This window comes from Erinaceus europaeus, chromosome 2 (genome assembly GCF_950295315.1).
Source record: "Erinaceus europaeus chromosome 2, mEriEur2.1, whole genome shotgun sequence".
Lineage (NCBI taxonomy): Eukaryota > Metazoa > Chordata > Mammalia > Eulipotyphla > Erinaceidae > Erinaceus > Erinaceus europaeus.
The window spans coordinates 153,075,762-153,364,119 of NC_080163.1; the positions used below are offsets into that span (position 1 = coordinate 153,075,762).

At 42.5% G+C, this 288,358-nt stretch overlaps 1 protein-coding gene, 2 long non-coding RNA genes and 1 pseudogene across 4 annotated transcripts; 3 read left to right on the forward strand and 1 right to left on the reverse strand.

Annotated features, from left to right (window-relative positions):
* Positions 1-4,885: 4,885 nt before the first annotated feature.
* Positions 4,886-199,378, reverse strand: GNAO1 (G protein subunit alpha o1). 2 transcript variants are annotated; one of them, XM_007532704.3, is made up of 9 exons: positions 198,345-199,369; positions 198,060-198,102; positions 98,522-98,663; positions 32,179-32,339; positions 27,579-27,707; positions 26,568-26,697; positions 11,020-11,173; positions 7,150-7,365; positions 4,886-6,164 (listed from the first exon to the last, which is right to left on the reverse strand). In XM_007532704.3, exons 1-8 carry the CDS (start codon positions 198,460-198,462, stop codon positions 7,178-7,180), a joined length of 1,065 nt encoding a protein of 354 aa, XP_007532766.1. In that variant the 5' UTR covers positions 198,463-199,369; the 3' UTR covers positions 4,886-6,164; positions 7,150-7,177. The 2 variants fall into 2 exon arrangements, with proteins under 2 accessions (XP_007532766.1, XP_007532765.1); XM_007532703.3 differs by lacking the exons at positions 4,886-6,164; positions 7,150-7,365; positions 11,020-11,173 and adding exons at positions 14,615-18,508; positions 22,801-22,954 and having other exon boundaries at positions 198,345-199,378.
* LOC132536772 (uncharacterized) lies at positions 71,883-83,840 on the forward strand. The gene is made up of 3 exons (XR_009548294.1): positions 71,883-72,017; positions 81,335-81,423; positions 83,738-83,840. It is a non-coding gene; the product is annotated as an uncharacterized LOC132536772 (long non-coding RNA).
* On the forward strand, positions 113,088-143,278 carry LOC132536986 (uncharacterized). The gene is made up of 3 exons (XR_009548501.1): positions 113,088-113,190; positions 113,321-113,436; positions 143,019-143,278. It is a non-coding gene; the product is annotated as an uncharacterized LOC132536986 (long non-coding RNA).
* Positions 199,379-262,421: 63,043 nt separating the features above from the next.
* LOC103122120 (casein kinase II subunit beta-like) lies at positions 262,422-264,094 on the forward strand (annotated as a pseudogene).
* The last annotated feature ends 24,264 nt before the right edge of the window (positions 264,095-288,358 follow it).

The window sequence follows — 288,358 nt, forward strand, 5'->3', positions numbered from 1 at the left end:
CATCTGGGACAGATGGTAAGGTCAATGGCAAGAGGCTAAAGCCGTGTACCATTACACTGGGTGGCAGTCCCATACTGTGACATCTTTTATTGTCCTTGCTCTCTAGGGTCAGGGGAGTGTTCCCGCATGCCCAGTGCTGAGGCCATAGCAGCTGATTAAAGTTTATACAGAGAAAGCACCAAGTATCTTGGTGCTCTGATAAAAGAAATCCTGCTACTCTCCAGTGTCTTATTGGTCCAGTTTTCTTGGCATCTTGGGTCTCTGTTCTTTATTCCTCCGTCAGTTTTAATGCCTTTATGTGCCTGCCAGAAGGATAGGCTCATGTGGATGTTTTACTTATATTGATGTAAATCCTTGGTGTCCACGTGGCTTCTTGGATCTGATTTCCCACCTGAACTGGGTAGATCTTTTTAGCCAACATATGGCTCTCTTGGGGGGGGGCGTTTTTTTTTTCTCCCCACCTTGGAAATAAAAACAGGGCATTATCTTAGACATAGGGCAAACAAGGCTTACATTCTTTTCCTTCAAAAAGAAATATTCGTAGTTGGACGGTGGCGCACCTGGTTGAGAGCACATGTTGTAATGCGCAAGGACCCGGGTTCGAGCCCCCAGCCCCCACCTGCAGGGGGAAAGCTTTGCGAGTAGTGAAGCAAGGCTGTAGGTGTCTGTCTCTCCCTATTACCCCCTTCCCTCTTGATTTCTGGATGTCTCTATCGAATAAATAAAGATTTTTAAAAACTTAAATAAAAAAATATTCATAGCAATGTTGTGATAGTTGTACCCACCACAGTCATTGAAACAATAACTGAATGAGTTCACACCTAATGCTATTTAAATTTTTTTTTTTACCTTCTATATAACATACTCATCTGACCACTTCATGACATGTGCTTTCTAAACCTGACAAAATAAATATAAATAATCTTGTAAAGCCTAAAAAAGAAAGGAAGAAAGAAAACGGCATCGCAGAAGTGAGCATGACATGCAAAAAGAGCTCCAGGGCTCTGTTGCGATGTTTGTTAAGAAAACCCCTGCCTGCCCCATCACCTGGAAGCCTCCATCTTCCACCTAATTGCCCCTGCTTTTTGTTAGAAATGGCTCTAAACAAGACTACATGTCAGTGTCACTGGAGTTCATAGAAACTGAGAGGCAGGGGGTCGGGCGGTGGCGCAGTGGGTTAAGCGCATGTGGCGCAAAGCGCAAGGACCGGCGTAAGGATCCCGGTTCGAGCCCCCAGCTCCCCACCTGCAGGGGAGTCGCTTCACAGGCGGTGAAGCAGGTCTGCAGGTGTCTATCTTTCTCTCCCCCACTCTGTCTTCCCCTCCTCTCTCCATTTCTCTCTGTCCTATCCAACAACGAATAGCATCAACAAGGGCAATAATAATAACCACAACGAGGCTATAACAACAAAGGCAACAAAAGGGGGAAAAATGGCCTCCAGGAGCGGTGTATTCATGGTGCAGGCACCGAGCCCAGCAATAAATAACCCTGGAGGAAAAAAAAAAAAAAGAAACTGAGAGGCATGGACTTTAGTCTCTGTGCTCCATGTACTGTCTGTGGTCTTTGTTTGTTTGTTTTTGCCTCCAATGTTAGCACTGAGGATTGGTGCCAGCACTCTGAATTCACTGCTCCTGAAGGCTATTTTTTTTTCTTAATTTTATTGGATAGGACAGGGAAATGGAGAGAGGAGGGGAAGATAGAGAGGGGGAGAGAAAGATAGACAACTGCAGACCTGCTTCACCGCTTGTGAAGTGTCCCCTCTGCAGGTGGGGAGCCAGGGACTCAAACCCTGAATTTTGCACAGGTCCTTATGTTTATAGTATTATGTATGTTTAACCTGGTGCACCACAACCCCACCTCCAATTGCTTCTTGGTTTCCAATTTAAGAAAAGTAAACTAGGGTAGGGAAGACAGCATAATGGTTATGCAAAAGATTCATTCTTGAGGCTCCGAGGTCCCAGGCTCAGTCCCCAGCACCACCATAAGCCAGAGCTGAGGAGTGCTCTGGTCTTTCTCTCTGTCTCATTAAAATGAAAAAAAAAAAAAAAGATTGGCAAAATTGTATAATTAAGATAAGCAAATCAAAAGCACGTCTGCTTTTATATCCAAAACTAATCTGAAGTTGGGAAGTTTTATAATTTTTTAAAATATTCCCTTTTGGTTGCCCTTGTTTTTATTGTTGTAGTTATTTCTGTTGTTGTTATTGATGTTGTTGGATAGGACAGAGAGAAATGGAGAGAGGAGGGGAAGACAGAGGGGGAGAGAAAGATAGACACCTGCAGACCTGCTTCACCCCGCCTGTGAAGTGACTCCCCTGCAGGTGGGGAGCCTGGGACTCGACCAGGGATCCTGTGCTTTGCGCCATGTGCGCTTAACCCACTGCGCTACCGCCTGACTCGCGGAAGATATATATATATTGCCCCCAGGGTTATTGTCGGGGCTTGGTGCCTGCACCACAAATCCACTGCTTCTGGAGGCTTTTTTTTTTTCTTTTTTGTTGCCCTTGTTGTTTTATCCTTGTTGTGGTCATTATTGTCATTGTTATTGTTGTTGGATAGGACAGAGAGAAACGGAGACAGAAGGGGAGACAAAGAGGGGAAGAGAAAAACAGACACCTGCAGACCTGAACGCCTGTGAAACGACTCCCCTGCAGGTGGGGAGCGGGCTCAAACCGGTATCCTTATGCCGGTCCTTGCTCTGTGCCACGTGCGCTTAACCCGCTGCGCTACCACCCGACCCCCGAAGTTGTATAAGTTAAAAAATTTTTTTAAATTTACATATTAGAGAAACTGAGAAGGGAGATAAAGAGACAGAGAAATACTTAGAGGTGGAGACTGGGGACTTGAACAAAGGTCTTTGCACACTGTAATACGAGCACTTAACCAGGTGCACCACCACCTAGCCCCAGGGAAGTATATGCGGTCTTGCACTCAATTCCTGGCACAGGAAACAAAAAAGCTAAGCAAACATAAGGTTTGTGGAGCCTGTGAAATAGCTCACTTGGATGTTGCACTATTTTGCCACGCGCACCACCTAAGTTCAATCTCGGCCCCACCATATTGAAAGAAGCTTTAGTGCTGTGGTCTCTCTCACTCCCTTTCTCTGCCTCTGTCCCTCTGTCTGTACCTACAAAAGAAAGAAGAAAGAAAGGAGTGTGGTGGGGGTAGACAGCATAATGGTTATGCAAATAGACTCATGCCTGTGGCTCTAAAGTCCCAGGTTCAGTCCCCTGCACCACCACAAACCAGAGCTGAGCAGTACTCTAATCAAACAAACAAAAAAAAGACAAATGGCTCATTTTCTTTTTAGAAATTTAGGAGTGACCTATGCAAATAAAATCATGATGTCTTTCAGTCTTCTGTATCCTAGTCGTTTCCATCAGCAGAGATGGTTATGGGCCTCTCTCTGCAGATATCAAGTTGGGGCAAAGGATGCTGGTGTGAAAGTCCTGGACAAGAGGCATGGCCTGACTAGCAGGTTTATTCTGACTAAGGAGGTCCAATAGGTGACTGGGTTGGTTAGTTCTTCATAACAGGAAGGATGTAGCCTCTTGTTACTTCATGTTCTCTGCAGAACCATCAGCCCCAACCTCCACACCAACTAGATGCAAAAGACCACTGGGATGCCCAAGGAGAGGCCTTCCTGGATTCATCATGCCTCTTTGTTGGGATGTGAATGAGGATTCTAGTGAACTGACTTCTTTAAGACCTTCCCCTCTCACTAGCTGGCAAGATGCAGCACTTGTCTGTTTCACTAAGTAATAGGTAGGTCTGAAGTAAAGATTTTGGTGGGCTGTTCCCTCCAAGTCCCCATATCAATTGAATTGCAATTGTTAGAACAACACTTGGTGGCCTTGGGAACCAAGGCTGAGAAAGTGAACCCTGTAGCCTGGAGAAGGCAATTATGGACTCCAGACGCCAGGCTGTGAGTTCAGTGGCCTCTGTGTGCTTGGCCTGTGGGACTTCCTGCCTGATAATTGTAGTAGGGGAAGATTTTTTAAAACAGGATACCCAAGTTACTCAGCGTCCTTTGGGTGCTGAGAGCCCTTGGCTTCATTTTCAGAAACAACCATTCTCCCACTGTGGTGGAATCTCTGGGCACAGGAGAAACAGGATCTTATATTAGCAGAGGATTAAGGATCGCCTGCTCTCACTACTACCCACCCCCTTTTTTTTCTTGAAATTTTTGTTATCTTTATCTATTGGATAGAGACAGCCAGAAATTGAGAGGGAAGAAGGTGATAGAGAGGGAGACAGGGAGACACCTGCAGCCCTGCTTCACCACTCGCAAAGCTTTTCCCCTGCAGGTGGGGACTGGGAGCTCGAACCCAGGTCCTTGTACATTGTAACGTGCCCTCATCCAGGTGTGCCACTGCCCAGCCCCTGCCCACCCCACTTCTAATTCTTTTTTTTTTTTAAAAGCATTTTATTTATTAATGACAAAGATAGGAGGATAGAAAGAGCCAGACATCACTCTGGTACATGTGCTGCCAGGGACTGAACTCAGGACCTCATGCTCGAGAGGCCAGCACTTTATCCACTGTGCCATCTCCTACACCACTCTAATCCTCATTCCCATTCTACCCTCAAACACAAAACCAATTAGGGAGATCTGGAAGGCAGAGGAAGAGAACACCTGTGGAAAGGAGTGGCCTGATAGTTTCCACCCTTTTTAATCCCAGCCAGCTGTACACAGCTGGCTACCCACAGTGGCAGCATCGAGGGCAGACTCAGAGACATGAGACTTCCTTACTGGTACCTACCAGACACAGCCCTATCCACCAGCCTCCCAGAGCCACCCAGTCAAGCCCCTCCTTCCCTCCCTGTGTAAATGATGCCCACCAAATCTCCAGAGCCTGGAAGGCAGAGGGTGTGAGACTCAAGAATACAGACAAACATTCTCTTTATTGAGCTACACATGAATTTCCATTAGAGAAGTAGACTGGCAGTGTGTAAGAGATCACAGAAACCTCACCGATTGGGAATAGAAAGGCTTAGAAAGAACCGTGGGCTTTTTTTTTTTTTTTCTTTTCTTTTTTTTCAAGATTTTTTTCTGTATTTTTAATTTTTTTAATGTGTGTTTTGTCTTTTTTTTTTTTTTTTTTTTGCCTTCTCTATCTGAAATAGCTGTGACTGGTCTTCTTCAGCAAATAGTAAGTCTTAAAAGGGAAACCATGAGGAGGTTTGGGGGTTTGGAGACTAGTCAAAATAGAAATGACACAGGACTGATCATGAAAATTCCAGCTATTATGGAAACACTACATTCCATCTTTTTTTTTTTTTTTTACATTTTTTGTGATTTTTTTTTCTCATCTTGTATTTAATTTTTTTGTTCTTTTGATCTTCAACACAAACATCCCCACGAGAGAGAGAGAAAGAAACGAGAGAACACACGTCACTAAAACAAAGGAAGAGGTGGCCAGGAGAGCACACACACAGGGCACATCCACCAGAGGCAGAGAAGCAAGAATGTTAAAGGAAAGAAACCACAACCCCACTTCCCAGAGACTAGGAAAGCTGCTCTGGTAGGTCATACATAGTGCTCATCAGGAAAGAAATAAAAATGAAAACAACTTAAAAAAAAAAGCCTAAGGGAATCTGTAGAAAGAGGTGGGACAGTTGTTTTCTATGGGGCTTTATTTATACATGTGATAGTTATTCCTTTTGGCAGCTACTGGCCAGTGAGAGCTGTGCTTTTTCTATACAACCCCGGAGTAAGCATGTGATTGGCATGGCTGGGAGTGGGGAGAGGAGGGACGGGGCAGGGGGTACTGGGTAGGGAGGGAGGGGATACTGACAGGCCCAAGCATACTCCTAGGACCTTTGCACTCAAGATTGGATGGGACAGGTAAGGGTGCAAATATGTATGTTTCTTATTTCAAAGGAAAAAGAAGACGTATAAATTAAATGGTGAGGTTTTTTTCCTCCTCTTTTTTATAAGCTACAAAAGCACATGAGAAATGTTCCTCCCCCCCCTTTCATATTCTAAATGTAAAGACTCAACTAAAACCGGATTCTACAGCATTCTACAGAAATACACAGCCGTCAGTCACTCTGGGGTTGTAGGTTAGACAGGGCTTGATACAGAAAGGCTGTGTCTTACAGAGGCCAAAAGATCATGCTACCAGGAGATCAACGTCAACAGCAAAGAGTCCATGAAGCAGTCTGTAGAGAGAGAGATAAGGGGGCCAGTCTGACCACTTTCTTTGATTCTTGAAAAACCAACCAACCAAAAAAAACCCTAGGGCATTTTTAATAATATTGGGGGCATGGGGAGGGGCAAGATGGGGCAGCACCATAGGAAGGAGCAAGAACCCGAGGCCTGTCCCAAGCCCCCCGCAGGACCCTGCCCTCATCAGCTCTGTCACCTGCCTCCCCATGGCCATTTCTGTCTGCTCCTCCCTTCATGGACCCCCACAGAGGGGGGCTGCCTCTACCCCCTCAAACAGGTGAGTCTGAGCCACAGTTTGCATGCCACCCCCATCACCCCCCTCCTTCATGACTCCCTCCCCCTTTAGGAAAGCAGACAAGGCTCCCTTTTCTCTGACTTTTGCCTCGTTAACATGAAGAAAGAAAACTCAGGAGACAGTGGTTTGGTCGGAGTAATGATTCTTCTAAATTTTCAAGATCCACAACCAACCACCACCCAAAAGAGAAATGTCCTTAATTATCTTATTGTTGTGGTGTTTAGGGTAGGAAGATGTTTAGGGTACGGACTTTTTTTTTTTTTTTCCTTTAAAGGGTTTTTGAAATTTTCACAAGAGCAGGACAGAACCGAGAGCACACAGCCTCCGAGGGCAGCAGCCCAGACTGAGACACTGGCTGGACTCATGTGGGGCCCGTCTTTGCCCTCCCCCTGCTCACAGAAATGGGTCTCTGGGAGTAAAATCACGTGGCTGTTCTTACAATGGATTCCCAGTCAGGGCTCCCATCACAATGGTGTGTGTGTGTGTGTGTGTGTGTGCATGGCAGGAACACCTGGATGATCTATGGGATGGTGGTCAGTTTTGTCCAAAGCTCTTACTAGTACAAACTAAAAAGAAAGTTTAATATATATCTGTATACATAGGTTTTGTTATTAACCAACTTGCATTTGGTTGTGGTGAGTGTGTGTGTGTGCAAGCTTTTCTGTGAGTGCTGGAATCATTACCAAATAGGTTGCTATACAGGACAAGAGGTCAGTACAAGCCGCAGCCCCGGAGGTTGTTGGCAATGATGATGTCAGTGACGGCGTCGAATACCACCTGGATGTTATTCGTGTCTGTGGCACAAGTCATGTGACAATAAATTTCTTTGTTGGGTGAGCGGTTTTTGCTTTCAAATTGTGCTTGGATGTAGGCGGCTGCATCTTCATAGGTATTGGGGCCTGTAAGAAGACATAGAAGAGGGGGGGAGGCCTTGGTGAGAGTGGGGTGTGGTGGGTTGGGAGCACAGAGGGAGAGGAGTAAATTGTGTCATTTACCAGGCATAGGACAGGGATAGGACAGGGAAGGAGGAGGTCCCCCACTCCTCCAAGGTGTGGTCAATTTTGCTATTAAAAACCACACTAACGGGCTGGGGAGATAACAGTGGTTTATGCAACAGATTTGCATGGCTGAGTCTTGGAGAACCCAGACTCAATCTCCAGCTCCATCGTAAGTCAGAGCTGACAAGTACTCTGGTTAAAATAAGTGTCGGGCACCGCTCAGGATGTCCTGAGTTTGCAAGCAAGGGGATCCTAAATTCAGTCCCTGAAAGAGTATGCCAAAAGTGATGCTGTTCTTTCTCATTCTCTTGCAAGTAAACAAATAAATATCTTGGGCTGGGGTGACAACAAAATGTGCCTGAGGCTCTGATGTCCCAGGTTCAATCCCTAGCACCACCATAAGCCAGAGTTGAGCAGTGCTCTGGTAGAAATAAATGAATGAATAAATAAATAAAAGCTTTTTTTAAAAAAAGCATGCAAAGCTACCTAGGAAGACAAGGTCACAGGTTTGTCCCTTTTGTGCCCTAGATAAGCACACTGGGCCCGGCCTGGCCTACTGCTCACCCTGGATCTAGGCAGGTAGGTGGCTTCTGATAAAACAAAGCAAGTAAACCTGATGGCAGCCTCCCTACAGTGTGGTGACCCAGGTCTTGTGCCTAAGCCCTGCACTCTTCTCTGGGCAGGGCTTCTTGGGGGGGCTAGCATCCTCTGGATGGGATCCTTAAGGGGCCAGCAGCATGTGCAGTAACAACTGGAATCCCACTCCCCTTGTGTGTTTCTTGGCTGCAGCCCCTGGTTTGGATGTTTGGATGATACACAGTTAGACTGCTAGCCAGCAGTGACCCAAACACCTGTTGTTCTGCCTGGCCACAGCTTTCAATTCAATAGCAAAGTAGGGGCCAGTGCAGAATGGCCTAGAAGCCCATAGTTCTTTTCCTCAGGGTCACAGACATCTGGCCTGCATGGAAATACAATCTTGCCATGACGGTGTTGGGACATACCTCCCATTCCTCTCCAAACCCCCTCACCCCATAATGCATCCATTCTTTAGGGTACAGGCCTTAGGAGGAGCCTGGGCTTGGCTGATGGAAGGCTTCTGTAGCTAAACAAGCAAATATAAGGGGTCAGAGGCTGAGAGTGGAGACATTTCTGGGGTTGTGGGGGAAGGGTCAGAGCAGAGCCCCGTCAGCCCCACCACTGACTGGGAGCCAAGAGCAGAAAGGCCTGAGAGGGAGGCCGGGCGGTAGTGCAGCGGGTTAAGCGCACGTGGCACAAAGCACAAAGCCTGGTGTAAGGGACCCAGTTTGAGCCACCGGCTCCCCATCTACAGGGGAGTCGCTTCACGAGCGGTGAAACAGGTCTGCAGGTGTCTATCTTTCTCTCCCCCTCTCTGTCTTCACCTCCTCTCTCCATTTCTCTCTGTCCTATCCAACAACAACAAAAATATTAACAAGAACAAGGGCAACAAAAGGGAAAAAATGGCCTCTAGGAGCAGGGGATTCGTAGTACAAGCACCGAGCCCCAGTAATAACCCTGGAGTCAAAAAAGAAAGAAAGAAAGAAAGAAAGAAAGAAAGAAAGAAAGAAAGAAAGAAAGAGAGAAAGAGAGAAAGAAGGAAGGAAGGAAGGAAGGAAGGAAGGAAGGAAGGAAGGAAGGAAGGAAGGTACTGCAGCAAAGCCTGAAGTTAGTAACAGCTGGAAGGTCTAGACACAGTATCAGACTGAAGACCTGGCATAAGGAGCTCAGAAGGTGACTTGGACAGGCATCCACAGGACTGCTCCACCCAGATGGTGGGGGACACCCCGCCTGTAACTTGCCAGGCACAGCCAAGTCTTCCACAGCTTGGACATGCTGCCACCACCCACCCTCCTGTCCCATGGGCCACTGCACCAGCACCCATCTGTCATCCATCCTGATGTTTGAACTCAAAACGAATCCTTTTGGGGGGTCCCAGGGAAGTCAGATGTTTCCCAAATCCAGACTGACTTTTTCTCTGGGCATCCAACATCCTGTCTGCATGGCAGTGACACTTAGCATTCCTTGGACATGTCCCAGACAGGGGCTGGACAAGTGGGTCCTGGACAAGTGGGCCCTGGATATGAGCAAAGCCTTTGGGTCAGGCCTATGGGGGCCTGTGTGCTGTGAGAACTGTCAGCTCACAACTTTTCACAGCTCCGAATCAGTCCTTGATGGCTCTGCTGAGGCTGGGGTCTGTCCGTAGTAGCTTCCGAGGGGAGGCTGTGGCCTGACTCTGTGCCAGCAGTTCTCGACCCTGGGCACCTCTCCCTGGGTCAGTCCATTTTTTATTTATATCCTCAGAATACCAATAGTCACACCCAGTGCCTTTCAGGCCTGGCATGGGGCACTGTGCATTGTCCCCACAGCCACTCTTTGAGGTAGGCATTATTTTTGCCTACTATGGTGCTCAGAGGGAAACTGAGGCACAGGTGACTGAGGAGCTTGTGCAAAGTCACAGGTGGCCTGGCTCCAGAAGCTGTTTTGTTCGACCTGCCTGCCCAGGGGATATGCTCTTCTGTCAGTCCCTACCTCCTACTTGAAAGGTGGGCAGGGGCCTCATGCAGATTCATAAGCAGAAAGGAACATCTAGAAGGAGCCAGAATAAGTTGACAGACCCTTTACACCCAAGAAAGAGGCCAGCTCTTCCTAAAGGTAGAAAGGGTGGAGGGCCCACAGTGGCTGACTGTGCTGGGGGCCCATGGGGTGCCTCGCCTGCTCTCCGGCTGCTAAGAGCTCCCGACTTAGCTCATCTGTGACACATGTTCCTCTGCTGCAAGGTCCTGGGCTTAGCCCTCAGCAGGCAGAGGTGACATCCCCCTTCCCAGACTCCCTAAGAGACAGGTCCTGGCACCCTATCAGCTCTGCATCCATTAGCAGCTGCCTTGTCTCAGCCTGAGTCAACCTGACACCCCAGCCGCCCACTTGGAAAGAGCTGCACACATTTTCCTGGAAGCCAGAGGGAAGAGAAAGCCCCATAGGTGAGGGGGGGGGGGTTGAGGAGGTTGCAGGCAGCTGGCAGAGAGCTGGAGTGGTTTGCTTTGGAGGGAAAAGACCAGGGCTGGCTTGGCACCCACCCAAGGGGTGGGGTGGGGAAGAGAGGGGGCACAGGCCGCTGAGGGTGGAAAGTCGAGGTGGCCGTGGACTGTATTTAGTGCAGGCTGTACTGCAGGCTCAGGCCTCACCAAGGTGCCCACCCTTCTAACTCATGCAGAGGCTACATAAGGTCTGTGCTGGCAAGGTGGAGCAGTGACAGGCTGCTGGGGAGACCAGGCTTGGGGGAGAGTTCCTCTTACAGGGTGACCAGGATGGAAGGGGAAGGGAGGCCTGTGGTCCTGTGCTGCCTCCAAGTCTGGCCATGTCACCGGGAGGCTGCAGTTGCCGCCATCCCCAGGACTGGGTCACAGCCTCGTGCTCCTCTCTGCACCCCTGCCACTCTCACGGCCATGACCCCAGCAAGGCTGCCCTCAGGCTGTGGAGATGGGGTCCTGGCAGGGCTGGGGCCTCCTTCTGTGTAGCCCACCGTCCCCCGACACCCACCTGTGTATTCAGGAAAGCAGATGGTCAAAGGCGACTTCTTGATCTTCTCGCCAAAGAGATCTTTCTTGTTGAGGAAGAGGATGATGGAGGTATCGATGAAGAACTTGTTGTTACAGATGGAGTCGAAGAGCATGAGAGACTCGTGCATGCGGTTCTGCAGGCCCAAGGTGGGAGGGAGGAAGGGAGAGAGAAATAGAGAAAGAGAGAGAGAGAGAGAGGAGGAGGAGGACAGAGAGCAAGAGGGAGAGACACAGAGACAGGGAAAGAGAAGAAGAGAATTAGGTTTGAGAGAAAGGAACAGTGTAATTGAACAGCCCAGGAGTGGCCCCACACCCCCACAGTTCCTTGAAGGCCAACAAGTGGAGGTATGATCTTTAACACAGTACAGCACTTCTCCTTCCAGTGTCTAGAACATTCCATCCATACCCATTGCTTGGGTGGGGGGATAACTAAGCCTAGCTCCCTGGGTGAGGCTCTGCCCACTGCAGTTTCCAGTCATGGATCAGTCTCTTTTGTACGTATGCGTGTGTGTGTGTGTGTGTGTGTGTGTGTGTGTGTGTGTGTGTGCGTGCACGCGTGTGCGTAAGGCCCTGGGCTGTTGCCTCATCTGGGCTTCTGCCCTTCCTAACGGGACTTTTCCTCTTGGGCTCAATCTCTTGGGGTAGAGAGTGAGTGTCCTCTGGAGTGACAAGGGCTACTAGGTACCCACTGCAGTTGAGAGAAAGTCATGCCAGGCTTCTGCTGGCATCCTCTGGGCCCCACTCTTGCCCAGATTGCCTCTAGGAGCTCAGGGGGAACCAGACACCATTCCACCTCCCTTGGGTCAGACCATACCTGGCCCTGCAGGAATTTTAAATAGTGTAGCCAGAGTCTGTTTAGCAAATGAATGAATGTGATGGGCACTCCAAAGAAAACAGAAGTTGACAGGGTGACCATCTTTAGTTCTGAGTGAGGACTGACTTCTACTGTGGGAGCTAAAGCAGGGGAATTTGGGGACTGTCCCCTGAATGTGGTAGGAGTCTGTCCCTCTGTGAGCTGACCTGTTTCTGCCCTGCAGGTGGTTTTTCTATGAAATGTACCTCCTGGGAGAGGAGAGGGAAGGGACAGTTTATTTCCCTCTCAAGAACCCCGTCCCAGCCCTGGGAATCTGTCCATCCCAAGCCCAGCTCCATGGGTTCAAAACTCAAGCCCCAAATAATTCCAGGTTACTATCTACCTTTGAAGAAAGAATCCCAAAATAAGCCAAGAGCAGAGCAGAGGAGGGCCATGGGCTCCCTAGGATAAGCAAGCAGGAGCAGGAACTGAGTGAGGCTGTTCGGCTGCTGTGGTTGTCTTCCTCGGCATGAGCAAGAGGGGGAGGAAGACGAAGTAACCACCAGCAGTCACCCAGTCCCACTCCACCTGCCTTGGGTCACTTAACCTCATTGACTCTTAGGGGACACCAAGCGGGGACAGAGTTCAGACCCTGAATGGCAGAAGATTGTACAAGCTCTGAGCCAGGCCCAGAGCCCACCCATAGCAGTTTGTCCAATCAGTAGGAGCAGTCAGGTCTCTCCTGCTCCACGCGGCCTGCCATCTCTTTTACGACTATATTATCGTGCCTATGCGGCCCCTCCCCCAGACCTTGCTGTTATCTGTTATGCTAGCTGTTGGGGGCAGGTAGTCTGAGCTCTTAGATGTCCTCAGAAAACTGTCCCCACCCCCCACCCCCACCCCCTGCTCCAGGATCTACAATGAAGGGATCACCCTTCTTGCCTCAACTAATACATTTCACACTCAGTAGCCTCCAGAGTCTGTCTGTATTTGCACAATCCCACTCAGGGAGGAGCAAGTTTAATTTGCCTGAAGCCAGTTCTGAAAAGGGGGGAAGTGGAATGGGATATATTGGTCTGGGAGATAATGCAGTGGATAAAAGCACTGGACTCTCAGCATGAGGCCCCGAGTTCAATCCCCGGCAGCACAAGTACCAGAGTGACGCCCCCATCCCTATCTTCTTCATGAATGTATAAATAAAATCTTTAAAAAAAAAAAAAGACTCTCATGTCTGAGATTCCAAGGCCCCAGGTTCAATCCCTAGCACCACTACAAACCAGAGCTGAGCAGTGTTCAGGGGGAAAAGGTAGGTGAAGGTTTCCTTGGAAGCCAGGTATATCTGTGCTCACAGCCAAGAGCATCAAGCTCCAGCTGCCTATGCAGGCACAGCAGAGTTGTTCTGAGACCCAAAGATTTGATGGAAAAGTGGCTACATGAATCACCTTGCCCTACAATTGTGCAGCCAAGAGCTGGAGTCCCACAGGAAGAGATCAACTCCTAACACCACTGCACTGTCTCAAGCCTCCTTCAGTCTATAGACCGGGCATGTGCAGGGGACATTAAGTTGGAACATTTCCAGGACCAGAAGGGGATACTGGGGGGGCCCGAGCTGAGAGTGGGGAAGGAATCAGCTACTGAGCATGTATGTGGCTGGGCTGAAGGTCTCTTCCTCAGGAGGTCAACTGCAAAACAGCTCCCCTGGACAGTGGCCTATTTGGCCATGAATGTGACCTAGGTTTGAGCCTGGTGTCCACTGCATTGGAGGGAACTTTGTTGTTGCGGTGTCCTTCACTCTCTTGCTTTCTGCTTCTCTGTCTTTCTGTCTGAAAAAGTCAGTCCAGAGCAGTAAACCCCCAGAGACAACAAAACAAAATAAAACAAACAAATAGACAAAAAAAAAAAAACAAACAAACTAGAGACTGGGATACTGGGCTCAGGTCTGGAGGTAAGATCTAGGTCAGCTTGTCAGGTCCCATGGCTCCAGTCTGCTAACGCTCAGCCCTCCGAAGCCTCCAGGCCCTGGGCTGCAGGCAACTGGCAGCACCCTCCGGCCTGCACTCAGAGCCCTCTGCCAGGCTGCACCAGGGCTCATTTCCTGCTCATTGAAAGCTCACAATCTATTTGGACACAGATTACAATGTCTGTGGTCTCCCATGGGTGGTGCAGAGCAGGGGGAGGGAGGACAGGGTGCACACCCAGATCTGATTTCTTGGTGGGGAGAAGGACTGAGCCTGCCATGCAGAGGGAGCTGCCGCAGGGAGGGGAGACGCCGGCACTGGGAGCCCCTTCAAGCCAAGAGCCATTGCTCCAACACCAAACACTCACTCAAACCCATCACCTAGGAACAGAGAGCACAGCTTGGCCTTCAAAGTTCCTGAGAGAAAACCAACACCACAGTGTGTTTGAAACAGAGATACCACCATTTGAGGAAACAGAAGACCAGGCCAGGCTAGGGGGTTGCATCCAACCAGCAGTCTTGCCCCCTGCCTTCCATTATCTTCTAGTCCCTCATCCCCTGACCTCTGATTTCAGTGGAGCCCAAAGCAGCTGGAGAGTTCCGTCTGCTTAGTACCCAGGGCTCCTTGGTGTACCTGGCGCCAAGCAAGCTAGTATGGGAGGGTGGGACAGGCAGGACCGGGCCGCCTCAGCGGGGAGGCCCACAGGCCCTGAGCCCAGTCGTGTGGGTGCACCTGGCACCAACACAACGTGCCACACTCACGCTAGGAAGAGCTGGCACTTTTTATTAATGGTAGATGACTAATAAATACATGACGGCAGCCAGTAAATTATTACAATAACTAGAGGTTTATTAAACTAACAAGTCACTCTTCTTACAAAATTACAGTTAATGTGGGGTGGGTGGCAATGGGGTGGGGAGGAGGGACTTCTGCACCTGAAGGAGGTGTGCTAAAGGGGGAGGGGTGCAGACAGGCCTCATCAGAGAGGAGTGGGGGGAGGGAACCAGCAAGGGGAGGAGGTCAAGTGCCTGAGGACCCATGGAGGCAGCGGGAGTCCGGTGCAGGGATCAGGGCAGAGGTGAGGAGAGAAGGGGAGAAATGGTGGCTTCCCACTGCTGGCTTAGTCTAGGGATCACCTCTCTCAACAAGAGGATTCAGGACTTTCTGCTTTTCACCCCCAACCCTCCTCTTGACAAGGGTCTTAGTCTAGTGGGGCTAGGGTTGGCCTGGAGCCCTGGGATTCCCGCACCCCAAGGGTGGGCCCCACTATGCTCTCTGGGCAGGGTGACTCTAGACTGGTCTTACTAAGGGGAGCCCCACGCTAAACCTGGCAGCAGTGCCCACCTGGACCCTGTCCTGGGTCTGGCTGTGTGCTCTGTCCCTGTCCTAGACCTCAGGGCCCCTGCACTTGGCAGGATTTCCAATTCACACGGGGGAACTGCTGGTATGGGCTCACTCTAGCACCCCAGAGAGACTCAGAGTAAAGGCTTTTCAAATGGAGGAGTCTGGTGGGATACTACCTGGTCCTGGGTGAGAGACCCAATGTGGAAAGTTTACTTACCAAAGGGTGAAAGAGGACGGGGGGGGGGGGGGATCTGGGGGAAAGGAAGGGTGCAGGCTGGAGATAAGAAGAATGTGTGGACTCAATTCTGGGGTCTCAACTGAGTGCTGAGGGGAGCAGGTAGGCTCTGACCCCTTGCAGGTTTTGTCCTAGCGGAAGTGGAAGGCTTGGGTGAGATAATGCCTGGATTTTCCCTTGGGGGGGCGGTTACAGGGTTACAGGCTGTCTGGTTATGAGAACTTGGGTGGGGAACTTGCAGTTGCTACCTGGTCCTGGGCAGACTCACAAATGCCCAGGGGAGTTGTGCAAGGCAGGGCCATCTGGGGTATGGAGTTGAACTGGTGTGGGGGGGATGGGAATGTTGGTGGTCCTCTGCTGGGGCTCTGACCATAGCCCCTGGGGAAGCACACAGCCCCAGGGCCTCAGGCTCTGCTGGGGCCAGAAGGACACCAGGCATTGGCTTCTGTGCAAAGTGGCCACGGAACCCAGAAGGTCAAGGCTGTTGGCTCAGGGCCAAGCTGTACTGTCAGAACCCACACCCTCCCCAGAGTCCAGAGGCTCCTCAGAGGTAGCTGCCCCTTGGGCCTGGGGCACTGGCCCTTCTAGTTAGGCTAGGAGCCTCAGGACCCCTCACAGGGCTCCATGGGAAGGTCAGGACTGGCACTGGTGAGGTCAGTCAGCACAGGGCTAGAAATTGCCCACAGGCTTCTACACGCAGGCACAATGCTCACAGGTTTGGCAAAAGAGAAACAGCCCACTTGGAATTCATTTTCCACTTGGTTTCTAAGTCAGAGTCAGGTGGAGAGTTTCAGCATGGCCCCTGTGGGACTCATGTGGGGAGACTCACCCAAATCTAGTCTCTTATAACCTCTTCTCCCACACTCACATCAACGGCGGAGCCAAAACTCATCAGTCACCCTCAGTCCTCCCTCCCCTCAGTGAAGCCACCAGTGACAACATGGATGGATATGCAGTGGGTAAGGAGGGAATGTGCATCCCAAAACCCTCTCCCTGAGGGCTTAACCCTAGACACTCAAGGGCATCCTCGGGTGGCTGGGGTGAAAAGTGAGCTCTTCACAAAACTGGCCACTGTGGTTTGAAGGCACCAGCTGGGCTCAGATGGTCAGTGTCTTCCATGTGCAGGACAGTGGCCATAAATGTAGAACTTATCCAGCCACCCCCTCTCATTAATTGCTTTTGAGCCTGGTGTCACAGCTGGCTACACCCAGGCTGCTGGTACTGGGAAAGAACTTTTATGTCTTCAGCATTGGGAAAAATGGCTGCCCCCTGGCTCCATGGCAGAACTCAGCACCTGCTACTGGGCCAGCACACAAGGCAAAACCCACATGGACTTGGGCCAGTAGAGTGGGATAATCTGTTAACTTCTCACAAGGCAGGGCAAGGGTAAGAAAGCTGCCCAGAAGGGCTCAGCCAAGTGGCACACATGTGGGCATCTGGCACTGGGGTCAGAGAGGGGATGCCCTGGCTCTCCTAGGGGCTGTTCCTGACTCACGGCAATTGGAGCTATACAGAGTCGGTAGGTGAGGGAGGGGGTCCTGTCCAGGTCTGGTACTAAGCAGAGCCCAGAGGTGGGAGCACTGAAAGCTTGAGGTGGGAGCCTGATGCCTCCCAAAGACCGTGCACACTTGGCCCTGAGGCAGTCTGTGGGAGCACACAGGGTCTACCTGGGACCCTGGCTGGAGCCCAGAAGTAAGAATGAGAGAGAGGAGCAGTGACTGAGGCCAGCCAGGGCCTTGGTCACAAGAAGTCTCCCCCATATGCCCATTCTGCTCAGGGATCACTGTAGCAAAGACCTCCCAAGGGCTTCTTGAACTTTCTAGATGAACCGGCCTAGGCTGGGCCTTTCATTGCATGCACTCCAGGCTGGTGGCCCCATCACCTTCCTCTGCTCTTGGGGAGGTGGCAGGACACCAAGGACTATGGATAAACTAATTTCTCCAGGAAGGAAGGGAGATAGGGTGGTGGTAACAGGGGCCACATCCACATCTTCTCTAGGCCTCCCTGACCTCAGAACCTCCAACTCAGTGGGCCCCTGTCCACCTGAGCTGGCTCAAGTCACATTCACTGCCAAGTGGAGAAGGAACAACATAGCCACTCATGCTCTGCAGACTTTGCTCGAGAACTGGGTGAGGGCAGAAAGCAGATGGGTCACCCTGGGGTCTGCAGGGACTTGACTGTGAGGCCCTTGCCACCTGTCACGGTCAACACAAGACTAATTCCCTAGAGCTTCCCCTCTCTACCACCTCCCTCCTCCTCTCCCTCCACCCAGGCGCGGGACTCCACCTCCCACCTTCTACCACATGCTTTTGCAACAACCAGCCTCACTCAGGAGTCCTTCTGGACTTGCGAAGAGCACGGGACTAAAGGCTCCCTGGAAAGGCAAGGGGGACCCTCCAAGGTGGGACCCAGGAGGAGGAAGTAGTAGGAAGGCCCAATCCCTGGGGCCCACACACGGTCTGCCTGGTCCCACCCTGGCTTCTGGTAACGACGGAGCTGTTTTCGAGAAAAGAGACCGCCAAAAAAGCCAAGCAGTGGCTCCCACTTCCCTCCACTGCCCAGCTAGCTCCAGAGGTCACAGGGTCACCCTGACACCTGCACAATCAGATAGCAAGAGGTGGTCCCCAGGCTTTGGGCTACCAGTTGGAAGGCGTGCCCACTCTGGGCCAAATGACGGACTTGATCCTGTCTCCCCGCTCTACTTCCAAGGATAACACCCTCAGAGATGAAGCAGAGATCTGGGAGCAGCAGTGTGTGGTGAGGGCACCCGATGCCCATGATGTCTGGGGATGGGGCTGGTGGATGACACTCCCTGCCCCCCACCCGATGCCAGCCACTGGCGTGTCTTTGCCAAGCACAGAGTGTATTCTGAGAGGTGGTGGGGCTCTGGTTCCAGGGGAGGGGTGGGTCAGCAGGCCTGGCAGGGTGGTGGGAGATGGAGAGGTTGGAGTTCAGTAGAGGCCACAGCCCCGAAGGTTTTTGGCGATGATGACGTCCGTCACGGCGTCAAACACAAACTGGATGTTGTTGGTGTCAGTGGCACAGGTGACATGGGTGTAGATCTCCTTGTGGGCTGACTTGTTCTTGCTCTCATACTGGGCCTGGATATAGGCCACGGCTTCCGTGAAGGCACTGGGGCCTGTGGGAGAGAAGGGACGTCATCTGGTGAGGTGAGACTCCCCAGCAGTGTGACCAGTGCTTTGTGGGCCTCTCAGAGACAACCCCTTTATGTAGTGTGAGAAGTCTGGCAGCCCAGCTAAGCCCAAAATGGGGCATAAAGGTAGGTCAGAGCCTGGCATGTGTGAACCCCTGGTTCAGTCCCTGGCACTGAGTCTGAAGGGGTGGTGCTCTGATAACTCTTTTTGTCAAATGAGAGAGAGAGAGAGAGAGAGAGAGAGAGAGAGAAAGGAAGAAAGGAAAGAAGTGGGGATTGGGTGATAGCGCATCGGGTTAAGCACATGTGGCATGAAGTGCAAAGACTTGCGTGAGAATAACGGTTCGAGCCTCCGGCTCCCCACCTGCAGGGGAGTTACTTAGCAAGTGGTGAAGCAGGTCTGCAGGTGTCTATCTTTCTCTCCTCTTCTCTGTCTTCCCCTCCTCTCTCCATTTCTCTCGGTCCTATCCAACAACAATGACAGCAATAACAACAATGATAATAACCACAACGACAATAAAACAAACAAGGGCAACAAAAGGGGAAAAAATAGTCTCCAGGAGCAGTGGATTCGTGGTGCAGGCACTGAGTCCCAGCAATAACCCTGGAGGCAAAAAAAAAAAAAAAGAAAGAAGCAACCAAGAAACAAATAAAGGGAGGAAAACAGGAAGTGGCCTAGTGGTCTAGTTAGAGCCTTGGGCTTAAAAGCATGAGGTTCTTTCTGAGTTAATCCCTGGCATTGCAGGTATCAGAGTGATACTATGGTTCCCTCATCCTTTCCTCTCTCACTAATAAACCTTTAAAAAAAGAAAAGAGGCCTTGGAGATGGCAAAGTGGATGAAGCAGCAGACCCCTAAGTATGAGGTCCCAAGTCGTATCCCTGGCATCCCATGTGTCAGAGTGATGCACTGGTTCTCTTTCTCTCTCTCCTCTAAATCTTTAAAAAAAAAAATAGGTAAATAAGAAAGGAAAACAAAAAGAACAAAATCCTAAATGTCACCATGCCTTGTCTGTACTAAGAGTGAGCACTAGTGCATCAAATACTATTTTTCCCTGTCTTCTTAAATTCTATTTTATTATTGCTATCTATTCATTTTTTTTTTTTTTTAGTGCTGTGCACATGTCAAAGCTAACTTTTTCACTAATTAAAAAAAAAAAAATCCAGGGCTGGATGGTGGCTTATCCAGTAGCACCATAATTTCCCATGAGTAATGACCTAAGTTCAAGCCCCCTGTCCCCAACTGTGCAGTGGGGGTGGGGGGGCAATTCTTGAGCAGCACAGTGCTGCAGTTGTCTTTTATTTTAATTTTTAAAAAGATTTTATTCATTTATTAATGATAAAAATAGGAGGAGAGAGAGAAAGAACCAGACATCACTCTGGCACATGTGCTGCCAGGGATCGAACTCGGGACCTCCCACTTGAGAGTCCAAAGCTTTATCCACTGCGCCACCTCCTGGACCACTGCAGATATCTTTTTTTTATCTGCTTGTTTTTCTTTCTCTATCTTTCTCTTACTCTCACCCCATATAGAAAGAAAAAGAAAGGAAGGGAGGAAGGAAGGAGGGAAAGAAAAAGGCTACTAGAAATGACGGACTCATGCAGGCACTGAGTCCCAGTGATAACCCTAATGACTAAAGAAAAAAAAATAAAATTTTTTGGTCTCCAGAGTTTTACTGAGGGTTCATGTCATATGATTCTACCACTTCCCGTGGATTTATGTTTTATTCATTTATTTTAGCTATTAGATGAGAGACAAAGAGAAAGGGGGATGGGGAGGAGATGCTGTTTCACTGCATTGTGGTGAGTAGGAACTGGAACACAGGTTCACACATGTAATAAAGTGAGCGCCCTATTGAATGATCTCCTGTTCCCAGACTTATTTTCATTTCCGATAGACGAAGGCAGAGGAATAGAGATAGATAGATAGATAGACAGACAGATAGAGAGAGAGACTACTTAACCGCTTCACCATCTATAGAGATTGCCCTAGGACTTCAAGTATGCTAAGGCAAGTGCTGTACTAGCTGAGCTATGTCCAGGCCCCTTTATTTTATATGTATGAGAGAAAGAAAGAGCACAAAGCACTACTCCACCATTCATGGAATTCCTTTTTCTTTCTTTCTCTCTTCTTCTTCTTCTTTTTTTTTTTTTTTTTTTTTTTTTTTTTTGTCTCCAGGGTTATCTCTGGGGCTCGGTGCTGGCACTAGGAATCCACTGCTCCTGGAGGCCATTTTTTCCATGTTGTTGTCTTTGTTGTTGCCCTTGTTGCCACTGTTATCGTTGTTGAATAGGACAGAGAAAAATTGAGAGAGGAGGGGAAGACAGAGAGAGGGAGAGAATAGACACCTGCAGACCTGCTTCACCGTCTGTGAAGCGACCCCCCTGCAGGTGGGGAGCTGGGGACTCAAACCGGGATCCCTGCACCAGTCCTTGTGCTTTGTGCCATGTGCACTTAACCCGCTGCGCCACTGCCCATCCCCCTCTTTCGTGTTCTTATGTGGTGCCAGGACTAGAACCCCAGGACCTTGACACATGTAGGGTAGGTGCTCTACTGCTGAGGTGCCTCCCCGTCCCATTTTTCCTTTTGAACCTGCCTCCACGAACTCCTGACACAAGTGCCCTTTCTCACTGTGGGTCCCGCTCATGGGAGGCCAGTCATGCCTGAGGTGAGTGGGGCCCTGGCCAGGGTGTGCCAGCAGGTCCTCTCCCTTCTGTGACCTCTCAGGGAAGGCTGTGATGTCGTCCCCTTAGCTACTGCTGAGCAAAGGAGGAGGATTTATAAAATGGCGCCATGAGCACCTTAGCTGCCTTCTTCCTCCTCTCACCCCTCACCTTGCGCATGCTCACTGCTCACTGTCATGATAAGAGGTGTTTGGCTGCTGCCTCCTTGTTTCCCTAAGGTGTTCTCAGGGGAGCCTGGGAAAGGGTTTTCCAGGAGAGTAGCTGCTGCTGGGGAAGAGTAGACAGGGCTTGCTACTGCAGGAAGCCTCAACAGGCTCAGGGCTCAGGTGTAGGCAGTGCTGCTAAAACTGCTGAGGGGCCCCAGTCAGGTGGGCTGTAGGGCATACTGCAGGCCTGACAGGGGCACACCTGGAAGGGGAGGGCTCCTGCACCTCTGGAACAGGGGCACTGACTGCTTGGCCTTAAGGTCTGCCACTCCACAGCTCCTTCCTACATCTGGGGTGGAGGTGAGAGTGTCCCTGGAGCCTACCAATCCTGCAACTCAGGCCCCTTCAGCCTCAAACTAGGCTGGAGACTGATCCTGCACAGCACTGAGGACTACAGACTGGGCCACTGAGGGTAGGATCCCCAGCTTATGGCTAAGAGGAGGCCAAGCCTTGTCTACCCTGTACTACATAGTCCTACAATAGTCAGGAAGGGGTGCAGAGAATGAGCTGTGCTGCTTTCCAGTCCCAAGCAATCACCTGCCACTCTGGGTCACATCCAAGGGGCAATTGCGACCTTATAACTACTGTGCAGGAGCTACTGTGAGTGGTACTTGTTATTACAGTCATAAGTACAATAGCAACAGTAAGCATTTAGCATTTAGTGAGCACATACAATGTACCAGCTACAATGCTCAGCACTCCATGTGTACTGGCTCAGCCTGTGCTCACAGCAAAGTTGGGGATGGAGGCCCAGGCAGGCACAGTGTTTGTCCCTAACTCACAGATGTGGGGACTGAGGCTCCAAGGTTACAGAATCTGAGTGTTAGAGCTGGGAGGGTACCTGGGTCTGTCTGACTCAAGGTCTTAGTCCTTTTTTCAGGTAGAGACAGAGGAGAGAGAGAGAGAGGAGAGGAAGAGAAGAGAAGAGAGAGAGAGAAGAGGAGAGGAGAGAGAAAGGAGAGAGAGAGGAGAGAGAGAAAGAGAGAGAGAAAAGGAGAGGAGAGAGAGAGAGGGAGAGAGAGAGAGAGACAGAGAGACACCATGGTAGTGAAGCTCCTTCTAGTGCTGTGGGGGCCAGGTTCAAACCTGGGATGAGCATATGGCAAAGCACTGTGCTACCCAGCCTGAGGCCCCTGATCTTGGGGTCACCTACTACTGACAATCTCTACTTATAAATAAATAAATAAATAAAAAAGATAAAGTGAGGCCCTGAGAGACTACTGAGTGGTAGAGCCTGGACTCCAACTTGCTTTCCCTCCTGGATTCTCATGGCAGAATCTGGTGCATCCACAGAACACAGGGGGCTGGTCCCTCTGCATTTTGGGGGCCTAGGACCTGGGGGTACAGCCCCTTTTACTAGGGTCCTGAGGAACAGGGAGTCTCTCTACCTGTGTATTCTGGGAAGCAGATGGTTAGCGGGGACTTCTTGATCTTCTCCTCGAATATGTCCTTCTTATTAAGAAACAGGATGATGGACGTGTCTGTGAACCACTTGTTGTTGCAGATGCTGTCGAACAGCTTCAGGGATTCATGCATGCGGTTCTGCAACAGAGTGGAGAGGCGCGTGAGGCGTGGCAGCACCCAGGCCCTGACCCACCTCAGTTGATGTCACAGCAGGACAAGCAAAGGAAAGGGCCAACTGTGTGGCTCAACGCACTCCCACAGGACTGAGCAAGAGGATGACCCAAGAGGACAAGAGGGACGTGGCCCCTGCTTCATTCCACATACGGGCAGGCCGGGGCGGAGCAGGGCGGTCAGGCTGGGGAGTGCTGCTGCCCCCTGCCCAAAGAGGGCTGGCTCTGGATGGGGGCAGCGCTGGCGCTGGAGGGACTCCAGTGTGTGGAGGGGACATGCACCATGCACGCAGGGGCAGGGGCCACGCCACCATCTGACACTTCTACGTGGAACCAAGGGTCATGCAGATTTCTCTCCAGGGGGGTTTCATTCACTTTTCCCAGCGGGGGTGGGAGGGGTGCACGCATTCCATTGGGGAACATTAACCCAGGACTCGAAGGTCCTCGAATTAATCCAGAGTTGGAAGCAGACACCAGGGGGGACAGCGTCTGGGAGGTGATCTTGCTGTGGCCTTGGTGTGGCTGTGTGTGTGAGAGAGAGAGAAAGAGAGAGAGAGAGAGATGGGGTAACTGTCAGGGTCAGGGGTAGTCACAGTTCGGTGTGAGCTACTTGTTGGGGCTGGTTTCTCAGTAAAGGGGCTAGGAGAAGCCCAAAAGGAAACACAGCAAAAACAGATTCAAAGAGAGGAAGATTAAAACTCAGTAAAAAACTTGAGGGAAAGAGAGGGCAAAAAATTCAAAAACAAACCTGAGAAGCCGCTGGCTGATCCCCTCTCAGAGCTGGAAAGGTGAGCCAGAGTATCTTGAGGTGCAGTGCAGGCCCCAGAGGCCATGGCTGCCCTGAGGCTGTGGGTCACATGGCTAGCAGTGTGTGTGGGGTGTTGTGTGTGTGTGTGGAGGGGAGATTGAGAGGGAGAAACAGTACACCTAAGCCGAGGCTGGTTAGGTGTGGAGGTGTGGGGGTGGGAGGGGGAGGGTAGGCATTCACAGCAAAGTCACCCAGCGGTGCCCTGAGAACCTGCTGCTTTCAACTCTTAGCTGGTGATTCCGATCGGAGTGAGTTGCTTCATACCTGCCCGGCCTGGAGTCTCTGTGAGAATCTGCACATGGTTTTGGCCTTGGGTTGGCAAGATTAGGCCCTGCCGAAGGTGGTGACGGTAGTGGCGGTGGTGAAGTTGTGGCAGGTTGAGGCCCTGTGCCGATGGAGCCAGGGGCCTGAGGTACGAGGAGAGGATGAGGCCCTGTGGTGCTGGGTGTGAGGTGGACAGGGTGGATGACGGACTGATGGGCAGCTGGCAGCCCCAGGGCTCCTGATCTAGCTCCAGGAGTGGCCCATAGAAGCCTCTGACTGGGGTGACTCTAAGCCTCGCTCCAGACCTGGGAGGCAAGGATAGGGCTGACCAGACAGGAAGGCTGAAGACCAAGTACAGGTGAGCTGAGCCTTGCACTTGTTTCCAAGGGCAGTGTCTGCACCCCATAACCTCTCCTTCAGCTGTGCCCCGGACAGAAGAACCTGACCACTTCTGCTAACCCAGTACAGAGTCCTGACATCCTCATACTGCCCCAAGACTGGTCTACCCTCACCCCTGATTGAAAGCGCAGGAACCAGAGGCCTGGAGAAGTGGATGGAGTGGTCGTTCTTACACCTACAGCAGCTGCAGAGTCAAAGCCAGAGCTGCTGCAGACCTACAGTGTGCTGTGCTCCACAGCAGCGCTATCTTCCTTTTACCCATGGCAAGAAGCTGCCTTTGTGGGACTACTGTTAGTTGGCGAAGCAGATTCCCATCCCTGGAGGGGTTGCTGCATGCACGTGTCCTCTTGGGAGAGAGGTAAGAGGTAGAGCTCTTGACCCTATGTGCCTCCATCTCTCCTTGTGAAGAAAGGCAGGGCCAGTGGGGGTGAGGTGGGGGGCAAGACACCTCCCAATTCATTAGAAACCCGGAGGCCATGGAGCTGGGTGCCCCGCAGCCTCCAGACCCACCAGGCTTGGGATCCAGAGGTGGCTGAAGGGCCTGAGGCTTGGATTTAAGCCAGAGCCTTTAGCCTCTAGCCCTTCACTTTCTTTGAAATCTGCTATGCTTATTGCATCAGCTTTGCCTCCCGCTCCCAGACATAGTGGGGAGAAAAGATGGGCCAAGTGTAGTGTAGACCACGTGGGTGGCCTAGCAGACTGTGAACAGTGGTTAAAAAAGCAGAGTCAACTAAGAAGTGTTTTCCAAGTACGGACACATTTGTTTGTGGGGGGGAGGGTTAGGGAGGTAGGAGGGGGGAAGGTATCCAGGAGCCCACCTGGGCTGTGGGTGGTTATCGAGGCCGGGTCCACAGAAATGACATCAACACCACAAAGAGCTGCATAGCTGAGGCCATGGGAGTCTCCCCCAGGATAAGGCAGAGCTTGAGAGCTTTGAATCCCAACACAGGAGTGCAGCTGGGCCCAGAAGAGGAAAGCCAAGGGGGTCACCCGCCCCAGGGGCTTCCCTCGACCTGCCAAAAGTGCAGTCACTACACAAGTCTCTCAGGACGGCGGCTCTCCCTCCTCTGAGCATATCACCCCAAACACCCATCACCACCTTCCTCCCGGCAGATTTCCATAGCAGGTCAGGAACGACGAGGAAGCTGAGACCCTGAGAGAACCTAGACAGTTCATGGCCCAGCATGACAAACCCAGCCTCATGCCTCAGTGCTGACTGAGAGGTGCAGACTGCTTGGCTGCAGACAGAATGAGCTGCCGAGGGGTGGCCCCTCAGTCCAGGGACAGCTGTATTGAGATGCTGTGGGCTTATCCCTGGGGATCCTATGGGCTACAGCCTGGACAAAATGGGGATGCTGACGAGAACAGGTGGCCCCATAGGCCAGAACAATCACCAGCGACAATATAACCACCAACTTGACATTACTGTGCCAGAAACAGTTTCCAAACTTCTTGTAATTCTCTCACTCCACTGCCAACAGCCCATGGTGACTTTCTTGGGTGGAGAGGGTGCTGTGCGAATCGGTTAACAAACTGGAACAGCCTGGAGAAAGTAGCACCCTCCTTAGGTGACCACCCCACCTCGGATGCTTTGGACGCCCCAGACATAGTCAGACACAGTCCTCTGAGGCCTCAGACTGAAGAAGGCGGGAATCCAGCTGCTACATCCCGGCATGCTGTTTCCCCACTGCCCTTCCCACCACAGCTCCCTATACCTCTGCTTTGCCCAGGGAGGACTGAGCACTGCTATTTCTGTCTTAAGTACATTCTTGCTTGACTGCATCCTGATTCCTTTTAGAATTGCTTAATTTTGTCCTGGCCTGCCAGCCTCTGTGACTCTGCTGTGTTTATTCGAGAGGCCCTTCCTACAGAGACCTACAGAGCTACAGAGCTGGGATGGCCCATGGCTATCTTTTCTGTACTGGCACCATGAGGAGTTTACCTGGTAGTACAGTCAGAAGAGCAAACACAGCCCATCCAATGATGGAAACCCCCAGCTGTCATCCCCCAAACTGCTAGGGCCACTGAGGCCATGACAGTGCTCTCCCCCTCCCCCACCCCCCCCACCCACCCCCCCCCCCCCCGGCCCAGTAGGCCCAGGCGCACTCACCGTGGTCTCATCTTCATGGAGCACCTGGTCATAGCCGCTGAGCGCGACACAAAAGATGATGGCCGTGACGTCCTCAAAGCAGTGGATCCACTTCTTACGTTCAGATCGTTGGCCTCCAACGTCGAACAGCCTGTGGCGGACATAGGGGTGTTGGGTAAGGTGGGTGATGGGGCCCAGGCAGGTGGTAGGTGCCTGGCCAAAGTGAGGGGCAGGAGAAGGATGTCTGCTCGGGTGTGGACACACTGGGTCACAGAGTCCACCTTCTCAAGCAGGCAGGACCTTTGCTTGTCTGCCTGCAGTCCCTGCCTTCCAGCTGGATCCACTGCCCACATCTGGAAACTACATCTGGAAGGTAGGTAGGGATTGGACAGGGGGTCACAGGCCTCAGTTGCTAGAGGTTACCCCAGAAGGGGCACTGCCCTCCAGCGAGACCAGAGAAGTTCAGCCTCCTGTCTTAGGGGCTCGAAGTCCTTACACTGGAGCTGTGTTCTGTCCTTGGGGACAACCTTGCTTCTTCTAGATCTCAGTTTCTCCATATGCTCCAAAAGAAGCCAAACCAGCAGGTCCCTAAGCCCTTTGCAGTTCTGAGATTCTGTGTGTCCTTGGGGGCTTCACAGATAGATGCTCTGTGCCATCCCTTCCCACAAGGTGGGATTTGAGAAGCCACAAAGGGGATCCCACCCCTCTACTTCCTTTTCAGAATCACGCACGGGATAGCCCCCCACCCCCGACTCTTGTCTGCAAATCCTCCTTTTTCATTCTTCTAGGAAGTCCCCCTACTACCCCCTTCACCCCATCCCTTGAACTCGAGGGAAAGCAGACACACACACACACACACACACACACACACACACACACACACACACTCACTCCTTTCTCATCCCTAACTGCTAGTCCCAAGGTGAATGCTCCCCAAGAGAAGAGGATGTTATCAGGGTGTCAAGAAAAGATCAGGAACATCTCCCATCACTCTTCATCCTTGCCAGGGTGGAGAGCTGTTGTGGGCCTCACCTGAAGTGAAGATTTTTGAACGTGAAGTGGGTTTCTACAATGCCAGTGGTTTTGACCCTGGTTCGGAGGATGTCCTGCTCGGTGGGCTGGTAGTCGGCCGCCCCGATCCGGTCCAGACTGTCCAGGTAACTGGAAATGGCAACATAGGAACCATGAACTAGGCACTGGGCTCTGCTCAGGCCCTGCTGGGTCACTTACTCCAAAGCCCAGTCCCTATCTGCAGCTGTCAAGGGTCCAAATCAGAAATGACATCACTAACCTGTCCAGGACCAGGTGTGGAGTGGTGGGGGTGTGGCTGAAGACAGGGAGCTTACGTGTTGGACCTCCATTCTAAATGAGCTCAATTCAACTCAATTCAGATGGGCGTGGGTTAAGACACACTGTTCCGGGGGTCGGGCAGTGGCACAGTGGGTTAAGCGCATGTGGCGCAAAGCGCAGGGACTGGCGTAAGGATCCCAGTTCGAGCCCCCGGCTCCCCACAGGCGTTGCTTCACAGGCGGTGAAGCAGGTCTGCAGGTGTCTATCTTTCTCTCCCCCTCTGTCTTCCCCTCCTCTCTCCATTTCCCTTTGTCCTATCCAACAACGAACAACATCAACAATGGCAATAATAATAACTACAACAAGGCTACAACAACAAGGGCAACAAAAGGGGGGGAAAATGGCCTCCAGGAGCAGTGAATTCATGGTGCAGGCACCGAGCCCAGCAATAACCCTGGAGGGAAAAAAAAAAAGACACTGTTCCTGGTTTTAAGACCTATATAAGTGTTTTAGTGAGACCAAAACACTTTTATAGAACTGCTTTGTCATTTCTCATCTTAAAATAATAATGGCCAACAAATCCCTTTTTGCATATGCATTATCATGCTTCATCTTTTATTTACTGTTTTTTACTTTTAAAAATTAATTTATTTATTAGACCACTGTTTAGTTCTAGCTGCTGGTGGTGTTAGGGATTGAACCTGAGAGTAAAGTGTATTTTTTTGTAATTTTTTTTTATTGGGGACTAATGATTTATAGTCAACAGTAAACATAGAGTCATTTACTTTGGTGCAATACACTAAACTCAGCCCAAGTTTTGCTTTATGTTTCCCCTTCCTGTTCTTATTTCTCAACTTTTGTCCAAGAGTGAGATCATCCCATACTCATCCTTCTCTTACTGGCTTATCTTACTTAACAAGATTCCTTCAAGTTCCATCCAATATGAAGTGAAGAAGATGAAGTCACCAATTTTCACAGCTAAGTAGTATTCCATTGTGTATATACCATAACTTGCTCAGCCACTCATTTGTTGTTGGACACCTGGGTTGTTTCCAGGTTTTGTTTTTTACAAATTGTTTTGCTATGAACATAGGTATACACAAATCTTTTTGAATGGGTGTGTTTTGTTCCTTAGGCTATATCCCCAGGAGAGGAATTGCAGGGTCATAGGGAAGGTCCACTTCTATTCTTTTGAAAGTTCCCCAGACTGCTCTACACAGGGTTTAGACCAATTTACATTCCCACCAGCAGTGCAGGAGGGTTCTTTTGTTTCCACAACCTCTCCAGCATTTGTTATTGCTATTGTTTCTGATATATGACATTCTCACAGGAGTGAAGTGGTATCTCATTGTCTTTATCTGCACGTCTCTGACAATGACTTGGAGCATTTTTTATATGATGTCAGAGAAGAAATCCAGAACCTTTGTATGTGTATAAGATACCTTCTTTCTTGGACCCCACGTGGATGTATTTAAGGTTTCTGGGGCCTCGGTGGTGTTCAGAAGGGAGGAGGAGGACTATATATGTTCACAGACCTGGGGTGTGATGACGGAGAAAGAAGGCTGGCATAACAGCTCACCTAAATAGTGCACCTGCTTGTCATGCACACAACCCAGGTTTGAGTCTGTCTTCCACCATACTGGGAGAAGCTTCAGTGTTGTGGGATTCTTCCTTTCTCCCTCTATTTGAAAAGGTTGACTCTGAGTGCTGAAGTCCCAGTGATGAAAACTTATTTAAAAGGTAGAGAAGAGCCTGACCAGGAGGCTGACAATTCCAAGTATCTTCCCCCCTCTCCCTCTTGAGGCCTGGTGTCATCACCTGTAAGATGACAGGAACTCTGGGCCAGGTGATGTCACACCTAGTTAAGTGCATGTAGTACTATGCCCAAGGACCTGGGTTCAAGTTTTCTCTCCCCACCTGCAGCAGGGACATTTCACAAATCGTAAAGCAGGTCTGCGGCTGGTTATCTTTCTCTCCTCAATTTCTTTCTGTTCTATCAAAACCAAACAGATAAAAGGCAGCTGAGAGGAGTGGATTAATGGTACAAGCACCAAGCCCCAGAAATAACCCTGGTGGCAATAAAAAGGAAAAGAAGGAAGGAAGGAAGGAAGGAAGGAAGGAAGGAAGGAAGGAGGGAAAAGAAAAGAAAGGTTAGGAAAGGAAAGGGAAGGGAAGGGAAGGGAAGGGAAGGGAAGGGAAGGGAAGGGAAGGGAAGGGAAGGGAAGGGAAGGGAAGGGAAGGAAAGGAAAGGAAAGGAAAGGAAAGGAAAGGAAAGGAAAGGAAAGGAAAGGAAAGGAAAGGAAGGTGAGAACCCAGTACTGGGTGGTGGCATGCCAGGTTACATATGTTATAATGTGCAAGGACCTGGGTTCAAGCCCCCAGTCCTCACCTGCAGGGAGAAAGCTTCCCAAGCAGTGTAATGTGAGCACTTAACCAGGTGCGCCACTGCCTGGCCCCCTATGTGTGTCTCTTTCTCTATCCCTATATTCCTCTCTCAATTTCTCTCTGCCTATGTTCAATAAATCAAAATAAACAAAACAAAGTAAAATAAAGTAGATGAGTAGCCCTGCCCTGGCCTCCTAGCATGTGGGACTCTGAGTCTGGAGAACCTTTCACAGAGAGTGTGGGTAGAAGCCCCATATGCCAGCTCTTTTAGGCCTCTCTCTCCTTTCCACTGCAATGAATCCTCTATTCAGTGTTTGCTAGGTAGGGTCTGAAGTTTTGTCAGAGGTAGAGATTCAGCTGCTAAAATAGGAAAGCTGTCCTGGCCCTGAAAGCTTTACAGCCCTTTTGGACTTGCCTGCCTGGGGATGGGGGTGGGGAGGAGGGGCTCCCTGCTTGCACTGGAACTCTGTCCCAGAGAGAAACACTGAAGTCTAACCATTGGTGACAACCAATATCAATCCTTCAGCCCTGGCAGTGGGAAATTTAGAAGTGGGCAAAGACGAGAGAGCAAGAAGGCAGGCAGCTTACTTGGTAAGGAGTTGGCAAATACTGATTCAAATCTCTTATTTAAAGGTATAAAGGTAATCACTGGAAGAACTAAAAATAATCCTGCAACTAGCAAGAAAGTGGAGGTGGAAGTGGGGAAGAGGTAGACGGAAGGTGAGCTAGATTTCTCACATTTCACAGAGGGAGGCCAAGAGATACTACTGAAAACCGGAAGAACTGGTTTTTCTGGATACTACTGGGGCAAATAAATGGAAATGAGGGAAAATGGGAAGGGGGATTTGCTTGCACCTTTATATTTTTGTACCTTTCTGCACTGTTAACATTTTCTTTTTTTTTTTTTTTTGTCACCAGGGTTATTGCTGGGGCTCAGTGCTGGCATGGCTTCGTGGTCATTTTTCCCCCTCCTTCCCTTCCTCTTTTGATAGTGAGAGACAGAGAGAGATAAAGAGAGAGAGACAGAGAGGAAAGACACCTGCAGTATTCTCCTTTACTTGTGAAGTTTCCCCCTGCAAGTGAGAATCAGGCTTGAACTCAGAGCTTTGAGTATGATAATGAGTGAGCTTTACTGGGTCCCCTACTGTCTCGCTCCCTAAAGTTTTTTTCTTTATCTCACACCCCCTAAAGTTAAGGAGATAGCTCACCGTGTTAAAGCATAGGTTTGCATGCTTGAGGCCCCAGAAATTCCAGGTTCAATCCCTGGCAGCACTATAAGCCAGAGCTGCGTGGTGGTCTGGTGTTTCCCTCTCTTTCTCTGTGTGTCTCCATAAAAATTAATAGACCTTGTAGCTCTTAAGGTGGCTCAGTGGATAAAACTATGGACTAGAAAGCAGGAGGTCCCAAGTTCTATCCCTGGCATTGCCAGAGTGATGCTCTGGTTCTTTCTCTCCCTCTCTCTTGTTGAGAAATAAATGGAAATGCTTTAAAAAAAATAAATTTAAAAAACAATAAAAACAAATCAAAATGGCATCATGGAAGTTATATTCTGCTTATAAGGCTCTTGATCTGTAATTAAGGGATTAGGGCTTCTTTTTTTTTTTCAATAGTACTTTTTATTTTATTTATTTATTTTTCTCTCTTCTTCTACAATTTATTTATTTTATTTATTTTTTAAAAATAATTTATTAGGGCTTCTTTAGGGGTGAAAAAGAACCTATTTCCTGAAAACCTTCCTCTGGGGTGCCTCCTCCACCCCTCCAGCCCCAGCAAGCAGGTCAGGGGAAGTCGGGCTTGCTGGCAAGTCTGTTGGTACCTGTTTCTGGTGTCTTCCACTTCCTGGCATGTCTCCACCAAGGACAGGAAGAACAGTCCCTTCCCATGTCCTCCCTAGCATCTGTGGCTCAGCCAAGATCCCTCCTAGTTTCTCTGTTCCCTCCTGATGCCTAGCACTCACTATTTGGCAGAGTCATTGAGCTGATACTCCCGAGACCGGTTGAAGCATTCCTGAATTCCTGAGTCACCCCAGAGTCGCATCATGGCAGAGAGCAGTTCTGGAGAGAAGGGCTCAGTGTCTTCCATCCGACTCACCACATCACACACCATCTTGGCGTCAGCCTGTGAGGAAGAGAAGCACAGTGGCTTTGAGGCCTCAGTGGGGACAGACAAAAAGGCTGGTAGGGACTGGGCTGAGATGGGCTCATGACAGGACACCTGCCAAGGGCACCAGGATTAGGGCTCAAACTTGAGCCTGGTCAGGAGAAGCAGTCACTGTTTCAGCAACTGCTCCCACCCCCAGCACGCCCACCTTCTGCATCTCATTTGGCTTTCTGGAGCTTCCAACCTTCTAACCAGGGCTCTTCTGTGGGCAAAGCTCTGTTCTCCACCTCCCAACAAGTCTGTTTTCATCTATTCTGACAACTGGAGTTTTACATAGTATCTTGGCAGGAAAAATGAAATCTGTGTTCTTGGCTTGAGTTGTGTATTTCTCACCCAAAGAGGCATAAAGTCCTTGAACTAGGCTAGGTCAGTGAATGGGGCATTTGGTTGAGAAATGGCCAGAGGGGTGCTTCCCCCAGGGGTGGGGGATTGAAGAGATGGCTGTTCTTGTTAGTGCATTTAGAGAAAATGCCTCATGTCAACACTAAATCCCAAGCAGACATAGGCTCTGGGACATTCCAAAATTAAAACTGAATTAAAAAAAAATTAATTACTTCTTTGCTCTTGACTTGAGGCCTGACACTCTTTGGTACAGAGTAGGCCCAGGCTTGGCTAGACAAGAGAAGGACTAAGCTGGTAAATAATGCCCAGGATAGACGGGAAGTGGAGGGCCCTACTGCCCAAAGTTATAGCCTCTATGCTGCACCCTTTATGCCTCTACTGCTTCCTTGCCTTCCTGGTATTACTTCCCATCTACCCCAGAGCTTCTGGAAACCATTTCTCAATTAGACTGACTTCAGGGTGGGCTTTTAGTGAGACAGCAAGGTGCCTATGTGAGCCAGGTTCTAGACAAAGTCTGTGCTGGCAGGAATTTGTTGAGACCAGTTTCTTTTCCCAAAGCAAGGAGACTGCCACCTATTTGACCCCAGTGGACCCAGGAAGAACATCTCTGTCTTGGGGACACTGTCCCTCAAACTCCTCACTCAACATGGAGAAGGAAGTATGGCTGAAAGTGTGGGGTCAGTCAAGGAGTGAGGGTGGGTAGACTGCACCTCACACATTCAGAAGCTCAGAGTCCCACATCATCTCTCAGTCCAGATCAGGGGCCTGGGAAGGCAGGTGGGATACCAAGAAAGGCAAGGAGATGAGCTGGACAGGAAGACAGCTGGTGGAGTGAAAGACTTGCATGCCTGCGTCCCTGACTCCATCCTTCATGCTGCATGTACTGGATCCTTCCTTTCTTCCTTCCTTTCCTCCTTCCTTCCTTCCTCCCTCCCTTCCTTTCCTTTTTTCTCTATATTTCATATAATATATATATAAAAAAAACATACTCCCAGAGGGATAAAGAATAGGGAAGCTATCAGGGGAGGGGATGGGATATGGAGTTCTGGTGGTGGGATTTGTGTGGAGTTGTACCCCTCTTATCCTATGGTTTTGTCAATGTTTCCTTTTTTTTTTTTTTTAAAGAATTTATTTATTTATGAGAAAGATAGGAGGAGAGAAAGAACCAGACATCACTCTGGTACATGTGCTGCTGGGGACTGAACTCAGGACCTCATGGTTGAGAATTCAATGCTTTATCCACTGCACCACCTCTCGGACCACTCCTTTTTATAAATTAAAAAAAAAATAAATGGATCTTTGGGCCAGACAGATATCTCACTGGGTAGGGCATATGCCTTGCTCTGCATGTAATTTGAGCCCTGGTACTACATAGGAGGTACTATGACACTGGAGGAAGCTGAGAATCAGGGGTAGCAGCATGGTTAGTGTCTCTTAGAATGAAGCCATTGGGGGCTGGGTGATGGTTTAGCAGGTTAAATGCACATAGCGCAAAGCACAAGAACTGGCATAAGGATCCCGGTTCGAGCTCCCGGCTCTCCACCTACCGGGGAGTTGCTTCACAAGCTGTGAAGCAAGTCTGCAGATGTCTATCTTTCTCTCCCCCTCCCTGTCTTCCCCTACTCTCTCCATTTCTCTTTGTCCTATCCAACAACAACAACAGCTATGACAACAATAACTAACAACAACAAGCGCAACAACAAGGGCAATAAAATGGGAAATATGGCCTCCAGAAGCAGTGGATTTGTAGTGCTGGCACCGAGCCCCAGTGATAACCCCGGAGGCAAAAATAAATAAATAAATAAATAAATAAAATGAAGCCATTAGAAGGAAGTAGGGAAATATCAAGTTATGCAGGCCCCACACTCTCTCCATGGTCTGGCCTCTGGCATCACTAGGCCCCAGACAAGACATGTAGTAACCAGTGGAGGTAGATATGGGGAGCTGGGGAAGGTTTGCACCCAGAGTCGACTAACAGGTGCTTACAGTACACTGGAACCTCTCCTCCAATTACCTTCTTTTCCCTGGTGAGACTGAGATCCTGGGGGTGGGAGTTTAGAATTAGGGTGTCCCAGGCCCACCAACTCCCTGACCTCCCTGGTCCTCTGGAATCAGGGGACTACTGTTACTAGGTGGTTACTCTACTCTTAAGCCCTTTAAAGCCCCCAGTCCTCCACCTCACTGAGCCTGAGGAGAGACAAAACTCCTCAGCCCAGGAAATGAGAGGGAGGTGTCAGGGAGCTGCAGGTGTCCTTTGGGGGTGGAGAGACACAAAGGGAAAGAAGTCAGCAGCTAGAAGATGGGTGGCTGGCCAAACACCATGGACAAAAAGTATGTGGCACCAAAGACTTGTGTGATTTTCCCAGACTTGAGCTGTCCAGTTAAGTAGCTATTTACATGTCAGAGCCTGTCTACAGCAGAAGGTGGATGGGGAGGTTTAGTAGCTGAGTCTCCTCCTTGTGCCTGCCCTGGGAAGAAGCTAGTGGCAGGCTGGAGACAGCACTGGGGAGACAGCCTTTCATGCCTGAGGTGTTGAAGTCCCAGGTTCAATCCTTGGTACCAGCAGTGCTCTGATAAAAAAAGAACAAAAAGAAAAAGAAAAAGAAAAAGAAAGAACGTAAGAAAGCTAGCTAGCTAGCTACCGGCTTATATCTACCTCTCCTTCCATTTCAGTTTCTCTGTCTCTGTGCAATAAATGAATAAGTAAATAAAACATAACAACAACAACAAAAAGTGCTACTGGCCTAGAGGTCAAGTCCACAGTGACAGCCTAGATCTAGCTTCCTAGGGACAGTGTCCCAAAGCCCCCAGCCCTCAGGTCCCTGAGCCACTCAGCTGACTACCAAGGTGCTGGCCTCCTGATTCTGGACTTTAGATGTCACTTCAGCATCTGAGCCTTCCCTGGGGCCAGTAACCTGGAAAACTGGTCATGGAGGCTGGGCGTTGGGTGCCTTAGGCAGGTAGTGACTCAGGGAGGCAGGGGTGGGTGAGTTAGGGTGACGCCTCCACCTGGGGCTAAAAACAGGTCTGTGAGTCAGGGGCCCACATGCTGAGGTTGCTTTGCATGGGTGGCTGGGTGACCTTAGGAATGTGGAGTCTTCTCTGACTTTCTCAGCTGTGCCACACTGCAGCAGACCCGGCCAGACATTTCCAGACTGCTCCTCTCAGTCCCATCTTCATAGTTTGTCATATCTGTGGGGTGGGGGTGGGGAGACCCAGGGGAGGGTGAGTGGCTGGCCAATGGGTGAGAGGCAGACTTTATTCTTAGCACTAGCTCCATGGGCTACATCAAGGGTGTAACTGAGACACCACAGATCTTCGTGAAGACTCTGCACTCATGTTTACTTACGTCTGTGCATAGGGTTTGGAGTTTTGTGACTCTCACCCAGAGGGAAGTACTGCTCAGCCTGGGGAGGAGGCTGGATGGGTTAACTAGGAATTCTCCAGGGATGGTCCAGGGATCTGGAGCTTTCCTTCATTTCCTCCCACCACTGAAGTAGCCTGTGCTGGCCACCCTGTGCCTGCCCAGCTGTTTCTCTGTCTTTCCCAGCTCAACGCAGGGAGCTCAAACTCAGACTAGGAGTTGCCTTGATTATTGATTGATTGATTGATGTCACCACAAGAACATCATTACTCTGTCAGAGCCAATTTTTTTTTTCATTTAGAGAGAGAGAGGCAGAGGGAGAAAGGGAAATATACCAAAACACCAAAGCTTCCTCCAATACTGTGGGAGCCAGGCTCAAACCTGGTTCAGGTGCATGACAAAGCAGGCATATCCAGGCAAACTATCTTGCCAGCCTGTCTTCAAGTCTATTTTCTCTCACTGTACTTCTTCCCATTTTTCCTTTGCTTATCCATGGGTCCAAGCCACTGTGACCTTTCTCCTAGCTGCCCCTAGGCTCCTTACTTCTCTCCAGTCTGTCCCCCAAGAACCTGGAGTTTTCCCCTAACATCAGTTATCCCTTAGGAAAAAGAATCTGGGGACCAGGTGTTGGAGCAGCTGGTTAAAAACACATGTTACTATGGGCAAGGAGCCAGGTTTGAGCTCCTGTTTCCCACCTGCAGGGGGGCCCTTTATGAGCAGTGAAGCAGGTCTGCAGGTGACTTTCTTTCTTTTTCTTTCTCTATCTCCTCCCCCTCCTCTCAACTTCTCTCTGTTCTATCAAGTTAAACAAAAAAGTAGAAAAGAAAAAAAAAAAGGAAAAACTGGTCATTGGGAGTGGTGGATTCATGTGCTGGCACTGTGCCCCAGTGATGACCCTGGTGGCAATAAAGGAAAGAGAGAGAGAGAGAGAGAGAGAGAGAGAGGGAAAGAGAGAGGGAGAGAGAGAGAACAAAACAAATAAAGGAGAAAAGAAAGGCCCTTTGAATTAATCCTAGGTGGGCACATCCAACTCAAAAGACCTCATTTCTTAACTTTTCATGTGACTAGGTATGACCAGGGGACAGTTCTACCTATGAGAGGAAAGACAGTGAAGTTCTGGTATTTCAAAAGAAAAGATGTAGCCTTTCTCTTCCTAAAGCCTAGAACTTTGTGAACATATCACCTGGATTTGACTTGAATTTTTTTTTTTTTTAATTTTACACTTACAACAAATTTCTATCCATTTTTCTCCCATCCACTGCTAATCCTCCTTGACCCTATAACCCTCATGTTGATCACATGCCATGGCTGCATCACAGTTATGGGACCACGGTGCTGCCTGTGCTTGCTTCTCTGGCCGGGGGTAACTTCCTGCTTTCTCACAGTCCTGCATTCTCCTGGGCCTTGCACACTGCTTTGTACATAGCTGGTGCTCTGACATTTATGAGAGGAACAAATTCTTGGGTTTTTAATACTAGGCATGACCCTGACTCTTCATGTCCCCCTTGCCCCCTGACAATTCCCATGTTACTGTCTTAATATCTGTATCTAATTGGATCACAACAACTCTGTCCAAGAGTCAGACTGCTTAGTAAATGGAGACAGCAAGGCTTAGTAGCAAGAGAACTTGCTCAGCATTATGGAGCAGAGAAAGTACGAGAGCCTAATGCAAAGTCATCCTTCACTACTGTGCTATGGCCCATAGCTCCTTGAAGTTGCATTTCAGGCAAAGCCTGCTCCCTTGAGGTCAGAGTCAAGGAATTTTGGTGCCCAGTCTGTTACACTTCCTGTATCCCAGCAAAGGAGAGGTAGATGGGGAAGAAGAAGCAGGGACACAGGACCTGCAAGACAGCTAGCTCACTTGGATGGATTTTCCCTCTACTTTGCCATGGGCGCCACTCAGGTTTGAGTCTGGCCTCCATCACACTGGGGGAAACATGGGTGCTGTGGTGTCTTTCCTTGTCTCTAGCTGAGAAAGCCAACCCGGAAGAGTGAAGCCTCATTGGCAACAAAATAAGTAAAAAACAAACAAACAAAAAGAAGGAGGGCAGGAAGTCTCAGGCTTGAAGGGGAAGGGGGAGTTTGGATGAGTTGTCCTGTAGGGCTGTGGAGAGTGTCAGAGTAACAAGCCATTAATAAATCCTGAGAAAACTCTGGTCTCTTTGTTTACCCTTATGCTCACACTAAACCTGACCTGGGGGGGGTGCATTTTCTAGCACCTTCTCTCTGCCACAGCCACCACAGTGCTGCCACCTCTTGTTGATCAGGGCATGCCCAGGTGTCTGACAGCCCCCTCACTCTAGGTCTGAAGAGGGGGTGGAGGCAGGGTTGGGCTGACTGCTTAGAAAACACATCTGGTAACCCTATCCCCACCCCCAGCTGAGTTACAGAAGAGGCGTTGTGACCAACTGCCAGGTGGAAGCCAAGGGCTCACCCCCTCTTCGCTGCGCGATTCTTTCATGGGGCATGACTGTCCTCTCTCCACCTATGTGACCTCCACTCTTCAACTCCAAGCACTACTGCCCCAGCAGCTTCCCTGAAGGATGCATTCTTTCCTGATCTGCATGGAGAAGAGTGGACACTGATCTGGGCCTAGCCAAGCCACCACAATGGTCTCAGGGAATAGACAGGGCTGCACAAAGATGCCACATTTGTCAGACTAGACCAACAATCAGCCCCATTGTTCAACAAGCCCCAGGACATTCGCAGAACTCCTAGGCAAGAGAGATTCTCAAAGGGAGGGCCCCATCTGAGTGCAGACTCAACACTGAGGACAACAGAGCTGAGACAGGGAGATACCCTAAGTCACTAGACAAACCAACACCTGGATCCAGCTGTATCTGTAGCTACACATACCTCTGGCTACCTAGTTAGCAAAGTCAATCAATAACCTGACTTTTCCTTAATCCAGCTGAGGACACAACTCCCAAATAGTCCTGACTATTACAACTCTCGCCAGCCAGCATCAGACCCACCTATTCTAGGAAGACCTCTGCCACTACTCCCCCCTCCCTGCTAGCTTTGGGCTCTGACTCCCTGCATTGTGGGGGCTTTCAGAGTAACAATCAATTAATAGAGCCCCAAAAGGCTCTGGTCCCTTTGTCTGCCTTCAGGCTCGGTCTGGACCACGCTCTGTGCACCATCCCCATAGGCTGCACTACTTCCTGTGTGCTGGAATTCTGCAAAGTGTCCTGAGAGGAGCTGAAGTCAGCTATCCCTGCACACACGTGTCCATCAGGATTCCTGCAGCAGAGTCAGGTAGAGAACATGCTGTCACACACATCAATGTGTCTGGCCCCTAGTTCCTACATGCCTTAAGTACCCCAATTACTGCCTTTAACAAAATCAGCTCACTCATGCCTCATAGGCCCCTGGGGTGGCACTACTTTCACAGAGAGTCACAATTAGTGAGCCAATATGCCAGCTCAGGGTCAGGTAAGCAAGCCCCTGCCTGAGCGATGATAGCGCAAGCCCCTCTCTCCACCATTGCTGCTGGGTACTGGCCCACTGCTGGTGGGCACGTGAGAAGCAGCACTGAGCTTCAACTGACAGTGGCACAGTCCAGGGGTGAGGAGCTCTATTTCCAGAAAACTCTTTCTAGGAAGTTAGTATCTAGAATCTAGACTATGAGGAGGGATGAGGTCTTTAATCTGCCTAACTTCTCTTACCCAGGCCCTTCTGCCATGCCTCCCTCCCTCCCTTCTTTCCTTTCTCTTTCCTCTTTTTTTTTTTTTTTCCAGAGCTGAGCTTGGTGATGAGGGAGATTAAACCTGGGACCACATATCTTCAATTATAAGAATCTATTTGCATAACCACTATACTATCTCTCCTGCCCACCATTTATTTATTGATCGATTCCCTTTTGTTCCCCTTGTTGTTTTATTATTGTAGTTATTGTTGCTTTTATTGATGTCATCACTATCGGATAGGACAGAAAGAAATGGAGAGGGGAGGGGAAGACAGAGAGGGGGAGAGAAAGATAGACACCTGCAGACCTGCTTCACTGCTTGTGGAGCGACCCCCCTGAAGGTGGGGAGCCAGGGGCTCAAATTGGGATCCTTAGGCCAGTCCTTGCGCTTTCCACCATGTTGGCTTAACCCGCTGCGCTATCACCTGACTCCCTACCAACTGATCTTTTTTGAACATCTCCCTGTCACCTTCTCAGAGAAGTGGGCAGTCTCTGTCTTGCTGTGCCATGGGGCTTCAGGGGGCTGTGCTATGGGGCTTCAGGCTGATGAATGGTAACCAAGGGAAGTAATGATCATCACATGTTTCCATCCACTAGCAGACACACTGAGGACCTGGCTGAGCCCAGTGTCTTTATCATTGAAAACTGCAATAACTAACTGCACTGTCATCACTTGGGTCTTCAAACTCTCTTTGGGCCAATGTGGATTTAAAATATTTTTAAAAATTATTTATTTTGGATATAGACAGAGAGAAATTAAGAGGGGAGAGATAATGGGGGAGAAAAAGAGAGACATCTACCATATTTGTTTCACCTCTTGTGAAGCTTCCCCTGTAGGTGGGGACTGGGGACTTGAACCAGGGTCCTTGCACACTGTAATCTGTGCGCTTAACCAGGTGCACCAATGCCTGGTTCTTCCAATGTGGACTTTTCAACAAAAGTCAGTGGCAAAGAGGCTTTAAGCTAAAGTTTAATAAAGAGGCCCCTCCCTCATAAGAGATTAGATGTAAAAGGATATGGTAGGGAGGTGGGTAGGAATTTTCAGGCAAGTGGCCCAGGTTCAAATCCTAGCTCTGCAGCTTTCTAGCTGTGTGACCTTGGACAGGCCAATTCACCCTGCTGAGCCTCTGTTCTCTCCTTAGCTCCCACTTTGCTGGGTGGTTTGTGCAGAAGAAGCAGGCTGAGGATGTGATACAGCTCTGCAACATAAAGAGCCCTGCAAATGTTAGTTATTATCAGCAAAGATGAAATCCCTCAGACATAAACAACAAGCTGACATAAAGTAAGCCTGCTTTGTACAAGACTTTTCAGGCAAGCATGATAATCTTGATAACAATAATCATAGTAATTATAATAATAACCCCTTCCATTTGAAGAGCTGCTTTGAATCTTTCAGAGTTTTCCTCCATTTCTAATCTTTTAGGCCAAGTGAAGTGTCAGAGCGTGCATGTACACACACACACACACACACACACACACACACACACACACACACACACCTCCTTAGTTGCAGAAAAGCCTCCTTCTGACCCCACCCTGCCCACTGCAGTTCTCTCTGATCCCAGCAGGGGGCAGGAGTGCATAAGCCAAGGGGAGAGGGAGCTCCAGCTGGACAAGCAGAGACCAAGAGAATAGGAAGGGCAGGATCAGGCTCAGTGGGCATAGTTTCTTTCCTTAGGCTGTCAACCTTGTTCCCTCAGGAAACAGAAGAGAGAGTCCAGTTGCTGAAGGCCCAGCCTGGGCACTGCAATTCCAGCAAGCAGGACATTCTGGTCACTTAGGAACTGCTGCACCCAGCCAGCCAAGGCCTGTCTATCCCTGAAATTGTTGCAATTATGTTTTTACACACAAGGGACAGCTCCACCCTTCTTCTCTACAGCTGGGCCTCAGAATAGTGAGGGGAGAGCAGTGGTGGAAAAAATGGACCTACTTCCTCATCTCTTGGGCAGAGGCCTACTTACTTGACCCTGGACAGGATCTCTGGGGGGAAAGCGGGGGGCTTCATATGTCTTATGAAGGAAACCTACCTGGTCTCTCAGAATAAGGAGAACCTAAAGATTTAGTGCTCTTTTCGATCTCGTCTCAAAAATCTGCCCCATTCTCCACCCATCCACTCATCCATTTACTCCCTATCTCTATACTACCTACCTAAGGGCATCTACCTAATAGTCATGCACCTACCCATGTATCCTCTCATCCACAACAGCACATACTCATAAGCCATCTTGTACACCCGTACACTCACTTCCACATTTACTTACCCACGCCTTTACCTCCCTTCTGTCCTACCACAGCACCTGCCTTTCCCTCGATTATTCATTTGTGTAGCCATCTCGATTCACTGATCCAGCCACCTGCCCACTGATCTTCCCATTCACTCATCTACACACTGTACACACAGTGTTGAGTGGGGTTTTAAGTTTGTCCCAGAGGACAGATTGCCTGGATCCCCCCCAGTCTGCTAGTTTAGTTAGTACTTAAGGAAGGCTCCTGGTAGCTCCAACTGGGTTGAGAAGGTAATCTGAATTTTCTAGACTCTCTAGGGGTCTGTGTTAAGCTCTCTGGGGAACCTCCTCTGTCTTGGGTGCAAGCTACCTCCTGTGGAGGTAGAGAAGACGAGTTTTCTGAATGACTGCATTCTTTTTAGCCTTGAAACCTTTGGGTCTTCCAATTGTTTAGAAGCAGCCCCCCCCCCCCATCTGTGGGCTTACTATGTGTCTTTAAGAGCCAGGGGGTGAAGTGTGACAGTGACCTGAATTCTCTGAGGTCCTGTGAGGAGTTCTAATTCTCTCCCTAGAAAGTTTTTACTTGGACCCCATCTGTTAGCCACCACAACTGGTATGGCGCCTCTCCTCTAGCCTTGGTCTGAATAAAGCAGAAGGAGGCAGTGCAGGACTCAGGGATATAGCTGGCCCTGTGTTTCTCTGTGCTGAGCTCAGGGTTGGGTGCTGGGACAGAACTGCTCACCCAATTCCAGTGTGGGAACCAGACACATCAGTCACACAGGAGTCAGGGAAGTCTCCAAGGAGGCAACATTAAGTGGGATTTAGGCCTCATGCTCATGGAGATATCTGCAGGACTAGAGGTATGAGAAGGCTGTGTGGGGATGTCAGGCCCTTATCAGGAAGCTAGGCTGTCTCCTGTGGGCCTGGTTTCAGTCCCCTGGAACTGCCCCAGTTGGGAAAAGGCAGGACAAAAAGCAGCAGTCAGTCCATTGCTGGGCTGGAGAGGAGACAGAGCCCCAGTCAGGCATGGCTTGTCTGGGTGCAGAGGGTGTCCTCTATGGGATGACTGGTGGTGGTGGTGGTGGTGGTGGTGGGGGGGGGGTTGTATGCACTTGCACTCAGCTCTCATGGGCAGTGGTTTATGTTATCAACCCTTCAGGTTCCCCAAGTCTGGTCTGGGGACATTCTTTACTGGTACCACTTCCTCAAGGCTCAAGGGCTTATTCCATTTGTGGGTCCACACCTGCTAGTCTTTACTTCTTGAGTATTCTCCTTCCCAAACACACCACACACACACACACACACACACACACACACACACACACACACACACGTACATGCACACAGGTGCAGAGGACAGCCGCCCAATCACTCAGAAACTGCTTAGTCAAACATAAATGGTAAGGTGACTGGATGGACAGAAATCTCTAAATCTATAATGCCCTCCTCATCCTCTGCCTCCTATTTTTCCTGAGCTCAGTGTTCTATGATAGAATAAAGGAACTAAAATGGGCTAGGCTACGTTTCTAAGAAATGAATTACCCCCACAGAGCTCAGTCAAAGGGAAAGGAAAGAGATAATGGCCAACCTCATCTCTTCAGAACATAAAGTGACAATGGTGAATGGTTTAATTAGAGCTGCTTCAGCTGGGAGATATTAGCAGCACAATTATAAGAGAAAAATATGGGTACAGGAACACTACACAAGGGGGTGCTGGGAGGATGGGCAAGTCCTGAGGATGATGGTTTCGGTTGCTTGGTGCCACTCCCCACTGACAAAAGTCCCCTTTCCTGTTACCTCTTCTCTTCATTTGACTCATCATTTCCTTCACTATCCACCTATGTGATCAGATACTGTTTTTGTTTAAAAAGAGGATGTCGTTCTGCTGCTGGAATTGCTGGCAGCCTCAGGTGTCAGCACTCAGGTCTCTGTCCATGCCCTGCCACTAAGGCTCTAGGAGTCTTCATGAGCCCCATTTCCTCTCTGAGTCTGAGGGATCCCAGATTCACACAAGGGGTTGTCTAGGTCAAAGGTTCTCAAAGGTTGTCTGCTGACCTTTGGGGATCTCTGAGGTCCTTTTGGAGGTCCCCAAGATCAAAACTGCTTTCATAGCAATATTCAGGTATTACTTGCCTTTTTACAGGGGTTAAAGTCCGCTCTAGTAAAAAGCAAAAGCAAAAGTATTAAGACAGCCAAAAGCACACAGCAAGAGTAGATGAAGTGGTTAGCTCCCTAGCAGGAAGCAGTGGCACTGAATTGTGCTACTGTGTTCTTTGCCACCATATAGTCACTGTAGAACAACAGCCAGTTTCCTATGAATATTCTTGATAAAGATGAGCTGGGGAGGTGGTTCAGTGATAGAACACAGGGCTTGCATGCATGAGGCCCTGAGTTCAATCCCTTGTATGGCATATGACAGAGTGATGCTCTGGTTCTCTCTCAGTAAGTAAATAGAAAAATCCATCTTAAAAAAATTCTTGGGACAGGACGGTGGTGAACCCAGTAGAATGTTCACATTAGGGAGCTGGTGGTAGCGCAGTGGGTTAAGCGCACATGGCACGAAGTGCAAGGACCGGTGTAAGGATCCCGGTTCAAGCCCCCAGCTCCCCACCTGTACGGGAGTCGCTTCACAGGCGGTGAAGCAGGTCTGCAGGTGTCTGTCTTTCTCTCCCCCTCTCTGTCTTCCCCATCTCTCCATTTCTCTTTGTCCTATCCAACAACAAACAATACAGAACAATATAGACAATAAGAACAGCTACAACAATAAAACAGCAAGGGCAACAAAAGGGAATAAGTATAAGTAAATAAATATTAAAAAAAAAAAAGAATGTTCACATTACCATGCTCAAGGACCTGGGTTCAAGTGCCCAGTCCCCCCTGCAGGGTCCTCTGCATGTCTCTTCCTCCTTCTCATTCTCTTTCCCTCTTCCTATTTCTGTCTCTATCATAATTATAATAAACAATAAAAAAGCCCTCATGACCCCAACAGACATTCTGTTTACATAAGTCCTGTCAATTTTACTACTTTAGAAAATAAAAAGCAACCAACCTGCTGTACCATCACATACCAGAGCTGATCAGTACTCTGCTCTCTCTCTCTCAAATAACTCTTTAAAAAAAAAAAAAAAGGACTGCTCTTTTCCTGCACGTTCTTCACCTCGAACTACCCTGCCACTTCTCCTAGGACTTGAACATATGTAGCCAAGTTCTGTCCTAGAACCTCTGGGGCATGGCCCATTTTCCTTCATGCTTCTCTTGATCCATACCATTTGATACTGCATCTGCTGTTCTCAAGCAAATCAATGCAACCAGTACCACCTCGATGTGTTTCACTTTGGACAGTGTCAACCCTCCAGCTCCATTACTCTGGAACAGCATCGTGGACCTGCTTGTGGGCCTCTACAGAACCTTGCCCTCGATGTGGGATAAGAGTGCTCTACTAAGACTTGAGCCTTTGGGCCTCCCATCAACCTAAACCTCAGCTGTCTTACATCCAACAGTTACCCTTCCATGCAAAGGAAAGCCCCAACTTTACCCTCTATCATTATCTTTACAGGAGACATTCAGTTACATTTCAGAAGCCCCAATTAATTCCTAGGAGGGAGAAGCTGGTTATCCAAGTCTGTGTACTGTACTCCTGATCTGGTTGCTTGTGGTCCAAAAGAAAGTCACATGCACACTCAGCAGGAACTGTGGAAACTGACTCTTTGTAGAATATATGGGCAACTCCTCAAAGAAGTAAAGAGAAAGCATCGCTTCCTGCCTGTGGCCCACAGCTCTAGAGAATACATACTTTCCACAGAAAATCAGCAAAAACTAATTTCTAGAATATTTCCAACTAAACCTCTAAACCACAAACCCAGACAAATGAAATTAAATTCTACCTTTGCTGAAGGCGAAGAAATGCACGGGAAAACAAATACTCTAAAATGTTTTATCTCTTATGTAATTTCAAACTTCTCTAAAGATAAGCCTGCAGAACTCAACACATCTGGACTATAAATATGACTGAAGATGATTGCTGGCTAAAGAGGGTCAGTTCTTTGACCTTCACCCTTTATGAAGTAGACTCTGTGTGTCTCTCTTCAAATCTGAGGAGACTCTTGCTCTTCTGAACAGTATAATATGGTACAAGTGACACTGAGCTGCCATAGTCTTTAAGAAGTCATTATGTCTCCACCTGCAGGGGAGTCGCTTCACAGGCGGTGAAGCAGTTCTTCAGGTATCTGTCTTTCTCTCCCCCTCTCTGTCTTCCCCTCTTCTCTCCATTTCTGTCTGTCCTATCCAACAACAATGACATCAATAATGAATACAACAATAAAACAACAAGAGCAACAAGAGGGAATGAATAAATAAATAAGTAAATTACAAAAATAAAAGAAGTCATTATGTGTTGTTACACAACAGTATATTGGGTGGAGGGATGTTTTACTTGTGCAATGTAGTTTGCTTTTAAAGAACTAGTAACTTTAAAAATAAGAATTATTTAACGTGGAAAAAACAGAACCAAGAAAAATTCTAGCTTTATTCATTTTAAAACAATTGTGTTTAATAGCAGGATAGGTGGGCCAGCAGCTAGACTATATTCTTTGCAGACCTGAGGTTCTGGGTTGGAGCCCCATCACCACATATGACCTAGTGATACTTTTGCTTTTTTTCTCTCACATAAAAATGAAGTATGTATTTTAAAACCTAGCTATAATAATCCCATTGCACATTCAAATAAATAACATTTTTTGTGACAAATTACTGTTTTTTTTCTGGAATATTTTAGTAAAAGAGAATGTCATTGTTTTCCATTTTTGCAAACCTCTTTAATGTCTGGTTTAATAGAAAACAGCCCAATTCTCACATGTGCTTCTGCATTCAATCTGTTGTGTTGTTTTGGTTGAATGCTATGAATAAAATTTGACCCCACACAAACACATAGTTGGAAAGGGAAGGAGTATTTTACAAACATTTTCAGATGATGGTTCTTTGAAACTCACCAAAACTGGACAAGTAGTAGTTTCTTAAAGGATAATTGTAATTTAAAGCTTTTATCAATGACCTTTTTCTACTTTATTATATTAAAATCCATCTTCAGTGTCTTAAGTAGATAATGTGTAAATAGATGTACTTCTAGATGCAAATAAAAGAATCTGGACAAAGACTTCATGCTCTGCAATTAACTCAAAAGGGATCACACACCTAAATGTTAAAATCAAAATTATATAATTCCCAGGAGATAATAAACAAAAAAACCTACATGACCTTGGTTATGTGTTTGCCCTTTTAGACCTAATAGCAAAAACATGATCCACAAAAGAAATAATTAAGAAACTCAACTTCATTAAAATTAAAACTTCTGCATGTAAGGAATAGCTCATACAGTAAAGTGTCTGCCTTTTAATTAAATTAAATCGAAACATTTACTATGTAAAAGGCAGTGTGACAAAATGAGAAAATGAGCCACAAACTAGTAGAAGTTACTGGCAAAAGACCTAACTGATAAAGGATTATTATCCAAAATATGCAGAGAATTTTTGAAACTCAACAATACGAAAGACAAACAACCTCAACAAGAACAAAAAAAACCTCAAAAGATACCTCAGCAAAAAAATACACATGGCAAATAGGCATATGAAAAGATACTCTACATCATATGCCACTGGAAAAAGGCAAGTTAAAGCAACAACCAGATACTAACATATACCGATTAGAATGGCCAAAATCTGAAACACTGGCACTAACTGTTGGTGAGAATATGATGCAGTAGCACCTCTCAGAATTGACAATGGGAATGCACAAATGGTACAGTTACTTGGGAAGACAATTTGACAGTTTCCTTCCTTCTTTCTTCCTTCCTTCCTTCCTTCCTTCCTTCCTTCCTTCCTTCCTTCCTTCCTTCCAACCTTTCTCTCTCTCTTTTTCTTCTGCCTCCAAGTTATTGCTGGGGCTTGGGTGCCTGCACTACAAATCCACTGCTCCTGGAGGCTATTTTTCCCATTTTGCTGCCCTTGTTGTTGTGCTTGTTGTACTGTTATTGTTGTCATAGCTGTTGTTGTTTTGTTGATGGATAGGACAGAGAGAAATGGAAGACAGAGAAGAGGAGAGAAAGACAGACACCTGCAGACCTGCTTCACCGCTTTCAAAGCGACCTCCTGTAGGTGGGGAGCCGGGGGCTCGAACCGCGATCCTTACACCAGCCCTTGCGTTTTGCACCACCTGTGCTTAACCCGCTGTGCTACCGCCCGACTCCCCTTTTTTATTTCTTTATTGGGGGGATTAATGGTTTACAGGACAGTTTCTTATATGACTAGACATACTCTTCCCAAGTGACCCAATAATCTTGTTCCTTGGTATTCTCCAAAAAATAAAGAAATTAATATACATTGACACGAAAGACTGTGTTTATAGAAGCTTTGTTCACAAATTACCAAGCAACTAAGATAGCCTTCAAAATGTGACTAGATAGATGAGAGCTGACACATCAGACAGGAACTATTCTTCAGCATCAACATCAAAAAGAAATGAGTGGTCCATGAAAAGACAAGGAGAAACTTGGAATGCATATTGCTACGTGAGAGAAGCCAACAAGAAAAGGTTACCCACTATGACCCCAACTCAATGACATCTGGAAAAGGCAAAATTATGGTTACAGTGAAAGAGATCAGTGGTAGTCAGTGGGTGGGTGGGGAGGAGGAGATAAACAAGCAGACCTCAGAGAATGTGTAGGGCGATGAAAATACTCTGTGCAATACTGTAACAACAGATACACATCATAAACATTTGTCCACACCTATAGAATGCACAGCCTCAAAAAATTTGAATCTTAAAACCAACTATAAACTTTGCCTAATTATGATGGGTCAATGTAGGTTAGTGCTTTGTAAAATAAAAAAATAGCAGTGGCTCACTCAGTTGAGTGAGCACATTACCTTGAGCAAGGACCTGAGTTCAAACCCCTGGTTCCCACCTCCAGGAGTGAAACTTCATAAGTGGTGAAATAGTCTCTCTCTGCCCCTCTCCCCTATCAATTTCTCTCTGTTCTATTAAATAAACGAAAGAAAAAAAATACAGTCTTGGAAACCAATATTACCTCAAAAATTTATTAAAGTAGTAATGAAGATAACAGGAGAAAGACTAAAAAATAAAATGAAAGTTCTTTCTGGTGAATAAGATTGGTAATTGGGAGTCTACATGTGGGGGAAGGGATGTACAGAGGAGTTCTCTATAACCCCCTCTTAATTTTGTTGCAAACTTAAAACTATTCTTTAAAAATATGAAGTCGTTTTTATGCATTGATCTATTTTGTATCTTATTTGTTGCTGTTGTTGTTTTTATTTTTTGCCATGAGGGTTAAATTAAAGCTGTAGCTTGGAGCCTGCTCAACTTCACCAACCCTGGTGTCATTTCCCTCCCTCCCTTCTTTTAATAGAGAGAGGGACAAAGAGAAACAGGGAGACAGACAGAGAGAAGAGACACCTGCAGCACTGCTCCATATGAAGCTTCCTCCATGCAGTGAGATGGGCTTCGCTCATGGGAAAGTATGCACTTTACTGGGTACACCATTGTCTGGACTCTATATTTCACTTCAGTGGACTTCTTCCCATGTGTAATTGCTAACTTTCTGGTTGTTTTGTATAGTACTGCTTTACTGTAGTTATGTAAGTCTTCCAAATGTTGACACATTCTAGCTCACAACATTAAAAATTTGTTAACTTAAGGAAAGATCTTATCAGTAAAGTCTTTAGGTGTTAGGGAGCTGTCAAGCTGATGGTAGTATGTTGTTTTCGCAGGGCTGGATTCATGGGCGGGTAACAGACGACCTGGGACTCATGGCTGGGTTGTACGCAGTATCTCTTTATTCATGCAGGACGCAGCGCAATCTAAGCCGAGCTAAGCTAAACTCAAGTACCCTAAAACTCACAATGCTGTCTTTATATATACTTGCCAAGTAGGGTGGAAACAGGATGTGACATAGAGAGGGTGGAGAGAAAAGTGACTGGTGAAAATCAGGGTATGACAAGGAGAGGATCCGGGTGTGACAAGGAGAGGGGGCGGAGCAGGCAAGAATTCTACCACTAAACCACTAATGCCCTGGAGGGAGTGTGGTGCTTTATGTAAATGTAAAAGTGATTTATGTAAATAGACCGCTTTGAATGGGATCAAACCCAATCCCTATAGAGGCATACCGGTGCTTGGTTAAGCAGAAGCCAGGGGGAGCTGGCATACTACCCAACAGTAGTATATAGAAGTTTTCCAGAATTATGAATTATTTTCCCCATTTTATTTTTTAATAGAGACTGAGAGAAATTGAGAGGGAAGGGGGAGACAGAGAAGGAGAAACATAGATACCTGCAGCACTGCCCTACCACTCATGAAGCTTCTCCCCCTGCATGGGGTGTCCAGGGACTTGAACCTGGATCCTTGCACTTGGAAAATTGGGTGCTTTACCAGTGGTGCCACCACTGGTCTGAGTTTCTTTAATTTTTTTAAGGATTTATTTATTTGGGAGAGGGAGAGGGAGAGGGAGAGAGAAAGGGACAGGGAGAGGGAGAGGGAGAGAGAGAGAGAGAGAGAAGAACCAGAGTATCACCCTGGCACAGGTGATGCTAGAGATGAAATTCAGGATCTGACCACCTCCTGGGCCATAGGGGCTATACACTTTTTAAAAGAGTATTTATTTATTTATTCATTCCCTTTTGTTGCCCTTGTTTTTTTTTTATTGTTGTAGTTATTATTGATGTCGCAGTTGTTGGATAGAACAGAGAGAAATGGAGAGAGGAGAGGAAGACAGAGAGGGGGAGAGAGAGACACCTGCAGACCTGCTTCACTGCCTGTGAAGCGATCCCCCGGCGAGGAGCCGGGGGCTCAAACTGGGATCCTCACGCTGGTCCTTGTGCTTTGCGCCACCTGTGCTTAACCCACTGGGCTACTGCTAACTCCCTCAGGGCTATAAATTTTAAGAGTATAACAGGGTTTTTAATAAAAAAAAAACTTTCAAAACTGCTAAACCAGTTCTTTCTTTGTTTCCTTTTTTATGATTTAATATTCACTTATAAAATTGCAAGGTAATAGGGTTACAACTCCACACCATTTCCACCACCAGCATTCTAGATCCCCAGTCCCTCCACTGTAAGCTATAGCAGTTCCCAAGGTTGCAGATATACGTTAACTATAATTTCTACAACTACAGACCAGCTTTCTTGAGCATAATCCCTAGCACCTTTGTAACCCAAGTTTTGTTTTGTTCCACCTGATGACTATCATTTATTACTTTTCCTTCCATTCTTTTTTTTTTTCTGTCATCACTGGAGTTTCACTGCTCCACAATACTTTTTTCAGGTAGCAGGTAGGACATCAGAGATATATATATAGACAGACAGTAAGACACCACAGCACTGAAACTTTCTTCTGTGTGGTTGGGGCTGGGCTTAAGCCTGGATCATAACCATGATAAAGCGGGTACATTATGCAAATCAGCTATCTTGCCAGACCTACTTTTCCTTTTTTATTTTCTTTCGAGTACTGCTTAGTTATTGCTTATGGTGGTGCTGGGATTTGAACGTAGGATCTCAAGAGTATCAGGCATGAAAGTCATTTGCAAAACCATTATGCTGTCTCCTCAACCCCTTTCTCTCTCTCTCTCTCTCTGCCTCCAGGGTTATCACTGGGGCTCTGTGTAGGCACTATGAATCCACGCTCCTGGTGGCCATTTTCCCCTTTCTTTCTTTCTTTCTTTCTTTCTTTCTTTCTTTCTTTCTTTCTTTCTTTCTTTCTTTCTTTTTAATTAGAAAGGGTAGAAGGAAATTGAGAGGATGGGAAGATATAGAGGGGGGAAGAAAAATAGCCACCTGCAGATCTGCTTCACTGCTAATGAAACATCCCCTTGTAGTGGGGAGCAGGGGCTTAGCCTCAGGTCCTTGCACCACTGCTCCCCCTTTCTGTATTTTATTTATTACAGAAAAGAGCTAAGCCAGAGCACCAGTCTGATACATGTGGCACCAGAGATTGAATCAAGAATTTGAGGTATACAAATCCAGTATTCTAAAAGTCAAATATTTCCCTGGCTGCCTTATTACTTTCTTTTCTTTTTTTTAAATTTCTTTATTGGGGGATTAATGGTTTCCTTATTAATTTTATTAGACACACCATTCTACTTTATAAATTTTACATCCTTGGGAGTTGGGCGGTAGTGCAGTGGGTTAAGTGTAGGTGGTGCAAAGCACAAGGACCAGTGTAAGGATCCGGGTTCGAGCCCCTGGCTCCCTACCTGCATGGTGAAGCAGGTCTACAGGTGTCTTTCTCTCTCCTTCTCTGCCTTCCCCTCCTCTCTCCATTTCTCTTTATCCTATCCAACAATGACAATAATAATAATCACAACAATGATAAAAAAAACAAACAGGGTAACAAAAGGGAATAAATAAATAAATAAGTTTTTTTTTAAAAAAAATTCCATCCTTATGGTAAATGAAAAACTGAGAAAGTTATTTCAGTTGGAAGATGCCTGCCATCTGTCATGGAAGTCGACAGTGACGCTGAATTCTAGAAGGCTCCTTCCTGCTGAAGGCCTTCAGCCTGAGGCCTGCTCCCTGCATTACCACAGGTGACGGATGAGCTAGCACTTCTGGCTTGATGAGCTCACATCAGTAGACATGGTCACCCCTTCACCATCTCCCAAAGCTGGGGACATGCATCCTAGATTGGAGGTAGCCTGGGCAGATGGTCTCTCATGGAAGGGCCAGCTGATAAGGAGTGGCTGATTGACTGTTGACTCAGTCCTGGGTGGAGAGGTGGGGTATTAAGCCAATAGCCAACATCGCTCAGTTAGGAACTCAAGAATCATGAGTTTTAGTTAAAAGGCTAGGTTTAAGAGTCAGGCAGTAGCGCTGCGGGTTAAAGCGCATGTGGTGCGAAGTGCAAGGACCCGGTGTAAGGATCCCGGTTTGAGCCTCTGGCTCCCCACCTGCAGGGGAGTCGCTTCACAGGCAGTGAAGCAGGTCTGCAGGTGTCTATCTTTCTCTCCCCCTCTCTGTCTCCACTCTGTTGATTTCTCTCTGTCCTATCCAATGACAGCAACAACAACAATAATAACCATAACAATGATAAAACAACAAGGGCAACAGAAGGGGGGAAAATGGTACCCAGGAGCAGTAGACTTGTGGCGCAGGCACCAAGCCCCAGCAATAACCCTGGAGGCAAAAAAAAAAAAGGTTGGGAGTTGGGCGCAGCGGGTTAAGTACAAGGACATGCGTAAGGATCTCGGTTCGAGCCCCCGGCTCCCCACCTGCAGGGGAGTTGCTTCACGAGCGGTGAAGCAGGTCTGCAAGTGTTTCTCTCTCTCACCCCCTCTGTCTTCCCCTCCTCTCTCCATTTCTCTCCGTCCTATCCAACAATGACATCAATAACAATTACAACAATAATAACTACAACAACAATAAAAAACAAGGGCAACAAAAGGGAATAAATAAATATTTAAAAATAATAATAATAAAAAAAAAGGCTAGGGCCATATGGTGTAATGGGACCTCTGGGGTCAAGGCAGGTTCAGCTAACCAGCCCAGAGGACCAGAAACTTCTCAGTGCCTTCTGTGAGCCTTGTAGCTAGGAACACACATGGGATATAAAGAGATGCACACACATATGGACGAGGTCACACCTGTCTGTGCCCTGTCCGGGAAAGCTGGCACCTGGTGTGCTTGCTAGCTTGCCACCACCTGCTCTCCTTACCCTGCTGCTAAAGAGACACAGCTCCCGAAGGGCCTGGCTGGTGCCCACCCTGGGGACCAAATGTTAGCGTGTTGATGCTGGCACTGTTTACATGAGACAAGAGGGATGGCGACAGGTGTAAAAAAACAAGGGTGACAAATACTCCTGTCAACCAAAACACGGGTGAGGCAGGCTGGCACCAGCTGGGCCACGCAGGGAGGTCCCTGTGGGCCACCCTGGGCGGGGCCAAAGGTGACAGGCTCAGCAGACCCAGGCTGGAGGCCATTCCCTGTCTCCCTCCCAGGCACCTGGCCAGGAGAGAAGAACAGCTAGGGGGAGGAGCAGGTTAAGCAAAGCCTGATTTTTTTTTTGGGGGGGGGCTTTTCTGTCAACAGGGAGATAGGAGGGGAGCCATACCTGAAAGGTCTGCATCCAGCTCAAGCTGCCTTGAGGCCTAGGTGCCACACTCTCAGCAGCTCCAGGCCTGCACTCGGAGTGCAGGGTCTCTCAGTCCCACTTAGCACCTGACACCCTCATCTCCCCGACCCTGGGTGACACAGGTGTGGGAGTCTAGCTAGAAATTCTGCTGGGCAGCACCTGAGGCCTCTGCCCTGTCCCCCCCTGGGTTCTGGCTCCAAGGCAGTGCTTGCTTTCCTTTGTCTGTTTGGCTGTCTCTTCTTACCCTTTTCACTTGTCCTTTCACCCAGTCCTGGCCTACCTCAGCTACATAACACCTTTGTTGGAGTCAGACAAAAGAATATCTCTCTTTTTTTTGTGCCAGGGATTGGCAAGGGGAAGAGAGTTTGGAATTCAGCCACTTGTGGCTCTTGGTTGGGAACTCTCCTCTCCCATGCCAGCCATGGAACTGACCCAAGGTGTATGGGGTGTGGATATGAAGGGTGTTGCTTCTGGGTCATGGCTCCAAAAAGATAGGCATGTGTCCTCAATGCAGAGAATGACAAAGTCCTAGGTGGGGTGGGGGGTGGAGGAGGGGGGATGATGGTTTGTCACAAGATGGAGCTAGCTTGTCCATGAGTCACTATGTAGAGGAGAGTCACCCACTCCCCTGAGCACCTGCCCAGACCAGGAAAGGAACAAGAAGCTGACTTCTGGTGCATCTGAATCAGGAAGCACTTGGGGGTATATTTGTTATGCCCCTCAGGAAGTGTCCCTCCTCTCCTGGTTTTCACTCCCTATGTGACATCTGGCTGCTCTTTAGCCCTAGATTATGGATTATTTGGGAATGTTCTTGTTCCTTTGTTTCAATAAAGAGTGGGTGGCCCTTGATGAGACTATAGGTGGATGAAGGGCAGAGATATGTTTTCTAGAATAAGAAATAATCTGTACCAGGGTCAAAAGATAGTTTATTGGGTAGGGGACACATCCTACCATATGGGCAGCTTGGGTTCATGTGCTAGTGCCATGGCATCAGGGGAAGCTCTGATATTACGGCCTCTATCTCTTGTTCCATTTGAAATAAAAGAATGAAAAAGTTGGCCTGGGAGTGGTGAAATCACACATGATGTGTGAGGCCCTGGCAACATACACACACACACAAAACATTATATATATATATATGCTTCCCCTTTCCTCTCCCTTCAAGAAGGATAAAGTCCTGCCCTCCCCAGAATAATATTTTTCTAAATCTTGGTCACTCTTGTTCTTCCACTGGCATGACTTTTGTTCACCTACCACTGTATCTGTGAGACTATGACACGTCATAGGCACTAAATTAATGAGAACTTTGCTAAGAGGTTAAGAATGGAGGAGGGTGGTGGGTGGGACAGAGACCCTGGTGGACGGTCAAAAGTGAGGCACATCCAGTGGGAAGGAGTGACATGAGCCCACATGAAATTTGTGGAAAAAGTCAGGATCTGGCTTCTAGAAATATGTGTGCATATGTGTGCACTAGAGTGTGTGTGTGTGTGTGTGTGTGTGTGTGTGTGTGTGAAAGAGAGAGAGAGAGAGAGAGAGAGAGAGATGGGATGGGGTTGGAGAGCATTTCAAATCTTTCAGTGGTTTTCTTAGCTGTAAAGGGTATTCTCTAAGTCATGCTGCTTACTTGGCTTTCTGTGGGAACGCAGGTTAGAGGAGCTGTGTTTTCTGTGAAATGCTTAGATCATGGTGTGTGTGCATGTGTGTGTGTGTGTGTGTGTGTGTGTGTGTGTAGATCAGTGTCAGTAGCACAGGTAACAGTAATACTAACAACAAGTCTGCCTAGCTAAGCACCTGAGGCAGGCTCAGGTGGACAACAGGAGAGACACACAGGGTCCTCTGAGAGCAGCAGCTCCTCTCACAGCAGAGGCTGCCTTTCCTGCTTTGTCTGTAGAATAGGAGAGCAGCAGCCTGGGCCTGGGTCTGGGCCATCATAACCCCACCACCACCACTCAGAGGCCCATACATCCTTCCAGATGGCAGAGATGAGGGGCCGCCTCTCCTAGAGTTGTGGGAGGAAGTAGGCCATCTTTACCTGGTAGCCTGAGGGGTGAGGCAGGAAAGACGTGCCCTGGATTGAGTAATCTCCTCTTAAGAGAATACCAGGTGCCATTACACAAAAAATAGATTATTTCTATAACACCAGGGAGAGACAGGAAAGGGTGGGGGTGCTCAGGGCCAGACTAGCCCAGAACTCTGTCCTGAGCACCTCCAAGGCCTCACCCTCCAAGGACAAGGCCACCACCTCAATTAGTCCTCCCCCCAGGATGGTTCCACTGATCCTCTAAAAGGCCCAGCAGGTGCCCAGGGCCCCCAAGCTGTTGCTCCAGTGCCGGCCACATTGTGCCCAGAGGCCCCGTGCTGCTCTTTTCACTTCCAATGCCTGGCCAGCGGGCAGGCGGTGCCTTTGAAGCCAGGTCTTCTGTTCCAACTGGAAACTTTGCTCAGAACCAAAATTAGAGGCTGCACAATCAGCTTGCAATTTCAAATGCCATCCAGGCCTCCCCCTCCCCCTACTTTTCAAATGTCATCTTAATTAGATGGAGCCTGGCCTCATGTTTTCTGAATTTCAAGGTAATTTCTCTAGGACATTTCCCTCCTTGTAGTTATTTTTATCTTCAGCAGAAGGTAGAGACAGCAACCCAAAGCTAATCTGCAGGTTTGCAGACACCTTAATTCTACAGTAGTTTGGGGCTTATTGCTACTGGAAGCCAGGCATCTTGGGGAGCTCCATGGTTTGTATAGTCTGTTGGGGTTTCTTTCTCTTTTGTTTTCTTTCCTTCCTTCCTTCCTTCCTTCCTTTCTTTTTTTTGTGCTGCCAGGGTAACCCAGCACCTTGTGTATGTTCAATACAACTGAGAGGGCTCCCTGGCCTAGTATTCTTTCTTTCTTTTAGTTTGAGAGAGGAGAAACACCACACCACCACTCCACTATCCAGGGTGCTCCCCTGGTACCATCCACGGTACTCCTATGTGGTGTCAGGGCATGAACTCCAGAGCCTTGTATATAGTAAGGCCTGTACACGCTAAGGGACATACTTCGCCAAGCGAGCTATCTCTTGGCATCTTGTCCCCTTATTTAATTCAGTACAACACTTTTTGGGCCTCTCTCCCAGACAAGAGGTCATGGTAGAGGTTGATGGGAACACCGGAAGAAGCTGAGTGGTCCTGGCCCTCTCCCTGTCCTCTCACCACTCAGCTTGTCTTCCCCTCAGAAGCTGCCAGCTGCTTTGCATGGTAGAAGGACAGTGTCCCAAAGTAAGGGCCATGGGGGACCTAGCAAGAATACTACTGAATTATATGGAAGGTTTCTAATTCTCTTTCAGGGATTCTATCTTAACAGTGGGCAACAAAAATCTCTCTTTGATATCATTATGTATTTGATACCCCTAAATACCTCTTAATTACCACTATTTTTAAAAAGGATTTATTTCCAGGGTGGGATGGTGGCGCACCTGGTTGAGCATACATGTTACAGTGTGCAAGGACTTGGGTTCGAGCCCCTGGTCCCCACCTGCAGAGGGAAAGCCTCACGTGCGCTTAACCTGCTGTGCTGCCTGACTCCTGGCCCTGAGCTTTTTAATGAATTTGCCTGTGTGCAAAACCTAGCAAGAAGTACCTAGCAAGAAGTCAGGGTGGCTCACAGCTAGTAAGTGCGGGCAAAGATGCCTCAATATAACAATGGAGGTGGCAGGGAGGTGGGAGATAAGGTACAGGGGAGACAGGACTCAGACACTGTATGTATGAACAGATGGAGAAAAGACTCAGCCCCAAGGAGAATCCCCTGTGTAAGGGACTCCACTAATCTTCTAGGACCGGCACAACATGCACCACTAACTGGCTGGCTGGTGTAACAAAAGTTTGTTCCTATTCTCAGGGTGGGGAGGCTAGAAGTTCAAGATCAAAGTGTCAACAAAGTTGGATTCTCCTGAGACCTTGGCCTACAGACAGCCATCCTCTCCCTGTGTCTTCATATGGTGTATCTCTCTCTCTCTCTCTCTCTCTCTCTCTCTCCATGTGTGTGTGCGTGTGTTTTCCAGTCTCCTCTTACAAGGACACCTATAGTAATAGATTTGAGCCCTACCCTAATGCTTTTATTTTAACTTAATTGCCTCCTTAAAGGCTGTATCTCCTAATAGAGACACATTCTGAGATACAGATACTGGGGGTAGAACCTCAATGTGTGAATTGTGGGGGTTCGGGGGGGAGGCACAATTCAGCCCCATAAAGGACATACAGCAGCAAGGACAGGGCTGAGGTTTTGCATCAGACTATTCAAAATGCTTTAGGAAACCAGTAATCATGCTCCCTTCTCCCGCTTTATTTAAAGAGTGTAGCTTGGTAGATGGAGCACTGGACTTGCAGGCATGAGGACCCAAGTTCAATCCCTGGTGCCACATGTGCTAGAATGATGTTCTGGTTCTCTCTACTTTTTCTCTATTATTAGTGAATAAATAAATCATTTAAAATTATTATCTATTTATTTTTATTGGATAGAGACAGCTGGAAATTGAGAGGGGACGGGATGATTGAGGGGCAGAGAGATAGAGAGACACCCGCAGCCCTACTTCACCACTTGTGAAGAAGCTCAAGGACCGGAGGAAGGAACCCAGTTTGAGCCCCCGGCTCCCCACCTGCAGGGGAGTCGCTTCATAGGTAGTGGAGCAGGTCTGCATGTGTCTATCTTTCTCTCCCTTTCTCTGTCTTCCCCTCCTCTCTCCATTTCTCTCTGTCCTATCTAACAACAATGACATCAATAATAATAAATACAACAACAACAAAAAAACAACAAGGGCAACAAACAAGGGAAAATAAATTTTAAAAAATATTAAAAAAAAAACTCAGGGCCTTTGCACTAGCTTCTATTGTCACCTCAAGTGCCTGCATTTAGTTCCACTTTATTTTCCCAGTCTGTTTAAATATAACCTCTAAGAGAAAGCTTCCCCTGATGACTCTCTCTCCCCATCGATTGCAGGTATTGCTGACATGCTTTCCTCCTCTTCATGAGTACTGATGACAATGGGTAATTGGAAATTCCTGCTTGTCTGTTTGCTCCATGACTGTCTTTCTTCCTATGGAGACTGTGAGCTCCATCAGGGAAGGGCCTGCAGCTGCTTGGTTGATTTTGGCTCATTTATGTGGTGGTGCTGCTGCTTGTGGAATGAATGAAGTGCTGAAGGAATTCTGGACCATAAGCTGAGATGGGCACCAGGAGACCCTTTTGGGCCTTTGGGAGGTTGGGCAGCACCAGGATGACCCAAAGATGAGGTTAGAGAATAGAGAAGGGACCACCTAGAGCATCTTCTCATCTGAGCAGGAAACATAGGAATCAGGTGCGGGTTGACTCGTCAAGAGAGAAGCTCGGATGGCCTAGGTATGAACAGAACTGCTGAGGTAGGCTGTGGCCTGCCTGTGTCCTCCTTGTGCCCACCTCTGCCGAGTAGCAATATAAGCACACAAGCACGGTACATCCATGCAGGGACCGGCCACTTCCTTATTAGACCAGCCTGAGTTGGGTGGTCAAACTGAGTCAGTACCAGGGCTGCTTGCAGGAGTGAAGGGGTTTATTACTGACATTTTAAAGCTTTTATTATACCTCCCAAGAAGTTGTCTGACTTGGAATTTTGCTAATGAAAACTGAAGAAAGACCATGAACACGAAAAAAAAAAAAAAAAGTGAAGAATGTTTGCCAACATTATGAAGAAAAAAAAAGGCAAACAAAAAACCAAAAATAAAGACAAAAGAGAAGAGGAACTCGTAAGTTGACTTCAGAGCTTGACTCTGTAATTATGTCCACATGGACTCCTCTGCCCTTGGGGAGTGTGAAGAGCTAGTGTTCTCTTGTTCCGCATGACGGACATGAAAACTTGGCTCCCCAAAGTTAAAATGGGATGCTACGGTCAGTGTGCATAATATATCCTGTTCTGAGCAATAAAAGGGACTTTTTATTTTTCATTACTAGAGAATAAGTGCCTCCCTAGACCCAGTGAGTAAAGGTTGGGCAACACCTCTCGTAAACCAGCTGAGAGAGGCATCAGGGAGTCTGTGCCTAGACAGCCTTGAAGATCAGGAGGGAGCTTCGGGCAAGGACTTCACCACAGAGTGGACAGAAACAGGGGCATCCAGCATGGTGGAGACTCCCAGAATCAAGTGAAGCAGAGAGACAGGATCTCTGCTCTCACTGGTCTCTAGTAAGACTGGCACACCAAGTGTGACTCTCACTACCTTCTAGGAGATGCATTTCCTGACTTTTTCCTGGATCCCAAGCTCCTATATTAGGAAGTCTCTTAATTTAATATCTGCCATGGAACTGAATGTACAATAGGTGCTCAGTAAATAGTTGCTACATCACCGAACTTGACAGTGAAAGAGCCAAATAGTATTGCACCCAGGGGTTAGGAGGTAGGGCAGAGATAGGTGTCATCCCCTCTGTGGCTTCCAGGTCACCTTCCCTTGATTGGCTGTGGAAAATGAGGGAGTTGGGCTGGGAAGATCAGAGATGGGAAGCTGGCTTCCTGGGGAGGGTCAGTTCTGACCCACTGCAGTGGATGTTTGGGGCACTGGCTACAAGGACAGAACTGAGGTCAGATTTGGTGCTGTGACTGATGAATAGAGACTGCCAGTGACAAGAGCTGATGGTGCATGGTGGCACAAAGAAACATCTGTGACACTAAACCAGGAATTCAGGTACTTTAAAGCATCTTATGGTCATGAGGGCTCTACTTCCCAGGCGGTAACATTTTTACCATGGCCTTGTTCCCTAAGATACTGACTCAAGCTCTGCCTCCTTTAAAACGGTCTTCTCATCCTTATCCATGTCAGGGTTCTTCCAGGGAACACTGGCCTCTGCAGAACATCTTCAGTACACACATGAGCAGGAGAACCCACTGCATGCACTGGACACACTAGTGAAACTTCAGATCTGGAGAGACTCGGCACTAGCTTGCACACCTACCTCTCCTCTGAGGGCCCAAACCATGCTCTGTGTCATATTGGTTGGCCGCTGAATGGACTTCCAAGGGTCAGTCTTGAAGACTAGCAGTTATGTTTTCAGGGATTGTGGCTTCTCCTGGTGCCCTCCATCCCAGCTCTGGGCTGGGGCACACAGAAGGTGGTGCTGGAACCATATGAAACTATCTGAGGGGGTCGGGTGGTAGCGTAGCAGGTTAAGCGGACATGGCACAAAGCGCAAGGACCAGCGTAAGGGTCCCGGTTCGAGCCCCTGGCTCCCCACCTGCAGGGGAGTCACTTCACAGGTGGTGAAGCAGTTCTGCAGGTGTCTATCTTTCTCTCCCCCTCTCTGTCTTCCCCTCCTCTCTAGATTTCTCTCTATCCTATCCAACAACAAACAACATCAACAGCAACAATAATAACCACAACAAGGGCAACAAAAGGGGGGAAAATGGCCTCTAGAAGCAGTGGATTCATGGTGCAGGCACTGAGCCCCAGCAATAACCCTGGAGGAAAAAAAAGAGAAAAAGAAAAAAGAAACTATCTGAAAGGCACAGAACTGCTCAAGGCTCCAGTGGCTCTTATAAACTGGCCTCACCTTGACTGAACTTGGAGGTTGTTTGCAACCTGGGAGGTAGGGGAGAGTCCCAGAGATGGTGTCTGTCTGGATGTACATGAGCAGAGGTGGGAGGACAAGTCAACATGCCTTGGGCATGTGCTGGGTGCTCATCACAGCATTCTAGCCTTCCAGCAAAATCTGAGGTGAAATTATTTATAGATAGAAAAAGTGTTTTTCCATGATTCATTCAATTAATTATAAAGCAGCTGTTTTTAATAAATTGGGACATGTAAGAAAAGGGAAAAAATGTCAGGGCAAGCCATAAATATACAGCTGAGGACACAGGTTGGGCGGGGAGTAGATGCTCAGTGGGATAGGGAGCAGGGCTTACTATCGATATGAAGGTTGGTGGGGTGACTGTTCTGAGCAGTAGCCAGCATGTGCCCACCTCCACCACCACTCCCACCACCACACAGGGCACTGCTGCCCAAGGAATAGAGTTTGGCTTCTATTCCAAGTGTGCTGGGAAGCTGTGGGAGGGCCTCAAGGAGGGGATGGAATGATATTCCTTTTTTGTCTTTTTATTTATTTATTTATTTATTTTTAATCAGAGCACTGTTCAGCTCTGGCTTATGGTGGTGTGGGGCATTGAACCTGGAACTTTGGAGCCTCAGGCATGAGAGTCTTTTTACATAACCATTATGCTATCTACCCTCTGGTGATATTCTCTTTTTGAAAGCTTGCTCTAAGTACTGTGTGTGGCCAGACTGGGGGGTAGGTGGGGGGATGGAAGACAGGCCCAGAGATAACTGCAGCTCCAGGGGGATCACAGTCTGGATTTCAAGACTGACACATGGAAGACAACTTGGCAACCCACTGGTATGATTGCAGGCCAGATGAGAGATACAGAGGTTTGCAACACTGGAGTTGGAAGGGTCCTTAGAAGTGATGCCAGCTGGGGTCAGGAGCTAGCTCAGTGGGTAGAGTGCATGATCTACCCTGAGTGAGACCTTAGGTTTGATCTTTGGCATCACATGGGTGGTACCAAGAGGGGAGTTTCATGGATATTGGAGCATTGTTTTAGTGTCTCTCCCTCCAAGTGCACAGAATAGAAAAACTGAGGTGTAGAGGTCATTTGGTGGCATTGCACAGGTGGGAGACCCTCCTCAACTTATTTCTCTGAGTCATGGGAAACAAGCCACCCTTTACACTTTATTTTGTATTAAAAACTTTTTATCATCTTTATTTATTTATTGGATAGAGACAGCCAGAAATCGAGAGGGAAGGAAGTTATTGAGAGGGAGAAAGACACTTGCAACACTGGTTCACCACTTACAAAGCTTTCCCCCTGCAGGTAGGGCTGGAGGCTTGAACCCGGGTCCTTGCACATTATAATATATGTGCTCAACCAGGTGTGCCACTGACCAGACATTATGCCTACTCTTCATAACAAGTTGGGAAACTGAGGCCCAGGAAGAAGGTGAGAGCACACTCAGATTGGCTGGGGAGCAGGCCTTAGGGGAAGGGTAGAGCAGGCAGTGCTGTACACAATTCAGGGAGAGAGCATAGTCTATCAACAAGTTGCTGGTGTCCAGGAAATGAATGGGTCTAACTGGGTCAGCACTAGGATGGAAACATCACAGGTGGGAAGAGGATGCTAGTGAAACTAGGGGAGCAGACTGAGCTGTGCATCAGAGAAGACTGTTCACACTGATGTGAGGGTGGGCTCAGGGGCCACAGTTCAGATGACGTAGGCAGGACTGGTAGCAGGGGGGCACACAGGGCCCCAGGACATCCAGCCCACACTCATACTTCCTGGTGGCAGCACTGTAAGCAGTCATTGGACCTTGGAATGATTTAGCTGCATGTATCTCACAGAACACTGTGAATTTTAAGTGAGTGAACACAGATTAGTGTTCAGTGTGACCCACTGTAGACATTCAACATAAAAGCCCCTGTGGTCAGTACTGATCACATATAACTAGAATCGTTGTGACAGAACTCCTCAAACAATGATTTAGCTGCATTTGAGTGAGTAAAACAGATATAAGGGTTGGGCCAGAAATGATTCACCAAGGGGGTCGGGTGATAGTGCAGCGGGTAGAGTGCACGTGACGCAAAGCACAAGGACCGGTGTAAGGACCCCAGTTCAAGCCCCTGGCTCCCCACCTGCAGGAGAGTCGCTTCACAGGTGGTGAAGCAGGTCTGCAGGTATCTGTCTTTCTCTCCCCCTCTCTGTCTTCCCCTCCTCTCTCCATTTCTTTCTGTCCTATCCAACAACGAACCACATCAACAATAACAATAACCACAACAACAAAAGGGGGCAGGGAATGGCCTCCAGGAGCAGTGGGTTCATGGTGTAGGCATTGAGCCCCAGCAATAACCCTGGAGGCAAAAAAAAAAAAAAAAAGAAATGATTCACCAAAACGAAACTCGCAACTAGTGAAAAAGCCCTAATCTTCCCTTCAGGTGTATGTGTGTGCATGTGTGCATGTGTACACACACACACACACACACACACATATACACATACACATACACACACTGATAATAATGATGGAAAAATACCTGCTTTTGTGATGGCTACTTAGAGATCAACATAAAAACAGTTCTGCCTCCTACAACATCCTCCTTCCTCTCAATAAATAGAAGAGAGAAAGACAGAGGGAAATAAAATTATCAGAGGCAAGTGGTCTAAATTTCCAGAGTTGGGAACACAGAATTAGTATGTGTCCAGATCGTTCACACCCTCCAAAGCTGTACTTTTTCGGCTTGGCCACACCCTTTCTCTGTTCCTCAGGAGAATTCCTCCTTATCCCAATATGCTTCATGGAGTGTGCCATTAATATTCTTGGGTAGGGGGTGTTGAAATCAATCCCACTCAATCAGCTGTGTCTAGGGTCTGTTTTCTGATTCACTGTAACTGACACTGCTGACCAGAGTCCATGTATTACTTGTGAACATCAGTTAGCATGTATTTGCTTGCTGGCAGAGACTAATGGTGGTGCCCTTGGGAGTCTGTCTCGTGCTGGCTGAGAGGGAAGAGACTGTGACCACTCGGCAATGAGTAGCTTGATGAGAGCTCCCACCCATGGGGATTAGTGGTGGTCAATGTCACATTTTTGTAACTAAAACTCGTCTGCCAGAATCTTGACATCTTGGTGAGAGACACGTCAAATTCTTTAATTTGTAAAATGAAGTTTAAGTACAATTCTTGACATCAGTGGTTCAACTGGTAGCTCTGAAGGAGTCCAAGGAGAGTTTGAAATTTAGGTGGCACTGCCAAGAATCTGCCATCAGCTCTGTCATGGATTCCTGAGCCAAGTGCAGGGGTGTGATTTTCAGACCTATCTGTATAAAAGTTTTTATTTTAAAAAATAGTCTTGGATGGGGAGATAGCATAGTGGTTATGTAAGAAGAATTTTATGTCCAAGACTCCAAAGTCCCAAGTTCAATCTCCTGTACCACCATAAGCCAGAGCTGAGCTGTGGCTCTGGTGAAGATAAAAGGAAAGAAGAGAAGAGAAGAGAAGAGAAAAGAAAAGAAAAGAAAAGAAAAGAAAAGAAAAGAAAAGAAAAGAAAGTCTTTTGGGAGGTGGTGGGGTCAGATAGATATTGACTGGATAGGGTGTCTGCATTGCAATGGTTCAAGCTTCGACACCATGTGGGAGGTGTTATAGCAATGGAGAAGACTCTGGTTCTGTGGTATCTTTTCCTCTCACACTCTTTGCCTCCCTATCTGAATGAAAAAATGGCCTGGAGCAGGTAAATAGTGTTCCCAGTTCCACATATACAAGACAAATAGCCTTCTAGTTTTGCTGAGATAAACCAAACAGGAAGATGAGAAAAATGGAGTCTAGAAAGGCAAGTTTTTTTTTTTGATATTTATTTATTTATTCCCTTTTGTTACTATTGTTATTTATAGTTGTTGTTGTTATTGCTGTTGTTGGAGAGGACAGAGAGAAATGGAGAGACGAGAAGAAGACAGAGAGGGGGAGAAAAAGGTAGACACCTGCAGACCTGCTTCACTGTCTGTGAATTGAACCTCCTACAGGTGGGGGAGCTGGGGGCTCAAACCGGGATCCTGATGCCAGTCTGTGCACTTTGCGCCATGCGTGATTATCCCGCTGCACTTGGCTCGGCAAGTGTTTTATTCAGGAAGGCATTTGGAAGAAATTTTGGTTCTGGCTCTGCCACTGTCTATATCATCTCCCCATGTCTTAGCATTCTAACTTGCTAAACAGCCCCAACTTCTCAGGGTGACTAATAGCTTGAAAATAAATCTCTGAGGATAGTTCCTAGCACATAGTAAGTAGTTCATACAGCCATGCTTTGCATAACCTTTCAGCCAATAGTGGATTACATGTGCTATGATGGTTCCTAGGTACAGAACAGCTTAGGTATGTGGTGGGCTTCATGAGGTCTAGGTTTTATAGTGATGCAATGATAGGATCTCTCACTGCATTTATGGGAAACAAGGATTGCAAATATCCACTGGTACCGTGTTACCCATTATCCAGGGAATGATGGCAAGAAGGTAGGTGGCTAAAACCTTGACTTCACGTAGTTACCCACCTTTTTGCACCAGTTGATTTAAATTCTGTACTGAATGTCCACTACTCTACTTTTCTTGTTAGTTTCTCTTTTTAAATTACTGTTCTCGGAGGAGGCCTCGGATAGCAACTTACAGGTCTAGGACCCAATAGGTCTTAAGTGCAGCCTTTCTGGGATTACAGGAGGTCCATTTGAGATGTGGTAAGAACAGAAGTCTCTCTCCTTAGAGAATGCACAAAGTAAAACACATGAAACTGCACTCAGTACCTATCAATACCACTCATCCAAATAGCCATGTGTCTGTGTGCACACAAATACAAGAAGAGGTCTTTTAAAAATCTGCCTTGACAGAAGTTGAAAAACAAGATCAGAAGAGAAAACACAAGTAGAACCTGAGCTGGAGTTGGTGTATTCCACCAAAGTAAAAGACTCTGGGGTGGGTAGGGGAGAGTGTACAAAAAAAGATGACAGAGGACCTGGGGGGGGTTGTATTATTATGTAGAAAACTGAGAAATGTTATACATGTACAAACTATTGTATTTCTGTTGAATATAAAACATTAATCCTCCAATAAAGAAATTTTTTTAAAAATCTGCCTTGAACCTGTACTTGAGTTGGTGTATTGCACCAAAGTAAAAGACTCTGGGATAGGTGGGTGGGTGGGTGAAGAGTTCAGGTCCTGGAAAAGGATGACAGAGGACCTAGTGGGGGTTGTATTGTTATGTGGAAAACTAAGAAATGTTACGCAAATACATACAAGTAAATACAAACTATTGTATTTACTGTCAACTGTAAAACATTAATCCCCCAATAAAGAAAGAATAAATAAAATAAAAATTTGTCTTTTATTTCTGGGGCAGTAGACTTAGAATCCTTGGTTAGGAAGCCAGTCAACTATAAAAAACACAGGGAAGAAAATGGTTTCCACAAGGTTTCTTCTGATTGTTGGGGCACTGCTGCTCCCCCTAAGCTGGGATAAACTGGGCTGATTTCTCCCAGAGGAGTGATAACCCTGGCAAAGCTGCTTGTGTGACCATTTCCATCTTGCTAAGAGGCTGCTTCCTTACTGTCTACATTGTATGCAGGAGATTACTCTGCTAGCTCCCCATGCAAATTTAATAATGCCCTAAAATCTTGGTCCCACACAAATATAAATGTGTTTCTAACTCTGAGGCTTCAGTTATCAGGAGGAAGCTTTTGGAAATCATTCAGGGAGTTATTTGATATAACTGAGTGGACAGCTTTCTTGGAAAAAGTGATCCAGAGACAAGAAAAAGACAGAAAACAAGAAAAGTCTGGGAGAGACAAGGAAGAAAGGAAAGGGAGGAGAGAAGGGTACTAGGGGTGGGTGGAGCTGGGGACAGGGGCGGGCTGCACAGCAATCCTTGGCAAGGAGCCTCTCTGCCAGTCACATGCAGCATCACGCCAGGTCCTTTCTGAAAAGGCTTTTATTTGAGAGAAATAGATGCAGTTGATTGGAGGAGGTCAGCCCAGAGGCCTACCTCCCCAGAATGGAATTTGCCTCCATTAACTCTTTAGTGGGGAACCTGAACAGTCTTTTTTCTCAGGTAGACAGTGCCAGCAATGCTGACTGGAAGCCAGCACTGGGGACTGCACCTGGAGAGCAGAGGATGGAATGCTCAGGAGGTTAAATGTAGGTAGACCTGAAGCCCTGCCTCTGGAGTCAGGCAGGCCTAGGTCTTGGCCCTTGTTCTGTCATCTGTCAGCTGTGTGACCACACTACTCAATCTTTCTGAACCTCAGTTTCCTTATTCTGTAACAATCAAATTACTCAGGCAAGCATTCCCAGACATTACTCTTTCCCAGTTTCTTAAATTAGAATTATTTAAGAATTTGTTTCTTGGGGTCAGGTGGTAGAGCATGTGGTAGAATGTACATGTTACCACACATAGGTACCTGGGACAAGGCCCTAGTTTCCAGATGCACAGAGGATGCTTCATGAGTGATGAAGCAGTGCTGCACATCTCTCTCGTTCTCCTTCCCTCTCTCCCCATTTTCTATCAATATGCAAGAAAGGAAGAAAGAAAGAAAGAAAGAAAGGAAGAAAGAAAGAAAGAAAGACAGACAGACAGAAAGGAAGAAAGAGGGCAGCAGAAAGGGAGAAAGGTAGGAAGGAAGGAAGGAAGGAGGGATGGAAGGAAGGAAAGAGGGAAGGAAGGAAGGAAGGGGAAAATAAAAATGGCCACCAGAAGCAGTGGGTTTGTCATGTAGGCACCCAGCCCCAGTGATAAACTTGGTGACAATAAAAAAAAAAGTTCTTTTTTTTTAATGAAACTGTTACCTCTAAATGTTACATCTGAGTGTCATTTAATTGCTGCATAGTAATTCTTTTCATTTAATAAGAATAATTTTAGTCATTATCATTAAAGTGTTTCTAAAGAATAAAGCTCTATACTAATAGGAAAAAAAAAAGAAGAAATTGAAAATAAGAACAGAAGGGGAAACACAAAGCAGAACTTGGACTGGGCTTGATGTATTGCACCAGAATAAAGGACTCTGGGGAAGCACAACAGGGTAGGGACTTTCAGGTCCTGGTGCACAATGGTGGAGGATGACCTAGGTGGGGGGTTAGAGTGTTTTTCAGAAAACTGAGAAATTTTACACATGCACCAACAATTGTATTTACTGTTCACTGTAAATCATTAACCCCCATAGTAAAAATAAAATAAAATAAAATAAAAAGTTCACCTGCTTTCATATTTCTGCTCTGTCTGTCCTGTGCCCCTGCATAAATGTTTCTCTTATTTGGTTCTCTTATTTTTTTTTTCCCTCCAGGGTTATTGCTGGACTCGGTGCCTGCACCATGAATCCACCGCTCCTGGAGGCCATTTTTCCACCTTTTGTTGCCCTTGTTGTTGAAGCCTCGTTGTGGTTATTATTATTGCCATTGTTGACGTCATTCGTTGTTGGATGGGACAAAGAGAAATGGAGAGAGGAGGGGAAGACAGAGAGGGGGAGAGAAAGACAGACACCTGCAGACCTGCTTCACCGCCTGTGAAGCGACTCCCCTGCAGGTGGGGAGCCGGGGCTCGAACCGGGATCCTTACACTGGTCCTTGCACTTTGCACCACATGCACTTAAACCACTGCGCCACCGCCCAACCCCCAGTTCTCTTATTTCTTAAAGTTCAAATTGTGAGCTAGATGAGCTGTTATTTTTTTGATTCCTATCAAAACAAATATATCACTATTAAAATGAAGAACAGTGGGCGTCAGGGTGTAGCGCAGCGGGTTAAGCACACAGGGCGCAAAGCACAAGGACCAGCCTAAAGATCCTTCCCACCTGCGCGGGGGGGGGGGGGGGGGGTCGCTTCACAGGCAATGAAGCAGGTTTGCAGGAGTCTATCTTTCTCTCCCCCTCCTCTCTCCATTTCTCTCTGTCCTATCCAACAACAACATCAATAATAACTGCAACAACAATAAAAAACAAAAAGGGAAAATAAATATTTTTTTAAAAAAATGAAGAACTGTGATTAGGGTAATACTAAAGAGAAGAGTGTCTGGCACAGAACCTGGCCTGTGTAGAGTAGCTATCACTGCTCTGTTGTTATCACTGTCACACAGAAAAGCAAGGGGCTAGGGGTGGGGTGGTGGTGATGGTGGGATCTACCCAGGCTCCTCATTCAAGAACTCTTTCCCCTTCTGAGGACATATACCTCTTTCTGTTAAAGACTAGACTCTACACTGAGTTCCTGCTTTACTTTGTATCTTATCATCTCATGTTTGCGTATAATAAAAAAAAAATCCTACACAAAGAAAACTATTTTTTTAATTGGCTGGCTATACATAAAAAGGGAATTCACCCTCCCTGCTTTAGTCCAGCTGCACAGATTTCCCCAGCTTCACAACTCCCTCCCCCTGAATTTGGCAAAACCTAAATTTCAAAGGAGGGGGAAAAGTACTCCATCCACCACTGCCTGGTTATTTGTCAATTCTGCTGAGCTGACTAAGCCAGGATTTCTTAATTACAATTCCACCAGGAAGCTATAACAGTTTCATTAAAAAAGAAGGTAAAAAAAAGCTCATGTTCAAACCTTACAAAAACATCTCACCTTGTAAATACACACACACACACACACACACACACACACCAATTAGACAAAGTGGGTTCACTGAGCTGGTGGCCCTGGTACAGCTGAGGTATAGAGAGGCAGCAGTCTTGGGTTGGGCTTGGACTTGTGTCTAAGTCACTAAGCTGCACTTGCCAGCAGTGTGATGCTAGACAAGGCACCTGATCTCTCAGAGTCTCACTGCTTCATCTGCAACAAGCAGTCAGGGCAGGTCAGCTTGTGAGGCTGCTGTGTGGACCAAAGGAATGTTGTTCTTCCTTGGAGGTGTAGAGCTCTAAGGAACTATTAGGAGTGCAGATGCTTTTCTGGTGTGAGTGGGCTGGGTAGGTGAAATTTATTTGACCTGACTTTGGGTACAAGGAATCCCATGTCCTGCTCTCAAGGTGCTGCTCACTTACTTCACTAAGGGTTAATCTCCACTGGCAGGTGCATGTTTCTAGGGCGTGTCAGTACTTGAACCAGAATTTCTGAAACCACATAAAACCCAGAGGACTCTATCTCTAATTGGGGATTTTTAGACACTTGAGTCAATCTTGGATAATTAGCCCCTGATAGGAAGAGTCCAGGATTATTGCTTTCAAAGAACTGAGACCCTCTCACTTTATTCCTAGGGAAGGAACATAAGACCCAAAAACTAACCCAGACTCTGATCAGAAGCCCTAGCCAACTCCTATTAAAGCTCTGCTCCATTTCCCAAGGCACTTTGGCTGGAGACGAAGGGTTGCTTTCCAACTCCCACCTGCAGAAGGGCCTTGCTGTCAGGGCCCCAGAGGCTGCCACTGCCAGTCCTTCAGGTTGGTTCTGGAGGAGATGAGCATTTGGGCAGGGACACCTTAGGGACTCCTGTCTCTGACCTGTTGCTCCTTATCTCAGCAGCTGTGCTTTCCCTTGGCCGGAAGCAGTCAAGAGCCCAAACACAAAACTGCAACTACGCCAGTGTGATCCATGAGCCACTTTTGTGTCCCTGTTCATGCAAGCATCCTTGTTGAGGGCCACTCTAGTTGGCCTCTGCATGGGAAGCAAACTGGTCCCTTCAAAGCTGAAGGACTTTATTTAGTTGAGTTCAATTCCAGAGCACATTGCCTTGGCAACGGGTCTTTGGGGGATTCACATCTCATGCATCACAAAAGGGCAATGGCCATTCAGCAAGTGTGTGTGTGTGTGTGTGTGTGTGTGTGTGTGTGTGTGTGTGTGTATGGGGGGGGGAATGCAGTTGAAAAAACAAAGTAAAAAGAACGACAACACAAAACCAGTGAGTGCAGCCACAAAGCAAAAACCTGAAATCAACAAGCAAAATCTCCCACAAGTCTATTTGCCCATGGCTGACAATCAGCCAAGCAGGAATTCAAACTTAATCAAACTTTCATGTCCCCCTTCTAAAGCTCAGGAAATCAGTAATTGGCTTCATAATTGAATTTTCTGATCACATATCAGAGGAATGGGTCCTGCCAAAGGCCAAGGAATGGCCTGTCTCCAGTAAGGACAGCCAACGTCCCTGATGGAAGCTCTGGAAGGTAGGGGAGAGAAGGCGCTGCTGGTGGGCTAAGAATAGAGCCTGTTATTTATAACCACAGAATCAGCTAGTGACATTGGAGCCTTGGCCTGACAAAGTGGTCTCCAAACACCCAACCCAGGAGTTCAGGCCTTCTCGTTCAGAAAGGAAGCCATGGGCAGTGGAAACTGCAGCACCCAGAGTGGGAAATGGGAATGACAGGAGGCAGGAGGCGGTCATCTTGGTAAGGAGCTATTCCCAGAGCACAGGGGAGGCTAACAGAGGCTGGGCAGGGCCTGTGCCCTGGGCAGAGGGAGCCAGGACTTCATTCTGGAGCAGGGAGTGAGATGGAAGGGGAAGGCAGGGCCCAAGGATTTCAGCTTGAGTCACTGGGAGGAAGGTGTTGTTTTCAACAAAAATAAGGAAGGAGATGAGGTCTGTTTTATCTTTTTAAATTGATTAATTAATTTTTAAATTGCTACCAGGGCTATCATTGGGATCTTGGTGCCAGTACTACAAATACACTGTTCCCAGGAGCCATTTTTCCTTTTTTTTTTTTCCTTTCTATATATTTTATTTGAGAGGACAGACAAATTGGTAAGGGAGAGGGAGATAAAAGAGGGGGAAAGAGAGACACCTACAGTTCTGCTTCACAGCTTGTAAGCTTCCCCCATGAAGGTAGGGAGCAGGGTCTTGAGCCTGGGTCCTTATGCATGGTAATGTGTGCACTCAACTGGGTACACCACTGCTTGGTCCTGAAGTCTGTTTTGTGTGGCCTGGTCTTGCATGGGCTGAAGCCTGGATGCTGATGGGCCTTAGCAATGAAATCCTGATGCTGGTCTGTGAGCTTTGCGCTATGTGCACTTAACCTGCTGTGCCACTGCCTGGCTCCCAGCAATGAAATCCTGTCTCAGAGTCCACAGGCAGAGCCACTACACCAGCCCAGCAGTCTTAGTACTGAAATCCTAACAGGGCTCAGCTTTTGTGTGCCATCTTCATGTGCTTTGCAACCATCTCATTTAATCTTCCCAACAGCCCAAAGGAGTTAATCATTCATCACCCTCATTTTGTAAACCTGAAGGGCCAAGCTCAGACAACAGAGGTAAAGGACATACTTACTTGTAAACTATGGAGTTTGGACGCAGGGCAATATGATCATAGGATCCACAAGTTCACCCTGTAATACCATACCACCTCTTTACCTGCTGATAAAAATAGTTCACATGGTGCCAGAAGATAGCTTATTCAATAAGGGCACATGCCTCCTGACACCTCATAGAAGGGCTATAATACTGGGGGAAGCTCTAGTGCTGTGGCATCTCTCCTTCTCTCTGTCCTTATCTGAAATAGTGAAACCCAGGTAAAGATAATTTTTTTTTTTCTTTTCAAGAGCACGTGAAAAGGTGCTAATGGAATACCAGTATGTACAAACTGGAATTTCTAAAAAATGAAAAGGACTGACAAGTCTAAATGCTGATGAACACATAGGACAATAGACACACCTATACTGACATACTGCTGATGGAGTTTTAAATAGAACAGCCACTTTGGAATGTGATTTGGAAGTTTCTTAAAAAGTTAACATGGGAACCGGGCATTAGCGCGGCAGGTTAAGCACACATGGTGAGAAGCGCAATGACCAAACTCAAGGATCCCAGTTCAAGCCCCTGGAGGGGGAGTCACTTCACAGGTGGTGAAGCAGGTCTGCAGGTGTCTATCTTTCTCTCCCCTCTCTGTTTTCCCCTCCTCTCTCCATTTCTCTCTGTCCTATCCAATAATGACAGCAATAACAAAAACAATAATGACAACAAAAGGGGAAAAAATAGCCTCTAGGAGCAGTAGATTCGCAGTGCAGGCATTGAGAGCCCCAGTGATAACCCTGGAGGCAAAAAAAAAAAAAGTTAACATAACCTTATTATATGACCTAGTAATTCCACTCCCAGGCATTTAACAAAAGAAATGAAAGCTTGCTTATTCATGTTCCAGCATCACTAGAACCAGATGTCACTTAGCTCCATAATGGAAATAACTGAAATGCCCATCAACAGATGAATAGATAAACAAATGATGGTCTGCAACTGGGGTCAGTTTAAGAGTGGACACAATACAGCACCCCACTGTTATGGAGAGAAGTGACAGTGAGAATCCAGAGCCAGGCAGAGAATCTGGGAGGGACAAAGTTTGTAAGAATCTAGACTGCATCCAGTCCAACTTTTTGTTTGTTTGCTTTTGAAGGAAGCAACCATCACCAAGCCTTCCCTGAAAGAAGTTCTGAAAGGTCTCCTATAAACAACCAGACCACCACAACTAGGACATATATCAAAACACTCTAAAACTCTACAAGAATGGCGTTAAACTATCTTCAATCTTTGATATCAATAAATGTGAATGGCCTGAATTCACCTATTAAAAGACACAGAGTAGGAAGATGGATCAGAAAACACAACCCAACAATATGTTGTCTATAGGAAACTCACCTAACTCAACAAGACAAACACAGACTTAAAGTGAAAGGATGGAAATCTATCATACAAGCCAATGGCCCACAAAAAAGGGCAGGAACAGCTATTCTCATATCTGACATGATAGACTTTAAAATAGATAAGATTAAAAAAGATAGGAATGGACACTACTTAATGCTCAGAGGATCAGTCAATCAAGAGGACTTAACAATTATTAATATCTATGCACCCAATGAGAAGCCATCTAAATACATCAAACTTCTACTGAAAGAGCTACAGCAATATATTAACAGTAACACAATCATAGTGGGGGACTTTAACACCCCACTATCTCAACTTGACAGATCATCCAGGAAGAAAATCAGTAAAGACATAAGGGAGCTAAATGAAGAGATAATTTTCAAAGTCATTCATCCCAAGAAACTGGAATACACATTTTACTCAAATCCACATGGATCATTCTCAAGGATAGACCATATGTTAGGCCACAAAGACAGCATCAGCCTATTCAAGAGCACTGAAATCATCCCAAGCATCTTCTCAGACCATAGTGGAATTAAACTAACACTTAACAATCAACAAAAGATTAGTAACAGTGCCAAAATGTGGAAGCTCAACAGTACACTTCTTAACAACTTCTGGGTCAAAGAGGAAATCAAGGAAGAAATCAAAATGTTTCGAGAGTTCAATGAAAATGAAGACACAAGCTATCAAAATATTTGGGACACAGCTAAAGCAGTCCTAAGAGGGAAGTTCCTAGTTATACAAGCACACATTAGGAAACAAGAAAAGGCACAAATAAACAGCCTGATTGTACATCTTAAAGACCTAGAAGAAGAACAACAAAGGAATCCTAAAGCAACCAGAAGGACAGAAATCACTAAAGTTAGGGCAGAAATAAATAACATTGAGAATAGGAAAACCATACAAAAGATCAATGAAAGTAAATGTTGGTTCTTCGAAAGAGTAAACAAAATCGACAAACCTTTAGCCAGACTCACATAACAAAAAAGGGAGAAGACCCAAATAAATCGGATAGTAAATGAAAGAGGAGAAATCACAACAGACACTGCAGAAATTCAACATATCATGCGAGGCTTCTATGAACAACTATATGCCACCAAGCTAGAGAACCTGGAAGAAATGAATGATTTCCTAGATACCTACCAACTTCCAAAACTAAGTCAAGAGGAAGTGGATAACATGAACAGGCCCATCACAGCTAATGAAATTGAAACAGTTATCAAAAATCTCCCCAAAAATAAAAGTCCTAGACCAGATGGTTTTACAAATGAATTCTATAAAACTTTCAAAGAAGAACTAATACCTCTACTTTTAAAAGTCTTCCAGAAGATTGAAGACACTGGAATACTCCCTGCCAGCTTCTATGAAGCCAACATCACCCTGATACCAAAAGCAGACAGGGACACAACCAAAAAAGAAAACTACAGACCAATATCTCTGATGAACATAGATGCGAAAATATTGAACAAAATTCTAGCCAACCGGATACAGCAGTATATCAAAAAGATTGTTCATCATGACCAAGTGGGGTTTATCCCAGGTATGCAAGGTTGGTTTAATATACGTAAATCAATCAATGTGATCCACCACATCAACAAAAGCAAGACCAAAAACAACATGGTCATATCAATAGATGCAGAGAAAGCCTTTGACAAAATACAACATCCCTTTATGATCAAAACACTACAAAAAATGGGAATAGATGGAAAATTCCTGAAGATAGTAGAGTCTATATATAGCAAACCTACAGCCAACATCATACTCAATGGTGAAAAACTGGAAGCATTTCCCCTCAGATCAGGTACTAGACAGGGCTGCCCACTATCACCATTACTATTCAACATAGTGTTGGAAGTTCTTGCCATAGCAATCAGGCAGGAGCAAGGAATTAAAGGCATACAGATTGGAAGAGAAGAAGTCAAACTCTCTATTTGCAGATGACATGTTATTATACATGGAAAAACCTAAGGAATCCAGCAAGAAGCTTTTGGAAATCATCAGGCAATACAGTAATGTGTCAGGCTATAAAATTAACATTCAAAAGTCAGTGGCATTCCTCTATGCAAACACTAAGTTAGAAGAAATTGAAGTCCAGAAATCAGTTCCTTTTTCTATAGCAACAAAAACAATAAAATATCTAGGAGTAAACCTAACCAAAGAAGTAAAAGACTTATATACTGAAAATTATGAGTCACTACTCAAAGAAATTAAAAAAGACACAAAGAAGTGGAAAGATATTCCATGTTCATGGGTTGGAAGAATTAACATCATCAAAATGAATATATTACCCAGAGCCATCTACAAATTTAATGCTATCCCCATCAAGATCCCAAGCACATTTTTTAGGAGAATAGAAAAAATGCTACAAATATTTATCTGGAACCAGAAAAGACCTAGAATTGCCAAAACAATCTTGAGAAAAAAGAACAGAACCGGAGGCATCACACTCCCAGATCTCAAACTGTATTATAGGGCCATTGTCATCAAAACTGCTTGGTACTGGAACATGAACAGACACACTGACCAGTGGAATAGAATTGAGAGCCCAGAAATGAGGCCCCACACCTATGGACATCTAATCTTTGACAAAGGGGCCCAGAGTATTACATGGGGAAAGCAGAGTCTCTTCAACAAATGGTGTTGGAAACAATGGGTTGAAACATGCAGAAGAATGAAACTGAATCACTGTATTTCACCAAATACAAAAGTAAATTCCAAGTGGATCAAGGACTTGGATGTTAGACCAGAAACTATCAGATACTTAGAGGAAAATATTGGCAGAACTTTTTTCTGCATAAATTTTAAAGACATTTTCAATGAAACGAATCCAATTACAAGGAAGACTAAGGCAAGTATAAACCTATGGGACTACATCAAATTAAAAAGCTTCACAGCAAAAGAAACCACTACCCAAACCAAGAGACCCCTCACAGAATGGGAGAAGATCTTTACATGCCATACATCAGATAAGAGTTTAATAACCAACATATATAAAGAGCTTGCCAGACTCAACAACAAGACAACAAATAACCCCATCCAAAAATGGGGGGAGGACTTGGACAGAATATTCACCACAGAAGAAATCCAAAAGGCCGAGAAACACATGAAAAAATGCTCCAAGTCTCTGATTGTCAGAGAAATGCAAATCAAGACAACAATGAGATATCACTTCACTCCTGTGATAATGTCATACATCAGAAAAGGGAACAGCAGCAAATGTTGGAGAGGGTGTGGGGTCAAAGGAACCCTCCTGCACTGCTGGTGGGAATGTCAATTGGTCCAACCTCTGTGGAGAACAGTCTGGAGAACTCTCAGAAGGCTAGAAATGGACTTACCCTATGACCCTGCAATTCCCCTCCTGGGGATATATCCTAAGGACCCCAACACATCCATCCAAAAAGATCTGTGTACACATATGTTCTTGGCAGCACAATTTGTAATAGCCAAAACCTGGAAGCAACCCAGGTGTCCAACAACAGATGAGTGGCTGAGCAAGTTGTGGTATATATACACAATGGAATACTACTCAGCTGTAAAAAATGGTGACTTCACCGTTTTCAGCCGATCTTGGATGGACCTTGAAAAAATCATGTTGAGTGAAATAAGTCAGAAACAGAAGGATGTATATGGGATGATCTCACTCTCAGGCCAAAGTTGAAAAACAAGATTAGAAAAGAAAATACAAGTCGAACCTGAAATGGAATTGGAGTATTACACCAAAGTAAAAGACTCTGGGGTGGGTGGGTGGGTGGAGAGAATACAGGTCCATGAACGATGATGAATGACATAGTGGGGGTTGTATTGTTAAATGGGAATCTGGGGAATGTTATGTATGTACAAACTATTGTATTTACTGTTGAATGTAAAATATTAATTCCCCAATTAAAGAAATAAATTATTTAAAAAAAAAAAAGAAAGTCAGACAAAGACTTGCCATATGACCCTGGGTTTTACACTCAAGAGAAATAAAAGTGTGAGTCTTCGTAAGAGAGAGAGGAAGAGAAGAGGCAGTGAGGGAGAGGGAGCCAGAGTATAACTTTGGCATATATGATGCTAAGGATTGAACTCAGGACCTCATGCGCCACCTCCAAGGCCATACTAGGTAAGTTCATCACCAAGAGCCACATCAGGTGGCAGATCATAAAGGCTAGATCTTAGAGTATTATTAATCTCTGTCTACCCAAAATCCACATGCTGAATTCCTAACTGCATCATCTCTCCTTCACTGTGACTGTAGTTGGAGTAAGGAAGTAATTAAGCTTAGATGAACTTTTAAGAGTGAGGCCTTGATCCCACAGGATTAGTGTTCTTAGAAAAAGAGAAGTCAGAGAGTTCATTTGCTCTCTCTTTCTCTCCCTTTCCAGAAATAAGTGCCTAGGAAACTAGAGAGCACACAGTGAAGAGGCGGCCATCTATAAGCCTAGAAGAGAGGTCTCACTAGAAAACAAATGGGCTAGAACCATGATACTGGCTCGCTTGCCTCCAAAACTATGAAATAAAAATTTCTGCCATCTCCCTATTGTGGTTCCTTGGGTCTTGGTTATACAGTCAGTTGGCTAAGAGGGAGTGTGCAAAGGATCACACAACTAGCTATTAACAAAGCTGATCCGAAACTTGGTTCAAACACTATAGACTCTTGTATGGCCAAGGCTTAGGGAAGGAAACAATAGGCCTGGTCTGATGTGTGACCCTGTCTTGGCCAGGGGTGCAGGCCTCACAGTTGGCAGAGAGGCCTGTTTCTGTGAAGGCTGCTTCTAGAGGCGAAAGCCCTGAGAGCACTGGGCAGGTCAGGGCAGAACCCACGGGTGGCTGCTTCCCACATGGAATAGCGACAGCAGTGGAAGTGTCCTTTCAGTTTGGGAAGATGGGGACACCTACCCAATGTGCTCCTAGTTGGGTGTGTGGTCCAGTCAAGGGAATATGTGCAAAATGTTAGTGACAGTAACCGCTGGCTTCCCTGGATTCCCGTCCCCACCCTGAGCCTGCTCCCTAGGTTCTGCCATCTCACTCTCACCAGGCAAACAACACTGAGATCCACTTTCCCTCTTCCCACCAGCCAGGGATCAGACACAAACTGACAGCTCACGTGGCCCTTTGTCTTCCCCTGCAGCCCCACACAACATCATTACCCTTGACACAGATGTAGCCACTGGAATACTTGGCTGTTTTTCTGCCTGATTTGGTGGTTTTATTTCCATGGCTCAGTGGCCTGTGTGTGCCAGCCCACACTGGAGCTTTCTTGGGGCTATACAGGCCCACCCAAGGCCCTAGCCCCAAACTTTGTGGCCTATGGCCTCCTACTACTCCTACCTCTCCCACTAACAGTCTGCTGGCTGTCAACGCCCGTCTTGAGAGATGCCAACCTTCAACTCAAACTGCCAAACTTCAACTCAACTGCCTTTGACACTCTGTAGCTTCTTCTCTTTTGGATACAATGGAAGAACTCTGTGCCTGGCAGTCACCTCGACTTAGCAATTAAGTTCTGCTGGGAGAATTTATAGATCCTGTTAGCATTTATAGAACTGAACTGGGGATGCAGTAGGGTGCTCTTAGAAGCCACCTAGTACCTGAGAAGAGTGAGTGTAACACTGAGATCTTTCCAGGCATGAAGCTAGGGACTTGCCTGAGGTCACATAGGTGGAGGGAACTCAGTTTTTCTGTAAACGTTTGCTGTTCTGTCACAGAGTTGAAGTCTGAAAGATCTATGGTTGAAGATGGCCTCTCCCCTGCCATAAGCTCCAGTCTCTCTCCCTGCTGTGTAGCTTGGGGTGGGGGGTGGGGAGGAGGCTACCTAAGTTCTGCCCCTCCAGTGCCAGAAAGTCAGTGAGAAGAGACTGAACCTTCACTGGCTACTCTCTCCTTGTACTGGAATGACTGGTGAGATGAGGTGAGTGGGTCAGTGTGTCCTCACCTTTACTTCTCCCCTGGAGGAAACAGTCTCTCTGAAGAGATTAGGCCTCCTTCTTTCCCTGTTCAGCTCAGAGACTACAAGGTCCTGGCATGCCCCGGATGACAATACTTTGAGTAGTTATCCACACACAGCAGCTCAACGCTTGGTCCCAGGCTGTGATCCCTGGTTTTTCCTGGTGGGAAAGTTGAGAAGGAGAACAATGACTTGCGTTTTCATCTGACAGGTTAAAAGCACACATGCTGGGATAGACTGCCTGGGTTTGCCACTGGTCCACAGCCATGAGAGCTGAGGTTTCCTCTCTCAACTTCAGCTTTCACATCTGTAGAAAGGACAGGTATATGCCTACCAGTCAGGATCCTATCAAGAAACATGGTGCTCTCAAATGAGCAAGAGGAGGAGGCTCAGCACAGGATGGTGTAGGGCATGGAGCTGGGCACCATCAAGATTGCTTAGAGGTGTCCAGGGCTACCCTTCTCTACACTCTTGGAGGCAAAAAGAGTGAAACTGAGCCCACTCTAACTCCTGAGGAGCAGGAAAGAGACATCTGCCCCCTGAAATCTGCTGCTTCATACCCAGTCACACGCTGAGCTGCCCAGTAGTGGCAGCAACAAAAGCAGAAGACAGTGGCCCTACCCTCTGCCTTCTGCTGTCTGGAGCACCCTGGATTTAGGGAAGCTAGAGTTGGAGTGATTATTGGGAAGTAGGAACATGGCTCTGGTTCTCTGTGGGGACAGGAGAGAGGCTCACAAGTGGAAAAATCCTTGGCCTAGAAAACAAGAACCCTAGAAAACAAGAACCCTAGTTTTCATCCCAGAACCACTGTGACCCAAGGCATGACCCTGTGCAAGTCTCTCCTCACATGGTGCCTCAGTGAGAGAAGCATGGCTGAGAGAAGGGTTATATAACTTAACAGGGTGCTAAAACTTTTCTTTGGTGGCTGGGGAAGATAGCTCGACAGAGCACTGGACTTGCAAGCCTGAGCTTCCTGGCTTGATCCCTGGATTTACATGTACCAGAACGACGGTGTTCTGGCTCCTCCCTCTCTCTCTCCCTTTCTTTTTTTGTCATGTGAAACTTTCTCACAATAATAATAATATATTCATTTTTTAAAAAAGTTTAGGAAACAATGGAAGATACACATACCCATAAATTCCTTTTCTGTAGGGACCCTGATGTTGTAACACTCAGTGTGGTTCTGCAAGGAGAGACTCAAACTTATTTGACAAGAAGAGAGCATTCTGTTCCACCACAAGGTAGGAATGATGTCTGGGGAGTCCTGGCCTAGAAGGAAGTCAGGGATTCTTCCAGCACACAACCGACTGCACAGTAAAACACTCACTGAGGAAGCAAGTGTAAGACTTCTAATCATGCCTCTCACTGCAGAGCAGAACTCTTGGACCTGGTCCCAAAAGGGCAACATCTGGAAACCCAGGTAGTTTACATTTCATAGCACAGCTCAGACCCTGAAAATACTGATGGAGGTTCTAGTCTGGTCCAGGAAAGCTTCCTTCTCCTCCTCAGCCACTTGCCATCAGAGGAACCAGCTGGTCTCGGCACCACACAGGGAAGTGTGGCAGGAAGGAGACAGCATGGAAGACAGAGAGCTGGAAAGAATGGGGGCAGGGGTAGATTTATTTTGGTACTGTGTAATTCAGGACTGTGTCCAGGGACCCAAGGCCAGAGACATTGTAGGAGTAGGGTCTGGTTGTGTGAAGGCTCATGATCCATTTTTCAAGGAGCCATTCACCATTCTCTGGCAGAAGAGAAGCCAGCCTCCTAGCCATTGAGCTACTAGAAAGCAGTAAAGAGAGCATTTCATACCAATTCCCATGAGAGAGCAAAAGTCATACTCAGAGAAAATTCAAAGCCTCTAGATTAAAGGAGAAATGTGGAAAATTAACAAAGTCCATGAAGTCTGATTATCACATGTATAGAACCATCACAATTTTTTTTAAAGATTTTATTTATTTATGAGAAAGACAGGAGGAAAGAGAAAGAACCAGACATCACTCTGGCATGTGCTGCCAGGGATCAAACTCAGGACCTCATGCTTGAGAGTCCAAAGCTTTATCACTGCGCCACCTCCTGGACCACAGAACCATCACAATTTTACCAATGAGGAAACTGAGCCCTATGCTGGGGGAAAGGGAGAGGAGACTCTCTATATGTACTGGAAGAAGGCCCCCCTGAGGAGCCTCAGAGCAGGGATCCAGGGTTGCCATGGTCTTCAGGGTGTGCGGTTCAATCTGCATTGGTTAAGCTGGTAGTAATGGGAAGCCTCCATCTGCCACCTAACCAGGGTTTCTGCAGGGTTTCTGCAGGGTTTCTGCAGGGTTCAGCAAGCTGATCCTAGATAGTGTGCTGGGAGTGTGTGGTCCAGAGAGGCAATGCAGTAGCTGAATGTACAGGGGTTACAGTACAGGTGGACAGGGGCAGGATCAGAACATGTTTTCTGTCCTTAGCCTATACCTCTCTCTTTTAGTCTTTATCTTTAAAGAGATTTATTTTGGGAGTTGGGTGGTAGCACAGTGGGTTAAGCGCAGGTGGCACAAAGCGCAAGGACTGGCTCAGTGATCCAGGTTCGAGCCCCCAGCTCCCCACCTGCAGGGTAGTCACTTCACAGGCGGTGAAGCAGGTCTGCAGCTGTCTATCTTTCTCCCTCTCTGCCTTCCCCTCCTCTCTCCATTTCTCTCTGTCCTATCTAACAATGGCATAAATAACAACAACAATAATAACTACAACAACAATAAAAAAAGAGATTTATTTTTTAAATTTATTTTGGATACATACAAAGAGAAATTGTGATGGAAGGGGATGGATGAGAGGGAGGAAGAGAGGGAGGGAGGAAGAGAGACACCTGAAGCACTACTCTACTGCTTGTGAAGCTTCCCCCCTGTAGGTGGGGACTGGGAGCTTGAACTCGGGTCCTTGAGCAGTGTAATGTGTGTGCTCAAATAGGTGTACCAATACCCACCCTTGACTGCAACTATCTTCGGTTGCTTATGGTAGCCTCTCAGTTTTTTTTTTTAAAGATTTATTTTATTTATACACATGAAAGAGTTTCATATCACACACACACACACACACACACACACACACACACACACACACACGGAGGGAGGGAGAGCGAGAAAGAGAGAGAGAGAGAGAGAAAGAGAGAGAGAGAGAGAGAGAGAAAAACTACTATATGTAGTGCTGGGACACAGTGGTGTTTCCTGGGAATAGAACAGGCAGCCTCAGATATGTAAGTCTAATATTCTACCAGTTGACCCACTTCCCCAACTGCTCTCAGCTTTTCGCTACCTACCTACCTACCTACCTACCTACCTACCTACCTACCTACCTACCTACTTACCTACCTATTTTCTACACAGCACTCATGATGAGCATCTTCAGAGACAAGCCATGTTTGGGCTTTGCTAATTAAAGCCTTCAGTGACTGCCTAGTGGGGCTAGGGACAAAGCCAAAATTTCTGCTATAGCCAGAAGCTCTTCTACCTGGCTGCCCCTGTATGCTTCTTTAGATTATTCTCTTGTAACTCTCCCCCTTTGACTTTTGGGTTCCAGTCATGCTGGTAATTCTTCAGACCTTGCACTTGGCCGGAACAGTCTACCCTCAGGAGTCTCTCCTAAACTGTTCCACCTGCTTGTTGGAGGTCTTTGTTATAGCAGGTAAGCCAGTTTCCTGACTGATACACACTGGTATATGTAGCTGAGGTTCAGGGTAGAAAAGAGTGGAATGTTCTTCTCCTCTCTTGCTCTCTAAATTAGTAATACTAATTTTACTATTTTATTTTGGACTTACTTGATTAGAATTCCCTTTTGTTGCCTTTGTTTACCATTGTTGTTATTATTGTTGTTGTTACTGCTGTCATTGTTGTTAGATAAGACAGAGAGAAATGGAGGAGGGGGAGACAGTGAAGCAACTCCCCTGCAGGTGGAGAGCCAGGGGCTTGAACTGGGATCCTTATTCCAGTCCTTGTGCTTCTCACCATGTACGCTTAACCTACTGCACTACTGCTGGCCCCCACTAATACTAATGTTTGCCTGCTTTTTGTCAGATACCTTGTTGCTGCACAGGTCAGGCCAGGCCTGCAGTCAGGACACTCAGTGGCTAAAGAACACCCATTGTCTGCCAGACTGAGCTCCATGCTGGCAGCACCCCTCTCTGGTTTTCTCAATACATGTAGAAAGCCAAGTGCATGTTTCTCAAATGAATGAGTGAATGAAGAAAAAAAAAAGGGACAAATGTGGGTGCCCAGGAGAAGGGAAAGACACTTTCAAATGTAGGGCCTTGTCATTCAGGATCCTTTGGGCACATGGTCTTCTCCAAGACACCAACTCTGTGTTGCCAGGATTCACTTGTCACTGACTGTTTTCTTGTCTAGTATCCCGAGGCAAGACTCTAGTTCCTGAACCATGTGGATGCTAGAGACTGAATGTTTGTGATCCTCTCTAACACCCATATGTTAAAATTTATGAGGAAGCAGAGCCTCAGCAGATACTTCCTTGACCTTGGATCTCCAGCCTCTAGAACTAAAGCAAAACTGAAGGAATCATGACCCACCCCTGATGCAACTTGGCCTGACAGTTCCCAAGGAGAACTTATGCACCCAGACTTTGCATGGGGCTCTGTGTAGACTCACCTCACCCACATTCCTGTATTTATCTAGCTGTCAAGATGGTCTGCAGTGAGGGGGCAGGTGTCATCTCCCAGCTCTTTTCTCTTCTCTTTGTGTCCTGTGAGTACTGTCAAAAAGGCCAGTTTTGCTTTTACTTAAGCTCCCTTGCTGCTTGATCATGGTGAAGTGAGAAGTCAGGTTGTTCTGCTTCTTCCTTTTGACCCTAGACTCCTTGTGAGTGTTTGTTACCTGCATCTTGGAACCAGGAACACCCTAAATACCCAAGGGGCTAGTCTAGAACATGGTGTCACACAGCTGGAGAGGAAGCCCTGAATCTTCTGAGCCAGGAAGAAATGGCTAGGTCTACTATTATCACTTAGTCCCAATTTAGAAAGTAAAATATGTAGGAGCTATGTGGTCAGCTCAAGGGAAATCACTTAACAGTTACAGTTAGGGCTTTGAATACCCAGCATCCAGGATTAATTACAGTCTGCTTTCCCACCCCCCAATCACTTCCTTCTCTCTCCTTCTCACCTTCCTTTTCCTGTCCTTCCTCTTTCAGGAATGGAGCTCACATTTACAAAATTTCATTGCTCCTGACTAACTTTTCAATCATCTAGAGATGGGGTGGGGACAGAAAGCACAGCATTGGAATTCCCCTCTTTCTCCCATTATGCTAATTCCATGTGGTGCCAGGGTTCAAACCTGGCAAGGCGGGCATCCTACCCAGTAAACTAGCTCCCCTGCTCCTGCCCCGCTTCCTGAAAATAAGGTCAGGGGGAAGATTCACACTTGGTCTGGTGCTTCTGGGTGGAAGACCTCAAGGCAAACAGATTTTTTTTTTTTTAATTCCAGTGAATTATTTTCCCAACAATTCAGTCCCAAAAGCAACTTTTTAGGATTCCCTGGGGTAGCATTTTATAGAAATGTCCTTCATCTCTGGGCCTGAACCACAAGATGTCCATGATGGGGACCCTGAAGTCTACCAAGGAGATACCCTCATGATTTTACTAAAGCAGAGAATAGCTCACCACTATCAAATTCAGGGAAAAAAAAAAAAGGTTTTCTTCTTATTACACGATGAGTTCCAAAACTCAGAAGAACTCACATTTCCCCACATCAACACCTCTTCCTTAAATGAAAGTCATACAAGAATTGGGTTTGTCCAAGCCGATTCTAGTCAGCTCACTGTTTCCCTAGAATGACGTGACAACAGGACAGTGGTTTCTGCCGTGATCTGAGGTCCTGTGCACTCACTGGCTTATGCCACCCTCTCACAGGAGCATCTGTCTCCTTCCTTCCCTTCATCTGTAATGCCTGATCAATCTTTTAAAACCAAAGCAGGTGCTGTTTAGCTTCAAGACATAGGGTGTTCACAGTACCTGGTGTTCCCTGAGCATCTACTGTGTGATGGGTCCTGCTCTAAGACATTGCACTTATTAAACCATTTATCATCAAATAACCCACTGAGGTGCCACTATTATTAGCTTCATCACTGTCACCCACTTCACGGCTCCCTCACTGCACTGCCATGAGAATAAAAAGCACATCATCTCCTGGTATCTGCTCTCTTCTCTGACTAGGAGGCAGGGGTTGGTCTTCACCATTAACTGGATGCTTTCCACTGGCCACTCAATGAGGAACACAAGGGTCTGCTCCAGGTATCCTTACCCTGGTTCTTGAAAAGCGCAAGAAGGTAAGAAAAGAAACCTGTCCTAGTGGCCCAGGAGGTGGTGAAGTGGCTATAGAGCTGAACTTAAAAGCATGATGTCCCAAGTTCAATCTCTGGCATCTCATCTGCCAGAGTGATGCTCTGGTGGTTTTTCTCTCTCTCTCTTCATCATAAATAAATACTTTAAAAAAAAAGTATACCTCAATGGGTTGTGTGATGGCTAAATGACTTAGTAAGTGTAAGGAAGGTCTTAGAGCAGAAACTGACACACAGTAGGTGCTGAAAAAACATCAACTATTATTATCATCATATGACTTTTTAAAAAATTTATTTGATAGGACAGAGAGTTATTGAGAGGGGAAAGGGAGATAGAGAGACAGAGCACTGCTTTTGTGAAACTTACCCCCTGCATGTGGAGCCTGGGGGCTTGAACCCAAATCCTTAAGAATGGTAATGTGTGTGTACTCAACCAGGTACACCACTACCTGGCCCCAACATTATATCTTGAGGCAAAGCAGCAGCTACTTCAGTTTTAAAAGACTGATTAGACATTATATAATATTATAATGTATATATTTATTTGCTTTTTAAGGAACTCTGTTCTACATCTTTCATTTCCTTCTCTGTGGGTTGTCTCTTGATCCAGTTAACAGGCACAACCTTGGCACCGGGCATCTGGCACCAGGCTAGCACTTGGTCCATGGAGTCCTACACCCACTGCATGAACAGAACTCCTCAGACCTCAGGTGTCCATAAACCTCTGTCCAGTACCGAGAGTGATGACAAAAAGCACAGGTGGGCAGGATTATCTCACTTTTCACACTTATGTCTGGCTGCATAAGGTAGACACTATGAAACAAGAGAACAGGGCTGGGTGTTCAGGAGGGTCAGAAAGACAACGGTTAAACCACTTGTAGTTCAGGAAAATCTAAGAAGATATAGTCTCAAAAGCTGAGATTTCAGTTCCTTTTCTTCCCCTCCCATCTGGAAAGGAGCCATTTCTTTGAGCTGGTTCTTCCTTTTGGAAGAGGGCCAGGAAGAGCCACTGGTACCAGGGCCTAAACACTGGATGCCTGCCTTAAGCCAGGAACCTGAGGGCTGATCTGGCAGGGGTAAAAGGGTGGAGCTGGTTGTAGGAGCTAGCTGCATAGCCCTCTACGCCTAGAATGTCAGCTCTGAGAGGTCCCTGAATCAAGGAGTTCCACCTTCTCATCTGGGAATATGATCTCTGCATAAGCTTGATAGTCCCCCTTTCTTTTCATCTTTGTGTCCACCCCTGCCACCCTGTGCACTGCTTGCCAGGAAGTGGATGCAGGATAAATATTTGTGGAATGACGGACCTGACCCTCCCGGGAAAAGAAAATGAGGCCCTGTGTTGGCTGGGTAGTCTGACACAATCTGTTGAAATGGAAACAGTACCGAACAGTGATTCAGAAAACCCAAATCTCTAGTCTTGGGTGTGCCATGTGTCCCCTTGGATAAATCCCTTTCTTGTTTCTGTCAGAGGGGGCCTATTTTACCTCATCTGCAAAACAGAGAGGCAGGACTAGAAGGTCTTAAATGGGGGAGCTGCAAATTCCATTAGTGTGGACAGTTGAGGGTCAGAGTGTGGCCAGAAGAGACTGATGCAGGCAAGGCCTGATGCCCTGACATGGCAGATACATATGCTGCTGCCTACTGGAAGCTTCTTCCCAGCCTTGGGTTTGAGTAAGTGAGATGAGGCTCTCACTGGAACTGCCAACCACCACTGACATTTCTCCAGGCCCCAGGGAATCCATATACCCATTCAGAGCACCTTATTGTCTGTTCCCAGAGTTCCTGCAAACCACAGGCCAAATAGCACTGTGCTGTGGAGATGCCACAGTATTTTCATGATAAAAAAAAATATATATAGTGTTCTGAGCTCCAGGGTGTGACTTAAATATCAAGATTTCTTTTACCAGAGGAGATACAGTGACATTATGGAAACCTAAGTGTGAAATCTCATTCTGTCTCCTCAGAGTGTTGCTATTTATTCCAGGGGGTAGGTTTTCTTTCTTTCTTTTTTTTTTAATATTTATTTATTCCCTTTTGTTGCCCTTGTTGTTTTATTGTTGTAGTTATTTATGTCATCATTGTTGGGTAGGACAGAGAGAAATGGAGAGTGGAGGGAAAGACAGAGAAGGGGAGAGAAAGATAGACACCTGCAGACCTGCTTCACCGCCTGTGAAGCGACTCCCCTGCAGCTGGGGAGCCAGGGGCTTGAACCGGGATCCTTATGCCGGTCCCTGTGCTTTGTGCCACCTGCGCTTAACCCGCTGCACTACCGCCTGACTCCTCAGGGGGTTAGGTTTTAATGAAGCTCCTCCTCAAAGCCTTAGTGAGAGCCCCTGGGCTGCCACTCCTGCCAGCCTGGTTGCTGGGTCTCTTGTCCTACCTAGAGCAACCAACTAAGTACCTCATACTTCTGTTTCTAACATGCAAAGTGCAGATAAAACCTCTCAGATTGTTGTGAGAATTATTTATTAGTATTTTCTTAGTGATACTAATAACTGTGAACATGGCAACTCCATGAGAGCTATTATATACTGAGAACTTTCTTCAGGCACAATCCTAAACAGTTTACATGCATTATCCCATTTAATCTTACTGCAGGTGGATGAAAAAGGTATTATGATTATTTCCGCTTTACAGGCAAAAAGCATTTGAGAGCTGGAGAAGTTAAATAATTTATCTAGGTAGAAACAGGCTGAATCGACCTGCCAACATCCGTGTGCAGCAGAGAAGCAATTACAGCAGCCAGAACTCCTACCTTCTGTACCCCCAAAACAATTCTGATCCACAGTTCCACTAGGGGAGAAGTGATAGGAGGAAGAGGATAAGGGGGCTCTGAACTCCAGTTCCATCAGCACCCAGCAGAGAAGAGGAAAAGGGGAGGGACATTTGGATGTAGTAATAGGGTCATGAGTGGCTTAGAGGGGAAGAGAGGATTGTACCTGGAAGAAAAAGGGTGCAGTTATGTAAGAATGTAGACAGATAGTTGTAGAGATAATGGTTAACCCATGTCTGCAACCTCGGGAGAACTGTGGTGGCCTGCAGTAGAGGGACTGGGGATTCAGAACTCCGGTGGGGGGAACAATGTGGCATTATAGCCCTGTTGACATGTAATTTTGTAAATCAATATTAAATCTCTAATAAAAATTTTAAAAGGGACGAATAAAGGAAAAAATATATATACGTATAATTTATCTAGGGTAGGATTTGAATATAATATCTAATACTTTTGTGTCAGTCATACTAAATGAGTAGGTTCTGTTTTTATCAAAATAATTTTTTTAAAGCATAAACAGTCTTTTATTTACTTATTTACTATTGAATAGAGACAGAGAGAAATTGAGAGGGGAGGAAAAGAGACAGAGAGACACCTTCAACCCTGATGCACCACCACTCGTCAAGTATCACCCTACAGGTAAGGACCAGGGGCTTGTACCTTGCTCCTTACGCACTGTGATGTGCACTAACCTGGTGCACCTCTGCCTGACCCCTCTGTATTCATTTTAACGGGATGACTTTTTAAATGTTTTCTTTTACTTTTCTTATATATCTGATAGGACACAGAGAGATATAAAGGGGAAGGGAAGACAGAAAGAGAGAAAGAGACACATATAGTACTACTTCAGTGCTCATGAAGCTTCTTTTCTGCAGGTCTGGAAACCAGAGACTTGAACCCAGGTCCTCATGCATGGTACTGTTTTCAGCTAGGTGCACTAACACCTGCCCCCAAATAGATTCTAGATTCACTCTAGGAGTTTACAGTTTAGTGAGAGAACTAGGCTTATGTGTAAATGGTAGCTAAAGGAAAACTATTTCTACACAAATTCAAGACAATGCTTCTTTGCTACTGTCCTATCAGTTTACAATATATTTTATAAATGTATGTATGTACATAAATACTTTTTACACTTATTTATACACTTACATTACTGTGTACGTGATACGATTTAGTAACAGGGTCACAGACTCCCCAGCTCCCCCACAGGTTTAACAGAACTTTCTAATCCTATAATTGCCCATTTCTCTCCAGCTTCCTTTCAGAGTCCAAGTTTAGGCCAGTTCAGCCAGACATGTCTTTCTGCTTTTGTGATGCAGATGCAGGAAGGAGGAGTAGAAGAGAGACTCAGCTCAAAGGTTAAGACAATTTACATGATAATGTGCAGGGAGTGACAAGGGAGAGAGGGTGAGAGAGATGAGAGGGTGAAGGAGGGAGGGGTGAGAGAGAAAGATAGAAGGGGGAAGAGAAATAGGAGCAGACTAAGAAAGGCGAGGGACAGGGGAGGAAAAAAATACTTATAAGCAGAGAGGAGAGGGAGGAATGAGGCAGAAAAGGGTGGGAGAGAGGAGACAAATTAGAGAGTTTTGCAGGCTTCCGGGTTAAGAAAGGGTTCTGGAGAACTTGAAGGAGAGAGTTATTTGGGGTGGTGGTGGTGACAGAATGAGAAAGACAGAAAAGAACTGTTGAGAAACATCTTCGAAGCTGTCCTTTGGGTTCCCTTCTCATGTTTGAGGAGAGACATAAGATAAAGAGTGCATGCTTAAAATATATTTTATTTGTTTATTTATTGGGTAGAGACAGAGAAATTGAGAGGGGTGGGGAAGATAGAAAGGGAGCGAGAGACAGCTGCAGGCCCACTTCAGTTTTCCTGAAGCTTTTCCCCTTCTGGTGGGTCCGACAGGGGCTTAGGGGTAGATAGCATAATGGTTATGTCCGACTGGGGCTTAGGGGTAGATAGCATAATGGTTATGCAAAGAGACTCTCATGCCTGAGGCTCTGAAGTTCCAGGTTCAATCCCCCACACCACCATAAGCCAGAGCTGACCAGTGCTCTGGTTAAAAATAAAGAAGAAAAAAAAAAGACCCTATTTAAATAGGGCCTTTCTCTGGACCTGACCCTCAGGGTTGTACTGGGGCTACTCATTCACTACCCATATGAATATGGCTTGTACTGCATGGCCTTCATAAGTCACTAGATAGATCTCTCTATGCCTTGTGTGTTTCACATGTAAAATGGGGAGAATAATAGCAGTGTCTCTTTGGCAACTGCTAGGATGAAATACACTAATGTGAAGTTTACATAAAAATTAGAAAACTGGGGCCAGGTAGTGGTACACCTGATTACATTACAGTGTACAAGGACTTGGGTTCAAGCCCCCGGTTCCCACCTGCAGGGGGAAAGCTTCACGAGTGGTAAAGCAGGGCTGCAGGTGTCTCTATCTCCCCCTCCCTCTCAATTTCTCCCTGAATATTATTTCTATCCAATAATAAATAAATAAAATATTTAAAAAAAAACCCAGAAACCTCTATTATCAGTGTCATTAGTCCTGGTGCCACAGTTTTCTGAGTCCATCTGCTTGCATGTCATTCCCACCTGGAAATCCATTGGGTGAAAACTAGACTCACCATATTTGGCCCAATCTGGCTGGTCACTTGACTATGTGCCAGAGGTTTCATCTTGTCCTCAGTGAACTAGACTGGTAACAGTACAATCCCAGCTCATGGTCCTTATCCTTTTGTTCCCAATGGAAAATTCTCAGCAGGTCCTTGAATTTCTTTTGGCATCATCCCTCGCTTTTTTTGCTGTTCCTTGCCCACTTCCTTGAGACCCTCACAACTCTTGTATAGTCAACTGCTGCAGCCTCCCAACTTACCACCCCTCTTTCAGCTTCTCCTCTGTAAATTATGATAATTTCCTAAGATTTACTTTCATCCCATCCCTCCCAAGTTCCCAATTTACCAATGGCTGCCAACTGCCAACAGCATAAAACCCAAACTCTGTGACATACCTTCCAAGACCCATGCAATTTCAACCCATCTGCATCTTCCAACTTCCCTATTCCTTGTTTTAAAAATATAGTTTATTTTTTAATTTACAAATTGGAAACACTGATAGGACCATAAAATAAGAGGGGTACAATTCCCACCACCAGAACTCTGTATCCCATCTCATCTTGATAGCTTTCCTATTCTTTAAGCCTCTGGGAATATGGACACAGGGTCATTATAGGGTGCAGAAGGTGGAAGGTCTGGCTTCTGTAATTGCTTCCCTGCTGAACATGGGCACTGACCCAACTTCCCTATTTCTTATCCAAACTCTATTCCCTTTTCTGGTCACCTGCCTCCTCTGTCAATTGAGTAACTCCTTTGATGACTACTGTTAGGAACAGCTAAAGGGACTGAGACTCTGCTTGCCATGAGTCAATGTTCCTGAAGGGTGCTGTAAAGGCATCTAAAGACTTGGCGGAACTTGTTGAACTGGTAAAGCACCCCCCCCACACACACACACAGCATCCTTCACTCCATACATTCATCACAGAACATGAAAGAGGTGAAAGCAAAAGTACACAATAGTCTTCAGTGAGTCAGTATAAAATTCATAATGAAATAGTGTCTATTTAGACTTAGATATCTTCCTCACCTACATCCTATTACACTTCCCTCAGTCACTCCAAACCTTATCAAAGTAAGGACTGCCAAAGCTGAATAAGGGCAAGAGTCTGGCATACTTTAACAGTGACTCTTTAGTCACTATCAGGCTACCTCATCAGATGGGCCCTAGTCAGGGAGTCCTGAGATTCCCAAACAGACATGATGGGCCTAGACCTCGAATAAATCCCTCTCTCCATTGTTTCTGGTCATCTCTATCAGGAACAACAAAACAGACCCCTTTGTGGACCCCCATAGGACCTTGCCCTCAACTTGGATCAACAATGGTAGAGAATGTTCCATCCTCTGAAGGGAGGATGGACAACATACTCTATGCTACACCTGAGGAAGATGGATCCTGATATTGGGGCAGCTTGGAATGTTCCTACAGATGACCACAAAATGTGAGCTCATATCTACAGGGATGCAGAGGTCACATAGGCTTCTAAGCTGAATATGGGCCCTAGATAAGATCAAACAGATAGGGTTTACAGTCAATAATATTTATACACCTTTCCCATATTTGGGAGCTACACTCTTTCCAGATCCAGCTTTTTGGTCTTTCTGCCAGCCATGACATCATCTTCCCAGACAATAACTAGGATCCACCTGCATATCAGATTTCAGGCTCAGGAAAAAAAAAAAAAAAACTAGTATAGCCATAGGCCCTTTGGTATATAACTAAAATATGCCTACTAGCTATCTACAAAATGGAGACACATCCACCCCCCAACTCTTCATCTGCACTACTCCAGCTTTAGGCTCATTATTATCAACACCTTGTTTGGCTTTATATGTTAGCTCTCTTTTCAGCCACCAGGTTCCAGATGCTACCATGATGCCAACCAGACTTCCCTGGACAGACAACCCCACCAATGTGTCATGGAGCCCTGCTTCCCCAGAGTCCCACCGCACTAGGGAAAGAGAGAGACAGGCTGGGAGTATGGACTGACCTGTCAACGCCCATGTTCAGCAAGGAAACAATTACAGAAGCCAGACCTTTTGCATCTTCCATCTTTTGCATCCCACAACAACTTTGGGTCTATACTCCCAGATGGTTAAAGAACAGGAAAGCTATCAAGGAAGGGATGGGATACAGAGATCTAGTGGTAGGAATTGTGTGGAGTTGTACCCCTCTTATCCTATAGTTTGGTCAGTGTTTCCTTTTTATAAATAAATTTAAAAAAAGAAATAAAAAATTGATGGGGCTTACAGTCAACAATATTTATACAATTTTCCCATATTTGGGAGCTACTCTCTTCCTTGATGCAGCTTTCTGGTCCTTTTTCCAGCCATGACATCATTTCCCTAGACTATAACTTGGATCCACCTGCATATCAGATTTCAGGCTCAGGAAAAAAAAAAAAAACTAGTATAGTCATGGGTCCTTTGGAATATAACTAAAATATGCCTACTAGCTATCTACAAAACAGAGGCCCTCCCAAGTCTTCACCTGCATTATTCCAGCCTTTAGGTTCATGATTAATCAACAATTTGTTTGGCTTTATATGTTAACTCTTTTTTCAGCCACGAGGTTCCAGATGCTACCATGATGCCAACCAGACTTCCCTGGACAGACAACCCCACCAATATGTCCTGGAGCCCTGCTTCCCCAGAGTCCCGCCCCACTAGGGAAAGAGAGAGACAGGCTGGGAGTATGGATTGACCTGTCAATGCCCATGTTCAGCGGGGAAGCAATTACAGAAGCCAGACCTTACACCTTCTATACCACACAGTGACTCCCAGAGGGCTAAAGAATAGGAAAGCTATCAGGGGAGGGAATGGGATATGGAGTTCTAATGGTGGGAATTGTGTGGAGTTGTACCCCTCTTATCCTATGGTTTTGTCAATGTTTCCTTTTTATAAATAAATAAATAAATAATAAATTAATAAATAAATAGAAAAAAATGAGCATGAAAGAGGGACCAGATATGAGGATTCTTAGGAGTGGCACTGATTATCTCCCCTTTACATCTGGCTTGAGGCCACAGAAATGGGGACATGTACGTACACAAGAGCATAATGACTTAAGGTTAAGCATCACAGAATGGGGAAGGGGCCAAGGGTCTGAAAAGCCAGCATGCTTCCGCACATACTTTATACCTTTTTATAGTAATTTATTCTGATCAGATTAACTATAAAACCAGGTGGGTAAAGGAACTCAGGATCTCTCACTTTTGAGGGTCTATGTGTGTCTGTGCCTTGCTTCAATAAAACACCTGCTTTTATGGCCAGGTGGTGACACACTTGTTTAAGCGCATACTTAACCATGCATAAAGACCTGGGTTCAAGCCCCTGCTCCTCACCTACAGGGGGGAAGCTTCACAAGTGGTGAAGCAGGTCTGCAGGTGCCTCTGTCTCTTTCCTCCTCTTATTTATTTATTTATTTGCCTTCATGGTTATTGCTGGGGTTCAGTGTCAGCACTATGAATCCACTGCACCTGGTAGCCATTTTTCATATATATATATATATATATATATAGAGAGAGAGAGAGAGAGAGAGAGAGAGAGAGAGAGGAAGAGAGAGAGAGAAATTGAGAGGGGAAGAGGAGATAGAGAGGCAGAGAGACAGAGACACCTGCAAATATGCTTCAGCACTTGTGAAACGACCCCCCTGCAGGTGGGAGCCGGGGACTCAAGCTGGGATCCTTGTGTGAGTCATTACACTTCGTACTATGTGCACTTAACCCAATGTAAAACTGCCTGACCCCACTCTTCCCTTCTCTATCTTGCCTCCTCCCCCTTAATTTTTCTAATAAAAACAAAGGAAAAATAAATGAGAGAAACAAACCACTTTTCTTGAAACCTGACAGTCTTTGTGATTCTTCACTTGGACACAAGTCCATAACCCTACCAGCAGAGTTTCAAGGGGGACTGCTAGACCCCTTACCCAGCTTCACTTGCAACACTACTAGGCTGTGGTTTCAAGCCCTTTTTCTCACCCATATCTGTACCTGTCAAGTCATACAATATGTCACAGGAGAATTCCAGCCTCATTTCCTCCAAGAAGATTTTTCTGACCACTCATATAAACTTTAAGTCCTATCTTCACAGGAGAAGTTCCTTCTAAAAGGCCCCATTTCTGTGCTGTTTCTGAACCTTTACACAAGAGCACAAAGTCTCAATCAACATCTACCAATTCAGTGATGAAATTACAGGTGCTATTCCTTTTCCTTCTGAGGCCTGGGTAAGTCAGAAATGCTATTCCACTGATGGGGTTTTAGGCCTGTGGCCTATAGCATGTGCTGGGTGCTGTGCTGATGAGGTGATCAAAAAACAGAAGACACAGGCCTTGAGCATAAAGACATTAAATCATGAAGGGTATCTTATTCTATGTTACATTGGTGGATCTTATGGGTTTTGGAAATCTCTAAACTGCACACAAAATTTCTTAGATACGTGCATGGTAAACAGCTCTGGAGAGTTAGGTACAAAGCTTTCATTACTCCTGAAGAGGAACAACTTGTGTTACCTGGGGGAGGCACCACCTACCATGACAAGACTGAGTTCAACTCTGCTGTGCCTGGTGGACTCTGCACCAAGTGCCCACTCTGCTCTCAGCCTCCTTGTCCAGTAGAGCCATCTTTGACCTCCTATGTAAGGGCTGACTTGCTCAGGAAACTCCCCAAAGAAGAAATAATCACAGAGGTCCCAGGGGCTCAACAGTAAAATCCTTAAAATATCATATGCCTATTAATTCCCAAGGAATGATCTCTCAGTTTAGGATAATAAAATGGAAAAAAAAAAATCCCACAGCAGGAGTTAATGTTTTCCAGAACTGAAAGATAAAAGCATTTCAAAGTTGTACTGATTTTTCTGGGTTGTAATCAGGGCAGGAAATTTATGGTAAATAAGAGAGAGCTGATTGGGAGGTGGACATGGCAGTGAGTATGTACTCTCGGGAGAATGTATATTGAAGACCCTGTGTTTGACTGTGTGTGTGTGTGTGTGTGTGTGTGTGTATGTGGAGTGTGTGCTGTGAACACATGAATCTTTTGCATAGTGTCTGTCATCTATCAAATGAAATCCTGGCACCACATTCCCTGTTTGGCAAAAGGGAAACAGAGAGATAAAAGGCAGGTGGCCTGTACCATGTCTGGAGATCATATTAGGCATTTCCTGTTCTGGGCTTTATGCCTAAGTTAATTAAAATGTAAATACATGTGAAGTTCTTTGCACAGTGCCTGGCAGCTAGTAGGTGCTCAATAAAGGCTAGCTATTAATAGCACCCCTATGACCATTATTATGAAAACGCATGTGCTGTGCCCACCCTGCTGGGTCTGGTTATCTGCTGATCTGTCTAGGGATTTGCAGACTATCAGTGTTCTTGGGCACCATTTCCACTGTGTGCACTGTTCTGTCCCCAGCAGTCAGCACCATGTTTGACATGTTGTAAGCCTTTAGTGAATGCTTAGTGGAAATAGGACTGGGGGATCAGCAGTGCCCCCCCTTTTTCCCCACAGGTCCTGGCTGACCCAAACAAAAGCCAGTCCTCCAAGTGAAGAAGTGTTTTCTCTATAAAAGCAGCTCTAAATTTGGCCTCCCAGCAGTGCAGTGGAAGGTGCTTGGCTTCCTCATCCAGGGCTGGCTTCTTCAGTCACTAGATTCCCCAGGAACTGTGGGTGCCAATGCCTCCACTGAGCTAACTCTGCCCCATGGAATTAGAATTTTGCACATGAAATATTGAATTTCACATTTAAAGCTCTCTGTCACAGATGATTTATCGGACCCACAGAAGGACAGACAGTTTTCAGTTTTCCTCTGTGAGGGAAATGATTTCTAACCAAGACAGGGACTGCATATAATGAACAATGGAATCCTACAGAGGCTAGTGCTCTCTAACTGGAGCCTCCTGTGAGGAGCCCAGGTACTCAGAGACCAACATCCTATGCCCTTCTCCATCCTCCTGGTCACAGAAAGAGCACTGCTGGGACTCATAATCCCACCTGGGGGACTAAGAGTCACCTCTGGGTGGAATTCTCTGAAGCTGCTTTCTCCTCACCCTCTCTCACTCCCACCTTCCCTCTTATGTCTCCTTGCCAGTGTAGCTGTATATAGTTAAGTCTCACAGTTAATGCAAATGTTTACAAATAAGAGGCTTTTCCATACTCATTCCAGTCACCATCAGATCAGCCTGGAAACTCATTTGAAAAACAGTCTCTGCTCTAGGACATTTACCAACCCCAACCCCCAGGAAGGAGAGCCCTCTAAGTCTTCAAATTTCACAAGGAGAGGCAGAAAACTTTCCATTCAGATGGCTGCTCTGAGACCACAACAAAGCAAAAGAAAGCTCTCTTAAGGAGGGGTGATGGTGGCTGGGTATGTACATTGTGAGAGACCCAGTTTAGAACAGTTATCATTCTTTTCCCATTTGAAAAATAAACAACAACTAGTTCTGTGACTGTTGTCTGCTGGAAACTCTGCTGTGGAGGTTTGTCTACCACCGAGGCCCAGGTGTACTGGTGTACTGGCTGAGGATGGTGACTAGCATTCCCTCTACATACCGTCTCTTCTGGTTTCCATGAGGCAGCCTGGTATTCTAAAGAGGAAACTGAGGTAGGCCCTTTCCTTGCTGTGTTCATGGACTCAGCAACCTACCTTTCTTTCCTTGTCACCATATTCGATGCCCAAAGTGTCCATGGCCCGGACGATGGCTGCCAGGGACTGGATGGTGTTGCTGTAGACAACAGGCTTGTATTGTTTCACGTCTTCTCCAGAGAAGCCATCTTCGTGGATGATCCTAGAGGAAAACCACACAAACCACACTTGATGAACAATTGTCCGAGAGCACCAGGTGGTGCACCCTTGGGCCACCTTCCTGTGCCAGGGGCTGAAGGTTAGGTCCAGTTTGGATGGTGAATTATTGGACTGCTGTAGTAACACTATACATTTTGAAAGGAAAAAAAATCTAACTGAATCAACAGCAATTAATCAGAAAAGTCAATAGTGAGAGTGAGAGGTAGGGCAGAGGCAGGGTGAGATACCACAGTCCTGCTCCACTATCCATGAAGTTCCCTTGATGCTGTCCATGATGCTCCCATGTGCTTCAGGGGATCCAACTCAGGGCTCCATACATGGCAAAAGCATGTGCTCTACTCAATGAGCCACTATGGCCATTATGTTTTTATAAAGTTGCCTATTTTCTACAAAAGGGCATTTCACATAAATGGAATCACAGCTAAGTGGTCTTTCATGACTAGTTATTTTCATTTAGCGCAGTGTTTTCATGGTTTATTCACACTATAGCATGGATCAGTGTGCCACCATTACTTTTAATAGCCAAATAATACTTCACAGTGTAGATATGCCACATTTTATTTATCCATTTACCAGCTAATGGGCACTAATAATTCTTGCTGCAAATTAGATTTGGTATTGGGGAATAGTTCTAGATTCTGAGGGGACTAGAACCACCCCAATGAATTTTCAGAGACATAAATTCATTTTTAAGTCCCTTGAGGGAGTATACAACTAGCCTAGGTCAAGTGTGCACAACCTTGGAGGGGCTGCAAAAAGGAAATTTCCAGTTTTCACTTTTGTAAACAACTAGAAAACTAGACAGACTATATGAAGCAAGTACTTTCAGACACTAGAGAACAGACAGCACCAGACTATGACCCCAGATAGGAAGGAAACAAGTATGGTGAGTTCTCTGATTACCTTGGCTTTTCACCTGTGCTGCCACCTCCCTGGCTTTTCACCTGGAGGCAGTTACTAGACTACAGAGCAGAGAGGACCCAGACAGAGTGAGGTCTTACTGATCTGGGGAGGTAAGAGCTGACAGTTCTGAAAGGTTGGGGTGACTAAGATTGGGGAAGCAGAATAAGAGAGAGAGACGTTCACAGAATTCCAGGCAACTGAACAGAGAGCCCCTTGAGTCTGGCTGAAAGGAGGTGAGAATCCACAAACTCAGGAAGGTCCCAGAATCACCCTTATGCTGAACAATTCCCAAAGTTCACTCAAGGTTGGGAGATGTTCAGTTCTGCCAGTTAGAGGGCAGAGTCCTTAATGAACACCTACAGCATTCTGCAGGGCTCCCAGAGGGCTCATGTCATAGTAGTGGGCTAAACTAATCAAAGTAAAGGCTAGACTTTCCCAGACAACATTTAAAAATAGACCTGAAAGGGGATGGGTGGTGCTGTACTTAGTTGAGTACACATGTCCCCATGCACAAGGATTTGGGTTCACATCCCTGGTCCCTACCTGTGGTGGTGGTGAGGGAAAGCTTCATGACTGGTGTAGTACTGCAGGTGTCTGTCTTTCTCCCTCTCTCCCTTTCTTTTTTTTTTTTTTCCTCCTCCAGGGTTATTGCTGGGCTCGGTGCCTGCACCATGAATCCACCGCTCCTGGAGGCCATTTTTTTCCCCCTTTTTGTTGCCCTTGTTGTAGCTTCGTTGTGGTTATTATCATTGCCCTTGTTGACGCAATTCGTTGTTGGATAGGTCAGAGAGAAATGGAGAGAGGAGGGGAAGACAGAGAAGGGGAGAGAAAGATAGACACCTGCAGACCTGCTTCACCGCCTGTGAAGCGACTCCCCTGCAGGTGGGGAGCCGGGGGCTCGAACCGGGATCCTTACGCCGGTCCCTGCGCTTTGCGCCACAGGCGCTTAACCCACTGCGCCACCGCCCGACCCCCCCTCTCTCCCTTTCTGTCTCCCCCTTCCATCTCAGTTTCTCTCTGTCTCTATCCAATAAATGAATAAAGAAATATAGAATAAATAAAATAAAGATTAGAAAATTTTTTTTAAAAAAATGTGAAAAAAATCAAGGTGGTTCATAAGTAACTTAACTGTTTGAGAGAATAAGACCTAAGCTTTTAAAACGAGGACAAAATCCAGATATTTAACAATAAAATACTCACAATATCCAGCATCCATAAAAAATCTTGGATATATTAAGAAATATGTTAGGAAGCTATGACCCAAAACCAACAGAAAAACTGATGAATGGAAAGAGACTCACAAGTGACAGAAATGAGGGAATTAGCAAAATAACATTAAAAAATTATCTATTTAAAAAATATTTTTAAGAATTTAAAGAAGCACCTTTAAAGTATCAAATCTAGTCCTTGTATTTTCTTTTTTTTTTCAAAATATTTCACTTATTTATTATTGGATAGAGATAGAGAGAAATTGAGAGGCAGGGGGATACAGAGAAAGGGAAAGAGATAGAGACACCTGCAGCCCTGCTTCACCACTCGTGAAGCCTTCCCCCTGTAGGTAGGGACCAGGGGCTTGAATGCAATGTGTGCACTTAACCAGGTGTGCCACCACCTGGCCCCTGTCCCTGAATTTTCTCTACTTGTTCTCTCCAGAAAGAACAAGTAGAGCAATGGTTAGAGCTCTGGAGTCAAACAGGCTAGAGTCACCCCACCTTGATCCTGACAAAAGATTCTTTAAAAATTATTTTATTTATATATTTAATGACACACAAACACACACACAAATATGGGGGGGGGAGATATATATATAGAGAGAGACACACAGAGAGAGATAGAGAGAAGAGACCAGATCAAGCACTCTGGTTTATGATGGTGTTGGGGATTGAACCTGGGACTTCAGAGCCTCAGGCATAAAAGTCTTTCTTGCCTAACCATTCTACTATTATGCCCAGTCATAAAGGTTTAAGCTTCTTAGCCTTTGTTTCCTCACATGCTATTGTGAGGAACAAAGAGATAGTGTCTATCATACACATACAGAACGCATGTAATCACTGGCAGCTATTAGTAATAGCCTCACCCTTTACTCAAAATCCACCTAACATAATTCATTTTTTTATTTTTTAAAAATTTTTAAAAATATTTATTCCCTTTGTTGTAGTTATTATTGTTATTGATGTCGTCATTGTTGGATAGGACAGAGAAAAATGGAGAGAGGAGGGGAAGGCAGAGAGAGGGAGAGAAAGATAGACACCTGCAGACCTGTTTCACCGCCTGTGAAGCGACTCCCGTGGAGGTGGGAAGCCGGGGGCTCAAACAGGGATCCTTAAGCTGGCCCTTGCGCTTTGTACCACCTGCACTTAACCCGTTGTGCTACCGCCTGACTCCCAAAAGAATTTTTTTTAACTTGTGTTAGAAATGATGTAAACCTGGGTTTGAGGATTTGCTCCCTGTGTTAAATGATTTAACATGCATCATCTCATTCAATCTATAAAACAATCCTTGAAGATAAAAACTATTAAATTCTCTTTACAAATGAGGACACTTGAGATTAGGTTACCTGAGGCCTCACAGAGAGTGAGTGTCAACCCTGGCATCAGAGAACCTGTTAGTGACTGCCAGGCAGATGCTGAGTGACTGCCCTAGCTCCCTGTATCTAGGTGCCCAGGGAACCCAGGTATTCCATACACAAAATGAGCACCAGAAACTGTCTGCAACACCAGCTCAGGGAGTGGGGGCAAAGAAGTATTTAGCTTGGGGTTAAAGAGGCAGCCCAGTGGTCTTTCTCTTTCTCTTAAAGATTTATTTATTGAGGAGAGGGAGAAAGAAGACCAGAGCATTACTCTGGCATAGGCAATGCCAGGGATCAAACTCAGGACCTCACGTTTGAGAGTCTAATGCCTTTTCTACTGTGCTGCCACCTCCCTGTCTGTGGTGTCTGTACTCTTGTGACAGCTCAGTTCTAAATCCTTGGAGAAGACTAGGCCAATATTTGGACAGCAGGAGTGGAGATTCCTGGACACATAGTAACAGCCAGTGTTGTCTCTCCCTGTAGAAGCAACAAAGTGATCTTCATCTAGATAGTTGAGTGACAGTGTGTGGAACCAATTCCCAGAGACATCTTTTAGTCACTGGATCCAGCCATGCATAAGCTGAACCCTATTCCTACACTTTTAAGTAAGATAAGCCAAATGACTTTTTTTCTGCATAAAATGATTTGATTTGGGTGTATGTCATTTATAACCAGTAGGATTAAAACATGTTTTGTATTTTGATCAGAGTAATAAATAGAGACTATTTCTTAGCAAACAGATTCTGAGAAACAGAAATGACCCACCAGTGAGAATGACACCACCATTTTATGGGGTGCTGGGGACCAAATCTAGTGCCCCAAACATGCAAGGTATATGTTCTAACACTAGAGTGGCTACCTTTTCTAGTCCGACTGAGTGACTTGGTTATAAATGTTCTGCCTACCACAGAGATGCACAAGGTCTATCCCTCTCCAAGGCCTCGCTGGTGGAGGCAGGCATTTGAGGGAGGGAATCCATCAGATATCTCATGCCTGGAAAGCCAGGGTAGCACAAGGAGGCCAAGCTAAATGTTGCACTGCTGCCCACCTAAACTCAGGGACTCTGAGGGTTGCTCTAAACCACCAAGCGAAAGCGAACATAGGGAACAAACAAGGGCTGACTTTGCAGCTCTGAGTATTCAACTTTGGACAGGAGCCACTGGCTGGACTCTGAAAAATTGGCAAACCAGCTGAGGAAGGAGCTCTCAAATAGAAGTGGGAAGTGAGAGAGGGTGGCAATCTAACTCTCCTGAGCAGTTCTGAGCTTCAAGGGAAGAGGCAGACAGAGAGAGACCCCAAGCCTTCCTTGTCATCAGCTCCTCTCTTTGCTACCTTGAGATCTCTGCAGATGTCCAAGCGCAGACCCCCTTTATTTCTCTTCTGCCTCCCAGTGCAGGACTGTGCTCAGCTGCAGTGAGACTCCCCAGGCTCCATGGCCTTATATGGTCACAGAACCACAGCCTTGGGAGCTGGAGGGGGCTTTGGAGGATTGTCTGGCCCAGCAGCCATTCTCCTCCTCTGAATCACAGATGCCTCTGAGATTGTGATAAATTGCACCAACACATTCAGTTTTAGCCCCAATTTTTGGAAGCTTGTGAACTCACAGACCTTAAGTTGCTGAAACACAAGATTTTTTCACACCATCTCCTGGCTGGGTGACTAGCGTCCTCTCTTCTGCTCCTTACCACATCTTTCCTGGCACTGGACTATCTCTTCAGCCCCCACCACCATCTGACCAAGGACTCAAATGAAGGTGGATACTTCTAAAGCCAGACTGTAGCTGGGTGATAGGGCAACTTCCTACATGCCTGTGCTTCAGACTCTTCAACTTCCTTTGGTGATAGTAAGGGTCCTCACTGGGTGGTCAGGATCAAATCAGTCACCATATCTCAGCCCAGGAGGTGATGTGACTCAAGAGGGCAGAATACATGCCTTCCCTTGGGTTTAATCCCCAACATTCTATGGGAGCACCAAGACCAGGGTATATTCTATGGCTGGTGGGTGATGTTCTTGTGTCCCTCTCTCTAGCAACAAACAAACCAAACAAAAAACTGGGAGGTTGGGAATTAGCTTACTGAGGAGGGCACCTTCTTTGTCATGGGTGCTACCCAGGTTAAAGCCCTAGTACATCAATGGAAGAACTGGGGGAAGCTCTGGGGCTATGGTCTTCCTCCCTTCCCCTTCTGAAAAAGCTGGCCTTTAACAATGAAGCACTGGTATGGAAGTGCTTCATTGGATCAAAAAAAAATATATATTGGGCTTAGAAGCAATTACACAGCACTGCACATGTGCAAAGACCCTGCCACTGCACCAAAATACTGTGCGTGGGGTGAAGAGATAACATAAAAGCTATGCAAAATATTCTCATGCCTGAGGCTCCAAGGTCCCAAGTCCAATGCCTGGAACCTCCAATGCACCATCTTATGCCAGGGCTGAGCAGTGCTTTGGTAAAAAATAAATAAATAAAATAAAATAAAATAAAATATAAGACAATACAATTGTTAAAACATCATACCTATATGGAAAAGTGATTGACACAGTATGCACACAGTGGGCATTACTCTTATTATTGCTACATTCTGCAAGTGTGGCAGACACACAAGGCCCAAGTCATGTGTCTGTCCTCTTGAGGACAGGAAGTGACCTGGGTCCATGGAGCAGGAAGGTTGGGAAACCATGTGATGACCACTGTCTGCTGGGATGGGGAAGTAGGGGGTCACAACCTCAGCCACATAAGAGAAGATGGGGTGGGACAGGGAGAAGAAACATGCTCTGGTCTGGAACAGAGAATCTGCTCATTTCCCAAAGGGACATCACAGCAGGAGTAGGAGGTTGAAAGCTGCATTTCCTGACTTGGGGGCTGGCCCAAGATGCCATGAGGTGTGTTTCTGCATACAGCGAGGGTTTCACATGCTGACATTTCTGGCTGAGGGTAGTGCTCAGCACTTGACTTGTGTGACCACTGATGTTGGGGTGGGGTGGGGGGAATCTGGTCAGCATTGCAGATAAATCCCTGGAGCTAGAGCTGCTCCACATGGGTGGGAAAGGGCCACCGTACCTGCATTTTTAGTCAAACAGGAAGATGCAGTGAGTTAATAAGCCTCAAACTAGTAGTTAGGGACTCTATGGAACCTATCAGAACCTATGTTCCAGGTACTGGGAAAGATAGAAAAATGGAAACATTGGTTAGAATACAATGTTTATTTTTAAAGGCTCTACAGAAAAAGAAGTGTGGGAACTTGGGGCAGGAATCCCAAGATCAGATTCTTTTTTTTTTTAAATTTATTTATTTAAGAAAGGAGACATTAACAAAATCATAGGATGGGGGGTACAACTCCACACAATTCCCGCCACCCAATCTCCATATCCCATCCCCTCCCTATAGCTTTCCCATTCTCTATCTCTCTGGGAGCATGGACCCAGGGTTATTGTGGGTTGCAGAAGGTGGGAGGTCTGGCTTCTGTAATTGCTTCCCCGCTGAACATGGGCATTGACTGATCCATACTCCCAGTCTGCCTCTCTCTTTCCCTAGTAGGGTGAGTCTCTGGGGAAGCGGAGCTCCAGGATGCATTGGTCTTCAGTCCAGGGAAGCCTGGCCAGCATCCTGATGGCATCTGGAACCTTTGTGCTCTACCACTAGCCCTCCTCTCTGGCCCTTCATGTTTATTTTTAAAGGCTTTACAGAAAAAAGAAGTGTGGGAACTTGGGGCAGGAATCCCAAGATCAGATTCTTTTTTTTTTTTTTTATGAGAAAGATAGGAGGAGAAAGAACCAGACATCACTCTGGCATATGTGCTGCCGGGGATTGAACTTGGGACCTCATGCTTGGGAGTCCAAAGCTTTACCACTGCACTACCTGTATATGTGTAATATACAGAATTTTAATGAAAGTGTGTGTGTGTGTGTGTGTGTGTGTGTGTGTGTGTGTGTGTGTGTGTGTGTGTGTGAGATAAGCTGGTCGAAGGGGGAGGTGTGAAGAGAATAGGAAAGGTCGTGAAAGGATGATATGGGAGGACACTTAACAAGACAATCTCAATAACCACTTTGGGGTGGCAGTGTTCAATGATTTCTTTTACCATCTTTGTTTTATTTCTCTTAAAATTAGCCGTTTGTTATCTCAAAGAGTAATAACTCGTGCTCAATGGGAAACAGGGAAACTCGGGAATGGAAACTCGTGTTCAATGGGACATATTTATCATAGGGGCCCATTCTGTTCAGGTGAGAAGACTGGAGTAAATAAAGAGTGGTAAAGTCATTCATCAAGAGGACTCTCCTGACAAGCCTGGTATAACATCTGATCAGATGTCGAAGATTTTGAGGTCTTGGTTCTGCCCTACAAGGGCTCTCACTCTCTAGATGAGATGCTGTTGCTGAGACATCAACAGTGGCAATATGAAGTGACATCTGTCAAAGACCCACTGCAGGACGCATGTCTCAGACATGTGGGCTACCACCTAGCAGCCATTCTTTTCTTACCATGACAAGTTCTTTTCCTGACCTCCTTTGCAGCTAAGTAACCATGTGGTCCAGTTCAAATGAGTTAACAAGGAAGGGAAGTCACATAGAAAGACCTCTGAGAAAGGGTATTCCTTCATGATCCAGGGAGGTTTGTGAGAAGAGCTTTCCTGCCTCCTCTTATCTACTGCCTGCCATTCTCTGACTTTCTGCCTTTGTGGTTTTGTTAGGGATTAAGTACTGGAGTCACAGCAGCCATTTTATAACCATGAGGTTAATGCCATTACCCTGAGGGTAGCAAGCCAAGGAGTTCCCACTAATACTACTGAGCCGCCAAATCAGCCCTGGGGCTGTCTGATAACAGAACACATGCTCTTATCATAATGCCCCCTGGCCTGGACAGAGTACTGATCCCCTCTGGAGCTCACACTGAAATAGACATTCTCCAGCTGAGAAACTGTGACCAGAAGAGGGCTTGCTGGCAGAACAGGGGGCAAACTTCCCAGTGGCCTTCCCATTGTATTATAAGCTCCTAATCTTCCTTAAGGCTTTCTTGAGGTGGGCAGGTGCTGGGTAACACCAAGTGAATAACATCATTGCAAGACTGACCAGCTCCTCATGGGGTGCGAGCGCTTCCACACTACGATCATCATCTCTGGCATTATGCGATTCCACTGCAGAATACTGTGCCCCAGTATGGTTCCGTAGCCCCCATGTCCACTTGGTCGATTCCAAATTATATTCCTCCATGAGGATAATTTCTGGAACCATCTGTTCCACCCCGGTTCCATGGCTGCCAGTTCTTAGCAACATCGCCCCGCCAGATATTCGTCGGGATGCGGCATCATCCAAGTTCATTTCCCACGTCTACGCTTGACCGGTCCTGCCAATATGCACGGATATCTTCGCCCAACCTGTCCAACGCTTGACGTCTCGTCACCCAATCTGGTCCCCTATGCCTACACTGAACTTCTCTGTTCCAGTCTCTTGGAAACAGAGTTGGCAGTCAGCTGAGGTAAAGAACAAACACCTCATCACAGACCCCTGTAAGTGTCAACCCGGCTTTGACCTAGCACGTTATGATTGGGCCCTCCTCAATCGCTATCGAACAGGCCATGGCCAGTGCACTGCTATGTTCCATCGCTGGGGAGCCAGAGACGACCCGAACTGCCCCTGCGGCTACAGACTATGACCCACATAGTCAACGACTGCCAGCTCTCCAGATTCAAAGGAGGTCTCGAAACTTTACATCAGGCTCAACCTGACGCTGTTGACTGGCTACGGAAGAAGGGCAAACGCTAGAAGAAGAAGAAGTTGCTAAACAGAAGGATTCTTCTCCTGGTCCCTCCTTCTGCTCATTCTGTCTTCAAAGCTCTAGCTCTCAACAATCTGGGGACTTCTTTGACAGTATTCTGTAGAAGTCTTCATTTCCTAACTCACACTTCATATATTTTTGGGGTAGCTACCTGGGGGCTGGGGAACATAAATGACTAGACACGCATAATCCTTGACCTCATGGAGTGTGCACTCTAGTGGGCAGGACAGATGATGAAGAACTTTACAAACAGCTATATACATTAAAGCTAGAATAAGTATTGCAGAGAAGAAAAATACAACCTGGAAGAGAAGATAACCTAGAGTGTAGGTGTAGGGCCAATCTTCAGGAGGGAGCATCAGGATAGTGGCTGGACAGTCAGAGAGGGGATGTTCTGAAGGGGACATTTAGAGAGGGGGCTCCAGAAAGGGGAGTAGCATTTCCAGAGGTGCCACTGTGGAGAGCTGCTTCACCGTGTGGTCATTGTGTGTGCTCCAGAGCACCCAGCTGGCCCATTTAGCCCAGAAATATGTGCTAAGTGAACAGAAGACAGGGTATGAGCTGGCAGGTGAAACCAGAAGCCAGAGATCCCAGGAAAGCTTCTCTGGATGCAGTGCTGGTGTAGGCATGATGTTCCCTCCTGAGAAAGGTTTCCACTGAATCTCATGGAAAAGGGGCAAACAGCCAAGCAATTCAATGGGAAGGGGGTGGTGGTGGCAATGATTCAAGAACCAGCCAAGCTAAGGATACTGGCAGGAAACAGCAGACCAGCTTGAGCAAGGCACAGCAGAGGGAAGACGTGGGGGGTGGGGTGGGAGTAGGCTACTGAACCTCTTCACGCTACTCCTTGCTGGAGCCCTGGCAACTCTGTTCTTGTATTTCTTGTTACCTGATGAAGTCTTGTGCTCAGCAGGGTTAGAACTGTAAGAGACCTAGCCTCCTGCCTTGGTGAGGACTAAGTGGAATAGCCAACAGTGGGTACTGCATGGGCAGAGCCAGGCAGTGGGTGGGAGGTGAGTATTTCTAGGACTGAATAGCCCCAACACCCCCATAGGGCACTGTTGATTCATTCACTCATTCATTCCACAAATATACATGGAGTGCTTATTAGGAGGTAGGCACATGACTCCTATTCACTGCTAGTGTGGACGCTGGATGGGCTAGTTCTCAGCCTTCCTGGTCTCTCCTCTTTAAAGCATGGTTAGTGACTGTCTTCACAGGCCACCAGTGATAGTAATAAGCATTTAAGAGCTTGGCACCGTCTAGCCCAATAACTGCCAGTTGTTAGTGCTATTTAAACATCCAACAAGACCAGATCACTCACATCCCAGGTTATGGGTTGCCCTCCAACCCAAGGCAACAGATGGATGGGGTGTTGTTGGGCCAGAGGGTGTCCATGCTTTAAATGACTGGTTCACACACCACTGGCTCATAGAAGTAGTGTGTATATGTATTTCAAAGCAGTAATGATGGGACCTCGATTTCTGGATTCCCAGGGTTCCAAAAGAGGGGTAGCTCTGATACTGGAAGGCCCCAGATAGTGACTGTCTTTAGAGACCACCAGTGATAATAATAAGCACGGAGGGTCAACGTTTTACTCTTCTTCAGGCATAAAGTCTATCCCCTTGATTAGAAAAGTCTGAGGTATCTTCAAGACCTTGCCCCCTTCAGTCTCCGCCCAATGGTTTCTTCCTCCTCTCATTCACAGAACTAGCCACTACACAGGAAGTGCAGTTCCTACAGCACCCAAAAGACAGTAGTGACCAGACAGACATAGTCCCTGCCTCCAAAGGACTCACAGTCTAGGAGGGATAGACACAGAGAAGAAAGCAGTAAACAAGTAAATATTCTAGAGTGATAAACACCGAATAGGTAGAGAGATGGGGAGTGAGGAGTAAAGTCAGGAGCCAGGAAAGAAGGTGACACGTGAAGCTGAGGTTCGAATGATGAGAAGGAGTGGACCTTGCACATATGTGAAGAACATTATTCCAGTCACTGACAACATGCAAAGGTCCTGGGGCTTTTGTATATCAGGAGAATGGTGAGGTGCCAGTGGGGATGGAATGCTGTAACTGGGGGTGTGGGCAGGATAAGATCAGAGAGAGCAGCAGAATCATGAAGGCCCTAAGGCACCACCTATATTTTTATTACTACACATTAAAATAAACACCCACCATCATAAAACCCATTCATTCACCTGTGTAGTTCACCAAACCATCTTGATCATTCCTACCTGGTGATTCTGCTCTAAGTGTGGGACCCTTTTATTTTTATTATTTTTCTAATTAATCAAGTACTATTTTTATTGCCACCAGCATTACTATTGGGGTTTGGTACCTGTACAAAAAATCCACTGCTCTCAATCGCCAGGAGTTTAAATAGGGACCTGAACGTGGGTCTGCCACCACCTGGCCTGTGGGATCCTTTTACACAGCAGATTCTTCTCCTCTTTCCCTGATTTCTCCAGCTATTACTGAAAGGCTTGTTCTTAGAGAATCTACAGATTCCATCTAAGTCACACAGCTAATCAGAAAAAAAAAAAAAAAGGAAAAAAAGAAAAACCAACACCCAGAGGGAAGCTCTGTTCACATGTGAGTGTTTATTTACCTGGGTGCCCATGAGCCTTGTTTCCCTTGAAACAGAAGCATAGCCAGGCATCATCACTGGCTGCTTAGTGTCCCATAGCATCATCCGAGTGGGTGCCAAGTCATCCAACCAAACCCTTGATTGTGGATGTGAGTTTTTCCCAACTTTGAATTCAGCTGACTGACCACAGGCCTGTTTCTCCTAATAACAGCAGAATACTCAAAAACCTAGACAGAACAAACCAGAGGCTTGGCTATCTCTTCCTAGCCTTGTAGGTGGGGCTCATGGGAAAACTGTAAGCTAAGTGAGAAGAAAAGAAAAAGGACTCAATTAAAAAATCCAGTTTTTCAGAAGGATGAATATGGGTGATCTTACTCTCAGGCAGAAGTTGAAAAACAAATTCAGAAAAGAAAACACAAGTAGAACCTGAACTGGAATTGGCGTATTGCACCAAAGTAAAAGACTCTGGGGTGGGTGGGTGGGGAGAATACAGATCCAAGAAGGATGACAGAGGACCTAGTTGGGGTTGTATTGTTATATGGAAAACTGGGAAATGTTATGCATGTACAAACTATTGTATTTACTGTCGAATGTAAAACGTTAATTCCCCAGTAAAGAAATTTTTTAAAAATCCAGTTTTTAGTGGTAGTGTCAAGTTGCCTAGTATGAGAAATTTTCTTTTTTAAATGAGGTCCTTTAGTAATTAATACTATATCGAAAACTTGATATTAGATTACAGAACAGAGTAGAAAGTAGAAATTTGGAATATTCTATTCCAAAATCACAGTACCAGGCAAATCAATTCCCCAGGGGAATGAGTGGCACAAAAACAAGAGCTTCCTGTTGACAGTGACTTGCAGAAATCTGTTATAAAGATGCCATCTTTAATAAGGGGTAACTTGGGCCAGAAGCAAAGATATCAGCTGCCAATTGTCACCAGATGGAGCCAAGGGCAAGGCCGGCCAGGACTTGCTGTGATTCCAGCACAGAGGCTCTGCTGCCACTAGCCGGAAAATAAGGTGGACCTGTTCCTTGATTAAATACAGGGGGTAGGCTTTCTTTCTATGCGACTGTGGCACTTAGAGCACCACCTTCTGCAGCTCTGATCTTTTTTCCTTTTTGGTGTGGCTGGTCTGAGGCCTAGGACCTTAACTGGATCAGAGACATCATGCTTCAACCTTGGAGGCAGAAGGCCCAGGTTCTTACATAGCATTGCAACCCCAAGTGAAGTGGGTAGAAGGCCCCAGGGATTAAGGGTCTCCGGCCAGTCCTTCTTAGGTCAGCAACATTGGTCTTGACCTGAGGCTTTACCTTTGTGTCAGAGGAATCCTCCTGGGTAGTTTGGCCAGCCTCTAAAGATACCACTGGTTTTCTCACTCACCTTCTAATTTCAGTCAGTGGCCCTTCCCATGACACTGTTCACAGCTAATACTACCATTTACAGTGGCAGCCTACATCCCTGTTTTATTGTTTAGGAGAGCTGGAGACTGGTTTGGCTCTGCCACTTGGTTTTGCCACAGCGAACCTGGACAGGTTACTGGAACTCTGGACTCATTATCTGTGTGTATTGCCTCTCCGACTGGTCTGGTGTCTACTTTGGGCTCAGGCTGTGTCAGCTCCCTGTGGTTACTCTTCCTCCCATGGGTCACACAACTGCATAGTCATATCCATGTTTTAGCCAAATTTTGTCTTTTTTTGAGCTGTAACAGCTCACCAAACATGGATGCTTGTGGGGGCGGAGGGGAGATGAAGAATCAAAGGGATACTGGGAGGAAAAGATTGAGGCACTCTAAAATGGCGACCTACAGAAGTCACTGAATTCAGCTCTGTTCAAATGTCACCTCCTCAGACCACTCTGGCTGAAAGGGTGCCCTTACCTTTATCTATCCTACTTTATCCTCTTGCACAACACACAATGCCATCCAATTCATTCACCAGTAAGCACACTTTGTTTCTTCGCATAGCCATGAGCTCTGTGAGGGCAAGACCTTGTCTCCGAGCTCTGAGCAGTGCCTAGCACATGATGAGCAATCAGTAAATGTTGGTTGAATGTCTGAATAACCTCTTCAGCTCTAAACTGGCACTGCTACATAGCAGCCTTTCTGTAAAGGCGGATAGCCTTTCTTCTTCTTATATACATTTTTTTATGGCTCATATTTTTATGAGGGAGTGGTGTGGGCTGGGGAGACATGCCCGTTAATCTTGACCCACAATTTAAAGACAACCTGCCTGAGCTGAAAGATGACTCACACTATACCAGGTGGGAGGACTAGGATTTGATCCCCTGGCTACCAAATGGGAACACCATAAAATGGGGTGTTTATTTAGTTATCTATTTATTTGCCTCCTGGGCTTTTCTGGGGCTGTATGTCTGTGTGATTCTACCACTTTTGGCAGTGGGACCCTCCCTCCCCCACCCCAGATAAAAGGTAAGGAGATAAAAGAAGGAAAATCACCATAGCACCATTCCATTGCTCACAGAACTTAGCCTTTGCTGATGCTCCCATTTGGTGCCAGGGGCTTGGGTCCTCATGCATGGTGAAGGTTGGGCTCTACCAGCTGTGTCATCTTCTGGCCCCAGCAGGTATCTTTTGAATTATGGGCAGGAAGAACAGCCACCTCTACCCGAACCTCCATCTCTACCTTATACCCTGGCTGCTAATCCTACCTCTACACTGGAAGGTAAATCGTCTTCTCCCTCTAGCTCCCGAATCTGGAGTCCTTCTCCCTCTAGCTCCCGAATCTGGAGTCCTTTCCTTATGTTTATTCATTTTAAACATTTATTTAATGTAATTTATTTCACATGAAATAGAGCTTCACAGGAGAGAAAGGGAGAATGAGAACAAGAGAAGCCTGAGCACTACTCTGGCACATGTACACAGAGAGCCAACAAGGAGCCTCACACATGCAAGACCTGTGCTTTACCAGGTGAGAGATTTCCCTGACCACTCCTTTTCTTAGTGATATTAATTGGAATCTCTTCCTTCTTACTTAGAATGGGGTCATCCTTTATGACCCTAAAATTCTGGTTCTCTTAGATTTTTAAAAATATTTATTTATTTATTTTTGTTGCCTTATTGTTGTAGTTATTGTTGTTACTGATGTCATTGTTGGATAGGACAGAGAGAAATGAAGAGAGGCGGGGAAGACAGAGAAGGGGAGAGAAAGATAGACACCTACAGACCTGCTTCACCACCTGTGAAGTGACTCCCCTGCAGGTGGGGAGCTGGGGGCTCGAACTGGGATTCTTATGCCAGTCCTTGCGCTTTGCACCACATGCACTTAACCCGCTGCACTACCGCCTGACTCCGTCTCTTAGATTTTCTAAGGGTAAGGATACACAGTCACCTTATGTTGCCCACTCTAAGCACACTTCTAAGGAAATCTGAAGTTGTTCTTTGAAATTCAACTGTTAAATTCCTTGGTTACATTGTCAAGACAAGACGGAGAGCTTTATGGCTTTTGCACCCTTTTTACACTGCCTTATGCAAGGACATGAGCTTTCATTAAACACACTAAAAGCCTCTAAGTAAGGCAAATTGGTTCAATGTCGATTTTACTGCTTAAATCTAAGTAACATTTCTGGTTTCCCATCTGTCTGATTAGGGCAGCTGCTAGATTGCCCTTTCTTCTCCGACTGACATAATGAAATGAAATATTCTTATTAGTACATTATGTCTGACATATGAACAATATTATACACTAGGGACCAGTTTGCAGCTTTCTTATTATATCTGGTGGAGAATACATGAGTGAAGCTGCAGAGTTTTCTCATCTTGTTCAATCACCGGGACAGGACGGGGGGAGTGTGTGAAAACAAATCCTCCTGCCTTTCCGTCTACAGTGTGCTTGCTTTTTATGATGTTCCCTGCTTGTCAGACCTGGATGTCTTCTTATGAACCACAGGAAAGAAAAGAGACACCTAGAGCCTTCTGTCTCTGGCAGACAACGCCCAGACAAGATGGTCGCCAGCCTGAGCTACCTAAATGCCTCCTTTTTTGACTCCAGCTAAGGAGCCCAGCCAACAGGGCTCTATCAGCTAAGCAGCTCAGGCGAGATGCTGACAGTCTGTGGGAGGCTCCCCTGGGTTCCTCTTGGCTCCCTCACAATTCACTGTGGGGTGCAGTGGTGACTCATGGTAGAATATATCTAGAAGCAGGGATGAGCATTGTAAATGGCAGATGAGGATTATAGTGGACATCTGCTGTTTTTGCTTGCCTAGCTTCTATTCTCCCTTCCTTTGGAGGGCCATCCTCATTCCCACATTGGGTAATTTCTATCTCTAGCCTACCTCCCAAGGTTAAGTGTCTTAACCACCCCTAGCCAGTAAGTGTAGCCATGCCTGAAGCCTGGGCTACACAGTTGCATGAGCCAAGGTGTTACCTTCTGTGTGTCAATCACTTTAAGGAAGCTTTCTATTCTTAGTAACTAGGGCTTTTGAGGACATCTGTGATGCTGTACAGTTCTGTGGACTGGCCACACCCATGCAGGGAAGCATCCACTTCAATCCAAACTTATAGTGGATAAGTCAGGAGGGAGCTCACTTTCCTCTGCTTTATTATTATTATTATTTAAACCAGAGCACTACTGAGTTCTAGTATGTGGTGGTACTGGAGATGGATCAAACCCACGGCCTCTTAAATGCAAGTCCTGTGTGCTACTGCTTTCCTATCATCTGGGTCCTTATTTTCTTTTAAAGGTATTTCAGGGACCAGTTGCTCCCAAGTTTCCAACACACCATCAACTTCACTCCCCTTGTTTCTCTTCTAACTATATACCTGGGCAGCCTGGAAGGTACTTTTCATGGGCTCTTGGTTTTCCCCTTTCTATTCTTTTTAAAAGAGGACTTCCTTTTCTTAGCCATGTTACCATATGATTAGGCAGGGAAAGAAACTGAAACACTACCACCAACATTAGGAGACAAAGGGGCATGAAAAGAACCCCCTCCCATTTTCTGGTTCAGTTGCTTGGTACAAATGCAGGGGACAGCTTTAAATTTTGCCACAGAGCCTCCCAAGATTATCCTGATGATGGATCTTTCTAGGTGAAAAAACAAACAAACAAAAAAACCCAGAAAGTGCTCTTCTTAACTCCTCACCAAGAAGACAAAAGGTACAGATCACCTGAAAGAGTTCCTTGGGGAAATCATATTTCTCATACCCTCTTTGGCAACCATTTACAGCAAGGTTTGCCAAAAGCAAGTCCAAAACTACACTTCTTTCTATGGTAATTCATGCCTCCCCGAATGTCAACAGTAGAAAACAGTTGTCATGCCAACTCCAGAAGGCCATGCTTGCACTCCAGAGGGCCCCTGGACTTCTGATTAGACCAGGAGTCACATTCTTCTGGTTTTCTCTGTATCACCCCTCTGTTAGGTCTTTGAAAGAGAGTGAGGGACCATTTTAGGTGAGAGCATATCTGGCCAGACCAAGTGCAATACAGTCAGAGAGACATGTGGCCCAGGTTGTCCTCCTTCTCTGGAGGTGGATGTGGCCTAGAAATGATGCCAATCTCTGTGTGGCGGATGGGAATAGCTCAGCTGTGGCCTCTTGGGTTCCGTGCTCCAGTCTTTCTCAAGCAGGTGGAAGCTCCTCATTAATAACCAGGTTGTTATGGTCATAAACCCCGCCCCCCCCCCCAAAAAAAGTCCACTTTGTGTGGGCTTCCACACTGATTTCCTCTCTAGGGATGCTTGGGATGGGGTGGAGTGCTCTGACTCTCGAGGGCAGAGGCATCCACTGGGCTGTAAGTATAACAGGTCCTGCTGAGAGCCCAGCTGTGCATGCAGTGGAAGCTGGGCTCAGTTCCTGATTCTATTACTCATTGGTGAGGCCAACAGGAGAGTAATGGTGCCTGGTTCCTCACCACAGTTTCTGAGTCTCTACTGGGAGGCGATCTACTTCTGCTTGAGCAGCTAGCAGTTGAGGGATTTTGAATATAACAGTGTAAAATTGACTCATATTGAAGAAAAGTGGCCCAGGGAGGATGGGCTTCTTAAGCTATCCTTGGGTTCTGACTATATGATTAGACTCCCTTCATTAGGATTTCAGGTGAAGATAAATAAACAAACAAATTTTTAAAAATGCCCATTTTCCAAGACTTTTTTAGTCCACGCTGCTTAGCCACACCTGGAGTCATGAGCAGTAGGTTCAGGGAAGAATGATGTTGGCAACAGCAGTTGAAATTCCACAGGTACCGGTGCCATGCTCAGTATTTGACAATGTTTGTGCATTTAATTCTCCTTATAATCCTTGAGCTTTACCTCACAGCATGCAGCCTAAAGCTATGTGTTAGTGCTTGCTAACAAGGAAACTGGTTAACAGAACTTAATGAGTTTTTCCAAGATCTGCCAAGAGCTCAGACTCCTAACCATTCTAAAGACAGCCTCTGTACCACAATTTCTGAGCGATACCAAGGACCTCAAGCACATTCAAAGGAAGAGAAGGTCAGTGAGGAACAAGACTTCTGAATGGACAGGGGAAAGTATTTGCACATTAAGAAGGGCTTATATTGCTTCACTGACCTCTTAACCATAAATCCTTAAACCTCTTGAAACAGTTTCCAAGCGTCACAGCTTAGTTCTTAGTTGTCATCAAGTACAACCATGCCCTGCATAGCATGCACAACACTGTATCTGCTCCACTCATCACACTGCTTGCTATACTCTAGTTCCTCTTTTTCTTTTTTAATGCAGTACCAAGGAATGAATTCAGGATCTCATGTATGTAGGATACCACTGAGTCACCTCCCAATTTTTATCCTATATTTTAAGAGAGAGAGGGATAGGGGCAGGAGGAGATATACATATACATATACATATACATATACATATACATATACATATACATATACATATATATATATATATCAGAATACTGGTCCATACTCATGGAGTTCCTTTAGTGCTGTCCATGGTACTTCTGTGTGGTGCCCAGGATCAAACCCAGGATCTCATGGATGGTAAGGCAGGTATTTCATCTGCTGAGTTATGAACCAGGTCCCTTCCCCAAATCTTTAGGATGTGTCTCAGCTTTCTCATTGGACTGAAAGCCTCTGGAAGACAGAATCCAACTCAGATTCCTCTTTGTGCCCAAGTGTATGGATGCTGAAGGAGTGAACATTGAATGAATGCATGAAGTATGTCCTGGGAGATTTCTGACACTACAATGTGCACCACCACATTCATTTATGCTTATTGCCACCACAGTCAGCTGTGGAGAGAACTGTTTCCCTGTTTGCTATGCTTTGAGCTCCAGTAGGCATGCTTAATACAATGATGTGGGTGTAGTAGCATCGAGGCACTAGGAAGGATGTGAGAAGAGGTAAAGAAACACACATTTCTGACCTTAGATGAGGACACAAATGAGCCTCCCAAGATTGGAATTCAATTCAATAAACACTTCCCCAATACCTACTAAACACAAGGCATGACTTTTGTCTCTGTGTAGATCTTGCTTTCCCACAAAGAGGTGAAATTACTGTATGAGGGAGACTGATGGTGTACTTTGTCCAGTTTTGATGTGTGGCTCCAGTTCCTGATAGGCTGTGCCAGTAGTGCTGTCCATGCCCACTGGAACCAGGTCCCCCCTCTTGCCACTGGCTCCAGCATTCTTGCCTTGTTGACATTCACTGATCACAACTCGTCCCTGGGGCTCTTCTGCTGGCTGTGCAAGAATGTGTAAGCAAATATTCTGCTTTCCCTTGTGGGGTCTGCTTTTACAAATCTTAGAGGAGCATCTGAAGCCAAACGTATGCCTGATGGTATTTTTTACAAAAATACGGTGCTGAGCACAGCAGTGGACCTTGACAACCATGGCCATGTCCATAGTAAAATGAGAAACACCAGCAGGTATCCTCTGTCCAACCTGACTAAAGCTTCACCCTACCCTGCTCTCACTTACAAGCCACAGCCCTCTACTCATGCACTGCTCCCAAAGGCCCCTCGGTCTTGTGATGGGGAGGGGATACTATCAGCCGTGAGTGTGGTAGGGAAAGTAGCACCAGATAGAGGACCTCAGGAAGTGTGGAGACATGATGCTGAACAGCAAGCCCCAGTACTTCAAGGAGAGTACCCTTGCTATTATCTTCAGGAATCAACTGAAGGTGGTAAAGCTGAGTGGAGTTATTTGCATGGAATCTGGCACCGTGCTTTTCACAGCTGCATACAGGCAAAGGGCTTTTTCTCATCTTAACAATTCTGTGTATTAGCTACCTCATTTAATCCTCACAACACATCTTGGGTATAAGTAGCATGGTTATGCCTATTTTACAGATAAGCTCTGGGAGGCCAAAGGAGGCTAACCAACTATTTGGTCAGTGTCTCCAAGCTTAAGTAGCAGAAATGGGAACCGAAGCAGGGTGCCTTTCACAACCCCCATGTCAACAATTCTAGTAGTGATCCCACATAAACAGGGGTGGGGGCGTGGCTGGATATGAGAAACCGAGTGATTGGCTAGCTCATTGTCTCAGAGTGCTGGCCACCTGCAACCTGCATTTGGGGCAAAAAAGAGATGTGTTTTCTTTATTTATTATTTAATGGAAGTAGACATGTATAGATCAAAAGCATTCTCACCAAAAATACTGATTTTTGGCTTCTCTTGTGAAAAGAAGGCGGGAGGGACACACACACACACATACACTGATTTGCCTTCCTGGGTGGGACCTGAGTTTGGCTACCTGCAGTGGCCTTCCCATAGTCCACAGGCTCCACCAGTGTCACTTTGCTCTACTGCTTGCTGGTCTGATGGCATGGTGTCTCCTTCAAAGAACTAGCTAGTAGCAGTAGCCATGTGTTCCTGGTGGAATAAACATTTCCATAGTGGTAGGGGAGGAAAAGTGCGAAAAAATCATGGCAGATTCTTTTTGTCATCCTGACAAATATGAGCAGCAGCCAGGAATCTGACAGGCCCAATGAATCTGGAACATGTAGTATGAGCTGTATCGAAACTTGTGAAATGGCTTCAGCTTGCTGCCATGTTTTCAAACAGTCTTGTTGGAGAATGCTGCACACTCCAAGGATCCAACAAGATGCACAGCCAACCAGTAGACTCTGAACAGCTGGGAGTTTGGCCACAGTCCATGTTTGCACTTAAGTGAGGATTGGTCTGACACATGGAACACTAATGAAAGTCATGTGGTTTGGCTTTGACTACTAAGAACTGGCCTAAGGGTGATGGGAAGCAAACCTCTTGAGTTAAGTCAATGGAAAAGCAGTTATCCAGCAAGTGGGGAAGGTAACAGTGTACTGGATGGCAATAAGAAAGAAGCCAATCTTTATAAACTCTGGAGTACCACAGGGCTCAGACCGTGGACTGCCTACTCAACATCTCCATTTAAACATGTACTAGGAATTGCAGACTAAATAGGTCCCTCATTGGGGTCAGGGGGGTAGCTCAGCAATAAATCACAAAGCTCTGAATGTTTAACACCTTGGGATCAATCCCCAGTACCACATAAAAACAAACAATAGACCACGTACAATTTAAAAAAATAAAAATGCTCTTCTCCCTTTCTCCTCATAATTTAAAAAAGATGTCCCTCACTAAACTACTGAATTTCTCCTCAAACCCACTTTCTTTCTCAGCCCTCTTTCAGTCTATCTGTAGCCAAATACTACTGCATGACACCTGCTCCCATTTTTGTTAAAAGGGAGACTTATAATAAGTGTTAAAGAGGTGTTAATGACATAGTAACACTGAACTCAAGGATTTCTATTTGTCATAATCAGGAGAAGTGAGTAATAATTAGAAAAAAATTTCCCTGCTATGGTATTCAATGTTATTGAATGCTGTGTCCTTGTTACTACTGCAGGCCATCTTGGTGGCCAACATGCACTGCTAGGGATCCTGGAACATACGATTTTGGCATCTAGTCGGTGCAGTGTCTAATTTGACTCAAGAAGAGAATAGGGAAGGATTGTGTGGGCATGTTAGGGTCCTGGGGTGCCAGTGAAAACCTGGCCAGAATAAGGGGGAAGAAGAGATTATCTAGTCTGTGTTGATCTACCAGCAACTGAGAGAGGATGATAGGAAATTTGGAGCACATAATAATCTGAAAGAGATTATCACCTGCCCATCCCAAATCAGAGGACTTTTGAATACTTTGGGCAGATGAGGATATACCTGGGAGATAAAACTGAGAAACCGTGTGGGGATCTCTTCCTTTTTTTTTTTTCATTAAAAAAATTTTAAAAAATATTTATTTATTTTCCCTTTTGTTGTCCTTGTTGTTTAACATTGTTGTGGTTATTGATGTTGTTGTTGTTGGATAGGACAGAGAGAAATGGAGAGAGGAGGGGAAGACAGAGAGGGGGAGAGAAAGACAGACACCTGCAGACATGCTTCACCGCTTGTGATCCTTAAGCTGGTCCTTGTGCTTGGATCTCTTCCTTTTATTTGAATACCAGGTTCAGAGAGCTCTGAAGCAAAAATAAAAAGCTGAAAATAATGGGAAAAGCATGACCAAGAGAGATCTATGTGAATTTGGGGAGAAAGAAGTCTGAAACTGATTTTGCCTGTCTCCCAAGGCCTTCCTAGTTCCCAAGACTCTAAGATGAAGCTGGAAAAAGTGATTTGCATCTCCACTGGCTCTATGGCTAAAGGGGAACAGGGAGACTAGGGGGAAAGTGTTCAAGAGACATACTGGTGGTGCGTTTACCTTAACACCAGCGGTACAGAGGGGGAGGGCAGTCTCTCTCCTACCAACTCTGCCTCTCCAGTGGAATGCTGCCATTCTGGACCTCACTAAGAAGAGACATCAAGAAAGATTCAACACTCACAATATGCTTCAGCAGAAGATCAGAGCAGACAGCACTCAGGCCTGGTGAAGTAGAACTGCTCCATGAAGCAAATCAAACCAAGAATCATGGGGGCTCTAAAGCAATTCAAGGAAGACATACACGATGTTCTGTATTTTAGTAGAGTCATCCCAGCCATAATAGATGAGTCCTGATTCATATGTGGAAGACCAAATAGAAAACTGTCTCTAAGGATTGAGAAAATTATAAAGAGAGTCCATGAAAGAAAAAAAAAAAAAAGACCTGAAGGACAGATACAAGGAGAACTAGGGGGATATTGGAAGTTCTACATGAAGAAAAAGAAACTAATGGAAGACAACTACAATTAAATAACAGAATAAAATTGCTCTGCACTGAAAAAAGATGACTCAGCAGACTTAAAAGGCTCACAAAGTTCTACAAAGGATGGTAAGAAAAGACAAGCTATCCTGGTAAAAGTAATTCTCAACTTAAAGATGAGCAGAAAAATGTTAGAAGTGTCCAGTGAGAAAGAATATATTACTTATAAGGGTAAAAACCAGACATTGGAATTCTCATCTCTAGGCTTAGAGTATCTACAAATGACTCAGAAAAATGACACTGCCCCCAGTCCCAATACTTTGTCTCTTATCTTTCAGAATGAAAGATATGTGCAGATATTCAAGAATTCATAGAGCTTATCATACACACAAGCCACCTATAGAGACTACTTAAAGCAACAAACAACAAATGTACCAGAACAGAGAGGGAGTGGAGGGTGAACAGACTGGGAAACCCTGGAAGGTACAGAAACTTGAATACACACTTTTTCCCTCCCCCTTTTTCTAAACCTGAGGGAAAGTGGTATTTCCGGTGACTTCATCCCTGTGAGAATGGGAGTGCTAAATAAAGAATCTGCAAAAGAATGGCATATGACATGGGAAATGCCAACAGCCAAAACCAAGCAATATTAAGATTTTCTAAAAGTCAGGAATTAAAGAGAGGGAGAGAATGAAAGTATTTCAAGGAGTCATCTTAAGAAGGGGAGAGGGAAATCATACTTAAAAGTCTCAATCAGGGGCCAGGCGGTGGCACACTTGGTTAAGTGCGCACATTACAGTGCGTAAGGATCCAGGTTTAAGCCCCTGGTCCCCACCTGCAGGGGGAAAGCTTCACAAGTAGTGAAGCAGGGCTGCAGGTGTCTCCCTGTCTCTCTCTTATCTTCCCCTCTCAATTTTTCTCTGTCTCTATACAATAATAAATAAATAAAAAAACATTAAAAAATGGTCTCGCTCACTGAAGTAGGGAGGAACATGGAAGGAACACAGAGCAGCTTGGAGGGAAAAACAGTTAAAATGTGCTATCTTGTTTTCAAATGATAGTAAGCAATAAGCAATGATTGTGAAATAAAGGGAAAAGAATATAACCTTTAATATTGGAAAAGTGGAGAAATTCCTTAGTGATATGGGGGGAAAATGAAATGCAAAGCAACTACTTCAAACTAGCACACACAAAACAAAAACATGGTAATCATGATAAGAGGAAATTAAAAACATGTCAGTAGATGGAAGAAATAAAATAAGCATATCACTTAAAGGACTAAATTTCTTGTGAAAAGACAGATGTCCTATTGGTTTAAAAATTAAAACTCACATTATGATGTAGTCTGTTAAAAAAAAAAACTAACAAACAAAATGTATATAGAAATGTTGGAAACAAATCCAAGGGCAAATTGATGGCAGGCAAATGCAAACCGAAGCAACTTTCGTAGGAACATACAAATTAAGTTAAGAGAGAATTTTAGTTGAAATATACTGCACATAACAAAGATATCTGTACTAATAAGAGAAGCACTTAGAAACCTTCAGAAACTATTTTAATTTAACAGAGAAACTAAATAAACTACCTATTAAAAATGAAAATACACAGAAATTTAGTGTGAAACTTCAAGAGTCTTGATTTTCACAATCTATTTCAGAAATGGACAAAATCTGTGGATAATAATTAAGATAACAGAGAAAATGAACAACATAATTTGAATTCCTAGAAATATGCAGGACCTTACATTCTTTGCATAGTAATAGACAGTGGACTATTTTTAGGGATCTGGATTATTTACTGACCATGTGTTGAGTTGCAGAGATAAAAAAACTTAACAGTTTTTTTGCAAGGAGTGCCAGGATATATCTAGTCATACAAAACAATTAGGAATTATCAATAAAAAAGGAGTGAAAAATGATTGTCAGAAATTAAGAATCCTACTCCCGGGAAAATTGAGAGTAAAGAAAAAAATCAAAAGGGAAATTTCAAAGTATCTAGAAAGCAGTAAAGAGAACATTTCATACCAATTTCCAAGAGAGAGCAAAAGTCACGCTCAGTGGAAATTCAAAGCCTCTATGATTAAAGGAGAAGTGAAGAAAATTAAAGGAAGTTGGCCTCTTTTCTAAAAAAAAAAAAAATGCAAAATGAGCAAATCAAAAGAAACTACAATTATCAATTAATAAAAGCTGAAATTAATAAGATTAAAAGATAGCAGAAAAATGTAAAGAAAGTTAAACTGTATGTGGCTGATTAAGAGAAAAAGATCAAATGTACAGAAATCAGAGGTGAGAGAGTCTGCCATAGCTACAAAAAAAGATGAGCAAAATCATAAAACAGCACAATCAGTGAGTTTCATCCATTAAATAACAGAAAATGCCAACACTATCTAAGGATTCAAGGCCACACTTAAAGATGGAGCATTCCCCCTTATTGATGCTATGGAACCATCACAATTCCTGAAACTTGAAAAAATAAGTCAAGAATTACAAACCGGGGGCTGGGCGGTAGCGCAGCCGGGTAAGTGCACGTGGCGCAAAACGCAAGGACCAGCGTAAGGATCCTGGTTCGAACCCCTGGCTCCCCACCTGCAGGGGAGTCGCTTCACAAGCGGTGAAGCAGGTCTGCAGGTGTCTATCTTTCTCTCCCCCTCTCTGTCTTCCCTTCCTCTCTAAATTTCTCTCTGTCCTACCCAACAACAACAACAACAATGATAGTAACAACACCACCAAGAAACAACAAGGACAACAGAAGGGAAAAAATAGCCTCCAGGAGCAGTGGATTCATAGTGTAGGAACCAAACCCCAGCAATAACCCTGAAGGAAAAAAAAAAAAAGAATTACAAACCACTCTAACTTATCCAAAAAAATGTAAAAATAGCATTTTTGCCATAAAATCAAATTTAACTGAGTACCAATAGAAAAGAAAAACATGCCAGAATTGAACTTGTTTGATCCAAGAGTGCAAAACCATTTGATGGCGTACTCTATGATCACAGAAAAGAATCACCTTTTAGTAGCTGCTGAAAAGGGAGTTGGTAAGCTTTAGAACATTTCTAGTCAAAAACTAGAAATAGAAGAGCTAATTACTTGCACAAAATAAAATGTTTGCTAAAAAAGAAAAAAAAAATCCCAACAGCAACTGTGACAGTCTAAAATCATTTCAATGAAAACCTAGAACTAGAAAAGGATGACAGTACTCATCCTGATAGCTTATCACGATCTATATTACTACTATCAAATGTAAGCACGAAAATGACATCGCCACTGAAATACAACATCACATGAAAATGGCATCATGAGAACTAAAATAAACTTTGATATCTAGAAAAACCGATGAGATTATTACTACAAGAAAAGTCTACTATAATTAATAAAAGAATTTGATAAGGCAGTGGAATCTGGGATAACTGTTTAAAATGTACATTTCCCAATCAATAAACATCTCAAAAAGGAAACGAAGAAAATGGTCTATCCACAACAGTGATAGAACTATAAATATTTTGAGATATGTTTTACAAGAAATTTATAGGACCTACATGAAGAAAATTAAAAATCTTACCAATCATCAGTTCCGTTCCTAGCTATCTACCCCAAAGACATGTGCAATTTGTTCACCAAAAACCATGGACATGAAAAAAGAAAAGAAAAGAAAAATAAAAGCAAACCAGATTTGGAAAAAATATATGTATATATTCTTAACGTGGGGCATTTAATATTATATTGGGTTGTAGGAAAAGTCATAGTGCATTTTTGCATAGAAAAATATGTCAAGTTTTTTTCCGTCAACCTAATATAATCTCTCCCCACCACTATGTATACTGGGAATTAACACAAATTTTAATTAGAACTTCTAACAAGGTGTGCTTTTTCTTTGCCATGTATGCACCCCAGCTTCAAGCTTTCTTTATCTCTATCTTTAAAAAAAAAAAAAAGAAGGCATTCTAGTTTTGTTTTCAACAGAGCACCACTCAATTCTGGGTATTAATGAGGTGACCTGCTTTTTTTTTTTTTTTTTTTTCCTCCAGGGTTATTGCTGGGCTCGGTGCCTGCACCATGAATCCACTGCTCCTGGAGGCCATTTCCCCCCCTTTTTGTTGCCCTTGTTGTAGCCTCGTTGTGGTTATTATTATTATTGCTATTGGTGATACTGTTCATTGTTGGATAGGACAGAGAGAAATGGAGAGAGGTGGGGAAGACAGAGAGGGGGAGAGAAAGACAGACACCTGCAGACCGCCTGTGAAGCGACTCCCCTGCAGGTGGGAGCTTGAACCGGCATTCTTACGGTGGTCCCTGTGCTTTGTGCCACATGCGCTTAACCCACTGCGCCACTGCCTGACCCCTAAGGTGACCTGCTTTTATCCACTAATAGCAAATGGACAAAGAGGGTGGCCCAATAACTCCCCCTCACAGATGGTGAAGAACATTTTCAGTTGTTTAAAAGCTTCTCAGGCAAGAAACCATTACAATTATCTTACTCAACATTCACATATACCCTATTAAGGAGAAATGAAAAATTAAAGGCTATAAACTAAAACAAAAACTCATGTCATTATGAGGTCAATTTTTTAAAAAAGCTAAACAAGAGGTATGTAGAAACTTTGAAAATAAACGTATGGGCAAATGGATATCAGTCAAATGCAAACAGAAGAAAAGCAGAAGCATAGAACTTAAATCAGCTAAGGGTAGGGGGTTTTAACAAAGATATCTGCAATGATAAAAAAAAAACACTTTATAAGAACTTAAAACCTTCAGAAACATGTACACATTATAAAAGAGAAACTAATATATAAAGCATGTATTAGAAGTAGAATTCAAATAAAGTCAAATACAAATCTTTCCTTCCCATCTGCCTAGGGTAAAAAAAAAAAAAGAAAGGAAGGAAGGGAGGAAGGAAGGAAGAAAGAAAGAAAAAAATAAAGAAGGAAAGAAAGAAAGAAAGAAAGAAAGAAAGAAAGAAAGAAAGAAAGAAGAAACCAGAAGTTTGCCAGTGTAATGTGACCTGCTCAAGGGCACAAGCCAGCAAGTGGTTATGCTGGGGCCCTAACAGCAGACTTCTGACTGCTGAATCCAAGTTTCCTGCTTGCTAATCTCTGATAAAACAAATCACATGCTGCCTCTGTTGAGGTGGAGGAATGGTGGGGATGATGGATCCTGGCACCAAACCCAGGGTCCTCTAGAGAAGCCTCAGAAGAGCTGGTCAGAACCTGAGTTAGACTAGAGGAGGCCTGCTCAAACACTTGGCTTAGGGAGATGCTGCCATTGTTGCTATCTAAGCAGACACCCAGAGGTCAGGCGAGAGCAACACCTCAGCTGAAATTCTGGCAGAAGGCTACATGTCAGCTCATCAGCTCTCAGTCTTTTGGCAGCGTTAGGACCCAATTCCCACATGGCACTAATCTCCAAGAGAGGGGGTACTTCAATCACTAGCAGGGCCCTGTGAGCTGTGGGAGGGCTGGGGAATGATGGGCAGATCTGCATATGAGAAGATGGAGCAGGGCTGGCAAGTCTAGGAAAAAAGGATTAGCAGGGACCCTGTTTCTCTTTGAATATTATTACTGAAGGGGGTCAATGAATGACAACACAGCAAGGGTCTGTAGATTCTCAGAGGGCGCTGATGCCTCAAGATACACTCCCAAGACCCTGGAGAAGACCGAGACTTCAGAGGCAGGATGGGAGAGGATAATAGGCTCACCACATAAACATATTCTATGCCACACACTATGCTCAGTGGTTTATATGCACCATCTCATTGCATCCTCACAGCTTTGAGAAAGGTACTGTCATTATTTTCATGTGATACAGGAAGAGCTGGAGGCTAAGAGAGATGAGTTCACTTGTTTAAAGCCTGCACCCTTGCCAAGCTGTTAGAGGGCCCCAGCTCAAGCTGCTCTCCCTGCACCAGTGCCATTCCATGTTGAGGCTGGTCAGCACAGGACAGGTCTCATTGCTTCTCCTAGACCCAGTCTGGGGAGTTTGGAGTCAGAAGATCTGACAGAGGCTGAGGCTGTCCCACTTAGGACAGTTACCAACAGGGACATAGGCAAGGGTCTACAGCTTCTTGTGTACCTTCAAATGTCTTTCAAGGAATCATGCACATGAGTTTTGGGTCTCTTCAGTTCACCCAACATAAGACTTCCACCTGTCCTTCTTGTTGAGGAAGAAAGATTTTTTTTTTTTTTTACACTCTGCAATTTCTACCCATTGTTCTTTCTTCAGGAAATAAATCCAGTATTTTCTGTATAGGACTTCGGAAAATTGAAGACAGCTGGTGCTTTTTGGTTTCAAGTCTTCAAGTTCTTTCTGGATCCCAGAAATACTATGTACAAACACCCCAATATTTTATAGGAGTGTTTTGAGATATACCCTGGAACCATATGTTTATCAGAGAAAATGGCAGCTGGGCTAGCTAAGTAGAGTTGGAATTCAAAATGTGGTCAGAGAGGAAGTGAATGAGTAGAGAATCATACTTGGTAAGGAGATGATTCCTGCAGGGGGAAGCTCAGTGTATCAACTTTGGGAGCACATTAAATTCTGCCACATAATCTGATCTGCTGAGCTGTCATGTGATAACAGTTTATATGCTGCAGTGGGAGAACACAGCTGGGGGATATGAGGGGACACATCCACAGGCAAGCTTGTCTTTCTAAAGGAGGGTGTTAGAAAAAATTGACTTGTACTTGACCACCTGGGGTTGTTGTGTATTAGAGTTTTTCTTCCTAGGATCCATTTTCAGCATTAGGAGGAAATATTTGCTGACTATTTTATAAAAGTTAATTAACTGTTATTAAAACATGCCCTTGAGCTTAATGATGTTCTTTATTTTATATTTACATATCACAAGCCTTCAAGTGATGGTAATTCCTTGAGCTGACTCTTCAACTTGATTTCATTTGCGCAGTTTTAAGAACTCTATTCAGATAAGCTTGCAAGCTCACAGAATTTGAGCAATTTTATTGGCAGAGTAATTAAAGCACTGGTGTTGGGGTTTGGAAGAGCTGAGTTCAAAGGCCAGACCTGCTATTTTTTATTTGCATGGCCCTGAATATATCTAATTTCTCTAGCCCTCATCTGTAAAATGGGTAATTTCCACTCTTTACAGCAATTTACCAAGATATAATGAAGATTAATTGAGATGCCTGTTATAGACTATAAGCCACAGAGGGGGATGTTGAAACAAAATATGCTAGAGTTTTGTGGACTAAGGTAGAAAATGGGATTGAATATTTGTGATTTGAAAATTCCTAGAATCTATTCTTTTTTAAATTTTTATTTAATTTATTATTTTATATTTATTGATTTCCTTTTGTTGCCCTTGTTGTAGCTATTATAGTTGTTGTCACTGACGTCTTCCTGGTTGGATTGGACAGAGAGAAATGGAGAGAGGAGGGGAGAGAGAGACTGGGAAAGATAGACACCTGCAGACCTGCTTCACCGCTTGTGAAGCAACTCTCCTGTAGGTGGGGAGCTGGGGGCTTGAACCAGGATCCATATGCCGGTCATTGCGCTTTGCACCATGTGCGCTTAACCTGCTGTGCAACCGCCTGACTCCCTTTAGTATCTATTTTTTTGCCCCTTTTACAATGTCAGTATTTAGACTACTACCTCTCCCCTACTCTCGATCATTAAAATTAGGGTCAAAGCACACTACATTTCCTAAACCTATAGTGTTGGTACAGGAATGCAAATCAGTGAGAATTATGGAAAAGCAGTAGACTTTCCTGAGAAAAAGGGTTAGGAAACTCATTCTTTCCATTTGAAGGCATTTGAAGCTGAGGCTGAGGCTGCAGCAGCCATTTTGTGGTCTGAGTCCATCTGAGAGTCAAGTTAATACAGAGGTGAGACATCAAGTGCTGGCATTAACTTTGGAGCTCTTGAATCCAGAATTCAGTGATATGTGTTCTTTAATTTCTTTTGCATTTAATCTAGTGTAGGAGGGATTTCTATTATTTGCAACCCATAGGGTCTGACATACAATCTGAACAAAAACAGGGATGACCAAGAATCTGAGTCAGTCCCTGGATCTATTTTCCAAAGGAAAACACTCTTTCCTGATTGCTCTGTGTTCTACCCAGGACCTGCAACTAAATCTGATTTCAATGCAAGACTAAGCTGTGAGCATTACATCTTCCCCACACATGAATCAACCTGAAGCTTTTCTATCTATACTCTGTATGTAGCTCTTCACTACATACAGAATAGTATTTGAGATCAGTTATTCCTTAAGGACTGGTCTGAAGAGTCCTAATTATCCAAGGAGGTTCCTAACAAGGCTTGTGAATATAATATTTATTTATTTTTAATTTCCTTATTATCACTGTTTTTGCTTCAAGGGTTATTGCTGAGGCTTGGTGACAGCACTATGAATTCACTGCTCCTGGAGGCCATTTTTCATTTTTTAAATTTTTTATTGGATAGGACAGAGAGAAATTGAGAGAGGAGGGGGAGATAAAGAGGGAGAGAGAAAGATAAACACCTGCAGACCTGCTTCACCATTTGTGAAGCGATCCCCCTGCAGGCAGGGAGTCAGGGGCTGGAACCAAGATCCAGATGCTAGCAGGATGCGACCAGACTTCCCTGGACAGACAACCCCATCAATGTGCCTTGGAGCTCCACCTCCCCAGAGCCCTTCCCCACTAGGGAAAGAGAGAGACAGGCTGGGAGTATGGATCGACCTGTCAACGCCCATGTTCAGTGGGGAAGCAATTACAGAAGCCAGACCTTCAACCTTCTGTATCCCACAATGATCTTGGGTCCATACTTCCAGAGGACTAAAGAATAGGAAAGCTATCAGGGGAGGGGACGGGATATGGAGTTCTGGTAGTGGGAATTGTGCGAAGTTGTACCCCTCTTATCCTATGGTTTTGTCAATGTTCCCTTTTTATAAATAAAAAATCAAAAAAAAAAAAGATCCTTGTGCAGGGTCCTTGCACTTTGTACTATGTGCACTACTGGTGCACTACAGCCCAGCCTCCTGAATATAGTCTTTATTCCAGCCAAACCAGATACCATTCATGAACACACTCAACCTCCCCACTGGGAATAGTTTATGTATCTTCATCTCTGTGTCTCTGCTTCAGCTTTTTACCCACCTTGCACATCCTCCTTTATCACTTCTCAGTACTGACTCATCTCAGTACGGATAGATCAACTCACTCACTATGTTCCTTCTTTTCCCTGCAGGCCAATACCAGATGTTTTCTGTTGTTCATAACTCCTTATGACTGGTCCTAGCTCATCATGCAATGCTGCCCAGTGAGTGACTTAAGAAGTGATATGTGACTCAAATGTGTCCAATGACAGACCCATCAGGGCAGGTCTCCCAGTAGGGTTTCTGAGATAAAAAAGGGTTGGACCTTCTTTATGAAATCATAATGCCTAGGGCTCCTAAAGTGAGGAGATAACTAAATACTGCAGTTGGCAGAATAAAAAGAAAGACAAGGGCCCCTGATGGCTTCATTGGCAATGTGGGGGGCTGTAAATTTCCAGACTTCCTGGCACATTAGCTAATAATTTCCTGTATAGTCTGAGCCACAATGAGTTAGATTTTCTATTACTTGCAGCCAATAATCCCCCAACTGATATACGAGCTCAAGTGAAGTGCCTCTCCTCCTTGGAACATTCCCAGATCATGTCAGTTCCTGGGACTACTATGCTTCCCAGAACTGTCTTCCCCAATGCACACTTACTGGATTTTCTGTCAACACCAAGAAATTGAAGCAGATTCCATTCTAGCAGTGGGCTTAAGAAGCACAGAGATACAGAGAGATGTCAGACTCCACTTGTGTTGAACTGGGAAGAGGGTTGTAGCAATGTCTGCCATGAACTCTGGAGGTCACTTGTCTAGCTTCACTGTCCAAACAAAATTCCTGACCTTGTTACCCAAACCTGGTACTGTTATGTTCCTCTGTGTCCTAGTGAGCAATATGTCCATATCACCAGTTACTAATGGCCCAACTCTGACTCTTCTCTCTCTAATTCACATTTAATATGAGTGGAAATCCTGCAAAACACTCTTTTACTTTCAGAATTTACCCAGAAACTGACATCCCTACCATCACCCTCAATCACAGTTGCTCAGGTGCTGGCCACTATCACCTCTCTCTCTTGAGCAACTTCCCAAGCCTCATCCATGTTTCTATTTCTTATCTCCAGCCTGTTCTCCAGTGAGATCAATACTTTCCAAATACTCCCACTGCACTCAGAATAAAAGCTCATCAAAGATTTAAACAAGGCCAAACCTATACTTCTGCCCATGTCTTGCTCCTACTCTCATACACTCTGGCCACATACACATCAATAAATGTTCCTGCCTCTGGGCCTTTGGACTTTCCACATGCAAAAGTCTTCTTCCTGGATTAAATTTCCTTCACTCCCACCCTTCTTTCAAATCTCTGCTTCAGCATATCTTGGAGTAACAAGATATGCTTCCGACCACCCTCATAAAATAGCAGCTCCTTCCTTTTTAAATTTTTTATTTGTTATTAATAGTTTGATATAAGATAGTAAGATTACAATGTATAGTTCCACACACACCCACCACCAAAATTTTGTATCCCTACTCACCTACCTCCCAAAGACAATCACCATCATTCTCATAATAAAAACAGTTTGCTTGCTTCTGCATGTTTGGATTTTTTTTTTTTTTTTTGGCAAGTTCATGTCAATCAGATCTCTAGATTCCACAGATTTCACATAAGTGAAACCATCAAGTAGTTGTCTTTCTTCTCTTTATTTCACTAAGCATAATCACCTCCAGTGATTATTATCATCCATTTTGTCTCAAAGGATACAATAACCTCTTTTTTGAATGCAGAGTAGTATTCCATGGAATATATATCCCATAATTTCTTTAGCCAGGCATCTGATGATGGACATTTAGGCTGCTTCCACTCTTTGGCTACTGTGAATAATGCAGCTATGAACATGTATATGTCCCTTCTAATCAGTTCTTGAGTGTCTGCTGGGTAAATGTCAAAGAAAGATATTGCTGGGTCGGTCATAAGGTGTTTCTATTTTCATTTATTTGAGGACTCTCCATACAGTCTTCCAAAGGGGCTGTACCAGTTTGCAGCTCCTTCTTATCCCTGTTACTTGGCTTTATTTTCCTACACAGCTTACCTATCCCTGAGTAAGGGTTCGGTGTGCCTAGTTTCTGTTTCCCCTCTCCAGAGGGCTGGGCTCTTTTATCCACTGCAGCATCCTGTGTGAACTGGCTACAGGCACAGAGCAGGCACTTAGTAAGTACTTGTTCCAGGTGCCTCCCACTGCCCTTAGAGCAAGGTTTTCAACATAAGAGTACTCATAAAGTTGACATTTTAATTCTTACATTTATAGCCAAATCAATTTGGTACTTCGATTTCATTTCTAGAAAAACTGGAAGTTTCTTTGCCACATGTGGGCAAGGACTGGGAAGTAGCAAAGAAAAAACAGAAATAGGAGTGATGCAAGTTTTCACACATTAACTTCTTTTTCTTAATATTTATTTATTTATTTTCTCTTTTGTTGCCCTTGTTTTATTGTTGTAGTTATTACTGTTGTTGTTATTGATGTTGTCATTGTTGGATAGGACAGAGAGAAATGTAGAGAGGAGGGGAAGACAGAGAGGGGGAAAGAAAGACAGACACCTGCAGACCTGCTTCACCGCCTATGAAGTGACTCCCCTGCAGGTGGGGAGCCAGGAGCTCGAACCAGGAGATCCTTAGGCCGGTCCTTGCACTTTGTGCCACGTGCACTTAACCTGCTGCGCTACTGCCTGGCCCCCTACATTAACTTCTTTAACCCATTGTTATTACAGGACAGTTTAAAGGAATAAAAATTCTCTTTCAAAGAATTAGTCAGGTTTTCTTAGCATAGTCTTTTAAAGCAAAGCAATTCATGTGATAGTAAAGGCACTAGGAAGTGTGACATGTAGTCAAAATCTCCCTCAGAGATACTCATCCACTAAAGTACCTATAGAGAAACTTCAACACCTTGTGATAGACATCCCTAGTGCTGTGATCTTAATGAATGTGAAAATGCACCCTCAGCATCACACTTACATTATCTTTAAATGACAGATATTTAACTTGCAAGTCCAAACATTACTATATGGAGGTGGCTAAGAAGTGCTATAGGTTAAATAATGCTTTGCCTTAGAAAAGCATTGGGTTCAGTTCTCTATCTTGGGCAGAGTTATTGCAAATACCCATTCATCTTACCAGTTTTATCAAGAATCAAGCACATTCCTACTCAAAGAGCCCATCTCTCTGGGAAGAGAAATACATATGAAGCCCATCTCCCTAGAGGTAGAAATGAGGACATACTTTTATGATATTTTAGGGGAAGATATGTTAGGTTTCAGAGAACTCTTCAATGCATTCTTATCCTATGATTTATTGATGAAACTATTCTGTACTATGTGTGCTACTAGGCCCAAATTCAAAGACATGGGGGCTGCACACAAGAAGCTTATAGTCTAGTATGTAAGATAAAATCTGGGGGAGGGGGAAAGAATCTTCACAAAAAGTAGCAAATAATCAGCTATGCTAAGAGAAAAGAAAGCCACCCATGATTTAAAGGGACTTGGAGGAGGAGGAAGCACAGCTCACTGGAGAAAGCAGGTGCCGCTTTGGGAAAACCATGACACTTTGCGGCCTAGGGAGGAGAGGTGGGTGTGACAGGCAGAGATGTAGGACATGTGGGTGGGGGTTATTCCAGGTAAAGGAAGCCATGTACCCTAAGGCAGGTGGATGGCAGAGTGCAGGGTGCAGGAAGTTCTATTCTGCTCAAGACTGCCAGTCCAGCCCATGTGATGTGTGCAGTGCAGAATGAGAGTGTGTGTGTGTGTGTGTGTGTGTGTGTGTGTGTGTGTGCGTCCTGCTTCAGCAAGTATGTGGACAATGGATTTAGACCAGGATAAGAAAAAGGTGGTCAGGGGCCAGGCGGTGGTGTACCTGGTTAAGTGCACACATTACAGTGCACAAGGATGCAGGTTCAAGTCCCTGGTCCCCCCCTGCAGGGGGAAAGATTCACGAATGGTGAAGCAGGTCTGCAGGTTTCCCTCTGCCTCTCTTTCAAACTATTCCCCCTCCCCTCACAATTTCTCTGTCTCTATTCAAAATCAACAAAGATTTTAAAACAATTTTTAAATTAAAAAAAAAACAGAAATAATGAAAAAAAAAGAAACAAAATGGTCAGTTCAAGAAAGTGTTACTCTAAAGGCAGGCCACAAAGATTTAGCTCTGCAAAACAGGTATTTTATTATCAAGACCTTATATTGATGCCATATATTCTTTTATATATACTAAATATTACATAAATAGGTTTATTTAACTAATTAATCTAGTTAATAAACTTACAATAGATTATCTAGAAAATCTTTTGAAAATGTTGAAGTCCAAGGGAAGAGAGGCAAGAGGGCTATAAAGGGGGGGAAGTTGGGTCAGGCAGGGAAGATAGTCAGCAGCAGAAGGCATTGGAGAGACTGAGGTCTGGGGGATGCCTGGGAGAAGACAGGAAAATAGAGATTAAGGCTCACAGCAATGCTGGACAGCATGGAGCTTGTGATCATTTTCCTGCAGAAAATCTGGGGCAAAGAATCTGAGGGAAAGAATCTTTAGTTTATGAGCACACTGGTTCCCTGTCCCTCTTGGTCCCCATGTAACACTGACTGGAGCTTTATTTAACTGAGTGACACTGAACTTGGCCATCCGGCATCCAGAAACTCCCTCCAGTTCCTGGGTAATGGTAGGGCCTGGGGAAACCTGAAACAGGATCCTGTATCTGTGTCTAGGGCTCCCATGTCCCAGAGTATGACCTGGGCCTTTTACAGAAACTCTATAGAAGAGGATTCTTCACTGATGCCCTTTGTGATTACAGCTGGCAAATTTCAGCAGGGGATTTCCATAACACGACCTTTAAGGAAAGCTTAACTAGTGTTCAAGAAGGGCCTGAGACTTGTAAACCTTTAGGAGTTCAGTGGAAAGAACAGCTAGATATTAGGACTTCTTTTGGTAGTATTTCTTCAAGAAGGACATCACGGAAAGTGCCCATGACTCCCATCTCACATAAACAGTTATGTCGTCAAATAGCACTGACCCAGGGGGTTGAAAGACCTGATTTGTGCCCATGGTTCACTAGTGGGCACTACAGAATAGGCTCTGAACTCCATAGATCAGGGTTTAAATCCCACTGCTCCTTATTCCCAATACATCCAGTCTGTATTATGTCCTTCATTAATCTCTCTCCTAAAATGCCTGCATCTTTCACAATTTATAAGATTCATTTGTATGCTTATTGTCCCTCTTCTCCATTAAGCTCTGTGAGGGTAGATGTGGTGCTCTTCCTTTCATTCCCTGGGCAAGAGGCATGGCACACAGAGGTATCCACTATTTGCTCTAAGCTTCACTGAATGTTTTTAGAGTGCATGAAATGCTCAGTACAGTGTGTGGCCATCATAAACACCTAATGGATGCTAGCTGCACATTAACACTTCTAAATGATGATGATGTTAGGCTGGATTTTCAGAAGTCAGAGCAGAAAGTAGCTGACCATCTGTTTTACCAGCTCATCTGTTCTGCAGATAGGAAACTCAGTACAGAGAGAAAGTGATCGCCATGGTGATCTTCAAGGCAGCCTCTTTCCTCCTCCACACTCAGTATCTGGACTTGGTACCATCTCAAGTGCTATGTTTTGTTGTTCTTGGTGGTCATGTTTTGGTAGAGAAAGTGCACCCTATCAGTTCCTGAATGTTACTGATTCCTCCAGAGATGGCTCAAATGCTCTCTCCTTCAGAATATTTCTCTAGGCCTCTTGTACCTACTAAGTGCTCATTTGCTTTCACTGGGTACAAGCATTTTCTGCCACTGCATTCAAGTGGCTAGTAGGTACATCTACAAGACATTTACCTTCTTAGGTACACTGAGTAGCTAGCTCCTTCTAGGCGAGGAGCAAGTCCACACCAGTTTCTTTCATATTTCTCCCAAACCTAGAGTAGTGTCCATGTGTTCCTGAGTTAATGAATGATTCACTGAACAAGATTTTCCTGACTGCCTTGAGGCACCTCTCTACTCGTTGGGACTATGAACTCTTCATCACAAGGCCTGAGCATCACCCCAGTCAAGTTAAATCAAATGGACATCAAGGCTGGGAGTTGAAGATAAATCCATACAAACTGAATTTTGGAGCTGTACAGAGGAGAAGCAGCACTCATCAATTTCAATGAAGGGATAACTGGTTCTGATTATCAGATTAGCAGCAAGAATCTGCCTATCAGTGGTTACATCTTTCTGTTCCAACAGTGGCTTTTTTTTTTTTTTTTTTTGCCTCCAGGATTATCTCTGGGGCTCAGTGCCTGCACTACAAATCCACTGCTCCTGGAGGCCATTTTTTTCCCTTTTGTTGCCCATGTTATTCATCGTTGCTGTTATTACTATTATTCTTGTTGTTGGATAAAACAGAGAGAAATTGTGAGAGGAGGGGAAGACAGAGAGGGAGAAAGGTAGACACCTGCAGACCTGCTTTACCACTTGTGAAACGGCCCCCTTTCAGGTGGGGAGTGGGGGGCTTGAACTGGGATTCTTTTTTTTTTTTAATTTTTTTATTTATGAAAAGGAAACACTGACAAAAACCATAGGATAAGAGGGATACAAGTCCACACAATTCCTACCACCAGAACTCCATATCCCATCCCCTCCCCTGATAGCTTTCCTATTTTTCCCTCTGGAAGTATGGACCCTCATTATGGGGTGCAGGAGGTGGAAAGTCTGGCTTCTGTAATTTCTTCTCCGCTGAACATGGGAGCTGACAGGTCGATTCATACTCCCAGCCAGTCTCTCTCTTTCCCTAGTGGGGCAGGGTTCTGGGAAAGTGGAGCTCCAGGACACACTGGTGGGGTCATCTGCCCAAGGAAGTCCTTGAACCGGGATTCTTGAGCTGGTCCTTGTGTTTTTGCGCCCTGTGCGCTTAACCTGATGCACTACTGCCCAGCTACCCAGTGGCAGTTTTGTTAAGCAAACTAAAAAGATTTTTTTCATCTATAAAATGTTGTTTGAGGGCTTTTTGTGGCTCACTTGTCCTAAAGCTCTAGTGTAGGCAATATTTTACTTAATGGACTACATTTTAGAAAATATGTTCTGGAAATTAGTACCAGCAAACACTGGTGTTAGAGTAGCCCCAAGAAGCAATCAATGCTATCTGCTTCATGATTACTCCTAATATAGAAAGAAAATAGAACAGGAAGAGAAGTTATATGATGGTTCATGGCACTGAGCCCATTTTCCTGATACCACAGGTGTAATGGTCACTCCACCCACTCACTGCCTATTTCACCCTTCTCTATGAAACTCCTGGGTGATGAGGACAGTACTCCTGAGCTGGGATCTGACTGACCAGACGAAATTGAGCATCCAGGATCAGACAAGTCCCATGGGGCTCAAATGACATTGGAGAATCACAGTCTAACAAAGAAGTGGAAGCTTCCAGACCTGGCTTCCCCATCAACTGGCCCCAGAAGCTTGTTCCACAACACAGCAATTCTCAAGCAATGAAGGATTCAATTTCTTAACGGGGCTCTGCAGTCAGATGTGTAATTTCTAATCAGAGTTTCTCATCAGCCTGAGGTAACCAGGGTTACTGCCAGGTAATTCTAGTCAACAACAAAGACACTCTGAGATCCCCTTAGTTTGTGAGGCTGTATCATAGAATTCCAGCGAGAAAAAAACATTTTTTCTTTTTTAAAAAAAAATTATTTATAAAATGGATTTTTCCCTTTTCATGCACATGCAAGTAGACAGTACTTCCCCAAAATCAGAGTCTCCTTTACCTCTAGGACAGCACAGCAGATGATCAAGAGTGGGGATGTGGTACTAAACCACAGCTCTATCTTCACTGGGTATCTGCAGTATGATCATAGACACAACACTTGAGCTCTGGAGACATTTTCCTTATATGCTAAAAGGCAGCTTTGCTTCTGTTTTCCCATCAGCAAAATGGGAGGTATTCACATAACAGGGCCCACCTCATTGGATAATTGTAAAAATAAAGTGAATTAATTATAGGAAAATGCTTAGAATGGTGGCTGGCTCTTAGTAAGTACTCCACAGCTATTTCTTTGGGTTTTTTTTTTTAACTTTTTTATTTATAAAAAGGAAACTCTGACAAAAACCATAGAATAAGAGGGGTACAACTCCATACAGTTTCCACCACCAGAACTCCATCTCCCATCACCTCCCCTGATAGCTTTCCTATGCTTTAACCCTCTGGGAGTATGGACCATACTCCATTATGGGATGCAGAAGACAGAAGGTCTGGCTTCTGTAATTGCTTCCCTGCTGAACATGGGCATTGGCAGGTCGATTCATACTCCCAGCCTGTCTCTCTCTTTCCCTTGTGGAGTGGGGCTCTGGGGAAGTCAGGCTCCAGGACAGAATATAAGCTCATATTTACAGGGATGCAGAGGCTACATAGGCTCCTAAGCTGAATATGGGCCCCAGACCATGTCAAATTGATGGGGTTTATAGTCAACAATATTTATACGCCTTTCCCATATTTGGGAGCTACTCTCTTCCCTGATCCAGCTTTCTGGGTATGACATCATCTCCCCACACAATAACTTGGATCCACCTGCATATCAGATGTCAAGCTCAGAAACAAACAAACAAACAAAAAACCTAGTATAGTTATGGGCCCTTTGGGATTTAAAATAAGCCTACTAGCTATCTACAAAATGGAGACCCCCAAGTCTTTATCTGCACTATTCCAGCCTTTAGGTTCATGATTAGTCATCAACAGCTTGTTGGGCTTTATATGTTAACTCTTCTTTCAGCCACCAGGTTCCACATGCTAGCATGATGCCAACCAGACTTCCCTGGGCAGTCAACCCCACCAACATGTCTTTAATTGTTTTATTACCTTTATTTCTTTATTGGATGAAGATAGCCTGAAAGTGAAAGGCAAAGGGGTGTAGAGAGTGAGAGAAACAGAGACACCTACATCCCTGCTTCACCACTCACAAAGCCTATAAGTGGGGACCAGGGGCTTGAACCCGGGTCTTTGTGTATTGTAACATGTGTGCTTAACCAGGTGTGCTACCTTCACAGATACTTTTAATAGCTTTGAGGTCATATAGTATCTAGTCTTTGAAACTGAATTTTTTTCATTTAGCATAATGTTTCCAAGATTCATCCATATTGTAGCATATGAAAATACTTCATTTCAGCTTGAAGGAATCATGTTAAGTGAGATAAGTCAGAAACATAAGGATGACTATAGGATGATCTCATTCACAGACAGACGTTGAAAAACAAGATCAGAAGGGAAAACACTAAACAGAACTTGGACTGAAGTTGGTGTATTACACCAAAGTAAGAGACTCTAAGGTGGGGGGGGGTGTTCAGGTCCTGGAACATGATGGTAGAGGAGGACCTAGTGGGGGTTATATTGTTATGTGGAAAACTAGGAAATATTATGCATGTACAAACTATTGTATTTATTGCTGACAAACCATTAGTCCCCCAATAAAGAAATTAAAAAAAAGAGAAGATACTTCATTTCTTCTTATGGTTAAGTAATATTCCATTGTACAAAATAATGTTCCATTTTTTTATCCATTTGTCTATTTGGGTTGTTTCCTAACCATGGAACATTGAAGTCAGATCATAGACTCATAAGGTAATTTTATGCTTAATCATCTGAAGAGCTGCCAGATTTCCAAAACATTTGTATCATTTAAACTCCCATTAGTTGTTTTTGAGGGTTCTGATTTCTCCATATCTTTGTCCAACACTAGTCATTACCTGACTTTTGATTCTAGCCATTATAGTGAAAGTTAAGTGATGTCTCATGGTTTTGGTTTGAACTTCCCTGACAGCTCATATTGATGAGCATCTAATCCTGTGCTGACTGTCCATGTGTATGCCATCTTTGGGGATGATGTATTCAGACCTTTGTCCATTTTTAAATTCAAATATTTGTTTTTATACTGAATTTTAAGGGCTGGAAAGACAACTCATCTGGGAGTGTGCCTGCTTTGCTATCAACAACCCAGGTTTGAGCCCAGGCTCTACCACACTGGGGGTGGGGGGTGGGGTTCAGAGTTGTGCTATTTTTCCCTCTGTCTCTCTTTTTATCTGGAAAAAGTTGACCCAGAGTGGTGAAGCCATGGTGCAAATAACAAAAAAAGAGTTTTAAAAGACTTCTGGATACAAATTCTTTATCAGGTAAATGAAAACAAATATTTTCTCTCATTCTTTGCATTGCCTTTGTACCATGTGAAGATGTCATTTGAAACACAAAGGCTTCTAATTTTATACAGCCTAATTTATGTTTATTTTGTTGCTTAAGCTTTTAGTGTCAGAACTTAGAATCCTATCCCAAACTCACAAATATTTATCTCTATGCTTTACAGATTTTGCTCTTAGATTTAGAATATTTGATCCATCTTGAGATAATTTTTTTGGGTATGGGGCAGGCTAAACACAGATTCATTCTTTTGCATGTGAATATCTTCCTGTCCTATTACTTTGTTTAAAAGACATTTTTTTCCCCTGTTGAATAGTTTTGACATCCTTATCAAAAGTCAGTTGATGGCAGATATATGAGTTCATGGAATTTCAATTCTATTGATGGTCTAAACATCTATACTTGTGGTAGCACCACATTATCTTACCACTGCTTTGTAAAGCTTTGAAACTGGGAAGTAAGTCTTACTTTCTTTTTCTTTTTTTCCTTAGGATCATTTGGTGAGTCTAAGTCTCTTGACAGTCCATATATATTTTAGAGTCAGTTTATCAATTTCTACATAAAAGGGTATCCAGGATTTTGATAGGCACTGCACTGAACCTGTAGATGATTTTTGGGAGAATATTCCATAATAGTAACTTGACTTTTTCATTTTTCTCTTGTAACTACTAGTAGTACCACTACTACCTTTTAGTACTATAAAAATAAATAATAACTCATGTGAAATGGCAGCTTGTACTAAAAGTTCAATATATTTGTGCTTCTTTAATTTTTTTCTCAGAATAAAATATTAAAAAATACACATGTCACCTCTTAAATTACGTTGTAAAAGATGTATTTGCTTCATTTTAAAAATAAAACCACAAAGCTTCCTTTCCTATTAATTTTTTTCTCCTTATTTCAAAAGATTTATTTATTTACTGGTCTTTATGGATAAGAGGAAGAGAAAAAGAGACCTGAGAATTGTCCAGTTCTTGCATGTGGTGCAAACAAGGAATGAACCCCTGGGGACTTGGAAATGAAAGTCCTGTGCTCTAACACTGACCTATCTCCTCAGTCCTTTGTGATTAAATTTAGCTGTATCTCTGAGGCTATCCTAGGTTAGCATGAGGGCCTTCACTGTGATGGTGACCTCTCTGGAATGCAGGATGTTTCTAGGTAGAGTAGGGGGAACACCCACAGCCAGAACTTTGCATGCTTCTAAGTGTGGTTGGGGTTTCTGCCAGCAGACAGTAAGATATTACTCTGGTTCAGCAAATACAAGTCTGTGATAGGGAGCTCCTTGAGTGATACAATTCACACACACACTCAATCAAAATGCCTTCTCAGCTGTTCTGGCAAGAAGAGGGTGGACTGAAAGGAAGCAAAGGAGTAGATTTGATTTATCTTTTCTAAAACTTCAGCCACGCAAGGACCACCCTCATGATTTTTGGCTGCAGTAATGTGTCATCACCACCATCACTGCACATGATTCATCAGTTAAAATTTAATTCTCTAAATTAGAAACAAACATATCTTACTTTAAAAGTAAAGTGATATATATATATATATATATATATATATATATATATATATATATGAAATTAGCAAGACTTAGAAGGATTTTAAAGAATTTCTACTGTCCAGTTGAAATTCTTTCCTCACCTTGATCAGGACTGAAAGAATATAGAAGAGGCTCACCTGACCCCACCAAACCATACTCCCATGACTGAGTGGTGACTCTGTACAATTACACTTGCACCTCCATCATTATGCATTAAGCAAAGCCAAGGACTCGGGAAGAGATGTTTCACCCATCAGCTCTTCCACTTAGTCTTTATTGGCATTTCCTGATGGTGGGAGTCACAACACAGGCATTATTACCAATCCAAAGTGCTCTGGACTTGCTGGGAACAGTTCCACAGGGGCAGTGCAGAACATTGTAGAGGCTGCAGAAGAGTCCTGTGTGCCCTCCTTGACTGCCATATCAGCAGCAGGGCTAAGGATCTGAGTAACCTTAGCTAAATGATTGGTTCTGAGTGACCTTAGCCAAAGGCTTGATTCTTGGGTTTGCTCCTGCTCCACCAAGCAGTCTGCAGAGCCTGGATCACTCAGCACACAGAGCCGTAGAAAGAGTTTCAGCCTGCCAGTACCACCCTCGGATGGTGTGTTCTTCCCTTAAAGGCACCTAAGCTTTAGCTGCAATTCCCTTGGCTATTACTTGCCTTTTCTCTGCACAGGTGGCCTTCCTGACTTGAGACAAATAAAGCTAGAGCCCAGAAAGAACTCATCTGATGGTAGTTTCTCAAGCAGCCTTCTCACATGTTGGCTCTGCAGATGACTACACAGGAGAACAACTCAGTCTGCTTCACAGATTACCCTCAGCACCTGGCCAAGAGTCACTGTGAGTTAGGAGAGGCAATCATCATCTAAGACCAACCAAATAAAGCAAGATTAAGTCAGAGTTCCACTTAGAATCTTATGCAGTCATTCCAACGAGGAACAGGTAAGTATCTCCAGAAATGGGGGAAAAGTTGATTGTTAACAAGATCCAGATAAAAACACAAGATAACGGAAGATGCATTATCAATATGACGTACTCAAATGCATACATATGTGGTACCCAATAAAAACATTAACCAGGGCCATCATGGGTGGATGGGACAAGAACTAAGTCGTTTTGGGGAACTGGGTGAAAAGCAACACCACCCTCACTTTTCTATATTATTGGATAAGACAGAGAGTGTAATTATTGGTGTTCACATCAGCCTCCCCACAAGAGGTACCGGAAGGGATATCTAATGATTGTTCATGAAACAGAATTAGGATATGGGGGCAGTAAAATACCCCCCAGGACCAGACAGATAACCAGAGTCAAAGTAGTAGTCTTTACATGAGAAAAGGTCTCTGCAGTCTGTCTGTTTCTTTCCAGTCCTGAGTCTGACAACAGACTGAGCTAAAATCAATGAGAGGACACTTCCTCAGAGGCTGCAGAGGTGGCTTTGAGATGTACTTGAAGAAGAGGCCCATCTTCTTTGTAAAATCACATCAAGGACTGGCTGTGCCCTTGCCTGAATCCATAATCCATAGTGTGTAATGTGAAGTTTCCTGCTGCTTCACTTTCCAGACCACCCACCAATTTATCTTCTGCAGACTGGGGGGGGGGGGAGGGAAGTAAGCCATTCTTCTGATTTAAGACTCCTCTTTTTGAATGGCTCAAGGACAGCTGCTAACACCCCCACTCAATCCCCATATGTACTGCCACAGCCTCTGCCCTAAGAAGCTGAATGTTATGTTCCTCTCTTTTCCTCTCTTTAATGAGTAAGTGCCAACCCTATTCATGCACCTTAGAAAAGAGATTTATGGCTGAGGCTCCAGTGATAATTAACAAATGCATTTATAATGGTCCAGCACCTGGGTTATATACAGTAGTTCTCACATTAGCCAATCTACTCTAAACATGGAAAGTAACTTTTTTTCTCTGGAATAATACATATTCAGCAATTACCTCTACAACTCATCACTGAAACAATTCTTCATTAAAACCCACAGAAAGTGATGCCTCAGCACCTCTAGATGTAGGTTTCAAAAGAGGACCGAGACTCTTATCTGGTGGTGCCTTGCCAGTCCCTGTGGATTCAGCATCTGGGGACAGGGTCGATCTAGTATGTCCCTAGACCCCTTTTTGCTCCTGGAGGGTTTTTCCCAGCTGCAGGAATGCTGGGCTGGGGAGAGGAACCCAAACCCGGCTGCTGTTTATTAAAGCATCTAATTACCAAAGAGAGTGCTACTAAAACATAGTTCCTTTTTCTTTGTTGAGACAACCTACTCAATGCTTCTGAGTAGCACCAAGGCAATTTCCCATAGTTTCCATGGTGCTAGAACTAGCAGTGCATTTTTGCAGAGCTGGCCTTTACTTCAGATATGGCTAATGGACTGGGCATACTCCTAATTATAATTCAAAGCAGAAAATGTTTCTGGGGGTCAGGCAGTGATGCATCCAGTAAGTGCACGTATTAACATGTACAAGGACCAGGGTTTGAGTTCCATTCCTCACCCTCAGGGGACACACTTCAAGAGAGGTGAAGCAGGTCAACAGGTGTTTATCTTCCTCTCTCCCTTTTTTTTTTTTTGCTCCCAGGGTTATTGCTGGGGCTCGGTGCCTGCACCACAAATCCACTGCTCTTGGAGACTGTTTTTTCCCCTTTTGTTGCTCTTGTTCCATCATTGTTGTGGTTATTATTATTGTTGTTGTTGTTGTTACTGTCGTTAGATAGAACAGAGAGAAATCGAGAGGAGAAAAAGGCAGAGGGGGAGAGAAAGATAGACACCTGCAGACCTGCTTCACCACCTTTGAAGCAACTCCCCCCCTGCATGTGGGGAGCCGGGGGCTCAAACCAGGACCGTTACGCCGGTCCCTGTGCTTTGCACCACTTGCGTTTAACCTGCTGCACTACCGCCTGACTCCCCTTCCTCTCTCCTTCTATATCTCCCCAGCCTCTCTTAATTTCTCTGTCTTATCCAATAATACAGAAAAGAGAAAAAAAAAAAAAAGAAAGAAAAAATGGCCACCAGTTGCAGTGGATTCATGCGGAGGTGATAAGCCCTAGCAGTAAAACAAACAAAGCATTTCTAGTGGACTGTTTATGATGAGTCAGTGTACAACTTTCAAATGTACCCAAAATGTGAATCTGTGATGCAATGGTAAAATACATTTTCTACTGTTTCTATCTCTAATGGCAGGAAGAAACAAAAATGAAAGATCTGTCATCTGACATCTGCAAACAATACTAGGTGACATTCAATTATACTAATTGATAGAGGAAAGTGTTTATAGAGTATATATTGAATGTAAACTGGCTTACTATAATTGTTTAACTTGATATCAATTTCTGTTTAAAATACATATGTCTTAAAAGAAATCTGGAAATTCATATACTGATTCACTGTAGTTTCCTCTGAGTAGTAGGAACACAGGTTATATTGATTTTCTTCAATTTTAGTGTGTATATATTCTAATCTATATGGACAAGTATTAATTGAAACAAAAGCATTACTAAGAACAAATATGCATGTGAAAGTACTGCTGTTACAGTCTATCTTGTAGCACCTGGAGGTAAAAATAGAACAGGAGAGAGCCTGGCAAAACAGCTCACTTGATAGTATATGGCCCAGGTTTAAATCTGGACCTCAACGCACTGAAGGAAGTTTTGGTGCTGTGGTCAGTTTAACTCTCTTATCTGTCACAATTTTTAAAATAAAACAAATGTATAAAATAAAAAACAAAAAAGAAGAAAAGATATATACCAGAAATGGAAGTCGAGTAGGGGGAAACAACTGATTAATTATCTGAGTTTCTTTTCCAAAAGAATTACCTACAAAAAATTTTAGCTATTTGAGTTCATTAACACTTAAAAAGAACGTCGACAGGATTAGGAGGCTGGTGCCACTTTTCAAGTGCCTGTTCCCCACTCTCCAATCTGGTCCTCTACTCCCAGATGTTAGAACTCAGCTGTGCTTCTGAACACAGGCACAGGCAAGGACAATGAGTTTCTGTGGCATCATGTGCCCCCCCCCCTTTTTTTAAATGAAAGGATTCATCTTTAGAGATAGAGGAAAGCCATTAACTTGTATCTTAATCTTGCTCAAATCCCAGGCCCAGTTGGCACCTTGGAGGTGGTAGTATCGTCACAGATTGGGGATGCCTGATTTTTTGAAAATCACCTTTAGAAAACCTTATAGCCAGCTCTGAGGAGGATCCAACAGATTTGTTGGGGAAAAAAAAAAAGGTCTCACCAAAGGGTGCATGCACATCTGGGTGTCTGTCTGTAACAGAGATCCATACAGGAGATCCTCTATCACATGAGCCTCAGGTCATGCGTCACTTTTTACCCTCATTTCCTTACATCACAGTAAACTGTAAAACAAAACTTCTGCTTTAAAGCTTCAAGAAAGATGGAAAAAAAAAAAAGAGGTTCTATCATTACTAGTAGTGGATTACACACATGAGACTATACATGTGGTACATCAGGGTACTTCCATACTGGACTTGACTCTTTTTATCCATTGCCAGCTGGCCTTTCAATGTGCATCTGCTAAGTAAACAAGCAAAAAAAAAAAAAAAGGAATCACTTATTAATTTAGATGACTTTATGCTCTATGACATGTCTTCCCCCCCCCCACTGGAGTCAGAGTGTTTGTTATTTCTTCTTTGCAATTTCAGAAGTTATGAAATGATTCATGGTTTTGTTGGAGCTGAAGTGAACCAAAACCATTCATAATTGTGAACAATCTCTGTTATTGTTAGAGGGAGAACGCCAAGGCATCTGTGCTTCTCAAAAACACATGGGGGGAGAATTCCAGTTTGGAAATGTAACGGCTGTGTTTTCCCCCCAGAGTTAAATTTACACAAACTGATTTCCAGGGAGATCGCTGTGTTCTTCTGGTTGAACAGTGCAAAGGAATGAATAATTTCTCCTCTCTCACGTCTCTCGGACCCAGGGCATGCATGTAACCCTCTGAACAGAGTTAGTAATCACCCACTAAATGCCTGTTTCCTCTTCAAGAGAATAGGATGCATGGAGGTAAGACCACATCTATCTTAATTGCTCCAATATGCAGGTTGGAAGATAGTAAGTGTTTAATAAATTCTGTTGAATGACAATACTTGTTTCACTAGGCTTTTTTTTAGTTTTCTATTTATTTTTAAATTTATTTTGCACATATTTACCTATATTGGTTGACAATATCTACTTCACACAAGAGACCAGTAATAAAAACAAAAGAGATGAGGAAGAGGACAAAGGAGGCGAAAGCAAATATTCATTGATTCCTTTTTTAATTAGTGATGTAATATTGATTTTCAAAATTACAAGATAAGGGGGCTGGACATTGGCATACCGGATTAGGTGCACATAGTACAAAATTCTAAGATAATGAGTACAACTTCGCACCATTCCTTCCCATCATCAGAGTTCTGGGTCCCCAGTCCCTCCATTGTAAGCTACAGCAGTTCTCCCAAGGTTGCAGATATTGGCAGATATTGATCAACTATTATTTCTACAACTATCTGTCTATATTTGTATATATGTTTAGCTTTTTATTTTGGAGGGGGAAGGTTCCATCTTCTCTTCCTTTCCAGGTCTCACATACACCTATTACTACATCCAAATTTCCCTCTTTTTTCCCTCTTCTCTCTCCAGCTCCTGATGGAGTTGGAGTTCAGAGGCCCCTGGTCATCTTCCCCCTCTCATTTCTCCCCCATATGCATCAAAATTTTTTGTGGTGCAGGAGGTGGGAGTTCTGGCTTCTGTAATTCCTTCTCCACTGGGCATGGACATTGACAGGTTGATCCATACCCCCAGCCTATTTCTATCTTTCTCTAGTGGGGTAGGGCTCTGAAGTGGTGAGGTTCCAAGATACACTGGTGAGGTCAGACGCCCATATTATTTGATTTCTTACTCTGTGTCAGGCAAAATGCTAAGCACTTCACAACACTCCACTTAATCCTCATGACAACTTTATATGTTGGGCTCTATTATTACTTTCATAAACATTAATTATTCTATATTTTATCATTTATTTATTTCATATGAAATATACATAGAGGGTAATATGATAGAAAAAGAAGTCAGAGCACCACTTGCGTAGGTGTGGTACTGGGGATGAAATCAGAAGTCTTAGGCATGCAAACCTGTACTTTAGCAGCTAAGCTATTTCTCTATCTATGCATTACTCTTACCTTATAGAATAGTCTGAACATATTTAGTGGTAGTAATATTTTATTCCCTACTGATGAATTTAAACTACATCCAGAACTGCCCATACTATTTATTTCTTCTCCCCAAAGTAGCTCAATATGGATTTGCTAACAAAGGTCAACCAGTTCAGCAGCTATAGCAAGGATCTGGGAAGCAATACAATATTTCTTCTTAATCTAAGAAGTGGAACTAAGAAAGGCTGCCTGATTTTGTAAATCAGCATTGAATCGCTAATTTAAAAAACAAAACAAAACTGAGTACCACAGCTGAAAAAAAAAAGAAAGAAAATGGGCTATGACTCTAAGAATGTTTTCACCATCTCAAGTGAAAACAGGGGAGTTGTGATTTCCCCTTTGTGATGATTTCAAAGGACAGACTTATATAAATCATGTACTTGGAAGGTCATGCCATGCTCTTAGACATAGCCAAAAGATCTGTATGGTCAACTGATAAAGATAACTATCATACTTTCCTGCCAGATCATTGTATGTTCATCTTGGTCTAATAGGTAAGTGGCTAGCCATAAGGCTGGGTGACTTTTTTTTAATATCACATAATACACTTTAATATACCATATTGTCTTTTTCTTTTCATTAGTGATTTAATAATGATTGATAAGATTGTGGTATAAGAAGGGCACAATTCCTACCACCAGAATTCCATATCCTCCCCCACCCCTCCTTGGAAAGTTTCCTTATTCTTTATCCCTCTAGGATTATGGATCAAAGGTCTTTATGGGGTGCAGAAGGTGGAAGGTCTAGCTTCTGTAACTGCTTCTCCACTGAACACAGGCACTGAGAGGTCAATCCATACCTGGCTGGATGACTCTTAATTCCTGGTGAGAGCTGTGTGATATGGGTAGAGGCTGTATTCTGCAGGAGGTCTTAGGAGACAAAATATACTGCACATATCTGTCAAAGTCCCATGGAAAGTCCCTCTAAAGAGGGAGCCAAAAGGGAGGGTAGATGGGCAGTGTTGCAATAGTATAGGTAACCGCCTGAGCTGTCTGTCCATCCTGTGTGCTTACCTCTGCAGGCACCAGCTTCCTTACTTGTAAGCAAGCCTACTATATGCTTGCTTGAAGTGCCCATCATCTCTAAGATGCTAGACTTGTTATCAGGTTTCCAAATGACCTAACTGGGTTGAACCCTTTATTAACTGAAGCCATCAGCAGTCTGAGGGAAGGCATGGCATTTGTTTAAGGAAGCCAAATACTAGAAGAATGAACTTGTCTCAATCTCCAGTTTTCAAGAGAGTATCAACTTGATATCCCTCCCTCTTCTCTAACTATACCCTGAGAGTTTTGAGTTGTGGCCAAGCTCCCCTGCCTGGTTGCAGAATGGGGGTTATTTGTGGAACTCAAGAACCCAGTGCCATACTTAAATTCCCTGAGGATCTGGGGGTGAGACACACACTAACATTTTCAGGGGACATTGGTGACTAAGCACTATTGGTCAGGTGTGGTCTGGCTGTAAATGGCCATGATCTTGCTACCTCAAGTGTAACAGGTCCTCTGATCCAGACAAATGTCTGGGGAAGTAAGGGAGACTGATTTCTTCAGTTCATCTGCTTAGAAATATGCTTTCTTAGAGAAACTTCAAGTTGAAAAAGGAATACTCAGTGTGTTCACTAGAACAGGAAAGTTGGTGGGGCAATGGAGAGGGAAGGGTATGTTCCATATTGAACTACCCACCCTCAAGAGCCAAAAAAAATGATGCAAGAACCAGGGAAAATGCAAACTGTAGAGCTGAGAAGCTGAGTCAGCTCTGACATAGTCCATAAGCTCACCAGGCTTTCGCCTTTGGTAAAGCTGTCTCTGAACTGGCTATGGGAATCCCATGAGAGAAGGCATGGGCTGTGGGCCTGGTTATGTAGTCACTAAACTTTCTGTACATGGCACTTCCTGGAAGATAATTGCTAGCTGCAGGCCTCAAACGTTCTTGTCCACTCCTCTGCAGAGAATGGAGTGATGTGCAGTTAGACCTCTCCTAGCTTAAGACTCTCCAACCCAAGGACATTCTGCACTAGAGGGCCAAAGACATGAGCATGGCTGGTCATGCAAGCTTTGTCCCAACCTTTGCCACTTCTTCTCCTTGAGGTAAACTTTGCCTTCTTTAGGAAAAAAGAGAGCATGTGCGGGTGTCTGGGTGAGCATATTGCTATTTCCAGAAAGGGGAGGAACTGACCTCCCAGTTTAGGTGCCCCAGGTAGAGCTGAGGCTACTGAAGGCAAACAGAGGCCAGGGGTAAATCAATACCATGCATCTCAGCATAGCTGGATCAACACAGCATCAGGACTGCTTATTTTGGTCTAGTGCCTTGGCTATGTTTCCTCAAGAGAGGGTAAAATCAACACAAGCAGGTCAAGGGTTCACATGCCATTTTGTGGTGCCAACCCACGGAAGAGGAAATATGGGGCCATGAGGAGCAAGAATGTTAAGATGACCCAGTAGCTCTCAGTCCCCTTTGGCAATGAGGGGCATTTCTTCTTCCAAAAAGTAGTCCCATAGACAGCATCTCCCCACTCCCCCCAAGAGACTAAGTAGCTGGTAAGCAGCTCTCATGATGGCAGTTCTGAGGCTGGGGCAAACACAGACCTGTGTGTAGTAACAAGAAATAGAAATCTACAAGCCTGCAACCTCGAGGTCTGAAATGTTCAGATGACACTGTCACCTTCCAGGAAACCACCTCACGCTCTGCTTCAGAGTTCTACATGTGACTCAAATCTTAGGTGCTGGCTCCTCATTCATGTGCAGAGAGGAAAAGGCAGAGGAAGCAAAAGCCTGGCCCTGCATAAAGCAATTCTCTATCTAACCTGGTGGTCACTCTGCTGAAATCTGAGTTGCAGGGTTTTTGTTCCAGATGGAGAAGGCCAGCCATTTATTTTCTCACTCATTCAACTAAGTATCTGTCTACCATAGTCTTAGTGAAGACTAAGTATCTACTATGTTTTAGCCATCTTCTAGGCACTGGGGGTACAGTAGCAAGCCAAAGTTGCTGCACAGGCAACTTCATAGGATTCTCATTCTGGAGATAATATTAATAGGGAAATACTCTTTAAGTACCAGATGCCATTCTAAGTGCTAAGCAAGGATCTTGTGCAATCCTCAAAAGAATCTTGGGCAAGTGTGCTGAGTACCCCATTTTGGCACAATAGTACTCAGCCTTTTTTAAAATGGTTACTTAAAATTATTACTTTTATTTTTTCTTTTCCAAACTGCTTTATTGGGAGTGTGTGTGTGGGGGGAAATAATGATTTATAAGACAGTTGTTCATGATTTTTTTTTATTAAAGTTTTTTTTTAAATATTTATTCCCTTTTGTTGCCCTTGTTGTCTTATTGTTGTAGTTATTATTGTTGTTGTTGTCGTTGTTGGATAGGACAGAGAGAAATGGAGAGAGGAGGGGAAGACAGAGAGGTGGAGAGAAAGATAGACACCTGCAGACCTGCTTCACCGCCTGTGAAGTGACTCCCCTGTAGGTGGGGAGCCGGGGTTCGAACCGGGATCCTTATGCCGGTCCTTGTGCTTTGCGCCACCTGCACTTAACCCGCTGTGCTACAGCCCGACTCCCCATGATTCTTTTTAATACATGTCTGTATACCATATAAGCTTGTCTTCCTTCACCACCACACACTGGCTTCCCAATGGCCTTAACTTTTTCCCACCTCCTCCTATTAGAATCCTTGACTCTGCTACAAAAAAAGCACAGCTAGTTCAAATTTCACTCTGTGTTTTTCCCTTTTTTTCCTTTGTATCCTGAGTCCCAACTATTAGTAAGGCCATCCAGTATTCATCCTGCATATGTTTTGTGAGTGAGTACCACCGATGCAGTTTCCTCACAGCAAATTCTTTTTGGCCTATCTTGAAAAATCACTTGTGTAGAGGGCATATTTTATAATATAATATAAACAGGAGTCTGTAGGTTTTCTTTTTTTTTTTTTTTTAATTTCTTCCTTGACCCATTAGTTGTTTAGTCATGTACTGTTGAGTTTCTATATTTTGGGACTTTTTTTTTTTCCTCCAGGGTTATTGCTGGGCTCGGTGCCTGCACCATGAATCCACCACTCCTGGAGGCCATTTTTCCCCTTTTTGTTGCCCTAGTTGTTGCAGCCTTGTTGCGGTTATTATTGCCATTGTTGACTTTGCTTTGTTGTTGGATAGGACAGAGAGAAATGGAGAGAGGAGGGGAAGACAGAGAGAGAGGGGGAGAGAAAGATAGACACCTGCAGACCTGCTTCACCGCCCGTGAAGCGACTCCCCTGCAGGTGGGGAGCCGGGGGCTCGAACCGGGATCCTTACGCCGGTCCCTGTGCTTTGCGCCACGTGCGCTTAACCCACTGCGCCACCGCCCAACCCCCGTAGGCTTTCTTAAGACAACAAGAACAGAGTCACAGAGCCATGAAGAAGGGCAGTTGCCTTCCTGAAACTGTCTTCTGTTCTTCACAAGAAGCAAAGATCTGGAGGAAGGGTACTTCCCCCGGCACTTCGCCCCTTACTCTACTTGAAGAGGCATATATGCCACATGCTTTTCAATATTTTGCTACTAAAGAAAAATCCAGGATTTTAAAAAACTATTTATTCATTTTATTTTGATTTGATCTGACAGAGAAGATGAGAGGGGTTGGTAGAGAGAGAAGGAGAGACAACTGCAGCATTGCTTCACCACTCATGAAGCTTCCCCCCTGTAGGTGGGGACCAGAAGTTTAAACCCAGGTAAGATGTTCTACTGGATGTACCACTGCCTGGCCCCAAGACTTTTTTTTTTCTTAATACAAGTTGGGGTTAGGACATCCTGTTGTGAATGGTTGAGTGGGTCTGTGGCTAGAACACCAACTCTATGAGAAACCAACAGTTTTTAATGAAAAAAAAAAAAGAGTTTTGAGATCAAACAAGTGTGGGAGGCTGAACTATTAAAAAAAGAGCCGCTGGATTTTTTTTTTTAATTGCAGAAATTCATAGAACCTTAATTATTTTTGTTTTCTTTACTTGCTGCCAGGGCTTTGTGGGGCCTTTCTTTTTTCCCTACATACAGGGTGACAGAGAGTGAGCAAGCAAGCAAGAGAAACAGAGATATCACAACACTCCCAAAGCTTCCAGTTTGCATGGTATTCCCATGTGGTGACCAGGAGTTTCAATGTGGGTCCTTGAGCATAGTAAAGTGTGCACTCTACTTGATGAGCTATATTCCACCTCCTTTCAGAGCTTTTTTTTTTTTCAGGGTTATATTGCTGGGGTTTGGTTCCTGCATTATGAATCCACTGCTCCTGGAGACCATTTTCCCCATTTTTGTTGCCCTTCTTGTTGTTATTGTTGTCATTGCTGTTGTTTTTGCAGATGGGGAGCCAGGGGCTTGAACCAGGATCCTTACGCCGGTCCTTGCACTTTGTGCCATGTGCATTTAATCCGCTTTGCTACCACCTGGCCCCCTTTCAGATCCTTAATATGCTAATATCCACTGTGTCTCTCCAACATAGGGATTGAGTAGGCAAGACTTTGTACACTTACGTAAGCCAATCACCTTGCTGGGGGAGATTTAGAACACTTGTGGAAAGCTCACAGAATCAGAACTCCAAGGAATGTGGATCTAGGAAGTGGCTTACTAACTCATAAAAACTACTTTCTCCTGTCAGAAACACCAGTTGTCTCACTGGACACTTTTCTGAAATGTACTAACTTCCCTAGAAACTATTTCAGAGTTGCAAGGTTTTAGAGGGTCAGTCATGTCAGAGCAGGTATCAAGATGCCCTTGTCATAGGTGTGGGGAATCAGTGACTGGGGGACAGAAGAGGGATGTGTAAGAGGGAGTGAACATCATACATTTGACAATAATGAAGTAGGGACTGAAAAGACACAGCAGGTTCACATTCTGACAGTGTGTTGCTGTGTCCCTGTGGGCCAGTCCTTGCCTTATCTGAGCATCAGTTCCCCTTCACCATTCAGCAATAGATAGGAATGGATCAGATGGTCAGGGGCAGGAGGACTCTCCAGTTCCTACGTTCTCTTTCTCTCATTGAAATGGGTGAAGTGCTGGCAGGGAGCCATGAAGATCACATGGTAACTGTCATACATCTATCTCCCGAGACCAGGCTTCACATTGCCAAGGGCCCTGTCCTACCAGGGTGGAGAAAGGTACTGAGTCTCAATGGAGTGATGGTCCCTTGGGAAATATAGATTGGGCTACCAGGAAATAGAAAAAAAAAACTTGATTTCAGATGCCAGTGTCTAGTATCACACTGGAGAATTTCTGAAAGATTAACAGATGAATCCTTTGATGCAGCTCTTGAACAGCCTACATTGAGATTTATTTAAGTGATTAAGAAATCAGGAGGCGCAGCCTGGAAGTCAGTATAATGGATAAGAAGGGAAAACAAAAGAGCTCGATGCTCAAGAATAAGGTCCTGTGTTCAATCCCAGTATTGCATATACCAGAGTGATACTCTGGTTCCCTCAGATATAAGTCAGGGGCAGGGTTGGGAAGGCAGATAGATGGTAGAGCACAGGACTTGTATGCACAAGGACACAGGTTCCATACTGCACCAGAACTAAGAATGCACCAGAATATATATATCTTAAAAAGAAGAAATTAGGGTCATTTCCTTTATCCAGTCCTTCCTAATTGTTCCCCACAAATCTTACTACCTCTCCAATTCTGACTTCTCTCATTGTCCCTCCTCTCTAGTCCCCAACCTACCAGTTCTTAAGCACTTCTGAGCAGCTCACATCCCTAGTCCTACACACTTTTGTCCTGTGCCTTCCATGCCTTGTCATCTTCCCACAAATGCCCAGTTCTTCCCAGAGCCCTCACAAGGTACCCAGTTCTCCCTACTCCCCATTATCTTCCATTTATCCTTTAATTGATTCAACAAATATTTATTACATATACAGAATAAAAAGTTCTAATAAAATAGTAGAACCAGACTTGGACCTCAGGAAAAGTATATTCTAGAAAGGGAAAACAAACATGAGAGGTGGCAGTGAATCAAGGAGCACAAAGAAGAGTAAGGGGGGGGGGGGGAGTCAGGCTGTAGCGCAGTGGGTTAAGTGCAGGTGGCACAAAGCGCAAGGACCGGCATAAGGATCCCGGTTCGAGCCCCCGGCTCCCCACCTGCAGGGGAGTCACTTCACAAGTGGTGAAGCAGGTCTGCAGGTGTCTATCTTTCTCACCCCACCCAGTCTTCCACTTCTTTCTCCAGTTTTCTCTTTCCTATCCAACAATGACGACATCAATAACAATAACCACAATAACGACAACAATAAAATAAGGGGATAAATAAATAAAGAAATATTTTTTAAAAAGAAGAATAAGGGGAAAGAGTAATGACAAATGCAATTATAAAAGAGTGTCACAGAAAGAGGTGACATTCAGGGAGAGACTTGAGTGGAGGGAGTTTCTTGCCTGGAGGAGAGTGAGCATAGTCCTGCTCACAAATGTTTTGAAAGTATATTTCCCAAAGGTTCACAAAGTCAGATACCTTGGGTTTCAGAGGATTGGGGCTTGACCATAGAAAGGGCTGGGCTGTGTCTGAAAAAATGACTAAGCAAATTCCTCACAGAGTAGCCAAAATGCTCAAGTAAGGGCACATCCTCTTGACACAGATATACATCCACATTCTCCTCACCTCATGCTGTACCTTTTGGTCCTGACTTTATGATGTAGTCAAAGGGTAGGAGTTAGACAAGAAAAGAGATATTGTGACAAAGACAGGTAGCTGGGGAACTGGCTACAGAGGCCTGGACTGTGAAGCTATAGACTGACAAATTACAATGGCTAAGTCTTCTGTTTTGTCTCTGTTCCTGTGCTCCTTATGTGAAATGTGAGGGCTGGATAGTCTCTAAACGTCCTTCTACTTCTAAGAAGAGGTTTTATTTATTTTACTTTCCTTTTTTAGATAAAGACAGAGAGAGTGAAAGAAATCCTGACATGGAAGTGTCTTTCAGTGTGGTGGGGGCTGGGCTTAAACCTGGGTCATATGCGTGTCTACGGAGCACACTATCCAAGTAAGCTATTTCACTAGCCTCTTCTAGTTCCAGACCACTACCCGAGGCTACACAGGCATGAACTCCATTTCCAGGAAGAGATAAACAAAGACATAGATAGGGAAGAAATCTTATCTAAGAGTTAGAGGGGATCCCGCTCAGAAACTCAGTCACTGTTCCATTAACCTAAAAAGAGCTTGCTTTTTGAATGGCCTTAGCTCTCCAACATCAAAGTCTTGTGGACTGAATCTCAGTGGCCCATTTCAAATCACACTGGAGCTCTGGATTAGGTAAAACAAACCATAAAGGTTATTCCAACACCTTTAGGGACATTTTCTACTCTCCTCACCTACTTGCTGACTGGGCATGAAAGTCAGAGCCATAAAATCTGCTTGAAAGGCAACACCTTATCAGGGGTCCAGGCAAGGTATTGTTTACCAAAGGCCCCATTTGCCCAGGTGCAGCCACCATCCAGGTCTGAAACAACAGATGGCTCAGGCTTGAAAGTGAACATCTCGTTTCCTCTGGACAAGTCGTGTTTGCACAGGGACAAGAGTGGCATGAGATCGGCTGAGGGGCAGGGAATAGATCAGACTCCACACTTAGTTCCACTGTGGGTAGTTCACACTGGACCAAATGACTCCTGGGGAACATTAAATGTATGATAGGAGTACACAGCTTGTGAGGCAAATGCTGAACAGCAGTTTAGGCAACTACTTCTTGTTCTTCTTGTTCTTGTTCTTCTTGTTCTTCTTCTTCTCTTCTTCTTTCTCCTCCTCTTCCTCCTTCTTCTCCTTCTCCCCCTCCTCCTCCTTTTTTTTTCAAAGCTGGGACTTCACACATGTGCAACATTACTGCTCTTGGGCAGACCTTTTGATCCAATTAGAGAGACAGAGAAACACCACAGTATTGGAGCAACCCCACATGTTATAATATTTCCATGTGCTGCTGGGACATGAACTTTGGTCTCACACATGCCCTGGCATGCTCCCTACCCACTGAGCTTCCAGCTCCAGAATAGCAGCTGTAATGGAAATGTAGACTGGAGGGAGTTCACTAGGTACAGAGGGCTCATTGTCATGTAGCCCAGAATAGAGCCCTGATACTACACAGGAGGTGCCATATCATGGAGAACACTGGTGCTGTGTGACACCCTGGTTCAACGGGGGAAAAAAAGCCCAGAAGGTAGAACACTAGCTAAAGTAATCTGTAGGCATGAGGTCCTGAGTTTGATCCCCAGGACCAAATGTACCAAAGTAATACTCTATCTCTCTGTACCTCTTATTCACTCAATAATAAATGTATATGTTTTTAAAAACTGCTGTTATTTAAAGACCTCTATTTTATGGTAATAATATGAAGGAAATGCAAAGATCACATGATTTTAAAAGTCAGATGTCAGAGGAACTCTGGACTTGACATGGGCTGCTTCAGGCCCTCCGACTTCCCTGGGCACACACCTACCATCTTCTTCCAGGAGAGCTACCTGGCAGAAGGGCTTAAGAAGTGTGAGAAGCGTGAAGGGTTAGGCTTTCTTTCATGTCACAGACACTAACTGAGTGCCTGCCATGAGTCAGCCATGGCTTAGGTACTTTGGAGTTAGATGCCCTTCTGTTTCTGAGCCTTTGTATCTGTTTTTTAATACTTTGTTGAGCAGAGATACTGAGAGTCATATCACTGGATTATTGTGAAGATTAGATTCTGTTTGTTTGTATACTTACCTATCATCTAGAGCAGTGCCTGGTAATTTATCAAGAACTAATTATTTTAGCTTTTATTTCCCATCCACAGGTAAAGACTGTTTAACAAAGGATTCATCTCATAAAGCAGATGCATCTTAAAACAATTTTGCATACAAGGGGCTGGGAAGTGGTGCATAGTATATCACACATATTACAGTGTTTAAGGACCCAGGTTCAATCCCCGTCTCCACCTGCTGGGAGGGAATTTCATAAATGGTGAAGTAGTGCCGCAGATGTCTGTTTTCCTCTCTCCCTATCTCCCTTCTTGATTTCTCTGTGTCTGTCAAAAAGAAAAACTAGGGGTTGGGGTGGTGGTACACCAGGTTAAGCGCACATAGTATGAAGTGCAGGGACTGGCACAAGGATCCCTATTTGAGCTCTCAGCTCCCCACCTGCGTGCAGGGGGGCGGGGTGCTTTGCAGGTGGTGGAGCAGGTCTGCAGGTGTCTATCTTTCTCTTCCCCTCCTCTCAATATCTCTCTGTCCTATCCAACAACAACAGCAACAACAAAATGGAAAAAAGGGGGAAAAAAAGGCCTCCAACAGCAGTGGATTCGTAGTACAGGCACCGAGCTCCAGCAATAACCCTGGAGACATTAAAAAAAAAAATCAAACAAAATTCTACTTACACCCTTTATATCCTCCTTGTAATGGTTAAAGTCATCTTTTACTTCTTCATCACAAAAGTTTATTAAGCGGCATTGGGCTACAGAAAAAGATAATTCACTTAATCAACAAATACTGAGTTCCTACTATGTGCCAGTCATTCAGCAGAGAACAGACAATCCTCGCTCTCAACCCCTGCACCTCTTGTACCTTTCCATTCCCTACCTTCCATGTAACAGCCAGGCTGAACTTTCAAGTATAAATCAGATCCTAACCCTCTTCTAATCAGCTCTCTCTGATGACTTCTCTATATATTAAAAACAGTTCCCAAGGGTCTTGCTTGTACCACCCATCCTTCCTAGATATCGAGCTCCCCTCTCTCTGTTCTACCTTATACCAGCCTGTCTCTAAGTCATCAAATACTCACCATGGTCTCTGCATTTGTGCTCTGACTCCTTTCCTGTGGAAAGCTTCCTCCCCAGATCTCTGCATGGCTGCTCCTTTCTCATGAAGTAGAAGCTCATACTTCCTTCCTTAAGGAAGCCCTTTGAGACCACCTGACATAAAACATTCCCTTATCTATCCTCTACCACATGCCTCTAATTATTACCATTTATTGTTAGTGCGTGCGTGTGTGTATGAAACCAGAATAGCAGGTTCCTAAGGGTTAGGATTCTGACTCTTTACTCACAGCTATGTCACCAGTACTTTGAACAGTACTAACAGTAGATATTAAATAAAGTCTTATCAATTTACTGATAAATGAGGCAACCATTTATCAGTAAGTCAATGTTTTGCCCATTCCCTCTGTTAAAATGAACTCCACCCTCCCATCAGAGGCAAGAAGAAGGCTCCAGTCCCACTGAGTATGGACAAAGTGTATACACTCAGTTGCTGGCTTGATAGCCAAGTGGAACTCAGATTCTAGTCAATTCCTTGTAGTACCCTCTGGATGACTGTAGAAAGTCATCACTTCTGAACTTTCATTTCCTCACTTGCAAATCTAGGAAACTCATACTAGTCTTGAGAGATTATGGTGAATCAAAGTAAACAAAGTGTGTAAGTGCCGAGTCCCAGTCTGCTGTACAGTAGGAACACAGATTAGTTTCTCCTTTTGAGGTTCCACCTACTGCATCTTCCATTCTTCCTGTGGGCTACCTGGTACTTCTAATACATGGTATTTGTCGCCTACGAGAGAACATTTAAGTTTTTTTCATTTCTTCTCAACCAACCAGGCATGATGACAAAGCTCTAATTCCAACAAAACAGCATAAATGCCACATTCTGCTTTATAGAGATATAATGGGTTTCCCTGTCATAGCCTCGTGTCTGGGGCAGCCTGGCACAGTCTTGGAGCCCAGAGACACTGGGCATCACCGTGTTCTTCCTTAGCTGGTGCTTATGGAGACAGGGGACACTGCCAGCTGCCCGGAAAGATCTCACTGGCTGCCAAGCTATCCTCAGCTTAGGCAAAGCCAGGGAGCCCTAAGGACAATATGAATGCTCTTAAACCATCCCTCTGAATAGGACCTGAAACTTATGGTTGTTTGTCACTTGGAGCTCTGAAGGTATCTAGATGGGTCACAGATGGGGCAACTGAATCTTAAGGCAGCAAGTGGTCTCAGGTTCTGTTCCCACACTATGGCTCTAAGTGGGCAGACTAGAAGCTGAGTCCCTTGACTATGTCAAAGCAGAGAGGCATTAATGTAGACATGAGGGGCTGGGGATCAGCTTCAGGAAACCTATAGACAGACCCAGCCAAAAGCCACCTCCAGGAAGGAATGATGGTTCTCACACTTCTACACCAGAGCCAGCAGCAACTCCTTCAGATCTCTAACTTGACTTAGACCACTGGGTCTAGAATTCCCTATGGAAGTGCTTACAACCCAAGTTGCAAGGGAACCTGTACTGACTAGGGAGACACCAATTACATCCTGGGGCTCTGCCATTACATGTCAGGTGAGACAGCCCCTTTCCCCAGTTGTCCTTTGATTCCCAGCTGTGAAGTGAGGAGCTTGGACTAAGACCTCACCAGCGATCCTCTATCTCTAACATTCTGTGAGCCTATTTGGGATCATATAAGTCATTTGCTCTTTGTTTCTCCATCATTCACTGAACGTATATTTACTGTGAATCTTTTCAGGCCCAGGTACTATGGACAATGAAAGACTAATAAAAAGCAGTCTTTAACACTTTTATTTTTTAAAAAAGTATTTTTAAATATATATATTTTTTTCTGAGTGAGAAAGAGAACATAGTACTACTTAGGTTCTCTCCTGTGCAGTACCTGAGATTGAACCTGGGATCTAATTCATACAGTTCTGTGCTCAACCACTGAGGTATCTCCCTGAACAGGCAGTCTTTTCTTTCTCTCAAAGAGTTTATCAGTAAACTAGGCCTTTACATTCAATTGTCACTATTCAAAAGCAGTACCAGCAACTTCCTCACTTAATAAAACCAAGAATTGGAGTACTTTTCCCTAGGTTACCATGGTAAATGGTGTAACAGTCGCCCAAAGATGTCCATACCCTAATCCCTGGATTTTACATGTCAAAAGGGGCTTTGCAGATGTCATTAAGGTTAGGGACATTGAGATGAGATTATCCTGGATTATCCAGGTAAACCCAATCTAATCACATGAGTTCTTAAAAGCAAAGGACCTTTCCCAATTGGGTCAAAGAGAAATGCAAGGATAGAGGTGGGATCAGAGAGATGCAAAGGAGAAGAACTCAACTTGTTGGTCTTGAAGATGAGGCCATAATCCAAGGAATGTGGTGGCCTCTCAGTTTAGGGTCAGGAAGAGCAAGGGAACTCTTATTAGAGCACTGAAGGAAGCATCAGCTCTCCCTCTTCATCTCTCTCTCTCTCTCTCTCTCTCTCTATCTGAAAAAGTCAGCAGGAAGGGTAAAGCCCTGGAGGTGGGGAAAAGAAATGAAGAGAAAATAAAGAAAGAGGAGGACAGGGGAATCCTACAACTACAAAGAATTAAATTCTGCTGACAATCCCAAACAGCAAAAAATAGTCTCCCCCAAAAGACCCTAGAAAGGAAAAGTCTGCGCCCCATTCTAAATTGGTGAAACCCATTGTCTTCTGACATGTGGAACTATGAGATCATACTTTGTTTTTTTTTTTTCCTCTTCAATTTCTTTATTGGGAATTAATGGTTTATAGGCAACAATAAAATACAATGACAGTTTTCCACATAATAATACAACCCCCACTAGGTCCTCCTCTGTCATTATGTTCTAAGACCTGAAAAACCCCCACCCCTCCACCCACCCCAGAGTCTTTTACTTTGGTGTAATACACCAATTACAGTTTTGGGGTTGTTTTATGTCACTAAATCTGTGGTATTACAGAGCAGTACCAACAGGACACTGATACAGTTACTATAAACCCAGCAGTGTTGGATCTGATAACTGTGGCTCCAGCACCCACATTCTGTATTGCCTTTCTGCAATATGCAAGTCTTTAAGCATGCTATGGTGCTCATCTCACAAGAGGATTTATGAAAGATGAAACTGGTTCACTGTGCCTGTTACACAGCTCTCAGAATATCTAGCTACTATTATCAACCTCATTATGAGATGTCACATTGTTTTCCCATGAGTCAAATGAAGGGACTGGACAAAATGCTCTCCTAGGATCTGCCTCTTTGGGGTCCATCCTTGCATCACTCATTTCATTTTTTTAAAATTTTATTTATAAAAAGGAAATACTGACAAAAACGATAGGATAAGAGGGGTACAGCTCCACACCATTCCCACCACCAGAACTCCATTTTCCATCCCCTCCCCTGATAACCTTCCTATTCTTTAACCCTCTGGGAGTATGGACCCAGGGTCATTCCAGGGTGCAGAAAGTGGAAGGCCTGGCTTCTGTAATTGCTTCCCCGTTGAACATGGGCGTTGGCAGGTCGATCCATACTCAGCCTGCCTCTCTCTTTCCCTCGTGGGGCTCCAGGACACAATGGTGGGGTCATCTATACCTGGCATGAGCATGTGAATGGGACATGGTCTCACAGAAGGAATGGCTTTTGTGCTTAACTTTGGGGGAAACCAATTAGGTGGTAACAATAAGGGGCTTCCAGGTTTGGGAGCATTTAAATCTAGATGATCTTTTGCTGAAATGGCTCACCAGAGGTTTATACTTAAAACACTTTTAGATGTAACAGCCCCTGTATCCAACAATTTCTGGGAGCAAGAGATCTCTACCAACTTTCGGGTCTGCTGCAAAAATAGTGAAAAAGGACTGCAAAGCACTTTGCAAATGAAGGAGGCTGCCTCACTTGCCCTTCAAGGCTATGAACACATTGCTGCTCCCTCCCTCCCACTGACATGCTCTGTTCTTAATAAGGCTCCCATAAAGATCTCTCCTGTGAGATAATCATAGACTCTCAGGGGCATGCCACTCTTAGCTGTCAGCATCATTTAGGAAGACCTTATAAAGGCTTTTAAACCTCCTGCTCATTTCAAAGTTGAGCTCTCTTTAAAACCCTGTTAAATCCCATTACAAAACTTCTGTGCTTGACTTCCAAATCTTTTCCAGAGTTTTCCTTTCCATTTATCTTGGCCTCTCACCAACCCCTCCTAACAACACCCCAAAGGAGATCGCTTCAGTCCACTGGGTATATTCTTTGAGCACCATTGTCGTATTTGAGATGAACCACCCTGTCTTTGCTTTGGTTTCCTCCCCCAAGCCCTGTGATGAAAAAGAAAACCAATGACCACAGAACACTGGCATGTGTAACAACTTTGAGGAAGTACAGTAAGTAGAACAGTGATCACAAAAGTCAAGTCCTAAAGGCTGGAATAGTGCAGATGCTTTAGGTTCATGATTAATTAGTCAACAATTTGTTTGGCTTTATATGTTAACTCTCTTTTCAGCCACCAGGTTCCAGATGCTAGCATGAAGCCAACCAAACTTCCCTGGACAGACAACCCCACCAATGTGTCCTGGAGCTCCGATTCCCCAGAACCCCACCCCACTAGGGAAAGAGAGAGAGAGAGGCTAGGAGTATGGATCGACCTGTCAACACCTATGTTCATCGGGGAAGCAATTATAGAAGCCAGACCTTCCACCTTCTGCATCCCATAATGACCTTGGGTCCATACTCCCAGAGGGTTAAAGAATCAGAAAGCTATCAAGGGAGGTGATGGGATACGGAGTTCTGGTGGTGGGAATTGTGTGGAGTTTTACCCTTCTTATCCTATGGTTTTGTCAGTGTTTCCTTTTTATATAAAAAAAAAGAAAAAGAAAAAAATCAAGTCCATGCTCCCACCTTTTGTTTATAGTGACAAGTTGTCTTTGGTGAATTAACAATTAATCTCAAAAGGGACAATGTTTCTGACCCACAGTTACAGTTTCTCTCTCTTTCTCTCCATCCCCTCCCCCAGTGTATTTGAGATCAATAGGAAAGCACTACTGTAGCATTCATGACATTCTATTTTGCTTTTGTCTTCCTTATTACTATGTTGTGCCAAGGATGGAACGCAAGGCCTCATCCATGTAAGGCATGTGCTGTACTGCGGCATGAGCACCCCAGACTCAGAGTTTCTTAATTGTGACCCCTGAGCTCCTGAAGCAGGGTGAGGAAGGTTCTCAATCTCTGGAAAACTATTAACTGTTAACATACAGACATTAGGTTTTTTTTCTTATTAAAAATGCAAAAATATTTTTCTCCTATAAACATGGTCAGTGCATATATCTACCACCTGCCCCTTCCTTCTGAAAGGGTTTCTGGTTTCTGGAACTATCAGCCCTACTGTTTCTCAGTATCAAACTGACAGATACTTTTCCTTTGTTTTGTAGAAACAGAGGAAGTCAGAACCATGATGGAAACACACAAAAGGAGAATGGAACAATGGGCAAGGGAATACTTAAGGTCCAAACAATGTGGATTCAAGTCTTAATTTCTAATTTGCTGTGTGACCTAGGAACATTTATATTTACTCTTTTGGTATTGGTATCTTTAAGTGAGGATACAGGCATAGGATAGATGATAGAAAGATCTCTACTATCTGACACATAAGACATCTGTAGTGACAGTCTTTTGGACCAGCAACTATTGTCACGATGATCTGACTAACTGAGGCACCCCCCCAAAATTATTTTTATTGTGAGAAAGCATAATTGACAGCAAACATGCAATGGAAGTATTTAGCTTTTTAAGTTTGGCTGGCTTCTCAACAACATAGGAGTTTCCTTCTAAGCTATGGTCTTGCCAGAGAGGAGAGGATTAAGTGAGTACTCTCTGCCAGAAGGTCCTGGGAGTTGCAAGAAGGCAGGGAAATAGGAAGGGCTTAAATTAATAGCAAATCTTCAAGCCTATAGGATGGCTTCTAATGTAGGAGTGGGAAAGCTATGTTAATTGGCATAAGTACAGCCCCTACATGCACCAACATCTCACTAGCAATGGAGTCATTGGTGTTAGGTAGTTATGCCCTGTGGTATCCCTCAGGTGCAGGGTCTCAGTTTGGAGTAGGTCACCTCAAGAGATGTAGTTGGGGATGGGGGGGGTACAGGAAGGGCAAGAAATGGTTCCAAATCAGCACACTGCCACAAAGTGGTATCTTTCATATTAAAAGAAAAGTGTGGGTGTATGTTGATAATGAAAAGATAATAGAAGGAGCTGTGGGTGGGTCTGTTCATTGTGCAATGGAAACACCAGTGGCCTGTAAGTTCAGAGACAATTTCTGTGAAGTGACATCTATGATGAGGCCTGGATGAGGAGCAGAATTTGGTTAGGTTAAAAGTAGTGTATAAATAGCCTCCAGGAATAGGGCATAGCATGAACATAGGCCTGGAGATGTGTGAGAAAGCATACATGGTGTTTCAGAAGCCAAAGAATGATCACAAGCATGAAGGTGCAAAGGAACAGGGCAACAGAAGAGGTTAGAGAGGTAAGTGGGGGGCCAGACAGTGGCACACCTGGTTAAATGCACAGGTTACAGTGCGAAATGACATAGGTTCAAGCCCCTGGTCCCCACCTTCATGAGTGGTGAAGCAGGGCTGCAGGTGTCTCTCTGTCTCTCTCCCTCTCTATCTCCACCTCCCCTCTCAATTTCTCTCTGTCTCTATCCAATAATAAGTAAATAATATTATTTATATATATATATATGGAGGTAAGTGGTGGGCAGACAGGCAGAGCCTTGAGGCTGTGCCTTTTGTCAGCTTACTGAAAGATAAAATTAATGCTCTGCTATTGTTTTCTCCACTGACACTGGTACCTTGCACTCATTCTACTTTCTCCCAACAATTCATACCGCTTATACAAACCAAAAGGATGGGTGATGGCCCCTCCTCACCTACCAAGAAATGTATGGGAGGTCACATCTGTACCCAGAATGATGTGAACTAGAATATCCAGCTGCAGGAGAGAACAACCCTACTCAGTACAGTGGAGGCATTTTCTATCTCTAGCAAAGGCCAGGGAAGAAATGAAGAGGAAAGGCATGAAGGGAAATGTCAAAGAATCTCCTAGTTCACCTGGGGCTAGGCACAGTATAATAACTGTTTTTTGACAATTCCTAGACTATTAGAAATACACACTTGGGTTATTGGATCAAAATGAAAAGCTCAACAGGACTGACTTTAGATTATGAGTACTTCTATATCTCCTTTGCCTCCTTCCTCTTCCCTCTGAGGAATATGTATAACACAATCTCGGTCACCTACTAAATGTTGCCATGTATTACTGACTGCCACCTCTCCAGATTCAAAGGAGGTCTCGAAACTTTACATCAGGCTCAACCTGACGCTGTTGACTGGCTATGGAAGAAGGGCAAACGCTAGAAGAAGAAGAAGAAACTGTTAATTTGCTTATATGGTTTATTTATTTATTTATTTATTTCTCTTGTTTGATTTTAACTTAGTCAGGAGTAATATTCTGGGGATGCTATTTAAACATCACACAGGGGGAAGATAACCCTAAACTGTGCAACACAGGATCCCAATAAAGATATTTTTTTAAAATTATTTTTATTTATTTGTTATTGGATAGAGACAGAGAGAAGTTGACAGGGGAGGGGAAGATAGAGAGAGAGAGAGAGAGGGAGAGAGACACCACTTCTACAAGTGGGGGCTTGAACCTGCATCCTTGTGTACTGTAACATGTGTGCTTAACCAGTTAGGCCATGGCCTGCAGCCCCACCCCCCACCCCCACCCACCCAGTAAATGTATTGAGATCACTGCTTGGCTATATACCAAGAAGGTGAACTGGGACAGCTGACTTAACCTTGTTCTAGTTTCCTCATCTATATGAAGGGAATAAAACATTTTGTATATCTGTTATCATAATAATACTTTTAATGCGTGTAAAACACCTGGTCCTTGATAGGCTTCCAAATAAATGTGGCTCTTTTACCACCCTTCTGTCATTTCCATACGTTAGGCAGCCTAGGATCTCACAAGTGCTCGTTTGAAAACTGACGGAAAGTCAGTACTTGATGGAGAGTCAGTACTTGACTCTAATGACAGCAGTCTGTTGCCCTTAGGGGCAGCACAGAATCCACTATGGCAGCTGAAAGTGACTGTTCAGAATGCAGGCTCGTAATGGGCAGATAGATGCAGAGGCTCAGCCTGTATAGTCAGCGTCCTGATGTTAATATGCACATTACCCTGCTGCAAGCATTTAGCTAAATGTGGTGGCCTGTTAAAAATGACTATGCAGCAATCACCTTGAATTGAACAAGAATACACAATCTGTCACTTTTTCGCTGAACTGTAAATCAGAGAGCTCACAACTGATGCAGCAGCAAAACTCTGAAGGCAAGGGCATATCACAGGGAACCTTTATTTATTAAGTAAACTGGAAAGATGGAAGGTCTCAGGATGGAAAAGCTTACAAGACAGCAAATAACTTCAAACCCCGAGTCAAGGAAGTTTGAGGTTATTTGCATAAGGAAGCCTATTCACGAGGCACTTATAGTCTAGGTTTATTTATCATCTGTTTCTAGTAAAGATACCTTCTCAAGGCTTAGCACACAAGTCTTGCTCTTATACTAGCTGCATAACTGAGTCCTAAGGCAAGTGCTGGGTGGATTCATCTCATCCATTAGGACAATTCTATGGGGCAACTGTCCCATCTCATAACCAAGGAAACGGAAGCAGAAGGAGGGTAAGCTGCTTGCCAAGGTGATAAAACTAGTAAGTGGCAAGTCAGGGCCAAGGAACCCAGACTATCTGCCTGGAGCATCTGTGCACTGACCCATGCCGCTTGACTGCCCCTCCAAAACTGTGGCTCTCACTTCTCTGTGGAATTTAGCTGGGGCAGGAGTGTGCTTTGCTGATAGTTTATATTTTCTGGTCTTGTAAGACTTTCCCACTCATATCTCATCTGCTACTCCTAGCAACTATCTGAGGTTCATAAGGCAGGCGTTATTCACTGTTTCAGGTTCAGAAGTTAAGGACTTGCTGATTCCTGGCTTGACAGACAGCATTTGATTCCCTGTGTTCCACGGAGTGGGCGGGTATGTGCCAAAGCACAGGCTATGACCGAGTATTCATGTGCTGGGGCACTCTGGGCACCTAAACCTATCCCTTCACTCCCAGGTGCAAATAAAGAGGATGAGGGAGGATCATAGAAGACTGGTGCTTAGTTGCTGAGCAACAAAAACTCAGTATGTTCTGGGCATGCTCTTCTCTTGTGAGGATTCAGACAGTTCTCCCTTTAAAGCACCTCTCACTGGTCCCTGAAAAATCAAATTCTCTGGAGGTTGGCAGACTCGGGGCACTGCTTAATTTCCTGGGTCTTCTCTGCATAACAAAAGTACTATTCTGACCTTTTTAAAAACAGATATAATTTACATGTAATATAAATATAACAGTACAGCTCAATAGATTTTTTTTAAAGATTTATTATTATTTTTAAATATTTATTTATTCCCTTTTGTTGCCCTTGTTGTTTTATTGTTGTAGTTGTTGGATAGGACAGAGAGAAATGGAGAGAGGAGGGGAAGACAGAGAGGAGGAGAGAAAGATAGACACCTGCAGACCTGCTTCACCACCTGTGAAGCGACTCCCCTGCAGGTGGGGAGCCGGGGTTCGAACCGGGATCCTTATGCCGGTGCTTGTGCTTTGCGCCACCTGCGCTTAACCCGCTGCGCTACAGCCTGACTCCCAAAGATTTATTTTAATGAGAAAAACAGAGAGAGAGGCCAAAACACTGCTCATCTCTGATATGGTGGTGCTGGGGATTGAACTTGGGACCTCAGAAACTCAGCATGAAAGTATGGTGCCCTACCACTGGTATTATCTCTCTGAGCCTCAACAGATTTACTTTTAACTTATTATTAATTAACTAATTAATTAATTTTACCAGAACAGTGTTCAGCTTTGACTTATGATGACTCAGGGAATTGAACCTGGGACCTCAAAGCCTCAGACATGAAAGTCTTTTTGCATAACTGTTATGCTATCTTCCTTGCCTTCCTCAATAGATTTGTATAGATGCATAACTTGTGTCACCACAACCTAGATCAAGATATTATTTTTTTCAGCTATTTTACTCCTAGAAGTAGAACTGTGAGAAAGGAAGGATTAAACATATAGTCCTATGACAAACTCCACTATTGAGTGTGCCTGACCCTAGCACACTCTGGAATGAGTTGAAAATTCCAAGCTACATAGGAAAAGGAAATAGAGGCATAGGTCAGAAAGTTCAGAAGGAAAGTCTGGTAGTCAGAGATAGAAGTGTCCTCAACAAGAGGCTGGAGAGTACAGCACTTTTTGTTCTCTACATACACTAAGTGCTCAAAGAAAGAGCTGAGACTTGACAGGTCCTGCAGGCCTTAACTCACTGGAGGTGTAAATACACAAATAATATATATCATGTGTATATAGACTACAGTTTCCTATGAGCACTGAAAAAACTTCTCCTAACAAGTCAATTTATGAGAAATCACACAACAATGTAAATGGGCCACCCTACTTATTAGGTAAATTCACTTCCAATAGTCACTGTGTAGCATGGACCTATTTGCCTTATGAGGTAGAAAAGAGTATGAATTGGGTTTCCCTCCACAGGAGGTTTATAGCCTACATGAGGAAACAAGCCCTACACAAAACAAATGTTTATCAGTTGGCGGATAATAACCACCATAGTCATTAACGATTATGTTTTTAGTCACAAAGCTAGAAGGCAAAATAACCAGGACCTAAACTAGGTAGAATGACACCAATACTGGTGCACTTCGTCATTATGTGAAACTGCTTGTCTCCAAGATCTTGTGTGCCGAGCACTCTCTTCTAGTCTTGCAGGAGAAAGACTTGTTCTGGTTGAAGTGCATGTATATCCCTGTGCCTATGATGCCCAGATAAAGGGATAATCTCTATGGGACAATGATAGAATATTAAAAAAAAAAACCAAAAACTAAAAAACTAGTGGTGTCATACAGACATCATACACAAAATAATCAAAGAGGATGAAGATACCAGTGTGGGTTACTCAGAGAATGTTGCAGGGGGCAACTGAGATTTTGCCTGGCCCTTGAGGGCCAATCTGCAATAGGAAGAGGAAAAGAGGAAGCCCATCTGGGCATCCTGCAATCCAGCATAGAGACAAATAAGAAATTAGGGCTGATGGTGGATAGCACAGAGTAGGCTTCTACAGAGTAACAGGCCACTCCAGATGAATGTGGTAGGCTGGACTGGGGCATGTTCATAGAGAGTGAACAAAAACCCATGGGAGTAGCTCTGTGGGTCAGTGAAGGGAAAGCACAGCATTTCTGGAAGCCATCCCAGAGACAATGCATCATCAGACCCAGAGAAAAGGCTGAGCAAGGGGTGTTAGTGAGGGGTCTAGGGAAGGCACAGGACATTGGATTTACACATCCACCAGGTTAGTGTCAGGGAGCAGGTGACAAAATGGGAAATATGGGGCAGCTTGTAGAACCAGTGTTGAGACAAGAGACCCTGCTACTACCTCTCCAAAATGGCAGAGGAGGTGCTCTTCCAAGGCACTGTCTTGTTCGTGTGAGAACAGATGCTCCCAGGCAGAAATCAGAACTCCCGTGCCGAGGGTAGGTTTGAATATAGCATTGGCAAAGCATTTTTTTTTTTTTTGCACCTTCTTGATTCTTAATGTCTTTTAAAATGTCCTGCTTCCTCTAATATCCTCTTAGGCCATGATTATTTATAAAACTGATTTTGCTGGGTAAGGAACCTTTTTGTTCTAAATCACATTAGGATAAACATAGTATCATATATGTTCACTTGAAGATCACAAGACTACTGGGCCATGCTTGGGGAAACCTGTCCTGTGATTCCACTGCCCAGGGATCTGCACCTCACCCCCAAGACTGGGTACTGAGTATGTCTGGGGCTCATACGTGGGTAGACAAGCCTAAAGGAAGCCTAGAAACCAAACCTTGGTGTTCCTTGTCTGGAACCTGCAGCCTAAGAGAGCAGGTGGCAGAGCCAGGCCTATGAGGAGGAAGAACCTCCTCAGAAGGAGACAGCTGCACCGGGCAGTCTACGTTCTCTGGGCACTTGTCTCCCAGACCAGTCAGAAATGCCCAGCCCTTCCTAGGCTATGCTGAGTCAATGTACATTCTTCCCGGCAGGGCACCTTCTTTCCAATATCCCTCCTGTCAGGACACATGCCCACTTGACACCCCTGCCCTCCTCCCACTCCCTGGGCAACAAGGCACAGAGGGAAATAATGCCATTGCATGTCTACTCAGGTCTGTGATGGAACTTCCATTCTGACCCTAGCCTCTGGAAGAGATTACCCTCCATACAGCCTCCAGTGTTCCCATTTTTCTGTTTCTTTGTGACTTGTACAGCTACACACACTCTCTGTGGTACTGCACACACCCCAGGTACATTCCAGATTAAAAAAAAAACAAACAAACTCTGTACTGTCTGTGTGCCTAAAACACACACCCCTGCATGTGTACAACTCTGTTCTTTCATCTCCATTAAATTTTTCCTCTAATTTCATCTTTTCAATGTGGCCTCCCCTGAACATTTTATAAAAAATGTTAGCACCCCCTTCCCATTCCCTTTGATATACAACACAGCAGGAATTCAATAAGTATCTGCAGAGTAGAAAAATAAAGAACAATAATGCTGATGGAAGGCATTTTTTTCCAATTCCACTATCACTTTATTAAGGAAATGCTGATTTACAGAATTTTTGTTGTCACAAGGGTGCATTTCCATATTTCCCTAAGAAGAGGGCATTTATTTATTCCCTTTTGTTGCCCTTTTTTTTTTTTATCATTGCAGTTATTATTGTCATTGATGTCATCATTGCTGGATAGGACAGAGAGAAATGGAGAGAGGAGAGGAAGACAGAGAGCAGGAGAGAAAGATAGACACCTACAGACCTGCTTCACTGCTTGTGAAGCAACTCCCCTGCAGGTGGGGAGCTGAGGGCTCAAATCTGGACCCTTACGCCAGTCCTCGTGCTTTGCGCCACCTGTGTTTAACCCGCTGCGCTACCGCCCGACTCCCAGAAGAGGGCATTTTTAACCAAATAACTTCAAACACGTTAGTCTGAGGGTTACAAATGTCTTGAAAAACCCCAACATCATACTCCCTTTTCCTTGGAAAAATTAATAGAGTGAGTCTTAACCAGAAAGTAGCAACTTGAGCTGGCCAGACATAGTTGAGTGAACTTAAGTTCTCATGCAGGTGGTCAGACATTGATGAAGCCCCCAGTGGGAAGGGTTCCTGAGCATGTCCCTGCCTGTCATTTGTTCTGGGTACCCAGTGCCCATGACAAGTTGTTTTACAGAAAAAGATCCAAGCAGAGCACTTTTACTAGAGAGTCTTCAGCCTTCCTGTTGCTTAAGCCAGCCCAACATCTTTTGTAACAAATGTCAGAACATCATGTCAGAACATCACTCTTATCTATAAGGTACCCGTCAAGCTGTTTCTGTCTTTAGTAACCCTGTCAGGAGCCAGGAAGGGCAAGAAGTCTGAGCATCACACTGAACAACATAGCAACCTTGCCACCATCATTTACATTTATAGAACATTTTATAGTTGCCAATTCATTTTTATATATTTAATTCTATGTCACAAATAGGCAGAAGTTCAGAAAAGTCCAGTCACTAAAGCAAAAGCACTTTAGTCTTGGAACAGTTCCCCAGGTCTTATTCACTTCTAGCCCATTTATTCTCGCCCTCCAAACAACTGTGACAAACCTAGTCATTTAGTTTTTCAGGCCACTGCAGATTCAGAGTAGAACAAGAGATGGGGAATAACTTTTGAGTTAAGAACACTGAAAGCAGCAAGATGTGACAGATGACAGCAAGTAAAGAGACAGGAAAATTATATAAAGCATATCAAAGTAGAGTTAATTGCATTCCAGGACCATTTGGGAGGGGTGGAAGAAACTATTCTGCACATCAATTGCCCTTAGGGGTACTGCTGATATTTTAGTGCGAAGCAGTCATAAAGATGATGACTTGGGACCATGAGGACAAAGGTTAAATACTGTGTATGGCATTCAGTTACTTTTGGTAACACTATGTGACTACTTTCCTTTGGAATTGTTCCTCCTTGCTTTCAAACTCTCCCTGAATTGATAAACAGAGTTTGAAAAAGAGCATTTACATTTTTCAAAGAGTAAAACCCACTCTTACAAGTAGCACTGTGACCGGACTTCCTGGCTTTTCTCAATTGCTAAAGACTTTCCTCCCATCAATCGCCAAGTAGCCTCAGTCTACACACTCACATTTCACGATCCAGGCTGAAAACCACAGTTTATCCCTTCCTTTTTGTTAAGCTCTGGAGTTGCATAATTTACAGTCACCCTGTGAAATGGCCATGTGTTCCAGAGTAGGAAGCTGTCATGCTGAATAGAGCACTGCTGGGCTGTGTTCACAAACAGAGTTTTCCACGATTTCCTTGCACAGCCAGCAAGCAAGAGCTTTCCCCTGGCATAAGGGTAGCTCCTGACAATTAGCAAGACTGGGGGAAGGGCTGCTGGGAGGAACCATAGTCGTAAATTCTCTCTTATCCACCATATAAGAAAGCAAGGTCATAAAAACTCAACCATATTTTCCAGTTAGGAATGAAACAAGATGCCTAGGGCAACTCCTAATTTGGTTCTTAGATTCCCATAAGATGTGAACTAATTTTCTTGAATGGGAGGGAACCATGCAGGAAGGCAGGGGAAGAGGGGGAGGGAGGTAGGGAAGCTCTCAGGACTCTGGGTAGGAACTGAACCTAAGAGTGGAGAGTGAGCAGGCCTGTGTGAACCCAAAGGTGCCGGTGCACTTTTACTAGTGGAGATATCAGATCCTCTCAGGGCTGGAGCCCCCGGAGAAAGCATAGTTGAGAGAAGAAAGTACAGAATCCTGTGGAAGTCTAAACTTGAAAATAGAAGGCATGCAGACCAGTAGATGCATGATAAAGCAACAGAACTCCTTCAACTCTAGAATGTTCTCTTAGTGTAAATCAAGGCATGAATCTGACCAACTTTTTGGGATAATCTCTCTCAATCTCATTTTCTTCATTTATAAAGTGGGGCCAGTCTACCTCCAGTGAGAGTTCAGCTGACCTGGTATATTAAACACCTCAAATAACCAGCATTTTATTTGATATATTGATTTTATAATTTCCTTCTTTCTAACTGACTTTTCCCTACCTTTCTTGAATACTTTCCCAGAGGATGTTAAAGGGAAATAAAACCATACAGTCTTTCTTGCTGTTATTAGGTAGTCATGGGAACCTAGACGAATCAGCTCCCTTCTGTAGAACTCACAATTTATAGATAAAATACAAGAATTTATATAAAAGGCAAGGCAGGTGAATACTGAGGCAAACACAAAATAAAATTCAAAACATAAAGTACAGAATCATGGGAAATAGCAAGTATCTACCTATAAATATAACCAAACATGTTTCTCTGGAAATATTACAAAAATCTTTTTTTTTTTTTTTCCTACCAGGGTCATCTCTGGAGTTGAGTGTCTTATGATGAATCCACTTTTTGTGGTGGCCGTTTTTCTTTTTTTCTTTCCTTCCTTTCTTTTTTTTTACCACAGCACTGCTCAGCTCTGGGTTATTGTGGGATGGATTGAACCTGGATTTCAAAGTCTCTGGCATGAGAGTCTTTGACATAACCATTATGCTATCTCCCCTGCCCAGTGGCCATTTTTCTTTCTATTTTTTTTCTCCTTCCTTTTTGAAAATTATTTTTACTTTATTTTCCCTTTTGTTGCCTTTGTTTTTTTTATTGTTGTAGTAGTTATTATTGTTGTTATTGATGTCATCATTGTTGGATAGGACAGAGAGAAATGGAGAGAGGAGGGGAAGACAGAGAAGGGGAAAGAAAGACAGACACCTGCAGACCTGCTTTACTGCCTGTGAATAGACTCCCCTGCAGGTGGGGAGCTGGAGGCTCAAGCTGGGATCCTTATGCTGGTCCTTGCACTTTGCGCCACTTGCACTTAACCCGCTGCGCTACTGCCTGACCCCCTTCTCCTTCCTTTTATTTGATAAGACAGAAAGAAATTGAGAGGGGAGGGGAGATCAGGAGGAAGAGAAAAAGAGAAACACCTGCAGCACTGCTTTACCATTTGTGACACTCTCCTCCCTCGCCCAACACAAACACATGTGGGTATGGGGGGCTTGAACCCACTTCCTTGCACATGTAATGTGTACGCTCAACTAGGTGCGCTGCCACCCCACCCCACTACAAGCACCTTTAAGAAAAGTCATGATAATTTAAAAAAAAGAAATGGGGAAACAACATGTTTAAGGAGCAGGAAGACTCAAGATTTATAAGTTACTGATTCTATCAAAGCAATTCAAGAAAATACTAATCAAAAGATCAATAGGTATGTTACTGTGCAGGTAAAATAAATAGATTCCAACATTCACATGCAAACACAAAAGGTCAAGAATAGCCAAAACATTCATGAAGATGGGTAAGGTATGAGGTAAGGGGTAGAGCAGGGCTTGCTAAGTTATATATAAAGTTGTGTTATAAAGCCATAGCAATCAAGATCAATTTTATGTTGCACTGACACAAAGAGTTCAATGGAATGAAATTAAAGTCAATAAACAGATTTCTGCATACATAAATACTTGACTTTTGACAAAGGCGGTTCTATAATAGTGACTAAAAAATGGCCTTTTCACTAAGTAGTGCTGGGACACATGGCTATCTATTAGGGGGGAAATGAAACTGGAGCTCTAGTTTATTCTATGTACAAAAATCAATTACCAGTGAATGAAACAGAGAGAGAAAAAAAGAGTGAGCTCAAAGCTTTTAGAAGAAGGGGAGAAAAGAGAGGGTAGATGTTGCTACGATAAGATAAACTAGTATTTTTTTATTTTTTTAAATAGGACTCAAAAATACTAAGTAAAGAGGGAAGGGTTGGAAAAATTAGACATTAAAAACAAGAACTTTTTTTTTAAAATCATAATGTGCTATTAACAAAACAAAAAGATAAACCAAGGACTGGAAGAGAATGCTTGGAATGAATGAAACTGGAAAAGGAACAGTATTCAGAACATATAAAGAACTACTATGGGGGCCAGGCAGTGGCGCACCTGGATAAGTGCACAAATTACAGTGTGCAAGGACCAAGGTTGCCCCCACTTGCAGGGGGAAAGCTTCATAAGTGCTGAAGTAGGGCTGCAGCTGTCTCTTTCCATCTCTACCTCCTTCTCCCCTCTCAGTTTCTCTGTCTCTATCCAATAATATATAAGTAAAAATATAAAAAAAGAACTACTATGACTTAATGAGAAAATTACAACTTAATTTTAAAAAGAAACAATAGAATGAGTGCTTCATAAGAGAGGAAGCTAATGTTTGATAAACATATAAAAACTGCCATTGGTAATCAAGACAATGTAGATTAAAATCACAACAAAATACAACTACTTACCTATCAGTTTGGCAAGAATGAAAGAGTTTAGTAGCATCAAATACTGGCAAGAATTTGAAACAGGAAGAATGTTCTCTTCTACTGAGAGGGTAAAATGAATAACAATTTTGGAAAACAATTTGGAGTTATCAAATATAATTGAAGAGACCTAATAATTTTTGATGCAAAGAACCCTACTGACACAGATACACATACACACTCTAAACTAACCAAAACAGCTCAAAGCTACATCAACAGGGGAATGGATAAATTGCAGTAGTCATAGTTAGTATGTAACAACAAATACTATCCAACAATAAAGTTATATATATATATATATATATATATATATATATATAATATCTATGAACCTTCCTAGAATTTGTGAATACTTTAATTTTTCTTTTCAGTCAAACAGAAAAATCACGAATATTCGTAAGATGAATGTTAAAGAATACTATAAAGCAATGAAAATAAACTACAACTATCTAAAACAAATTGGATGAATGTTACAAACACAATGCTGACAGAAAAGTATGGCTGTCATCCTTTAACAGCATGATTCTAATTATGTCAAAAACAAGGAACACTAAACTACTTGATTAGAACATACATACAGTTGGTATGTTCTATAGAAAAGCAATGAAACACCATGAAAATCAAGGTTGTGTGCATGTGAGAGAGGGTTGGAGCAGAGAGAAGGAGAGAGATAGGGGTGGTGGTGCTGAGGGAGAGCTGTAATCAAAACTGTGTAGGAGTTGGGCGGCAGCGCAGTGGGTTAAGCGTATGTGGCGCAAAGCGCCTGGACAGGTGTAAGGATCCAGCCCCGGCTCCCCACCTGCAGGGGGGTTGCTTCACAGGCGGTGAAGCAGGTCTGCAGGTGTCTATTTTTCTCTCCCCCTCTCTGTCTTCCCCTCCTCTCTCCATTTTTCTCTGTCCTATCCAACATCAGTAACAACAATAATAACTACTACAACAATGAAAAGGGCAACAAAAGGGAAAAATTTTTTAAAAAGGTGTGTAATTAGTGACTTCAATGGGTTCGAGCAATATATTAGCTTTTAAACTACTGATGTTTATGTAAGAAAGAAAAAACATGCACATCTTGTATGCATATCAATCTATGTTATAACAGACCTTCTTCTTTGTTTAAAAAAAGTTTTGTCTTCTGTTTCAATAATTTTTCCTCCAGGAAGTCTTTCCATACCCCAAACCAAGATACTACCCCCCTGAGTATTCTCTAGCTCTCAGTATTATCTGTTTGTGATGGTGGCAATTAGCCCAAACCTAACAACTGACAACCAGTAACAACTAACAAGAATATGCTGCATGGTGTGACAGAAAGAGAGACACACCTGGATCAAAAAAACTAAGATCTAAAATCAGGGGAATAGTTCACTGGGCAGGGTGCATGCCTTGCCATGTATGTGTCTCAGGTTTGAATCATGGTACCACATGGGAAGTGCTATGGCACTGGAGGTAGCTCTGGTGCTGCAGTGTGTGCCTGTCTATATCTATTGAATTTATCTGAATGGCTGTAAAAGCAACCAGGAATTGGTGAAATCACATGTGTGAGACCTAGCTTGTAAAAACAAAAACAAAAAATACACAGGGAGTCAGGCGGTAGCACAGCAGGTTAAGTGCACATGGTGCAAAGCACCAGGACAGGCATAAGGATCCCAGTTCGAGCCTCTGGCTCCTCACCTGCAGGGGAGTCGCTTCGCAGGCAGTGAAGCAGGTCTGCTCTTTCTCTCTCTTTCTCTCCCCTTCTCTGTCTCTCTTTCTCTCCCCTTCTTCTGTCTTCCCCTCCTCTCTCCATTTCTCTCTGTCCTATCCAACATCAATGACAACAATAATAACTACAATTAAAAAAAAACACATACACAAAAAAAGCTGCAATCTAAGTTTCAATGTGTACTGGCTACACCACCTTTTATCCATAGTTAACTACTTTTTTTTTCCCTTTGGTAGCAGAAATCAATACTATTTGGAATCAATTCTCTCTGTGCTAAGTACTTTAAGCTAAAGTTACTTCATTTAATTCTCATAGTCTATCTGTAATGGCCTTTTTAAAAAATCTCTTTTTAGTGATTAGGAAACAAGTCTAGACAGATTAAATAATTTTATTCAAATCAGACGTATAGCCAATAAATGACAGAGCCAAGATCTGTAAAATTCACACTTCTCCAATAATGAATGCTATACAGACTGTTTTTTCACCTTAGTTTTTCATCTATAAAATGGGGACACAATATATACAGGCCAGCAAGATTGTTGGAAAGCTCAAAGGAGATAATGAGTGAGGATGCAGCTTGTAAACTGTAAAGCACCTCTTAAATATAAGGAAATAATATGTAATAAGTATCTACCAGGGCCCACACAAAAGAAGCAGATGGTTTCTACCCACACTGAGCTTTCAGGCCCATTGTAAAGAAAGGCTGTGTAAACAGGAAAACTACAAACACACAACAATAAACTGATTTAAGGAAGTCACTGGGAACAGCACATATTACAGGCTAAATTGTAAGGCCAGCAGTGAAGGCAGTACTATTTAGATCATGGTCCCTTTGCCATGCCTGCTCTTTGTCCATCCTTTGCAGCAGCCAGAAGAATTATGTTAGGCTTGTTACAATCCTCTCTTTCTCTGTATTAAAAATATACATCATGTAAGTCAGATTTATTGAGGACAGTCTACTTACAGTATCTTTACTCTTTATAGGCATATGGTTTCATGAATTTTGATAAGACTACATTGTAGGTACTACCACTACAATTAAATAATAGAATATTATTGTTATTATAGAATATTTCTGGGGCTGAAGTGATAGCTCACTGGGTAAGGCATTTCCATCGCCATGCACTAGACTCTAGTTTGATCCCCAACACCCCATGGGAAATGCCATGGGCAATGGAGGAAGATTTAGTGTTGTTTCTTCTCTCTCTCTGTCTTTCTCTACCTAAATAAATAAAAAGAAATAGCCAGGGACAGGGAAATCACACACATGTGAGGCCCTAGTTAATATATATATATATATATATATACATATACATATACATATACATATATATTTCTTTTTATTTTAAAAAAATCTCTCTTTGTGAGACCTTTTTGTAGCCAGTCTCTCCCTATTATCAACCTTAGAAGCCACTGATAGAATTCCTGTCTTATGGGTTTTTTTTTTTTTTTCAGAATGTAGATTAATCTTTTAATGAAGAAATCAGGTCTTATATTTTAACTCCCCATGGCAGTAGTATGAAACCCAATGTCTTTCCATGGTGGCCCTGCAAGGTGGCTCTTCACTGCCTCCTTACTTCCATTTTGTGTCCCTTTTCCTTTCCTATGACCTAGTCTCAACAGCCTTCTTTTTACTCACTTCTGCCTCAGGACCTCTGCATCTGCTATCCTCTCTTCCTCACTTCTCTCTTGACTCATTTTCTTTATTCTTTGTCTCTTCCAACCACATCCCACTAGTTAAGTCTAACTACCACCTTTAGATAGCATCCCTGTATGAAATGAATTTGCTACTATTTACTTGTTTAGTCTGTCTCCCTGAGAGTTTGTTGGTCAGAATAAGTGCCCTATTCCCAGAAATTTACTCATGTGGCTAGTCTTTTAGCGGTATTCATAGAATGAACAATCATGTACTAAGAAGTTAGGAAACAGAGAGATCCATGTTGCTGAAAGACAGCGATTAAAACAACAAAACAAGCAAACGTGGGAGTCAGGCGGTAGTGCAGCAGTTTAAAACCGCATGCAGCGCAAAGTGTAAGGACCAGTATTAAGGATCCTGGTTCGAGCCCCCAGCTCCCCACCTGCAGGGGGCCACTTCACAAGCAGTGAAGCAGGTCTGCAGATGTCTGTCTTTCTCTCCCTCCTCTGTCTTCCCCTCCTCCTTCAATTTCTCTCTGTCCTATGCAGCAATGACAACAACGATAAACAACAAGGGCAACAAAAGGGGAAAAAATGGCCTTCCAGGAGCAGTGGATTCACAGTGCAGGCACCAAGCCCCAGTGAGAACCCTGGAGGCAAAAACAAGAACAAACAAAAAAACAAGCAAACAAACTGGCCTGGGATAAATGACTACAACTCATAATTCAAGAGCCAGATTTTTCCAACTGACATTCCACTAGACTGTCCCTAAAGTTCCACTAAGGGGCCACAGATCTGCCTTTGTCCTCTAGTGCTCTCTGGCTTGCTCCTCTCTGCAGGTGTAGGTATCTTCAACAGCTCTGACTCTGGTTCCTTTCATAAAGCCAGCTCAGGTTCACAAGCCTCCTTTCTTCAACTTTGCGATCAGAGAGCCCCCCAATCTGGGCTGGTTATGTGTTTTGCACTCCTGAACTATCTTCTGCACACCTCCCATGGAAGAGCTGCATGTTTTGCAAACTCTAACAGTATTATGAGACAAATTCCTACTTTGCTCTACATTCTCAGTGGAAAATACACGTGGACACACCATGCACTGGTGTCCGCAATTCCCTGAGCTGATGTCCCAGATTTCTCCCTCAATTAGCACTTGAGTTCTTAAGGCTTTATTTTGCTATAATTTATTATCTCAGCTGGGGGTGGCCATGGGAGAAGACAGGGAATTCCTTTGCTACAAGAACATCTGTTTTGGGTTGGGTGGTGGCACACCTAGTTGAGCATATGTATTACAATGATCAAGGACCCAGATTCTAGCCCCCGGTCCCCACATGCAGGGGGAAAGCTTTACGAGTGGTGAAGCAGGGCTGCAGGTATCTTTCTGTCTCTCTCCCTCTCTACCACCCCCTCCCTCTTGATTTCTGGCTGTCTCTATCCAATAAATAAAAAAAATTTTTAAAAGAACACCTGTTTTGCTGGACAACAAGATTTAAATTGTGACTTCAAGCAGCCAGGTAGGTGGCTCAAGGGTAGAGCACAGGAATTAAATGCATAATTTCCTGAGTCTGAATCCCAGCAATGTATGTAAGGGTGATCTAGTTCCCTCTCTATATATATTTTTTCTTTTCTCTTTTCCATCCTCTCTCCCTCCCACTCTTCCCCCTTCCCCCCACCCTTCCTTTCTTCTTTCCCACAAGCGTTATCACTGGTAATCAGTAAATACACAATTTCATAGTTCTTTTTATTTCTTTTTGATAGAGGGTGAGAGACAGAGAAACAGAGAGAGACAGAGAACAGAGATACCTGCAACAGTGTTCCACTGCTCATCAAACTCCTCCCCAATATGAAAGTGGGGACCAGGAGCTTGAACCTGGGTACTTGTGCATGGTAATGTGTGTGCTCTACCAGGTGGGCTACCACCAGCATCTATAATTTTTAGGTATGTTGATTTTGGAGCAGGAGATAACTCAGTAAGTAGAGCACACACCTTTCAATGCATGAGCCCCTGCATCTGATCTCTGGTACCACATAGGATCATCATGGAAGTGGGGAGGAGATAGGGGATCCCTGGACGCTGAAGAATTACTTTGTGTGTGTGTGTGTATGTGTGTGTATGTGTGTGTGTGTTCTGTCTGTCCGTGTCTCTCCTCTTTCCATCCCCTAATTATAAACAAATGTATATATATGGACTAAGGAGGGCTTTTAGTTGTAACTGCATGTGTGAGACTCAATTCACTCCCTAGTGAAGAATTAAAATAAATTAATAAATTATTACTTCAAGACTTAACAAGAGCATATATAAATAATTGAGTTCAGTTTTTTAAAGTTTACATGAAGATAGCAAGTGCTGAAGAAGTTAAGCTAAAGAAGGACAGAACTGGAGTAGTACAACTGTTTCTTTTCACTATAAAATTTCATTGAATTTGGCTTCTATGCCCTTCCCTTCACTGAAACTAATCTTCCAAAGGCCAACAATACTTTCAATCACCAAATATAAGCTAAGTCACCTTTTCTCAGTCATCTAATTTGCTCATGCCATAGAAGAGAGCTCTGTTCACCACACAGAACTTCCTGAAGTATATTCCTTACCCACATATGACAGGATTCTTCTCTGGCTTCGAATCCCCTTTTCCCAGCTGGAGCTTCTTATAGATCAATAGAGGGTGAGTTCCCCTGCTTATCTCCACAAGGGGAAGGGGAGTTCCTTCCCTATCTCCTCGGTTCCATTTTCTCCTACTCTCTGAATCACGGAGTAGCTGAGCCCAATTCTCTTTCCAGATTTGATTTTTCTTCTCAATGCCAGAACAACTTCTCTTTCCAGATTTGATTTTTCTTCTCAATGCCAGAACAACTTCCCAAGAAAATTGCTGGCCATAGTGGACATAACACAAGTTATTCTACATGAACCTGCAATTCCTGGTTAGGGCTTGACTTGCCGTTTATCCTCTGCCATCTTTCTTTCTGCTTTATGCCTCCTAAACTAATCTAATTAAACTCCATCACCACAGTTCAAAACTGAAAGGGTTCCTCTGATTTACTTTTTTCTCCCCATGTTCACCCCATGTACACCCCATATTCATCAGATCTCTATTATGCCTCCAGAATCTCTCCCCTATCCTATTCCTTATTGTCTTTGCTCTTAGTTCTCTAGTTCAGACTATAAAAACCTCTGTTCTTAAGCCTCTTCTCTGATCTATCTTTTTCAAACTCTCCAACTTGGTACTCTATTACCCTACTGTGGAGGGTAATATACTCTACTATGTAATCAAAGTATGCATCCCTTAGCAAAAAGTCCAGGAACTCTGATAGTCTAGCTCCACCCTTCCTTTTCAATAAATTCTCCTCATAGTCCCACAACCTACAACCCTTTTTATACATCAGTAGTTTCCCCTTAGTGCTCTGCACATTTGAGGCCTACTTTTTTGCTTTAGCTTATACTTTTTTGTTTTTCCCTTTTATATTAGGACAATTTGGGTTGTAAATGGACAGTTTTCCAGATCAAGTAAGTTTACATAAAGGAGGGAATTTATTTTTTCATATACTGGTCAGGCCCACAGAATTAGCTTCAAAGATGATGACATATGTCCTTAGGTGTTTTTCTCGCTTCCTTTTTATCCTTCTCTCTCTCTTCACCCCTTGTGTTAAAGTTTTCAAAGTTTTAGTCTCTCCCATGATAAGTAAACTTTCTCTTTAAGGAAAGTAATAGGAATGTGGAAGCATGATGGCAGACAGCTTGATGCTTTCACTACTCCAACCTATTGAGAGCCTTGAGTTTCTTTCTTATGTTGACTACAGAAGTTCAGCAAAGAGCCTTCTTTGGCTGAGCTTAAGTCCCATTGGAATTAGACAAACCAGGGTCTAAAATCATTATCACTTACTAAGCTATGTGTTCTCTAGCCAACAAAATTCTCAGAGTCTCACTTCCTCATCTATAAGGGTGGAGTTGATGATATTATTTCCTCATAGGTGACATGAAAAAACAAAAAAAGGAAGATAATGTACAGGACTGGAAAAAAAAGCACAGTCTCTGCCCATCAAAAACTTTCAATGTTACCATTCTGACCTGTGTACAAATGTGCTTGCATTCCCTGTACACCTCATTTCTTGTGTCCAACTAACAGTTTTAAGCACCTCTTTTGTGCCAGACATTGGGTTTAGTTCTGTGTTAGGGATCCCTGGTGGAGGAAAGGGCACTCAGACTAGAAAAGGAGATACATAAGTACCTAGTTAACTTAAAATGTATAATAATCATTTCTGGGCCATGGGCCAGTCATTATGGACAATATAGTTGGATATTGTGCATGACAAGGCCTCAGTCACATGCTCACTTCTATCTTTAATGGGAAGCTCCCCAGAACAGCCTGAAAAAAAGTGAAACTGGCCAGAATAATACAATGAGTGGTCATACTACTCTCATTTCTTCATTTAGCTGATTCTACCACAATCCTAAATCCTTGCCCAAATTAAATTTCATTGTTGCCTCTTCTGTGCCTTCAAGGCCTGATTTATCTCCTCTAATGGATTCAATTCTCTGAAGGCAGTAACTGGATCCCACAGTGATCTGTATGAGTCACACCCAAAGGTGTGACTCCAGAAAATATTTCAAGGTCTGCAATTACTATCTTCAATTATTTGTTTATGAAGTTATTACCTGTTTCCCCTGAGACTGACTTGCTTACCACTGACTCTCTAAGCACCTAGAAAAGTGACTAACAGATAAATGGTGCTAGAAAAATATTGGACAAATGAATAAATGAGTAGTTTGAATGATATGGTTATCACTCTTTGGTGTTTTGAGAGATAAGTCCAACTGTTTTTACCTCTTCATATTTCATATATATATATATATACATATATATATATGTATGTCACATATATATAAGACATGAACTCCATCAGTATCTTTTCCTTCCTATCCCACCCAAATTTCTCTACACAGTCCTAACTAGTACCACCAACCCCCCCCCCCCCAACAGTCTCAGGGTAGATGCAAATTTATGTCAAGATCAAACCACCATCCATACTTTGTATCCCTTCTCTGTCCCTTTTACCACCTCTTCCACTGCTTTCAACTTTCCCCTCCACCAGGGATCCTTCTTTACAACTTGCTGATGGAGTCCTTCTATGCTAGCCTCATGAATAAACGTAAATCCCTTCCTGAATTGTCTCTCTTCCTTGCTCCCATTTCCTCGCTTTATCTTTTCTAGGAATCTCTGTTCAGGGCCTTGAGTTCCTTAGTTCTGCTCACTTTACCTCCACTGCAGTTTGGCTTTTTGCCCCCAATCATACTTTTAGGGCTCTTGCCAGAAGTCACTAGCAACTTTCCAGACCCAATGGACACTTGTCAGTCTTCATCTTATTTGGCTACTACAGTATCTGATTCAACTAACCCCTTCTTCACCTTCTGGGTTCTTTCTTTCTTTTTTTTTTGTTAAAACAAACAAAAAAGTTTTTTGTTTTCCCTTCTACCAGAGTTACTGCTGGAGCGCAGTGCCCATATGACCCCACTACTTTTGTCTGCCTTTTTTTTTTTCCTGTTTTCTTAGATAGAGTGAGAGACAGGGAGAAACAGAAAGAAATAGAGAGAGGAAAGATACCTACAATACGATTCTCCTTCTTATGACTCTCCCTCCCCTCTTCCAAAGACGGAGACGAGGAACTTGAATCTAGATTTTTGTGCATGGCAATGGGTGTGCTCTACTGGGTGCACCACAACCTGGCCCCTGGAAGTTCTTTTCCTGGCTTTTGCAATGCTGTTTGTTGGTTCTCCTTTTCTACCTCTCAGATCACTTCTCAGTTTTCCTCAGAGGTTCCTCTGCTAGGACAATTCACATTTCCTGGGGCTAAGGTGTGTGTATGTTTTGTAATCTTCTGCCCTTTTTGCCCTGCTTACTCAGTCTGGTGAGGTTACTAAATTCCATGGCTCTTCCTAACCACAAGCACCACAGAATTCCACATGGACCCTCTCTCCTTCCCAGGTGTGTCCTATCTTTGAATCCATATCCAACTGTCTGCTTATTTCCACTTGAGGATCCACAGGAACCAACATCACCAAATTAAGTCTTTACTTTTCTCCCTGAGTCTCCTTCTATCTTCAGCTTCAGGGAAAGGTACTATTAGTCCACCAGTGGGGCAATCCAGTCTCCTTTCCATACTTCCACCACCATGCTTTAATTAAGTTCTGAGTCTTCTCCCACCAGAATCACAGAAATAATTGTGTACTTGGTCTCCTAACCTTCAGCCCTGACTACTTGCAGTTTGTGTTGGTGATCTTGGTAAAGTGCGGGCTGATCCGGCACCTATTTCTGTAACACCCTGTGTGGCATCTCATTATACTCAGATGAAAATCCAAAGTCCTTAATATACCAGACAATGCCTTTTGTGATCTGGTCTCTGTGTCATCTTTCATCCTTCATCTCTCGACATTCATCTTACACATTATACTCCAATCAAATGAGATAATTTTATATTCCTAGCATGTTCCACATGGTGACATATCTTACTTAGTGCCTTTGTACAATTTGGCTCCCCTGCCTGCCATTCCTTTTTTCCCACCACTTATTTTTAAATATTATAAATCATATATAATATACATATATTATAAATAACTACCACTTATTTTTCAGCCAACTTCACTGATTTTCCTTCCTAGGTAGATGAGCTTGTTCTCCCAGAACATTTTCTGCGTTGAAGTGTGAGAACTCTTTAGGCTGTTCTTCTCAAGGGCTTGCACTGAGATCTTCCTCTATGATAACAGATACATGCTTACCACACAGTAGGTGCTCAGCAAATGCTAATGCATGGACTGACAGATGGGGAAATGGATAGGCAGCTTAAAAGGCTTGTTTTTCCCAAGTCTTCTGTGAATCCCTGCTGCCATCAAAGTCAGAGCCTTCACTGGCAGCTCTGTACAGATGCTATGTACAGATGGTCTATACTTCCTAGGCAGGAATGAAAAGTGATTTTAGGGAGTCAGGCGGTAGCACAGCGGGTTAAGTGCAGGTGGCGCAAAGCGCAAGGACCAGTATAAGGATCCTGGTTCGAGCCCCCGGCTCCCCACCTGCAGGGGAGTTGCTTCACAGGCGGTGAAGCAAGTCTGTAGGTGTCTATCTTTCTCTCCCCTTCTCTGTCTTCCCCTCCTCTCTCCATTTCTCTCTGTCCTATCCAACAACTATGACATCAATAACAATAATAACTAAAACAATAAAAACCAACAAGGGTAACACAAAGGAATAAATAAATAAGTAAATAAACAAAAAGAAATATCTTTTTTTTTTTTTTTTAAAAAAGTGATTTCAGGTGTTGTCCAAAGAGAGGTTAGGGTATATCAGAACCAATGACAGCAGAGCCATCGACTGCTGCCTCTACCTCCAGAAGGAACTGAGCACCATTCTTAGTCACTGCCCTTGATCCATGGCTGGCATCATGCCATTTGCTGATGAGTACTTGGTCCTGGTCTGCCAGCTCACCACTACTCACACTAGAACAGATCTAGTAAGAACTGTGATGGGTTATCATAGAAAGGATGTAGAATTTGGGATTAGACAAAACAGGGCATGGATACATCACTGTCATTTACCAAGCTATGTGTTCCCTAGCCATCAAAATTCTCAGAGTCCTACTTCCTCATCTATAAGGATGGAATTGATGATGTATTTCCTCACAGGCTGATATGAAAAACAAAAACACAAGTGAAGATCATGGTTTGGACTGGGAAAAAGTGGATGAGCACAGCCTACGCCCATCAAAGGCTTTCAATATTGTCATTCTGACTTATGTACAAATGAGCTTGTGTGCTCTGCATTACTCATTTCTTCCTCTCGTTTTCAACTCAGTTGTGGTATACATACACAAAATGGGATACTACTCAGCTATTAAAATGGTGATTTCACCTTCTTCACCCCATCTTGGATGGAGCTTGGAGGAATCATGTTAAGTGAGATAAGCCAGAAAAAGAAGGATGAATGTGGGATGATTCCACTCATAAACAGGAGCTGAAAAGTAAGAAGAGAAGGGAAAACACAACTCATATTTTTAAGTACCTCCTTTGTGCCATACATTGGATTCAGTGCTGTGTCATGAGCAAACCTGTTTTAGGGATCCCTGATGCGGGAAAGGGCACTCAGACTCGCAAAGGAGGTTAACTTAAAATGTATAAGCCTTGCTGCACTGAGAACCTACAAGCAGGGTTGATTTGATAGTATGGGGAAGCTATCAAAAATAAGTAACGGGAGTCGGGTGGTAATGCAGTGGGTTAAGTGTACGTGGCGCAAATACAAGGACTGGTGTAAGGATCCTGGTTCAAGGCCCCAGCTCCCCACCTCCAGGGGAGTCGCTTCACAGGTGGTGAAGCAGGTCTGCAGGTGTCTATCTTTCTCTCCCCTTCTCTGTCTTCCCCTCCTCTCTCTATTTCTCTCTGTCCTATCCAACAATGACGATTAATAACTACAACAGTTCAGAAAAAAGGGCAACAAAAGGGAATAAATAAATAAAATAAAAATAAGTAACAATCTCCACTGAAAATTTCTCTGTTGGTTAAGACATGAACAGAGAATACAAGTCATAATCATGATATCCTATCCTTATGCATTACCTCTTCTTTAAAAATAGATTTTATTTATTTATTTTTGATGACAGACACAGAAAGACAAAGATATCAGTGAGGAGTACTGAAGGGGGAGACACCATGACTGAGCACTGCTCAGCTCTGGTCTAGAGTTGTGTTGGGGACTGAACCTGGCATCTCAGAGCCACAGCCATGAAAGCCTTTTGCATAACCCTTACGCAGCATCACCCTTCTTTTCATAATTTCTCCATTCTCCCTTTACTCTAACGTGAAGAGAGTAGGGGGACAAATTCAGGGTACTGAGTATTAGCTTTGCAGGACTTTATTTTACATTATTATATATTTTTGAAGCTATGAAAAGCACACTGTTTTCCTTTTCTCTGTAAAGAAAATTAGAACTAAAGATGGCTCAGCAGATAAAAGCTGTAGGCGGTAAATACTCCCACTATTCCCCTCTGCACTTCAGGCTTCTAGGTTTCTCTTTGCATTTACTGCATCTTAGAGCTAGAAACCTGAAAAAGGCCCTGGGAATTTATACAGCAAAACCTCATCCCCCAAATAAGAAATGAACAAACTAAGGTTTAGGGAGGCTGAGTCCAAAGTCAAATTAGTGAAGAGGCAAAATGAAAACCTAGCTCTTGACCCTCCCTTTTGATTAGTCCCAGCTCCCTAGATCTTAGGCACTTGAACCCAGGGACATTCCTTCACATGGAATCAGGGTGGAAGCCAGCCCTCTGCGCTCCATTTCAAAGCATCCTGGAAGCCACTGACAAACAACTTCCCTAACATGCCACTGAGTCTTTCCTCTCAGAAACATCCCGTTTCTTGCTAACAGGGTATTTTCAGATCCTCCTCTTTGGTCTGAGAACTGTGTCTGTGTGAAAAGTTTGGTTGGAGATGGTTTTCTCAAAATGCCTCTCAGGACCATGACTTTCCTGACTGACAAAGTGTTGTGGTTAAGGCTGCTATTATGCAATTGGGGCAACTTAGCCTTAAAAGCTCTTTCTTGGGTGCTCTCTACTACTGCAAGATGGAACCTTAGTTGATGATTTTATGTTAAGAAATTCAAACCGAAGACCTCAGAACGCTTAAAAAAAAAAAAAGTAATTCTCAACTTCAAAGACTGTTTATAAGGGGCCAGGTGGTGGTGCACCTGGTTAAGCACACACATTACAGTGTGCAAGGACCCAGGTTCAAGACCCTGGTCCCCACCTGCAGGGGAAAAGCTTCACAAGTGGTGGAGCAGGATTGCAGGTGTCTCCTAGGTGCCCCCACCCTCTCAATTTCTCTCTGTCTATATCTAAGAATAAAAACTATTAGAAGAAAGAAGAAGAGGGAAGACTGTTTGTAATAGGACAGAAGTTGGGGTTATCCCTAGTTAAACTCTTTTAGGAAGCAGAGCCCCTCGAGAGGCAAGGATAAAATCACTTAACTTCTGTTCTAGGCTCTTTTTCTCACCCTTTGTAATATCACTTTAGTCTTTTGGGCTGAAGCTGTTGTGACATCAAGAGAAAAAAAGAGTCACATCAGTTACCACAATGCTTGTTATGTAACAACTAAACTGCAGAGCAGGCAAGGGGAAGAAGGCAGGAGTTTGAACCACCCTGCTCCCTTTCTGGCTTTCAGGATACACTAGGTATGAGATCAGGACTATATATACGAAGGGAATACCTACAAGTCAATCAAAAGAATAAAAACGATAGCTAACGTTCGTATGATAATGTCATATTCTAGAAAGCTGCTATAAGGGCTCTTTGATTTGCCACCACGGTTTTCACTGGAGCTAGGTATCTACACTTCACTGTTCCCAGTGACATTATTATTATTATTATTATTATTATTTACCTCCAGGGTTATTGCTGGGGCTTGGTGCCTACACTATGAATCTACTATTCCTGGTGGTCATTTTTTTTCCCATTGTTATTGCTGTTGTTGTTTTAGTGTTGTTGGATAGGGCAGAGAAATTGAGAGAGGAGGGGGAGAGAAAGATAGACATCTACAGACCTGCTTCACCACTTGTTAAGTGACCCCCAGCAGGTGGGGAGCCCGTGGCTTGAACCGGGATCCTTATGCAGGTCCTTGTGCTTTGTAATATGTGCACTTAACCTGAAGCACTACTGCTAGGCCCTCTTTTTTTTTTTCAATAGAGGTAGAAAGGGAAAGACAGAGTCAAAGAGGGACACCTGCAGCACTGTTCCATTGTTCCTGAAGATTCCCACCACAGGTGGGGACTAAGTGCTTGAAACCAGGTAAGCTGTACTAGGTGAACCACCATGCAGCCCCCTCTATGAGTATTTTTATGTTACATCATTTAGTACTCACAGTAACTTTATTCCATAGTTATCTCTATTATCAGTCCTATTTTATAGGCAAACTGAAACACAAAGTCAGCAGTTTGTCTAAGGTCACACATCCAACAGTACAGTCAGGCAGCCAGTAACAGAGTCCAAGCTCTTAATCGCCTCACAGTTTTAGAGAAGCATGCCAGAATGCTTCTCTAAATAAGAAACTGTCTACTTCTTGTGTTGGTTTCTCATCTTTGTCCTTATGTTAATGACTTGGGCTGCTTATTATTATTTTGTTTTTATCAACATTGTGCATGAATGAGAGAGATAAAAGACAAATTCAAACAATTCACAGAATGGAGTTCATTCGAGCACTTTCAAGTTCTTTATGATGATGCAATCACTAAGAAGATGAGGTGAGGTGCCATTCTCTTAACACCTGCTGTTTTAACTTTTGTTTTAAAACACTTTAAGTCAAAAGTTGGTTTTTTCTAATGACAATTTTGGGGGTAGGGGTGGGGGTGGGAGAGGTAACGTTTTCCAAAATGTTGTGTAGTTTGAAATAATTTCCTCATCAGCTTGATTGTTGTCATTTAGATCAAGATATTGTCTCGTGATCATGATCTTATTAAAAGCAAGGCAAAAAGCCCTAAATAGATTTACATATGCTGAGTCCATATCATCAAAGTAAGGCTTAATTATAGTTTGGGCTCTCCTAGGCATGGAATCTTTAATTAGTCAATGAAGAATTGCCTGGTTGGTGCTGGCACCACCATAAACCTGAACTGAGCCTTGCACTGATAACAAAATAAATAAAAAATAAAAATAGTCTCTTAAGTACTAAAGGAAAGTGGTTTTGCACTAATCAACCCATATCTGTCTAGTGTAACTTCCTTGTTCCTGCTCTCTACTCCCTCAAATTCTTTTTTTTTTTTTTTTAACCAGAGCACTATTCAGCTCTGGCTTATGGCGGTCCCGGGAACCTGGGAACCTAGGAGATCTCAGGCATGACAGTCTCTTTGCATTAGCCATCACGCTATCTACCCCACCCAAAGAAAAGTCTGAAAAGCTCTATAGAGCTCCCTTCTGCCTACTAGATCTGGATACTGCCCAATTTGAACTGATTTTTATTTAGATAAATTCTTAGAATTAACAATATACCTCAGTTTATCTTTTAACATTTTTGTCTAGCTTTAGAGTAAATGAAAGGCTGAAATCACTCTGAGAGACAGGGAACCAAGTCCCTGCATCCAGATGAATTAAGCATATGCCTGAAATATAAGGCATTCTTCTACTCACATTAAATCTCCAGTGTTAACAAAGATAGAGTATGATGAGTAGATATAACATAAGTGAATCTGTCCTACCTTTGGCAAATGTGACATGCTAAGAGGCACCACATAATCAAGGGAGTTTCAAGTGTAACAAAGCAAGGTAGCACTCTGGGTATCATTAATTTACTCTAGCTCTATATAGCAAAAACAGAAATTCTGGTTTTCTTTTTGAGTCAATCCTGCATGAGATTTCATCTATCTAATCTAACTGGCAAAAAACCTTTCAACAGCAGGTAGGTTTCATTTCAGAATCTAACATGTAACTGAGGCTCAAGAGTTTCACAGCTGAGCATTAGCCACAATAGTCAAGGAGTGGGAACAATCTAAATGCTCACCAACAGACAACTGGATAAAGAAGTTATGGGTTATATATTAAATGGAGTATTACTCCACACACAAAAAAAATGACACTGTACCCTCTGAAACAGAATGGGAGAACTGAAGGTGATTGTGCTTTATGAAATAAATAAGGAGGTGAAAGGCAACTAGCAAAAGACTTTATTCTTTTGTGGAATATAGGTAATTAAATACATGAGCTTAAAAAATAAAAATAAAAAAGAGTAGACAAACTGTCTCTAAGGTTGTTAGTAAGTCATGGAGGTGGGAAACTGAGCATTGGTGGTGGGTGTGGTGTAAAACTATACCCCATAATTTTATCATGTTATAAAAAACATTATTAATCACTAATAAACAAAAATTTAAAAAAAAAGAAATCCATAGCGGAATTCCTGACATCTAGTTGTCTGTCTGCCACTCTTCTGACACAAAGGTTTACTGGTATTTACAGTTCAGTGAACAGTAAGGAGATAGAAAGCACCATCCATCAGCAAAGGATAACTCATCTGCCATTTAATCTGACATTCTGTTCCCATTCACATGGTCTCCAGAGAGAAAGGTGCATCCATTAGAATAAACATGGAGACAGGAGAAGTGGCTGGGGGCAAAGCAACCAACAATATGATTGCAGAATAGTAAGCTCACAATTCTCTATGAGTAGTCCTTAGTAGAGCATTGGATCAACAGGAGAATGTGCAGAAATACCCCATTAAGTAGTTACACATATAAGGGGTAATAATTGTCAGTTGTGATTCACATGCACTAATGCTTAGCACTGAATGGGTGCTGAACAGTGGCATGTTGGGTGAATTCAGGTTTGATCTGAACCTAGGCCAAAGAGCAGACACCTACTTACAAATTCAGGGTCAGCTGGCAGGAGGAAAGCACCATCTTTCAACAGCTAGTGATGTCTTAAAACTGATTTTTCTGATAGAATGGGATCTGTCTTATGAATTATATCCCAAGGAAAGGACCGGGGTATTTGTATGAACCAAACAAAACCTTAAATTTATTTTACAAAGGCCTGAGCAGGCACCTTGGAAATGAATGCATATTCAAAGTACTCCATTTTATTGTTATCAATTTACGTAAAGCCTACTAGCTAGCAAGTCATGCCTCATTGCCACCCTCAAGCTCTCTATCTCCCTAAAAATCCACTTTGTGTTACAGAGACAGACAGCTCAACATCACAGAAAACACAAGACCTCGAATGAAGGTAAACTGTAGTGTCTATAGCAACTGCTTAGTTAATCTTACATTTTCATCAGATTGGTCTAAAAAAAGGGGGGGAGGGCAGGCAGTGTCGCACTCAGTTAAGCATACATATCATCATGTGAATGGACTTGGGTTTGAGCCCCCCACCTGCAAGGGGGGGATGCTTCACAAGCAGTGAAACAGGTCTGCTGCTGTCTATCTTTCTTTCTTCCTCTCTGTCTCCCTACCATCTCAATTTCTTTCTGTCTTGTCAAATAAAACAGAAATAAAAATAAAAAGGAAAAAATGGTCACTGGGAGCAGCAGATTTGTAGTGTAGGCACTGAACCCCAGAAATAACCCTGATGACAATAATATAAATTAATTAAATTTTTTTTCTGAATGGTTGTCACTATTTGCTCAGAGCTAGAAGTAACTTGATTCCATACTTAATAAAACACAATTCTTTTAAGAGATGTTTTTTAGTAAAGGTTTTAGTAGTTAAGTAAAATACTTTTTAAAACTCTGATTAGTCTAAATAAAAACTAATGCAGTCCCACTGATTGTCTGCAAGAATTATGAGACTTGATCACAGGTAAGGTCATGAACTCCTAGCAATCAAAGTAATTTGAAATATCATTCACGAAAAGAGGTTACTGATTACTCACGGTATGAATAAAATTGTGTGTTGTTTCAGTTACTATTGTTTATTTCTCTGTACAGGGAAGGTTTAGGGTGTCTGACACAGAACTTCCAAGCATTAGTTCATAATCAAATACATAAAGAAAAAAATTCCAGAAAGCTATAATTCAACTGAAAAAAAAATCAAGTATTAAGCAGGCAATCTAATCTGTGACATCTCTTAAGTGATACCAGTCTCTCATTATAATATATATCAAGCAGAAAAATTTCAGGTCAGTCCCTCTGCATGCTCCTAGTTTGATGTAGGTGTTAACACTTTCTTATAAGCAGTATCTGCCTGCCTGCCCCTCATCATATATTCTTCTAGTTATAGGCATATATTAGTTCTTCTATTCAGTATGCTCCATCATATTAGAATATAGGCTGAATGGAATGACTCTGTCTAGACACCCTAATTGAAAAGGGACTGTAGATATATGAGTATCAATAATCTTCCCCAATCCAAAAGGCTATAGTAATAAACCCACAACCTTACTAGGAAACCATCAAGTTCTTGTAAGCCATCACACAAGAATCATCATCTTATCTCATCTGCCCAGATGAAATACAACAGCATCCTAATTAACTCATACATGTAGTCTGATAGGTTGGCCATCAATTGAATTGCACAGGGAAGTCAGAAGCTGTTCTCTGAAAATACCACCTAGACTTTTCGGCCTGGCCCCACCCACAGTACAATTCTCCTGACTTAAATGATATTAGTCAATACATGTCGGTGAAAACCATCTCTGTAAGGGGAGGACTCAAAGAATTTGTTACTAGGATACAATGACACCAACCCTACATTTTGTGGTTAATAAAACAAGTCCTGCATTCAGCTTGGCACAAGGCCCTGATCTGATTTATTTCAAGCCAAGCTGGAGGGCTCACAGGAAAAGCAACCATTCATGAATGCTTCAGGAGAACAGAACATCAGGGTCTCTTGTGGTGAAACTTATATGGGCTAGAACTCTTCAGCAAACCAAACCTGCTTCCTAAAGCAAACTGACATACTGTTGCTGGATGGAAAGCAAACAAACAAAAACCACACACTCAAGGTTATAAAATCTCAGTTTTGCCTGATTTTTTTCTCTCCCCAAAAAAGGTGTTCTAAGAGGATGAAAAAATGGAGGGGTGCAGGTGAAAGAGAACAAAATCTTGGATATCTAATTTAACAATTCAAACATCAGACACTTCTTCCCAGACCTCCTCAGAGTAACTATAGATGAGAAACATGACTTTCTAGGGAAAGTCTACATACACCCTTCATTTAAGATATTCTCCGCCCTTCCTTTAAGATATATAATTAGGAATTCTCGTCCTAAAACTGCACATCTACCTCCTTTGAGAGCTCAATTTTCTTTGAATAAAAAAAATAAATAAAAATTTTAAAAGGAGGAAAAACTAGGTGCCCTTAGCGAAGTTCAGTATTTATTTTTAAACTCTTATTATTTAATCAGCCTAATTTATAGGGCATGTTCACGAAATGTAGGTAGAACAGATTTAAAGGATGCAAAGTTAATTTGCAGACTCTAGCACAACCTCTTCCTTTCCCACATCCCCTCCGCCCAGCATTTCCGAAGGCCTTCGGTTCCTCCTCTCCGACCCCCCCTCTTCCAGGTCTCCCCCCTCCCGTGCGCAAGAGCCTCGATTCTCTCCGCCTGGGCCCGACACGACTCCGAACACTACCGAATCCCTCCGAACTCAGAGCCCAACCCGCACCGAGCCGAGCCGAGTGCCTCCGAACGGAGCCCCATCGACTTTTCCGGCCTCGGCTGGGCGCTGTCCACCACTCGCAACGCCTGAAACCTCACCTAGCTCGGTGGCTGGGAGAGGGCTCAGAGCCCTTCACTGCAGATTACAGACTTTGGAAGTTTATAAACATACCCCTTCGAGAGAAAGGGGTTGGTGCTGCTTACATTTACTAATCTGCCAGGGCACCAGGCAGATGCAACATACACCTTGTTGCAAAAAGCAATTCCCTAGGCCCCGCCTCCCCATCCATCTGGGTTGCACAAACTCCAGAGAAGCCCCAGGTCAAATTACCCAGGGCTCAGAGGGGTGCGGCGAGCCAGAAAGCCCCAAGGAGCTCTAGAACAAAAATAAGAACATGTCAAGCAGACAGGGTAAATTGTCTCTGAGCCGCTACTCCCTACCATCATGGCGCCGCCTAGAACCCGCTTGTCATGCCTGTTACACATGCAAGATTTTTTTTTTTTTTTTTGCATCTTGGTACTGAAACCACAAGCATGCTTGGTTTCCCACCCACCTTTCTACGAAAGGGGTTTTTATTTTCCATTGTTTTCCTACGGGATGTAATTACTTCGGCTATTCTGTCAAGTTGAAAAATAATCATTTTTGTTTACTGCACAGCAACCCCTAATTAGGAGCTGTGTGTGCATGAAGGTGTCACAGCAAAGCGACTTGGAATCCTCGCTAAATGGTCTTAAGGAACTCCTCTATCCCAAGCTGACAGGTCAAAGGAAGCAGCAGAGTCAAAAGTCCCAGTGGGCACAAACCCCTTCCCAGCTGGTGTCCCCCCACCCCCAGGTAGAGTAGTCTGTGGGATCACCAGGATCTGTCGAGTGGATGGGGCAAGAAGGGAGCCTGGGAGTGGGAAGGAGGGGCGAGGCTCCTTATTGAGAAAGTGTGGAAGGGAAGGAGTAACCCATTTTGTTTTAATTTTCAACCATCACTCAAATCCACCCCCAGTTAATTAGGAGGGGAAACTGATATCTAAGGCAGAAGGGGGCGGTGGCAAGTGGGCCTGAAAATCCGCATTGTGGGTAGATTACATGGAGCACAGCCTAGATAGAGTGTAAATAAATACATTAATAAAGGCCACAGAGTGAACGAAAACTGCCAGTGCCAAATCAAAAGCTGGGAGGGGAGAGAGGGGGCGTGGGAGGACAGCCAGGGGGCAGGCAATGAGCTCTACAGTCAGTGTCCACCTCTGCCTTGGACACAGCTGTTCCAATCTCATCCTCTTGGAAACCCACCCTGATCCTCACTGCATGCCCCTTCCCCTAATTCTTGTCTCCCTTCAGGAGAAGGGTGGGGACAGAAACTACAGGCTCTAGTTCAGCACCAAATCCATGAACAGCAGACACTTGCTCCCAGCCCAGTCTAGGGCTGGGTCCCCTCCATGTTTTAGCCAAGTTCAAAACTGCTGCCCCTGGAGGAATGGGATTATGGACACTGGAAAAGGGAAGGGGTTGAGGTGGAAGAAAGAGGAGAGAGAGAAATAGAGGGTGAAACAGACAGAAATGGAGGCAGAACACCCCATGAGCAAGAGTAATGATCAAAATCATGCCAATAGTGTGGTGTTCTGATCAATATGGCGGCGCTGTCATTCATACAACTACAGGCACTCCCCTCCCCCTTAAAAAACACCCATGGGGGGAGGGAGTTAGGGTGGAGGACCCAGAACCAACGTAGGGCATGGGGGAAGGGAGTGAAATTCAAGTGTGTGTGTGTGTGTGTGTGTGTGTGTGTGCATTAAAAACCGGGCCTGGAGTACACCAGGGGGTGATTAAGGTAATGAATATGGTAATATACATATATATTCTTAATAAAAGTACAAATCCCAAAACCACAGGGACTTACTTCATCTGCTTCACAATGGTGCTTTTTCCTGATTCTCCAGCCCCTGTTGGGATAGACAGGGGGGAAAAACTGGTAAGTGTCAGCTTGCAGAGGGGAATACAGTGGGGGGGGGGTGCAAGGAGGTGGGCGATCCCAGGCACATGGTGGTGCCAACTCCGGGACTAGGTCTCCCCAGGGGAGAGTGAGGTAGCGGAGCTGACATATGGGGGTGGGGTGGGGTGCGGAGTGGTCAAGACTAGAGGATTGGGGGCGAGGGTGGGGGGCAGGTGGCAGCCCGGTTCTTACCCAGCAGGAGTAACTTCACGTCTTTGGCGGCGCTGATGCCATCCTCTTTGAGGTTTTTCTCAATCGCCTTGCTCCGCTCGAGGGCGGCTCTCTCCTCAGCGCTCAGAGTACATCCCATGGTGGCCCCTTCCCTGCCACAGCCCGCACGACTCGGCTGGCACGGCTCCCCGGCTCGGCGCGCCCCCCACCCCCCCAGAGAGCAAAGCCCCGGCTCAGAGGAAGAAAATTCACGATGTCCTTCCTTTGGCGGAAAACAAAAATTTCGAGAAACCTGAACCCCCCCAGGAAAAAAAAAAAAAAACAGCCTCTAATAAGATTCCAGCAGCGGAGACTCGTGCCGGCTGGCCGGGTCTCCGGGGGTGTCGAGGCGAAGGCGGGGGGAGGGTTCGGGGTCTGGGGCTCGTGAGCCGAAAGAGAAGGCGCCCGCCGTCCGGGGAGGCGCGGGCTGCAGGCACTGAGGCTTGTGCACAACCCAAAATAAATAAAATAATAGTCAAGGCAGGAGCCGCAGCCGGCAGTCGGCGGAGGGTGGGGTGGGGGGCAGGGTGGGTCCTTCTGCCTCTGGTGCCGGAGGAGGCGGCGGCCGCGGCGCGGGGTGTGAAGGGAGTGAGTTAGGGGGTGCAGCTAGTGCATGTGCATCGCCGGTCCTCAGCCGTCGGTGCGTCCGCGGCGCCTTCGCCGACCCCCGCGCGCTGGGCAGGGCTGGGCAGGGGGCCGGGCCGGGGGGGGGGCAGGTCTCTAGCGGGAGGCGGTGTCGCTGTCTCCCAGAGATCGCATCGCTCTGTGGAGCCTACCGGAGAGAGAGAGAGAGGGCGAGCGCGAAGGAGCCGCAGGCAGCAAGGAATTCGAGGTGGGGGGGAGAGAGAGAGAGAGAGAGAGAGAGAGAGAGAGAGAGAGAGAGAGAGAGAGACTGGGAGGGAGTGGAGCAAAAAAAAAAAATGAAAAAGAAGGGAGAGCTAGTGAGCGAGCGAGCGCGCGCGCCACAGCCCGATCGGGGGAGGGGGCGAGCGCAGCGCGCGAATGCGCCAGCGGCTCTGCGCACCCTGCTCGGCCAGCCGCTGGCTGACGTCAGCAGGGCTGCGCGCCGGGCCCCCGGGAAAAGGAGGGGCGGGGGGGGTGGGGTAGGCGCGCGCGCGGTGGCGGGTGGCTCGCGTCAGCTGGCGGCGACGCGCCCGGCGCGCCGCGGCCCCTCCTCCCTCCTCCAACGCCCACTCCCTCCCACGACCAGAGCTCGAGGGTCTTTGGAGGTGGGCGCGTGTGAGGCTGGTGGGGGCGGGGCCTAGGCTCGGGCGCGCGCCGAGGCGTCCGGCTCCACCCCCGTCTCCGCCTCGCGCACCAGCTTCACCAGCTTCGCCAGCCACCTTGTCAATGAGAGCTCTGGGCCCAGGCGCCCGCGCGCCGCGGTCAGGTGCTCCCTCCCGCCGCGGCTCGCCCTCCGTGCCACCTCCCTCCCTGTTCGGCTTCCTCTCCATCATGGCTCCAGTAGCCACCCCTTCATGGTTGCTCTCCTGCAGCTGGGGGCCAGATCAGCCCAGTGACCTCAGCAAACGTGAGGAGCTTGTGGGTCGGAGTTAACCTGCGTTCGCGACAATTCAACTCTGGGGCCCGAGGACTCATTCGGATGTTTTCCTCTGCCCGCGTTGTCCGGCCAACATTTATTGAGCATCTAGTATGTGAGAGAAGACGAGAATGAGAGGAGAGGAACAAAGCCAGGGCCTGTTCTCAAGGAGCCTTCTCCCTTTGCCGTCAGCTCGGGAGGCTGTCCCCACCCAGGGAAGTTTTGGGAGAGGGACAGTTGATCTTGCCCTCCTGACAAATGCTCCCTCAGCATAACTTAATGGGTTTTGCTCTCATTTTTGGACAGGTTGGCTTGCCAGAGGTCTTTTCACTGAATTCTGTTGATCTTCCCTCTTCCCCAAAACACAAATACGTAAAAATAAATTTTGAAAAGATTTGGTTCGAAAGATTTTCTTCTTCATCATTAAACCCACTTCTTTCATCTTTAAGAAAACAAGCGAGCCCCAGAAATCCGGTTTAGTTGCTAGTATCTACTAGTCAGATACTAGGGAAACATATATATATATATATATATATATATATATATATATATACTTTATAATATATATATATCTAGGATCAGCGGGTTCTGGGTGGTCGCTGAGTCTTGAAGAAAATAGTTCTCACTGCACAAAATACTTGCACAGTCAGTTCTACCAGACAGGCCCTAAAGACTAAGAGTAAGGGGCCAGCAGGAAAGTCTCCTGGGGATAACAAAAGCAAGTGGTCGCTGGAAACGTTTGTTTCTAACAGTTGGACATATCTGTGGCTCTGAAAGCAAATGCACTTGTTTCATTTCAGCAAAAAAAAAAAGAAAGAAAGAAAAAAAAGAAAAACAACTAGGAAATGTTACCCAACATAAAAAGACATTTGCAAGTTGGGAGAAAAACCCCACCCAGAAGTAACTGTTCCCCTCACAAATTTTTAAATGAGTTCTCCCCACTCCCCAGAATTTTTTAACTGGTTATTTGGATAATGTTGAATGAGTTTGCCTCATTCTACCAGTAGTTGTCAATGTCAAAGTTGAATATAATTTTAATGTTTAAATTTGAATCACATCTCAGAATTCTAGGAAACTAGCAAAAAAAAATACTCTTACAAAGAACTACTTTTTAAAATAAATAATTTCTCCCCCCCCACTCCATTAGCCTACATGTTGAGGAAGGGAGCTTAGGGAATAAATCTAGTTTGCTTAAAATCAGGGTTTCCCTAAAAATTGACTTGCCAGATCCAAAATAGAGCTTAGGTACTCAATATACAGAATGTATTATTTCCTCTAAAGGTTGCTAGGATAATTATGCAGATCTACCAGAAAGGGTAGAAAGGGGGGAAACTCAAGCAACCTCACAAAACTTCTGCTAACCCTACCACCATCTGAAAGACTGAAGAGGTAAGATTTAGGTTGTGGATCATATTTTATATTTTAATGCTCATTTATATAAAGTGATTTTAATTTATGGTGTTAAGATTCTTTGGATATTGTGGACTGTATGGTTAAATAAAGCTATCCTAGATTTTAGCTGTCTTTATCCCTCTTTGGTATCATACCTAGTATGGTGGATGCATAAACCTGTGTTTGCTAACCTTTCTTTACTTAGTACTTACTAAGCACTTATCTTTCATGTACAGAATACACTTTTATGCACTGTTAATGTTGTGTTTCAGGATATTTCTACCCTGTTTTCTTCCCCCCTTTTATTTTAGGGAGGGTCATTTTGCATATTTATTGCTGGACTTCCTAAAAGCCTAATAACATTCTACTTCACCTGTATAATACTTTACATTTTACAGAGTGATTTTACAAAAGTTAACTCATGTTTGTCACTTGCAAAAACCTCAGGCACTGCAATGTGGGGAGAATCATGTTTGAGGGGAAAGAGACTGGATTGCAAACCAGGTCAACTTGGATACCCATTTTATGGTTAAGAAAACTGAATTCCTGTGGGACAGGTGGTAACACACCTGGTTAAGTGCACAGATCACCATGCAAAAGAACCTGGTTAGAGTCCCGACTCCCCACCTGCAGGGGGGATGCTTCACTAGTTGTGAAGCAGGTCTACAGGTGTCTTTCTCTCTCCCTCTCAGTCCCCCCACCTCTCGCAATTTCTCTCTGCCCTGTCAAAAAAATAGAAAGAAAAAAAAAAGAGAGAGAGAGAGCAGTGGATTCCTTGTGCAGTCACAGGACCCCAGGAATAACCCTGGTGGGGGGGGAGGGGGAGAGGGACTGAACATCTGAGGGACTGAACACATCTTTTTAAGTTCATACAATCATTAAGTACTAAACCAATGAATTCCCCTTTTATAAGTTTGTGGACTATCTGAAAAATAATATATTGTATAAGTATAGAAAGCATGCCTTCCTAGATGGCATAGAAAACTTCCAACCTTAGAAACTATCATATTCTGGTTCCCATTAGAGAGAGAGAGAGAGATAAAACACATCTTAATTTACTGTTAGTTTTTAGATATTACCACAAGAGTTTATTTTGTCCATAATTATTTTCTGTTGGAATGGGAACATTATAGTACTAACAACAGGAATGATAAAAGACAGGTTCCATTTTGTTTTACTTTAAACAATCCTCAGCTATATTTCTAATTATTGTTATTAGCCAAGGAATAATGTTCATATACTTAACTCTCATTCTGCCTTGGCACAAAAATATGCCATAATTTATTTTTAATTTTAAATTATAATACTTCTTTCAAAATCTATTTTAATGAATTTAAAATTAAAAAGTTTCTTCCTCTTTCTCCAACTCTTAATTCTTTTCCTCCCTCCCTTTCTCTCTCTTTCCCCCTTTCTCTTTTCTTTATTTTTCCCATCCTGTTCCCACTATTGTTGTCTCTCTCTCTTTCATTCTTTCCTTCTTTCTCTTTTCTCCTCCTTCTTTACTCCCTTACTTCTTTCATTCCTCTCTCTCTCTCTCTCTCTCTCTCTGGGGTCTCACTCCTCTTGGATGAGCTTTTCTTTTCTTTTTTTTTCAATTTCTTTATTAGAGGATTAATGTTTTACAGTTGACAATAAATACAATAGTTTGTACATGCATAACATTTCTCAGTTTTCCACATAACAATACAACCCCACTAGGTCTTCTGTCATCCTTTCCCAGGACCTGTACTCTCCCCCCACCACCCACCCCAGAGTCTTTTACTATGGTGCAATACAACAACTCCAGTCTAGGTTCTACCTGTGTTTTCTCTTCTGATCTCGTTTTTCAACTTCTGCCTGTGAGTGAGATCATCCCATATTCATTCTTCTGTTTCTGACTTTTTTCACTTAACATGATTTCTTTAAGCTCCATCCAAGATGGGCTGAAAACGATGAAATCACCATTTTTAATAACTGAGTAGTATTCCATTGTATATATGGACCACAACTTGCTCAGCCACTCATCTGTTGTTGGACATCTGGGTTGCTTCCAGATTTTGGCTATTACAAATTGTGCTTCTGTGAACATAGGTATACACAAATCTTTTTGGATGGGTGTGTTGGGTTCCTTAGCATATATCCCCAGGAGAGGAATTGCAGGGTAGGTCCATTTCTAGCCTTCTGAGAGTTCTCCAGACTGCTCTCCACAGAGGTTGGACCAACTGACATTCCCACCAGCAGTGCAGGAGGGTTCCTTTGACCCCACAACCTCTCCAGAATTTGTTGCTGCTACCTTTTCTGATGTATGACATTCTTACAGGAGTGAAGTGGTATCTGATTGTTGTCTCTATTTGCATTTCTCTGACAATCAAAGACTTGGAATATTTTTCCATATATTACTCAGACTTTTGGATCTCTTCTGTGGTGAATATTCTGTCCATGACCTCTCCCCATTTTTGGATGGGGTCATTTGTTTTCTTGTGGTTAAGTTTGGCAAGCTCTTTATATATTTGGTTATTAAACTCTTGTCTGGTGTATGTATGCATGTAAAGATCTTCTCCCATTCTGTGAGGGTTCCCTTGGTTTGGGTAGTGGTTTCTTTTGCTGTGCAGAAGCTTGTAAATTTGATGTAGCCCCATAGGTTTATAGTTGCCTTTGTCTTCTTTGTAATTGCATTAATTTCATTGAAGATGTCTTTAAAATTTATGCAGAGGGCAGGAGTAGATAGCATAGTGGTTATGCAAACAGACTCCCATGCCTGAGGCTCCAAAGTCCCAGGTTCCACCATAAACCAGAGCTGAGCAGTGCTCTGGTTTAAAAAAAAAAAAAAAAAAAAAAAAAAGAGTTGTTCAGAAAAGGGTTCTGCCAATATTTTCCTCTTAAGTATCTGATAATTTCTGGTCTAACATCCAAGTCCTTGATCCACGTAGAATTTACTTTGTGTTTGGTGAAATATAGTGTTTCAATTTCATTCTTCTGCATGTTTCAACCCAATTTTTCCAACACCACTGTTGAAGAGACTCTCCTTTCCCTACTTAATAGTCTGAGCATCTTTGTCAAAGATTAGATATCCATAGGTGTGGGGGTTCACTTCTGGGCTCTCAGTTCTATTCCACTGGTCAGTGTGTTTATTCATGTTCCAGTACAAAGCAGTTTTGATGACAATGGCCCTGTAATACAATTTGAGATCTGGGAGTGTGATGCCTCCATTTCTGTTCTTTATTCTCAAGATCTTTTTGGCAATTCAAGGTCTTTTCTGGTTCCAGACAAACATCTGTAGCATTTGTTCTATTCTCCTAAAATATGTGGTTGGGATTTTGAAGGGGATAGCATTAAATTTGTATATGGCTCTGGGTAGTATAGTTTGATCATGTTAATTCTTCCAACCCATTAACATGGGATATCTTTCCATTTCTTGGTGTCTTTTTCAATTTTCTTGAGTAGTAACTCATAATTTTCAATATAGAAGTCTTTCACTTCTTTGGTTAGGTTTATTCCTAGATATTTTATTGTTTTTGTTGCTGTAGTAAAATGAATTGATTTCTGGACTTCATCTTCCTCTAAGTTAGTGTTTGCATAGAAAAATGCCACTGACTTTTGAATGTTAATTTTGTAGCCTGACACCTTACTGTATTGCCTGATGATTTCCAAAAGCTTCTTGCTGGATTCCTTAGGTTTTTCTGTGTATACTATCATGTCATCTGCAAATAGGGATAGTTTGACTTCTTCTCTTCCAATCTGTATCCCTTTAATTCCTTGCTCCTGCCTGATTGCTATGGCAAGAACTTCCAACACTATGTTAAATAGTAATGGTGATAGTGGGCATCTCTATCTAGTACCTGATCTGAGGGGAAATGCTTCCAGTTTTTCACCATTGAGTATGGTGTTGGCTGTGTGTTTGTTCTATGTAGACTCCACTATTTTGAGGAATTTCCCATCTATCCCCATTTTTTATAGTGTTTTGATCATAAAGGGATACTGTATTTTGTCAAAGGCTTTCTCTGCATCTATTGATATGACCATGTGGTTTTTGGTCAGGCTTTTGCTGATGTGGTGGATCACTTTGATTGATTTACATATATTAAACCAACCTTGCATCCCAGGTATAATCCTCACTTGCTCATGATGAACAATCTTTTTAATACATTGCTGTATCTGGTTGGCTAGAATTTTGTTCAATATTTTTGCATCTATGTTCATTAGAGATATTGGTCTGCAGTTTTCTTTTTTGGTTGTGTCCCTGTCTGCTTTTGGTATCAGAGTGATTTTGGCTTCAAAAAGCTGGAAGGGAGTATTTCTGTGTCTTCAGTCTTCTGGAAGACTGTTAAAAGTAGGGTTATTATCCCTTCTTTGATGGTTTTGTAAAATTCATTTGTAAAACCATTTGGTCTAGGACTTTTATTTTTGGGAAGGTTTTGATAACTATTTCAATTTGGTTGGCTGTGATGGGCCTGTTCATATTATTTAGTTCCTATTTATTTAATTTTGGAAGTTCATAGGTATCTACGAAATCACCCATTTCTTCCAGGTTCTCTAGCTTGGTGGTATATAGTTGTTCATAGAAGCCTCATATGATACGTTGAATTTCTGCAGTGTCTGTTGTGATATCTCCTCTTTCATTTACAATCTACTTTATTTGGGTCTTCTCCCTTTTTTGTTTTGTGAGTATGGCTAAAGGTTTTTGTTGATTTTATTCACTCTTTCGAAGAATCAACATTTACTTTTCATTGATCTTTTGTATGGTTTTATTTTCAGTGTTATTTATTTCTGCCCTAACTTTAGTGATTTCTGTCCTTCTGGTTGCTTTAGGGTTCCTTTGTTGTTCTTCTTCTAGGTCTTTAAGATGTGCAATCAAGCTGTTTATTTGTGCTTTTTCTTGTTTCCTGATGTGTGCTTGTATGGCTATGAACTTCCCTCTCAGTACTGCCTTAGCTGTGTCCCAAATATTTTGATAGCTTGTGTCTTCATTTTCATTGAACTCTCAAAACATTTTGATTTCTTCCTTTATTTCCTCTTTGACCCAGTTGTTGTTAAGGAGTGTACTATTCAGCCTCCGCTTTTGGGACTATTACTAATCTTTTTTTGATTGTGAAGTGTTAGTTTAATTCCACTGTGGTCTGAGAAGATGCTTGGGATGATTTCAATGCTCTTGAATTGGCTGATGCTGTCTTTGTGGACTAACATATGGCCTGTCCTTGAAAATGACCCATATGGACTTGAATAAAATGTGTATTCCAGTTTCTTGGGATGAATGACTCTGAAAATGTCTAATAGTTCTAGTTTATCTATCTCCTCATTTAGCTCCCTCATGTCTTTATTGATTTTCTGCCTGGATGATCTGTCAAGCTGAGAGAGTGGGGTCTTGAAGTCCCCTACTATGACTGTGTTGCTGTTAATATATTGCTGTAGCTCTTTCAGTAGATGTTTGATGTATTTAGATGGCTTCTCATTGGGTGCATAGATGTTAATAATTGTTAAGTCCTCTTGATTGACTGATCCTCTGAGCATTAGGTGTCCATCCCTCCCTATCTTGTTAAATTTTATTTATTTTAAAGTCTGTTGTGTCAGATATGAGAATAGCTGTTCCTGCCCCTTTTTGTGGGCCATTGGCTTGTATGATAGTTTTCAATCCTTTTACTTTGAGTCTGTGTTTGTCTTGTTGAGTTAGGTAGGTTTCCTGTAGATAGCATATTGTTGGATTGTATTTTCTGACCCATCTTCCTACTCTGTGCCTTTAAATAGGTGAATTCAGGCCATTGACACTTATTGATATCATAGATTGAAGATATTTTAATGCCATTCTTGTAGATTTTTAGAGTGTTCTGATCTATGGCATATTTATAGTGGTCTGACTGTTTATAGGAGACCTTTCAGAACTTCTTTTAGGCCAGGCTTGGTGATAGTTGAGTCTTTCAACCGTTGCCTGTCCCAGAAGGTTTTTCTGCCTCCATCTAGTCTGAATGACAGTCTAGCAGGATACAGTAGTCTTGGTTGAATGCCTTGCTAATCAAACACTCAATAGATATCTTGCCATTCTCTTCTGGCATGTACTGTTTGTGTGGAGAAGTCTGCTGCTAATCTTATGGGTTTTCCTCTGTAGGTGACTCTTTGTTTTTCTCTTGCAGCCTTCAGGAACCTTTCCTTTTCCTTATTACTTTCCATTCTGAATATGATGTGTCTTGGTTAAGTCTGGGTTAATTCTTTCTGGGACCTTCTCGGCTTCCTGAATCTTATGTTTTTTATGTTGTTTAGACTAGAGAAGTTCTCAGTTATTATGTCCTGTAGAATGCTTTCTTCCCCTCCCTCTTTCTTCCTCTGGTATGCCAATAATGCATATATTATTTCTTTTTTCAAATCATCCCATATGTCTCTGTTATTGTGTTCAGTATCTATTAATCCCTTTTTGAGATCTTTTCCTTCTTTTTTAGTTGTCTCTAATTCGTCCTTGATCTTGCTAATTCTGTTTTCAGCCTCATTGGTTCTATTTTCTCTCCCCTCTACTGTTTTCTGGAGTTCATCTATTTTGTTACTGTGTTCTTATACTGTTTTAGCTTGTTAGTTAGTTGTGTTCTTAGCTCAGCTATTTCAGCTTTCAGCTCTCTAATGACTTTGAGATAATTAGTGTTTTATTCTAGTGTGTCATTCATTGTTTCTGCATTTCTTATGACAATTCTTTCAAACTCTTTACTCAGTCCTGTGTCTATTTCCTTATTAGCATTGGATGTTGACCTCATTATTCTGTACTTTAACCTTTGGGAGACTTTTAGCTGGACTCCTGTCCTGGTTCATTCCTCCAATATTTCTTATTGTTGGTTTAACCTTTCTAGTATGTTATGAGGTCACTCTCACAGTACTTTTCAATTACTCATCACTCTTGCCTAGATTGACTTGTTTCTAAGTAAGGTACTTAAAGAGTTCACTGTTGTGGAAATTAACAGTTGTTTCAATAATATTTTAATCTGAGTTGGAGCACAGTGTATTAAAAGCCTCTTTTGTTCTTTTTCTTCCCTGTAGGGTATAGGAGCCTGATTGCTTTTAAACTATAAGTAGGCTTCTTAGCTTAATCACTGACTCCTGACCAAGAGATAAAGCAGGTTGGGGCCGAAATAATCCAGTGGTTATGCAAAGAGACTCTCACACCCCAAGGATCCAAAGCTCTGGGTCAATTCAGCTTCTCTGCCAAGCTGGGCAGCACTGCTGGGCCCTTTGAGTTTTTAAACAAGTCCCGTTTATAGTATGTAGGTTCTGAGGCAATTATTCACCATGTTCTTATCATGAGAACAATGTGGAAAGGCTCCCACCACACAGCCCCACTGCTAGGACACCAGGGTATAGCTCTTCTCCTGAGTTTCCTGGTCAGTTCTCTGTGCCCAGATGTCAGCACTAAGCCTCCCCCCTGCTGCTCCAGCCTCTGAGGGCAGTAGCAGTGGAGACTGATTTGGTGAGTCTTAGAGGAGTCCTCTCCTCCCTTCAGCAGTCTTTTTGTTGGTAAAATAGACGGAGGTGGTGCCCCAACTGGTAAACTGTTGGACTGTTACCAGCTGCTCAATCTCTCCTTAGGCGCCTCTCTGTCCACGAGCCACACATGTTTGCACTTATTGGTGATTTGGTGGATTCCTGAAGTTGTTCTAGTCCTGTCTTGTTGGGGTCCTGGGTGATCTTCTTTTGGATGAGATTTTCAGACAGAAAGAAAGTCAGATGCAGAGAAAGGGAAAGCCACGAAAGCAGCAACGTTTCTCAGCTTTCCTAAGACTGGTGGGGGCCTGGCTTGAACCTTGGTTGCACACATGGTTGAGCAGATACCTTCCCATGTGAGCTATCTTACTGATACTAGGAAGTTTACTTTCAATATTAAGATATTTTATATACTCTCTAAAAGGACTAACTGCAAAACTTACATTAGGTTTTGTTTGTTTAATTTAATGTGACTTTTTAAAAAATATTTATTATTGGATAGAGACAGAGAGAAATTAAGAAGGGAAGGGGAGAGAGACAGACACCTGTAGCCCTGCTTCACCACTCGTGAAGCTTTCCCCCTGTAGATGGGTACTAGGGACTTGAGCCTAGGTCCTTGTGCACTGTAATATGTGCGTTTAACCAGGTGTACCACCATCTGACCCCTTAATGTGGCTTTTAATCCCAATGGATAGTAATTTAAGACATAACTAAGATACCTTGGGGTCTGATTTATAGAATGTGGGCTTTGAATCTATGGATTCTGCATTCCCTACTTGTTTCCTTTTGTGATTATTTTAATTAAATATGCATATATTGACACTCTACTATATTTAATATATAGGTTTAGACTCAAAGGGAGTTTTAGATATGGCTTGGATTGTTGGAATTTTGAAATCTATGGAATATTTTTTCAGAATCATTCACATTAGAACTAGCTGGATTGCTTGTTAAAAATTCCATTACCCATCTACTTCTGCCAAGTCAGACCCTTCTGCAATCGGTGTCGTATGCTTTACATTGGTTTGTTCTAGCCCTCCCCCGCCAAAAGAATTGGATCAGTCCAGTTAATTTTGTGGGCCCGCTTGGCCCCGCCCCAAGGAACCGTGGGAGAGGGTTCCTGAGTTCCAGAGTGCCAGAGTTGGAGGGTTCCTGAGTTCCTGAGTTCAAGAGTAAGAGAAAGAGTGCTTGTGCCACCGCAAAGAGACAGCAGAGTTCTGTTTGGTGATTAGTTTGTCTTAGTTTATGAATCGTTGGTCCTGAATAAAGAAATACAGCTTCCCTGCCCAGCCATTGTCTCCGTGTCTCTGTTACCCGCCCGGCAAGAGCCTCAGAAAATTTTAACAACAAATGGCGCCCACGTGGACCTGACCTGCGCATCTCTCAGATAAATAAAGACAATTTGGCTACCTATGCACTATGGCCTTCTCTTCTGCTTGTGAAGAGATCTCCAAAGGCCTCTGCTCTTTCTTCACGAGACTGTTTTGCTGTTTCTGGAACATTCATCTCTGGACCACTCTGTGGTTTCCACTCGCTCAGGCGAACTCAGAACAGCCAGCGGGAAGAGCCAGCGGGCTGGAGGCGAGGTGTGGAGCTGCTGTTTCCACCTGGTTAAACAGCCAGCCAGCCAGCTGCGCCCAGACAACCCCGCGCACCGCGCCCGCAGCCCCGCAGCCCGCAGGAGGCCGACGCCAGCACACAAGAGCCCCTGGAGCCCGAGGCCAACACGCAAGAGCCCGAGGCCAACACACAAGAGCCCGAGGCCAACACGCAAGAGCCAGAGTCCAACACGCAAGAGCCCGAGGCCAGCCCACAGGAGCCGTCTCTCCACCGTGTGGCGCAGGGCACTGGATGCATGATCCCTCCACGCTGCTCGGCCACTGCGAACAGGCCAGCAGACATGTCAGAGCCACGGGGCAGGGCTGCGGCGGCCTATCTTGGCCGCCACCCCTGGGCACCTAGGCCTACGCCTTCTACAAAACTGGCCTGCCTGCCCTCTTTCTATGAATTCTGGAACCATCCCGGGCCTCCCGGACCCCCGGGCTCCCTGCCGAAACTGGGCACACGAGATCTCCAGCCGCCGGTCCGGTCTGAAGACAGACAAGCTGGAGTACGCAGAGATTTGTGCAGAGATCGAAACCTGCAATTCCTAGAAGTAAAGCTGCGGGGGAAGCCACCTCCGGATGGTGAAACCCCCCCCAACAACTACGACAGTGCAGATTTAAATTCGTGTTTAAAATGACATGTCGTCATAACAAAGGTTTCTCTCCTTGTGTATTAATGACCATGTTTATATATATGTTTAAAGTTTGGTAAACAGTAACTTTAAGGCTAAATTCTTACTAGTCAAAGTTAAATGAAAAAGGTTTTCAACGTAATTCTCATAAAGATAAAATTAACTTACATTTAAAGTCTAAGGTAAAAATTAGTTAACAAGCAATATATTTTAACTAAGTTGGTCTAAACAAAAGGTTAAATAGACTTGTTGATATGTAAAACTCTCCATTACCTTCTCTATTAGAAATGGTAGATCGCACAATGGCTATGCTAATTATTCTCATGCCTGAGGTTTCCTCTCCAGCCCACACCTAGGGTGTGTCTTCATCTTGAATGGGTGTAACAAAAGGTTAAAAGACGTCGTTGATATGTAAAAGTCTCAAATTCCTTCTCTATTAGAAACGTTGGGTCGTGCAGTAGATATGCTAATAACAAGTTTTGTTTCATAGTAAGTAAATTGCAGCCAGCTGCCTTTGGGACTCTAGGCCGTTCCTCGCCCCCATGCAAATGCCCGTCGAGGCAAGTAACCCCCCAGAGGCAAGAAATGTTTTTTTTATTAAGCTGATAAAGTTTAGCCCACAGAGGTAGATATGGCCCCCTCAGGCCTTCCCTTAGCAGCACACTGGTTCTTGTTGCTTGCATGTCTCCATGTTTGTGCCAGTTTCTTTTTATAAAAATGCCTGTATGATATATGTTTCTGTTCACCCCACACCCTTGATACTATAGTCATTTAGTTAAAAAGAAAAGGGGGAATTGTCGTATGCTTTACATTGGTTTGTTCTAGCCCTCCCCTGCCAAGAGAATTGGATCAGTCCAGTTAATTTCGTGGGCCCGCTTGGCCCCGCCCTAAGGAACCGCGGGAGAGGGTTCCTGAGTGCCAGAGTTGGAGGGTTCCTGAGTTCCTGAGTTTGAGAGTAAGAGAAAGAGTGCTTGTGCCGCCGCAAAGAGACAGCAGAGTTGTTTGGTGATTAGTTTGTCTTAGTTTATGAATCGTTGTTCCTGAATAAAGAAACACAGCTTCCCTGCCCAGCCGTTGTCTCCGTGTCTCTGTTACCCGCCCGGCAAGAGCCTCCGAAATTTTAACAACAAATCGGTATCAATAACCACTCCCAAGGTGATTCTTTTTTCTCCATACAAAGTGCTAGATCTTTTACAAACTCTGCACCTACCAATGAACTCTACAAAGAGCTTACTTTTTTTCCCCCTCCCCTTCTCCCTCTTCCTCCTTCTCTTTCTTCTTTTCCTTTTTGTCATCACTGAGGCTGTGTGCCTCCACCCCAAAGGACAGCTTTTTCAGCTGGCAAGACAGAGGGAAAGAGACTGTGGTTCCAGAGCTTCCTTCATTGTAGTGGTGGTTGGCTCAAACCTGGGTCTTGCACCTGGCAAAACAAGTGCACTATCCAAATCCTTTTTTTTAGATATTTATTTATTTATTTATTTATTCCCTTTTGTTGCCCTTGTTGTTTTATTGTTGTAGATGTCGTCTTTGTTGGATAGGACAGAGAGAAATGGAGAGAGGAGGGGAAGACAGAGAGGGGGAGAGAAAGACACCTGCAGACCTGCCTCACCGCCTGTGAAGTGACTCCCCTGCAGGTGGAGAGCCTGGGGCTCGAAATGGGATCCTTAAGCCAGTCCTTGAGCTTTGTGCCACATGCGCTTAACCCGCTGCACTACTGCCCAACTCCCTATCCAAATAATCTATCTTGATGTTCCATAGTTTACTTAAATCCATTATTAGTACATGTTTATGAACTAAAAAATTTTTTTATGTTAAGTAGCTTTTTTTTTTTGTATTTCAGTTAAGAAAAAATCGTGAACATTACTATTCACTACAATCATGACTGCCACCTGAAGATAACATACTAAGGTATGTAATTCATGGATTAAATGAAACCAAACTACAATGTCAAGTAAAGCAGGCATTTTAAGAAGAAATTTCCTTCTCTAGAATTTCTTAATCAGTTAAACTTAAGGTGTAACCTGAAATATTAATTTTAAAAATCATACTTCCTCTGCCTACTGATACTCATGCACTTTAGGGAATATATCGCTTAATTGGATGTAAATCCTTTAATGTGAGGTGTTGTTTTGCCACTTTATGTGAATGTATAGTTGTCCTAAAAGGTCAAGGAAGTTCATTAGTCTTTTTTTTAAATTTTTTTAAAAATTTATTTGATTTATTTATTCTCTTTTGTTGCCCTTGTTGTTTTATTGTTGTAGTTATTATTGTTGTTGTCGTTGTTGGATAGGACAGAGAGAAATGGAGACAGGAGGGGAAGACAGAGAGGAGGATTTTATTCCCTTTTGTTGGCCTTGTTTTATTGTTGTAGTTATTATTGTTGTTATTGATGTCGTTGTTGGATAGGACAGAGAGAAATGGAGAGAGGAGGGGAAGACAGAGAGGGGGAGAAAAAGATAGACACCTGCAGACCTGCTTCACTGCTTGTGAAGAGACCCTCCTGCAGGTGGGGAGCTGGGGACTTGAACTGGGATCCTTATGGAAGTTCATTAATCTTAATGCTTACTACCTAAATTTACCTCTTTATATAGGCCCAGGCTACTAAACAAGTGGTGAGATTTTTATAATTTTCCTAATAGAAATTTTGTGCTTCGATAATTATAGAAAATATTTTAAAAAGTGACTTCAAAAGGTGATGGCTTGTTTTCAAGTAAGGTTCTGAAAAGTGAAATGATACTGATTTTAAACAAACAGTAATGTTTGATTTTAAACAAACAGTATGTCACTTAAGAATTTATGAGATTATATCATAAATATTCTTGAGATTCTCATTAAAATTCTTTTTTATTGATTTAATAATGATCGACAAGATTGTAGGCTAAAAGGAATACAATTCTACACAATTCCCACCACAAGGGTTCCATATCCCATCTCCTCCAATAGAAGCTTTTATTCTTTATCCCTCTGGGACCATGGACCCAGGATCTTTGTGGGGTACAGAAGGTGGAAGGTCTGGCTTCTGTACTTGCTTCTCTGCTGGCATGGATGTTGTCAGGTCAACCCATAACCTTAGCCTGTTTCTATCTTTCCTTAGTGGAATAGGGCTCTGGAAAGGTGGGGTTCCATGATATAGTAGTGAGGTCATCTGTCTAGTGAAGTCAGGTTGGCATCATGGCAGCATATTAAGCATTAAGATGTAAAATAATAAATTATTTAATAACCAGGAATTTAAAGGTAATACTATAGCAGATGAGGTTTGGGGTCTTCATTATGGAAAAGGCTTGTAGGTCTACTTTTGGTATGTTCCAAGGAGCCAATGACTTTACTAATTTTTGTTTGAGCCTGACAGCTAACATGCAGGGGAGGCCAAAGGTATTGTCTGGGGAAACGGAATATCAGAGTTGGAAAAAGACTAGAAAACTGGATCAGGGCAGAGAATAGCTCCCAAATATGGGGAATGTATATAAATATTGTTAACTGTAAACCCCATCGATTTGATCTGGGATCTGTATTCAGCACAGGAGCCTATGTAACTTCTGCATCCCTGTCGGTCTGAGCTTGTATTCTGTAGTCATAGCTAGGAACATTCTAGGCCACACTCTTTGCAGGACCAATCATCCTCAAGTGGTAGTATATATTGACCCAACCTCCCTTTGGAGAACAGGTCAGTCCCTACTGTTGTTGACCCACATTAAGGACAAGGTCCTGTAGAGGCCCACAAGAGGGTCTATTATGTTGTTCCTAATGGAGATGACCAGTGATAGTGGAGAGAGGGATCTATTAGAGATCTAGGCCTATCGTGTGTGGGAATTCCAAGATTCCTTTAGTAGGGCCCCAGATGATGGGGTGCCCTGGTAGTAACCAAAAGAGCCATCATGAAAGTATGCCAGTCTCTTTCTGTAATCTAGCTTTTGTAGTCCTTACTTTGACAAGATTAGTTTTGAAGTGATTGAGGGAAATGAATAGGAATAAAAATTCTTTGTGCTAAGCTTTGTATTCCATTTCTTATTTTGAAAATCTCATGAAGAAATATTTATTTATTGTTAGGAACAAAAGATACTAATGAAAGAAATAAAGATTTTGTATACTTTTAAATAATGGAATTTACATGAAGAGCAGATTAAGGCTTATACATAACTGAGTTAAACTCTTAGCTTATTGAAGGATTAATAGTGGTCACTGTTGAAAAAGTTACTTGCTGAGTATACTTTGATGGCTCAAAAATCCCAGATGGGTTATGCATTGTGATTTATCTCAATTTAGGATAACAAGAGAATCCTAGAGGGATGCATTTGGCTTGATTTGAAACTTTAGAGGAGTTTAGATTAGGACCAGTTCTTTCTCATTGGCAAGACTAACCAGAAGATGAAATTGAAGTTGGAAGTGTGACTTAAAAGGAAAGTATTACCCATAAGCCATGACCCCTGTTGGAATTTTCTTGGAAAATCTCTGATTGAAACCAAGATTCTTATTGTTACAATGGGGATAATAGTACTTTACAGGCACCAAGCTGGGCTAGAACTGACAGATCAGATAAGCAGCTACATGTGTGCAAAGTATTTATTTAGCATATACTATATTGTCCAGAAGACAGGAGACTTCCTGATTGGTATAAAGGTATTCTTGCATTATGTATCATATTTTATTTATTATTTTTGTTTTAAATTTATTTATTTATTTTGTTTTGTTTTTTATTGCCACCAGGATTATTGCTGGGGTTCGGTGCTGGTGCTACTACTCCCAGTAGCCATTTTTTCCTGTCCCCCCCAATTTTTTTATTAGGACAGAAAAATTGAGAGAAGAGGGGGAGATAGTGAGAGGGAGAGAAGAATAGACACCTCCACACCTACTTCAACACTCATGAAGTATCTCCCCTACAGGTGGGGAGCTGGGGGAGAAACCCCAGGTCCTTGAGCATGGTAATATATACACTTCACTAGGTGTACCACTACCTGGCCCCTATTTATAATGATTTCTCTCTCCACAGAGCCTTTTGTACATTTAGCTCAAACACATTCTAGACATGATTTCAAGAATTTTCTGTAAGCTTCAAGGTCCAAAGTTTTATCACCACATTACTCTTTATAGATAGAAATGCTTTCTTTTGTTTCTGTCAGTTGTATTTGTAAAAATAAAAAGTAGGTGGATTTTACCCAAATTCAGTTAGAAACAACTTTGAATTGACTGTAACTGGTATGAGGGAGATGAGGGGAGAGCACTGTCAGCTAATTCAAACTTAACAGAAGTGGGTTGAGAATGCTTGAATAGACTAATCTGATTTAATTTTGTGATCTGTCTGCATCTTCTAAAGTACATGTGGTTTGAGGTGTTCCTTAAGTTGGTCAAATACCAAGAACATGGTGTTCTAGTGGGGTAACATAGTTCTTCAGTTGAACTGACATTTGGGGTATGTTATCTGTTCCTCAAAGGCCTGCAAAACCCTGACCTCTGTGACAGAGAAAAACATTTTTATGAAATTTCTAAGTCTGTGATGGAGTACTTCTTTAAAACTGAAGAAGAGCAATTCAGGGGGGTGGGGGGAGAGAACAACATTTGCAACCAGACACTCATCCCATAGGACTTTTAGGTAGAATATTTCAAAGACTGAAGTTAAAGAAAAGAACTGAACTACTTCCCTTTTAAACAGTCATTACTGGCTACTGTTGTTCCTCCTGATCACTGTAGCCTCTGAAGAGGGAGGAAAGAGAGAAGAAAAGTAAGTGTGGAGGACTCTGAAGTTAGATGCATCTATATAAAACAAAAATTACACTATTATTAGCAAGCAAAGAATGTAATGACTTACATGACTGAAATTAATAATATGGCTATCTAAACACAATCTTAAAAAAAAAAAAAAGCAATGGTGAGGTCCTAGACTGAGAGAGGAGATGAATAAGACAAGGAAATAACAAGGTAGTTTTGGGATTAACCAACTTGATAGTCCTTTCTTTGATTCTATCACTTCTGTTTCTATTCTAAGAAAGAAGTAATACCAGTCATTCCCCTTCACCTCTACTCATTTACTTCCTCTTTTTTTTTTTATCCTCCAGGGTTATTGCTGGGCTCCGTGCCTGCACCATGAATCCACCACTCCTGGAGGCCATTTTTTTCCCCTTTTGTTGCCCTTGTTGTAGCCTCCTTGTGGTTATTATTATTACCATTGTTGATGTTGTTCGTTGTTGGATAGGACAGAGAGAAATGGAGAGAGGAAGGGAAGACAGAGGGGGAGAGAAAGATAGACACCTGCAGACCTGCTTCACCGCCTGTGAAGCGACTCCCCTGCAGGTGGGGAACCAGGGGCTCCAACCGGGATCCTTACTCAGGTCCTAGCGCTTTGTGCCACGTGCGCTTAACCCACTGCACGACCGCCCGACCCTCTACTCATTTACTTCTTTAAATTTAGCCCCTCCCCCTCAGCAAACATTTCCCCAACAATAAAACAGTAATAAGGATAATACTGTTTTCACTTTTTAAAAAATATTTATTTCTTTATTCCCTTTTGTTGACCTTATTTTTTTTATTGTTGTAGTTATTATTGTTATTGATGTCGTAGTTGTTGGATAGGACAGAGAGAAATGGAGAGAGGAGGGGAAGACAGAGAGGGGGAGAGGAAGGTAGACACCGCCTGTGAAGCGACTCCCCTGCAGGTGGGGACTCGAACTGGGGTCCTTACACTGATCCTTGCGCTTTGCGCCAAGTGCGCTTAACCTGCTGCGCTACTGCCCAACTCCCCTGTTTTCACTTTTTAAGTGTTCATTATGTGCCAGACTCTGTGCTAGCTTCTGGGGATACATTATTGCACATGACATCCATCATAGTGCAGATAATCTCTGAATAATAGCAATCTCTCATACATTATTTGGCTGGGTCCTTTTTATATCCTTTTGAAATAGCCAAGATTTCTAGTTTCCTCTCTCTCTCTCTCTCTATCTCTGTCTCAATGGAGGGAGTGGGAGGAGTATGTCACCAGGGCCTCACCCATGCATGATTTTTGGGATTCTAAACCAATTTTTTTTTTTTTTGCCTCCAGGGTTATTGCTGGGGCTCGGTGCCTGCACTACAAATCCACTGCTCCTGGAGGCTATTTTTGCCCTTTTGTTGCCCTTCTTGTTTATCGTTGTTGTTATTGCTGTCATGAAGAGGGGGAGAGAAATACAGACACCTGCAGACCTGCTGAATTCACCGCCTGTGAAGCGACCCCTCCTGCAGGCGGGGGGGGGGGGGGGGGGGGGGGGGGGGGGCGGCAGCTGTGGGCTCCAACTGGGATCCTTCCACTGGTCCTTGTGCTTTATGCCAAGTGCACTTAACCCACTGAGCCTGGCCCCCTGAACTAATTTTTTAAATTCATTCAGATAGGTAGACAGACCAGTAAAGACCCTTGGTCGCTATTGGGAGGGACATCACAGCAGCACACCCTCCACTAGTGCCACTGTAGCACTCTCCATATGGTGCCAGGAACCCTCCAAGAGGAGCTGTTTCTTAGGTCCTCTGTTTGCATTTTATGGTAATGAAAATAGGTTCAAGTAATTTATTCAAGACCACACAACTGGTAAATTATATAATCAGGACGGTTACCCTAATTTTCTGAAGTCAAAGTGTTTTTTCTGCCATACATATCATGTTACTTCCCTAAGTGCCACGTTTCAAAGATTATATCTAGGCTGATATTTTATGTTATTTTGCTATTTTTCACCTTCCTCTCCTTAAGTTTTTCTATCAAATAGCACTTAAACTAGTTATATTATTCATACTTTTACTTTACTCAATAATCCTTTCGCTAATAGTATTGATGACCACAAGTAAATCTTATGTAATTCATGATATTTATTTCAGTGTTATTCTTAACTCTTAACAGATTAATATTTAGTTCATAATTACCCAAACAATTCTCCATATTTTGTAACCATCCATCATAAAAAATACAAGAGTGTTTTAGTCCTAATAGGACTGAACTAACAATAAATTAAAATAATTTCCAAAAGCTAAAGGGAAGTAATGTCAAAACAGTATAGTAAAAACAATGACTCTGGAGAAAAGAGCACTTTCATTTCTGCCCACTTTGGAGAATTTAGTTCTTTTCTGAGGCTGCAATTTCTTCAACTGAGGAATTGAATTTTAGGTTTCAGGGAGGTGACTCACCACTAGAGTGCATGGCTTACATGTTCTTTCTGTATAGCCTATAAAAATAAGAAAGACAAAAATAAAACCAAATATAAATGAGAGTGGTACTCTAGTCTCTTCATATCCCTCTCTCATACATAATAACATGCAAAGTTTTTAAAAAGAATCAACTTTTATTCACCTTCTATATTCTACACTCGTAATTTGAGTGCCATGGGCACAGAACCTGGAAAATAACATCAGAGAAGACAAGATAAAGCAAGGAAATGTTAGAATACCTACCATTCAGCCTTTGTCATTCAGTACATTATTTCCATTGTTGAAATGGTTTAGTTTCTTATTTCCTTCAAATCAAGATTATATGAATCTTTCATACTACTTATGGCATTTGCTTTAGAAATACGCCTGATGACCTAACCAGTGTGTCCTAGAATCTCACCTCTCCAGAGCCCTACCCCACTAAAGAAAGATAGAAACAGGCTAGGGGTATGGATCGACCTGCCAATGCCCATGTCCAGAGGAGAAGCAATTACAGAAGCCAGAACTCCCACCTTCTGCACCCTAAAAAGAATTTTGGTCTGTATTCCCAGAGGGACAAAGAATAGGGAAGTTTCCATTAAAGGAGATGGACACAGAACTCTGGTAGTGAGAACTGTGTGGAATTACACCCCTATTATCATACAATCTTGTAAGTCATTATTAAATCACTAATAAAAATTTAAAAAGGAAATATAATACCTGTGCAAAACAAAACAAGCCAGTATTTTGAAGGAATTTCAGCTTGATTCTTATTATTTAACTTAGAAGTGACATTACTTCTGCAATTACTTATACATATGCTAGAGTTTTCTTTTTTAAAAAATATTTATTTTATTTATCTCCTTTTGTTGTCCTTGTTGTTTCTTATTGTTGTTATAGTTATTGTTGTTATAAATGTCATCGTTGTTGGATAGGACAGAGAGAAATGGAGAGAGGAGGGGAAGACAGAGAGGGAGAGAGAAAGACAGACACCTGCAGACCTGCTTCACTGCCTGTGAAGCGACCCCCCTGCAGGTGGGTGTCGTCAAAGTTTAGGGCGCCAGTATGCCAGGCTAGCTTCGCAGTGGGAGACAGACGACCAGGGACACAAGGCTGAGCAGAGAAGCAGTGTTTCTTTATTCATGAGTGAACGATTCAAAAAACTAATCTAATCTAATCTCAACCCAATTCTGTCTTGCTTCTCTCTCCTCCGGGGGAAGAGTCCGGAACCAAGGAAGTACGTAGGATAGGGGGCGGGGAGAAGCAAGAAGCGAGAAATGGCAAGGACTAAACCAAAATCTCCTAACAGAATGACCATGTAAATAGACCACAACGTCAAGCAATGTAACAGAAGGGATCCCAGAAGCAGAACTAGAAGCATACCAACAGGTGGGGAGCCAGGGCCTCCGATCGGGATCCTTACGACATTCCTTATGCTTTGTGCCATGTGTGCTTAACCTGCTGCGCTATAGCCTGACTCCCTATGCTAGAGTTTTCTTTGAAGTTCATCCTGAAAATTTTTCTCTAGATTCCTTTATATCCCCCTGCAGCACAACAGGTCACCAACTAGTTGATTTTGAAAGTTTATCTGTGGGCGAATAGAGTAATTGGGAAATATCCCACAAGGCTGGATAACGGTAACCAAGGGAGTTGCATAGATCCAGAAGTGAGGTAGTTATTATTTACAAGTCATGAAAGGGACATTCCTAAAATATATCTTCCAGATCAATAATCACTTTGATCACTAATTTTGTAGAAACTTACTATAGCAACCATAGACAACTTAATAGAGTCGTCATGGTCCACTGTTGGGGCCATGAAATCTACAGGGCTGGTGAAATAGCTCACTTGGATAGGCTACTTTGGCATGTGTATGATCCAGGTTCAAGTCCAGCCCCCACTGCATTGAAGGAGACTGGTGTTGCGGACTCTTTCATTACTCTTCTTTCTCTCTGCCAATATAGAGAGAGAGAAAGAGAGAAGAAGAAGAAAAGAGAAATGTTCTTCAATAGTGTAATAGTGATGATTGCACAATTTTCTGAATATTCTAAAAGTCACTGGCATAAAATTAGACATTTTTATGATATATTAACTATGTCTCAATAACACTGCTTAAGGAAAACCAAGAGCATCAAAAAACAAACAAATAAAAAATGAGGGACAAATTTAGCCAGGTGATATATTTGGAATTAGAGTTACCAAAGAGAGAACAGAAAATTACTGACATGCAGTGACCAAAAATATTAAGATTTTGTTGTAAACTATAAATTCTTAGATCATCAGTGAACCTCAAACAAGATACACAAAGAAGGCTATATTCATATTTATCCTAATCAAATTGCTTAGGACCAGTGATAAAGAGATGATCATTATATGCAAGGGAAGATAAGGATGAAGGTGAATTCTCTTTGGAAACATACAAATGATAAAATAGTGAAGCAGCATCTTAAAAGCACAAACATAAAAATATTACCAACCTAGAATTCTGTTCCTACAGAAAATATCTTTGTTTTAATTATTATATATTTTTTTATTTATTGGATACTGATAGCCACAAATTGAGAGGGAAGGGGGAGATAGAGAGGAAGTTAGAGAGAGACACTTGCAGCACTGCTTCACCACTCTCAAAGCTTTCGCCCTGCAGGTGGAGACCAAGGACTTGAACCTTGGTCCTTGTGCATTGTAAGATGTGCACTCAACCAGGTGTGCCACCACCTTTCCACAGAAAACATCTTTTAAATTCAGGCAAAATAACTACTTTAAAAAAATACAAATGTTGAAATTATTTATCTCTAGGTGATTCACAAAGGAAATCTTTCAAGCAAAAAGAAAAAGCTGTCATATATTAAAGTGGATCTACACTAAGTAATAAAGTAAATAAGTAAAACATGTAACAAAAAAGTGGGAGGGAAAATATATGTGTAACTTTTTTTATGGGACTTTTCCAGTCTAGTGTAGTAATCAAAATTCTGAAATTTCTTCAGTTTTTCTTCTTCTCACCGTTACCTCAATACATATCAGATTATTATTCTCTCTTTTCTTCAGTGTTTGTTTCTCCCTGTTTTCTCCCAGAGGTTATTTGTAATCCTTTATATTTAAGATACGTTAGTAGACATACTGATGGAGTTGAACCCCACAGATGTGCAATTAGTTACTGATATAGTATATAATTTTTTTATATTTATTTAGTTATTTATTCCCTTTTGTTGCCCTTGTTGTAGTTGTTGTTGGATAGGACAGAGAGAAAATGGAGAGAGGAGGGGAGACAGAGAAGGGGAGAGAAAGATAGACACCTGCAGACCAGCTTCACTGCCTGTGAAGCGACTCCCCTGCAGGTGGGGAGCTGGGGGCTTGAACCAGGATCCTTATGCTGGTCCTTGCACTTTGTGCCACCTGCACTTAACCCCCTGCATTTAACCCGCTGCGCTACAGCCCGACTCCCATAAGTATATAATTTAAGGCCCACATAAACTGAGATAATATCACCAGAAAGCACACTGTGACTAGTTAAAGATGTATACTATAAACCCTAACGTAGCTACTAAGATGGCAAGACAAAAGATATATCTAATAAGTCAACAGAAAAGATAAAATGAAGTAATAAAAGTAATAAAAAGGGGGATTGTTGAATGTGCACCAAGTTATGTACATGTATTACCATGGGCAAGGACCTGAGTTCGAGGCTCTGCGGCCCCACCTCCAGAGGGGCCACTTCATGACTGGTGGAGCAGGTATGCATGTGTCTCCCTTTCTATCTCCCCTCCCCATCTAATTTCTCTCTGTTATGTCAAATGAAAAAAAAAAAAGAAAGAAAGAAAAAAAAAAGAAAATGAAATAATGGCTGCCAGAAGCAATGGGTTCATAGTGCTGGCACTGAGCCCCAGCAATAACACTTGTGGGGGGAGAGAGAGGGAGTGAGAGAGAGAGAGAAGTGGAATAAATAATTAGACAAATAGAAAATAAACAGATGATCAACTTAACCATATCAGTAATTACACTGAATGAGCATAGTTCTAAAAACTCCAATTACAAAGAGACTGGGGGGCCAGTTAGAGGCACACCTGGTTAAATTAAACACACAGATGAACAAACACAAGGAGCTAGGTTCGAGCCCCTGCTTCCCACCTGCTAGGGGTCAGCTTCACAAGTGGTGAAGCAAGTCTTCAGGTGTCTATGTTTCTCTCCCTCTCTATATTTTCCTGTCCTCTCTCAATTTCTCTCTGTCCTAATAAAAAAAAAAAAAAAGAAAGAAAAGAAAAAAAAAGGAAAAAATGGCTGCAGGGAGCAGTGGATTTGTAGCTCTGGTGCCAAGTCTGAGCAATAACCCTAGAGGGCAACAACAACAAAATAAAGATGACCATGCCTTGCCAAATCACAAAAAACTTGATCAAGCTATATGCTATCTAAGATAAACACAGATTAAATATAAGTATACATAAAAGATTAAAGATAAAAGGATATATAAAAAGGTAATACTCATAAAAACTGAAAAAAACTAATATCTAAGTAGATTTCAGAGCAAAGAATATCAGTTGGTGTGGGGAAAAGGTTCAAAGTGATAAAATGATAAATTCATCATAAATTCGTCAAAACATTTACATACCTAATATGACAGCTGTAGAGTGTATGAGATAAAAACTGACATAAAGTAAAAGAAAAATACAAAATTGATGTTGAAGTATTTGACATGTCTTTCCCAATGATTAGTAAGATAAATAGATGGAAAATCAATAATAATATGTTACTTGAAAACCACTACCAGCTAGTCTGACCTAAATGACATTTATAGACTACTTCTCAAGTGCATAATACAAATTATTTTAGAGCATTTATTCTAAGCCGTAAAATATATTTTCATGTATTTTACTGTTATATTTTTAAATGTGATTTTTATTAGTGATTTAAATTGTTTTACAGAATTATCATATTTCAGGGGTATTTTCATACCTACCAAGTCACCACACTTCCCACCAAAGTTCTGTGCCCTCTGCAGTACCTCCCGTATAACCATCTTAGTTCTCACATGTTATAAGAGATAGACTGGTTATCATTTTTTTTTTTTTTGCAATGTTCCGTTGCCTTAGTCATCTGTACTCCAGCTATGTGTGATAATTGCATGCCATCTGACAAGGGACTAATATCAAAAAGGTTTTTTTATTATTTAAATTTTTTTTTTTTTTTTTTAGTTTGAGAGGACATAGAGAAATGGAGAAGGGAGAAGTAGATAGGGAGAGACCTGCTTCATGGCTTGTGAAGCTCCCCCACCCCCCCATAAGTGCACTTAACCAGACATGCCACCATCTGGCCCTATCAAACATTTACAAAGAAATAAAACATCAATAACAAAAAAATGAACAACCCAATGACAAAATGAGAAAAATATCTTAAGAGACAGTTCTCTGAAGACATTCTAATGACCCATTTTCATTCATTAAAAAGTCAGCTCAGACTAAGTATATTCTCTAATCACAATGATATAAGATCAAGACATGCTTAGATAATCTTAATTGTATGGAAATTAACACTTCTAAATCACATTGGGTCAGAAGAACTCTGTGGGGATTTAGAACATAGTTTGAACTGAATTAAAATGAAAGCAGCATACTAAAATTTGTGGGATAATGTTAAGGTAGTACTTGGGCAGAAATATGTAGTATTACAACCTAAACTAGAAAAGAAGAAAAAAAAAACCAACACCTCATGTAACCTTAAGGAGCTAGAAGAATGAATTAAACACAAAGTAGGTGGAAGAATGGAAATAGTTAATAACAGAACAAATATCAATCAAATATAAAACAAAAATGAAACCAAAAGGTGATGCTTTGAGATCAATAAAATTGATAAATCCCTAGGCAAACTGATGCAGGAAACAATATGGTATACTAATTACTAATATAAAAAATAAGAGAAGTACTATGACAACAGATTCTGCTAAAATTAATAAAGGTAATGAGGAAATATTATGAACAACTTAAATACCAATAGATTCAGCAATTTTCATAAGTGGTCTAATCATTCTAAAAGACACAAAGTACCAAAATTTACTCAAGAGGAAACCATAGGTTCAGTCCTTGGCACCAAAAACAACAACAACAACAATAAAAACACATGCAAAAAAACCTATAAAAATGGGAATGACCCTACATCTGTGAAAATAATCTTTCTATGAAGAAAATGATGGACTAAAATGGCTTTATTAGGAAATTCTACTAAATTTTGAGGAAGAAAAGAAAAATCAACGCTCACAGACTTTCCCAACAATTAAATAGAAAGGAATGATTTCCTCCTCATTCTGAAAGACCGGCATTACCTTGATATCTGAACCACATAGAAGACATTATAATAATATAGATTACATATTGTGATACCCACATGAACACAATGTGGTAAACATTCTAGAGAAAAAGAAATTCATAATCCTGTACTAAAAGCAAAACCCCTGAAACCTCTTAAGTTCCACTTAAAATTTCTAATAGCGCACCACATGCATTTATATTTCTTTTTTTGGTTAGTGATTTAATATTGATTTACAAAATTTCAAGATAACAGGGGTACAATTCCACACTGTTCCCACCACCGAGTTCTGGATCCCCAATCCCTCCATTGTTAGCTACAGCAGTTCTCCCAAGGTTACAGATATGGGTTAACTATTATTTCTACAACTGTCTGTCTATATTTGTCCATTTTTTTTTTTTTTTAGATCCCATCTTCTTTTCATTTCCAAGTCACACATAAACCTATTACTACATCTAAATGTCCCTCCCTTTTCCCTCTTCTCTCTCTGGGTCCTGATGGAGTTGGAGTTCAGAGCCCTCTGGTCATCTTCTCCCTATCACTGCTCCCTCACTGGGAGTATGGATCAAAATTCTTTTTGGGGTGTAGCAGGTGGGAATTCTGGCTTCTGTAATTGCTTCTTCACTGGACATGGGTATTGGCAGGTCGATTCATACCCCCAGCCTGTTTCTATCTTTCCCTAGTGGGGTAGGGCTCTGGAGAGGTGAGGTTCAAGGACACATTGGTAAGATTGCCTGCCTAGAGAGAAGTCAGCATGGAATCATGATAGCATCTGCAATTTGGTGGCTGAAATGTGGCAAGATATAAAGTGGAACAAAATAACTAATGAACAGGAACCAAAAAAGTAGGAACAGAGCAGATGAGAATAGGTGATCTTAGGGTGGAAGGAAGCTCAGAAGTCTATTTTAGGCATTTTCCTAGGGGCTCACAACTATCATAGTTTTTACTTGAGTTTGATAACTAATGTGGAGTTGGATGAAAATATTGTCTGAGAAAATGGTGTCAGAGTAGAGAAAAGGGCTAGATAATTGGATTAAGGCAGAGAGTAGCTCCCGTTCTTGAAAAAAAAATCTATGAATAAAATTAACTGCTTACCCTTATTCACCCAACCCAGGGCCCATATATATATATATATATATATATATATATATATATATATATATATATATATATATATATATATATTTTTTTTTTGGCAGAGAAGTTCTGTAACCTCTGGTTCCCTGTTGGTCTGAGGTCACAGTTCTTGTTCATAGCTGGGAACATTGCAGGCTGCCCTCATTTCAGGACTAGTATTCCTCAAGTGGCAGGTCAGGATACCCTAACCTCCCTTTGGAGACTACCATATGCATTTAATTTTTTTTATTATCTTTATTTATTTATTAGATAGAGACAGTCAGAAATCAAGAGGGAAGTGGTGGATAGAGAGGAAGACAGACAGAGAGACACCTGCAGCACTGCTTTATTACTTGTGACTACTTGTGAAGCTTTCCCCCTGCAGGTGGGGACCGGGGACTCAAACCTGGGTCCTTGTGCATTGTAATCTGTGCACTCAACCAGGTGCGCCACCACCCAGCCCCAGCATTTATCTTTCTACTTAAGTGTATGCCACGGTATACACTTGAGTTTTTGATGTTATTCCTAAGATTGTGAAGAAGCACTGGAATCTAAAAAATAGATAGAAATGACTTTGCCCAATGAAGAACTTTATAACTGTCTTTACCATGTAAATGTAGGAAACTGGCCACATTTGCTATTTTGTCATTCAGGTGGTATAAATTTAGAATATTACTTAAAATTTAAGTACACCAGTTATAGTTATAAGATTATGAAACATGATATATATGTTATGCAATGTTATATAATAATCTTTATACATAGTTTGCTAGTACATTTTATAATAATTAAAAAATAATTAAATGGCACCAATTAAACTTATTTGGCAATTTAGATAGGATTTTTAAAATTTTATTTTATTTTAAAAAATATTTATATATAATTTACAATAATAAGAGAGACAGAGGAAAATACACAGAGAAAACTAGGCCAGAGCACTGCTCAGCTCTAATTTATGGTTGTGGCTAGGGATTGAGCCTGGAACACCAGAGCCTCAGTCATGAAAGACTTTTGCATAACTATTATACTATTTCCTGAGCTCTTTCTAAACTTTGTTAAGGTTTGTGGCAAGATGAGGTAAAATCAATGTATCTGTATTTAGATTTAAAAATTGATGTATTTTTATATTGTCATTGAGGTTCTAATATGATAAAGAAACTTACTCAGTGCTTTATAATTGTTACATATCTTTTCATAGTAATAGTAAATGACAATGTCACTTAAAATTTTGAGTCAATGTATTTTGCTCATGTATTATTTTACTGAAAATATTTTAGTTAATTTTTGAATTTATGACAATTTATTGAAGTCCTTAATTAACTGGGCTATTTAAGGGGTACATAGAATTCTGTTGTTGGTAACAGGAGTGAAACTGGCTTTTCCCATTACTTTTCAGTTTTCATGTTTGTTCTAATCTTTCTCTGTGGCCACCTAATATAGATTTTAAAGAGTAGAAAGGCTAGAAGAATTACTAAATTCTCCTTCTTCCTCTTCTTTTATTATCACTAGAGTGATTGTTGAGGCTTGCTGTGGACATTACAAATCTACCTTTCCTAGTGACCATTTTTTCTTTTCCTTGTTTTCTAGATTTATATTTTATTAGATAAGTCAGAGAGAAATTGAGAGAAGAGGAGATGATAGAGAGGGAGAGAGAAAAATAGACATTTATAGACCTGCTTTACCACTCATGAAATGTTCCCCCTGCAGGTGGGGAGCAGGGACTGGAACCTGGGTCCTTGTACATAGTAACATACGTGCCACCACCCAGCTCCCTAAAAATACCAAATTCTTAATGACCCTATTTATTTATTTAATACTATATTTGTTTTATCTTAATTAGAGAATGATACAGAGAGAAAGATACACATAGAGAGACCAGAGTACTGCTCATCTCTGGCTTATGGTGGTGCTGGGGATTGAACTTGGGACTTTGTGCTTAACCCACTGTGCTACCGCCCGACTCCCCAGAACTTGGGACTTTGTAAGCTTAGGCATGAAAGTCATTCTGCATAACTATTATGCTATCTACCCTGACCCTGCTTTTTAATATTATCACTGCCTTTAACTTTAAAACTATGTAAGTTTTACAAATAATTCATATTATGTGGGATCTGTGAAAAAGTACATTGCAATTTAATGTAAATATAGTATTACTATAAATGCTAAAACTATTGGTGCATAATCAGGTGCAATTAAGTGATGATAAAACTACATATCATTTAAAAATAGTGAGACACTGAAAATTTTATTATGGTAACTCAGAGTACTTTGATTAGGCATGGAGATGATAAACAAATTATGGATATAATTGAAGGAAGTGCTACCTCCACTAAATGGCTCTCAACAAGGTTATATTAAAATAATTATCCTTCATTTGTAGATTGATGAAATAAACAGGCTAACAAATGTGACCCTAAGACTGTTTGAAAAAGAAAAAACATTGGCACAGCAACAATAGCAATAATCACCATGTTACCAAACAACAATAGCAATAATTGCTACTAGATCATCAATTCATTGAGCATTTGTTTTAAAAGTATTCAGTGAATGAACCAGGCAAGAAATACATTCTCCATTAAATTTAATCCTTACATAATACTATAATTTGAGTTAATATTCTTGCTATACAAACTAGATTTCCTTAATTTTCTTTTGTGGGACAACTTTTGCTCTGTTTTTAATATGTACCATTCAGGTAGGATTCCCTCAGTTCAGGCTCCAGAGAGGGCAGCAAAGCTTAGACCTAGCCAGTTTGGGAACCTTATCCCACTGATTACTTAAGAGGGCAAGTGGACCAAACTGAGCCGGTGAAGACCTCATCAAAATTATTTCTGGAGCTGTTCTTTTCAGCAAAAGGATGGCCCAACTCAGACCAGCTTACGGCAATACACATGGACATCAGTGTATAAAATTCAATTGCGGGGCCAGGTAGTGGCACACCTGGTTAAGCAATCACATTACAGTGTGCAAGCACCCAGGTTCAAGTCTCTGGTCCCCCACTTGCAGGGGGAAAGCTTCACAAGTGGTGAAGCAGGGCTGCAGGTGTCTGTCTTTTTCCCTCTCTATCTCCCCATCCCCTTTCAATTTCTCCCTGTCTCTATCTAATAATAAATAATTTTTAAAAAAGAATAAAGATATGCTATTAAAAATAAAATAAAATTCAGTTGCTAGCAGTAGTATTCATACTTCCTCTGTCTCTGAAGTTATGCTGTGAGGCTGGGTCTGCTCTTGTAATTCACAAGGACTGCATAAGGTGAATTATTATTTAAGTGCTACCAACCTTAGCCTCATAACAAGCACAGATATAAAGAAATCTTGGTTTTGATGTGCTGCATATACATTTTTATATTGAAACACCCAACTTTCACAAAACATTGATCACTGACAAAACAATGATCTACATACCACATTTGGTAAAATATTGAACTGGAGAAGATATATTATTCTATGTTATACAGACTGCTTGTTTTTGTTTGTGTATTTGTGACTAAGGTTTTTTTTTTCCTGGAAAAGAGGTGTTATAACTAAGTGGCTTGTCTATATGAACATATACACATGCATAAACCACTGTATGCAATTAGCATAGTTACATACATATGTTATTTATTTTTACCAGAGCACTGCTCAGCTCTAGCTTATGGTGGTATTGGGGATTGAATGTTGGACCCTCAGACAAGTGAATCTGTTTTCATAACCTCTATGTTATTTCCCCCACCTAAGAAATATTTTTGTTTAATTTTAACTCATATCTTGAACCAATGTAGATATAAACTAGCTACGAAGCAGTTCCCCCTTTGTTTGTTTTTAGATAGAAGGAGAGACAAAAAGAGTGAAAAAGATCACAGCACTGAAGCTTCTTTCAATGAGGTGGGAGCCAGACTTGAGCCCGGGTCAAGCACATGGCAAACCAGTGCATTCATTACCCAAGTGAACTATTTTGCTAGCTCAAACATTCACTTTTTGCATATTTGTTAGTTGCTCTCTTTAATCCATGCAGTTTCTCTGGAGCTTTACCTGTAACTCTGGGCAAAAGCAGACTATAGTCTAAATGCTCTCAAGTTAAGATACCCTTTTCTCTCTTTCCTTTTCAAGTAAGATCTTCTACTTTAGTTTCCTTCTGTTAATTCTTTTTTTTTTTTTGCAACATGCTGGGGTCTTGTACATATGGTTATTTCACCACTCTGACACTAGTGGCCCAAAACTGGATCATGAATATGGCAATAGTAAAATAACATATGTACAAGACCCCAGCATGCTGAAAAAAAAAAAAGAATTAATGGAAACTACTAGGTGTCTTGCTGGTCCCTCCTTCTGTTTATTCCTACAGAATGAACTCCCAAAGTTGGGTCATGTCTCTGCATTACTACCATTATCTTGAGCACTGTGCTGATGCTAAGAACACAGAACAGGGATTATTTGTTGAATGAATGAATGAATGAACGAATGCTTGGCTTATTCCTCTAAAGACTTGTCAGCTGTGCAAGACAAATATTAAAAATGACACTGAGACAAGAAGTTCTTTCTTTAAATTAGTGCTTTAATAATGATTGATAAGCCTGTGGGATAAGAGGGGTAGAATTTGGGAGTCTGGCGGTAGTGCAGCGGGTTAAGCACAGGTGGCACAAAGCTCAAGGACAGGTGTAAGGATCCCGGTTTGAGCCCCAGCTCCCCACCTGCAGGGGAGTAGCTTCACAGGCGGGGCGGTGAAGCAGGTCTGCAGGTGTCTATCTTTCTCTCCGCCTCTCTGTCTTCTCCTCCTCTCTCCATTTCTTTCTGACCTATCCAACAATGATGACATCATCATCAACAACAATAACTATAACAATAAAACAACAAGAGCAACAAAAGAGAATAAGTAAGTAAATAAAAAGAGGGGTACAATTCCACACAATTCCCACCGTCAGAGCTTCACATCCCATCCCCTCCATTGAAAGTTTCCTGTTCTTTATCTCTCTCAGAGTATGGACCAAAGATCTTTATGGGGTGCAGAAATTTTAAGGAGCCACTAGAAGCATAACATAAAGAGCCTTTAGTGAGATAACGTAAGTCTTGTGCCCCTTTATAAGGTACATTCCTGAAATTTTTTTTTAAATAAATGAGTTAAAGAAAGAATAATATATTATTCTCTTAAACAAACTCATGTTTTATTGGATATGAAAGAAACACTGAAGAGAGACAAACTTCTTTTGTGGTTTAATGTTAGGAACTAAGTGGGGATAGGAATAAAGGGGTAAGACAGGCAGATAAAATGACTTAAATATCTTAGAAGTAACTAAAATACTGTCTTTTAGTAAGAATAATTTAAATTGACTTCACAAGCCATAGCTTTTTGTGAGATCTGCATTTTGGTACACATGCAGCGAAACATTTGTTTCTACTTACCTTGAAAAATAAATCTCTTAGGAGGTAGCATGTAGAGAGCAGCCATCTGTTCAGGATGACACTTCTGAGTTCTTTCTCTGAACTTGTCCGACTGTCTATATGTTAATTTGAAAAATAAAGACTTTCCCTTCCCCTTTTCAGCTCTATTGTAAGGATGCATTTATATTCTAGAGTACTTTAGTAACTGTAAATTGGCAATTGAATAACAAATTAAACTGGCAATGCTAGCACTTTGAAATTCAGTTGCTAATTATTTTTACTCTGCTATCAGACCCTGGAACAAATCACTAAATGTGTCTTTGGGGGTAATATTTATTTAGTTATTTTTTGAGGTTAGGGGAGAAGGATGGATATCAGAGTATTTCTCTGGTAGGTTTGGTGTTGGGGGTTGAGTTTGGTGTCTCACAGATGCAAGGAAAGCACTTTACTGACTGAATCACCTTCCTGATTATGTATATTACCCTTTACCCAAATAAATAACTTTGAATGATCATGAAATTATGAGCAACTCAGATGCATTTATCTGTTTACCAGAAGGTAAAGGAGATTTATGGTATTAATTTAAGTTTTAAACCTACCACTTTGACTTAAGCCTTAAAATTATTACGAAGTAGAGGTAATCCCAACTAATACCAGGTAAACATCTCTTCTGAGTGACTATGTTGCCTTAATAGTGATGCAGACTTTGAAAAGACTGTTTTATGTACATAATCTCACAGAAACCTCATTTCGACAATGGAGGATGATAAGGGCAGGTTTTGTTACTCTCGTTTTACTTCTGACAAAATGGAGACTCAATCTGGTTAGGTAATATGAATATGGTGACAGTTTTTGGGTAGTAAAGCTAGAGCTGAACTCTACTTTCTGGTTCCTCTTTATATTATGTTAACTTGGTTTATGCCTGAAAAAAGTCATAACAATGGGTTAAATGGCTATTTCATATATAAATGATGCCATTTTAACCTGTTTGACCTTACTGTAAGATTACATTTAATTTATAAATCCCTTTTATTTAAGCAACTACATGTAGAAATACTTACCAATATATAACATCACATAAAGAGTCATAGAAAATGATCTATAGTTAAAAAAGAAAATTTCATTACAGAGTAGTTTTACAGTACAAATAGAAGTGATTATGAACCAGCTAAGATGTTTTTCTTTTACCTTATTTGATAAAAATTCTTCCTTGCATCTTCAAGGTCACCGTTATGTAAAGAAAGCAGAGCAACATCTGGATTTCAAAGAAAATTAATAATTTCTTTAAAGCTATTCAATTACTGTTGGTTTTCATTATTAAGAAATCTGTTAGAAAGTTTCATTCTTTTAAAATTTTTATTATTATTTATTTATTTATTTATAAAAAGGAAACACTGACAAAACCATAGGATAAGAGCGGTACAACTCCACACAATTCTCACCACCAGAACTCCGTATCCCATCCCCTTATCTCCGTATCCCTTGATAGCTTTACTATTCTTTAACCCTCTGGGAGTACGGACCTAAGGTCATTGTGGGATGCAGAAGGTGGAAGGTCTGGCTTCTGTAATTGCTTCCCTGATGAACATAGGTATTGACAGGTTGATGCATACTCCAGAAAGTTTCATTTTTAAGAAGTTAAAATGAAACTACCAGTATTTTCCTAACTAAAATTTGACTGATGCAGAGAACCTTCAGGATTATTTTTTATAGTTTGACTCTTATGACCTTGGATACATTTTTTAACCTTTCTTAATTCGCATCAAATATGTCTCATAGAGATTTGGAGTTTAGAACTGTTTTATCATTTTTGTATTAAGTAGTAAGGTAGCATTGTTATTCCTATGGAAACTTGAAAGATAATGAAATATTTTATTACATCTTTCCGGTTTTTTTTCCTCTGAATGTTCAAGAAGTATTTATTCTTGAGTAATTTACTTGTTCACCAAACATGTATTGAGTACCATGTACCATGACTAAAACTGTCCCCCTAGTGTTGTGCCATCAAAGATCTTTCTGATAACACAGTAAATAGCCTTCTTTCTACTGTAAGATTACATTTAATTTATAATAAGTCCCTTTTATCTAAGCAACAACTACATGTGAAAATACCAATAAATAACATCACATAAAGAGCTATAGAATTATGATCTACAGTTCAAAAAAACAAAATTACATTTCAGAGCAATGTGAATGCAAGGTTACTATTTGCAGGGACATATATTCTGAGATTTAAGCAAGATTTGCACCCCTCTACATATGATGCTAAGTTTACCATAGATTTTTTTTTTTTTGCTATTAATGTTTCCTAAGTATTTTCTAGTAGAACATCAGCTTCTTGCAGGAGAATACTATGAATTTTTTGCTTCTCTATTACTAAGTACAAAATAGTAGTGAGGCCTTCTTTATGGTGAACTCATGGACTTGTGAGATCCCTGCAGCTGTAAAAAAAAATACTTTTGCATATCTGTGTTGTATTCTGTGAAAAGGGTCTATCATTTCCATTAGATTCTCAAAGGCACTTGATGGCTAGTAATTATATATTAATCACCGTAGTAGGTTTGCATGAACAACTTGAATTGTAGAAACTCTCAGAAGCAGATATAGCCTTGATGTACAGGTGTTGTCTTAATTGGTAGGGATGCTTGCAGATTGTTCTCAGTTTCCCAACAGTGGAGATGTTAATAACTGGATAACCCATCGTTTTCAAGTATGTAAAAATAACTCTTTTTTTTGCATAAATACATGTACAGATAGGACATATTCTTGCCTTGATTCCCGTGGAGATTTGAATCCATCCATATAAATGCATCCATTCACATATATACCAAATGTAAGTAAGATTGAATATTGTAGCTACTGTAAAACTCTTCATTTCCAGAGAAGTAGAGTATCTCACAATCATTAAATATTCAGTGAATGTGGAGAACATTTTAGGTAATATATTAATAAAATTTTCAGGATTAATGTCTCAAGACTTTATGTATATATAATAAATTAACAGTATTTAAAATACTTATTTTTATTTATTTATGAGGGAGAGAGTAAGATAATGTAAGAATCAGAGCTATCAGAGCATCAGTCTAGCATATGGGGTACCAGGAACTGACCTTAGGACCCTATGCTTAAGAATTTAACACTTTATACACTGTGCCGCGGAATAGACAGTATTATACAGGAGGTTGTCTAGTGAAATAAATACTATTCATTACAGTCTAAATGAAATTGCCTATACTCCCCACCACTAGTTTTCTATGGAGAAATGTGTTTGCCTAATTGTGACCACCAAAAGTTCCATTCCCAGTTTGTTGGGTTGGGTGTAGGGGCCTTTAATAAAATACTTCCTCAGAATGTTTTCTCGTGATCTTCTAAGATGGTTATTATATTTACTCTTTATTCTGCAAAGTTTCACTTAGCATCCTGTAAGTTTCACTTAGCATCCTGTAGCTTGTGCATTTTTGATGAGTATGGTATTGCTATTTTTACATAAGTTTTATCAACTCCTTTGAGGAATGCAGCAATACATAAAGGAATGGCAAAATTAGTGAGCCTCTTCTTTCAAAAAAATCCATCCACAGTCTCACACAGATCAGTATAAAGTTGTACCTATAAAAGCTAACTGATTTGCCAAGTGTTTTTCCTCCAAAGAAACATCACCTATTTTTAGCAACAAAGAAGTGTTAGGAAGAGGAGGAAGGCATACCTCAGAAGGACAGTTGAAATGAAGCCCAGAATACTGAAGAGAGTAGAGTAGAAAAGCAAAAGAGTTCCTAGTGAAATGTTGTCAAAATAGAGTATAGATCTAATGTTCTGGATGGTTGTAGGAAAGCCTCAGTTAAGAGTTCTGTTAATAGAGAATTTAGGAAATGTCATTAAAAAGTTCTTTTAACCAATCTAATAAAGGAAACCAGGACATGAAAAAACTGAGTTGGTTATTTAACTGGTTCAGTAACCTTAGCTTTTTTTGGATTGAAGTAAACCCTTAACACATTTATTTAATAAGTATATGTGTACAAAGAATTCTGCAAAAGAATAGGAGGGTGATATCTGAAAAACATACGAGGAATATTTTCCCCCAAATTATACATGGAAATATGTGTTGGAAACTGTGGTGTACATATTATTCCATTTTATTTTAAACAACTCTTAAAAATTAAAATGAATTCTATACTACAGTTGAGCAGCCTGAGAGTAGAAATTATTTTTTTATATTTTGCTACCCCTGTCTTTCCCTCCTTTTACTCCCTCCTTCTTATTCTTCCTCCCTCTTTCCTTCTCTCTTTATTTCAATATGGCTGAACTCAGAAACTAGCAGAACATAATGCCTTTATTTCAGGGTTTCACTTTTCCTTAAGGTAGCAGAGTTAAAGTTATATAATAAGTGCTGTGGTGGAAGTATGAGCCCTGTAAAATGGTAGCTTGGAGGATGAAGAATTTCATTCTACTTAGTATGTCAAGCAGATTAAAAAGGTAGTATTTTGAGTTGAATCTAGAAATATAATCATTAGTGCATGTAGTAGACAAGGAAAACATGATTAAATCAATGCCTACTACTCCACAGTCACTACTATCTTTCTGAGTAAGTTGAGATTTTAGTTCAGATATCTCCTTTCCTATTTGACCAGAGTAAGTGTTGTTTTGCTTAAGCTAATTATGGTATTTCATTTCTTGTGTTTGATTAAGAGCAGGCATATGAATGATTATGGTCAGTGAGTTATAGAAGGACGTTTTCTGAAGGGGCCTTTGGCAAGGTTTCTTTCTTGTCCTTGAGAAGGCAACACTGGAAGATTCTCCTCCCCCGTCCACCTTTATCGTTCCTTACTATTGCTGTGCTAGAAAGTGATGGTTAGAACATCACAGCCATTTTATGACTGTGAAGAGAGAGTCAATCTGAGAGCATGTAAAATAAAACAGATTGAGTTGTTAATGAGGACTGAGTGGAAGAACATATGTAAAACTTCCAGTATAGTCTCCGACACATAAGGCCTCAAATATTCTCTGTAAACTAGTTCTAAAATTTATGATGCATAACAATCACATGAAGGAACAAACAGGCTGGGGTTATGGATCAACCTGCCAATGTCCATGTCTAGAGGAGAAGCAATGAACAGAAGTCAGGTCTTGCATCTTCTGAAGCTCAAAAGAATTTAAGTCCATACTCCCTGAGAGGGATAAAGAATAGGGAAGCTTCCAATAGAGGGGATGGGACGTGGAACTCTTGTTGTGGGAACAGTGTGGAATTGTACCTCTGTTATCTTACAACCTTGTTAATTATTATTAAGTAACTAATAAAAATCAAAAGAAGAAAAAATCACATGAAGGTGTTTTGTCATAAAAGACAAACTAACCTAATGGCTTAATCTCATATTCTGATTTGGCAGGGTTAGAATGAGAACCTAGGTATAAGAATTTCTAATGGGTGTTCTCTAGAGATCTTGATGAAGATGGTCCATGACCATATTTTAAGATTTGCTGCTATAGACTGGGGGGAGTCTTAGAATGAAAGTTTTACATTTCTGCAAGAAGAAACTATTGGAGACATAATGTGGCCTACTTACCTCAAACTGGTTGAAGGGAATAAACAGAAAATTACAAGCAAGCTCTTTTGAAAACTCCAAGTTACAATTTAAATCATTAGAGATTAATTTGGGATGAAAGAGGGGTCTGATGAGATAGCCACTTGATAAGAATGGCAGTGTAGTTGAAATTGCATTTCCATTCATCTTGGTCACCTAAAAATATCCAGCTGCTGAAATACTCAGATGAGCCCCTAGAACAAAGGCACAGATCAACTGCTTCAGCTCCAGTGAGCTAACTGAAACTGAGAGAAAAGATCAGACTTACTCAAGGTCACAGAACTAGTTATTTGAGAGAATGGATTAGAACCCATTCTTTTTTTCAGCTTTCTTGAGGATAACTGACAAATAAAAGTTATGTATATTTACAATAAGCAGCATCATGTCTTTATATAAATGGTGAAATTATTGCCAAAATCAAGTTAATTAACACTTCCCTCACATTGCATAATGTGGTGAGGACACTGAAGGTTTGCCCATTCAGTAAGTTTCAAATATACAATGGATACTCCTAAATATACTTACTATGATATATATTAGAACCTCAGAATTTACTCATCTGGATAACAAAAATGTTATACCTTTTGACCAATACCTGCCCCTTTACCTCTTACCTCTGCCCCTGATTAGCACTATTCTCTTCCATACTGGTTTTTATAATGGCTATCCTTGCTTACATTCCTATCAGGGCTACACAAGCGGAGAACCCACTTTTGAAAAGTCAGACCAGGTGTTCCTTTTTCTACTAAATGATCATTTGATTATTTGATATTACACTGGGGGGGGGGGAGTGTGTTTCTGACCTTTTTGTGAACTCTGGAAAAAAGGGTATTTTTTAAAAACTTTTTTTATTGGATAGAGACAGACAGAAATTGAGAGGAGGGGGGAGGGAGAGAGAGAGGGTGGGGGAGGGGAGAGAGAGAGAGAGAGAGAGAGAGAAGGAGACTTGCAGCACAGCTTTACTACTTGTGAAGCTTTTCCCCTGCAGGTGGGGACCAGGGGTTTGCACCTGGGTCCTTGTGCATTGTAACGTGTGCTCAACCAGGTGCACCACCACCTGCCCCCCTAGAGCTGCTAACACATTTTTTTCTTGTTATCTGGAAAAATCAGTTTTTACTTCAACTATCTAGAACAAAAGAGAGTCATCTGAACAGGAAAATAGCCCTTTGTGGATAGTCTTTAATCACACTCAGATTCCATATCCTCAGCTATGTCAGCAGTATGTCACCAATGTGAAAATGATCACCAGCCTTCAGAATGCTGACTGAAAAATCAGGCATAGTTTCCTGCACTGGCCCAGCCTAACTGCACCATCATAAAATACATTGCTTAAAATGACACTACTCCAAGGCAGTATGTAACTCAAGACTTTCTCTAGAAGGAATCAAAACCAAAGTGTATCATTGTGTGTTACTCCTCCAATCTAATTTTATATAAGATAAATCAGATTTAATTTAAAAGTTGTAACTGTGTGTTAATGGATGTTAACAGACATAGTGTGGTGACATTTTCCCAATATAAATGTTGAATCATTATGTTGTACATCTGAAACTAACAAAATGTTAGATGTCAATTATATCTCAGTTTTAAAATTTTATTTATTTATTTATTTTGGATAGAGAAATTTAGAAGGAAGACAGAGATAGAGATAATGAGAGTGAGAACAAGACAAAGAGAGAAAGAGAGAGGGAGAGAAAGAGGGAGAGAGAGATGCAGCACTGCATCACCACTTGTGAAGCTTCTTCCCTTCAGGTAGAGACTGGGATCTTGAACCTGGGTCCTTGTTCATTATAATGTGTGTGCTCTACCAGATGTACCACTGCCTTGCCCATTTATCTGTTTTTAAAAGCTGTAAAAGGGCAGGAGCACCTATTTTCATATCTGACATGATAGACTTTAAAATAGATAAGATTAAAAAAGATAGGAATGGATACTACTTAATGCTCAGAGGATCAGTCAATCAAGAGGACTTAACCTTAGACCTAGAAGAAGAAGAACAAAGGAACACTAATGCAATCAGAAGGACAGAAATCACTAAAGTTAGGGCAGAAATCAATAACATTGAAAATAAGAAAACCATACAAAAGATCGATGAAAAGTAAATGTTGATTCTTCAAAAGAGTGAACAAAATCAACAAACCTTTAGCCAGACAAAACAAAAAAGGAAGAAGACCCAAATAAATTGGATCATAAGTGGAAGAGGAGATATCATACCAGACACTGCAGAAATTCAACATATCATGTGAGACTTCTATGAACAACTATATGCCACCAAACTAGAGAACCTTGAAGAAAAGGATGATTTCCTAGATACCTACCAACTTCCAAAACTAAGTAAAGAGGAAGTAGAACATGAACAGGCCCATCACAGCTAATGAAATTGAAACAGTTATCGAAAACCTTCCCAAAAATAAAAGTCCTGGACCAGATGGTTTTACAAATGAATTCTACAGAACCTTCAAAGAGGAACGAATACCTGTACTTTTAAAAGTCTTCCAGAAGATTGAAGACACTGGAGTACTCCCTTCCAGCTTCTGTGAAGCCAACATTACATTGATACCAAAAGCAGACAGGGACACAACCAAAAAAGAAAACTACAGACCAATATCTCTGATGAACATAGATGCTAAAATATTGAACAAAATTCTAGCCAACCAGATAAAGCTGTATATTCAAAAGATTGTTCATCATGAGCAAGAGGGATTTATCCCAGGCATGTCAGGTTGGTTTAATATACATAAATCAATCAACGTGATCCACCACATCAACAAAAACCACAGGGTCATATGAATAAATGCAGAGAAAGCCTTTACAAAAATACAACATTCCTTTATGATCAAAACACTACAAAAAATGGGGATAGATGGAAAATTCCTCAAGATAGTGGGGTCTATATAGAGCAAACATACAGCCAACATCATACTCAATGGTCAAAAACTGGAAGCATTTTCACTCAGATCAGGTACTAGACAGTGATGCCCACTATCACCATTACTATTCAACATAGTATTGGAGGTTCTTGCCATAGCAATCAGGCAGGAGCAAGGAATTAAAGGCATATAGATTGGAAGAGAAGAAGTCAAACTCTCCCTATTTGCAGATGACATGATAGTATACACAGAAAAACCTAAGGACTCCAGAAAAAAGCTTTTGGAAATTATCAGGCAAGACACAAAGAAGTGGAAAGATATTCCATGTTCATAGGTTAGAAGAATTAACATCCTTCATCAAAATGAATATATTACCCAGAGCCATATATAAATTTAATGCTATCCCCATCAAGATCCCAACCACATTTTTTAGGAGAATAGAACAAATGCTATAAGTGTTTATCTGGAACCAGAAAAACCTAGAATTGCCAACACAATCTTGAGAAGTAAGAACAGAACTGAAGGCATCACACTTCCAGATCTCAAATTGTATTATAGGGCCATTGTCATCAAAACTGCTAGGTACTGTAACATGAATAGACACACTGACCAGTGGAATAGAATTGAGAGCCCAGAAGTAAGGCCCCACACCTATGGACATCTAATCTTTGACAAAGGGGCCCAGAGTATTACATGGGGAAAGCAGAGTCTCTTCAACAAATGGTGTTGGAAAACATGGGTTGAAACATGCAGAAGAATGAAACTGAACCACTATATTTCACCAAACACAAAAGTAAATTTCAAGTGGATCATGGACTTGGATGTTAGACCAGAAACTATCAGATACTTAATGGAAAATATTGGCAAAACTCTTTTCCGCATAAATTTTAAAGATACCTTCATTGAAACGAATCCAATTACAAAGAAGACTAAGGCAAGCATAAACCTATGTGACTACATCAAATAAAAAAGTATCTGCACAGCAAAAGAAACCACTACCCAAACCAAGATACCCCTCACAGAATGGAAGAAGATCATTACATGCCATACATCAGACAAGAGTCTAATAACAAACATATATAAAGAGCTTGCCAGACTCAATAACAAGACAACAAATAACCCCATCCAAAAATGGGGGTAGGACATGGACATAATATTCACCACACAAGAGATCCAAAAGGCAGAGAAACACATGAAAAAATGATCCAAGTCTCTGATTGCCAGAGAAATGCAAATATAGACAACAATGAGATACCACTTCACTCCTGTGAGAATGTCATACATCGGAAAAGGTAACAGCAACAAATGCTGGAGAGGTTGTGGGGTCAAAGGAATCCTCCTCTACTGCTGGTGGGAATGTAAATTGGTCCAACCTCTGTGAAGAATAGTCTGGAGAACTGTCAGAAGGCTAGAAATGGATCTAGCCTATTATCCTAGCCTATTATCTAGCCTATTATCCTGCAATTCCTCTCCTGGGGATTTATCCTAAGGAACCCAGCACACCCATCCAAAAATATCTGTGTACACATATGTTCTTAGCAGCACAAGTTGTAATAGTCAAAACGTGGAAGCAACCCAGGTGTCCAACAACAGATGAGTGGCTAAGCAAGGTGTGGTATATATACACAGTGGAATACTACTCAGCTATAAAGAATGGTGACTTCACTGTTTTCAGCCGATCTTGGATGGACCTTGAAAAATTCATGTTATGTGAAATAAGTCAAAACAGAAGGATGCATATGGGATGATCTCACTTTCAGGCAGAAGCTGAAAACAAGATCAGAAGAGAAAACACAAGTAGAACCTGAACTGGAATTGGCGTATTGACCAAAGTAAAAGACTCTGGGGTGCGGGTGGGGGCACAATACTGGTCCTTAAGAGGACCTAGTGGGGGTTGTGTTGTTATATGGAAAACTGAGAAATGTTATTCATGTACAAACTATTGTATTTACTGTTGAAAGTAAAACATTAATTACCCAATAATGAAATAAAAAAAGGAATATATTGGGATAAGGTCTTTACATGCCATACACCAGACTAGAGGCTAATAACCAATATATAGAGAGAGATTACCAAACTCAGCAACTCTTGTCTTATGGTTTTGTCAGTGTTTCCTTTTTATAAATAAAAAAATTAAAAAAAAAACCAAATGACTCTATCCCCCCCCAAAAAAATGGGGAGAGGATATGAATAGAATATTCAGCAGAGATCCAAAAGGCCAACAAACATATGAAAAATTCTACAAATCATTGATTTTCAGAGAACTTTAAATAAGACAGCAATGAGATACCACTTCACTCCTGTGAGAATGTCATACATCAGAAAAGGTAATAGCAGCAAATGCTGGAGAGCTTGTGGGGGTCAAAGGAACCCTCCTGCACTGCTGGTGGGAATGTCAATTGGTCCAACCTCTGTGGAGAACAGTCTGGAGAACTCTCAGAAGGCTAGAAATGGACCTACCTTATGACCCTGCGGTTCTTCTCCTAGGGATATAACCTAAGGAACCAAACACACATGCATCTAAAGAGATTGGTATAAACATATGTTCATAGCAGCACAATTCATAATAGCCAGTACCTGGAAGCAACCCAGGTGCCCAACAACAGATGAGTGGCTGAGTAAGTTTTGGTGTGCATATATACACAATGGAATACTACTTAGCTATTAAAAATGGTGAATTTGGGGCCAGGTGGTGGCACACCTGGTTGAGTGCCTATGTTACAGTGTGCTAGGACCTGAGTTTGAGACCCTGGTCCCTATCTGCAGAGGTAAAGCTTCACGAGTGGTGAAGCAGGGATGCCAGGTCTCTCTCTCTCTCTCTCTGTATATATATATATATATATATATATATATATATATATCCCCCTTCCCTCTCGACTTCTGGCTATTTCTATCCATTAAATAATGGTGAATTCACTTTCTTCCCCTCATCTTGGAGCTTGAAGGAATCATGGTTAATGAGATAAGCATGAAAGAGAAGGATATATATGGGATGATCCCAGTCATATACAGGTGTTGAGAAATAAGAAAAGAAGGGAAAACACAAAGCAGAGCTTGGGCTGGGTTTAGTGAATTACATCAAAATAAAAGACACTGCAGTGGGAGGAAGAGTTCAGGTCCTGGAACATGATGGTAAAGGAGGACCTAGAGAGGGTTGAATTGTTATGTGGAAAACCAGGAAATATTATACATGTATTATATTATACTACTGTATATTATACTACTGTATTTCACTGTCGATTATAAACCATCAATCCCCTAATAAAGAAAAAACATCTATTTTCATTATTTATAATTTCATTTTTTTTTTACAAAATCATTAGAATTCATGGGCATACTTTCTTCATTCCTTCATTTTTTTATTTCTTTATTTTTATTGCTACCAAGGTTCTCACTGGGGCTTGATGTCTGCTTGCCAAATGTATTGCTCCTGAAAACTGTTTTTTTTTTCTTTTCCTTTTCTTTTTTTAAATTTTTTTATTTCTTTTTTTTCCAAAATGTTGCAGAAATCATCCACAAACATGAGACCAGAGCTGGGTGTGGTGAATAGAGAAGAATTTAATACATCAGTGGGCAAGATATCTGGATCTCTCTAGGAAGTTCTCTACCGTAGGGGTCCTGGTTCTTGTAGGCCAGTGGTCATCTTAGATAGTCATTGATCAACCCTATCTTGAGCATGCAACCGCAGGTTTCTTCTCAGAATAGGCATTATAGTGTCATGGTTTCTTCCACACAGGGATGAGATGGCTTGAGGGACAGCCACACTTCTTAAAGAGAGACAAAAAGGGGGAACAAAGAAGGCGAGAGACACCTGCAGCATTGCTTCACTGCTTGTGAAGGTTTTCCCCTTGCAGGATCAGGGGCTTGAACCTGGGTACTTATGCATGTAATATGTGCTGTCAACTGGATGTGCCATCATTCAACCCTTAGGGGTATAACTTCACACCCATACATGGTACAAATATGCAAAAGTAAGTATGGAAAATTGAAATTAAGACAATAGAAAAGAAAAATGAAGCTAAGAAAATCTTTGAAAAGCGAAGTTTGCAAACCGTCTGCTAAAATTAAGAAAGAGGATAGCATATAAATCCTATACATCATGAGAAATTACTATGAGCAGTAGCATGCTATCAGAATAAATACTTTAGAGGAAATGAATAAATTCCTAGAAACATACAATCTGCTAGATTGAATCATGATGAAATATGCCAGAAGATGTTCCCAGTTGTATAAATGTCTAACTCAGATACTAGTCCTTAGAACTTAAGCTGCTCACTGCAAATTCAAGCTCCAGTCAGAAGCTACATCTGGGCTCAGGCTGTGATACAATCAATAAGCTTGTCTTCTCACTTAAGTTAATGGCCCCTTCCTTACCCTTTGCAGTAATATGACATTAAAAGAGACATATCACTGGGAAATAAAGAACAGTGCATGTGACAGCAACTGCCTTATAAACCATTAATTCCCCCCATAAAGTAATTAAAACATTAACAATGATACAAAAAAAAACTTAAGTCCTTCATGTACAGTGTAAAATGGAAAATGGGAGTAAAAATGTATTTTTATTATATTTTTAGTATTAGGTAATGATTGACCAAGTAAAGTCAGCAGAGGATAACCAGATTACTAGGAAAAGTTGACAGATAAGGAACAGGTTAGGAATGACAGATGGGTAGAAGATGATAAGAGTTGCAGAAAAGTTCTTTGTTTTCTTTTATATGCCTTTGGTAATATTGCTACTGATGACAAGGAAGTAAGGAGCTGATTTTTTTTTAAATTCTTTTATTTTCCTTTTTGTTGCCCTTGTTGTCTTTTTATTATTGTTGTAGTTATTATTGTTGTTGTTATTGATGTCGTTGTTGTTGGATAGGACAGAGAGAAATGGAGAGAGGAGGGGAAGACAGAGAGGAGGAGAGAAAGATAGACACCTGCAGACCTGCTTCACCACTTGTGAAGCGACTCCCCTGCAAGTGGGGAGCCGGGGTTAGAACCGGGATCCTTCTGCCGGTCCTTGCGCTTTGCGCCTCGTGCGCTTAACCCCGCTGCGCTACCGCCGGACTCCCGAGCTGATTTTTTTTTTAAAGATGTGTGTGTGTGTGTGTGTGTGTGTGTGTGTGTGTGTGTGTGTGTGTGTGTGGTGTGTGTGTGTGAACACATGTGACATGTGATGCTTAGGATTTAACTCAGGAACTCATGCTTGATAATACCACACTTTATTCATTGTGCTATCTCCTGGACCACAGAACTAATGTTAATAAGCAAGTCTAAAATAATTTCAAATTAGTAAATTTGTCATTTAGAAGCAGTGTCTAATTAGTAAATTATGTTCAACAGTCATATGAACTTAAAACATTGGGCCCAGCAAAGTAGAGCATCAAAGAAGCACCAAAACTGTCACATAAAACTGGAATCTTCAAGCACTACAACTGCCTTGAAAAGATGAACTAGAAAACAGTTACAAGCAACAGAAGATAATAAAACAAATTCTCTGATTTGGCTTAGGAAAATAAAAGTTTATTGTTAGACTGTAGAACCCTAGGTCTGTCCTGATATGCTTAATTAATGGTTTTAAAACATACTGCCAAATAAGCACATGCAGATTTGCTTCTTTTAAAGGTTTGTGTCTTTAATCCAGGATGAATAAGACTCCTTTGACTATATGACTCTATTGAACATAACACACAATCCAATATTGCACCAGACAAGAAGTGAATTCCCATGTGTGAATGTAAGAAAAAAAATGATATTAGACTTCTAGCATAATTCATATAACTGAACAATCAATGAGTATAAAATGTTTTAAATTTTTTTTCAAAAGGTATAGAGAAATAAAATCAGAGCTGTAACCAAGAATACATATGTACACAAACCTGACATTAAAAAGAATAAAGTGATTTTTAAAATATTTATTTATTTATTTTTGGATTTTTTTTTTAATTTATAAAAAGGAAATACTGAGGGAGTTGGTCAGTAGTGCAGTGGGTTAAGTGTAGGTGGTGCAAAGTGCAAGGAACAGTGTAGGGATCCCAGTTCGAGCCTCCGGCTCCCCACCTGCAGGGGTGTCGCTTCACAGGTAGTGAAGCAGGTCTGTCTATCTTTCTCTCCCCCTCTCTTGTCTTCCCCTCCTCTCTCTATTTCTCTCTGTCCTATCCAACAACAACAATAACTACAACAATAAAACAAAAAGGGCAACAAAAGGGAATAAATAAATAAAATTTAAAAAATACAAAAAAAAAAAAGGAAATACTGAAAAAAACCATAGGGTAATACACACAATTCCCACCACCACAACTCCGTATCCCATCCCCTTCCATGATTGCTTCCCTATTCTTTAACCCTCTGGGAGTATGGACCCAGGTTTATTATGGGGTGCAGAAGGTGGAAGGTCTGGCTTCTGTAACTGCTTCCCCGCTGAACATGGGTGTTGACAGGTCTATCTATACTGCCAGCCTGTCTCTCTCTTTCCCTAATGGGGTGGGGCTCTGGGGAAGCGGGTCTCCACGATATATTGGTGGGGTAGTCTGCCCAGGGAGGTCCGGTTGGCATCATGTTAGCATTTGGAAGTTGGTGGCTGAAAGAAGAGTTAACATATAAAGCCAAACAAATTGTTGCCTAATCATGAACCTAAAGGCTGGAATAGTGCTAATGAAGATTTGGGGGGTCTCTGTTTTGTAGGTAGCTAGTAAGCCTATTTTAGTTAGATTCAAAGGGTCCATAACTATACTAGTTTTTTTTTTTTTTTCTCTGAGCCTGACATCTGATATGCAGGTGGATCCTAGTTATTGTATGGGGAGATGATATGGCTGGATAAAGGGCTAGAAAGCTGGATCAGGGAAGAGAGTAGCTCCCAAATATGAGAAAAGTGTATAAATATTGTTGACTGTAAACCCCACTGACTTGATGTGATCTGAGGCCCGTATTCAGCTTAGGAGCCTATGTGACCTCTGCATCCCTGTAGATCTGAGATCACATTCTGTGGTCATAAGTAGGAAGATTTCAAGCTGCCCCAGTTTCAGGACATCTGCCTCAGGTGGAAGATAGATTATGTTGTCCAGCCTCCCTTTGGAGGATGGAACATTTTTTACCAGTGCACTGCTCAGTTCTGACTTATGGTGGTGCTGAGGATTGAACCTGGGACACCTGGTATCTCAGGCATGGAAGTCTTTTGCATAATCATTATGCTATCTCCCTCACCCAATAAAGTAGAACTTCTGAAATTAAAAAAGAAATATGGTAGCTGAATTAACAAATCCAATAGAAGGAAGGACTAAATAAAAGAAGTTAGACTCCATTGTAAAAAGAATTAGCAAATTTGGAAGATCTGAAGGAAATTCCAAAGCATAGCATAGAGTTACAAAGATGAAAAATATGATAGACATGGACCACAGGAATATGAAAAAGTTTCACATTGTATTGGCATTCAGAATGGAACATAAAGTGCTGAAAACAGGAAATATCTCTTCTTATATGAAGATATTATAGGTGAGAGTTTTCTGGTATAGACAAGAACCATGGCTGTTCAGATTCAGAAAGCACAATATAGGGCAAATCCTCCTTCAGCATAAATATCATTTTAATGAAATGTGACTGTAGTTTTCAAAACAAAAAGAATTAGTGAGGCTATTCTATTTACTTTGTTTTATTTTATTTTATTTAAGAAAGGAGACATTAACAAAACCATAGGATGGGGGGTATAACTCCACACAATTCCCACCACCCAATCTCCATATCCCCTCCCCTCCCCTGATAGCTTTCCCATTCTCTAACCCTCTGGGAGTATGGATCCAGGGTTGTTGTGGGTTGCAGAATGTGGAAGGTCTGGCTTCTGTAATTGCTTCCCCGCTGAACATGGGTGTTGATTGGTCAATCCATACTCCCAGTCTGCCTCTCTCTTTCCCTAGTGGGGTGTGTCTCTGGGGAAGCGGGGCTCCAGGACACATTGGTGGGGTCGTCAGTCCAGGGAAGTCTGGTCAGCATCATGCTGGCATCCAGAACCTGGTGGCTGTAAAGAGAGTTAACATACAAAGCCAAACAAATTGCTGACCAATCATGGACCTAAAAGCTGGAATAGTGCAGATGAAGTATTGGGGGGCACTCACTGCAGACTCTTGTGTACTTCTGCTTTCAGGTGTATATTTTTCCCTGGTTTATGGACATGTGTGAACATATGCTGTATCTCAGGGTGGGTGGGTGGGATGGGACACAGTCTATTGGTGGTGGGAATGGTGTTTATGTACACTCCTATTAAAGCATAGTCATATAAACCACTATTTAACTATTACGAGAGGGGAAAAATTGATCTTATGTCTCGAACTTTTTAAAACACATACTGAGTCTTCTTAATACATAGGTTGAGTCTTTGATATGTAGACTCTCTCAAAAGTCTAGACCAGGTAGAACAGAAGAAACCGGTGGCACAGCTATATACAAGATGCTGGGTATTATACAGCAAACCCTGACAAAGGGACTTTTCAAAGTTAACCCAATTACCAAATAATGTGATGATTACAATACCTATCCATTGTCTTCTTGAACCCTAAGATAGCAGGAACCTCACATTTCCACTATAGAGCCTATATTTCCCCCAGTCCTGGAACCTATAGGGTGGAGCCCACTTTCCTGCATGCTACTCTCAATTCATATAAAATAATATTGCATCTGCCAATCGCAACCTAATCAACGCAACGAGTACCACCCCAGCATGCTTCACTTCAGACTGTGTCCAGAGACTTCAGGTGTGGAATGACAACCCTTCAGCTTTATCACTCGGGTGAGACCTTTCCTTTCATAGTATTCTCTAATTCCATTCCAGGTGTTCCACTCCCCATTAAAGTCCCCAAACTTAGATGTAGACCAGGTCCCCTGAGATAGAGCTATTCTATATTTTACAAATACCTTTAAATATTAGGCTTAGTAGCAGATAGTTGAATTCTCATATCTGCTTTAACATTCTATCTGTTTCAATATCACTCTGGAAAATTCCAGCTTATAGGATAATGAGACTTAAAAAGAAAAATCATGTCTTAGTATAATTACAAATGTCATTTTGACCTTGTGAAACCTTTGAAAGGTACTCCTATTCCCCTAAGGGTCTCTAGAACAACATTGAAAATCTCTAGTAAATTTTCCTATTATTAGTCATGTTTGATGAATTATGTGCTATAAACATATTCTGCACATAAATACTCTGTTATACATAATTTCAGGGAATTAGAATATTATAAAGTATATGTGTACTTGAAACAAATCTCAAGGGATTAATTTCATCTCTCCTCCATGATTCAGAGAGCATATCAAGGTCCTGCAATTCCAACTTTTTCAACATCAACTATATTGCATTGGTAGTAGATAAAGTCTTAGGTCTTGGGTTATAGCAGATATTTTCTGGAAAACAACATGGTATGTGAGGGCAGAGGAGATAGCATAATGATATGTAAAACATTTTAATGCCTGAGACTGTGGTCCTAGGTTCAATGCCTAGCACCACTATCAACCAGAGATAAGAAATACTCCAGTATCTCTCTCTTTAAAAAAGATGGTAGGTTGGGGAGTTGGGCGATAGCGCAGCTGGTTAAGCGCAGTTGGTGCAAAGCGCAAGGACTGGCATAAGGTTGCAGGGAAGTCACTTCACAGGTGGTGAAGCAGATCTGTAGGTGTCTTTCTCTCCCTCTCTCTGTCTTCCCCTCCTTTCTCTATTTCTCTCTGTCCTATCCAACAACGACTACATCAACAACAACAATAAAAAAAACAAGGACAACAAAAGGGAAAATAAATAAAATATATTTAAAAAGATGGTAGGTGAACTACTTTTTACTGTAGTGATTAATACATATGATGAATAGGATTCTTTATTTCATAATTGCAAAAATCCCCCAGAATTGGAAGACAAAGCCATCTAAGTGGAAGTAGCACAGTGGTATTTTAGTATGATACTGATTATGGAGACTAGCACAGAGGGATTAAAATACATTTTTTTAATTACCTGAAAAAGTCTCACATATAGCTTGAGTTAAATTTTGCTGTCAGATTTCCCCTAACTAATCTGCATCTGTTTGTCATTTTTCATTTTATACCATTAAAGAGATGGCTCTTAGCTAAATCTATTAAGGGATCAAATTCTTGTGCTCTGATGATCTCACTCGTTTTGAACAAATATGATCCATATGTTTTTCCCTTCTTATTTATGTCACTGTATAAAATTGAAGATGTAAAGTATTATTCAGTAGAGCCCAAAAGCACAGTTACAATCATTCATTATATAGCAGACATCTCAATTTTAATTAAAAATGAATGCTACAAAAGTTTATCTGGAATCATAAAATACCATAAAATCACTAAAAAAAAGTCTTGAGAAAAAAAGAACAAAAATGGAGTTATCACACTTACTGACCTCAAACTATATCATAGGGTTATTGTAATCAAATCTGCCTGATAATTAGAACAAAAATAAACTCACAGACCAGTGGAATAGAATTCAGAGCTTAGAAATAAGCTATTGCACTAACAAACATCTAATTTCATTTCTCTTTTTATGGTTTATTTTTAAGATTTTATTTACTAATGAGAAAGACAGGAAGAGAGAGAAAGAACCAGACATCACTCTGGTACATGAGCTGCCAGAGATTGAACTCAGGACCTCATGCTTAAGAGTCTAATGCTTTACCCACTGCACCACCTCCTGTGCTACAAGCTGTGGTTTATATACACAGTAGAATACTACTTAGCTATTAAGAATGATGAAGTGGGTCGGGGGTAAATAGCATAATGGTTTTGCAAAGAAACTGTCATGCCTGAGGCTCCAAAGTCCCAGGTTCAATCTCCTGCACTACTATAAGCCAAAGCTGAGTAGTGCTCTGGCAAAGTAAAAAAAAAAAAAAAAGATAAAGTCATCTTCCTCACCTAATCTTTGATGGATGGAGCTTGAAGGAATTATGTTAAGTAAGACACATCAGAAAGAGAAGTGTGCATATGGTATGATTTCATTACTCATGGGCAGAATTTAAAAAACAAGAACAGAAAAGAAAAACACAGTACAAAACTTGGATTAGTTTAATGTATTGCACTTAAGCAAAGGACTCTGGGGGAAGGAGACAGGGAGAGTGATGGAGACATTAGTGGGGGAAAGGCTTTCAGGTCTGGTACATGATGATGGAAAAGGATCTAACTGGGGGTGAGAGTATTTTACAGGTCCCTATAATGGTGAGATGGAAAATTATTCTCATGTGCCAACAACTGTACTATAGCCATTAACCTCCCAATAAAAAAGTAGTCATTTTTCCTAAGTACTCCTGAATGGATTACTAAAGTATCAACCAAGATTAAACATTATTCTCAAATTTGAATGTTCTAGATAAGAAAATTTAGTAACTAAAATGGTATAATTTATATTACAGTTATATTGCTACCCTAAATCCTTCAGAATCTTGATAAAATTTAAATATATTTTCAAACTTATTTCACTAAACAACCCCCTAAAATATCCCCAGTATATGACAGTGCAAGTACATCTGCACATATGCGTGGAATATATTCTCATCAAATTATTGTGTTTAGGGTTTCTCAATAAAAACTTGTGCTTCGGGAGTCAAGCCGTAGCGTAGCACGTGGCGCAAAGCTCAAGGACCAGCGTAAGGATTCTGGCTCGAGCCCCTGGCTCCCCACCTGCAGGGGAGTTACTTCACAGGCAGTGAAGCAGATATGCAGGTGTCTGTCTTTCTCTCCCCCTCTCTGTCTTCCCCTCCTCTCTCCATTTCTCTGTCCTGTCCAACAATGCCGACATCAGTAACAACCACAATAATAACTACAACAATAAGAAAAAACCAAGGGTAACAAAAGGAAATAAAAAAATTAATAAAAAAACTAAAAAAAAAAGACTTGTACTTCCAGTTTGTTCCTTTCTACTTCCTCAGGGACATCCCTTAACAATTAATCACACACACAGAGACACACACATACACACACACACAGACACACACAGACACACACACACACACACACACACACACACTCATATTCACACATGCTTTAATTTTCTATCCTTCTGAATTCTTCTGCATTTATTGATAAACTTATGCTTCCCACCCAGTATTTTCTCTAGCAATCATGCTCTTTCCTCTCCTGACTTCACAGCCATTCTCATGAATATAATACTATTCATTCAATCCACACCAATCTAGCTTCCACTATAACTGATCCTGTTGAGTTCATCCCAGTCTCCCCATTTACCAAATCATGAAAGACTTCTTTAAAAATCTTACAAGGCCTTCCTGATGTACCAAACACAAACTTTCCCTTTGTGAAAATCTGTTGCCAAGCCTTCTCTGTTAAACTCTTTAAACTCTTTCCTGATTCTACTTTTTCTCTATTCCCATACCTTTCTCTGTCACTGACTCTTCCCCTACCATCAGCTCTGTAAATATGAATGACCAACCCAAAAGTTCTTCTTCGGTCCTCTTTTCATTGAGATTCCTTCTGTAAAGATATTAATCTAAGCCAGAAGTCAGAGATTTATCCTATATACCTTTATCTTTATCTATACATTCAGGGGCTTGAACCTGGGCCCTTGTGCATGGTAATATGTGCACTTAACCAGTTGCGCCACAGCCCAGCCCCTTGTTGCATATTCTTGTTGATTCTTTTTCTGTTATATCAGTGACCCAGAGAGTTGAGTTAAAATTTCCCACTATAATTTTAATTTGTCCAATTTTCTTTGTAATTTAGTTTTCATTTACTTATGCTTAGTCTCTCCTAGTAGATGCATATATATATATTTAATTTATATTAATTTATATTCATAAAGTTATACTTCTTTGTAAGCTTCAAAAATAATTTTGAAATAAAGTTCCTTATCTCTACTCATGGTTTTAGTCTTAAATTTCATTTTATCTGCTATCAATAATCAATATTATTCATAGAATCCTTTTGGTTACTGTTTACGTAACCTGGCTTTCTTCATGTCTATATTTTCAATCTTTCTATGTTTATTTTAGGTGTGCGACCTTGAAAATAACTAATTGATTCTTTTGTCACAGTTTTAGTAACTTAAAAAAATTTTTTTTATTTATAAAAAGGAAACATTGACAAAACCATAGGATAAGAGGGGTACAGCTTTGCACAGTTCCCACCACCAGACCTCCATATACCAACCCCTCCCCTGATAACTTTCCTACTCTTTAACACTCTGGGAGTATGAACCCAAGATTATTATGGGATGCAGAAGGTTGAAGGCCTGGCTTCTGTAATTGCTTCCCCTCTGAACATGGGCTTTGATAGGTCAATTCATACTCCCATCCTGTTTCTCTCTTTCCCTAGTGGGGAAGGGCTCTGGGGAAGCAGGGCTCCATGACACATTGGTGGGATTGTCAGTCCAGGGAAGTCTGGTCGCATCCTGCTAGTATCTGGAACCTGGTGACTGAAAAGAGAGTTAATATACAAAGCCAAACAAACTCTTGGACAATCATGGACCTAAAGGCTGGAATAGTGCAGGTGAAGCACTATTCACCTGGGGGGGGTCCTCCATTTTATAGATAGCTAGTAGGCATATTTTAGTTATATTTCAAGGGGCCTGTAGCTATACTAGTGTTTTATTTATTTATTTATTTATTTATTTTGTTGTTTGTTTGTTTTTTTGCCTGGGCCTGAAATCTGATATGCAGGTGAATCCTAATTATTGTCTGGGGAGATGATGTCATGGCTGGCAAAAGGACCAGAAAGCTGGATCAGGGAAGAGAGTAGCTCCCAAATATGGGAAATGTGTATAAATGTTGTTGACTGCAAACCCCATTGATTTGATGTGATCTGGGACCCATATTCAGCTTAGTTGCCTATGTGACCTCTGCATTTCTGTAGATCTGAGCTCATATTCTGTGGTCATAAGTAGGAACATTTCAAGCTGCCCCAATATCAGGACCCATCTTCCTCAGGTGTAGCATGCAGTATGTTGTCCAGCCTCCCTTTGGAGGATGGAACATTCTCTACCATTGTTGATCCAAGTTGAGGGTAAGGTCCTATGGGGGTTCACAAAGGGGTCTTTTGTGTTGTTCCTGATAGAGATGACTGGAAACAATGGAGAGAGGGATTTATTTGAGGTCTAGGCCTATCAAATCTGTTTGGGAGACTCAGGACTCCCCATTAGGACCCCAGCTGATGGAATGGCCTGATAGTGACTAAAGAGTCATCGTTAAAGTATGCCAGTCTCTTGCCCTTATTCAGCTTTTGCAGTCCTTGCTTTGCTAAGGTTAGCTTTGGACTGAGTGAGAGAACTGTAATAGGAAGTAGGTGAGGAGGGTATCTAAGTCTAAGTAGACACTATTTCATTATGAACTTTATACTGACTCACTAAAGACTATTGTGTATTTTTGCTTTCAGGTATATATTTTGCCCTAATTTATAGATACATGTGAACATATGCTCTATCTTACGGGACCTGGCCTATATCTACGTTTTGGGACTTTGTTAGGAAGTGAACCATCTGGAATGGAATTAGAGACTTCCATGAAAGGAAAGGTCTCACCCAAGTGATAAGGGTGAAGGGTTGGCAATCCATGCTTGATGTCTCTGTACACAGTCTGGGGTGAAGCATGCTGAGATGGTACTTGTTGCTTTGATTAGGTTGGAATAAGCAGATGCAATATCATTTGGCCTGACTTGAGAGAAGCATGCAGGGAAGTGAGCCCCACTCCAGAGGTTCCAGGATTGGGAGAAACAGGCTTTATAGAGGAAGTGGGAGATTCCTGTTGTCTTAGGGTTTAAGAAGACAATAGATAGTTATTGCAATAATCACAATGTTTGACAATTGGGTTAACTTTGAAGAATCCCTTTGTTAGGATTTGCTGTATCATACATACCCTCACCATATTTTATGTCCTTTGACATGGTTTGCATATAGCTATGCCGCCAGTTGCTTTTGTTCTCCCTGGACTAAGCTTTTAAACATCTCAAAGGCTCAGTCTATGTATTAAAAAGACTCAGTCTGCGCTTTAAAAAGTTTGAGACATTCAATCTATTTTTCCCCTCTCATATTAATTAAATAGTGATTTATATGACTGCAAATTGATAGGAGTGTACATAAACACCATTCCCACCACCAAAAGACTGTGTCCCATCTCCTCCCCCCTGCCCCCCTGCCCCCCTGCCCCATGAAGCTGAACATTCACCCTCACCCTCCACCCAGGGTTTTTTCTTTGGTGCCTTACTCCAAATTCAGTTAACTCCTCCTTTGAATTTCCCTTTCTGTTCTTCTTTCTCAACTTATGTTTATGAGTGGGATCATCCCATACTTGTCTTTATCTTTCTGACTTAGCACACTTAACATAATTTATTCTAGCTCCATCCAAGATGGGTCAGAGAAGGTGGGTTCTTTGTTCTTAATAGCTGCATAGTATTCCATTTTGTATATAAACCACAGCTTTCTCAGTCACTCATCTGTTGTTGGGCACCTGGGTTGCTTCCAGGTTTTAGCTATTACAAATTATGCTGCTATGAACATAGGTGTCCACATTTGGTTGGGTGTTATGGAGTTCTTGGGCTATATCCCCAGGAGAGGAATTATGGGGTCATATGGAAGGTCCATGTCTAGCTTTGTGAAAGTTCTCCAGACTGCTCTCCACAGAGGCTGGACCAATTTACATTTCCACCAGCAGTGCAGAAGGGTTCCTGTGTCCCCACATCCTCTCCAACATTTGTTGCTGCTGTCCTTTTTGATGTATGCCATTCTCACAGGAGTGAGGTGGTATCTCAATGTTGTCTTTATTTGCATTGATTGACTTATTTATGTTGAACCAGCCTTGCATTCCTGGGATAAATCCCACTTGGTCATGATGAACAACCTTTTTGATATACTGTTGTATCTGGTTGGCTAGGATTTTCTTTAGTATTTTGGCATCTATGTTCATCAGAGATATTGGTCTGTAGTTTCACTTTTTTGTTGTGTCTCTATCTGATTTTGGTATCAGGGTGATGTTGGCTTCATAGAAGGTGGAAGGGAGTATTCCTGTTTCTTTGATCTTGTGGAAGAGCTTTAGAAGTATAAGTATTAACTGTTTCCTGAAATTTTTGTAGAATTCATTTGTGAAGCCATGTGGCCCAGGACTTTTGTTGTTGGGGAGATTCTTAATAACATTTTCAATTTCTTTGTCTGTGATTGGTGCATTTAGGTTTTGTAGTTCTTCTTGGTTCAGTTTTGGAAGTACATATGTTTCTAGGAATTGTTCCATTTTTCCAGATTCTCTAGCTTGGTGGTGTATAGTTCTTCATAGAAGATTCACATGATTTTCTGGGTTTCTTGGTGTCAGTTGCGATATCTCCTCTATCATTTACAATTCTATTAATTTGAGTCTTCCTTTTTTTTTTTTTTAGTGAGTCTGGCTAGGGGTTTGTCAATCTTGTTTAATTTTTCAAAGAACCAACATTTGGCTTAATTGATCTTTTGTATGGTTCTCTTATTTTCAATGTTTATTTCTGCTCTCATTTTAGTGATTTATGTGTCCTTCTGGCTGCTTTAGGCTTCCTTTGTTCCTCTTCCTCTTAAGTCCTTAAGATGTGCAGTAAGGTCATTTATTTGGGATTTTTCTTGTTTTTTAATATGTGACCCTATGGTTATGAGTTTCCCTCTCAGTACTGCTTTAGCTGTGTCCCAAATATTTTGATAGCTTGTGTCTTCATTTTCATTTGTTTCCAGGAACGTTTGAATTTCTTGCTTGAGTCTCTCTCTAACCCAGTGGCTCTTAAGCAGTATGTTGTTTGGTTTCCAAATTCTGTGTCTTTTAGTAATTTTCTTTTTATTGTTAAATGTTAGCTTTACTCCACTGTGGTCTGAGAAGGTACTTGGGATGATTTCAATGCTCTTGAGTTTGTTGATCCTGTCTTTGTGGCCTAACATGTGGTCTTTTCTTGAGTATGTGTTGTGTGGATTTGAAAAGAATGTGTATTCAAATTTTCTTGGGTGAAGAACTCTGAAAAATGTCTGGGAGGTCTAGTCTGTCCATATCTTCATTTAATTCTCTTGTTTCTTTGTTGATTCTCTGCTTTTCTGATCTGTCTAAGTGTGAGAGTGGGGTGTTAAAGTCTCCCACTATTATTTTATTACTATTAATATATTTTTGTAGTTCTTTCAGTATGTTTTTGATGTATTTAGATGGTCCCTCATTGGGTGCATAGATGTTAATAATTGTTAAATCTTCTTGGTTGATTGATCCTCTAATCAAGGCCTAAAAGATAGGCCTTGCCTATCTTTTATTACTTTATTTAATTTAAAGTCTATTGTGTCAGAGATGAGAATGGCTGTTCCTGCCCTTTGTTGTGGTCCATTAGCTTGTATGATAGTTTTCCATCCTTTCACTTTAAGTCTGTGTTTGTCTTGTTGGGTCAGGTAGGATTCTTGCAAGCAGCATATGGTTGGGTTGTGTTTTCTGATCCATCCTCCCACTCTTTAATGGGTGAATTTAATCCATTGACATTTGTTGATATTATGGATTTAATGTATTGTAGTGCCATTATTCAACATTTTTTTTATTTGCTCTAGTATATGCTAAGTATTATGGTGATGTTCTTGTTTATAAAAGGTCTTTTAGAACCTCTTTCATGGCAGGCTTGGTGATGGTTGCCTCCTTTAACTGTTGTCTGTCTGAGAAGGTTTTGATCCCTCCATCTAGTTTGAATGTAAGTCTAGCAGGATATATTATCCTTGGTTGAAACCCTTTTTCATTGAGGGCTTGATAGATATCTTGCCATTCTCTTCTGGCTTTTAGAGTTTGAGTGGAGAAGTCTGATGATAATCCTATGAGTTTTCCATTGTATGTGACTTTTTTTTTTTCTCTTACAGCCTTTAGGATCCTTTCTTTATCCTTACTTCTTTTCATTGTAACTATGATGTGTCTTGGTGTCTTCAGGTCTGAGTTGATTCTGTTTGGGACTCTCTGGGCCTCTTGAATCTTAATGTCCTTTCCATTGTTTAGGTCTGGGAAGTTTTCTTTTATTATTTCCTCTAGAATGTTTACTTCCCCTTCTTCTCTTTCTTCCTCTGGCAGGCCAATGATACGAATGTTACTTCTTTTGAGATCATCCTATATGTCTCTGTTGTTGTTTTCAATGTCTCTCAATCTCTTTTTGAGCTCTTTTACCTCTTTCTTAGTTTTCTCTAGCTCATCCTCTGTCTGGCTAATTCTGTTTTCTGCTTTTGTTAATCTGCTTTCCCTTCCCTCAGCTTCTTTCTTCAGTTCAGTTATAGTATTAGCTTGTTCTGCTAATTGACCCTTTAGTTCAGCTCTTTCAGCTTTTAGTTCTCTGATTACCTTGAGGTAGCTAGTATTTTCCTTGAGGGTCTCATTAGTTGTTTTTCTAATTCTGATAGTCCTTTCCTCCATAGTTGTCTTCATTTCTGCAATTATTAAATTTACCCTCACTGATTGTTATTAATATTATGGTTGGAACTATTTCTATAATTTTATACTTTCCACTTAATTAAACTTTTTTTTCTTCTTTTTCCTTTTTTTTTTTTTTTAAAATTTCTTTATTGGGGAATTAATGCTTTACATTTGACAGGAAATACAAATTTCCTTACAGAAAAGTTTTGTCTCTTCGCTTTCACATCAGTAATACAAGAGAGTGCTTGTTTTCTCTGCAGTCTTGACAAAAGTTTATGTTGTCAAATTCAAATTTTTCATTAATCTAATAGATTAGAAATGACAGTTTGTTGTTTCAATATGAATTTCTCCTATAATGGGTAAGTTCAAACCACCTTATTATTTTTTAAACTTTAATTAATTTTGATACAATAGAGAGACAATGAGAGGGGAGAGAGAAAGAGAAAAACCTGCAGCACTGCTTAACTGCTCATCAATTTTGCCCCTGCAGGAGGGATCCTGGGGCTTGACCTTAGTTCTTTGTTAGGGGAACTTATGCACCACCAGGCAGCCCCTCATTTTAGCCACTTTGAACTTCTATGTTTGTCTGGTAATGTTCCTTGTTAGTTTTTCGTCCTTTGTCTCTAATTTTCTAAAGAGTTCTCTCTCTCTCTCTCTCTCTCTCTCTATCTATATATATATGGGATATATGTGACATATGTTGCAATTTATTTGCTCATTTGTTAATCTTTTGATTTTATATTTTTCTTTTGCCATACAAGCATTTTTATGTAGTCAAACTTATTTATATTTTCTCTTATTGCCTCTGGATTTTGCATTGTGCTTAAAAGTCTTTATCAATCCAGTAGAGCAAACTGAAACTTGGAGGCTTTATGTTTTTAGTGTCTGGTTGAATTATTTCCCTCTCCCCACTGTACCATCATAGTTTTCCAGCTTTTTTCTGCTTATCATTGTATGTTTATATTTCCAAATGAACTTTAATTTAGTTTTCAGTAATTCCATGTAAAATTTTGTTGGCATTTTTATTGGGATGAAATTACACTTATAACTAACCTTAGGAAGAGTCAACATATTTATGATGTTAAATGAGCTTATTGAAGACTAGAGAGTGTGTTTCCATGTGTTCAAGTCTGTATTGTATCTTTCAGGAATGTATATACTCTTTTACTTATTTTATTTGTATCAAGTGTTGGGACATTTTACTACCCACTGGCATCTTGTTGTGATGTCAACCTCTAGATACATGTATATGCATATTTATTTTAATTTTTATTTATGTTTTCACAAGAGAGTGATAGACCTGTATACATATAGAGACCAGAGCACTGTGAATTGAATTTGGGACTTCGGGGGTCTCTGGCATGAAAGTCCTAGTGTTGTTGGTGCTATCTTTCTGGATATTTTTATCTTTATTTCTATTTCTTCATTGTTGTCACTAATGATTTACTACTCTGATTTAGCTTTTTCAGATAGGAAAAGAGAGAAACACAGATAGAGAGACAGAGGTTGAGATGCCACAGCACCAAAATGACCCCTAGAATGGTGGGTCTGACTTTAAACCTGGGTCATGCACATAACAAAATAGGAACTCTCTCCAAATGAGTTATTTTTGTGGCTCCTTTATTTCTTTTTATTTGTCAAATATATGCTTCTATTTGCATTTCTTACCCCTCTTCACATCTTCATGATCAGCTTTATAAAATGACTATCTGGAAATGGGTCTTTTTACTAAATGAGGACCCTGGTTTTAGATGGTGAATACTAAGCAGGAATTATAACTTAACTGGTGGACATTGAGTGGTATTATTGGAAATTCTGGTTAGTTATACAAGGATGACCTACCATTTTGTAAACTGGCTCATAAAAAGATGGAATTGGTAGGTGTAAAATTGGACAGTTTGGGAATACTTTAATTTTTCATTTAGTAATGAAATGATTCTTCATGTTCTTTTTTTTAAAACTTCTTTTTAATTTTTTTATTATCTTAATGTGTTTATTAAATATAGTCAGAAATCAACAGGGGAAAAATAAAAAAAAAAGAAATCAAGAGGGGAGGGGGGGATAGGGAGAGAGACAGAGAGATACCTGTAGCCCTGCTTCACCACTTGCAAAGCTTTCCACCCTGCACGTGGGGACCAGGGGCTTGAACTTGGGTCGTTGCACATTGTAACGTGTGTGCTCAACTGGGTGCACCCGATTCCACCCGATTCTTCATTTTCTTGATCCATATATCTGGAGACCTCAGAAGGATGAGACAAAATTTAGTAGTCCCAATGCTGTCACACAGGTGCTATGTTCTTTCACTAAGGAAGTCTTCCTCCCATATCATTTGAATTCATACAGTGTGCTATTCCCAGAGTGGCTTTCAGACTTTCTCCATTTCAAGATACAGCTGACTCCCAATTATAAAAGTAAAAGCAATTATCTGGAGCCTCACTATGAATTTGAGATTATAATTTTGTTTATTTATATATAAAAAAACAAGCTGGGAAAACAACTTATTTAAAATGCAGTGTATGCTCAAACTGATTTAAGCAATAACAACAGGCATATATCCCTTGCAACTCTACAAAATGTTCCTCTTCCTCTATAATTTGAAATATTCAGCTTTGATTTTGATTTCTCTTTTAATTTTTGCGTTGTTCTGTGTTCTTTGCATACTAAGATAAAAACTTTTAAAAAATTACATAAAAAATCTTACATAATATCTAGTAATGTACCTTGTTACATTAGAAACCCACACTTAGACACTTCTTCATTGACTTTATTGCTTATATTTTGAATAATGTCATATTCATTATTTAAAATGTATGATCTTAAATTCCATTGTAATATGTGGCTTTATTATGTGTAGGATCTCATTTCCCAGTTAAATGCATTCTATTAACTGAGATCCCTGTTTAAGTATATTTCTCTTGCCACTAACATGCACACAGGCAAAAGTCAAAGCAATGATGGATAATGGAAATGATGGAAAATAGAGTATGTCTCTCTCTTAACATTAATTAAAGATGACCCCGAATAAGTAGACATTGATAACTGCCAAGGTAGCTAGAAACCTAGGTTTTTTGCTGTGTCAGAGCACACATATGAAGGTGAATAAGAAAGCTTTGTATGTAAATAACAAAATGAAAACTCCTTTCTTAGAATCTCTCTTTATTGGTATATCTTACTTTGAGGCTATGGAAATTCCATGCTCCTAAGGATATTTATCTCTCAAGCTCTGTGAAAGTACCACTGATTTCTCTTTGAATTCTGATTACAAAGGTTGAAGAGAACTGGCAGTTCTGCAAGCAGAATTAATCTCCTAAATCCAGTGTGTAGCTTTTGGAGTGGGATAGGGCAGGGGAGGACAGAGTTGTTATTAATATAGTAAATGGCTTTCCTAAGCTGACTTGGTTAGAAACAGGGTGTTAGCTACTTCATCCTGACAATGAGCCTGCTTTCTATTTTCCTCCATTAAAGTGTATTTTCAACCATGTCTCTTGCACTTTGCAGAGGGTGTAGGATAAACCAAATGCTTTAAGGGAAAAGGCAGCAGAAACTATGGCAGATGTCACTCAAAAGCCAGTGAACTTCTTATATCATAAAAAAAATTATCTGTTTAGCATCTACTTTTGAGACACACTCTAGAGTTTAGCCCCATTCATAAACTCCCCATCATTCCTTTGCTGCTATGGCCTGCTAATCAATATGCCACTGATTCTAGACTTTTAACGGAATTGTTAGTAAAATCACAATGGCTATAGTGGACCAAGTTAGGACTTAAAATGAATGGGGTTACTAAAAATATACCTTATTTGTATGATTTATTGACATAGTAAAATCCTTTCAATGTGTGTAGGAAGTTTGTATAATACATTTTCTACTTCAATATTGTGGTTTTGTTATTTTGTGTGGCCTATGTTCACGTCTCATATAGATAATATCAATATCTTATTTCACCTGCTAGAAAGTAAGACAGTCAACGTGAATATTCATATCATGTCATTCATATTGTACCCAGTCGCTTGCACAGTACATTTAGGTAGTTTGCAGTAAATCCTCCATTGCAGATGTTTTTGGTGAAGAGGACTCCCCACTCCACTCCCAGCCCCATCCTCCCAGTGATGTGAATATGAGCTTGTCAGAGGTATCTTGGATTTTCTGGTTCTGTGGATGAAGGTTGTATCAAGGACAAATACAATCTCACTGAACTCAATGATCAGGTGCCTTACTATTGACAAGCTCTAGACATGAATCTTGGAGCTTGATGAAGAGCTGCAAGACAGCCCTAACCAGAGTGACCTGATTGAGCAAACAGCTGAGATGCTTTATGGATTGATCCACACCCGCTATATCCTCACCAATCAAGGGATCACCCAAATGTTGGAAAAATATCAACAGGGAGACTTTGGCTACTACTACTCTTGTGTGTACTGTCAGAATCAGTCAATGTTTTTCACCAGCCTTTCAGACATCCCAGGGGAAGCCATGGTGAAGCTCACCTGCCCCAAGTGCACAGATGTGTACATCCCTAATCATCTCTGTACCACCACATGGGTGGTGTCTACTTCAGCACTGCTTTCCCTCACATGCATTCCATGTTGCACCCTGAATACTGGCCCAAGCAGCCTGCCAATTAATTTGTGCCCTGGCTCTGTGGTGTCAAGATTCATTTGATGGCCTACCAGCTATAGGTCTAAGCAGCCAGCAATATCAAGAGTCCAGTCAAGACAATTTGCTGATCCTCCATCTTTGATGCCACTGGTTCTTTGCTGCCACCCTTTTGGAAACCCTGTGTGGTTTTTAGTTTAAAGTAATAGTGTCATTATTGGGTTGGGAAAATTGAAATAAAGTGTAAGAAAAGTCATCTTCATGATATCCGAAGTTTCCTGACTTTAGTAGTCTGACAGGGATCATACAATAATTCCAGGTGTTAGTTTTGGGTTCTGATAGTTCATATATTTACAAGAAGGATTTGAATTGTTTTCTTCCAAATACACTGCCAAAAACATGCCACTCCCTTGTGTACTCTCCTTTTGAATGGCCTATGGTAATTTGACATTAAATTACCCAGACATACTTAAGGTTGTCTGTATCATTAATTTCTTGCTTATTTCTTTTTCCAGATTATTTGTAAGTATTGAATTTTTTCAGTCCTTATATACATGTATTGTAGCTATTCTTGAACTCATCTCAAAAAGTTTTGATTTGTCATGTTAAGTGAAATAAGCCAGAAACAGAAGGATGAATATGGGATGATCTCACTCTCAGGCAGAAGTTGAAAAACAAGATCAGAAGAGAAAACATAAGTAGAAACCTGAACTGGAGTTGGTGTATTGCACCAAAGTAAAAGATTCTAGGGTGGGTGGCGGGGGAGAATACAGGTCTGAAAAGAATGACAGAGGACCTAGTAGGGGTTGTATTGTTATGTAGAAAACTGAGAAATGTTATGCATGTACAAACTATTGTATTTACTGTCGAATGTAAAACATTAATCCCCCAATAAAGAAATTAAAAAATAAAATAAAATAATCCTTGATTTGTTATTATAGTTCTTCTTAGAGGTTAGGTTTAAATAGATGGGCAGAAGAAGTGTGCATATTGTATCCTGTATTATAAAAGGTTCTGTTACTATAGGTTGTGCTTGCTTTTTTCCTGCATAAAAAAGAGAGAGATCTGTATTTTACAAAAATCAGCTAGGGCCAGGCTAGTTGCCTGGACTTTTCTGTAATTTAATAGAGGAATTTTAATGACTCAGGAGAGGCCTGCTATGCATTGCAATTCATAGCTCATGAAAAGATATACTATGTTAATTTTCTGAACTGCGTCTCTAAGGCTAAGTTACATTATTTTGGCAGTGCTTCTCCTGACATAACCACAGTTATTTGAATGTCCAGTATCTCCAACTCATCAAGAAAAGGAATTCTTAGAAGATAGTGAGTTATTGAATTCCAACAGTACCTTGTACTCTGTAGATGAACATGGGAGTAGATGCAGAATTTTAGATGTTTTGGGGTTAAAATACATATCATCTATATGGGAACCATACTTCTCTCCTACTAATATGGATAATGAATATCATGAGCTTTTCTTTTTCTTTTTCTTTTTTAGAGCACTTAAATTCTCCTCATTCTTTCAAGTTGAACTTCAAATTCCTTAGCACAGTGTACAGGGCCTTTTGCTCTCTTGTGCCTGCTTTTTGCTATATTCTCATCTTATTGTCTCCTCACATTTTCTCTCTAGCAGGACTAGGTTAGACTACTTTCAGAATACTAAATTGCCACATTTTTGTCCACTCTGGACCAACTCATGCACAGGTATCATGCTTAGAATATTATTTATCCCTTCCCACAATCTGTCTGACTCAATAATAAGAGCAGTAGTACTTAGACTTTTGCAAGGTAAAGCTTACATGGATTCACTTACCTAATCCTTACAACAAGCCATGACTTAGTTATATTATTATTCCAATTTTGCAGATAATGAAACTAAGGTTTAGTGAGCAGAGAAGCACTAGCCAGGCCTATACAACTATAAAGTGGTTGTATAGGGAGTTGAAGTCTAGGATGCTATCTGCCACTTGCCATTTTATTTCAGACAGCTGCCTAAAAGCTTGATTTTCATCAGGAATTCAGTTAAGTGTTTGTGGAATCTAACTCTAGAGCCCACTTTCAGCTGTATTTCTAGCATGTGAGCTAAACTTGATTATGTGGCTGGCTCCAACTCATTATTAAGACGTCACTAACTCCAGAAAATGTTCCTGGTAATACCTAGCCCAGCCTTCTCAGAGTGTCTATGTGCCCTTCCTGTATTTGTTTGCATTATGCTTTCTACTTCTCCTTATATGGCAATTATCATACACCTGTCTCCAGTATTGCTTGCTTACCTGTCTCTGTTCCCCAACTAGCTGCTAAGATCCAGGAGACTGGGATCCTATCTTGCCTCTCTTGCCATTTTCTTCCTGACAGCTTCCTGGAAGCTTGGCTTTCAGCAAGAACTCAAGTGTTTCTGAAATGATTGATCCTTTGATTAAATTTAGCTTTACTGAAAACCCTGCACAATCCTCATGGCAGGAAATGGTTAGTCCTAGTCTTACTTTTAAACTTTAGTGGAGAAAATACCCAACAACTTCCCCTTTCTTTGGGACTACAGAATTATGTGACTAGGCAGAGACTTTTTTTGTGCTTATCAGAACCTAATCATATGGGTCAAGTGTATCACTCAGGCGTTTGCTTACTCTTTAGAGAAAGAGATAAACCAGGAAGTGGTTTCTTGCTTTACAGAAAGATTCACCAAAAGATCCTCACTTCTTATTTGATCTTTACCAGTATACTGTAGTAATCAAGCTGGAAGAGGCACTGACCTATAATTTGTACAGCCTTTTTTAATTGAGAGACAAAAGTGAGATGCAGAGAGAGATGCAACCACAAGTTAGTGGCCAACAGAACTATAATCCACATCTTCTACTCAGATAACCAACTTATTGGGTGCACTTAAAATATGATAGCTTTATAGAACTTGTTTGGCTTTCACATTTATAGGACCAACTGTTATAGTACCAACTGTATTGTTCCTAAAACAGCACATTACTATTTGTGTACTTTAACAGAGCAGGGTTAAGACAAGGTTCTTAGAAACTCATTTGAGGTCCAAACATGCATATATTAGCTGACTTAGCAAAGAGTCAGTGAGAATGATCCTGCGATCAGACATCTTAATTCCAGTCAGTCTACTCAGGAAAATTTCTGTATTTGGCAAAAAGAGTTAGTAAAAACACATAATTAACTTTATATAAAATGTTCATTGCTCAGTATAAACATGACTAGTGGTAGATTCAATTTTTATTTTGTTTTTACAAACAAGTAGACAAATAAGTGTCTTTATTATGTAAAAACAAAAGTATAAATGTTTTAAATACCATACTGTGGAGTTGTGAGTCACAGATGAAAATGAGTAGCATCCTGAAAATTCTTTCCCCCTTCTTAGATAAGGAACAAGACAAGGCTACCCTATATCCTTGTTACTTACTATTCAGCATAGTACTTGAAGTTCTACGTGCAACAGTTAGTAAAGAAAAAGAAATTAGAGGAATTCAAATGGGAAGAAAATGAGTAAGACTGCAATTATTTGCAGGTAACAAGACAGTATACCTAGAAAATCCAAAGTCATGGTCCGGGAGGTGGCAGAGTAGGTAAAGCATTGGACTCTCAAGCATGAGGTCCTGAGTTCAATCCCTAGCAGCACACATACCAGAGTGATGCCTGGTTCCTTCCCCCCTCCTCCTGTCTTTCTCATAAATAAATAAATAAAATCTTTTAAAAAAAACCATTATATTTGAAAAAAATCCAAAGTAATCCAGTATAAAACTCCTAGAAATAATTAAGCAATCTAGCAAGGTAGCAGGCTAAAAATTAATATGTAAAAATTACTAGTATTCCTCTATGCAAGCAGTAAACTACAGAAAGAAGAAATAAACTGATCCCATTTATAATAGATATCTAGGAATAAATTTAACAAAGGAGGTGAAGGACTTGTACATTGAAATCCATGAAATGCTACTCAAGGAAATGAGAGAGACATAAAGAAATGGAAAGATATTTCATGTCCATATACTGGTAGAATTAACATCATTAACATGACCATCCTACTCAAAGCAACATACAGATTCAGTGAAGTCTCTATCAAAATTTGCCTGCCATTCTTTATGGGAACAGGAAAAATGATACAGAAGTTTATTTAACACCAGAAGAGATCCAGAATCAACAGAATAATACTGGAAAACTAAAAAGAAAGAACAGGAATGGGGGTATCACGTTTTCTGACTCCAAACTATACTAAGGGATCATCATAAAACTGCATGGTGCTAGAATAAAAATAGGCAGCATAGATCAATAAACATAATTGAGAGTCTAGAAATAAGCCATGCACATATAGGCAGTTAATATATAAAAAGGAGACCCAGAACATTAAATGGTTTAGAAAGGAATGTGTTTTCAATAAATGGTGCTAGGAAAATTGGGTAGCAGCAAGTAAAAGAGGATCACCATGTCTCACCTCACACCAAAATCAACTGCAAATGGGTCTAACACTTGGATGTTAAACCAAAAACTATAAAATACAGAGGAGAAAGCATTGGTAGAACAGTTCATGATGTCTCTTTTGGAAATGTCTTCAGAGATTTGAATTCAACAGCAAGGAAAATAAAGGCAAAACTAAATTCACAGGACTACATTAAGTGAAAAAGCAGCACAAAAGGCATCCTTTTGAATGGAAAAGATTTTCACAAGCCATATACCAGACAAAGGGCTGATAACAAAAAAATAGCTCACACAGTTCAATAACAGTAACAAAAGTTATATATATATATATATATATATATAATATATATATATATATATATATATATATTACCATCTCATACCTGTGAGAATCTCATAAAATATAAAAGACAGAAACACAAGTGATGTCAAGGGTTTAGTTAAAAAAAAAAAAGAGAAACCTTGTGACAGTGTTGGTGGAAATGTAAATTGGTTCAGCCTCTATGGAAATTGTGTATTTTTTCAACATATTAAAAATGAATCTACCATATAATTCGCTACTTGTCTTATACATATATATATATATATCCAAAGAATTCAAAAATATAACCAAAGCGGTATTTGCATACCTACAACCATTACAATAGCCCACATTTGGAAACAACCCAAATGCCCAATGACAAATGAGCAATTAAAGAAGTTGTGGTATACACATGTGTGTGCATGCATGCATGCACACACATGCACACACACACGGCACATGCACATGTGCTCGAGCATAGGAATACTATCCAGAGATGAGAAATGATGAGATTTCCTTTTTTGTTAAAACTTGAATGGAACTTGAAACATAAAAAAGAAATTAAAAAAACAATAATGAATAATAAGAAGAGTTTAGGGAATAAAACTTCTGTCTAAAAATGAATCAAAGTGTTATACTTTACTTGAATGGCCATTGTATTACATGAACATTTTTTTTTAATTTTTTAATTTTTATTTATTTATTTATTTATTTTTAAGTTTTTTTTTTTCCTTCAGGGTTATTGCTGGGCTCGGTGCCTGCACCATGAATCCACCGCCCCTGGAGGCCACTTTTTCCCCCTTTTGTTGCCATTGTTGTTGTAGCCTCGTTGTGGTTATTATTATTGCCCTTGTTAACGCTATTCGTTGTTGGATAGGACAGAGAGAAATGGAGAGAGGAGGGAAAGACAGAGTGGGGGAGAGAAAGATAGACACCTGCAGACCTGCTTCACCGCCTGTGAAGCGACCCCCCTGCAGGTGGGGAGCTGGGGGCTCGAACTGGGATCCCTACGCAGGTCCTTATGCTTTGCGCCACATGCGCTTAACCCACTGCGCCACAGCCCGACCCCCATGTATTGCATGAACTTTTTTACTGTATATGTATGCAAGAGAGACCAAAGCTCTGCAACTCAGGCCAGGGATCGTACCCAGAGCCTCACATATATAAAACATGTATCCTACTGCCCAGTCAACTCCTGGACTCATACATGACTGTTTCCATTGTACAGTTCAATTAATAGAACAAGCCTGGGTGATTTCTGAAAAAGTTTCTTGATTTAAAATTGTTTAGCCCAACAGATTTTAAATAATGTCTAAAATGCCAAGGAAATTGTCTTTCCTACTTTCTGTTTCTCTTCAACAATTAAATTTATCTAATTATTCTGAGCAATGGCTCAACTAACTTCAGTCTAGAAAAAAAGAAGAGGTTTTATGTGGTTTAAGCTTAGTTTCTACTGTCTAGAATAGTTTCTTCAGCAAGCAACATATTAATCTACTTAATTAATATGTATTGTACCTTCCTCAAGGCCAAGAAGGGTCCAATTATGTGATATAACTAATTTTCCCTTTTTCTTTTTTTGTATCTTCTGCTTTTCTTCACTTCTCTTTTAGCCTTATCTGCTTATAACAAAAGCTCAATAGGAAACTAACAGTAGGGTGATATAATGAAGTAGAAAGGCACACAAAAGGCCCAGGAGTTTGAAAGGTCCCCCTTAACTTCAGCAGGGAAGCAGCATAACATAGGTCCTTGTCCTTGGCTTGGAGCAATGTGGTAAGTAAGTACATAATGGTTATTCTGTTTGTTTGCAATTATAAGACATTTTTTTCCCAAGAAACTATACTTTTGAGTATATACATTCCCCAGTAAAAGAAGGTGTTGTCATGCTGTTGATGCCAATGTATCCTACTAGGATGATAAATTTTGTTCATTTAGGTGTGCATGGTTGCCACAGCAACAACCACCTCATAGTTCTTTCAGTGCCTGTTTGCTTTGAGCATCTGTTGAGCTTTCTATGAAGGTGTCATAGTTTCTGTCCTTCTGTAATAGACAACTCCTTATAAGGTCCACATTTATCAGGAATTCCCTAAAGAGGGAAGAGAATCTTAGCTGGAGCCATAGAGAAATATAAATGAAAAAAATTTTGTTTTAGATTGGTTGTTACAGAAGACCTCAGATATGTGGTTTAGAAATAAGAGAGCTATTAAAACTCTTGGTCAGCTTATGTCCTTCCTTACTGTCTTTTGGACTGGGTGTGGTATGTTGGACAAAAGCAAAAGACTCTGGAGAAGAAGGGAAAGGGGTAGGATGAAGGGACATTGGGGTCCTGGTGTGTCTCTTAGACATCAATCAAAAGGAAAGAGAGGGTGTGCCTATATGTTAAAGACTATATTGATTTTTAAAAAAATTTATTGGGGGATTAATGGTTTACAGTAGACAGTAAACTACAATAGTTTGTATATGTGTAACATTTCCCAGTTTTCCACATAACAATTCAACCCCCACTCTGCCACCATGTTCCAAGACCTAAACTCTTCCCCCTCCCCACACTACAGAGTCTTTTACTTAGGTGCAATACACCAAATGCAGTCCAAGTTGTGCCTAGTGTTTTTCTTTCTGATCTTGTTTTTCAATTTCTGTCTGTGAGTGAGATCATCTCATATTCATCCTTTAGTTTATGACTTATCTTACTTAACACAATTTCTTCAAGCTCCATTCAGGAAGGGGTGAAGTATGTGAATTCACCATTTTTAATAGCTGAGTAAGTATTCCATTGTGTATATATACCACAACTTTCTCAGCCACTCATCTGTAGTTGGACACCTGGGTTACTTCTATGTTTTGGCTATTACAAATTGTGCTTCTGTGAACATAGGTATACACAAATCTTTTTGGATATGTGTGTTTGGTTCCTTAATATATACCCCCAGAAGAGGAATTGCAGGGTTATAGGATAGGTCCATTTCAAGCCTTCTGAGAGTTTTCCAGATTGCTCTCCACAAGGGTTGGACCAATTGACATTCCCAGCAGCAGTGCAGGAGGGTTCCTTTGTTAAAGACTATATATTGTGTACCATTAACCATCCTCCCCCAATAAAATAAAGTAAAATTAAATTAAATTAAATATCTTGGTTAGGAGCCTGGGAGGTGGTCTGTCAGATAGAATGCATGCCTTACCATGCATGAGTCCCTGCATTTAATTTCCAGCACCATTTAGGGCAGCACTAGTGGAACTTCATGTTTGTTGAAATGTTGCTTTGGTTTTTCTTTATTTCTCATTTCTGCCTCTCAAAATACAGACTAAAATTTGGGTCATGGAGATAGCTTAGCAGTATTATCCATGAACAAGACCCTGGGTTCATTCCTTAATACTGCATCAAAATATCTTGGTCAGCTGAAATGTGAATAAGTCCTTGGAAAAGTTCATAGAAATTTTTATTTTTAAAACAGAGTGACCAGAATACAGTGTCTTGCTTCACACCAAAGTGTGAATTCTATCCCTAACTCCCAGTAGTATTCTGTAATAGTGCACAGTCTCTTATCAATAGTTTTTATGATCCTAGACCTTCTCTTTCAGAACTTTGATGGTAGGTGCAGTGAGGAGCAATCCACCTGTAGTTTTATAATCTTATAAATCACTAATAAGACACTAACAAGAAATATTTTTTAAAGAATAAGTTATTTTCAGAAAAATATAGGTCCTAAAGGGTATTTCTTTTTTAAAAAAATATTCCTAACCCTAGACTGGTAGCAAAAACTTGAATGTTTTCTAAAGATTTTGTTGGAAGTGGTAGGCAGTTTATTCAACATGAACATTTGTGCTTGATTCAATCCTAAATCCTCTCATCTGTGATTTATACAGTCAGGATTGGAGGAGGTTGATAATTTATACATCAATTACATGATAACCCAGTGAATGTAGCCAAAACATAGTTCTCTATTTTTTAATACCTGTTGAGAATAGACATCTTAAGGCATTACAGAATTCTTAATTGAAACTTGTATATTAAAATCTTAGGGTATCTGAGTAGTTTTTGTAAAAACATCATTACAGGTTTCCTACTCTTTCTGTCATTATACTGATCAAGATGATCAAGAATATATTTCTGTATTCATTTTGGCAGAGACACTTATTCACTCCTCTTCAAAATTCTTTTATCTAATGATACCTATTGTTCAATCATAAGTAATATTTAAGAGTAAGATCTTTTAGTTGATATAAATTATCTCTGAGAAAAATTCAAATTGTAATTCTCTACTGATAAAGTAGTTGTCATTTCTTACCCCTCCACTTAGAGAAGAAAGTCCTAGGTTGAATACTATTCTTAGGTGAGAAGGTTGAGTTTGAGTTACACTGAATTCTGTCAGACAGTATGGCTTGTGGACTTATTTTGTTCATTTGGGGGGGAGGGCGGGTTTTAGGACCAATTTTTGGTGATTCTTCAGTCACTCTTTTTTGATTCTTTAAAATTTTATTTTCCTTTTATTGGCAAACAGCTCATTCCTTATTTTTTACTTTTTAGGATCAGAAGATGATAGTATTTTTGAACAAGAAAACACCCTCAACCCCCTCTTAAGCAATTCTTTCCTCAAAATGCCTGACTTCGCATCTTTTTCACTTTCTAAAACTTATGTAGATGGACATGTTAACAGCTGAGTACAAACCAAGTTCTTTATTATTTATTATGCCAGTCTGATTTTTAGAGGAAATAATTACAAATGCGTTTTATTTTTTCCAATTCCAGATCGGATTTTGATTTTTTGGAAGATCATAAAAAAGCCTCCTAAGTTTACTATGTCTTCAGTTTATTTGTAAAATGAAAACAACCTTTGCTCATAATTCATTATACAGATAAACAGAAAATATACAAAGAGTATGAGATACTATCACATAGGTATAAGGTATGTGGCTAAATACCTGTAATGCTTACCTCTGGAATCCACCAATGTCTAGTGACTTTAATCATGCATTAGGTCAAAGTGGCAAAAAACATATTGTAAATACACTTAAAAATACAGAATTACCTTGACCAAACAATTTCACTACTAGGAATTTGTACTGCATAAACATTCACTGCAACTATAAACAAGTACAACTGATACATGGAAATATCTTTAAGATTTAAGTTGTATAAAAAAAAAACTCCAGAAAATAGGACACAGTACACAGTTCATTTTATTGAAGAAAACACACACAAAGAGAAATAAAACAAAAACCACATATATATATGTGAATATATTTATATGTAAATTTGTAATGCCCCTATGAGACTGAGCAATTCCATCTTAGTATACAACAGAGTATGGAGATAGGAGGTTATAAAATGGGCTCTGGAGTCCCACTGACTTTCTTCCAATCTGGCATGATTCCTAGGAGATAGTTATTCTTCTCTCTTTCCTGCCTTATTTACCTCCATTGTAGGCTCAGTATAATGGGAAAATGATTAAACCTTTCTTTGCTTCATCCTCCCATGTCTAGAATGGACTTGACAACTTTACGTAACTCAGATCATCTTTAATTCATAGAAAAAAAAAATCTAGAATAGCACATTTGATTATCCCGAGACACAGGAAACTTCAAATCCTTTTATGAAGTTAGAATATATTACAGTCTTTTTGTGTCAGGTTTTAAAATTTTTGTCTACCACCTCAATTGTAGCTGTTGACCGTGCAGACTCTATTAAATAGTTTTCCTTGTTTTCTTTTTAATTTTTTTAAAAAATTTTTAAAAAATATTTATTTTATTTATTTATTCCCTTTTGTTGCCCTTGTTGTTTTATTGTTGTAGTTATTATTGTTGTTGTCGTTGTTGGATAGGACAGAGAGAAATGGAGAGAGGAGGGGAAGACAGAGAGGGGGAGAGAAAGACAGACACCTGCAGACCTGCTTCACCGCCTGTGAAGCGACTCCCCTGCAGGTGGGGAGCCGGGGTTCGAACCGGGATCCTTATGCCGGTCCTTGTGCTTTGCGCCACCTGCGCTTAACCCGCTGCGCTACAGCCCGACTCCCGTTTTCCTTGTTTTCTACACTGTGGCATAGTATCAGGAATATGTCAGACATTGAGGACTTGTGCTTTTTAATTTTTTAATTAATTAACTAACTAATTAATTAATTAATTAATTAATTTTGGGTAGAGACAGAGAAATTGAGAGGGAATGTGGAGATACAGAGGGAGAGAGAAAGACAACTGCGGCACTGTTTCACCACTTGTGAAACTTCCCTCCTGCAGCTGGGAGCTGGGGGCTTGCGGGTTTTTTGTTTGAAAAGAATAATGACTTAGATGATCTCACTCATGGACAGAAGTTGAGAAATAACAGAAATGAGAAACAACTTGGACTGGGTTTAGTGTATTTCACCAAAGTAAAGGACTCTGAGAGGAGGAAGGGAGCTTTCAGGCTCTGGTGCATGATGTTGGAGGAGAACCTGGGCTGGGGGTGAGAGTGTTTTGAAGAAAATTGAGAAATTTTTCACAGGTATAGCAAGTGTATTTATTGTAAACCATTAATCCCTCCAATAAAAAATGAAAAAAAAACTTCTTGTATAATAAAAATGTGATCTTTTAGCATGGAGGGTAGATAGCATAATGGTTATGCAAACAGACTCTCATGCCTGAGGCTCCAAAGTCCCAGGTTCAATCCCCTGCACCACCATAAGCCAGAGCTGAACAGTGCTCTGGTTAAAAAAAAAAAAAAAAAAAAGAAAGAAGAAGAAAAAAAAATGCCATCTTTAAAAAATATTTTATTTTATTTTTATTTATTTATTCCCTTTTATTGCCCTTGTTGTTTTATTGTTGTAGTTATTGTTGTTGTTGTTATTGATGTCATTGTTGTTGGATAGGACAGAGAGAAATGGAGAGAGGAGGGGAAGGCAGAGAGGGGGAGAGAAATATAAGACATCTGCAGACCTGCTTCACCGCTTGTGAAGCGACTTCCCTGCAGGTAGGGAGCTGGGGGCTTGAACTGCGTTCCTTACGCTGGTCCTAGTGCTTTGTGCCACCTGCACTTAACCTGCTTAACTTGAAGTTTTCTTTTAAGTTATTCATTCACTAGTTTATTGGTAAATTATTCATGAGTACAACAAAAAATTGTTAAGTTCCATTATAGGTCAAGCTTTGAAAGTGACTGGGATCCATGTGGATTCAGTCGGCTAGGAAGGATCGTCAGTTTCCCCAATGAATGGGTACTCACAGGAAGTGATGCACCAAGGGAAGGTCGATCCAATGCAACCCGTGAGCTTAATGTGCAGCTTGGCGGTACGAGAATTCGGCATGAAGCCCAGCCAGTCTATCTTGGCGTTACTCTCGATCGCACTCTGTCATTTCACAAACATCTCATAAAAACTGCAGCAAAGGTGGGCGCGAGGAATAATATCATTGCAAGACTGGCCAGCTCCTCATGGGGCACGAGCGCTTCCACACTACGATCATCATCTCTGGCATTATGCTATTCCACTGCAGAATACTGTGCCCCAGTATGGTTCCGTAGCCCCCATGTCCACTTGGTCGATTCCAAATTATATTCCTCCATGAGGATAATTTCTGGAACCATCTGTTCCACCCCGGTTCCATGGCTGCCAGTTCTTAGCAACATCGCCCCACCAGATATTCGTCGGGATGCGGCATCATCTAAGTTCATTTCCCACGTCTACGCTCGACCGGACCTGCCAATATACGCGGATATCTTCGCCCACCCTGTTCAATGCTTGACGTCTCGTCACCCAATCTGGTCCCCTATGCCTACACTGAACTTCTCTGTTCCAGTCTCTTGGAAACAGAGTTGGCAGTCAGCTGAGGTAAAGAACAAACACCTCATCACAGACCCCTGCAAGCGTCAACCGGGCTTTGACCTAGCACGTTATGATTGGGCCCTCCTCAATCGCTATCGAACAGGCCATGGCCGGTGCGCCGCTATGTTCCATCGCTGGGGAGCCAGAGACGACCCGAACTGCCCCTGCGGCTACAGACAGACTATGACCCACATAGTCAACGACTGCCACCTCTCCAGATTCAAAGGATGTCTCGAAACTTTACATCAGGCTCAACCTGACGCTGTTGACTGGCTACGGAAGAAGGGCAAACGCTAGAAGAATAGGTCAAGCATAATAGGTATTGGTGTATAGCATTGATGAAAATCTTATGTAAACATTTAATTTGAATGAGTTCTGTCTGTCTGTGGATTTGAACTGTTACACAGTTTGATCCTTGATCTCGAATAGACTATCTACTGTCATGTGCAATTTGCCTACTTTGAGGAATATACATCAGTGATCAGACTAACATAACTTACAGAGCTTAAAACAGTAGAGTCTTGGAGAACCTGATAAGAGTGTGAAAAACTCCAGATAATTCTGAAGGCCTACATGTACCTTGGGCTTTCATCCTCTAGTTGGAGATCTTCAGTGAATACTCTTGTATGACAGGGATAAAGCTGACACATCAAACCTGAGATGTAAGGATGTTACCTCTGGGGCCACACTGCTTGAATTTGAAGTTAAGTCTTATTATCACCAGGTAATAAATGTGGCAAACTGCCTCAGTTTCCCTATCTTGAATGATGGAAATAATGACTACCTTGAACTGTTCTGCAGATGTAAAGATGTAAACCTTTAAAATACCCAACACAGAGATTAATGTATTTTAACATTCAGAAAATGCATAGCTATTATTATCCTTTAATTGACTATATCAAGATACACAACAACTAGTCCACTCATATGTAGGTTCTTGGGACCAGACAAATGTGGAGATAGATGAGAGAAGGTGATATTAGAAGATAGTATTGAGAATCAGAGATAGGGTGACAGTGCAATTGACAACAGGCTGAAGACTCAGAGAATCTTAGGATTTTAGAATCAGAATTAATTAATTCATCATATAATCCACCCATCCCATAAATGTTATGTCCTACTGTGTTAGGAGCTGTTCTAGATGTTGTATTTATATAGTCACTATAATATTCCCAACTAAGAGCTTTATATCTTAGTCATGGAGACTGGGTCGTCTGGCCTCTTCTCACTTATAGGAAGCTCACTGTAGCATATGTAGTACAGATCCTCCCTCCCTTATGTCTAGAGAAAATACATTAATGAACAGGAGCAGTGCCTTTCACTCTTGGGCAGCTGGTAATATGAAGGTTTTTTTTTCCTTTATTAGGAGATTAATGGTTTACAGTCGATAGTAAAATACAGTATTTTGTACATGTGAAACCATTCCCAATCTTCCACCTAACAATTTATCCTCCTCTAGGTACTCCTTTGCCATCTTGTTCCAGGACCTTTACCTTCTCCTACTCACCCAAGTCTTACTTTGATGCAATACACCAACTCCAGTTTAAGATCTCCTTTGTATTTTCCTTTCTGTTCTTATTTTTCAACACCTGTCTATATATTCATCCTTGTCTTTCTGACTTCTCACTTAATATGATTCATTTAAGCTTCATCCAAGATGAGGTGAAGAAGGTGAAGTCACCATTTTTAATAGCTGAGTAGTATTCCATTGTGTATATATACCACAACTTGCTCAGCCATTCATCTGTAGTTGGACACCTGAGTTGCTTCCAGGTTTTGGCAACTACAAATTGTGCTGCTGTGAACATAGGTGTACACAAATCTCTTTGAATGAGTATGTTTGGTTTCTTAGGATATATCACCAGGGGAGGAGTTTCAGGATCATAGGGTAGGTCCATTTCTAGCCTTCTAAGAGTTCTCCAGACTGCTCTCCACAGGGGGTTGGACCAACTTATATTCCTGCCAGCAGTGTGAAGTTCTTTTTAAAGTACCTAAGCACTCCATGAGTAGAAAATGATACTGAATTTGGCATAAAACTAATCCTCTTCCATAGCAGCATCTGAAAGATCTTCATAACTCAGAGGAATACAAATTTTGGTAAATTCATTCAGGAACTGAAAGGGTAAGGAAAACAGCAAAGGCTATCCAAGTGTATGGTCATTAAAAATGCGACAGTTTTTCTGTCAGAAAGCCCACAGTCAGACAAAATGGAATCATACAGTGTGAAGAGGGTTGCTCCTACCCCTGCCCTGGGAAAAGTCAGATGTCTCATATCTGACTTTCCTCTCAGTCATGTGTACCCAACTCATTACCTCAGGTGTTTTACTCTCCTGCTGAATCTCTCCTTGAGAAGGAGACAAAACCTTCCCTCCGGGGAGGTCACTGAAGATTGCACTGCTTTGCTTCATGCTAAGAGTGCCCCCAGGGAAGAAGTCTTCTCCCTGCTGTGTGGCTAGATTGAGGAATCCCCAAGGTGTGGCAGCAAATCGGTTTGTCAATTCAAGCTTCCAGACCAGCCAGAGATACATATTGTTATCTGATTTTAATTTCTCTTTCAGAAGAGCTTTCATTGCTTCTTGTTTCTTATTTGAATTTAATCTCTGTAGATCACAATTTTGTTTTGTGAATCTGCCTGGTAATATGTATGCTTCAAGAGTTCTTGGTTCCTGGGTTTACTCACAGTTTTACAGAACTCAGAGAAGACCAAGCTTCTTGTTACAGATTAGAGACAAAAGCTCAAGAAAGTCTAAATGACCAGGCAACGTCCAGTGGCCAGCTAGTGCAATTGCTGAACTACATGTAAAGTTAGCAGTCTTCATACAAGGTTCTTGTAACCATGTAACATAATTTTGTTAGAAGTAGGAAATTTTGCTCAAACAAGTACTAACAAAAGATCTTCCAAAATAGAGTTTCAGATGTCATGGGTAAAAAAAAATACAGATATTGTGTAGTGCTGTCCTCTAGAAAAAGTTTAAAGAGTTTTTAAGGGGCTGAGGAAATATCACAGAGTTTTATGCAACAGGCATTTCATGCCCATGGCTGGGAGGCTCCAGGTTAAATCCCTGAAGCTACCATAAGCCAGATCTGGCCACTGCTCTTATTGAAAAAAATAAAAAAAAGTTTTTAACTACCCTTTCTTATTTTATTTAAAACAGCCTCTGGCTTTGCATAGCCATAAATCTGAGCTGTGTTCAACTGCAGAATCATCTTTGTGTGTACTTGCCATTGTGCTTATGGTGATGTCAGTGTGACTTCCTGAAGGTTTTGAGAGGATATCTTCTCTCAGGCTTTATTTTATAGTAAAAATAATCTATGGTGGTTTTGGTTTTCCTTATTTTATCACCTGGGGGAGTCAGCCAGGAGGCTACCACATTGTGATTTTCTATGTGGTCATTATCCATACGCCATTCAGACCACAGCTACGACCACTGATGGTAAATGATCCACCAGGGACTTTTTATGTGGTCATCTGTGGGGAGGGAAAGAGGAGATATGTAAGCAAGCTACATTGACCAAAATATTTCTTCTGAGAGCTTTCATGCTTGCAATGTGAATTCATCACTGGAAGACTGCCATATTTTCTATTTTGAGGTTCCATGTCCCTTATGTTGCTCTGCTGCTTTTTCAAATTCTACTGTGTAGTATGGATTGTAGCAGAGATGAAGATAATGGGTCCTGGAGTTGGACTGTCTAAACTGTCTTTGCCTTTCCTAATTGTTTGAATATGAACAGATGGTTTAATCTTTCTATATTTCTTTCCTGTCTGAGGTGATTTGACAGCTTTATCTAATTCAAATTATTGCTGTGAGGGCCAACTGGATATATTGGGATGTTGGCCATGACATATTTTTCAGTTTTTCTATGCAAAAATACATTATGACTTTTTTGACTACCCAATAGGATAGCCATCCTGGCAGGCAAAAGCTAGCCAATAAGTATTAGCTGTTAATATTAATAATAATATGCTGTTACATGTATACTGGATCACTGGCTCAGGAGATATATAGGATCTTATCTGTGCTCTTGCTTTTATGTAGTTCTACAAGCTTGTGACTTTTAACCCCAGATCACAGGATGGAAGACATGGGAGCAAGTATTTGGCTCAATTTTCTCATATTACAAATGAAATATGCTTTTAGAGAGATTTAAACAAAGTCCCCAGGGAAATAATGGCAAGACCAGAATCAGTAAGGTCCTGGTTTCTTAACTTTACCACTACTTTACTTCTATTCTCTGACTCCCATTCAGATTTTGGGATTGTAGGCTGACTATATTATCTACTCGAGTACATAACTTTGACCCACAAGATACTCTTTCTGCACCCTAGATATAATAGATACTCAATAGAGCCAGCTCTCTCTGTTCACTATTCTTTCACACTCTGGAACATTGTACACATTGTGTCTCTCCAAGGATTTTTTTTCCCCAATTATTTTTGTTGAACTTTCTGTAATTATTACTTTCCTATGAGGTCCTTAATGGCCCCCTTACTCAGAAGTGATCTCCTTGTAATTTTCAATTTTAGTATATGTGCTGCTGAAGTGAGTACTTCTTGTAATTTCCAAAGCACATATATCCTAGAGCCAATATTTTCCTGTCTTCTTAAAAAGCACTGTAATAACCGTGTACTGACATAGTATTTTAGTCTCCAGAAGTATGTAGCGGAGTTTCTTGGCCATTGCAGGAGTTCAGTTAGATCAGTTTTAATAAATGTTAACTGGCTAGTGGAATTGAAGTAATAAGCTCCATCCACTCTTAATAAAAAGATATTGTTTCATAATCTAAAGTGATTTCTCTTTAGGTGTCACTGGGAGTTCAGGTACAGGCCTGAAGAGTAAATCAGGTACAACTATGCAAAGGCCCATTGAAGTTTTAGTAATGCCCAGTCATTTTTAGAATTTTATTTTTCAAAAACCTAGTTTGATACTTTTTGAAATTAAAATCAGTTACATTAATTTTGCTCTTCTTTTTTGGTTGTCAGAAACCACAACCCAAGTTGGAGAGGGAAAATGAAATAACTCAAGGACACTGAAATGCATGATAAAGTGAAAGAACCCTGAAACTATCACTCGCTCACCTACTCAGTTCCAGACATATTCATGCAGTTTGATTTCTTGAATTTTAGGAGCAATCATAGAGTTTTGTTATTTTGTTGAGGCAAAGTATTAGTCCTCCACTAGAGCCCTATACTTCTGAAATTATGTTTGTTGAAAAATTTGGTCAGAATTATTTTAAGTTCAAAAGCTAACCTTGCTGTTTATCTAAGATCAGATACTCTGTGACAGATTTTATCCTTAAATTCAGGGAAATAAGAAGACTGAAAGGTTTAATTCTTGAAAGCCCTTAAAGAAGCCTTCTCTGTCTATTAATTTGCTTTTTAAGTTTTGCATTTGGAGAATAATAGATGAGTCCTTCTGTGCCTGATTAAAACACATGTAAATTGAAATTTGAAGGCTAGTAATTAAAAGTGTGAAGCTCACTGGATAATGTTTGCTTTTTAGCTTCCTGATTGTGAGATCATTTCTTTTTCAAGCTGCACTTATTTATTTATTTATTTTCTTTCTTTCCTTCCCACCCCAGTCACAGAGATTAAAGCAGCCTGGTTTTTACATTACAACCTTGTGAAAGAAAGAAGTATGGTGGCTTTAGTTTAAAGATGCACTTTGATTTCTCCAACTTGAAATTTTGAGAACCCTGGTATATCTAATAATATTTGGAATGTAATTTGAAGTCTCAAGGCTGAGACCATTTGCAGAGAAAAAATGCCTATGAAAAGTGAATGTTAACATTCATCTCACATCTTACTACTGTCTTACAACAAAGCACTTGATTCTTTAGTTTGTGTGGCGTGCATGTCACATACACATAATGTGCTCATTCTTCTCTTGGCTGCAGTCTATAGAATTATTAATAGCTGTTAACTTTGGCTTAAAGCTTTGGACAGTTCATTATTTTGGGTGAGAAAATCTAGACAGAGATGAAAAGACTTTCCAGGAACCTGTTAGTTCCTAAAACACATGATATGATACTATTTTAAGAGCCCCTCTTTTGACTACCAGCAAAATGTGTGAGATGGAACTACCATTAAAGATGTATGGCTTTAGGCTGAAATCTGCTGGCCTCACTAGTTGGTTGTCAGTTGTAGGTGCTGCAGTGACATTTTAGAAATGTCATAGTCCTTTGACCACATTCCCACGCTTCTGGGCAACAGGAAGCTCTGACATACAATAAATATTGAAATATAAGGTTAGATTTCAAGACTTGCATTTTAGCTAAATTTATAAAATAAAATTCCCTTTGTTCTTATCTTAGAGTCCCATAGATTATACAGAACACTTGTATCCAAGAGGGTCTCAGTAGCTTTTTTTTTTTTTTCCCTGTGTAATGATGTCATGACTGGTTATCGTGGAGGTAATTGCCATGATGTGGCAGATGTGTGATCTCAGGTGTGGAGAAACTCAGCAGTGAGAGATGGGTCTTGGAGGAAAAAGATAAGTCCTTTTTCACTCCAAGTTTCTTAGTAACAAAAGGATGAGGCAAAAGGTGAGGCAGAAAAAGGGGGGCTCAATGTAAATAAGACAACTGAAAATTAGTTTTTGAACAACATACTTTTTATACTTTGCAAGACATATTAGAAAAATCTTCCATTCATTTGCTTACTTCTTTAAATTATATTTTGACCACATCTTGTAATGTGGTGTTAAAACAACTTTGCATTTTTCCTTGGAGCAAAAAATATGGCTTATGATATTAGAAAAGAATAATGTGAATTCTTTTGAATGATGCACCAAGAAATGATGCTCAGTTGGGGAAAAAAAAGAAAAGAGAAGATGCTGCAATCTGCAAAACAGTACAAAGTAAGATAGCCAAGCTAACAATGCAACCAGACAGGCTTGCTGTTGGCTTTTGACAAGCTTGGGAAATGAGACTGCAAAAACACACAGAGAATTATTTCCCCTTCATGTTAGTGAGCTCTGATACACTTCTTTCTCTGGAAAAAGGCTGTTGGCATTGTGGGCAGGGGTACTGCTGAACAAGTGTTTTAAGGAAATAATCAAGAATCTCCTGCATCAGCTTGGAATAATCAATGTTATTATTGCTTGTTTAGAATCTGTCTTTGTTTGGAAAGGTCTCAGGGTTGGCAGGCTTAAGTAGTGAGAGTGGTAACTGGTGAAAGAGGGGATCCTTCAGGGACATGGAGAGGGAGGCTGGTCACCCATGAGCACTGGGTTCTGAGTTAAAAGATCTGGATTCCAGTTCCAGCTTGGCTGCTGTGGATTTTCCCTTGGACCTGCTCTATTTTCTCATTGTGTTAATCCAGTGAGATTATTATAAAATTAATACATTTGACATAACATAATTTGTCTAGACAGGCTACAAATGCAAAGGTTCCTTTTATTATTTGAAGTTCCATGTCAGCACAAAAATATTTATTTTCTTGTGGACCTTCAAGGTGCAAGTGGGCAGTTTGGGAAAGGAAAATGCAATAGTGAGAATTTTCTAGAGAAACAGAATCAGTAGCATATACTTATCTATCTAGATATGTGTGTGTATGTATGTATCCATGTATTTATTTGTTTTCCTACCTACCTACTTAAAATGAGATTTATTATGAGGAATTGGTCTCTCAATTTATTGACTACAAACTTGACACCCAGGAAAATCAATGGTGTAATTTGGTTCAAGTCTAAAGGTCTGACAGCTAGGGAAGTGGTGATGTAAATCCTGGCCTGAGAAGAGGAGAAGAGGAGAGAAGATGTACTAGTTGACTCAGTAAAATAGCCCATTTGGATAATGTGCTGTTTTACCTTGCATGTAACTCACGTTTGGGTCTGACTTTTAATAAATTGGAAGAAGCTTCTATACTCTGGTTTCTTTCCCCTTCTGTCAGCCCCTTTTCCCTCTCAGTCTCTTTGTGAAAAAGTCAATCTGGAGCAGTGAAGCTCCATTGGCAGTAACAACAAAAATAAGAATACTACCTTAAGCAATAAAAAGTAGGGTAAATTCCCCTTCCATCCTATTTAAGTGCTCAGTTCCTATTTGCATCTGCTTTACTGAATTTACTATTCAGATGCTAATTGTGCCCTGATCCATCCTTATAGACAGGATCCCAAACTTGTTCAGTCCTAGCAGTCCTTGGTTCATTCAAGTTGACACATAAAGCTAACCATTATAGAGAGTAATGTCCCTAGGCAATCCTCATCTTTTGTAAAGTCAAATGTAAACTCTTTTGTCTGATGTTTGGGGCCTTCCATAATCACTATCCAACCAATCCCCCAATCTCATGCCCTTACTCTATCCTTCACTTTAGTCAAACCTGGTTTGTTACTGGTTATACCACTAGCCTTTCTTGCAATTGCTTCTTCTTTCCATACCTAGTAAAAGAAGTCTGTTCCTTGACTGGTGTGTTCTATATTGATCCTTTCTGTGAACAGCAGCCATTGCTAAGTGTCACATAATACAATGTACATTGTAACATGTGCATCATTACCTGGCCCCTCTGAGACAAAAAAAAATTTCTTTCTGTCTTTTTTTTTTTTTTTTTAACTTTCAGGTCAGCTTTGTCACATTTTAAGATTTCAGATATATGGTAGACATGTAGATAGATACTACTACACTAAAGTTTCTCCTGACATCATGGCACTTCTATGTGGCAACAGGGCTCAACCCAGGCAAGGCATACATTCTACCAAGTGGGCTATCTTCTTTTCCCTTAACTTTAAATTAATGTGGGTGTTCAAGTAAGAGAAAGATCAGAGCACCATTATGTTATGTGAAGTGCTAGGCATTGAATCTAGAGCCTCATGAATGAAAGGTATGTATTCTACCAATGAGCCACCTCCAAGACTAGTTTTTAGATGAGGCTTTTGGTTCTGGACCTGAATTTCCTCCTACTTCTAGAACAGTACCCCAAAAGTAGGCCTATCTAAATGCTCACTCAGAATCAGACTCTGGTCCATATGCTGAAGACAACTAGAGATCCTTTTGGGAGGACATTTAAGGCAGTGACCACAAAATGATAGAAGATACCCTCTCACAGGCTGGGAGTATAGATCAAACTGTCAACGCCCATGTTCAATGGGGAAGCAATTACAGAAGCCAGACCTTCCACTTTCTGCATCCCACAATGATCTTGGGTCCATACTCCCAGAGGGTTAAAGAATAGGAAAGCTATCAGGGGAGGGGATGGGTTACAGAGTTCTGATGGTGGGAACTGTGTGGAGTTGTACCCCTCTTATCCTATGGTTTAGTCAATGTTTCCTTTTTTAAAAATATTTATTTATTTATTTATTCCCTTTTGTTGCCCTTGTTTTATTGTTGTAGTTATTATTGTTGTTATTGATGTCGTCGTTGTTGGATAAGACAGAGAGAAATGGAGAGAGAAGGGGAAGGCAGAGAGGGGGGAAAGAAAGACAGACACCTGCAGACCTGCTTCACCGTCTGTGAAGCGACTCCCCTGCAGGTGGGGAGCCGGGGCTTGAACCGGGATCCTCACGCCGATCCTTGTGCTTTGTGCCACATGTGCTTAACCTGCTGCGCTACCGCCCGACTCCCGAATGTTTCCTTTTTATAAACAAATTTAAAAAAAAAAAAGAAGAAGATACCCTCTCACCAAAGAAGAGGTTGTTGTTAGACAATAGAATCTGATGTCCTTGTGTTAGGGAACAGACATAGGTGGAACAACTGAAAAGAGAAGGTGGCTTAAGTGATAATGTAAAGCAGTCTCATTTATGCCATGTGCAGATGGTTCTTGAAGTGTATACCCCCATCCCAGATGCATCTATCAATGACCTTTCTATTTGGAGGCCCCAAAGTCTGCATAAACCCATTATGTCCCAAACTTATCTTGGGATTTTTTTTCCACTCCAATCTGATCACCTTTCCAGATGGCACCACCCACCCATCTGTTTGATTAACTGATTCATTTGTTCAGCTCACTGTCTACTCCCAGTTCCCCAGTCCAATTTTACATTCATATCTCTCACTTGAGACAGATAGAGCTTCTTTCTCACAGGTCTTCCAAATCTACTGTACCCCCAGCCTCACTAAGCCTTCATTTTCACAGCAGCTTGAGCGAACATTTTAAAATATAAATCTGATTTTATACAGTACTCCCCAAACTATTCTCTTCTGCTTTAAACCTCTTAGTGCTGCCTTATGTCTCTTAGGAGAAAGACGCATTCCTTCTGCAAGTTCTCTAAGGTCTCTCATGGTCAGACCTCTAATGATTTCCCAGCTCCTTCTTGAACCAATATCCTCACCTCTGTCTTCAGGGACACCAACTTTTCTGCTCCTCACCTGCTTCAGGGGCAGACAGCTCCCATTTACTGGGATTATCTCTTCTTTTGCTGTCATCACTCTCACTTCAGTTTCCTAATTCATCATTTCTCATGTTTAGTTACCAGTTCAAATATTGCTTCTTCAGGGAGGCTGCCTTTGACCCTCCAAAGTACTTCAGCCATTTCATATTGTATATCTCAGAACCTATTTTCTTTTTTCTCTTTATATTATAGAATTATGTGTCAACAGGGGTTTAAATCCACACCATTCCCACCACCAGAATTCTGAATCTTCAGTCTCCTCACTGTAGTCCACCACAGTTCCCCAAAGGTTGTAGGCATGGGCCAACCATCATCTCTACAACTTCACATTTATACATGATTACCACTTTTTTTTTTTTTTTTCTGATTCAGTCCTTTTTTCCACTCCAAACAACTCATGACAACATAACTACCTCCATATGTCCCTCTTCTTTTCCTTCTCTCTCTCTCTCTGGGTGCTGATGGAGCTGGAGTTTAGAGCCCTCTTATCTTCATCCTATCACTTCTCTCCCACTGGGAGTATGGGTCAGGGTTGCTTTTGGGGAGCAGAAGGTAGGAGTTATGGCTTCTGTAATTGCTTCCCCACTGAACATGGGCATTGACAGGTCAATCCATACCCCCAGCCTGTCTCTGTCTTTCCCTCATGGACCAGAGCTCTGGAAATTCGAGGGTCCAGGACACATTGGTGAGGTCATCTGCCCAGAGAAGTCGGGATGGAGTCATAGCATTTGTAACTTAGTGTCTGGAAGGTGGCATGACCTAAGTTGAGACAAAATGGTTAATGAAAAGGAACCAAAAACTAGGATTAGAGCAGATGAGATTAGGAATTTTAGGGTAGAAAGCTAGAAAATCTGTTTTAGACATGTTCCTGGGGGCACACAACTATGGTAGTTTTGCCTGAGTTTGGTAGCTAGCTTGAAGTTGCATAGGAATATTGTCTGAGAGAATGGTGTCAGAGTAGAGAAAAAGGGCTAGAAAGTTGGATTAGGGCAAAGAGTAGCTCCTGTTCTTGAAAAAAATTCTGTGGCTAAAATTAACTATTTATCTCCATCCACTTACTCTAAGGCCCATGTATTTAGCACCAGAGCCTGTGTAACCTCTAAGTCCTTTTGGTCTGAGCTTACAGACCAAACTGGGACCATTGCAGGCTGTACTTATTTCAGGACCAGTCTTTTTCTTTTCTTTCTTTCTTTTTTTTTCCCTCCAGGGTTATCGCTGGGGCTTGGTGCCTGTGTTACAAATCCACTGCTCCTGGAGTCTATTTTTCCCCTTTTGTTGCCCTTATTGTTTTATCATTGTTGTGGTTATTATTATTGTTATTGATGTCATCATTGTTGGATAGAACAGAGAGAAATGGAGCAAGGAAGGGTAGACAGAGAGGGGGACAGAAAGATAGACACATTCAGACCTGCTTCACAACTTGTGAAAGCGACCTCCCTGCAGGTGGAGAGCCTGCAGCTTGAACTGGGGTCTTTACGCCGGTCCTTGTGTTTGGTGCCATGTGTACCCAACCTCTGTGCTACCGCCTGGTCCCCTGGACCAGTCGTTTTCAAGTGGAAGGGCAGGATACCCCTAGCCTCCCTTCAGAGACTGGGGCTATTCCTACTGTTGTTGCTTTATGGTGAGTACAAGGTCCTGGGAGGGCACACAAGATGCTGTTCCAGATGAGATTGGGCATGTTCAGGGTGGTATGGCCGTAGACCAAGATGCCATTTCTTATGGAAGCTACCAGTGGTGGTAGAGCGAGATACTCTCTATAGGTCTAGGCGCATCATATGTGTATGAGAATACGAGGATTCCCTAACTAGGGCCCCAGATGATGAGGTGGTTTGATATTGACCAAAAGGGCCGTTATTAAGTGAGCCAGTCTCAGAGCCTGTTTTCTTATCAAACAACAGTTTATGATCAGATGCTTACTTTTGATTAGTATCTGTTTCTTCCCACTCCCCTTCAGAAAAAGAAAAGACAAAAAACTAAGCTCTGAGGTGGGTGATTGAGTTTTCCCTCTACCACATCTCCAGTGCCAAACACACTGCCTGATAGCCCTTACACTTTCACTCATATATCAGATGACTGAAAGCCTTAAGATTGTTCAGGAAGAGATGGCCACTCTGTAGGTAATGATGAGATGGAAATGATTGCTTTTCATAGTTCCCATTTCCATTTTTTCTTCATAGGAATGGCATAAGGAACCAATATGTTTAACCTGCCTGACATGATCTGAATCTTGCGAATGTGCAGGGAAGAGT

What these genes read in the sequence shown, in the direction of transcription:
- GNAO1 (XM_007532704.3), bottom strand. Translation starts at nt 198,462, where the DNA reads ATGGGATGTACTCTGAGCGCTGAGGAGAGAGCCGCCCTCGAGCGGAGC. An exon ending in ATGGTGACAAGGAAAGAAAG is followed by an intron (nt 32,340 to 98,521) that starts GTAGGTTGCTGA and finishes TCTTCCTCACAG; the next exon opens with GCTGACGCCAAGATGGTGTG. An exon ending in CTCAATGACTCTGCCAAATA is followed by an intron (nt 27,708 to 32,178) that starts GTGAGTGCTAGG and finishes TGCCATTTCCAG; the next exon opens with TTACCTGGACAGTCTGGACC.